The sequence below is a fragment of the Gopherus flavomarginatus genome, chromosome 9, assembly GCF_025201925.1.
Source record: "Gopherus flavomarginatus isolate rGopFla2 chromosome 9, rGopFla2.mat.asm, whole genome shotgun sequence".
Lineage (NCBI taxonomy): Eukaryota > Metazoa > Chordata > Testudines > Testudinidae > Gopherus > Gopherus flavomarginatus.
In genome coordinates this window covers 22,420,073-22,663,865 of record NC_066625.1, presented here as the reverse complement: position 1 = coordinate 22,663,865, position 243,793 = coordinate 22,420,073, and the positions used below count along the sequence as shown (strand labels likewise).

Here is a 243,793-nt window from a genome sequence, read left to right as displayed (position 1 = left end):
AGCTTTAATGTGCACAGTAAGTGCTATGAATTATCAGTCCCGAGTACCATAATATTTACAAGATATGTGGGGACAAGTCACCATATCCAGTGATTCTAGATTGCACTGTTTTCTTAGCTATTTCGAGCTAGGAGTCTACAAACAGCCCCCAAGGCTCACCAAAGTCCAGGATGTCCATGTTGTCATCCATGGCTGATCATTTTTAAAGGAATAGGATTCCTATCAGTGTTGTCTTGCTTAGTCTCAAAGTCAGAAATATGCCCTTAATCCAACAATTTGTGATAAATTTATGTGTTGCAAAGAAATAGAGGCCTAGACCTTTCATAATTACAGGTGGTGTATAATTTATTTTAAAATATTGTTTATATTGCAATAGCACCCCAAAAGGTGTGAGGTGCTTTCCAAACACAGAGAAAGATAGTCCCTATTCTGAAGAGTTTAAGGGCAAGTCTACACTTAAAATGCTGCATTAGCGCAGCTGCATCAGTGCAGCTGTGCCGCTGTGGCATTTTAATGAAGATGCTCTACACTGATGGGAGACAGCTCTCCCGTCAGAGTTGTTAATCCACCTCCCCAAGAGGAGGAAGTTATCTTGGTGAGAGAAGTTCTCCTGCTGACATAGCACTATCTAGGCAGGCTAGTATAACTACATTGCTCAGTGGTGTGGATTTTTCACACCCAGAGCAACATAGTTATACTGACATCGGTCTGTAGTGTAGGCCAGACCTAAATAATACACTGGTCAGTGTTGTGTTATGTGTCTGTCTTCTTTTTCTGATCCACAGAACATCTGAGTGTGTCACATCTTATTTAGGATAATTTGAGATGGGGCTGTGAACATATAAATTCTGGGGAAAAAAAAACTTCCCCCCAAAAGTTTCTAGGTGGGGATTTTTGCACAGAGCTAGAGATCTAACTATTGATGCGATAAAGGTTAAAATGATCTCAATCTGTTGAGTTTTACTCCAGGTAGAGCATGACACCCACTAAATCTTTGATGGACCCAAATTGGGAATGATGTTTAAGAATATGTTCACTGCTTTGCTTGCTTAGACATGTAATCTGGAAGATTACAGTATGCATGCAGCAATAAAGAACAACAACAAAAAGTGAACATTTCTATGCAGCCACTTTATGATTGCCTGGGTAGTTCATGGGAACGTGCCAATACCATTGCCGTTGGTGAACACATTGCTACTGACATTTCTAGTCCAAACTTTGCTGGAAGATAAAGATTTAATAATTCATGTTGCTTCATCCAAGTTCTCAATTACAACATGATTTTTTGTATGGGGGAGGCTTACTGTGAACTCAGCAGAATAGTCTGCAGATGATCTAACCAAAATGTATTCAAGTATCAGAGGGGTAGCCGTGTTAGTCTGGATCTGTAAAAGCAGCAAAGAATCCTGTGGCACCTTATAGACTAACAGACGTTTTGGAGCATGAGCTTTCATGGGTGAATACCCACTTCCTCAGATGCATGTCAAGATGTATTATATCCTGTGGGGAGGAGCCAGAGCCAGAGGACAGGGAAGAACAGCGGGAGGGGACAGGGAGGAGAGGGGTGCAGCTCCAGAGAGGTTGGGAAATTAGGACAGGTGGTAGGCAAGCCTTGGATTGGTCATTTGAGAAAAATCTATATGCAAATTTAGGTACTGCTCAAAGAGTAGTGGGAAGGTGGTGTGGGCAACTTTTTTTTTTCCTTTTTGTCCTTTAATAGTGTTAGATGAAATTCAGTGGGTGAGAGAGTGATTGCAAAAAGCAGTGAAGAGTTTGTATATTTCAGCAGCTGTAGGGCTGGCAGAGTAAAGGTATACGTGTGCAAGGGAATGACACCACCAAGCAACCTGAACTCTGCATTAACAGGTTTGGTTTGTTTTTCTAACGATTGAATTGGAATACTGAATCCCATTCTGGTGTCCACACTTGAAAAAGAACAATAAAAAATTGGAAGGGGTTTAGAAAAGAGGTACAAGAATTATTTGAGGTCTGAGAAAACATGTCCTGTAGTGAGAGATTTATGAAAGTAAATCTGGTCTATTCAAGAAAAGGTTAGGGGGATGACTTGATCAGCCTACAAGTACCTGTGTGTGTGTGGGGGGGGGGGATTTCTGATACTAGATTGCTCTTTAATCTTGCAGAAAAATCATAGTGTGATTGAGTGGTTGAAAGCTGAAGCTAGACAAATTCAGGCTAGAAATAAGTTGCATATTTTTAACAGTGAAGCTAATTAACCACTGGAACAACTTACCTAGGGACCTGGAGGATTCATGTTACCCCTTGAAGTCTTTCTACAAGGTATGTATATAGCTCAAACAGAAGGTATGAGCTTGATGCAGACATCACTAAGACAAGTCTATTACGGAGGTGATCAGATTAGATAGTTGTAATGGACCCTTCTGCCTTAAAAAAATATGAATCTGGAACTGCTTTTTCTGTTTGGAACATGTTGTTCACCTGTTGCATATTGTCTAAACCCTAGATTGCTAGCTCTCTGGGGAAGGGACTCTCATTGCACTCTTGTCTTGTAGAGTGTGGAGTATAAACGGGTTCTAATCTCCGTTTGTGGGCTTTAGACACTGTCACAATAGAAATAATAAGAATAGACTCGGTTCCTTAAAATCCCTGTTCTCCCTCAACCCAAATCCTTTTGGTGACTGGAGAGTGAGTGAGGATGAGTAGGAGCCTACAGCAGAGAGCAGCGTATCTGACTGCACACAGAATTGATGCATATAGAGGTTTAAACATCTGTCCCCTGCATTTTGCGATACTGACACGGTTTTATGCTCTTGTCCTGGGGGTGTACTTTGAGCATTTGTGGAATTATTAAGTGATGATGAATAGTAAGGCTCCAGAAATAATACCAAGAGCGGACTGTCCCTCAGGAGCAGGGCTCTAGGAGCCGGCGGTCTGGCCATGGAGCTCAGGCTCAGTTCTCTTGCTACCCAAGTGACTGGTGCCAGCACAAGTCTCTTCCTTGGATCTCGCAGCAGCAGCCGCCCCTCCCCAAGGGCGAGATGGGCACCGAGGCATGGCCTCCCGCGCTGCACCCTGGGGACGTGAAGACCAGGGGGCAGACTGGGGGCAACCCTTTATAGGCAGCAGATGCTGTTCTCACCCACCCACCGCTCACTGTGCGCTGCAGGGACCGCGAGCCAGGCACACAGGCTGAGCGCCAGGGAGACAGAAGCGCAGCGACCCACCACCGGCTGCCGGCCACCCGCGCGCCTCCAGTCCGCTGCGCTCCTCATTGGACCCCGGCGCCTGGCGTTCTTGCTGCCTCTGCTGCTCCTGCTCCCGCCGGGTGAGTGGAGAAACTGCGGCCGCGGACCCCTGCTGCGGGGCTGCCATTTAACTGCCCCGAAACCAGGGGGAGCTGCCTTGAGCCCACTGGTCTGAAACAAGGCAGAGTTCACCAGAAGCTGGGAAGGAAGGAGGGACCCCTGCGGAGCGGAGAGAGGGGAGCCAAAGTGAAGAGTTCACGTGGAGAGGGAGAGAGAAATCACTTCGGTCTTATTACAGTTCTACAGGCTCCTCTAGGCATCGCCCCAGAGCGGGGAGCGGGGCTGCAGTCTTTGTGATTGAACACAAAGCCTGGGCTGGACGGGTTCCTGCGTCCTCTGCGGGTAGCGCTGTTCTAAGCGCTTGACACTTTCAATTATTATTCTGGGCCAGGATGAGCTGCCTTTTGGGGGGAGGAAGGAGACGAGGGTAAAGCACGGTAATGTGTTATTTCAAAAAGAAATAACTAGTTCAAGGAGTTGTAGAAAGTATTTGGGCAACGTATAAGTCAGTCAACTGAGAAATGGGTAGTCCAAGCCCTGATTGAAAAACGATCTGCAACTTCAGAGAGATGATTTGTAATGCGGACATGTTACAGTTGGCACTCCCAACTTTTCAGTTTCTTGACTTCTGGGTGATTAATTGGAACCGTAATGTTGCAAATATAAAGTAGGGTGGTTTTTTTGTTTTAGTGTAAGAAATACAAAAGACTGTAAAAAGCATCAGTGCTATATGCAAAAGATTTACATAACACAATACTTAAAACTAAAGATGCCAGATCCCAACAAAATATATATTGCAAGTCTACACAGTTATGCATAGCTTATATGGAGTGTATACAAAACTATTAAAAGACTGCAAAGTCAAAATACTCAAAGATTAGGAAATGCCAGAATCAAGACTGCTTGAGGGACATTAAGGCAGCCCCCTTATGTAGGCACATTAGGATATAGTCTTTAATCACATACTATTTGTCCAGAAGGAGCAGTAGTCACTTAAGTCAATATTTTTTCTCCTTATTGCTCAATTTATTGCACATTATTCAAACCCTACTCTATTAATTCCATGTTCACTTTTATCCTGGGGTTTTCTGTGGTACTCTTTAGTATAGCATGAGTGTTTTACAAACATTAATGATTTTATTTTCCACAAACACTTCGTGAGGTTGGGGTGTGTGTGTGTGTGTATGTGTTTTACCCGGTTTTACAGATGGGGAACTAAGGCAGAGAGAGAGGAGTCCAAAGTATCAATGGGTTTGTATGCCACACTTATGACATCTAGGACCTGATTTTCCCAAATACTTAGCATTATATAGCATTTCAGCTGTTCAAAGCACAGGTCCCATTAACTTCAGTTGCAACTGAGTGCTCAGCACTTCTGCAAAGCAGACCAAGTTAGGCACCCACAAAATATGGAACACAGTTAATTACCGCCTATGAGAAGTTTAGTTTGAGTGACTTTCCTGCCCTAGGAACTCTACGGCAGAAGGAGGCATAGAATTCAATTATCCGGGGAAACATTTAACTACCTTAACCCAGAAGATAGTCCTTTCTCTTCCTGCAATCCCCTGCCTGATTCGTTTGTTGCAGAAATTGGAAGGTGTGTAGTGAATCAGGGATCCTACAGACAGTGTCCTTCATTATAGCCTGACTCTACATTATGGACTCCAGCCTGTGCCCTGAATGAGGCAAGAGTCCTGTGGAAAAGAGTCTAAGTACATGATCACATACTATCATAATACAAATGCACAATAGGACTCAAGGAAGGTTCTAGTAGGCTCCTTGTCCCAATATTCCGCCCCCCCAACACACACACACTCCCAGTCTCAAGTCTGGCTCTTGTCCCCTGTGCATTCAGGTCAGATGGCTTCCTTCTTTATGCTGCCTGGGCTTCTGCAGAGGGGGCATTGAGAACATAGGAGACACAGGCTCTCTCCTCTCATTTCTGGTGCTCCTCACCCAGCCAAGCCCACTCATGAGCAACAGTTACAGAGAAGGTTCAGCTTCTCCAGAAGCCTCAGGCTGGAGTAGCATGCTCAGTCACTCTATAGAGACAGCACATGCACAATCTGGTAAGTACTAGGAGCTGTGAAGCTAAGCATGCATTGAATGTTGGGGGAAAAAATGGACTGATGGTGTATGAAGTCTCTACTAGGCATATACTTCTGAAAACTCTGTTTGTATATAACTTGGCCAATTCGGACAGATTTTCATAGAGAAGTAAAAAGGCATATCCCTGACAAAAGGGCCCTCCTTACCAAATTACTAATCCCTGCTCTAAAATGAGGGGGGCTGAGATTTTCAGAGAAAAGTTAATCAATTTAAAAAAAAATTGCAAAAACAACAACATTTTCCTGTAGCCTTGATCTCTGAAGTGGCTGAACTGTTGTGGCTCAAATGTTTAAAACAAAACTGTATGAGTGACACAGCTATACGGAAAATTTTAGCCCAAAGGGTTAAAATTTCACAAAAGTTGTAAGCAACTGAAGACAGGGTCTCATAATGGGAATTGTCAAGCAGTCTTAAGAATAGGCAGTGTTATGGACTCTTGTACATTTCTTTAGTTACGCATCACAATTTTATAAAGTTAGGCACCTTAGACCTCAGTGTAGATAAAAGTTATTTCCTGTAGCTGATGAAGCCTTCTGGTTCAGTGGGTGAACTCTACTGCCACTTCCTCCTCCTCACCCGGAGGGCACAGACCATCTGCAGCAGCACCCTCTGCTCCAGCACAACCTTAATCGCACCATGGGGCGGGGGTAGGCGGGGTAAGGAGGTGGGACCAGCTTCACTCTGTAGCAGCAATTCACAGCCCTTAGACTGGCTCCCTGATCTGGGTATTGCAGCCTGGCACACTGGATTGCAGCACTACTCAGATTTGGAAGTTTTGTAGCATATTAGTAAATCAAATAGATGTATATTATCTTGTATACAGGATAGGTAAAAGCCAAGTTAGGTAGGTTAAATCTTATAATTACAGTTCTGGTAAATTGGCGTTCCAGCATTCTAGCTCTCTCTTTTCAGTTACAATGGGTTCTGCCTATATTCCAACATTCCACTGCTTGAGGTCATAACTGTCAGTCAAACTTGATTCCAATCCTCTCATCGAAGGGTGATTTATAGTCTTCCTTTGAAGTCTAAGTATGACCACTATTACTTCTGTCATAATGACCGATAATCTGTCATAGATTATACAATGCAATTTAAAGCCAACATATCCTCCCCACTATATGACCCAATTTTGTTTAATAATGCAGAGGACTCTACTCCAATGAACAATGCAGCTCCTGTTACTTATAACTGAGTGGTATGTAAAAAAGTTCCTAATGATGACATCTAGACATACTGTAGTGGAGGTCTATTTTTGCAATAAAAAATAAGGGGGGCCCCAGCCCTTTGGGATCACTGCCCTCCCCAAAGGGTGGGGGGGCCAAGCTGGTATCCCCAAGGAATTCTCACCATCCATTTCGTTTTAGTTAATGGGCACAAAGCAGCTATGAAATCTTAACTGTCAGGTAGAAACAAACAAAAAAATCCATAATTAAGTCTTCTTACACTGAACTAACTCACCACTGTGTTTCTACAACTGTATGCACACTATACAAGAGACTGATTATGCAAGAGTCTTGTACAGGGCATTTATACCATTGTAGTAACACTGCAAATTATAATTGTGTCCTTAGCTCAGTGTAATAATTAGAACAGTTAGAAACCCAGGAAAGAAACCCTCCCTGCCCCACATCCAGCCCTACTTCTCCCCTGCCAGGGGTCCCCCATACTGCAGCTCCCTGCTAGGCCAGACAGAGACAGCCCAGCTTGCACCTCCTCCCCCAAAAGCCTGCTGGATCAAGACTTCCTGTTGGTCCACAGCCCCAGGAGCAGCAGCCATGGCTTCTGGCAGGAGGGTCTGGCAGGCAGAGTGGCACTCAGGTGCTGGGCAGGCTCCCTGCCAGCAGGAGCCTGCTGTTCCCTCCAAACCCTTCCTAATGTTTAAGCATAGACCAGGCCTAAATAGTCCGGATACTGGCCACTTGCCATCTAATTTCTTATATTGGACCTCTTACCCTATATCTGAGCACCTCACAAATATTCGCACAACAGGAGGGAACTGAGGCAAAGACAGTATGGGCTCATCTATGAGAACACTTATTTTGTGCCAGGTGGGGGTGTAAATCTACTTCTTGCTAGCCTGCCAGTCGTATAGGAAAGCCTTAAGTGCCCAACATCATACAGGAAGTCTGTGGCAGAGCTGGCAATTAAACCTAGATGACCAGAGTCTTAGCACTATACTTTAACACAAGGCCTCTATAGGAAGCATGAGGTTACCACTTTACTGCGCTCTCAGTATGGTAAAAACAAGCTTTTAAACATTAAAAATCTCTTAATACTCAGAGTAAAGATGACATTAACAGTTTCAGATAACTGAAGCTTTATATAAGTGCACAGTAAACGTTCTCAGAAAGATTATTCAGATACTGAGTGAAGTGTCTTGGTTTCTCTTTAGATTTTAAAGGTGCTTTGGGAAAAACCCATTCCAGGAATCGAAGAGGAATCCTTGAATTAGCTGGAGCCATTACATGCAGCACAGGACGCACTCCTTTTGCCTATCTACGTTATGGATGCTATTGTGGTCTGGGAGGGCAAGGCTGGCCTAGGGATAAAGTAGACTGGTAAGATAATACATTTATATTTAACCAAAATACTGGGTTTACCATGAGAAGGGTAGGGGAGAGAATAAAATAGGCTAAGTTCTTATCTGATTTACAGCCTATTTAACACTAGTGGGGTGTATAAATGGGGGCAGTATCTGGCCCAGTGGGCAAGGTGTAGCTGCAGTGTGCTAAAATTCCATAGCAATGAAATTTTTACATCCGTCTTGGCATTTAACTCACCTCAATGAGTTGTACTAACTTAATAGGATGAGTTCACCACTTTGCTACTGTTATTGTTTGACTGAGTTTCCCAGGCTTCATTTTATAATCCATCTTCTCAGAGGAAGTTTTAAAGCTCATCCCTTTGAGTTCTGTATATCAGAAACAATGGCATTGTTTTCAAGGATAAAATGTAGCCTTCTTGCCTCTTGTAATGAAGAGTTGGAAGGATATTTCTTACTCTTTCTAGAAAAAAAACAACACTTATGGGACCAGGCATGGAAAGTTTCAACCCCCAAAGTGAGCATTTTAGATTATTAGTGTCTGAAAAAAAGGAATCTATGAAGGAAAACTGTTGTGCAAACAGAAATTATAATTTTTTTTTTTTTTTTTTTTTATAAATTATACATGTGTACGTGCCAGTGTGGATTCCACTCTAGGTCTGCATACACCTCATGCATGCAACACTGGATTTTATTTCAGTAGTGTGCATCTGGGGCACAGATGAGCCCTGTGCCTGCGATCTGTTTGGAAGGAAGGTATATTCAAGTAGCTTCACTCTGAGGGTGGCCTCTAGTCAGCAGGCCAAATAGGCAGGCAGGCAGGGAGAGGGAGAGGGAGAGGGAGAGGGAGAGAGAGAGAGAGACTCTTCTGCCCAAGCTTCTCACAAAAGCAGACGAGCCAAGACATCATAAGAAGCCAGTTTTTATGACTACCATGGTGATCATACAGAGAGCACTTAGATGCCAAATCTTGGGATATTCCCTTGCAAGATACAAGCCACAATTTAGGAGTTGACCCCTCAAGTGTTGGTAGCTGTTCAGCAAATGGACTGAGACCCTTAAATATAAGGCATTACAAAATTGACAGCTGGGAAATCTGGTCTCCCCTGTGAAATATGGTCTAGGGCCACCCAGCTCTGAAAGCCGAGCAGATAGTGGCAGATGCTGGCTGGGCATGCAGCTCTGAAGGCATGCCACTGCAACACAGAACTAAGGGTATAACATCCTTGAAATATGCCATTTATGCCACAACCAACCTGCAAAAATTGTGCGATTTCTCTGCAATTTTATGAGATCCCCTACTTATAGTCACTGAAAGATTCCACAGTGACCCTATGCTCTTTGGGAATATATGCTCTTTCACCCTATTGAAAAGCATATCCCCAACCACCACACACCAGAGATTGCATACCCAGTTTTACCACAGAGTACCAGACCAGGAAATCCTTTGTTGTACCTAGGGTAAGTCCTTTATCTAGAGGAAATAAAGGGGGCACCATCCTATACTAGACCTCAGCAGACTCAAATATATACAGCACCACAGGTTTGGGATGGTAATGCTTGCCTCCATCATCCCATCACTCCAAACTCAAGACTAGGTCACTGCTCCAATTTGCATATCATCATCCACTTGGTCCACAAGAAGTACTTGATTCACTGTGGGCAAGGATTCACTTGATCATCCTTCCCCCCTTCTACAGGGGAAGCCAGAGTTCTCGGAATGGTGCAGTCAGCATGGAGTGATTAAGATAGCTCTGCACTTACTAGAGGTCAGCAACAACCTGGTGGACTTTCTGATCAGGAATGTGGCAACCAGCCATCAGTAGTCACTGCAGAAATCCATCCTGGAACTGATATTCCATTGATACACAACTCCCACGATAGACTGTTTGCCATGGCAGACAATGCCAAGTGCAGGAATTTCTGCTCTAAAGGAGATAGGAGCTCTGGCTCCCTTCTAGGTGCCTTGTACAGCAGTCCTTGACACCACCAAAGTAAATCTTCCCACCTACCACCAGGATGATATCCAAGCTATGGTCATCATGATAGGCCACTACTGGCAGAGGATTTTGACTACCAGACCACTGACATATGCTCAGCCATTTCCCCCATATGCCTTCCCACATGGTCAGATGTTTTCATAAAACTATGGTCAAACATCGCTCCCAGACCCAATTATTGCTTCTGATGGCCTAGAACAGGGGTCGGCGGCCTTTCCGCAGTAGTGTGCCAAGTCTTCGTTTATTCACTCTACTTTAAAGGTTTTGCATGCCAGTAATACATTTTAATGTTTTTAGAAGGTCTATTTTTATAAGTCTATATTAGGTAACTAAACTATTATTGTATGTAAAGTAAAGAAGTTTTTTAAAATGTTTAAGCAGCTTCATTTAAAATTAAATTAAAATGCAGATCTTACCAATTTAGTGTGATCTTTGCCCGTGTTTTTCCTTGCTAAGTTTTCCCAATGTCTGGCACATATTTGGATACTTTAAGCTGCACACCAGCTTCTGAGTGATTGGTTGTTAACCTATCCAAACATTGGAGCAGCTGAGCCCCTGGGCCCTGAATATTCCTGGAGCCCAGGCACCATGGGCCCATACAACTCACTGCCTCTGCATTCCCTCTGCTACAGGCTTCCTGTGAGACCTTGGGCCAGTCACTCAGCCTGTTTGGATATGTCTGCACTGCAATAAATGGGCAGCAGCTGGCTCTGGCTCGCAGGGCTGAAAAGAGTGATGTAGATGCTCAGGCTCAGAGATCCCAGAAAGGGTCTCACAGCATCTACATTGCTAATTTTAGCCCTGCAAGCCTGAGTCAGCTGACCCAGGCTGAGACTTGGTGCAGCAAGTTTCATCACAGTGTGTATGTCTCCTTTGTGCCTCAGTTTTCCCTCTGTACAATGGGAACTGCCCTGCCCCACATCGCTGCCGGGAGGGTAAGTGTCTTAACAATAGTGAATTGCTCAGCTACTGCAGTGATGGGGGCCAGATAAGCAAGAGTCCAGGGCCAGACGGGACCACCAGCTTATTTAGCCTGTCTCCTGCATGACATAAGTCATCATCAACTGAAATTAGATCGGGTGTTACAGCCAAAGGTACAGAAGGAAGTTACAAGATTGCACAGTGCACTGCAAAAAACGGAAAGCCATTTACAGACGGAATCCCAAGCTGGCAGCAGAGTGCCAATGAAAATCAGCTGGCGTGCCATAGGTTGCTGACCCATGGCCTAGATGTCAGCTGGCTGAGCAGGACTGCTAGAAATTACTCCCTACAAGTCCAAGAGATTGTTTTACAGTCAAACCCTCCACTAGGAAGCCTTACTTCTTGAAGTGGAAAAAGACCTCCCATGCAGACAAGTCAGTGTGAACTCAATCTGAAGCCCGTACAGCCCCAATACCAAAGATTCTGGTCTACACACACTGCTGCTGAAGCAAGCAGGCCTAGCCTTTTAGAGGGAGCTAAAGTCCATCTGACAGCAATATCAGCGTGCCACACCCCAATACAGTCATATTCAATCTTTTCACATTCCATGGTATTGAGATTTTTCAAGTGCTTTCTCCATACCTGTACTATGGTTAGAGACCCTGCTCCCACACAGAAGCTTGATGATGTTCTACAACTTATGGAGCCTCAGTTCAAATAGTTAATGTAATGTTTGTTATATCACCTCACCATTACAAGTGTTTCTCATAGCCATCACGCCAACATGGAGAGTGAGAACTGCAAGCTCTCCTGGCAGGACAGCAACATATATCCTTCCACGATGACAAAGTGGTGATTAAACTGCACCCTAGATTCATTCCTGAAGTGTTCTCAGAACTCCCTGTGAAGCAGTCTATTACTCTATGGGTAGTCTTCCCTCCACTGCACTCGTCAGTAAAAAAGCTTCATACGTGTCCAGGGCCCTAATTTATTACAAGGACCAAATCTTTCAGGACTTCTACCTTGGTCTCTTTGTGCGCATATACCTGGTGTGCAGAAATGCCAAGTCATCTAGCCTCAGAGTATCTCAAAGCAGTGGAAATGCACTGTGAAATCTTCTATCAGTTGACTGGAAAGCCTCTCCCCAAAATGTCAAGGAATGCTATTCCAGTGCCCAGGTGACTTCTTCAGCCTGCGTTAGAAATATACAGATCTCTGAGATCTGTAAGGCAGCCATATGCACAAGTCACTGACCTCAGTGAAACACTGTGCACTTGACATGGCAGCCAGAACAAATACGAAGTTCAAAAAGCAGTATCTCAATCCCTGTTTGACGGATACAGCCAAGATTCCTCACTCTCACCATCTGGTGAGGGTACTGCTTGTCAGTCATCTACAGCAAGATCCACAGACACATTGCAACCAGGGTCCCAGTGGGGCCAGCTGTGGTCACTCAGTTAGGGTAAACTGCAAAGAACGGGGCAGCCAAACCCCCAAAAGCTGGTGGATATGCCAATATTTAGATTTACCAAGCCAGCATAAAACAGCTTCTTTATTACCTTACTGGTTATCCAGAAGTCCAAACACAGTTCCCTCGAGGTGTTCAAGCCGCAGGCCTCCATCCAAGTACCTAAGTCAAATATGATATCTGAAAATCTTAATTCATCATATAAAAGAAAAGGGTCCACCAATCCCAAAGGATCGGACACATTACCTCCCAGGTTACTAAATATTCCAGATCTTACCCAAATACATGTTACAGCCAATTTTTATTAACTAAAATTTATTAAAACAAGAGTATGGTTAAAAGATCAATATATATACAGACATGAGTTCAATTCATTGAGGTTAAGATTCAAAGCAGAGATGGTGAGCTTTGTAGTTGTAAAGAGTTCTTTGAGAAATAGTTCATAGGTTATAGTCCAATGTCCAAATATCATATTCAGGGCATAACTGGGACCTCTGTCTTGCAACTCAAACGTCTCCTGATGAAGTTTAAGCAGATCTGAGATGACAGAATGAGGACCCAAGGATCTTTTATACAATTTCATGTGCTCTTGGACAAGTTGTGAGTTCCTCCAGGAACAAAAGGTAATTAGGATAACTTTGAAGGAGATCCATCACTGGTACTTCGCTATAGAATTAAAGCCATTTGCTTGTTCCTTCACCATTCACAGCAGAGGTGGGCAAACTACAGCTCATGGGCCACATCTGGCCCATGGGACCCTCCTGCCCAGCCCTTGAGCTCCCAGCCACAGAGGCTAGACCCGAGCCCCTCCCCTGCTCTCTGCAAGAGCCGCCCGCCTGCCCTGGTGCTCTAGACTGTGCAGCAGCATTGCTGGCTCTGGCCAGGCGGCGCAGCTGCCAGTCCTGGTGCTCTGAGTGGCATGGTAAGGAGGCGGGTAGCAGGGGGGCTGGATAAGGGGTAGGAGTCTCTGGGGGGCAGTCAGGGGAGAAGGAGCAGGGGCATAGGAGTCCCTGGGGGGCTGTCAGGGGGTGGGGGTGTGGACAAGGATTGGGGCAGTCAGAAGACAGGGAGTAGGGGGGCCTGAATAGGGGGTGGAGTCCAAGGGGGCCATTAGGGGTGGGGGTCCCCGGAGGGGGCAGTCAGGGGACAAGGAGCAGGGGAGGTTGAATGGGTCAGAGATTCTGAGGGGGGCAGTCAGGGGGCGGGAAGTGGGGGGGGGGCAGATGGGGGCAGGCTGTTTTGGGAATCACAGTCTCCCCTACCCAGCCCTCCATACAGTTTCTGAACCCCAATGTGGCCCTCAGGCCAAAACATTTGCCTACTCGATTCACAGTATGTTTCAAAGAGAGATGAATACCGAGATATCCGATGTTTACAATTCAGTAAATGCTAGATGTTCAGAGATCAAAAGAACAAATCGGAATACAGCATAGACAGGGACTGTTGATTACATTGTCGACTCTACTTATACATATGTAAATACACAAAAAACACAAACATCTCCCTACATGTCTTTTGAGGGTTATTTATTTTGCAGGATGTTTAACACTTTCTGGCCATGTGTCACACACATACTTGAAAAAGAAAGTATGGTTACTTACCCTACAGTAGTTGTGATTCTTAGAGATGCTGTAGTCAGCGTGGATTCTCTAACCCACACGCCATCCCTGCCTTTTTAAGTCAGGGCCAATGTAGCCAAGGAATTGCAAGAGAGCTAAGGAAGTTTTGTGGCTGACCCACTCTTCATGACAAACTTTAAAGGTCAGAAGGGAACATCATCTAGCCCAGAGGTGGGCAGCAAACTTTTTGGTCCAAGGGCCACATCTGGGTGGGGAAATAGTATGCAGGACCATGAATGTAGGGCTGGGGCATGGGTTTGAGGTGCAGGAGTGGGGAGGGGATGCAGTGTGCAGGAAGGGGCTCAGGGCAAGCGGTTTGGGTGCAGGATTTTGGAGTGCAGGCTCCAGCCCAGCACCACTTACCTCCAACCTTATATCCAGGCTGGGGGCGGGGGGCATCCAATGTGAAAAGTGCCTACTGGTGGAATCTCTCAGGCAGCAGGTGGGAGAGATACAGGAGGAGGTTGCTAGGATGAGGAGCATCCGTATCCATGAGCAATTCCTGGACAGTGTCCATGTGGACAGCTGAGGTAGCTGTCCCAGTTCACAGGACTACTGACACACCACTGGTGGAGGAGGAGATGGCTCAGGGTGGACACTGGCAGCTGGTTACTTCTGGCAGTGGGCAGTGCTCCACCCCTGCTGCAAACCCTCCCGCGGTGGTAATAGGTAACCGTTATGCTCTTCTTGATACAGGAGAGAAGGAATCACCCCCTACAGTAAAAGAGGAGCAGCCTCGTACCCCTAAGGCTGGGAGGTCTGCTGCCACCACTGAAAATAGAAAACGTAGGGTAGTGGTGGTGGGAGACTCTTTGCTGAGGGGGACGGAGGCGCCCATCTGTCGCCCTGACATTTCATCTCGGGAGGTATGCTGCCTGCCGGGGGCCCGTATCCAAAATATTGCAGAGGCATTGTTGAGGATTATCCGGCCTTCTGACTACTACCCCATGCTACTCATCCATGTGGGCACAAATGATACTGCAAGGTGTGATGCTGAGCAGATCAAGAGTGACTACAGGGCTCTGGGAGTACAGGTGAAGGAGTTTGGAGTGCAGGTGGTATTCGCTTCGATTCTTCCTGTCAAAAGGTAGGGGCTCGGGCAGAGACAGATGCATCATGGAGGTGAATGCCTGGCTGCGAAGATGGTGTCGCCAGGAGGGCTTTGGCTTCCTTGACCACGGGATGCTATTCGAGGAAGGACTGCTAGGCAGAGATGGCGTTCACCTTTTGAGGAGGGGAAAAACCTTATTTGCACACAGACTGGCTAACCTAGTGAGGAGGGCTTTAAACTAGGTTCGACGGGGACAGGTGAGCAAAGCCCACAGGTAAATGGGGAACATGAAGACGTGGGAGATGGGTCGGAAACAAGAGGCTATAATGGCAGAGAGAAAGGAGGGTCAGGGCAAAACTGGGAGGCAAGATCAAACCAGTATCTTAGATGCCTATATACAAATGCGAGAAGTATGGGTGATAAGCAGGAAGAACTGGAAGTGCTAATAAATAAATACAACTATGACATTGTTGGCATCACTGAAACTTGGTAGGATAATACACACGATTGGAATGTTGGTGTGGATGGGTATAGTTTGCTCAGGAAGGATAGACAGGGGAAAAAGGGAGGAGATGTTGCCTTATATATTACAAATGTACACACTTGGACTGAGGTGGAGATGGACACAGGAGACGGAAGTGTTGAAAGTCTCTGGGTTAGGATAAAAGGGGTAAAAAACAAGGGTGATGTCATGCTAGGAGTCTACTACAGGCCACCTAACCAGGTGGAAGAGGTGGATGAGGCTTTTTTTAAACAACTAACAAAATCATCCAAAGCCCAAGATTTGGTGGTGATGGGGGACTTCAACTATCCAGATATATGTTGGGAAAATAACACAGCAGGGCACAGACTACCCAATAAGTTCTTGAACTGCATTGCAGACTTTTTATTTCAGAAGGTTGAAAAAGCTACTAGGGGGGAAGCTGTTCTAGACTTGATTTTAACAAATAGGGAGGAACTCGTTGAGAATTTGAAAGTAGAAGGAAGCTTGGGTGAAAGTGATCATGAAATCAGAGAGTTTGCAATTCTAAGGAAGGGTAGAAGGGAGTACAGCAAAACAGAGACAATGGATTTCAGGAAGGCGGATTTTGGTAAGCTCAGAGAGCTGATAGGTAAGGTCCCATGGGAATCAAGACTGAGGGGAAAAACAACTGAGGAGAGTTGGCAGTTTTTCAAAGGGACTCTATTAAGGGCCCAAAAGCAAGCTATTCTGCTGAGTAGGAAAGATAGAAAATGTGGCAAAAGACCACCTTGGCTTAACCACGGGATCTTGCATGACCTACAAAATAAAAAGGAGTCATATAAAAAATGGAAACTAGGTCAGATTACAAAGGATGAATATAGGCAAACAACACAGGAATGCAGGGGCAAGATTAGAAAGGCAAAGGCACAAAATGAGCTCAAACTAGCTATGGGAATAAAGGGAAACAAGACGACTTTTTATCAATACATTAGAAGCAAGAGGAAAACCAAGGACAGGGTAGGCCCACTGCTCAGTGAGGAGGGAGAAACAGTAACAGGAAACTTGGAAATGGCAGAGATGATTAATGACTTCTGTGTTTCGGTCTTCACTGAGAAGTCTGAAGGAATGTCTAACATAGTGAATGCTTATGGGAAGGGGGTAGGTTTAGAAGATAAAATAAAAAAAGAGCAAGTTAAAAATCACTTAGAAAAGTTAGATGCCTGCAAGTCACCAGGGCCTGATGAAATGCATCCTAGAATACTCAAGGAGTTAATAGGGGACGTATTTGAGCCTCTAGCTAGTATCTTTGGAAAGTCATGGGAGACGGGAAAGATTCCAGAAGACTGGAAAAGGGCAAATGTAGTGCCCATCTATAAAAAGGGAAATAGAAACAACCCAGGAAACTACAGACCAGTTAATTTAACTTCTGTGCCAGGGAAGATAATGGAGCAAGTAATTAAGGAAATGATCTGCAAACACTTGGAAGGTGGTAAGGTGATAGGGATTAGCCAGCATGGATTTGTAAAGAACAAATCGTGTCAAACCAATCTGATAGCTTTCTTTGATAGGATAACGAGTCTTGTGGATAAGGGAGAAGCGGTGGATGTGGTATACCTAGACTTTAGAAAGGCAATTGATACGGTCTCGCATGATATCCTTAATCGATAAACTAGGCAAATACAATTTAGATGGGGCTACTATAAGGTGGGTGCATAACTGGCTGGATAACTGTACTCAGAGAGTAGTTATTAATGGCTCCCAATCCTGCTGGAAAGGTATAACAAGTGGGGTTCCGCAGGGGACTGTTTTGGGACCGGCTCTGTTCAACGACTTAGATGTTGGCATAGAAAGTATGCTTATTAAGTTTGCAGACGATACCAAACTGGGAGGGATTGCAACTGCTTTGGAGGACAGGGTCAAAATTCAAAATGATCTGGACAAATTGGAGAAATGTTCTGAGGTAAACCGGATGAAGTTCAAAAAAGACAAATGCAAAGTGCTCTACTTAGGAAGGAACAATCAGTTTCACACATACAGAATGGGAAGAGACTGTCTAGGAAGGAGTATGGCAGAAAGAGATCTAGGGGTCATAGTGGACCACAAGCTAAATATGAGTCAACAGTGTGATACTGTTGCAAAAAAAGCAAACGTGATTCTGGGATGCATTAACAGGTGTGTTCTAAACAAGACACGAGAAGTCATTTTTCCGCTCTACTCTGCGCTGGTTAGGCCTCAACTGGAGTATTGTGTCCAGTTCTGGGCATCGCATTTCAAGAAAGATGTGGAGAAATTAGAGAGGGTCCAGAGAAGAGCAACAAGAATGATTAAAGGTCTTGAGAAGGTGACCTATGAAGAAAGGCTGAAAGAATTGGGTTTATTTAGTTTGGAAAAGAGAAGACTGAGAGGGGACATGATAGCAGTTTTCAGGTATCTAAAAGGGTGTCATCAGGAGGAGGGAGAAAACTTGTTTACCTTAGCCTCTAATGATAGAACAAGAAGCAATGGGCTTAAACTGCAGCAAGGGAGATTTAGGTTGGACATTAGGAAAAAGTTCCTAACTGTCAGGGTAGTTAAACACTGGAATAAATTGCCTAGGGAGGTTGTGGAATCTCCATCTCTGGAGATAATTAAGAGTAGGTTAGATAAATGTCTATCAGGGATGGTCTAGACAGTATTTGGTCCTGCCATGAGGGCAGGGGACTGGACTCGATGACCTCTCGAGGTCCCTTCCAGTCCTAGAGTCTATGAGTCTATGAACAGCTCCAGGATGGCAGCTGTGTGCAGCAGGGCGAAGACAGACTCCCTGCCTGCCCTGGCCCCATGCCACTCCTGAAAGTGGCCAGCATGTCTGGCAGTGGCTCCTGGGGGTGGGGCAGGTGGCTCTGCCAGGTGCTGCTATCACCTGTGGATACCACCCCCGAAGCTCCCATTGGCTGTGGTTCCCTGTTCCTGGCCAATGGGAGCTATGGGCAGCGGTGCCTGCAGGTGAGGGAAGGCACAGATCCCCCTTCCCCCTCCCTGCCCCCCAGGGGCCACAGGACATGGTGCTGGCTGCTTCCGGGAGCTGCGCAGGGCCAGGGAGCCTGCCTTAGCTCCGCTGCACCATGAGGCTGGCAATCCCATGGGCCAGACTGAAAGTCTTGATGGGCCGGATCTGGCCTGCAGGCCGTAGTTCACCCTCCCCTGATCTAGCTTGACCTCCTGTATATTGTAGCCTTCTTTTGGTTAGGCTAAACAAGCCAGTCCTGTCTGTTTCTGGTAAGTCTTTCAATGGTTCCCCAGCTGTGCCCCAGGATTTTCAGCTTGGCTTCTACAGCTCTTCACCATGTTGTTTTTGGAAAGCCTCATTTTCGCTTCCCTTCAAGCGTCCATCTTATTGCTACTCTAGTGATGGAATCAGTTTCCATCCGAAGCACATGGCCAATCCATCTCCAGCACCTCTTGGCAATGACGGTGCTCATCACTGGAGGAGCTTTGTTGCTGCTCTGAACACCAGAGGCGTAATGGGAACATGATGAGGATGATGAAACAAGCTAAGCTCATTGAGTCTCCTCTCATAAGGTAGGTTTTCCGTTCCTCAGATAATCCTAGTAGCTGCTCTCTGCACCTGTTCCGGTTTGAATTCATCTTTCTTAAAAGAGGAGACCAGAATTGCACACACTACTCCAGATGAAGTCTCATCAGTGCCTTGTATAATGGTACTAATACTTCCCTGTCTACTAGAAATATCTCACCTGACTCATCTTAGGACTACATTAGCCTTTTTTCATGGCCACATCACCTTGGCAACTCAGTCATCCTGTGATCAATCAACACATCAAAGTCTTTCTCCTCCATCACTTCCCACTGCCATCCCTATCTTACAGCAAAAATGTTTGTTAGTCTTTAAGTGCATGACCTTGCAATTTGCAGTATTAAATTTCATTCCATTTCTATTACTCCGGTTTTCAAGATCATCCAGATTTTCTTGTATGATATTCTGGTCCATCTCCATATTGGCAATACCTCCCAATTTTGTGTCATCTGCAAATTTTTAGTTGGTCTGGCACAATCTACCTTTTGAAAAGCCATATTGTATTTTACCCCAATTACCATTCACCTCTAGATCCTTAACTACTCTCTCTTTCCAAATTTGTTCCAAGACCTTGCGTATAATTGAGGTCAAGTTAACAGGCCTGTAGTTGCCTGGATTAACCCCTCTTCCCCCCCCGCCACCTCTTTCCTAAAAATGGCAAATGTATTAGCAATTTTCCTGTCACAGGGAGTTTACAGATTCCATACAAATCCAAGAGCAAGGAATTTTAATGAAGCACACAAGCACAAGCAAGCATAGCCCCAAAGACACTATGAAAAATAAGATCTGGTTACGTGCACATGAGTGGTTACAGTGGGATCCATACTGATATCAGCGTCTTAAACTACACTTGGTAGTAACCATACCACCAAATAAACAGCTACAAAATGCCTCCTCTAAAGATCATCATTGGGAATATGAACCTACTAAGACACTCCCCTCCTCTGCATTATCTGTTGCACCCCAAATTGGGGATGTTGGTACCCAAACAGTAAATGGTATTGTAACTAACAGGAAAGCAGATTTTTTTCTGAATATTTCTTTAGGGCTAGAATATACAAACAGATCACGTTTTAAACTCCTTTGTTGTACTGAAATCTGGACTACGTGGAATACATTTTATGATCCTCTGGCTGGTTATTTGAAGCTTCTGAATGCAACATCTGACATTTATTTTGTAGACAATTTTGTGGAAGGTAATTGCTACTTTAATAACTAAATTAAGACTACAGATGCATGGAAGAGTATTATCTTTGCTTGTGGTCACTGTAAGCTCAAATCCTTCATTTTGGAGTATGGCATCTGAAAAAAATATAAAGAGCCCCTGGTGGCAAGCCAACTTCCTGCTTACAAAATATGGCTAGCTATTTGTGGTATGGGTTCAGTGGGTACACAACTTGCCTTCTTTTGTCTTGGTTTTTAAAATATCTTTACGGAGCATCTCAATTTGGACAGCAATTAGAAAGTACAAGACATTTATGCATACTTGGGCTTCACAAAGGGCAGTTGAGTTCTTATTCTCCCTGTTATTTCTTGAAGTTCTGATCACATCACTGCAGCTATGTTACTTACATAAAATCAAAAGCAAGACATAGCAATTCTTAAACACACTTCTGTATTTAACCATTTGAAACACAAATGGATTAAAATTAATTCCTAAACTTCAGATAGACAAAGGCTGTTTGTGTTTCCATAAACATAGTAAATTTTAAGTCCATGAGGCAGCATAATCTAGTAATTAGAACATGTTGCTGGGAAGCATGACTTTCTGGGCTATATTCTGATTACCTCAGTCCTGCTGAGGGAGTTTGGACAGTCACAAATTTTTTCCGTGCTTTGTTTCTTTATCTGTCAAATATGTATATTTACCTACATCACAGGAGCATTGTGAAACTTGTTTGTGAAGCATTTTGCAATCTTTAGATGAAGGGTCATGTCAAGCTGCCAAGTATTAGTTTAACAAATTATAGCCCCCCCAAAAAAAAAAATTAAAAAAATCACTTGTTTATTCACTGTTGGCAGCAATTTGTAAAATCAAGACAAAAATAAATACTTGATAGTGCTGAGAGTCAAAGCACTACTTTTTAATCTTCATAGGTCCAGATCCTAAAAAGCAAAACATGCCAATCTGGGAGCTATCTAAAAAACTCATATACACACTGCAATACTATATTTGTCTGTCACCAGAAGAGACCAGATGTCATCACTGAACAAAAAGGGCTCACTAGCATGTCCTACTCTCCATCTGAACAAAAAGAGTGTACCTGTAACTATTGCATAGTTCAGACTCCAGAGTTTGTAGCAGAGCCTACAGCCCTCTAATTCCAGATCCCCCCTAAAAATGTCCCCAGTTGTCAAAGGTAGTTGCAAGAGTAGTGACTCTGGCTCAAGAATCAAGGTTTATGAAATGCTAGCAATTTTACAACAAAATACCCTTTCCTATAGCTTTTCTGTATTAGCTGTGTTAATTATGAAGGCTTTTAAAAAACAACAAACAGGAAGGGTGAGTCATTTTTGAGTTATCCCCAAATTTTTTCTATATTAGCAACTCAGTTTCACTCATTAAATGACACTTAATTCATCAGTGCTCTCCAAATAAATCCCAATTAAGCAATAAGTCTGCTTGTATTCTGATTACACCAGGGGTGGGCAAATTTTTTGGGCCAAGGGCCACATCTGGGTGGGGAAATTGTATGTAGGGCTGGGGCAGGGGGTTGGGGTGCTATGTGCAGGAAGGGGCTCAGGACAAGGGATTGAGGCAGAGGAGGGGTGTATGAGGGGGCTCAGGGCAGGGGATTGAGGTCAGGAGGGGTGTAGGGTGTACGAGTGGGCTGAAGGCAGGGGATGGGGTGCAGGATGGGTGTGAGGTGCAGGCAGGAGGCTTAGGGCAGGGAGTTGGTAGGCAGGGTGCAGGAGGGGTTCAGGCTCCAGGGTGGCAGCGGCACACACCAGGGCCAGGGCAGGCTCCCTGCATGCCTGCCCTGTTCCTTGCCCCGCACCGCTCCAGGAAGCGCTGTGGCCTTTGGGGATGGAGGGCTCCACATGCACTGCTCTTGATGCGCCTCCAGGTACCTCCCCTGAAGCTCCCATTGGCCGCGGTTCCCCATTCCCGGCCAATGGGAGCTGCGGGGGGGGGCAGTGCTTGGAAGCAAGGGCAACGCACAGAGCCCTCTGCCGCCCTAGGGACATGGTGTCGGCCACTTCCGAGAGCGGCGCGGGGCCCACAGCACCACGGGGGCCAATCCCAGGGGCCGGATCCAAAGCCCTGAGGGGCTGAATCTGGCCCATAGTTTGCCCACCCCTGGATTATACAGTAGTCATGTCTGTTCACCGTAAGGCCGTTCACTCTACAGGTATTGCTTGGTTCTCTACCACAATTAAGGGACAGTGTTACAGCTTAAGTAATGTCTTTATTTAAACAATACTATTTCATAATAGATCTTATTGCAGTTCTTATCTTCATTAGTTAATATAAACCAAGAATGGATGCCCTTAACTGTGGCAGACAATTGCACCAGTGTACTATTATACTGCACACTTATTTTCATGGTGTGTAGTGTACATACCCACCTAACTCCCTCCAGGTATAAACAGCACTGGAGACAGTGAGACACAGCTTAGGCAAGTAAAGACACACCTGAAGGGAGTATGTAGCTGAGTGTGTGGGGCTGCGAGCCATGCAGGATATGTACTCCACTACATACCTGCACCCTTCAGACCTGTCTTTACTCTACTTGCCTAAACCATGCCTGACCAGATACATTGCTATTTGTAGCAATGTAGCCTCCCAGCTGCCTGCCCTCTGCTGAAGCCCTTCCCTGCACTGCAGGAAAAAGCTCTGGCAGTGGGGCAAGGCTCTGCCAGCTCCTTGATGCTGGATAGGGGAGCTACATATATGCACTACATGCTACCAAAAGAGGTGTGTAGTGTGGGCGTAGCTGTAGCGTGATTGGGCCCTGTCACTGGGCAGTTTCTTGGGAGACACAAAGCTCGCTGTGATTAGAGAATACTGCCAAAATATCCTGATAGGATCATTTGAGAGCAAAAAAGTACACATGCAGCTAGATTAGCTATTGTGGATCTTAGATACTCTACTTGTTTTCTTCAATACTGGTTAGGATATACGAATAAACATGGCAAAACAATGTTGTTTAAGTGCTATACTACATTAAAAGCCAAGTATCTATTTTCTCATTAAGGCTCTTGACTGGATCTAGAAGAATTTGTTCATGGAGACATTTAGTGTTTTGTAGTTGCATAGTCTACATACGGTACACCCTTGCTATAGTGCCTTTCATTATTACAAACTTTCAGCTATAATGGACCTGGTCCCTGGATCCCAATTACAGGACAGTACTGTAAAAAAAGATGTTGCATATGCATGCACAATTTTTGTTCAGCATCATACGTAAGCCCCAGGGCAGAAACTAAGGAGTGGGCCCACATCCAGCCTCCCAGGGCTAAAGCCGAAGCCCTGCTGAGGTGGGGGCTGACAGCCTGGAGCCCAGCAGCTGCAGGGGCTGACAGCCTGATCCTCTCTACAATGGCTGAAGGTGGAGAGGTCACCTAAAATCACCTTCTGTGACCAACTCCTAGCCTTAGTTTAATAAATAAAATAATGATGATGATACCTAACTCCTTTATTTAAGGCAACTTCATTAACTTACTCCAGCAGTTTCATTCCTTTTGATTGTTCTTTCTCTATAACAAACCCCTGGCTATAACAAGAAGGCATGAATCCCAACAGATCTATTATAGTGAGAGTGTACTGTGTTAATAGGAAAGTGCGCCAACAAAAGCATTAAACACATTAGATGACCACACAATATTATAATGAGATAAAAATAAATCCATCTTTTTATTGCTGTCAGGTGCTGCTTTAAGCACGACTGCTGCTACAGTAAGGCAGAGCAAGCAGGCTGTAAGCCCAAGGTAGAGAGCTATAACTGGGAATGTGAAGACAATGCTGCTGTGTGTGGTGAGTAACTAATTAACTCTATTCTCTTTCAGGCACATGTCCCTGGAAGAACACCACAATGCCACTTGTAACTTCCCTATTTTGTCTTTCTTTCTTTGCACCATTTCTATTAACACTCCTAATGTTCCTAAATTTGTTCATCTCTAAATGTTAGCTTCAGTGAGATTCAAAATAACCACAGCTTTAAACTGAGGGATCACATACTGATGAGTTTTCTATATACAGAAATACAAGGCAACTTTAAAAAGTTAATCACCAATCATGTATAATTTGCATTCTGTCATGCTGCTAGAACCACAGTATGCTACACTGCTATGGTCACAAGTGGCATCTTCATCAAGATAGCCACTGCCAATAGTAGACTCAGAAACTGAAGTACTTTCAAAGGCATCTTACAATTTACACAGAGCAGGAAATGCTTCTCCACATCTGAATATTCAAAATGGACATAAGTACATCTGGGATGATTGTCATTTCTATGCACTGTAGTACAGTGATCCTTAAACTTTTTCCATTCTTTGCCTACTTCCCCCCCACCCACCCACCCCAAAATAAAAAAGAAAAGAAAAAAAGAAAATCCTTCATAAACCACCTTTCCTCCCAGCTACCCAATTCTTCGCTACTGGGTTCTCAAAATGTTTCACACTGCAGCCTAATGGGAAAGGCTCCACTTAGTCGTGGCTAGAATTTATGAACCATTGCTTTAGTACATGTAATAGTGCGCTACGTTACTAGGTTTACATATGGGAGCAATATGCTCACAGGCCACAAAAAACCCACTCTCTTTTTGAAAGTACGTAGAAATCCATACTTCAGAATTGCTTGGGTCATTATTTTCTTGCTCACAGCACCTTGATAATGTGTTTTTCTTCCATAAGATTTAAACTTCAATACATTTGCGAAACTATGGGAGGGCAGAAGAGGATTGCTAAGTAATGACATGACCAGCTGGAAAAACCATGTAAAATTAAGAAAAGCAGTCTGATTATACAATAGCTACAGTATGTCAAATTGATCAAGTACTCATTTTCTAAATTAATGCATCAGGCCCCCTACAGAAATATCTCCCATGAAAGTCAGGACAGGAATTCATTGAGCCCTAAAATTCGGATAAGGTAAACTAATGTGAAAGAGGAACAACATGGGATTTATATGCATGTTCAACAAAAATGCTGCTTAAACAATTTTTTTTCAATGCACCAGAGTTTCAGCTGTAAGCTTTAACATATCTTCAAGAGGCAGAATAGAATTACAATGAGTACTGTTCAAGTTTCCTTCTTTTGGAAAGAAGTCAAGTTATTTCCCTTCAGCCGCAAGAAATATCTTTAGTGGAAAGTCAGAAACAAAGATTGAAATATGAGAACTCAAGTTATGATAGACAGAATTTTGCTCAAATTAAATCAAAAGTAATGAAATTAGAAATGAAAGACTTCACTCAGATTGACAGCACACAATAAGATTCAGAGTGGAAAGATATTGCTGTAATTAGGACTTAAATGTTTGGAGTGGGGAGGGAGGTTTTCTGTAAAACTTCTCTCAATTTTACAACAGTAGCTAAACATTCCGACAAATTGTTTCAGTAATTCTGCAGTGCGTATTTTATAACTCCTACAGCCACAATTATTTTATGTATAATTTGCTAAATCTTTGTTGTCCTCTCCCCATCTCTACCCAGTTTATTGCTGAATATCTTAACTTCAGTTACTTTGAAAACAACTTAATTTAAAGAAGTCAATCTCGGAGGTCATTAATCCTTCCTGAAGTCTCTCACAAAAGTTTTTATATCTGCTAATGGTGATTCTAATCAATGAAAAGAGCATGTGTGTTGATTATTATTAGCACCGACTTAATTTGATACACCTAGAGGGAAGCATGCTTTGCTATCATACACCTGACCCCACTGTAGATTAGAGAAAATTATGTTTTTCTATTCATGTAGAAAAATTTTGACACAAAATTGGTTTCTGGCTTCAAGAGGTGAAGATTGGAAAAGGGAGGAGACCTTTCTAATACCAAGTATACACACTACAGAGACTGGAAGTTAACAGATAGTAATTTTTGTTTAATATCCCTGTCCAGAGTCAGTAATGTGTACCTATCTTTTAGCTTTCGACCTTTCATTTGGTCACCTGACCCCCTATTATTATAACTGTGCACATAACAGTAAAGCAAAACAGAAGCTGAAAAGATTATTCTGTGATTAAGTTTACAAAAAAGAAGGAAGAATTAAGACCACAAAAGTTGTAAACTTGGTTTAAGCAGATAGAATTAAACTTGCTGAGACCACTATACTAAGTTTTTCATTACAAGATTACATAAAACTGGGCAACACAAAATGCTGTAGCATTTGACAAATTTTAAGAAAAAAAAGTTACTCACCTGTAATTGTAGTTCCAACTGTATTGCCACTGCAGAGGTAAACCCTGGGAGCAAAAACCTCTGAAGCCATCTAGAAAGCAATTATGTTGGCACCACACAAAAATATGTACACTGAGATGAAACATGAAGATCTCTCACCAGTAGATTCCTTACTGGTGCTTACTCCTTCTTACAAATATGACATTTAGCCAATCGAAAAGGCACATTTTGAACTTAAATTTGTTTTGCTCAGGTGCATTTGAGAATTTTAGTCTAGCATATTTAAATGCATGCAATGCTACATTGGGGGACATGTCTGGATGACGACAAACCGGTCATGTTTAAGATGGCTAATGCACTATTTTAAAGTTAACTAGTGCTTGTGATCACCTTTTGTGGACCTATCACCTTTTTAAAAAAAATGATAAACCAACACATTTTAACCACTTTTTAAAAAACGTGATTTTCCTACTCTAGTCTAAAGGCAGCCTGCTAGTAACAGCCAAAATAAGTTAACTGCATGCTCATGAGATGCAAAATATTAAATTTAGGGTGCCTGACATGCCAGAAAGGAGACAAAGTTTGGGGTAGGGGAAGGAAAGGGAGAGTGCTGTTCTGCATTCTCCTCATTTAAGATCTTGTCTATTCTACAGATGTAGCTTGCCCTGAGATATAACACGGTTATGTTTCAAGCACAGTTCAATATCATAGCATGAACTAGATCTTAACCATGCTGCCCAAGACTGGGCTGTTACTGTGCCAACACCTTGGAGTGATTCAGGGGCAGAGTTAAAGATCCACTCTACACTTCAACTTTGATTTAACCGTGTCAGAAGCCACCTGATATAAGTGGGTCCTCCAAGACTGTTGTACTTGCTCTCTACAGGTCACTGTATACTTCAAATACCAGAGTTGGAGAAAATAAAGACCACGTTACTGCAACATGACAGTTACAAACAAAACCTTTGTGAAAGACATAGAAAATAATTTTGTAAGGTTAAATTACACCTTAAATAGGCTGTTGAATATAGTGTGTAACAAGTCATATTGTATAAACGAGCAAGTTAAGTTTACTGCAGAAGTCTTAACACCTTTGCAACTCACTTTTATAGTACATAAGTCTAACTTTTGATCTTGCATCTTTTAAAAGGGCATTAAATATATAGAGAGAGAATGAAGAGCCACTTCTCTCACATAGCTCTGACTAGAGCAGAGGAAGATACAAAACAATTACCATTACTCCTTTCTGAAGAGGAGCTAAACTATAAAATTCCTCCATTTTGTAAGCATAAGAAGATTAAAGATAACTCTTCACTGAGGGTTTGTTCCTCCCAACACAGTTAGAAAAATTAATTTCTCAGCTAAAATGAGCTCTGCAGATGCGATTACTCACAAAATCCCCTCCCCTTCCACTATCTCCATCTGCTGGGAGGTGGTATCATCATCTAGGTTCAGTCTAGCACAGTAATTTGGGAGAACTCTGATTTACCATTAACCAAGTACAGCAAAAATTTCAAAATATGTAAAGAATAGTAGAGGAGGAAAGTCAGTTAACGTAAAAGGCTTGTTATAAAAAATTAAGATGTTACAATTTATACAGGAAATAACATTTAGGACAATTTTCTGAATACTATGTTTACTGCTTACTGTTACCATTTGATGTCCTTTAATTACTTTAAGAATCATTTGTATTTTGTTTTCATTTTCTTTTCCAGATTCACTAGAAGACAAATGCCAAAAAATAATGTGTGAATGTGACCGCAAAGCTGCCAAGTGTTTGGCTAAAGCCCCTTATTACCCAAGGTACATTTTCTGGCCAGATTTTGTATGTGGTGACTATCACCCAAAATGTAAGTTTTAGTGAGACAGGAGGACACTACTCTAATATTTACAAAAATCTGTACATGCTTTTGAATTTAAAATAAAATTTCTATAAAAAATGATGATTGATTTTTTCCAGCAATGTTTGTGCATGCCTAGTTTTCATAATGCATAAGCTAAAAGAAAATTTAGTGATTCTTAACGGGTGGGAAACTGTAGCAGCTTTCGTGGACTGAATATCAAGAACGATTTTGTCAGAGATGTCTAATAGTCTGTGAACCTTTATCACCACAAGCAGCAATGGAACGTTAAGTATGGGGAAAGCCTCTAAAACACCAGCTTTCACCATGTTATTCACTGCAAGCTACTCATTTTCTTTCGTCAGTGTTGTTCTATCACCCACGTATGCAAAACAGCACATAGGAATGGAGTGAAAACCTCTACTTTTAAACTTCATTAGAATTCTGAAGCTAAAATTTTATTATTAGATGTAGCCAAGGAAAAGGCACACTCAAAGTGACACTGTCAGTTTAAGGAAGGGCTTTTAACCTTTGTTATTAGCAACACTTTTGATAACCAACAATAGTTACTATTCATTATATCATAAAAGTTTTGCATTTCACTTGGCCTAGGCAACACAATTAGACTGTTTAGCTTCACTGTCTTGTTCACAGTCACTTGAATATTTAAATTTAAAAAAAAAAAAAGACATTAAGTCACTGACTGATAAGTATGGGTCAAATCCTGGTCCCCTTGTACAACCAGAGTGGGAATCCCATAGACACAAGGAGAAAAAAAATCTTGCCTGCCTCCCACATACAAAGCAGCAACAGAGATACCAGTGGCCACTAATGTGGCCTCTGGGCTGCAGCAGCTCCATGGTTGCCTGCTGCAGCTTCATTCCACAAAGGTAGATGTGATGAGTGGTTAAGCCACTAGGATCTAGAGTATATTGAACCAGAGGATGTCTCCAAAGACCACAGCTCCATGATATGGATTCCTGTATTCTGTCCCCCGTTTACGCAAAGAAGGTTACGCAACATGCAGGGCACAGACGTATCCCCACAAGTCAGGATCTATATACAACAATACTCAGAAGAGAACGGTTTTGCTTTACAGGAATGTAAAGCTGGGTTGCATGGTTAGGTAAGCAAACTTTACAGTTTTGAGGCTTCTCCTCAGAAAAGCTTCAAATTAACTAGTACTGTACAATGAATTTTCTTCATAACTATTTGTGAACATCCACGTTTTCTGAAAAACAAATCTTGTTTCCATTGTGATCAGGCTAACTTTAAGCCAGGAGATTTGCTAAAAGTTATTGATCAATTACAGTACAAGGTAAATGTCAACAGCTTTGACAAGAAAAAATTTAAAGGTAAATTTGATTCTTTAGTTTACAGGAAGAAAGTTTTAGAAAAAAATCTTTAATTTTGTCCAACTTTTAAAAGTGTTCATATGCAAATCTGGAATTCATTAATAGTATGATACAAATGCAAACTCAACGAGATTCATAAGTACAAAGGATTTTAAGAACAAAAGTTAACCTCTGTTTCTCTCAAACATCACAGAAACAAAATGGCAACCTGGCTGGGTTTTTATACAAAATAAATCACTTCTCATTCAGTATTTACAGATACAGGTCTTGCTACATACATCAGACTACAATAATCAATTACAGTATCATGGCAGCTTTACCAGATTAATACTGTGAGAGGTATCTGAATTCATTTAAGAAATTAGCAAATAAAAATTGATTTAGGAGAGGAAGCACTAAGTCAGCTCTGACAGATAAAAATTAACTGGCCTAAATAAAACAGCTTTAAGTCATGCCAATCATGTTTGCCAATTATAAAAGGTGTGGGATACAAAGAAAACTAAGTGTTATACAGTTGGAATAGAGGGAATTTTAAAATGAGGACTATTGGCAAATGTTTATAAATATATGGGTTTGACTATAGCATCCTAGCATGTCAAGATGAATAAAAAAGCCTCAATTATTTTCAATATTAAACCAATTAAAGAGATTGTCCAAAAGCTCCCTTCTGGCAATTTTTGGATAATATACAACAGTCAGGAAATGTTAAGTTACAAAATAGCACAGCATTCAGTTTTAACTGTTAAGAAGGTATTGAGTGGACAGGCCCTAATAGCTTGGTATTAGCCAGATTTCACAAGATTAGTATTACAGTCTGATTTTTATAGTTAGCCAAAAATCGAATAGAATGACTACAACAAATGTACAAGGCCCATTCAAGAATACAATATCCTTCTTATTTATGGTACATAAAACAAAGCCTACCTTTAGGGTTATGGTACCTATTGCTTCAAAATGCACTTACCTCAAGGCAATTTTTTTTTAAATTAACAAAATGAGCATTTTTTCCCATTCACCACAAAGGAAGCAAGCAAAGAAAGCAATGTGTTTTCCTTTCAGATGTCTGACTTCAGACATTTGGACAGCTTAGGTATTCAATTCCTAAGAAAAAGATTCAATGTCAAATCACAGCACTTGTGTTTCTAGACGTCGTACTTCTTTTACCACAAGATCAATATTTATAATTGGGTTAAAGTACAAGGCCCAGTAAAACAGACAGTTGCAGACAAACTGAGGAATAATGGGCCAAAAGACAGCAACAAAAAGACCCTGGGTTGACACTTTCCAGAAATGGCTCCACATTCTTTGAGGAATAGTCCTGGAAAAAAAAGAGCAAGAGAATCATCTCTCTATAGAAAAGGTATTCTAGACATCGCTATTAAAACGAATGAAGAAAAATACCTGTGAGTAATTATTACAACATTAATTCAATCAGTGAGATGACACCTAGTCTACTGCATTCTCACCAATTGCATCCTACGGTTCCAATAGATGCCTTGCAGGGGTAGCTCCTGTCCTGACCTACTCAGATAAAATACTGCTACTGAGCCACAAGAATTCAGTAGTTTATAGCAAGTTAAGATAATTGCTTAAATGGAGAAAAAAAATTATGCAGATTGTTCTCCACAAAGCCTACTCTGCCCTCCATTAGTAGAAAGAGAACAAAAAACATCTTGTCAAAACATTAACCCTCTTTTTTCCCATCCCCTCCAAGCACAGCATGAAGGTAGACACTAACAACTGCTCATTTCTATTCTAATAAAGCAATATTGATTCCATTCATTTTGGAAGACAAACTAGAATATGCTTGGTAAACAGTAATTATTCGCATTCTGTAACAGGTGATGAATGTCTTAAGTAAAGCCTTAATAAATACCAGTAATCTAAATTTGAGAAAAAATAGCAATTCTTTGTAAGTAAACATCTTCCAAGAACTATTGTACTATACTGAATTTCCAAGCCAATTAGACTGTCTTAATTTGCATTGGATCTTTAGCATACACTCCTTACATTAAGATTGCCATAACAGAAACTTGAAGCTTTTTCCTGGAGAATTAACACTAGCTAATTTATGGGAAGCATCGCTTCTCGGCCTTCTGGCTAAGAGAGGTGAAAACACTGTATAGTTCTAGTATTCAGAATCAACAGAAGTACTGATTAAAAGTCACACAAATGTCCCTAAGTAAATTATCAATTACATTATTCACCAACTGTGGTATACATCGATTCTGTGGGCAGATTCATCTAATACTCATCTTGATGGTGCTGTTTTAACATGGTCATTTTAATGATCAAATTATGAAAATAACCAGTTGTCACCATTTATCCCTGCCCCCCTCCCCCAATCTTCAATAGCAACCATAAAAAATGGAAACAATCTGAGCAAGACTTACTTCAGTTCCCTTCTTGACCAGAGCCTCCACAAGAAGAATAACTCCAGAACAGAGAGCAACATGGCATTAACAATTATAAATCGTGATGTCCAATAGTGTATCTCCAACCAATCCCAAGCAAATTCAGCTATTAACTGATATGGCAAAAATGAGTACTTAACAATGAATTCTCTCCACTGTTTCCAAGTAGGATCCTTAAGGTCCTAAGGGGAAAAAATTAAAATCCATGGTCAAATTAATTACATACTAGTTCAGTTTCCTGAAGGAAAAGCCATAAAGCAATGAAAGGTAAAGTACCTTTGCTTCACTAAAGTTTTGCTAGCTAGTTAAAATGGAAATTTAAAATTTCCATCATACAAATTTTTAAGTGAGGATGCAAATAAGTTAAGTATACTCTACAAACAAGCACCAGAGGCAGATATGGGTGAGATTCCTTTCAATGAGTACTAATCACTGAAGTGTTTAAAAAAATAAATAAAGTCTTCATTATACTGGAATTAATGATTGAGTAGATGTGCAAGCAATTTAAGAGTTTAAAAACACAAGATTATAGAAAAGACACTGACATTTTAAATCCAGGAAAGTCAATCTTAAAAATATACAGCTGTGCACAGGAACTGCCATATCGGATTAGACAAATGATCACAGTTGCCAACTGTCACATGGTAAATAAGCACCCTAACTTTCACAATAAACCAAAAATCAGGTTAATCCCATTTCAAAACAAGGCCAAACAAGCCAATCCCAAAACAAGAACCTCAACACTCTATGTGACTAGATTCCCCCCGGCGTGCAGTCTGGGGCTATGTTTACACTACAGCATAAAATCGAAATTACTAAAACCCGTTTTATAAAACTGATATAAAATCAATTTTATGCGTCCACACTAGGGCACATTAATTCGGTGGTGTGCGTCCATGGTCCTAGGCTACCATCGATTTCCGGAGCGGTGCACTCTGGGTAGCTACGTTAAAGGAATGAGACCAATAACTTTGATTTCCGTCCACACTAACACTAAATCGATATAGTAATATCGATTTTAGGGTTACTCCTCTCATTGGGGAGGAGTACAGAAATCGATTTTAAGAGCCCTTAAAATCGATTTAAAGTGCCTTGTAGTGTGGACGGGTACAGAGTTAAATCGATTTAATGCTGTTTAAATCGATTTAACTGTGTAGTATGGTCCAGGCCTGGTACTGCGCTGGGCATGCTGTGCACTCCTGACTCTCTCCCCGCTTGCCACTGCCTCCCTCCCCCACCCCCCGCTTGCCGGGAGCTGATCAAAGCAACAAGCTGCAAGCCCAACAAGCCAAAAAACTTGCCAACAAGCAATCACAAGCCAATTAAGCGAAAAACAAGCCCAATTACTGCATTTTTCCCCCATAGGTTTGGCATGTCTACAAATGATCCATCTATTTCACAGTCTAGTTTCTAGTAGTGGCCAGCAACAAATGTTTCAAAGGAAGGAGTAAGAAAGCCTTCGATAGGCAGTTACAAAAATAAACTTGCCCTTAAGGAAACTTTTTTCATAACTAGTGCCAGAAATCGGTTCATGTCCTGAAATCATGAGGGTTTATTCTCATTTTCCATATCAATATTGAATCCTAATACAAGCCTCAATTTTTGCCCCTGTAATGATTCAAACCTCCTTTCTTCTCTTTATGCCTATTTTATTGGATGTATTGATTTAGAATTAAGGACTGATATTATATTCTCAGTCTTAAAAGTTTCTCAGAAACTGAAGACAGTTAAGAATTGCACAGTGACACCTGCCTCAGCAGAGTTTAGGTGACTCCTTCCCTGTGAAATCCATCCTTTCCCATCCACATGGGATTACAGGTCAACAGTCTCAAATATGGGAGCCTATAGTTAGGCACCTAAATTAATATTTAGGTTAATAAAATAAGTGATTTTCAAAGATGGGCACCCACAACTGCTGCCCAAGTCAATGGGAGCTGCAGGTGGTCAGCATTTCTTCAGCTTGGGCCACATATTTAGGTTATCAATATTATAGGTGGGGACAGTGAAATCTATGGTTAAAGATAGGAAGGAACTGAAAACCATCTTCTTTCAAACTTACCAATCCTAATGGTTTAAGTTGGGCTATTTTCTGTTTAGGTCACTGCTTAAGACTGAAAAGGTTCAGCCATTTTCAAGGATAAGGTTAGGAAAAAATTAAGTTTTTTTTACCAATGTTTAAACAAACACACACACACACACCACAACTCAAAACCTATAAGTCCTTTCAGTGAAAAGCTCTATCATCTTCATATTTTGGAGCAAGAACCTGAAATCTGACATCACGGACACCCTGGCATCACAGAAGTGCTGTTTATCATCCCCAAGAAAATCTGTTTGGCTAAGCTACAAGCCTCTGAACAATTGCTATTTACACACGCAGAAAAGGCTTCTTGTGGTCTGGGGACCAAGTTCTCCAAATATTCCTTCTGTATTGGAGCATGCTCCATCCCCGGGCTGCAAGGACTAGGAATGACTTGCCTGCAGCTTCTGCTCTTAACTGAGCACAGACTTAGTGTATGCCTATACTGCTATGTTTAATTTCTGGTTGAGTTGATCCCCTAACAATAGAAATGTAGGTACAGCAACATGAGGGGCTGGCTCCCCCACTACAATCCCCTCTGAGACCCTAAACATGAACAAGGGGCAACAAGTCCTTTTGCCACATGTGCAGCTCAGGCTACACTTCTATTTTTAGCGCACTAGCTCTGGTATATCTCCTGAAGCTGGCAGTTATATCTTCCATCTCCAGGAAAAAAAAAAGACAAGACAAGACAAGACAGACCCAGTGTCTTTCCTGTGCCCTCAGTACTCACCCTGGTGGGGCCCAGGCAGCACGGAGGAGGAAGAGTCTGGCTTGAATACAGAGGGTTGAATAGGGGTTATGGGAAGAAATAGATCAGTAACCAAGTCTTGAACCTTCAAAGTTGCTACAGAATTAAACTACATTAGCTGGCAGCAGCAGGCTTTATCAGAGAGTGGGGAAGTAGTAAGTATTTTCAGGTGTGAATAGGCATTTATCTTAACAGCTTGTCTGAACGGTTTCAAAATTTGGTAGCAGAAAAAGGTGCTCACAGGCCAAATTTGAAGCGGACGACATTTGAGGATTTAAAGGAGGGGGGAAGGGACACAGAAGTAAAGTGGAATTGTGTTTCCAGCCAGAAGACAACATTAACTAAGGAGTGGTTCTTGCCACTACAAGCTTTATTATAAATAAAATGGTTTTGGACAAAAAACGTGAAAGCTACCACCTCATTCCTTAGAGTCATTAAATAGATTTTATCCAGTATGCTAGGTAAATATATGTTTTTAAAGTAATTAGTTATTTAGAAAAATACACAGGAATCTTCATATGAAATTTCTTTTAAAGTGCAAGCCACATGTGTTAAAAGAAGAGACTGTAGTTAACACAAAACTGATCTTTAAAATACATGCATATTACTGGAGTGCCCTCATAAATTACAATGGATTACTCCAATTCAGACTAATATTTATATTTTGTAAGAACAAGTTTACACATATTCCAAGACCAGTAGAATATTTTTCTTTAAGCTCTAATGGAAAGTTTTTCAAAGGAATGTCAGTTTTTAAAACGGACTCCCAAACATTTAAGCAGTAAAGCCTAAATATGAAACAATTGTTTTAAGTAATCTAAGATGTCAAATGCAAATGAAAAAAGAAAAGCCAAGTGAAGAGATATTTTAAAAGTGCAAGACTTCAGAAATCTAATTAGTAATATACATAATTTAACTAGACATTGTCATTATTTGCTTTCACAAGATTTGCCCTTAAATATAGAAGTCCATATGAACAGATGGAATGGAATGCCTTTCCATTTCTGGGCAAGGAATTGCTTGGTATGTCTAGTCTCATTTACCATTGATTAATACACAAGCTACACATGGAAACAAATGTTAAAAAAAAAAAACACAAGTGTTCAGTTTGCAGAGTCAGGCATTCAAAAGTTAGGAAGTGCCTGTGCTGGAGTTGCCCATGCAGTTTCAGTTCTGCCCCCCTCAAATATTTTATGGAACAATATTTAATTACATGGTGAAATGCTATTTTTTCCCATGATACTGCTATTTCATGCAGTGCTAATATATTTTTTAAGTCAATCTGAGGCCAAGATGAAACATGATTTTTTTTTTTTTAAACCTGCATGTCTAAAACTGCCAAACAGTAACCAATAAAGAACAGGGAGTTATAAACTGGAAGTGCTGGGCAACTTTAATAGCTGTTACACTATCAAAACCCTATACAGTAAGCTTGAGGATGAAGCTTACTTAGCAGGGAAGTTGTTTTTTTTTAAAGCTATTATAAGAATGATAAGCAACGTGCTATGCATATTTGAAAAGTAAATTTTAAATACAAATGCTTAATTTAAAGTGATTGGCACAATGATAAATGTTTTACACACTTACTAATAGTTTTGTGATAGTATCTTCATATTCATCTTCTTGCACAGGGCATACTGTGTAGATGAACGGTAGAAATATTTCTGTGTAATCAAACAAGTATAGATATAACATACTGAGTCTTGGAGAGCTCTTTAGTGCATATAGTAGGAACAGTGACTTTCCTGGATTTACTGCCTGAAATGAATCAGAAGGTTAACAGTGAGACATACTATTATGAGAAATCAGCTTTAGACTTTTCTGAAGTATGTTTATTTTGCTTTACGCAGTCATCGCTGAAAAGCATTTAGCATTGACATGCGACAGAAATCAAGTCATTAGTTTTTAAACTTAACAGTTTGCATACAGACTACTTCCCTGCCTTGATTTCTTCTGAACTTTATGATTTTCTGGGCTTTTGTTGTGCAATATGCAACAGTACCTTTTACAGTTGCATCCATTGCCATACCAGTCACAGGAATCCTGTTTTTCATTCACCTTTGAGAGATTTTATTTGCATGTTATTCCTTGCACTGTATTCAGACAGACACTTATTGATCCCATTCTAAAGAATTAGACGTTTCTTTGTAGTCGCCTAAATAGTCTTGAAAATATCTATTCTAAGTGACATGCTTCACTACTTTATAAAATTTACCTTGTATTCCCAAAGGTTCTGTGGTGGTTTAACTCCCAATGTTTTCACACGTTCCAATTCCATTATGATGGCTTTTCTATGGCTACTGTTCTCTATATGATAAGGAGTTTTTGTGAAATCTTCGTCTGTTATTGTTAGTAGAAGCCTACAAAATAAAATATTTCAGAAGGGTAAATACTGACAGCTCACCTTTTCCGTAACAGACACTATTTTAATTCTAACATAGTAACTAGATACTGAATCACCAAGATATCACCTTTAGAAATTATGTCCCATACCATACACTTTTAAACACACTAAAAGCCCCCAGATCCTATAAAGTACCTTTTATGGTCTTATCATTGACAAGCTTGAATTAAAATCTTCCCTTACTCGTTTTGTCCCCACATTTGGGAAACAAACAAGTTTTAAGCCAGGCACGCCAACATAGCTTGCTTTTTATTCCTAGAGCTATGCTCACACAATAACTATAACTAACACCATGCTATAAGACAGGGGTCGGCAACCTTTCAGAAGTGGTGTGCTGAGTCTTCATTTATTCACTCTAATTTAAGGTTTCGTGTGCCAGTCATACATTTTAACGTTTTTAGACGGTCTCTTTCTGTAAGTTTATAACTAAACTATTGTTGTATGTAAAGTAAATAAGGTTTTTAAAATGTTTAAGAAACTTCATTTACAATTATATTAAAATACAGAGCCCCCGCAGACCAGTGGCCAGGACGCGGGCACTGTGAGTGCCACTGAAAATCAGCTCGTGTGCCACCTTCGGCACCTGTGCCAGAGGTTGCCTACCCCTGCTATACCTTCTCCAGAGAAGAGCAACAAGAATGATTAAAGGTCTTGAGAACATGACCTATGAAGGAAGGCTGAAAGAACTGGGTTTATTTAGTTTGGAGAAGAGAAGACTGAGAGGGGACATGGTAGCAGTTTTCAGGTATCTAAAAGGGTGTCATCAGGAGGAGGGAGAAAACTTGTTCACCTTAGCCTCTAATGATAGAACAAGAAGCAACAGGCTTAAACTGCAGCAAGGGAGATTTAGGTTGGACATTAGGAAAAAGTTCCTGTCAGGGTAGTTAAACACTGGAATAAATTGCCTAGGGAGATTGTGAAATCTCCATCTCTGGAGATATTTAAGAGTAGGTTAGATAAATGTCTATCAGGGATGGTCTAGACAGTATTTGGTCCTGCCATGAGGGCAGGGGACTGGACTCGATGACCTCTCGAGGTCCCTTCCAGTCCTAGAGTCTATGAATCTATGAATAAGCCACTACACTTAGATAGGATCTTGTTTTAAATCTGGGTTTCATGAAAAGAAATCTGTTCTGTAATTTTAACTGGTTGTGTATCAATTTAGGATGGAAGAGTTATCATCTGCTGGAGCATCAAGTTAGGAGGAAGAGTGGGGGAGGGGAGGGGAGTCCAGAGAAAATACTTCCAGACAGAGGAAAACTAGAAGGTACGTAGGGGAGGAGCAAGTCAGTGTGCAGCAGCAGTCAAAAAAGCTAATGATGTTAGGAGCTGTTAGGAAAGGAATAGAATAAGACAGAAAATATAATGCCACTATGTAAATCCATGGTAAGCACACACCTTGAATACTGTGTGCAGTTCTGGTCATCCTGTCTCAAAAAAGAGGTACAGAGAAGGGCAACAAAAATGATTAAGGGTATGGAACAGCTTCCATATGAGGAGAAGTTAAAGAGATTGGGACTGTTCAGCTTGGAAAAGGGGGGATATGATTGAGGTCTATAAAATCATGAATGGTTTGAAGAATGTGAATAAGTAGTGTTATGTACCCTTTCACATAATAAATTAATAAACAGCAGGTTTAAAACAATAGGAAGTTCTTCACATGATGCACAGTTAACTGTGGAACCTGATGCCAGGGGATGTTGTGAAGACTGAAATTATAACTGGGTTCAAAAGTGAATGAGATAAATTCATGGAGAATAGGTCCATCAATGACTATTAGCCAAAATGGTAAGGGATGCAACCCCATGATCTGGATGTTGCTAAGCCTTTAACTCCAGGATCTGGGTCATTCGGTAACTGTCCAAATCCCTGTTCTAGAGACCTAGTAACATTTTACTCATAAATCTTTTCTGACTATAAGCTATCAAAACTGTAAAACAAAGAAAAAAATCACATTAGTATTAACACCCATTATTAGAATTATGTCAATTAAATTGAGGGTTGAAACATCCTTTGGTACCAGAATGTTTGATCACCTGAGAAACACGATCTTGACATTTCATTAAATATATAGTATGCAAAAGGAAGCCTATCCAATGAAATGGTTCTATTATGGCTGTTCTTGTCAGTTTGAGATTGTATTTTTCTCACCTTCCATTCACTAATAAAAATCTCTCTCTGTACAGGGAAGCCCAAGGACCCAGCTGTTCTAGCCAAAGAATCACCTCTTCAGGAGTCCATTTAGCAACAGGTTTGTGGACAAGAAGATCATCTTCATATTCTCTGCTGCTCCAATGATACCCAAGCAAAACCACCTACAAAACAGCCAACAGATCCTTTTGGAATGTAGTATAAACATCATTGACTAAGTCTGGATCAAATGTTTGAAAGTCTTGCAGGTTTGATGGGGTACATTCAAATACCACTACAAATACAAATTTGAGTAAAATCTCCAAGTTGTCAACATCGCCCACCCCCATTTATTTTCCATCCACAGTTGGCACTGAAATCTATAGTTGAACACCAACTCCACCACTCCCCCCCCCAAATATATATATTTGTCTTTACTTTTCTGGAGCGCTTAAATTAAATGCTGATGGTGTTTGTCAATGATTTAAAACCATCAAGATGGTTTTCCATGTTTATCTGGAAAATGCATGGGTACGAAACTTACTGCCACACAAGTTAAAGCTGTCAGAACTCCAGAGAAAAAACCCCCTCCTTGAGGATTAATTCTTCTCACATTTGGAGGTGAGAAAGTCTGATCATTTCCATGTTTTTGGAAGGCTTCAAGGCTGTGAGCTACATCACTGTTTTGCTGAATGTCTTCTTTTCTCTGTTCAATGTCATCAGGAAATAGCTTTTCAATAGCATCCCTGGAGAAACACATATCAGTCACTACAATATTTCACTGAGTCTATCCAAGTCTACAGCACCGAGAACTAGGACTCAGCTGCAAAGTGTATTTTACAGCTTATTAGTTACATATTAAGTTTTGAGTGAAAGGAGGTTTAGGCAATCAACATTAGTTAAAAGTTGAATAAAAGGTTTTTGTACAGACATTAAATTTAAGGTTCACTATAAAGAAATATGTGACAAGAAAAACTGAAGTTTATACAATAACCACTATTCTAAATTTATATAGTCAGGATACACCTTAGTACTTCTGAAAGACAGCTAATAGGTTGTTATTCAATAACAGTGGCCAAGTCCAACAGTAAAGGCTAAAATCAACAGTGTAGACTATTTAACTGAATATTGTGTACACAGCTCAGAAAATTGCTTTCTTAAAAAATGCAATAAAAGAGGTTGTATGTAACTCAAAACACCTGCAAGTACTTAACCAATCAATACTTCTAGCACTGTGCTGTAATGAGATTAGAATTTATTCCAAGGAACTAAAACAGTACTCGCATTAATACCACTGATCATTCAAAATTATAATTATTTCTAGTTGTGATATGTTGTTAAGAACTATGAAAAGTGAGGGGGAAAAACTTAAGGCATTTAAAAAAAAAATCTGAAAAAGAAAATTCAGAGATCCACTCCAAAAGACAGAAGTGATTACTTGAACAGTTCAGAACAATTACATATTGTGAGAGACTGCAAACAAGCTCTGATTACGGAGTGGTTTTAAAAGTATATAGCAAAAAACAAGCAACAAAGTATGTATGTGTCTTTGCTTTTAGAAAGACCAAATAGATGCATTACAATCACCTGAGGAGGATGTTGACCTTGGGGAATCCTTCCCACTTTTCTCTGCATTCTGGACACTCATTCTTCTTAGAGGATACCCACCACAAGGCTAGGCAATGTCGACAGAAACTATGACCACAGTTCAAGGTGGTGGGATTCACCAGAATATCATAACAGCAGTGGCAAGAGAACTCACTAACTGAAATCAGACGGCTGATCTCAGGAGAAGCATCTGCTTTAACTTTCAACTTCTCATTCTCTCTCTGTAACTTCACATCTTCCTCCATTTTCCCTTTGTGCATCAGATCGCCAGAAAGCACACTCCAAGTCTTTAGATCATGTGAGGCATTATTAATTCTGCAAAACAATGAAAAAGGCAATTATTTTCTCTTTAACAAAACCTAAGGAAGTATTAGAAACAGCATTAATACAATGACCAAATTTTCCATGTGACATGTAATGTTATATCCTCAATGTTTTAGCTCAAATTCACCAAATTTTTTATCATCATTTTGCTAGAGTACCAATTCTAGCAGATGTAGCATCACGTTCTACCTTCTCTCAGTTATATATATCCAGTACAGACTACAATTAAAAGCAGACTCTGGATGTACCCAACTAAAATAGCTGAAACCCTAAGTCCTTGTCATTTTCTTGCCCTTCATTTATAATCAGATACAAAATAACCAACACCACAACAAATATCTGTAAGCACTTGCCAAGACAAGACCAAAGGTGAGTTTGTTTTATTTTAGCAAACTATGTATTTAATCAAATCACCACACTAAGCAACACTTAAAAAGTTTAACCTCAAAATGTGGTATACTATTATCACATGTGGTATACTATGATCAAATTTCCTCTGCCCATTCTTGCCCTGCACATTCCCATGTAGAGTCCCCAGCCTCCTACAGAGGCAGACTCCATAAAATCAATGTAGCTCTGTGCAAGGGCTGGCTAGCATAGACTTCACTGCAGAATAGGGGCCCAATTAGCTTCCCTAACATTAGATGGTCACAGTGCAAAGGGGCACATATCTCCCCAGCAAAAACAGCGATTTTAATTTTCTACAGTCTCATCATTTCAGAAGACCTATTCTATTGAGGTAAAGTGTAGTGGGAAGATCAGGCACTCAGATCTATTTAGGGCGTTTGGAGTCAGATCAAACACATTGTTCAGATTACCAGTCATCTTTCACATTTTATTTTTTCAGGTGCTCTTCAAGTTTTCTTCATTTGCTGCCTCGATAGCGGCAAACGGACATGGGCGTCAGCGCAGGGCCTCAGGCACCAACACAAGGGCCGGGCTTCGGGGCGCAGATAGCGGGCCGGAGGTCACAGCTCAGCCACGTACCGCGGCACAGCCCACGCGTGGCGCCCCGACCCCTGTGAGGCAGCGGCACGCAGCCCACCTACCGCTCCACGGCCCCTCCCTCGGGGGCGGCTGGGCTGAGCCTGCCCTGCCTGGCGCCCTCTCGCGGGGATTCCCCCCGCCTCGGAACCAGGAGCCTCCTGGGGGGGACACGTGCAGCCCCGACTCCTACGCGAACGGGCCGGCTACAGCACCGAGGACGCTCTCGGGGCCCGCCTGGGAAGCGGCCCAGGAGGAGAACGGTGAGGCCAGGTCCTGGGAAACCGGCGCGCGCATCCCGCCCTCACTCACTGCTCCTGATGATCTCCATCCCCGCCCCAGCCCGGCCGGAGTCCCGAGCACTTCCGGAAACAACCCTCCTCCCCCGCCGGGCACGTGAGCGCTCACATGAGCGCCCGAGTCCGGAGGCCGGCGGGGACAGCTCCCATATTGTCCCCCGAGGCGCCAGAGAAATGGATTTACCAGACAAACCCCTTCCATAGTGTAGTACAGGGGCAGGCAACCTATGGAATGTGTGTCGAAGGCGGCACACGAGCTGATTTTCAGTGGCACTCCCACTGCCCAGGCCTTGGCCAGTCTTCCAGGGGGCTCTGCACTTTAATTTAATTTTAAATGAAGCTTCTTAAACATTTTAAAACCCTTATTTACTTTACATACAACAATAGTTTAGTTATATATTATAGACTTATAGATAGAGATCTTCTAAAAACCTTCTGAAAGGTTGCCAACCGCTGGTGTAGTAAGTATCTACAGGCTATATCAGTGCAAGTGCAGCTGTAGTTTTTCTACTATAGCAGTGGTTCTCAAACTTTTTGTATTGGTGACCCCTTTCACACAGCAAGCCTCTAAGTGCAACACCCGCCCCGCCCCATAAATTAAATTCAGGTTTTTAATGTAATTTAATTTAACAGCGGCTTGGGGCTGACAGCTCACTGTGCATGGCTGCGTTTGGGGCTATCAGTCCCTTACCCCCACATAACCACCTCATGACCCCTCCCCCCAGTTTATCAGTCCCTGTACTGTAGCTATACCTTCACAGTGAGAATGAAAAGGTTTAACACACTGTGCTGTAGGGAGAAAAGAAGAGAACAAAGGGAAAACTAAAAAATGGGAGGGAAAGATTTTGACAGCTATGAATTGTTATGGATTTGGCTCAATGGAGAAGAGGAAGCTGGAGGAAACAAAGCATATAAGTATATACTTATATGCTTTGTTTCCTCCAGCTTCCTCTGTCCCTGTAGTAAGGATGAAGAGGGATTTCCCACTTTCCAAATGACAGAAGTATTTCACAAACATACACAGTACTAGAAAAATACATGTCTGCCTTGTAGGTAATAGCCATCTTCAATATATAAGGTGGCAGTTATCTGCCATATGATACATTTGCACAAGAGTGGGAAACGGAAACGTGGTCTAGCACCTCAGAGGAAACATCCACCTGCTCAACACATGCACTGAAATCTTAGTTGTCCACACTGACAGCAAATTAATTTTTCAAGTTTCCAGCAAGATTAAATTAATCAGGAAGTTTACATCTATTGCTGAGGTATAATGTTAATTTAAACATAGATTAAAGTTTGCTGTATGACAGTAAACTATAATTGGAAAAAAATATTTTGCTTTTAATTCTACAGAATATGTCTAAAGAGATCCTTACACTTCTTACTGGCTTTTCCTTTCCACAACACTGAACATACCCCTTCAATCCCACCATAGTTCTGTTTTTTTCCAGTGTTGAGAGAGACTAAAGTCTGGCCTTTTGAGTCTCTTAAAAAATGCCTTATCTTTGTCAAACTGCTCCAGTGTAAGTCATCTGGAAAGCTTTTTTACCTGAGACCAGAAGAAGAGACCAACTTGCAGTAAAGCATATCAAGAACAGAGGAAAAAAAGCAACACATGGCAGAGAATCATATGGATGAGTCAGTGAGAGAAAAAGGAATGATATGGAGGGAAGAGGGCGAGACAATGAAGAGTAAAATGAAATAGGATTCCCTCCCCCCCAAAGAAGATCAATGCATTGAAGAGAGTTAAAATCTCTTTAATATTACTTTCCAAGGGTACCAATTGCCATAGAGATGTAGCCCACAGAAAGGGAGAGGAGGTGGACCATGCGTTAGTCATCTCTTTTCTAAGTTGATGAAAGTTTAGAACATTTACAACATTGTGGTAAAAATGCTGCACTAGCACTCCCACAGTTGCCAGTGCCTGTGCATATCTATTAGCAGTAGTAGAAGAATTTAAAAAAATCCTCAGGGAAAAAAAGGGCAACAGGATTTGGAGCTACTACTTTAAATCATGGGATAAAATCTAGACCTAGCCATGACAAAGTGCTATCCAATGACTGTTAAATTAGTAGTGTAAAAGTTATCTATTCAACATAATAGAATCACAGTAACAGTACTTCCTTCTCTCTCACCACCTCATAGAAATGAAAAATGAAATCCCATAAGAGCTAGAATTCCTACACTAAACAAACCTTATCTATCTCAGTCCTTCTCTAATAGGTGGGCAAACAGATAGGCAAATAGATGGTACGCCCACATCTTGAATACTGTGTACAAATGTGGTCTCCTCATCTCAAAAAAGATATACTGGCACTAGAAAAGATTCAGAGAAGGGCAACTAAAATGATTAAGGATTTGGAATGGGTTCCATAAGAGGAGACATTAAAGAGGCAAGGACTTTTCAGCTTGGAAAAGAGGAGACTAAGGGAGGATATGATAGAGGTATATAAAATCATGAGTGATGTGGAGAAAGTAGATAAGGAAAAGTTATTTACTTATTCCCATAATACAAGAACTACTGGTCACCAAATGAAATTAATGGGCAGCAGGTTTAGAACAAATAAAAGGAAGTTCTTCACACAGCACACAGTCAACTTGGGGAACTCCTTGCCTTAGGAAGTTGTGAAGGCTAGGACTATAACAGCATTTAAAAGAGAACTGGATAAATTCGTGGAGGTTAAGTCCATTAATGGCTATTAGCCAGGATGAGTAAGGATTGGTGTCCCTAGCCTCTGTTTATCAGAGGGTGGAGATGGATGGCAGGAGAGAGATCACTTAATCATTACCTGTTAGGCTCACTCCTTCTGAGGCACCTGGCACTGGCCACTGTTGGTAGACAGGATACTGGGTTAGATGGACCTTTGGTCTGACCCAGTATGGCCATTCTTATGTTTTATAATATACACAGAAAATAAATATGTTCAACCTTTATTTTATACATAGCAAACTATAAAGGAAACATGCAAAAAAGAAAATGTATACTGAAATAACATGGAAGTAAAAAAAAAACAATTATGAACTGACAATGTTAAAAAGCTTTATAAGATAACAAGAAAATATACTTCAAAAACTTAGTATTAATTTTCTGTGCAATCTTATTTAGATCTCTGTATCCTAAAAGGTCAAGGCATCCAAAAGTGGAAAGAAAAAAATCACCTCTGTCCTTCTCATCCTTATACCTTTCCTTCTCTAATGAGTTCCACCCCAGTGTGTGGCCCATCTGTGAGGCTTTCCTAATTGGTTAAAGTTATCTTTGTTATTTATTTGTATTGTAGAAGCACCCATGATCCCCACTCATGGGCCAGGATCTGATTGGGCCAGGAACTGAACAACAGATGATTAAAAAAAAATCAGTCCCTGCCCCCAAAGCGCTTACAGTTAAGGCCCTCTCCTGCAAACACTTAACATGCACGTGTAACTTTATTACTGTGAGTGGTCGCACTGATTTACAGGGGATCCTCACAGTAGTAAAGTCAAGCATAAGAGTGTTTGCAGGATTGTGAGCTAACTCAGCTAAGCACTATATTATGAGATCTATCCACTCGATTCTAGTGAAGAAGGAATAATATCTTAAGAAGAAATTAAAGGCCTTTGCAATTCTGATGGGATTTAAATGTTCACTCTATTGTGTATTGCAAATGCATAGCTTAATCCTGTAAATACTTACTCATGAATATTATTATTTACTCATGTGAGTAAATATCAGTGGAAGATCAGGGTCTTAATTGTGTTGAACAAACTTGGGTTTGAGAGAATGAAAGATCCAATTCTGATTGTTTAAAATCATTTATCCCAAATCTTTACTCAAGGTAGCCCTCAGAAGGGCTAAATCAAAACTTGTGTCCCAGTTTAAAATACTGCTTTTTAAATTCATAAAAATTAACAGGATATAATAAAAATCATAGGTGTTTCAAACACCTTTCTGTAACTTGTTTCTATGAGAAAGCAAAACCTATATGGAAAAATATACATAAAAAACAACAAAACGCACCATATACTTTTACATATATGAAAAGACTAGGGCCTTGATCCTGAAACCCTTATGTCTATGCAGATATCCACTAGTCAATCTGCAGGACGGAAACATCAGAAGTCAATGGGGCTCCATATGGAATCATATTACAAAATTAAACTTAATTGACTTAAATAAAACTACTCATAATGCAAAAAATTAAATTCACACTTAAGTCTTTACAGATTCAGGGCTGTAATTTGTAAAGAAAAGAAGTCTATCAACAATTTGCAAAGTTAAATGATTATTTCAGAGACCAAAGTTTCTTAAAAACTAGGCACTAATAATCCTGTATAAAATATGTATCCATAAACATAATTTTGGCGTAAAAAATCAAACAAGACCAAAAAAAGATCACATTGAAAATACATAATTTACTCAAAAAGATTCTACATATGAAAAAAAAATTGAGGATCATGTGCCAAGCATTATATAAAATCAGTCACATCAATCCATCAGCATAGATAAAATCAAGAGTCATTTAGGCCCAGGAACACATGTATTTTTCCAACTCTTAATATCAGAATCCAAATGTTCACGGTTCAGATATCACAGCAATAAATTTGGATTCAAGGACCCTTTTAGCCTTCATCTAGTAAAAAACAAAATCCCAAATCTCACAATGCAATTAAGTCAACGGGGCTCCATATGAGTACTAGGGTCCACATGTATGCGTCACACTTCAGCATTAAGGCCTAAGGTGCAGATTTTGGAAAGAATAGGATTTATGCTCCAGGTGCTTTTGAAAATCCCACTAGCCACCTTTCGGCAACTACATTCCTTTAAAAATCTGGCCTTAAGAAACTACTTTAATACTTAAAAGAAAGAAAGAGTTCAAACACCACCAATCAAGTACATAATATTACTCAAAGTTAAATTTTATTTGATTTTAACCATAGTTGACTGTTTGATTCATTTTTAGTTCAATCAAAACAAATAAATTAAAGGCACTAGAGGAAAAAACAGCAAATATCAGAGCTCCTGAAACAAGTTGGCAGAAAAAAATCCTTAAGAGCATAGTATATTTTTCAACCAATTGAATCAGTCTGTTCTTTAGGTCTGAAGAAGTGGAAACTTGTTGCTTATTTCATTTAATTATCTTGCAGTTATACTGTCTTTACAAGGGTCAATTAATTGATTGTGAAGGTGTTAGAAGACAATGTTTTAATTGATTGTACTTCTGTGTTGATGAAGGAAGTGTAAATATTCTAATTAAGATAACCATTGCTTTCAGTTGATATTGTGACCTTTTGTTAGACAGAGACTAGCCTTGCATTCAGGAAATATAGACTGATACATTATGATATAATAGGACATGTATTAAATGTCTCATTTTGTAAAGAAATATCAAAACTTGTTAGTTAGGAGCCTTAAAATGATGATGTTAACACAACTCAGCTAACTTGTTTGTTCCCTGAGCATGATATTTATATTATAAAGTTTGCTGATAAATGCTGTCATGGTAACAGAAAGAAAAAAAAAACAAACAAAAAACCCTTAAAGACTGTGCAGACCTTTCAGTTGGTTTGATCCTTCAAATGGAAAAAGAATCCACTAATCCCCCAAATTCAGGGAAAGTATTATCAAAATTGATTTTATTCTATTGTATTATCATTTATAATAAATAAATAGATACTGTTTACTAATCATTCTAAGAAGTAATTTATCATATACCTTTTCTTTTAGCTATTTTACACTGACTCCTCCTCTGCCCAATATGATATATCTATTAAGGGAAGGAAAGGTGAAAATTGTATCATTGGCTGCTAATTGGCTGTAAGAAGTGTCAAATTAGCTGTGTAATTTACAATAAAATATAAAAACTGTGCTAAGGGTCTTGCTTTGAAATAATCTTGATTCTGTAGTGGGAGGAGGTGTATTGATTAGTATTTTAGAAATATTTAAATTATATAGCTATAAAATATCTTAAATAGAAAAGGGTTTTGATAAATATGGATCATGATGTTTTCACTTATGTTCTTTAGCTATTTTTGCTTTTAAAAATGCTACAGTATATAGTAAAGACTTTGTTACTTAGGTTTCTCACAAACTTGTCTACACTATTACGCGGGGTCGATCTAAGATGCACAACTTCAGCTATGTGAATAGCGTAACCGAAGTCGATGTACTTAGATCTACTTACCGCGGTGTCTTCACTGCAGTAAGTCGACAGCTGACGCTCTCCCGTCGACTCTGCTTGCGCTCCTCGTTCTGGTGGAGTACCAGAGTTGATGGGAGAGCATTCACAGTTGATTTATCATGTCTAGACGCGATAAATCGCCCCCCGCTGGATTGATTGCTACCCGCCGATCCGACAGACAGTGTAGACAAGCCTAAGAGTACTATATCATAGTAATCTAATAGTCTTAAACAGTGTGCTTTAGAATACTTAACTATTGAATAATATTATCTAATTAGAATTCATTTAGAGAAATTTGTCATTCTAGTCTACATACAATTTTCAAAATACTTTGCTTTAAAAAGTCAAGCTTTCTAAGTAACATTCTCTAATTAACTTATGTCTTTTAAATGTTTTTTGTTTTAAGTGTATACTATTTTGCCAAAAAGTTTAAAATTCCAGTGACGTAAAACTTCTAAAGTATTCCTAAATATCTTGCTGTTTTAGAGTCTAGTGAATGGTATTCAGGGCCGGCGGTATCATTTAGGCAGCCTAGGCAATCGCCTAGGGCGCCAGGATTAGTGAGGGGGCGGCATTTTGCCGGGGGGGCGCAAGCGGCTCCGGTTGACCTGCCGCAGGCATGCCTGCGGAGGGTCCATTGGTCCGCGGCTCCAACAGACCCTCTGCAGGAATGCCTGCAGCAGCTCCACCGGAGCCGCGGGATCAGCGCGGGGGCAGCGAAATGGCCATGCGCCTAGGGCACGAGAAACCCTGGTGCCGGTCCTGATGGTATTGGCCTGTGGGATGGTGAGACCAGAGGAAGAAGGTTGCTAAAATATTTTAGTAATAAGAAATGGCTGGCATTAGCTGCTGGTCTGAATGTTGAAAATATGTAGAACTTGCAGTAAAACAACTCAAAACTTAGGCCATGGCTACACTGGCGCGCTGCAACTTTCTCACTCAGGGGTGTGAAAAAAACACACCCCTGAGCGCTGCAAGATACAGCACTGTAAAGCGTCGGTGTAAACAGTGCCGCAGCGCTGGGAGCGCGGCTCCCAGTGCTGCAAGCTAAACCCCATGAGGATGTGGAGTATGTGCAGCACTGGCACTGCGACTACACTCACACTTCAAAGCGCTTCCGTGGCAGCGCTTTGAAGTTTCGAGTGTAGCCATACCCTCAGTAATCATAATGAAAAAATGTCTTAATATTTTTATATTGCTGTTATCAGTAAAATTAGAAACTCTAAATCTCATATTACAATGAAGTATTTCTTTAACTGTTGGCACAAAGCCCAGTTTCCCTTCACTTTCAGCCCTAGTGTTTGAGGATGTACCATTATTAGAGTTTACTGAGACTCCAGACAGGTGGGAGCATTACCTAAAAAAGAAACATTTTTGCTTTTATGGGGGAGGGGAGGGAGAAAGGGAACCTGAGTGATTGAACAGCTTAAACATCCCTACTCAGAAAAGTGCCTGAGCCGGACTGGATTTGAACGTAAAAGAAATTACAAACTTAAACATTTATACAAGTAATAATTAAGAATATTAACTGAAAAGTGAGCTTTCTCTCCTATGTCCAGGTTGTGTGCAATACTAGCTACTTAGAAGTTGGAGAATTTTTCTGAACAGATCTTGTATGAAAGTCACAGAACAAGGACAAAGCTTGAGTCACTCTAGTCTGAATGAAACCAAACTCTAGATTCTAATATTTCAGTAATCCTACATAGATTATTAATCAGAATATAACTATGCAGAAGACTGTTTAGATCCCTAAGCATTTTCAGCATTGCTATATTTATAATCTTAAAACTCTTTTGATTTTTAAACTTTAAAAAAATGCTGTAGGTAAATGTCCCTTCATATTTTTCTTCACTTAAACTAACTCCTGAATCTAAAGTAGAGAATACAAGAGCAAAGATTATGCAGATTTTTTTTAATGATCTGCAATGTGAGCTTTGTATTAAACAAACAATGAGTAGCTAAACTACTTGTCCTTTCTCTTCTTTTTGTGTGACAAAAAAAGTTAACTGATGCAGTTTTTTTCATTATATGGGTGTCTCTTAGTTCTTGTACTGTCATATAGTTCAAAGTTGCTTGGTGAAATTCATATGCTTTTAAACAAGTGCAGTATGTAACTGCAGATATTATCTATGAATTACCATTCCTAAATGAGGAATTAGGCTACCAAGAAGTCAACTGGAGTGTGGCTATTAATTTCAGTGGGATCAATATGAGACTGGTGAATTAAAAAGTTTTACTGGTATAACAAGGTCTGTCCGGGATGTGATCCTCCTGCCCCACAGTTATTGGTAATAACAGTAGTCTGGATGCATTTATACTGATATATTTTATTTTTATTCATAATCTAGAATAAACTCTAGTGATAAGAACTTTTATATTGGTATAACTGCAACAACACTAGGGGTTTTTGCTGTTCTAACTACACCAATATAAAGTAGTACTATTTTTTAGTGTGGTCAAACAAGCCCTAAAATCTTTTATTAAAAGAAAGCTGCACTTGCACTGGTGTAGCCTGTAGATACTTACCACACCAGGGGTTGGCAACCTTTCAGAAGTGATGTGCAGAGTCTTCATTTATTCACTCTAATTTAAGGTTTCAAGTGCCAGTAATACATTTTAATGTTTTTAGGTCTCTTTCTATAAGTCTATAATGTATAACTAAACTATTGTTGTATGTAAAATAAATAAGGGTTTTTAAATGTTTTAGAAGCTTCATTTAAAATTAAAATACAACTATCAATATCGATGCCGCCAGCAGAAGGACTGGGGGTACCGCTGCGTGAGCTGCGGCTCGCTGAGCAGCCCGCGGTACAACCGCCACCTCGCTCGCGCTGCGGAACTTCGAGCGCGGCTGCGCCTGAAAAGCCACTAAACACAAACCCCTAAAACCGCGCCCCGCACTGCCGCCCCCGGGGGACAATATGGCAGCTGTCCCCGCCCGCCTCCAGAGTCGGGCCGCTCACGTGAGCGCTCACGTGCCCGGCGGGGGAGGAGGGTTGCTTCCGGAAGTGCTCGGCGCGGGCAGAGCCGGGTTTGGGAGGCTGCGGAGCGGGGCTCCGGCCGGGCTGGTGCGGGCTGCGGGGATGGAGATCATCAGGAGCAGTGAGTGACGGCGGGGTGCGCGCCGGGCGGGGGCTGGTTTCCCAGGGCCTGACCTCACCGCTCTCCGGCTGGGCCGGTCCCCGGGCGGGCCCCGAGAGCGTCCTCGGTGCCGTGGCCGGCCCGTTCGCGTAGGAGCTGGGGCTGCGCTGTGCTCGGGGGCTGAACGTGCCCCCGCCAGGAGGCTCCTGGTTCCGAGGAGGGGGGAATCCCCGCGAGAGGGCGCCAGGCAGGGCAGGCTCAGCCCAGCCGCCCCCGAGTGAGGGGCCGTGGAGCGGTAGGTGGGCTGCGTGCCGCTGCCTCACAGGGGTCGGGGCGCCACGCGTGGGCTGTGCCGCGGTACGTGGCTGAGCTGTGACCTCCGGCCCGCTGTCTGCGCCCCAAAGCCCGGCCCTTGTGCTGCTGCCTGAGGCCCTGCGCTGACGCGGGCCGTGGCCTGTATGCGCTCGGGGAAACCGCGGAACGTGAGGCGAGTCGTTGGGCGCTCTGCATTTGGCCCTCACCTCTGCAGGCCCGGGGTTGTCGGTTTATCTCTAAAACGATGGTTCTCCTTGCAACTGGACACCGAGTCTCTTAAACAGGCTGCGAGACAGAGGGTGGCTCTCAGGGCCCTGCTGTCTAGCTCCGGTGGGGTGGGATGGATGTTCCCGAGTTGATAACAGCCTTGTTCTCAGGGATGTTTGTAATGATTTCTTTATAGATTTTAAGGATAACCTAAATAAAGTGTATGAAGCCATCGAGGAAGCAGACTTTTTGGCTATTGATGGTGAATTTTCAGGTACTGTTCAGATTATTTTATGAACATCATAGATTTGGAATTAGGGGTGCTGGGGTGGTGCCATGCCCCCTGACTTGAAGTGGTTTTCTTATATATGGGATTTACAGTTTGGTTCATGGCCTCTTAGCATCCCCCCTATAAAAATTGTTCCAGCACCCCTTGTGAAGAGGGAGTATTAGCAAATGGGCTAACAGAGATCTGCTGTAATGAGTCTGCAGCCACTTGGCTTATGGACTTCCTATTGCTGTTAGATATAATAGTTGTCTTTAGACTTTTCTGTTGTTGTACGATGCCTGAATAGGAAACAGAAATACTTAAAAACAAAAACTAGGTCAAAATGTTAAGTTAAACACTGTACATATGGGTTATGTATTGAATAAGAGAGGCCAACAGTCACTTAACAATATTTTTCACACTCCTGTTGGTTTGTCACTTCATTGACTCTGTTTCTGGCTTCAGTAATGTGGCTTGAGACCCATCACCATCGCGTCATTGGTACCACATACCATTCTATCTAATGAATGACACAAGTGAGGCTTTCATAGTTTTCCCTAGAACATGGCTTCACTGCTAGCGTGTTGTCTTCTCTGAACTCACCAGATTGTTTATGTAGAATGATATCATTTATTTAGCTTTTGTTTAAAGAGGATGCTCACCTGTAATGGAAGAGGTTTATTTTCAGTTGAATGGTAACTTATACACATGTAATGTAATATTATGTTGGTTATATAGTGGCAGACTTCTTAATAATTGTCCTTTGTTGCTTCCCCTCACCCACTGTCTTCAAATAGCTTTATTTTTATGTAATATTTCCTATATTTTTTAGGAATCAGTGATGGGCCATCTGTTAGCACGTTAACCAATGGCTTTGACACACCAGAAGAAAGGTATCAAAAACTTAAAAAGGTAAATGTAAAACTTAAGAGTTAAAATGAAACTATTTTAAGTATTTTGCCATCCTTGGTAGGAGGTGCAATGTATCTGAGACTAGAACAAACTGTTAGATTTGTTAGTAGTATATCAGTATGTCACGATAGGCATTATTCTGAGACAAATTAACTTCTGCTTCATTCTAAATAGTACTCATAGATTAAAAACTTGAATTCCAGCAGTAAAAATAGGCTAAATGTTTAACTTTGCCTGTAGTCTAATATTTGGCTGCTGACAGGATGTTGGCAGGGACACAGTGGAGACAAGTAGGATTTTAAATTTACATTAGGTTAAAATAGTTATTGATTAAAAACAATACTTTTGATCTATTTAGTCTACAGCAGTGGTTCTCAACCTGTGTTCCAGAGCCCACATAATGTATTGTGGGCCATATACCTGGCTCACAGTGGTCAATAGGTTGAGAACCACTGGTCTACAGCAATTAGTGAGTGTTTCAGTAAGGCCTTGCTTATCCTGTTAAACAGGAGTCTGGCAATGTCTATGCTAACTGTCTTGAGAGCCTCCAGCATTGGTCTAACACTGGTCTAACAGTGGGCAGGTGCCAGATGTCATGGGGTCAAGCGCCTGTGTTCAGTCTACATTAGTTCTTTTGCCAATGTAAGTGTCATTGACGCTAGGCCAGCGATTCTCAAACTATGAGGTGGTCCTCCCAACAGCGGTGTACGAATACGTTAAGGGGAAGCATGAGCTGAGTGCCTTTTTTGGGGAGTTCTGGCTGTCAGCTGGCTGGGGCTTGTGCAGAAGGGCCATGACAGGAGGCTCTCCTCCCCCTCGCCAGGAGGCAACTCAGGCTTTCCTTCCCTTGCGCCCTAATCCCTCATCTGGAGGTGGCAGGGCTCTGGTTGACAGTCATGAGATGGCATCAGCTTTAGTAAGGGTGGCAATGGGGTGCTAAATCTGCTGTGAAGTGATAGTGATGAATATCACTTTTCACACTGTCATCCTTACTTCTGTGCTGCTGCTGGCATACTGCTGCCTTCAGAGCTGGGCGCGCAGCCAGTGTTCTCCACTCTGCCTTCAGAGCTGTGTGGGTGTGTGTGTTTGTGTTTGTGTAAATTACTACAGACACAAAGAAGGAGGACTCAATCAAATAAGCTTGAGAACTCTCATGCTAGACAAATAGTGGAAGGTGGGAATCTGATATCTGACATTGTACACAAGGCCAGATTGCCTGTGTGTGTAAAAAGGTGTTATACCAATTATATTAGACCAGTAAAAACCAGCAGGATCTTATTAAAGGGGACAAGACAAAGACGCCACATTTATTATGATAACAATTTGATTTATGACTAATAACTAATATCTTAATTCTTATACACACACATTATACCTAATACCTACACACACACACCCACCCACCCACCCATCAGATGTTCTGCAGCTGCTGCATAGTTACCAGTCCTGAAGACAGGTTAAGTTCATAGCTTGATTTTGTAGCTTGGGTTCGTCGCTTGTGGCGGCTAACTGGCCAGGAAAGCCAGGCACAAGGACAAGCTGGCTCTCTGTTGGGCAGACACTGATGTCCTTCCATGTTGGCAGCAGAATGTTACCCAGAGTCTCTCATCTCACCCTTCTTTTTTATAGGCTTTTACTTTGGATTCAAAGTCTATAGGTCTTGCTGTGTCATGCTGCCTCTGGGTTTAGATTGATCACCCATCAATTGCAAGCGTGACTTTCAGCCTTGAACCTGGCTTTGATCTTCCTTCTGTTGTCATTTTCTTTTTAAGGTGGATGCTTCTTACTTTGTTTAGGGCTGTTGTCTAGGTCTTCAGCCGTTGGTATTTGAACCTTATCTCATCAGGACAGGCTGGGGCTGGAGGTTGATTCCATCATTCATACATACCTCATTCACACATCTAAACTAAACTAATAAGATTACAGCAGGGTTTGCAAAAATGAAGGTTGGAGGAAGCTTTTACGAAATGGAGTGAGTGTTTTAAAATGGGGTTTGAATTACAATATGGAACAGAAGTTACAGTGTAGGCAAGTGTAGTGAATGGTGAACAGAAGTTACATTAATAAAGTGAACAATTAAAAACAATTTCATTTATCAGTTCTACAAAGGGAGGGAGGGAGAGAGGAAGAAACCACACACCACCAAACAAGAACCCTTTGGGCAGCTGCCAGATGAAATGGGGAAAAGAGAGAATTGCAACTTGGTGCTAGGGCTTGTTTAGATGAACAGTTAAGATTCAGCAAGCTGGGGTATAAATCTACAGTGCTCCAGCATGCGACGCACTTACTGTCCATGTGTACTTACTGCTGCACAATAACACAAAGTGCACCAGAGAACTTTTAGTGTGCAGCAGCAGGGTCCACGCAGACTGTCACTGCTTGGCATGCTGAAGTGCTGTAGATTAGATTTATACCCCCACTTGCTGTGCACTAGCCTACCACATAGACGTGACTTTAGAAAGGGTGTTGTGGCAACACCTTACACTTACAGCTTCAGTAGTCAAAGTTGTTAATAGGTATCTTTCCCCCCGCCCCCTCCCAAAATACTACTATCTTCTACTGGAAGTGCTTAAATTACTTCTCAGATCTTGGGGTTAAGTTGACTGTCAGTCATGAGAAGGAAAATGCCAGAAGCTTTCAGTACTGTTTAAAACTAAGATTATATCTCATAAAGGGAAGGAGCCCTTTTCTTGTAAAATACTTGTTACGCTTATGAGCATGCATATTTGCTGTTAGCTATAAAAGCTACTACATTTATCCCTTTAAAGAGACTGGCCCCAACACTACATTTTTAAAGCAAGAATTTACCAAACTTAAATCGTATATCTGTATATTTTATCTGCTATTGTTAGAGGTTACAGTTAGGATGATTAGAATTCAAGATATTAGAAGAATAGTTCTATTTTGCATTTTGTTTACTTTCTGGATTTTTTAGCTCTTTGTGTACAGTTCTGCTGTCTCCGCCTGAATAGTCTATCAGGCTCACCTCTTGTGGGTTATTTCCCTTCTCCATTGCTATACACACAACTTTTGGAAAGGTAGCTGTAACATTGGAAAAGCTGTCAGGAGGTAGTTGAGGCATGTACATCCTGAGAACCTAGTTTGAAGTTGAACAGATCAAGTTGGTGGTGTCCCTTTAATATAAATAGAAAAGAACTTGTTTCTAAAAAGCTGGTTTTAGTTCATACCTTTGCAATAATGGAAACTGAAACAATATTGCCCTACTGCATGAGAAACAAAGTGAAAATTTAGTCCATTCACTGTCGAAGCCGAGTGAAGTGCAGAAAAAAATTGCAAAAATGAAGAAAAGGTAAAAATGAAATGCTAAACTTCAGAAGAAAACTAGAATGTTATTGGTAAGAAGAATTTTCTTTTTAAATATGAGACTTACGTAGCCAAAGGTCATTTTTAAACTAAGGTATTATGCCAAGGCATTTTCACTTGAGGTAACCTAGTAGTGCCGATATTTATCAATAAGGTACAGATATCTGAGGTTCAGACAGTTTTTTCCCAGAGTGCCTCTTAGTTGCATTTCAAAATATATTGTAACCATTATTCTCACTTATTTTTCCTTTTCAGCATTCCATGGATTTCTTGCTTTTTCAGTTTGGCCTTTGTAGTTTTAAATCTGACCACACAGAAGCTAAGTATGTTGTTTCCTTGACTAACTTTTTTTTATACTAGGTAATATTGATAAGCTCTATTTTGACTTGTAACTCTTACCTTTCACAGATATATAATGAAATCATTTAACTTCTATATTTTTCCAAAACCCTTCAATAGAAGTTCACCAGATGTCAAGTTTGTCTGTCAGGTTAGTGGAAAAACAGGTTTATATGTATTGCTATTGGAAAACTTTTCAAAATGGTTTTTGGGGAACTTCTGTAGTGGTGTCAATTTTGGTTAGTCCCTCAAGCATTTTTGCCTATGTGTAATTCCCTCTTCATGAATTTTTTTCCCCAGTGCATAGAGAAGGAAGCAAGTTTCGCTAAAAAAAGTCTTAGTGGGACCATATTCTATAAATGAAGAAAACTAGGGTGAAAAATGAAGTAAAGGTCATGCCTCTTTTTAAACTCCTGCTGCTTAATACAGGTCTTAGTTTTTTCTGGTGACAGGTGACAGTCTGAAGCTGACAATCAGATTTATGACATTTATAAAGTATTTTCTTATCCAGCTTTTTTATTGATTTCTCTTCTTATCCATTCTTATTCTCCCTCTCTCTCTCATTGCTTCCCAAAGCTGTTGTGAGAATTTCTGGATTCATGGGATTTTGCCACACCAGTTCCTTCACTTGATTCCTATTCCCCCTCCACCTCTGGTCCCTCCCTCACAATTCTTTCTCTCCTATGTCTTTATTTTTCTCCTGTCTCTCATCCATACCTTATTAAAAATATAATCAGTATACCAAAGATTGGGATTCATAGCCAGTGCTAAGCTCTAAAGGAAAGGCAGCAGACATCATCAGTGTATAGCCTCATGTTTTGTCCACCTGACTCTTTTTTCTAACAGTTGTTGAACCTTTGTGCCAGAACAAAGAATGGTACAAGTCATGTGTAGCTTGGTAGAGCCCAGAATGCACTTCTCTTCTTATGACAGAAAGTTGATTATGTATTTTAAAAAAAAATCTATATAGTAATAGATAGATACGTAGAAAGCTTTACGCTCCTTTCCATCCTTATTACCATTATATTGTGTTTTGCCTATGGCAGAAACTATTGCCTTGCTGGTTTCCATGTTGCCCTGGATATCATGAGTCTCATTGCCAAAATGGCTCCTATAGATGCATTTATAAGGTTTTTGGTTGGAAGGGTACACTTTAAACAATCCTGAGCTTCACTTGGCTCTCTGGGCAAACTAGAGACTCTGTAGCTTCTAACTAAAATCAAAATGGTGCATCGCTTCAAAGTGGCTTTTTTAGTATAATTTAAACAGTGTACTACATGTTAATTGGTATTATGGTGGGTTTGATGTTAAGGTTTTGGGATGTATTGTTGTTCATAGTGCACAAGCCATGGATTATCTGTTAGGAACAAGTACGCGACAAAATACTGATGGAGAGATTTAATTATGAATGACTTGTTCTACTCTATTAAACTTTATCTTTTAATAAACTATTTCATTGCGCAGACTAACTGTCCAAGTATTAGGTTAGTGAACTCAAGAAAAAGAAAAAAGTTAGTATAGGTTTTTTAAAACAAATATATTTGAGAAAAGTACCTGGGTTGTTCTTTAATTGACCTTGGAAATTTCAGTGGTGTACAACCAGTCACAAAGCTGTTTTTTTTGTTCTTTTTTTTGCAGAGTTCAAGTATAGACTTTTTAGCAAACCAAGGTTTTGATTTTAATAAAGTTTTTCGCAATGGTAAGCTTTCTTTCATTTTACAACCTGTTTTTATAGACTATCTTTCTTTTCCTCCATTTCCTGTTTAAAACAAAAGGCAAAACATGTACATTTTGACCTTTTGGTAAAGTTGCTAAGGTTATAGCTTATTTGGTGTTTTAATAATGCAAATGAAGTTCTATATAGTGTTTGTTGGGGGAGAAGGGAAAGTGACTAGGTCCATCTACATTTTCTTAGAAACAGCTGAATGCGTACTTGTTTAAGCATAGTTTGGTGATAATTGTTTTTCAGTGGTCAAACATAAACCAAAATTGTAATCTTTCCAAAAGAACTTTCCTATAGGTTTTACTGCTGGAACAATGGCATTTTCTAGCTTGTCACTGTAAAATTAAGGACTAGATAACTGTGATACTTAATATGACAGTGCCAGAGTCATTTGACTTGTTCCTCAATTTAGGAACCTATATAATGCCACTGTTCTGCTTAACACTTCCCTATTTCAGCAGGTTTCTTAAGGTAATTAGTACCTGCAGGGCTCTGATATTTTGCAAATCTTTTCTGTGAGATACATAGCAAGTACTTCAAAGCTCCTTGACATCTATAGCAATCTGTGGCCCTGATGCTAAACTGTATCCATGTGGGTAGATCCCTATTCCTTATTTATTTGCTTTGTGGTAGCACTTAGAAGCCCCGGTCATGTATCAACAATTTGAAGGCCCATCAAATTCAGTGAGGTTCTGTACAGAAATAGGGATCTGCCTGTGAGGATCAGATTGCAGGAGCAGGGCCTAAAGTGCCTGTGACTCATTTAGACTTGAAGGTGCCAGCTGCTTTGGCTCTCTCAAAAGAAATCCATTGCAACTAGAGATACAGAAAGGAAAACTTAAAAGAAAGATTTGAGGGATACAGATTTCTCTCCCCCACACCTCCCAATTTATAGGGTGTAACATGACCGGGTTAGTGACTAAGCCTCTCTGAGCTGTGCAGTATTTGCTTGCTTTTAATGATAAAACCTGTACAATGTTTTTCTTAGGAATCCCATATTTAAATCAGGAAGAGGAAAGACAATTACGGGAGCAGTATGATGAAAAACGTTCTCAGGCAAATGGTGCAGGGACTCTATCGTACATTTCCCCTAATGCCACAAAGTGTCCTGTGACTATTCCTGAGGATCAGAAAAAATTCATTGAGAGAGTGGTGTAAGTGGAAATATAAAAATGAAAACATGTTATCCTAATGTGTGCACACTGTTCTTTATGTGGTAGTCCCCCATTCTAAAGTTGCCTAAAAACTTGAAGTTGCCAGTGTTCTGATTCTAAATTTGTCAGTCTTAACAAAATATTCCTTTGAATGAGAGGGTTTGCCTGGGAAACTTCTGTTTCTTTTAATCGGGCTTTTTTGCTGCTTATCTGCAACTTTCAGTAATCTGTCTTCAGCTACATCAAGGCTACTTAAGTTGTTAGTTATATTTTTGACTCTTGATGGTATTATTAGTTTTCCAAAACCTCTGCTAAAGTTTAATCCAATTCTTAGTTTGTGATCTTGGATGGAAAATAATGGCCATGTATGTTCTGGCCCTCAAATATGAAGGCATTTAAGTCTACACTTGGTTTCTGTTTTAGATTTCTTAATCATGCAAGATTTCATATTTCATATTTATTACTATACTAATGTCTCTAAAAATGAAAATATACACACACATATTAATGATATAATATTTATAGAATGTCTTAAATATTTCATTACTCCTTATAAAGATTTGCCTTGCCTTTTGGCATATATCACTAAATGCTTTTTTGACAATAGTGTTGTATTAGTAAAAGCAAAAAATAATCTGTTCGTTCTGTTTTTCCTGGAGGGAGCAAATAGAAGATTTGTTACAGAATGAAGAAAACAAGAGTTTGCAGTTGGAGCCATGCACAGGGTCAGTTTCTGAAAATAAACACTAATTCTCTGGTAAACAGAGAACTCCGAACTGTCTCTGTGTAAGAAATTAGGTCTGACCTACTAGCCAGCTATGTGGGGGGCGACGGGGAGCCTCTTACGGCAGGTCTACAGATGTCAACAAATTTATCCCTTCTTAGTCCTAGCAAAAACTGTTTGACTTAGCACTGAAAGTAAAGACTTGCTGTCATGGAGCTTTGGTATCTTTCATTGCTTAAAAGGTCTAAACTTGCAGATGTTCATCCTGAAGTACTGCAGTGGTGGCAACATACTAAGGGTGATATACAGTATGCACATGGCATTATTTGAATATACATACATTTTACAGTCGTCTATCCTGAAACACTGTTATAAGTCGAAGAGGTGCTCTTCATAAATAATACTTTAATTGGAATTTAGGTAAAGTATCAAATTTCCTCTAGTGCCTTTTCTATTGATTATCAAGATGACTTTTTAAAACTCCTTTTTCCTTTTTAGTCAATATACTTCATGAGTCTGCATATTTTTTGAAACTGCTCCTGGTGATACGAGGTGGCTCTTGTGCATGTGAAATATTATACAGATTGGGATATTGTATTACGAGGCCCACTATCATTGGATCTATAGTTATTTCTTAACTAACCATAATGAAAAAGGGAGTACACCGCTACCCTGCTATAACGCGACCTGATATAGCACGGGTTCGCATATAACGTGGTAGAAGCGAGGCTCCAGCAGCACTTTAAAGGGTCCAGGGCTCTGGCTGCTGCAGGGAGCCCAGGGCCCTTTAAATCACCGCTGGAGCCCTACCGCCGCTACCCCCAGGCTCTGGCAGCGGGGCTCAGGCAGTGCTTTAAAGGGTCTGGGACTCTGGCTGCTGCGAGGAGACCCAGGCCCTTTAAGTCACCGCCAGAGTCCTGCTGCTGCTATCCCAGGAATGTGGCAGTGGGGCTGGGCTGGCAATTTAAAGGGACCGGGCTTCCCGCAGCGGCCAGAGCCCCAGGCTCTTTAAATCACCTCTGCAGCCCTGCCACCACTACCCAGATATAACGGCGTTTCACTTATAATGCGGTAGGGATTTTTGGCTCTCCACGACCGCGTTATATCAGGATAGCGGTGTAGTTATTCCACCTAAATAGACTTGAGTGAATAATACTTAGAAAAATGTTTGTTTTGTTTTGTCAACTATTAATTTTTGGCTAGTCATTCTCATCAGAAAGGCAGATATGTGTGCAATAAGATGTAAATCAATTTCTCATTGGAAAATTAGACTAGTGTTTAGCCTTTTAAGTGCACTTTAAAATACTATATGATAACACCATGAGCTGTTTTTATGTTCACTGCATGAATTTTTAACATAAATTTGTCTTTATTTGACTTTGAAATATTTATATACGAGAACCATTAATACCATTACTCTTTTCTGCTTTTAAAGATTTCAGAGGAAACTAATTTATCAGACCTTGAGCTGGAAGTAAGTTACTAGTGTTAACCTCTTACCTTACCTACTGTATATCTGTGCTGTTTTTAACATGAAATAAATCGGGATAAAAAGCTAATCTATGCTTAATCTCATATCCATTATATTTAAATTGTTTCTCTTCTTAAGCAGCCTTGTAATAGGGCTAAACTGAACTAATGCTTACAAGCGTGGAGTTCTTAGGGGTTCATTAGAATCCTTTTTTAATTGAGCATATTTCTAGTCTACCACTTATAATTATTAAAATAGTTGTAAATTGAACGGTACAATTAGCAGATTAGAGTGATTATGTAATATGTGACTCTTAATGTACAATGTGCAGTTATTGTAAACAACTGTAGAGCGGGAATGTATTACTGTATAGATAGTGGGATTAATTTGAATGATAATTAATTCTATAAGGTGTTGATAGTGCTGTTATATTTATGGGTGATATTGTGGGAGATTGTTTCAAGTTGGCAGTAGTTCTTAAAATCCTGTCTTTAGAGGTTGTTCTTAGCAAAAATTTTGTGCTGATTCTCATCTTAGAAGTAAATGATATTAAAAAAGCTGTTGAAGCCATTTGAGTAATGGAGATGGGATGAGGTCTTTAAGCTGCTTAACAAATATATTTCCATGTTTTCCTTACCATTTTTGTTGAACATGAGGAAGTTACTCTAAAATACTTGTTTGGATATCTGCACATTGACATAATGACGTTTTGCATTTTTTTTATCATTGTGGCAGATTTATTATTGTTTTAACGGCTTTGCCTACACTCTCGCTGCAAGATGACGGCTTACTGTGGAATTTGAAATACTTAGGGTACTTTAGAGACTAACAAATTTGTTTGGGCATAAGCTTTTTGATGAAGTAGGTTTTAGCCCATGAAAGCTTATGCCCAAATAAGTTTGCTAGTCTCTAAGGTGCCACAAATACTCCTCATTCTTTTTGCTGATACAGACTAACACGGCTACCACTCTGAAACCTGTGGAATTTGAGTGTATGTGCATTCCTGAATGGGTAACTTAGTAACTGCTTTTTTGAATAAGTTTTTCTGTTTCTGACAAAATGCACATCAGATTACACAGATTGGTTTAATTGCACTGAAGTCAAGAAATTGAGTTAGAGTTCTCTCAGCAACAGTTCATCTATCTGCATAGTATATTAAGAAACTAACACTAATTGTTGAAATTCTTGAGCTACACAAGAAGGCCAAATTATTGAATACTTTGGTACTTTGAATTTGCCGACTTCATTTTGGTTAAAAGCTGCCTTACTAATTTTTGCATTTAATATTAAGCCTGTCTGTAACCTTACTACAAGTTGTGTAGCTATAAAAATTAGCCTAGCTGAAGATGGAGCTTCAGTATACTACCTGCCAAATTAGTCAAAAACTGTAGTTTACTTTTCACTGTTTACTGTAGGTATCCAAAAGGTATCCATGTTGAAACTCTGGAGACCGAGAAGGTAATTAATTGACTAACAACATACTGGCTTAGATGCTTGTTCTGTGTAAGCGAAATGTTAGTCCTAATGAAATTTCATGCTACTTGACCTCTAAATATGTCTGCTGAATCTTTGTTATGGAAACTTTTAAACTTTCATTAAACTATGATAAAATACTTTTGAATAACCTTTTGGACTGACTTTAAAATCCATGAGGTATAAATACAAATATATGACTTGTATATTTATATTAAAAGTGTATGAGTGGAAACTATAATGGCTATTTAACATTTAGTACATTGAGAAGGCTTGGTCAGCTGAGTGGTTTGAAAACAGAACAATAATTGCAGCAGATATTAAGCATTAACTGTTTCTCAAAGAGCTAGGTCAACAATATGAACCCCAAATCACCTGAAAATACTGGATTAGAAAACCACACTAAAACCTAAAGTTATAGGGAAATTTAGTATGATTAATGTTTTCATTCCAACCAAAAAGCATATTTCCCTTAGGCTTCATTATGTGAGTAGATTCAACTCAGATAGCGTTGTTAAAATTATAAGTCCCTAGAAAAAAGTAGTTTTATAAAAGAAACACGGTAATAGGTAAACTGTTGCAGCTAAACTCCGAGTATAACAGATGCAATTTAGCTTGGTTTGCAGTAGAAATTTAGATCACAAATTGTGATTGGTTCATGTATTAGCATTGGGATTCTGTTTTAGTTTCTCACTTTTTTTTTGTCAAGCTATTCCTGGAATAATTTACTTATGTCATTACTGCTTTCAGAAGGAAAGATACATTGTTATTAGCAAGGTAGATGAAGAAGAGCGCAAAAGAAGAGAACAGCAGAAACAAGCAAAAGAACAGGTAAAATTTTTAGTGTCCTTGTTCTTTCTTAAGGTAAAGAAAATGCTATTAGTTTTAATTGAAATGTTGGAACTGGAAAAGACCTGACTGACTTGAATTCCACGTGCTTATGACTCTGAAATTTCCCCACCTCTCAACTCCAGTATCCTGCCTCTTGCATTGGTCATATCTGATCCTTCAGAGGAAGGAAGAATCAGGATATGCTTGACTAAGTAAGCAATGCTGTGCATGATGGAAGCGGAGGAGGGATAATATTTGTACCTGCTCACTGTGGCTCTCTGCTGATGTCATGGAGCATATTCAGTTACCTTTATCTTAGCCAGAATAGCTAGAAGATGTTTATCATGACTTTTCTCTTAAAATCTTGCTATAGTATTTGAAAACGTTCAGTAATAACTAACTGCATTCTGAAAAGTGTTTCCTGTGCTATTTTCAAACTAAAGTAACACCTTGGAGCTAGCAAGGGATGTTAAGAGTAACAAGAATTTCTACTGGTATGTTAGCAACAAGAAGGTGGTCAAGGAAAGTGTGGGCCCCTTACTGAATGGGTGAGGCAACCCTAGTGACAGAGGATGTGGAAAAAGCTGATGTACTCAATGCTTAAACCGCCCCCCCCCCCTCCCCGGTCTTCATGAACAAGGTCAGCTCCCAGACTACTGCTCTGGGCCCTCTGTGGAGAAAGAAGTCTTTCAGGACTATTTAGATAAGCTGGACAAGCACAAGTCCATGGGGCTGGATGCACTGTATCGGAGGGTGCTAAAGGAGTTGGTGAATGTGATTGCAGAGCCATTGGCCATTATCTTTGGAAACTCATGGTGATTGGCAGAGGTCCCAGATGACTGGAAAAAGGCTAATGTAGTGCCCATCTGGGGAACTACAGGCCAGTCATTCTCACCTCAGTCCCTGGAAAAATCATGGAGCAGGTCCCCAAGGAATCAATTCTGAAGTACTTTTAGAGGAGAGGAAAGTCAGCATGGATTCACCAAGGGCCAGTCATGCATGACTAGCCTAATTGCCTTCTATGATGAGATAACTGGCTCTGTGGATGAGGGAAAAGCAGTGGATGTGTTATTCCTTGACTTTAGCAAAGCTTTTGATATGGTCTTCCACAGTATTCTTGCCAGCAAGTTAAAGTAGTGTGGCCTGGATGAATGGACTGTAAAGTGGATAGAAAGCTAGCTAGATCATTGGTCTCAACAGGGAGCAATCACTGAGTCCATGTCTAGTTGGCAGCTGGTATCAGGTGGAGTGCCCCAAGAGTTGGTCCTGGGGCCAATTTTGTTCAATATCTTCATTAATGATCTGGAGGATGGCATGGATTGCATCCTCGGCAAGTTTGCAGTTGACAGTAAGCTGGGAGGAGTGGTAGATATGCTGGAGGGTAGGGATAGAATACAGAGGGACCTAGACAAATTAGAGGATTGAGCCAAAAGAAATCTGATGAGGTTAACAAGGACAATTGCAGAGTCCTGCACTTAGGAAGGAAGAATCCCATACACTGTTACAGACTAGTATCAGAGGGGTAGCCGTGTTAGTCTGGATCTGTAAAAGCGGCAAAGAATGCTGTGGCACCTTACAGACTAGGGACCGAATGGCTAGGCAGTAGTTCTGCAGAAAAGGACCTAGGGGTTACAGTGGACAAGAAGCTGGATATGAGTCAACAGTGTTGCCAAGAAGGCTAATGGCATTTTGGGCTGTATAAGTAGGAACATTGCCAGCAGATCGAGGGATGTGATCATTCCCCTCTATTCGGCATTGGAGAGGCCTCATCTGGAGTACCGTGTCCAGTTTTGGGCCCCACGCTACAAGAAGGATGTGGAAAAGTTGGAAAGAATCCAGCGGAGGGTAACAAAAATGATTAGGGGGCTGGAGCACATGACTTGTGAGGAGAGGCTGAGGGAACGGATTATTTGGTCTGCAGAAGAGAAGAATGAGGGAAGATTTGATAGCTGCTTTCAACTACCTGAAAGGGGGTTCCCAAAGAGGATGGATCTAGACTATTCTAGGTGTTAGCAGATGACAAAACAAGGAGTGATGATCTCAGGTTGCAGTGGGGGAGGTTTAGGTTGGATATTGTGGGGAAAAAAAATTTTCTTAAAGGGTGGTGAAGCACTGGAATGGGTTAGCTAGGGAGGTGGTGGAATCTCCTTCATTAGAGGTTTTTAAGGTCAGGCTTAACACAGCCCTGGCTGGGATGATTTAGTTGGGTATTGGTCCTGCTTTGAGCAGGGGGTTGGACTAGATGACCTCCTGATGTCCCTTCCAACCCTGATATTCTATAATTCTATGATTCTTTTTTTCTTTCTTTGACGTGGTGTCAAAAGGAATGCCGGAGCATTTTTTTACTGTACCCCTCATAACATTAAGTATTTCAGTTATTCTTTTTAATTGAAATTAGAGAAGACTTTAATAGCTGTCCGTTTCAAGTCTTTCCAGGATAGTCCTGAAACTGGGCATATACAATTCCAGATGTATGGCTTGTGGTACTGAATTGCCTGCTTTAATGGATTTTTAGTGCTTGTGATTCTTTTCTTTGGGACATCAAATGGTTCTGTGCTAAGAATTAATTGACTAGTCGCAGTAGAACTTATCCAGCCATAACCGCAGAGACTAAGATTCCCCATAAATGTTAAAAAAGTGTTCTTAGTAGCTCATAAGGTGGGTTAATAAGGGATAAAGTAGGAAGATCAGAGCATTTTTAGTATTGTCCTCTTACAGTTAGAATGAGCATAAAGAGTGGGCTTCCAGTGCTCAAACATCTTCCCTTGCACTTGCTCTCTATATCCTTATGTGAATCTATTCTACCGGATCTGCAGGTTCTACATGTATGAAACGTTTAAGCCTTAAATGCGTTACTTACAATGACTGAGTACTTATACTTAAATGGAAGTCATGTGATGCTTCTAAGATGAAGTTGTGCACCCCACTTGTACTGTAGCATGTTGTTGAAGTAAAAATATTCCTTACTGTAAACTATCCCAGTAAAAATGCGTTGTTCTAAGAGCAATCAGAGGGCTACTACTTGGTTCTGGCCGCAGAAAGGAAGAAGTAAAAGGAAGAAAGACAAAATGCAGTTAATGTGACTCATTTAGACTGCAACTTCATTCACTTAACATATCTGGTGATGAGTCACACAGTGCAGATTCATTCTTTCCTTAATCGTTCCCATTTCTGAGGGCTGTCATCAGCCCTCCCCCTTTTCAAGTTGGTCCCAGCCCATTGTTGGGACCCTGTCACCATTTCCTTGTATGGGGACTAAAGTGGGCTTGGAAAAAAGAGGGCTGTACCTGATGTTTGGAGCCCCAGCCCCTCTTTTCCGGCTTTCTTAGGGGATTCCTTCCCCTAAATATATTTTCAACTCCTGTTTATCAGCGAACTGTATCCCCTGCAATGAGCAGCTGCACTGGACACCTCTTGCGTGTGTTACCTAAGTTGCAACGTCTTGACCTAATCTCTTGCAATATCTGTTGGTCCGTCACCTGCCATGGGAAGGTGATGGTGAAAAATTGCTTTCCAGCTCCAAATGAAAAAAGCAACCAGCACAAGCCCACAGCAGATCATAAAATCCTGTCTTACTTTTTGACCCCATGGGTGGGAAGATGGGTGCTGCTGATCAGTGACTGAGAGTTCACATTCCTTCTGGTATGCATGGGGTATAAATACCTCCCTTCCCTGGTGCACATGGTCAGTCAGCCTCCATCTGGTCTGGCCACTTTTCCCACCTTGGCTCTGCTCAGGTAAGTCTGTCCCCCTTTTTCCCCTCCCTTGTAATCCAGATGCAGCAGGGACACCTAATGGAGTCCTATCCTCCTTTCCTCCAGCCCAAAAACACACCTCATTCAGTTTTGCTGATTACATTATAGAATAATGTAGTAGTTTGATGTATACAGCATGCAACTCACAGATCAGTATTTTGAACTAATGGTGTATAGGTTAGCAGTACTTCCAAATACCTTACAGATTGAGGTCTGCAATCAAGACAAAGCTCTAAAATATCAAATGGTTGAGTCGTGAAATGTCTCTGTCTCTGGAGCCTGACAAAAGTCCTGAGTCTGAGCAGAAAAATGCCAGGCACGCTTTATTGAATGCATGTTTCAGGATAAAAATTCAACCTGTTTTGAGCATGCATTATTTGCTCATAAGTGGAAGTCCTCTTTGGCTTGATATTGAACACCCCTTTCCGACTCAGCTAAACACACTTTCAGTGTGACTTCTTTAACCCCCTGCCAACTCTGCTTGATGTCTTGTAACTTTTATTGCTAAAGGAAGATTTTGAAAAGCATTTGATGGAGGCTTAACTCTGCCAGTACTGAAGTCAATTATAAGTCTCATTGACTTCAGTGAGAGTAGAATTAAAAGCAATAGTGAATTATTTAAAACAAAAACAAACCTCACTGCTTGTGTTTTTCCTTGACAATGTAGGCATTAAAATTAGGTGGCAGAAGTTTTTTTTCACTCGTGCTCTAATAGCAAAAGCAAAGTTCGTGAAATGGAAATGAATAAAAACATTTGATACTATTGAGCAGTTTTACATTTAGCCCCATTGTTTGCAATACTATGTAAACGTTTATAGTATCTGACTTAGACATTCCCAGTAGTTTTCAGGCCAGCTTATGCCTATTTTATAGATGGGGGATCTGTGGCACAAGTTGAGTTGTCTTTATTTACACCATTAGAGAGACGGCTGATAACAGTGCCCAATTCTGACCACAATAATACTTCCACAATATTTGCGTTCCCTAGGCAAATATTGATTATCGTTTTATGAAGTATACAGAATGGGGGGACCTTAATTTGAGATGGAGTTGCAGGGATATTGTCTTATTGTCACAATATACAGACAATGCTGTCAGTTATTTGCATTTATACTTCACTTAATGATACTTGAAATTTTGCAGGAAGAACTCAGTGATGCAGTGGGATTTTCCAGAGTCATTCATGCCATTGCTAATTCTGTAAGTTAACCAACACGTTTTTTGTTTTGTTTTGTTTTGTTTTTCCCCCCATATATACCTTTAGTTTTCAGCTGAGGCCTGACATGAGTAATTAACACCTGGAGGGAGGCCTCATTACTTGGAGGATAGGATTAGAGAGGTAAGCAGATCATTCAGGCTGAAAGCAGAACTTTTGTGATAAATAAAATAAGTAAATAGGTCAGTAGCCTAAAAAAAACCAATGTCTGAGCCAGCTAAGGTAAGAGAGAGTACATGCAGGGAACCATTTACTAGCAATGGACAAGATTAATTAGGAATGCAGAGAAGAGGTCAAGCGTCAACAATTTATAGACACAGCATGCTGCACAGGGATTGTTTTTTGCAAAGTAATCAAGCCAATACAAAAATGTGAAGTCATGTATAGTAAATGCAATGAGATGTGTAAATGTATATGAAGGGAGAGGGTTTCTGTGTACATTTGGAGGTGTGATATGCCCTGCATCCACCTCCCTGTTTTTGTTTGATAAGCTCAGTGTAGTTTTGCTATATGGAAAATAAAGGAACCTTAGTGATGAAATCTGGAGTCGAACGGAGTTTTTTAGACCCAGAGAACTGTTCTGGATAAGCCGAATGGAAAAGGTCTCAGGGAGTCCCAGCATAGTTAACAGTAAAAAGTTGATAATTCACATAGAGTATGAGGTCCATTACTACTAAATTGTACAAATAAGCAATTCTAATGAAGTATGACTCAAATGTATGTAACTTCAGAGCCCTGCACGGATACAAAATTTATATCCTTGGATCTGAAGTGCATGTATGCAGACCTGCTGTGCACTATCGGGAACCACAACAGTGATAGCAGAGCACGTGGGGCTGCTTTATGGGAGTATGCAAGCTGCTCGCACACACTAGTATGACCAGGGCAGCTGCCAGTGAGCCTGATGCCAGTCCCCGTGGCCAGGGCTGGGGATGGTACCTCCATGCCAGAGGCGCTCTCTGGGTGGGGTGCTGGCTGCTGTGAGCGGTGGCCCGACATGCTGTTGCTTTCGCTGCTGCAGTTCCTAGTAGAGCCCTGCAGCTCTGTGGATATCTACATCCGTGGATATAAATTTTGTATCTGTGCAGGACTCTGACTTACATTATCAACTTTAATTAAGATTTTTGGTTATGGCAATGCTTTGATATAAAATAGATGTAATGTATCCTTTTTTAAAAGTCTTCAGTAATATGAGATTTCACTACACCTATTCTTTAGATCTTTTTAAAAGTGAATAATACCAATTTCTTATAGGAGTTAACAAGATTCTAAGCCATTTCCTTTTTTCCAAAAGGATATAGCTCTTGTTTTGGCTGTAACCACAAGGTAAAAAGCATAACCACAGTAAGAAAAAGATCAACAGGATCAGCTTACTTTCTACCTAAATATTCAAAATAGGTTTTTAAATGGTTTTGCTATGCTCTCTAGGACAGGACTCATCATGTTTGTACAGTGCCTGCCACAATAGCCCCCTCCCCTCTTCTTATTGGCACTGCCACTATATTATCAAATACTTGAACTGTAAAGAATATGCTTGTGATTCAGTATGGTAGTTTGAAGTTAAAATGTAATGAACTGAAAACTGAGTGAAACTGCGCCAAAGCCTTTTCCGTAGCCTATTTTGTATACAGTCGTTTGAAATGTCATTCATACATAAAATTGACTCTTTCTTTAGGGCAAACTTGTTGTTGGACACAACATGCTACTGGATGTCATGCACACGATCCACCAGTTTTACTGTCCCCTGCCTGAAGTAAGTGGCCTTGTCAGTCTTCAGCTGATTAGAAAATGTATCCTGATATTTGAAGTAATTCATCTGAAATCTGTTGTGGATGGAAACTTACTAGGGGATGTTGAACAAACTAAAATAGAATCTTTAAAATGCTATTAGAAGTCTGCGTGCTCTCTGGAGATACTGGCCCATGGTTCATTCAGTTTTCTTAAACCCTCTGCTAGGGAGAGTTTGCAGTTAGGGCTGAAATTATCTCCATCAATTTGGTAACTGTATCTTTGCATGAAATGCCGTAGTAAGAGATGCAATGAGAGAATCAAATGAGGGGAATTTCCCACACCTAGCCATTCTTTTTAGTTGACAGATCTCAGGAACCTTCCCAGATTGAGATGTCAATAGAGGTGGTTTTGGAACAAACTGATAAATTTGCCAGTAATTTGAAATCTCAGGATCAGATGATAATCACCTGAGAATTCTGAAGGAACTCAAAAATGAAATTGCAGAACTGTTTACAGTCATATATAAACTATTGCTTAAATTAGCCTCTATCACAAGACTGGTGGATAGCTAATATAATGCTAATGTTTAAAAAAGGGTCCAGAGGTCATCCTGACAATTACAGGCCTGTAAGCCTAACTTCAGTAGTACGCAAATTAGTTGAAACTATAGTAAAGAATAGAATGATCAGATACATAGATGAACACAATATGTTGAAGAGTCAATGAGGCTTTTGTAAGGGGAAATCCTGCATCACCAATCTATTCGAATTCTGGGTCAGCTAGGGTGACTAGATAGCAAGTGTGAAAAATTGGGATGGGTGGGGGTAATAGGCGCCTATATAAGACAAAGCTCCAAATATCAGGACTGTCCCTATAAAATGGGGACATCTGGTCACCCTAGGGTCAACAGATATGGACAAAGATCCAATGGCTGTAGTGTACCTGAACTTCCAGAAAGCCTTTGACAAGGTCTCTCACCAGTGACTTTTAAGTAAACAGTCATGGGATGAGAAGAAAGGTCCTGTCATTGATCAGTAACTACTCATTAAAAGGTAGTTATAAATGGTCAGATTTCACAGTGGAGAGGTCGATAGTGGGGTCCTCCAAGTATCTATACTGGGACGAGTGATGTTCAATATAGTCATGAATGATCTAGAAAAAGAGGTGAACAATGAGGTGGCAAAATTTGCAGCTGATACTAAGTTACTCAAGGCAGTTAAGTCCAAACTTTAGTGCAAAGAGTTAAAGGGATCTCATAAAATAGGGTGACTGGGCAACAAAATGTCAGATGAAATGCAATGTAGATAAATGCAAAGTAATGCACACTGGAAAACATAATCCCAACTATACATACAAAATGATGGGGTCTAAAGTAGTTGTTGCCACTCAAGGAAAAGATCTTGGAGTCATTGTGGATAGTTCTCTGAAAACATCTGCTCAAAGTGGAGCAGCAGTTAAAGTGGTGAGGATTCACGGTATTAAATGTGTGTTCTTGAAACATATACTTTGAGTGCAAATAAAAATCAACTCTAGTTTGTGACTTAATGTACTATAGCATCTCTAACTGCATACCTCAATCACTTTTAAAAGCATTTGTCCTGAAAGCTTTGAAATTTCAGCCCATGTATAATTGGGCATATGTCCTTGTTGTCCTTGAGCTATTTTTAATTGAGACTTGAGTATAAAACTAAACCTTTATGAAGTGACTGTAATTGAAAACCTAGTCTGACTAAATATGTTAAATTCATCCTTTAGCCTTTATAATCCCATATCACTAAGTATCTACAGTGCAGGAAAGCTAATTGGAAATGGCAGTTTCCTATGGAGCTAAAGAAGAGTATAATTATTAAAGGGCAGAATTGTCTTCAGTGGTCAGGAGTTGCAATGCTCTATGGCAGTGAAAAATTTAAGCGGTAGGAAATCAAGTTTTAAGTTCAGTTTCAGAAAAAGGAAAACTAGGAAGTCAATTGTGTACTTGGAGCTCTTGGCCTTCAATGCTGCTTCAGTAATTGACTGGGTAATTAGGTGCATTATACTGGTTTCTTTTAAAGTTCCTTGCTTTTTATGTCTTAACCAGGCCTCTAGTGTTTAATGAAGTGTTTTACTTTCCTCTGCTGTATTTTAAAAATGAAGTTCTCTTCTGTGATGTTTGCTAGAAGCTGAGTTGTGATATGGAGATGACATTATGAAATCTAATTACAGAAGTTGGGGGATAAAATCAAATTGATTATGAGGATGGGAATTGCAGTACTGAAATATTGGAGGGGGAGGTTGTTCTGATTATTTAAGAAGTCCTAATCTACTAGCCTGGCCTTTGTTTGTGCGAGGTGGGTAAGGGTACAATACTAGTCTTTGAGGCTTTTTCATGTGAGGCTGCGTGCAAGACTTGGCTATTAGATGTGGGGGAAGTGGGTTGAGGCTTGTTTAAACTATGTTGGTACATAGGCAAATAGGGAGTCACTTGCTCAAGAAACCATCTTTAGACAGGGGTGTAATATGTCCTTTTTAGTTATTAACGTGCAGATGAGGCTGCTGTCACTGCTTCTGAAGTCCTCAGATTTTGATCAATGTGTAGTTATTATGGTGTAGGCTGATTTTCTTCACTTACTCCTACAAATGATCAAGGATCTGCACCCTTTGATGCTGTTGAGTCATTCAAAAGTTGTCACTTGCAGCTTGCATTAGCCCTGTTTCCCTGTGGAAATGGGGAGATCCAGAATCCAAGGCCATCATGAAGGCATTTCGGCTTCTGTTATGGAAGAAGGTTGGAAGCTGAGAGAGAAGGAGCAGAGTCAGTTAGGACTTGTATTTGTGGTAGGGATTTTCAGGCACCGGGAAGAGTGAGTAGTGACTGATGATCTGGGGATCACCCAGACAGGCCTCCCTTGTAACTTTGGATGTCTTAATGCTGTGCTGCTATGGCTCAGAGACCTGACACTAGTAGCTAGCCGACAAACAAAGACTCAGCTTGGCTTCCACCAGTTTAATTACTCTTTGCAGGGTGACTCCAACAGCCCTTCTGGTCCTGAGCCTCTCCAAATTTGTCTAACCTGAGTTCTAAACCACCAGATACTAGGACTGTTCCCTTCTGGTTCGTCACCCCTAAAAGTGTGGAAACAGTCCTCAGTTATCAGCTCACTTTAGCAGAGACGCTGCACGCAATTTGCACACCAGAGATCTGCTTGGGATAAAAATAAACAACATTTATTTAATAAAAATCTCAGACTCAAAGATGAAATAAGGAAAAAGCAAGCAAGTTAGGGAATATAAACATGAAGTTGCAACTTCATGCTTTACATTTCTATATTAGATAAATTCCTTTTTCTAATACAAACTTACCTTTTGCCTTTGAACAGTTTCCCAGCTTGCCCCCTAGCCTTAGGTGATGATATTTTATATTCACAGGCAGCGCCCCTGTCCCTTCTGCTGTTGAGAATGTCTGTCTCTCAGTTCAGTGCTTTTTCACTTCAAAGCCCACTTTCCCTTTTAATATGGCTTGCAGTTTTTTCCGCCCTGACTATGGTAATTCATTGTTTCTCAGAACAGGGGAAATTCCCTTTTCATTCGGTACCTGGGCTGTCCATGTCTTCCCATGAACTGTAATGATACGTTATTTCTTTTCCTGGGTTGTGCGATGGATGGTTACTTGTCTGCTGTGAGGTGTATTTGAAATTGTAGTACATATCATGAGCATAGTATTCTACATATATTCATAATCAGTCTGTATACATATTTCAGACCAAGTGCAGAACATTATAGGTTTTTATAAAAGACATTATTCAACATATTTCTGTACACAATAACATTGTATACAACCTGTGGATTCAGTTGCTTATTCTGTGAGGTTCAGTCTCCCTGTTCTCTGTTTGGAGTGTCTAAGCTCTGATTGTCACACCCCCTGTGTGAGTTTGATGGAGTTGTCTACTGGTGTCAGGGCTCTGAGCCATAGCAGCATAACATGAAGGCAACTCATGGCTGCAGGACAGGTGGTGACAGAACCCATTACTGATCTGGGTGATCCCCAGAACATCACAGTGACTTCTCCCCTTCTGCCTCCTCATAAGAGTTTTAGCTGGATTACTTCCCCCTCCTTGTTGGGCATAGAGTGGGGTTCTGGTTTACATCTCTGCTGCAAAGAGTGGACTTTTCACCTCTACTAGCAGATTCACTGTCATTTCTGTGTGAATATAGAGGATGGGTTTTCTCAACCTTCCCCAGAAGCCATAGGTGACCATCTGTTCATATGCTTCGTTGGCTCAAAGAGTTAATGTTTAAGAGAATGAGTTGTCATACACAAACCCCTTCAAAGAAAGGGCCAATGACTTAACAAGCATTTCATTAGTAAAATATCTCCTGAAAATGAACATTCAATTAATTCTCTACTATGAAATATATAAGAAATACTTAATAATTTTTTCAGTTTTCTGTAGTTGATTAGCTCTAATATCAGACAAAACATGGAGGCTGCCATTGTTAGTATGATAAATTGGGATGGAAAAAGCACCCGCTTCTAATGGAAAGTGGGCTTTGGTTTATACCGAACTTCTTCAGGTTAAAAGTTTCTGCTCATCTTCTGTATCAGCCTTTTCAGTTATCTTTGCATAGCAGAATATTGGAGATGGGTGGCAGAAGGTTTAGGTGAAAAAACAGTGACAAGCTAAAAGGTTATAATCTTTTAAAAACTGAGTGTGAGCAGGCATTCAAAGAGTGTAACCAAGCATGCTTCGATCTTGAGTAGAAAAGAATAGTCATTTGATCTTACTTTAGAAATCTTAGTGGATAAAAGAGTTGGAACCTCTTGATAAATATCTATTTCAGGGTAGTAGAATACCTTTATGAATTTTATGCTGTTTAGGTATGATAGTAACAAAACTTTGCTTTGAATTTTAGGACCTAAGTGAGTTTAAGGAGTTAGCGGCATGTGTCTTTCCCAGGTAGGCTCATCTTCAAATTACAATTGAGCAGTTTTTGCACTGATATCACCTGTCAAATTCCAGTTATCTTCTTGGCTAAATTAAGCATAAAATTGTGGGTGTGACTCGTATCACAATTTGCAGTGATTTAAGAACAATTTAGTTTAAAAATAATCTTACTGTCTGCATTTTAATTCCTATTTATGACATTGCTGATTGCATAGGCCTTGTCAGAATACTTCTAGCCTTTACAAAAAAATCTTTGTATGAAAATTATTGTTGTGAACCCTGATTGAATTGGGAACAATGTTCATTTGCTATTAATGTTACTAGTTTCACCTTTTTATCAGGCTTAGTTTGTTGACTTTTTCTGGTGGACATAGCTCAGTTCTAATGCTCCCTGAAGTTCTGTGTTAATGACTTTCAACATCTTAATGTTGTTGTTTACCACTGAATAAAACAAAATATCCTTGAGTGTTTTGCTTTTATAAACAATTTTGCCAAACACTTTATTCTTACCTCCTTAAATTTCATTTTTAGACTATTGGATACTAAACTGATGGCAAGTACGCAACCTTTTAAGGTAACTTACAAATGTAAATAATTATAGTCTAATCTTTGTGTGTTTTAAATGAAGTACAAGTAATGTTTTGCTAGAGGACAACCGATAATAGAATGTTGCATTTATTAATACTACCTCTGTTGTAGCAGCATAACTTCATACTGTTGTAAAAACTTTCTCATTTAACCCTTCTAAAACTACAGTAAATGAGCTTTAAAATAACAAATTATAATACTTGTAAAATTCCATTCTTTCATGGTTAAAACTCTACTAGATGGCTGGTCTTGAGCAGTTAACTTTGGGTCCTGGACAAATGTAAAGTTATTAATTGACTCTGCCCAAACTAATCTTCTACTATTTCTATTGTGAGTTAATACAAGAAGATGTCTGAATTATCCATCATGATTTTCCTTGAACTCTGGGAGCACCGTTCCTGCAGTCCTTACTTGGGTAACTATCCTCTTAATCAACAGGACTTTTGCCTGAGTAGGACTCTGGGTTTTTGAGTCCCAGATGCATCATTTTTGTTTATAGACTCATTTGACTGTTGAAATGTAATTTTAACAAGAGATTTTTAAAATGTCAGTTGAACAGAGTATTCGGTTAAGTTCAATTTAATGCTGTGTTGTACTACAGTTGCTGGATTTTATATCCATGTAATACATTCAAAATCAATAGTTTAGTAGGATTTCATCATGGCCAAATTGTATCTGTATAGTAAAATGCAATTTTTTAGGTATAGCTGTAAGAATTAGTTTCCTTATCTTATATACACAAAATAGGCAAATTAACCGTGTGTGTGTGTGTGTGTGTGTGTGTAGGATAACGATTCAAAATGTTTCATAAATGGAACAATATTTGTAGGACCAATATCTTAAAGGTAGCCTTAACTTTCTAGGCACACAAGCTCTTGCACTACATGTGATCTGTACCAGAACAAAATGGGGCACTAAAGGGAAAAAAACTATTTAATTCATAATTATGAATAAGAAATATGGGCAGTTAACTATATTTTTGTCCTGTTCTAAGTGGGCTGCAAATATTAACTTCTGCATATGTTATGTATTAACTTGGTGTTTTCTAAATTCGAAAAGCATATTACTTTTAGAACCACATTTTAAACACTATTTAATGAGACTGGTAGAATGGTTTTGCTTTGTGAATAACAATTGCATCCTGAATTGTCTGTCTACTTGTGGACCTCTTCTTCAGGGGTGAAAATAACTTTAAATGACTTACACGGAGCAGCTGGGTTCCTGTGAAAGGCAGGGTGAGAGGGCAGCTCTGGGCCCCCAGAAGGGACAGGTCCTCGGGTGGAGGGGGCAGGGCTGGGGCCAAAATCCCCCAGCCAGCTTTTCAGTGCTGTCTGGCTGGCACCACCTGGGGCTCCGGAAGTGATTTAAAGGGCCTGGGGCTTTGGTTGCTGACGTGGTAGCAGCAGCAGTGCCAGGAACCCTGGGCCCTTTTAATTGCCAGGCCCCAGGGTAGCTGCCCCTTTTGTCCTCCCCAATCAGTGGCCCTGCCAGTATGGTTGGCACTTAGCCAGACCGGCTTACTTTCACCTCTGCTCTTCTCACAGTCATGACAGCAAATATTAGGTCCTGCAAGTTGCTTGCTCATCTGGATACTAAAGCCCTAGAGTTTTGCAAACTCTCCATCTTCAGCGTTTAGATGTTTCCAACTGGAAGGAAATGTTGCTTACATGTACTGCTGTTCTTCTGTGGCACACATACTTATACATATAGCAACATTTCCTTCCAGTTGGCAACTTCTAAAAGCTAAAATATTTTATTTCATGTAGAGACTGCTCCCAGTATGCAAGGGGTGGGTGGGTAGGGGTGGGTGTGTATGTGTATATACATAAACATACTCCTTGCATACTGGGAGCAGTCTCTGTGTGAAATTAAAAATGCTTTCTAAATATCACATACCAGTTAGAGGAATGAATGGCCAGGCTAGTGATCGTTCTGCAAAACTTTCCTGTGTGCCCCAGGACTGAGTGAATTCTAAAGGTGAATAGTGACCTGATGAAGAAGGTGCCTCTAGAGGTGAATACTTTGCCATAATAACTTCTGTAGCTTTTTTGGGAGGGGTGGGGGGCAAGGTCTTAATGAGTAAAAATAACTAATTTATGTAGCAGGTATTTCAGCCTTGTGTTGAGCAGTACTGTTTGAATCTAAATAGATCTGGAGGCTTTTGTGACTTGACAAGTAATATTTTGATAACACATGTTGGGTTTTGTGTTTAGCTCACGTACTTCAGTGATATTTGCTTTGGAATTTTTATGGCAGTGGTCCCCAACCTTTTTGTGATCAGTAGCACATTCATGTTTTCAGAAGAACATGGCAGGCATCGACAATTTTTCAAGGCTTATTTTGTATTTGTACATTAAATAATACAAAAAACCATAATTAATATTACATAATATTTGAATCCAGAGAGAAGCTGGAGAAAAGCCGCGAGGAGAGAGAACACCGGTGCCCGCAGCCCTGGAGTACTCTGTCCCCAGCAGGCGCGGGCCCCAAATTGTCTTCTCTGCTGGGCACTAGGTGGGCCCTGCACCTACTGGGGACCGAGAACACCAGCGCGTGCAGCCCCAGAGTTCTCTGTCTCTGGTAGACATGGGGCCGCAGCTTCTCTCCCCTGCTGGGAACTAGGTGGGCCCCATGCCTGCTGGGAACAGACAATACCGCGCCCACAGCCTGAGTTCTCTGTCTCCAGCAGGTCCCCTGCTGGGCACTAGGCGGGCACATATAAATGCTCCGGCAGGCACCACGTTGGCGACCACTGTTTTATGGTATATAATTTTAGACGGGGTGGGGGAGAGACAGAAACAATGTTATCATTTGTGTACATGTCTTGTGCATCTAATTTGAGGTTTTTGGATGCCAGTGCAACAAATATTCTGAGCTTGACCACTGGGTTGAAATTTATTTGGCAGGTTCTTAATATAGTTTTTAAAGACAGTAGTACTTGTTTATCTTGTTTTTCAGCTCTTGTGGCTAAAACTTTTGTTCTCCAGAATAGGTCTGTCTGAGGTAGTGCTAGTGCAAGCTTTCCCACCCTGTTCTACCCGTGTAGTGTTACACTGGATGGATGGCCACTGGGAGTGAGGGTATTCCAGACTGTGTCCATTTTGGTTCTTGGCTTCTGGTGATTGTCTTCAAACATAAGAGTTAAACTCAAACCACAAAATTATTACATATATTGTAGATAGCTGAAGTTGTAAAATGATAGCGCTGCTGAATAGGGAGAACTAAGTTCTACTAACTTCCAATGGTTATCACCTTGAGCAAGTTATTGCCTGTTTCTCTCTTTGACAATGGAGAGACTAATGGTGTTATAAGTACAAAGTATTTAGTGACCCAACTAATGCATTAGACTAGATTGTCTTTTTATTTCAGATTTAAGAATCTTTGTGTAATGTATCAGTGACTACTTTTGTTATATTGAATAAAGCTAGTCAACTAAGCTAATGTATAAGATTTGCTAACTGTAATAAATCAGACACCATATAATGTGTAACTAAACTGTTAGTCTATTTCCATTACTTGGCTACCCCATTAAGCAACAGTACACTTTATGTATTCTTTACTATCTGTTTAAAAAAAAGCTCCAGCTCAAGTAACAATATTTTTGGTCAGTTATATCCTTTCTGGGCAAGAGGTGCTCAGTTCTAATTCCATAACCTGCTGTAAACCTTGGTTTTTGTGAATTGCTGTTTGTGCTCCTTTTTCAGCAGGGGGCCAGATTTTAGATAAGAACTGTGCCTCAGTATTGATTTAGCTTGTTTTTTTAGGGTTCCCAGACGCTAAATTGCTTTTGATAAAAATAATGTAATTGTAACAATTGTTTGCATGTAACATTAAACTTGAGTTGGAACAAACTGTTCATTCCAGGACTTTAGAGTTTGGAACTGGATTGTGTGTAGCTCTGTAGAGCGCACAGGCCGGCAGTATTAAATCCCAAACGTTACCTCTGATACATATGATTTCAATATATGGGAAAATGCACTTGGCATTGATGTCCTCACATACTGTGCCTTATGTTTCTAGGAAATTATTAACAACACGTCCCTTGCAGAACTGGAAAAGCGTTTAAAAAAGATTCCATTCAACCCTCCTGAAGTTGGTAAGGATGCATAAAAGTGTTTGTCCCGTGACCCTAAATTACGTGCTAGGTTTCCTCTTTAGCAGAAAAGTTTGATATGCTGATTGCTTGGTTTGAAATGTGTAATGGTCTATTTTTAAATTAAATGGTGTTTAAACTCCATTTAGTATTGGCAGTGGGTTACATATATGCAATACTATTTGTGATCATTATTCTTTGTGGTTTTAGGCGTTATACGTCAGCTTTATTTTGAGTGAAGTAGAACAGTAATTCTTGAATGAACAGCTGTTCTGTCACTGTACTGATGGCATTTGTTCTGTAGCTTAGGTTTTGGTCAATAATTTCTGCCATGTCTCAAATTAAGCCAAGTTGTAAGTACTTTACTCTAAAAGCTCTTATTAAATTAATTACCACTAGTACTTAACGGACTCTGAAAAAATACAGTAGTAACTAGATCCCATGCTAACTTTTAGAATGTAAGTAAGTACTGTGGAGCTTTATCACTTTTTATAAGGTAGTGGCATGAAAGAAGGGATGTTAAATGATCAGAAGGGACAGACTGGTTTTAACATTCTGGAATGGAGTGTACGAATTGCTGATACAGAAAGGGGGAAAAACCATTGGGCAGTGTAAAATGTTAAAAGGCAGGAGGAGAGGGTCTCTTGTCTTAAGCAATACAGATGTTTTTGAATTACTCTGTTGAGCTTTCTAAATAAGTGTATTAGCTATGCATAGTTTAATAAACTTGGGTGGCTTCAAGAAAGGAAATAGTAATCCAGAGGCTTTCTGACTTCCATCTGTGATAATCATTCTGTTAACCAATGGACAGGAAGTGCTGGTGCACACAGCATAGTTTCCTACTTCCACATATGTAGTTTTCACAATGTATTCACTGTAGCCTCTTTGAACTTGGGGATGAGACAACTTGGCCTCTTCCTGGTGAGCTCTTTTTACCTGTTGTTGTACCAAACTATTGTATGAAATCATATTAGTTTTGCTACTTGTCGGGTTCTGCATCAAAATTTGGTGGATATGTTAACATTCATCACTTGTAGAGAATGACTACTGTAAAGTTTGATATTGCCAGAGACCGGTCAGAACTTTCAAGGCAAAGATGGTTTAAAGTTGTTGAAATACTTCTATCAATTGTTTTGATTTGTGGAGAAATGTGTTTGTGGGTATGCATTGTGGCGTTAAAAGGATAACTTGATTTAAACTCAGCTCAAACAGGTTAACTGAACTTGTTAAGTGGTGGTAACATTTTTTCTTAGAAATATACTCTTTCGAGAGAGACTGTTTTTGGCTGTGAAACATTGGCCTACTTATATGTCAGTGCTATGTAACTTTTTGTGTAGATTTTTAAACTTAAATAAGCTAAGAATGTTGAGTCATGGTTAGACACTGGAAAAATACTAGATACTAGTCAGTTTATTTTGTTACATATAGGTAGGCTTTCTTTACATATGGCTAAAATACCATATTATTACAGCTGTTTGTCCCTGTTGTAAATATTGGGGTGTACTTCATAGTTATATTCATTCATCACTTTTGCTGCAGAAAAGACTCCTTAATTGTAATAATGTGAATTTAACTAAGCTTGACCTCCATTTCCACTGTCTGTACTTAAGTTTGATTGGTTTAAGCAGCTGTTTCTCTCCTAGTCCCATTTCCCCTCCAAAAAATTGCTTGAACTGTTCAGATGTCTCTCTACAGACTGGGAAATTAAGTATTAAAGACTGCACAATCCTAATGTTGGGGGCTTGTGGGGTGGGAGTAAATTGACTGTCAATGGGACTTAGGCTTTCTGAATGTTTTAGGGCTAAACTTTAAAAAAAAAAAAAAAAAAAACTATTTAGGTGAATAAAAATGTAGTTAAGTGCTTAGTGGGATTTTCAGAATGCCACAAGGTACTTACTTGGATATTTAGGCCCTAAGACACCTTTGGAAATAGGATTTAGATGCTGAAGTTACTACATTTTTTCAAAAATGCCTGAGTCTGTTTGCTACCAGTGGAGTAACAATTACATGCTGTATATGTTGTGTTGCAGAGGAATCAGGAGAAATAAGCTGATGACTAATCCTGTTCCCATTGTTTCAATGGAAGTTTGGCTGCTAAAGTGGCAGTATGGTCCAGAATGTCTCTGGATGAGAAGGGCTATGAGAGTCTAGTGGTAAAATTTTTGACTCGGTGAGAATAGGAATGGTTCCTAGAAGCCTTATCCTGTCAGTGAAGCTTCAAATTGCTTGTAATTTGTAAAATTTACTACAATTATCTATAGTGTATTATGCACTTGCAGCAAAAGTAAGTTTCTGGTTAAATGTAACTTCCACTTCCATGATACCCTTAGGTAAACATGACTTTTCCTTCTTCAGAAAGTGCAGAAGGGTTTCCAAGTTATGACACAGCTTCTGAACAACTTCATGAAGCAGGCTATGATGCTTACATAACAGGACTGTGTTTCATCTCCATGGCGAACTACCTAGGTACTATTTTTTTTTTTCACCAAAACTTTTTTTCTCCATGCTCTGTTTCACTGCATGTGATATGCTGAATTTCTTCTTTGTTTGTTAGGTTCATTTCTCAGTCCTCCGAAAAATCATGTATCTGCTAGATCAAAACTCATTGAACCCTTTTTTAACAAGTAAGTAATCACTGTACATTACAAAACCTGCTATAATCTGAAGGTGGATCTGAAAACCCTAGCCTCAGTTTAAACTAATCACTTGTATTTTCTTTATATTTAAAATTCCCTAGTGGCATATCTTATTCGGATTGAGAATTTCATAAAGGTTGGTATTGGGAGTTTAAAAACTCCCATATGTTCGTTGTTTCTGAGCAGGGAGATGCCTGCCAACTTGCTCAAGAGATCCTGGCAGGGATTATGTTAAAACTGTGGCTCTCGCTCCACTGTTGTTCTCGATATTGAGATATATACTTTTGTCAGTTAGCAAACGTTTGCATAGTTCTAAGGAATAATCAGTGAGGAAAATAACTCTGATTAGATGTTTCTATAGTTCATAAGGCAAGGTAAGGTATCATAGATTCAGTGTGAGCAATAATTAAGCTTGTTGCACTGATTTAAAAGGAGAGAGAGAGAGAGAGAGGTGTAGCCTAGAAGTATGTATGTCCAAAGGATCCAGAGTGGTATTTTGATGCAGCTTTTGCTTTAAGTGGACCAGAATCTTAATATCTGTGACATTTAAGATATCAGGCAATAATTTAACTTCTTCAAAAGTTTGAATTTTCAGAATAAATTCATAGGATCTTAAATTCACAGCATTTTTTATTTCTGGATTAGATATTCATGAAGATCTTAAAGATTAAATTGAGAACTTTAGAAATCTGAAGCGTTTTTTCTACATGTTTCTGATTCTTTGATTATTCATAGTCTTTCCTTTGTTTCTGATGTTAGAATAATCTTACATGATGGCATATGAACACAGTAAGGTTATAATGGGCAATCTCTTAACAGAGGTTTAGTGACAGTTGTAAACTGAAGACTGCCACATTTTGGAAAGAAATAGCCAAATCTGCAAACTGTCACCTTTTATTGGAGATAATATTGAAGGCATGTTGAGCTAACTCACAAAGCAACTTAGGGACATCAGCACTCCTGATTTTTTTTTTTTTTTTTTTTTTTTTGGGCACTTACAAAATCAGTGAGATTCACAAAACTTGAGTTAGGTGCCCTATACAATGAGGGGATGGGGAGAGAGCCTCCTCAGAGTCGTTTCACAAAAGACAGCATGGTGGCGGCTCCTTGCCTAAACTAGCCAATGGGAGATGCTAAGATGCGGTTTTCATCCTACACCCTGTACCTCAGAGATAGGCATTCCTAAATTCGGGCTGCAGGGAGGTGCCTTCGTACATTGGGATTCTCAGCTGCAAACCCTTGCTTAACATTAGGCACCTATGCCATTTTATCAAAAAGCTGTGAGGGAGGGGGAAGGAGGAGGACCTCCTTAACTTGTAGCTCAGTAGTTAGGATACTCACTGGGGATATGGGAGACCCCTGGGTCATGCCCCTCCCACCACCTGAGGGGAAGAAGGGATTTGAACAGGGATATGCCATTTTTCATGTGAGTAAATAATCACTGGGCAATAGGATTTTGTGATGTGTGGGGCTCCCTCAGTCTCTTTGAAGGCGTTTCACTGTGAATAAATAATGAAAGTGTCATTGGGAGCAAGAATAAATAATTCAGTGGGCTGGTAGTTAGAGCACTCACTTGGGAGGTAGTAGATCGGCTCCAATGACTTTATTTGTCCATAGTAGAACAGCTTCATCAGGTAGGACAGAAGGAGCCCCACACCAGAATATCCTACAGCCAAATGGTTAGGGTGCTCACCAGAGAGGTAGCATATCCCTTTTCAAATCTCTTGTCCCGCTCAGTTAGAGGGCTGAGGGGGATAGGGAGCCTTGAATCAGGGCTCTCCCACGTCCAGTGTGAGTACCTGAATCACTGGGCTAAAAGTTATGAGGGAGGTAGCCATCCCATCCCAGATGTTTTGTGTAAGCTTGCCTATAGGGTTCCGATCTGCTGGGCGAGTTTTGCATGCTTACCAGATCAGCCCCATAGGCAAATTAGGAGGAGGAACCCTTCTTTTCTCCTGGCTTGTGAATGGCTCTGGAACTCATGCATCTGGATGCCTGGCATTGGGCTGTATTGTGCATGCTCAGAGGCAGAAACAGAGACACCTAGAACTTTTACTGAAAAAATGTAGGTGCTTGCAGACTGTAGGTGCCTTCAGGATTTGGCAACAGCTGAGTGATGGCTTGGTGAATCCCAGTAGTTGCCCGAAGTGGCAGCTCCTTAAGTCCTTTTGTGACTCTAGCCCATTAAGTAGACTTTTAAAATCCCCTTTATCAGTTCTCTACCATTTCAAAAAGGCCATTTTATCTGATCATTTTGTAAGTTCTTCCATTATCTATGAGATACTAGTGACTGAAAAGTGTAGATTAGTGATCAACTGGAATTCATCACCACTTTTATTGCATATATTCAGTTGAATAACTGAAAGCTGGCTGCAGCATTGATCAGTGTAGTCTCTTGTGATACATCTCACTCTAAAGTTTATATGTATTTTGAGAGGTTATTCAATACGTGACATAACACGTTCGTTCACTCACTCTCTGTAGCTGTAGATAAAAACACTTTTTTTTTTTAACAGAAATTCCAAGAGTCATTATATTCTTCATAAAATACTGAAACTGATTAAGTGTCTATGGTCTTGTAAGACTTGGAGATCTCTGCCACAAATATATATGGATTGAGAGAATTCCAAGTTAGTAATAAATGAAATTTAAACACTTAAAACTAAAATATCCTTATCAAAGAGGTTCTGTTGAGTCTTCTAAAGAAACTACAAATCTGAAATTTCTAAAATACTGGGCTCGGAGCAACCATATTGATGGATTTGTTAGATTGAGAACCCATACTGATAGTAAATCTATTTTTCTGTTTGTAACATTTTCCAGATATCAAAGAATTACAGTTTTGGGGAAATGTAGGATAGAGTATGTAAAAGTTATATATAATTACTCTAGTAGTTAGAGTGGGATTGGAGGAGATGGGTTATGGACTCTACCACTGACTTGTCTCAGTTTCCGATTTGTAACATAGGTTCACAAAAGTATTCCTATCACATAGGGATGTTGAGGCACTTTTAGTACTGGGAAGAGTGTGTTAGAGTTATCACTTCTTCTATTGCAATTTTCATTTGAAGATCTTAAAGAAGGCTTCCTCCAAATGCAAAAAGGACTGGAAAACACTCCATAAGATGTATAGAGAGACATTCTTTCTCCTTGTGACTTCCTGCATTAGCTATTGACTGTAAATGCTTAATAGGAAAAGTTTGGGTTATACTGATAAAATTAAAATAAACAAGTTTTGAGTTAATGTAGTGAAAACATGTTTATATTTACCCATGATTACATAAATCTAGTTAATTCAGCACAGGCACTACTTATTTCATAGTATAAGGTGACACTCTTACATGACTATTTGTTTCAACAGACAAAAGAGGTAGTCTCAAATCATGGATAAAGACACTGACTCTCTATTCCTAATTCATGCAGATAAATGAAAATACAGATGTAGCAGATCTCATTTGTTGTACCACATTCCCACTGATGTTACTTAGTTTTAAATGCAAGTGCAAATATTGAGTATATTAACTAATGCAGTATTTTGAAATGCATCATTTAAAGAAAAATATTACTGCTACTATCTCAATTCTAAGATCAGTGCTTTTACGAGGAAGCAGATCTCTGACCTTGATAAATTCCTGGCATAGGCATAATTTTTGGTGCCTGTATATTCTTGCTATCAGCCACAATTTGTTTTCCTAAACATGCTTTTAAAACTAACTTGTGGGAGAGTAGCCTTAATATTAAATACCTCTGGGTAGTATTCTAGCTCAACTTTTTTTCTCCAGCTTTTTAGTAAACTAGCATCTGCGACAAGTAACTTAATGACAACAAGTATCTACTAAGGGTAAATGAATGAATTGGATAACACTTAGGTTGCTGGTGCTGAGACAACTTGTTGTAAGAGTTTTCTCTCCAGTATTTGCCGTCAGAGAAGCTGCTTTTCTTTAACACTTGCTGTTTTCCACTTCTAGTGGAAGCCTGAACATTTTGGAGAACTTTTCACTTTTATCGAGTTACCAATTTGGAACTCAGTTAAATATTATAGTGGCTTAAAAGTTTTGAAATTGGTCAAGAGCAGGTGCAGTTTAGCTTTGTTCAGTTACTCTTCAAATCTAGTAAATATGGTTCATTTGTTGTGAAGGGCAAAAAATTATAGCAGCACTCCTAATATCACCTGAATGTTTTCTCCTTGTACATAATGTGAGGATAATCTACCAATTGAGGATGCAACACAAAGCAATATACACAACTTATACATAATGGTGGCATCGCAAATAAGTTACTAGTGGAAAGTTATGTTGCATATGCAGTGACGAACGTTTTGCATCTGCTGAAATTTTTTGTTAGTTATAATTCCTGGCAATTCAGAATTGGTATACAAGTCACTTTGTAAATGATAACTCCTCTTTCTGGAAGGTTTCCTAGTACTTAAATAGAGATAATGTACAATGTATGATCATAGAGAACTACTGTCAAGCTGATGTGCCAATTAGTATTTAATTATGACTTTATGAATAAGCGAATTTTAAAGTTTGATTGCATTGCCATAATTTATATATTTTTTATCCTTAATATTATTTATTAGGGGCTTGTCTAATTGGACTGGGGCAAGCTGGGGTGTGAATTTAGCCTGCACTAGCCTGTTACAGTCTAAATTCTATGCACGTCCTAGTGATATGTGATAATAGTTAGAGCACTTTGATAATAGAGCGCTCTGACAAACTCTTAATGTGCATCAGCAGGATCCACACAGACAGTTAGACCAGGACAGGCAAGTTTAGGGTAGATTCAGACCCTGGCTTGCTGCTTTCTAATTGTTCAAGTAGACAAGTGCTTCGTGTTTGGTGAATGGTATCACTAAATAGTGGAGTTTAAAGAAAATTAAGGAGTTTTCTAGTAAAATCTCAATTGTGCAAGCCATTAAAATTGAATATAAATTCTGCTGCTACTTCCTGCTGTTTCTGAATATTGCATAGGAAACTGAATTTCGTTTGTTAGGTATATTAAGGTTGAACAGTAAATTGACTGGCTGATTTTAAAAGTTAGAGCAGTTAGTTATATTCATGCAACATAAAAATTTGCTAACTCAGCTTTTGCAGTGAAGAGCAAGTAATTGCCTTCCAACAAACAGGCATACTTAATTCCTAAATGAAGTATTCAAAGTAACCAGAAGAGGTTTTAAAATGGAATGCAGTTAAAAATGCTACTACTGAACGGGATACCATGGAAAGTATTTGAAATTTCTGTGCAATAAAAAATATTAACATTAATATTTTATTACAGTGTAAATGAAGTCTTCATCAGACAATTGTGTTAACATTTATAATCTTCTGGTTGAAATTACTACTGTTATGATCAGAAACACTCAATGGAGGTCAGTGAAAGGGAGAATGGTGGAAGATATTGATGAAAATATTATCTGTGTTGCATCCAGACATTCTGATAAGTAGCAAATGCCTTATAGCAGCCAATATACTTATGATAGGAGTTTCCTTTATAACACTTTTTTGTCTTAATAGTCTCACTACTTTCTGAAATACTCTTCTGATGTTTTCCTTGCTGGATCTCAGAGGGACACTTTTTTTTTTTTTAATGGAAAATTTTGAGAATCCCTTCAGTTGTGTATGTTAGAGGATGGAAGAAACTTTTTTCAGAAATGTAAAATGACATGCTTTTAGTCACCAATAATACCATAACCATATGAACAAAAAATGCAAGGTTTGTGTCTGAATGGTTGTGGTTGGCCAGGTCTTCATTAACCTCTGTGGTGTGCCCCTACCCACCCCAAAAAAACCCTCAAACCAAAAATCCCTATTATACAGTACTTATGGTTGGCCAGTTCTCTGAATTCCCTTTACTGTCTTCGTGCTCCCATAAAAAACAAAACCTTATTATACAGCAGTTACCTGTAATGAGTTGAGCCTGATTCAAAGTCTGCTGAAGTCGGTGGAAGAGACTTTGTTTCTAAGCATGCTTAGGTGGTATATTAATATTTTAGCTATCTCTAATGAATGTCTGGTAGAGGTATCCACTGTAGCTTTTCCACAAAACTTGAGTCAGTGCAGCAAATCTCCTGTTAGGTTCTTAATAATGTTCTTGATTTTTAAGAACCTATCATCATGTTTCTCTATTTGTGTCAACAGTTCATATTATTCTTCAGAGTATCCTTTATCTCTCACATCTTTTGTCCTGGCCTCCAGAAAATAGCCCTACCCCCCTTTTTCTCTTTATCTAATCATAGTCGCTCAGACACTGGCTTCAGTGCTTGCTTCCAATCATCAGACTATCCATCTCCCTCATTCTGGTCATCTAAATAGCCAAGTGTGAAAAACATCTATTGTAGGTATCATGTCAAATGCCATGCTTGTACTTTAGAGTTCTTCAAATGAGAAATTAATGCTTATCCTCAGTTTCTCAAACACCAGATATCAGTGCACTTGTGGTTAGCACTCTGCACATATTTTCTTGCATAAGACTCTTCTTAAAATAGTATTGCCACCTGACAATACAACTTTTCACTTTGTAGCTGGTTTTGCGGTTGGTCTAGTCTAACCATTCAAAACCAATCTGTTCACAGAATCATACGTTATCCTTTTTATTACTGCAAGGTTTAGGGTGTCACTTTTTCCGGTTCACTAGATCTGTATTGCCCAGATAGGACTTTGTAATGCTGATGTCTCATTGATAAGACAAAGGTTAGGCTGTCTCAAGCAAAAAGTAAAACAAAACAAAACCAGATTGTTCAAAACAAGTAACTTATTAATTCCATTCATTTTTAACTATCTTGAATAAATTGCACAATTTATTCTAGTCCACTTCTTAAGATCCATTATCTACTATTGAAAATGGGCATATCTGAAAACTTATATAAATATGTATAATATAGCATATAAACTGCTTGTGTTATACTTTTAATGCTGCTAGCTGCAGAAAATATTGAAACTATTAGCAAGTTCAGTACAGTTGGGTGGTGGTTGAAATTCCAGCGTCTGATTTTAAAAAGTTAGGACTCGCATTGTGCAGAATAATATTCAAAACTAAAACTGTCAACGCTTCAATTGCAGCATAGACTGTTGCCTAAAGTACCAATGAAGGAAGTTCTTTTGCTTGGAAAAATCTACTTTATGGTGAGATTTATCAAATGTTTTTAGTACTGTTCTCCTCCCTGCAGGGTACATGTTCAGTCTTCCGTGGTTATTAGGATCTCTGTGCTCTCCTAATTCAGTCAACTGATACCAGTAAAAACATTAACATTTAATCACTATCCCAGCAACTAATGTAACCCTGCTGATACTCTTACCATCACGACACTGAGCATGTGGTTTGCTCTTTAGGTGATTGGATCCCAGTGTGGAAATATGGGCTGCCCTTGGAAAATGCATCTATCTGTAATAAGTGTCCAAGCTCATTACAGATGAAATATTTTAATTCAATACTGTAAACTGAGGACTAGAGCCCAGAGGCATTTATTCCTTTGTGTGCTTTTCCAGTAACTGTGGTCAACTAGCTTATTTTATAGTGAATACAATGTGCTTTATAGATTTGGCACATAAAACCTTAAGAAGAAACCTCACTCTTACAAGCTGAACTGATTTCTAAACAACTTAAATGATAAAACTGTGTAGCGAATTAATATCATATTGACTTGCAGCTGATTCAGGTTTTTGGAATTACACTTGGTTTTCCCTTTATATTTTTTCAATTTATTGCTAGTGAGCAGCTAACTCAAAATTACTTTGTCTCATCAGATTACATGATCTCTAGCAACTACCTTAATTTGTCAGTTCAGATTTCCTTATTACTCAGTAATTGGTACTGAGTTAAAATGAATATTGAATGAATTCTAAAACTAAAAAAACTTCAGAAACCACTTAATATGGACAGTGTTCTTATCTTGTAGTTTATCACACAAAGTTCAAGCACCTAGAAGCAAGGAGTTAATCAAGAACATCAAATCTTACTGTCCACTTACTTCACTACACTTGGTACAATTAGTACATTATGTGTCACATTGTAACACAGTCTTGTGACCCAAATGCTGTCTTTACCAGTAATCTCAAAGTATGAACTCAAAATTGTTGAAAAATTTTATATATTAACAGTATTCAAATACTTTAACTGTCGTTCTTTGGAAAAATCATACTCCATAATGAGGGTTTGGATGCTATGTAAACTAGCTGCATATCAACCTGGATAATTCTGAAAAGTGTTAGCTAGTAAGTGGAGGCAAACAGAGGAATACTGTTTATGAATATAGCTTACAGTCTGTTGAGGCTGTGTATTTGCCTTTCTCCACCATCATTCACAGCCTCAGGATCTTTTTGAAACCCTTGATGCTCCTAATTTCTCAGTAGCATAAGTGGTTTGTGGCCATTCAGGAGGTTGTGGCAGTTCCTGTCTGAGAAGTAGCTTTATCCCTATCCCCAATGAAGCAGTTCAGATTGGCTGGGAGATGATCCTTTTCCCATTTCTGAACTCTGCAGGGCTGATGGCAGTGCTTTCTGGGTTGAAGGAGCTGGCCTTCAGTATTGGACTTGCATTCTGTCAGGGCAGCTTGTAAGATGTGTATGTGATTTAGTCTTATCAGACTTGTTTGTGGTGTTCCTTATAAAATATCAGTGTTTCTGGAACAACTGTAGTGATTCTCTAGTGTGGTGTGGGAACTCTTGTCACTGATTTCTTAACTTAGTAAACTAGTACCTAGCTGCTACAGCAAGAAGCACTTCATAAATCAGTAACACATTATTTCAGTGCATATATAAATGCACTTTTTCTCCAAACTATGGAGCTGTTAATTTACCAAACTAGATGATTGCAATGGTCCTTTCTGGTGTTAAAAAATCTGTAAATCTAGTTAGGTGTATTTTTTTTTAACAGTTAAGATGAAAAATGTTCCCTGTAAAGCAAAGTGTGTGTTGGGGATGGAGGGTCATTGTGGTATAAATATTGCATATTAACTTAAAAAAATAGTAATTTCAGTCAGTCAGAAGCAGGAATCTGAACAGCACTTAAACAGATGTGCCGTTGAAATCTACAGAATGGTTGGTGGTTTTGATGTTGGAGGGATGTTTTTAAATGACTAAGCAAATCACTTTAGGGGAAAACCAAGATCAGGGCATGAGAACTGGCTTGAGACCTCTACCCCTCAAACTTGTAGACTACAAGAGGATGATGAGGTCATGACCTACAGGTTGAGCGCTTCAGCTTTACAACATTATGATATCAGAAATCACTTCCCCAGTGGATTTATGATTTGCTTGTGTGGTAGCTGTATAAAGATAAGAAAACATAGCTACATTTTAGAACTTAAGTTAATCAGATTTCAGCCTAGTACAAATCTGCAGTCGGGAATGGATCAATATGTTTTCATGCTGTAAAAATAAAACCAACGTTAAACTTGGAGCACCTGTTAATTTTTCGCTACATGTTGTAGTGGTTAAATGTAGTTCCTGCTTCTAGCTTCCATACAGAAAATCATACAATAGATACTTTGGATTTGGACTTAAGTTATAAATGCCAGTTTAGTTCTATTAAGCACCTTTACTTTCTGACTTCATAAATGCTATTCAACACAATATTAAGATAAACCTGAATGTGTGTTAGTAGTGACTACGTGACAAAAGAGTGATGTCAGTAATACAGAGCAAGTCAAATAACTAAGGATGACTGACTTGCAGAAAACAATATTTTACTCATAAGTAAGGATCCTAGAAATCCATTTGCCATGGAAAAATGCAGAATTTGCGTTTTTACAGAGAATCTTCAGTTTTTACATTTTATGAAAAAATAAAAACACATATTAACTATTAACTAAATTTTACCGAAACTATTGGTGTCACTTATTCAGTGCACGCAACCTCCCCCTCTGTGGTTGATTTTTTGAATGCACTTTAAATTTACACAGCTAAACATAGTCCAATAAACCTCTGGCGTGTAGAAGTTACTCAGTGGCATAAAGGGATTTGTGTTTTAATGCATCTCAGATTTCACTTGAGCCGCGAGGACTGTCTCTGAAAATGAGTAATGTTAATATAAAAGCAATTTTTGCTTTATTTGTGCACTTAACAAAACCAATTTTCTGAAAAAGTAAAATACAGACATAAGTATTTGGTATATGTAAGAAATACAAATAGTAATTGTATTTTTTCTAATTATCATGATTGAGACACTGTTAGGCTTCGAACTTGCTTAAAAATGGTAACTATGTCAATAAGACATTATGTTCAACTGATGTGTGTGTATTGTGGCTAGGGAACACAAGTTCAGCGTTTCGTTTTAATCATGGAAGACACTGTTATATTTTTATTGGACAATTTTGTGGGTTTTTATCATGGGAAGACTAGGATCTCTGCTCATAAGCTTATTTACCCAATTTCTTAAACTTAAACAAAATGTAGAATTTAGAACTAGCAGTTGATCAATCTTTTCTAAATGCTACTTGTTTGCTTCAGTAAGGTACCTTGACCAAGCTTTCAGCAGATTTGAAAACCATTAGCCATGGTCTTGTTGATCCTAGAAGCTTTTCTTTTGGCTGAGCTAATAGGAAGAATTGCAGTTAGCTATGTTGCCTGTTGTGAAATGTATTGCATATTTTTACTTTAAGCCAAATGGCTGTGCCAAATTTTCAAACAAACAGAGTTGCTTCTGAGGTAACCTTGCATAGCTCCATTAATTTTTAGCTGTTATATCTTTCAACCATGGAATCCGTCCTAAATTAAAATGGCGAGGGGGTTAACTAGAACTAAGACAGACATCCTAACACACACTTTTTAACAAAATGAACTTGTTTGTATTTTGGTACATATACTGCTAACTTCTATAAGGTCTCTTTACACATGGATTCATCAAGATTAAGGCTACAATTATATCATGGAGGTCACGGAAGTCACAGACTTCGTGATTTCCATTGACCTCCATGACATTTTCTGCTCCCAGACAGTCTCCCTCCCTCTACCCCACTATTCTCCCCACAGCTCCCAGCCTGTGCAATGGTGGGGGCACCCTGCAGCTGCCCAGCCATGGCGGGTACCCTGCATCTCCCACTCCCCAGAGCAGCAGGGGACCCTCAGAGCTCCCAGTGACCACAGTAGTAGGGGACCTGGGAGCCCCCGTAGCAGTGGGTTCTGAATCCGCCTCTCCATTTTGTCAGGGATATTTTTAGTGACAGTCGTGGAAAAGTAATGGGCTTCCATGAATTTTTGTTTATTGCTCATGACCTGTTTGACTCTTACTAAAAATATCTTTGACAAAACCTTATCCTTAATCATGATACATACCTTGCAGAATTGTTTTTATAACTTTAAATATTTTTCTCCATTTTTGAGGTACAAATATACTATAAACATGCATAACTAGGTCAAACACAACATAGTAGTGTGCACTTAAATTGTTACTGTCAATTAAAAAATGGAGCACTTAAACAAGGTTACCTTGCTCTTAGTTCCTATAGAACTTAGTGTACAGATTTTGTATGTAAAAATGTCTTTCTCATAAAACAGACCGTTATTGAAATATTATGTTTGCCATAATATATAAAAATCTTGATTCAAAATATAGTCTTGAGTTGGCAAACTAAAATCAGTGAACAGAATGGTTCTGAATGAAGGCTCAGAATGAAAAACAAAATCTTTTAACCATCAGTTTGAATCCAGACGTGCCCCCCAAAGTTGTAATGATTTCTGACTTCTAATGGAAAAAACATAACCAAATAATATAGACCTTTGAGTGGGCTCATGAAAGGGGGTACATATCTACCAAACTTTTTATCATAACCCTCCCTAGATTTGCTCGCTGCTCACTACTTCCCTGATGTCCAGTATTGTGGGAGGTACTGTGGAGCAGAATGGAAAATTTCTTACCAATATTTTCCTTTCTGCTAGCAGTGTCTCCTACAACTCTGCCCACCTTGGATGAGGCAAGGGTCAGACATTAAGTGGAATTGTTGTCATAGGACTGTTTCCTTGGTTTAATGTACTTTATCCTCTGGGATATTTTGTTAATAATGTTTATGCAAGTTCTAGAGCAGTGGTGTGCAAACGTTTCCAGTTGCACCCTCCCATTAATGGAATCTTTCTCCCTTCCATTACTGCACAGCCAGAGCTTCCTCAGCAGTGGAGCTTGGGCTGAAGGTGGAGCTGGGGCTAGTGACCTTGGAATAACATTCCCGTGGTGGTGGTGGTTTTTGGACCTTATTGAAAAAGGTCCAGCCATACCAATGGAAATCTCATTAATGAAAGAAACAAAATAGCTTGTAGATGTTGAGTTCAGATGTTCAGAGCTCCTGGACAGTAAATGTGACAGAATTCATTCCATTTATAATGTCAAGCATCACTTGGCTTCTTTCTTAACAGAATTATTATTTGTGTGTGCAGTATATACACCTCTCTCTTATATAGTAAACTGTTATGCAAATGGAGACTTGTGCTTCTAACGTGGAGTGGCATGGATTTTATAAAATTAAAAACCCTTCAGGTCATCCTGTTCTGTTTCTTGACTTACTGCATACTGAAGCTAACAATTTTAACCAGATAGATCATAAAGAGAGGCACTATTTAAATATGAATCAAAATTATGAAAAACTTACTTTCCATTACATAGGCCTGATCTACACCTACAACTTAGGATGACCTTTGTACATTGCTCATGGTGAATTTTTCTCACCATCTGAGAGATGTGGGTAAGCAGACCTAAGCCCTGGTGTAGATGCAGCTAGGTCGACTGAAGAATTCTTCTGTCGATCTAGCTGCTGCCTCTCAAAGAGGGTGGATGAACTACTTCAATGGAAAACCCCCTTTCATCACTGTAGCAAGTGTTTGCACTATAGACCTCCAGCACCATAGCTGTGCCTCTGTAGTGTAGACGTGCCTGTAGTTTTCATAGTTTAGAGGAGGCAGCTTTTATTTGGCCAGATCTCTCATTATTCTCCATTAAAATATTATACACTATCTGTTTTTAAGCTTTCCAGTTCCATTCAATGTAGATAGAGACAGAGGGGCTGGGGAAGTTGTGGGTAGAGAAGGAAGAGGCAGATCTGCAATACATTAACAGCTGACTCCTATGGCCCCCCTCTCCAGCATATTTATGCTAGTGCTTCTTGACTCCTTCCACACTGTAATCAGCTCTTAATTACTTAACTGCTTTTATGCACTACCAATAAATTACTGGATTATTTTGAAATTTGTATGTACTTTTCACGTTTTCTTTCCTATTTTAATAACACTAGGCATATCTGTTTTAGAGCAAGTCAGTAAGATAACGAGCATTTACTTTAAAATAATTTCACAGCATGGAACGAGCTAGCTGACAGGATACTCCCTACATCTTGTAATTTTTAAATTATTAGTGGGACTGAAGCTTTCCGTTGCTAGTCACCCTAGACTAGTACTGCTCCTGACTACCTTAGAGAATCAGTGTGGTGTTAAGCTTTATAATAGCCTCTTAAAGAGATCTGTATGGCATAAGTTTGCTAGTGACACTTCTCCTTTTTGCCTCAGGTTATTTCTTATGAGGGTAATGGACATACCATATCTCAATTTGGAAGGACCAGACTGTAAGTAATTTTCATTTTGCCTTGATCTTACTACTGTTCTGGTTAAAAAGGTCCTCTGTAGAAGCAAGTGTAAGACAGTATTATTTCATGGGTAGAGAATGGGACTTAAATTGCAGCTGAGCTCTTATGAACTCTTATCAAGTGGCATTAATGTACTGCTTCTCCATTTTATAAAAAAAAAAAAGTAACCATCCTTGTTACTTTGGATGAAGGATCAACAGTATACAGTAAATACTTTTGAAACAGGTTTTGTCTAGATCAGTCTGGACTCCTTGTAAGTACCAAGTTTAATATAGTTGAAGATAACAGCTTTGAGTCATATTCTATCCTTGATCTATGCACAAGTGAAGTGGCCCAAATTAAAGTTTGCAGTCTTAAATAGCCATTTTCTCTCATCTCTTGCAATAGTAAAGGATGCAAGGTAGTGGTTGTTCAGTAGATTGACAACTTCACTTCAAAGTTCATCAAAAATGCGTTTAGCCTAAATGTAAGAATTTTCAGGCCGAAAGATATTTTGGTGAAATTAGATGGGGATTGAAATTAAGCCTTCACATAGAATCAGTTGTTACCTTGATTCTGGGTTCAAAAACCATAGAATGCTAATGAATAATTATTTATTTTTTATTAAGGCTATTGAGCCAGAGGTTCATTTTCATGCCAGGTTATAACTTCAGGAGGGAAAGCCTTACATGGACCCGATCATCCTTACAAACATTAGAGATCTGAATCTTTCATGATTTGATTTATTTGGTTAAAAATATGGGAAGGTTTTGGTCCTTGATTAAACAGAGGCTTAAAAATTCTTCATCCCTGTGCTTAAGGTTTTCTTTAAAAACCATTGGAGTCCTACAGCTTTGTCCAGACACTTGAAAAACACAAGTCTGTTTGTAGTCTTAATATGCACTACAGCAATAGTAAATGTATAATCCACAATAAAAGAGTGACAAAAGACTAATTTCATGTCAGGACTAGAATTTTTAATAAGTATTTTAACATAGAAAAGGTGGATATATAAATACCCACATAAGTGTTAGTTTTTTAGGAGGAAAAAAAATTCTCAGTGACTTTTTGAAACATATCACTCAAGAGAAACATTTTTATTTTGCCGTCAAAATAAAACTTCCTGATAATAGCCATTTCTCCTCCTTTTTTTAAGATTTTTTTTCTGTGCACTGAATAATTCTGACTAAAAATAGCCTTTTGTAACTACAGCCTATTTTGATGGTAGCTTCATTAAATTCAGTGACTGGAGGGAAGTACTTCAGAGAGAAGTTTAATTTGAGAAGGTTGTAAGGGAGATCAATAGCAATTTTATGAATATAGTATATGACATAGTTACTGGGATAGTTAGTGTGGCTTTATTGGTGTGATTATTGTATGTTGGTTTAGTTTAATAGTAGACAGTTGGGAAATAAGCAACCTCAATGTAAACATTTTTAGGATCATTAAGAGACAATGCCTGAGCTACTAAGCTGTGAAGTTGGTATTGCTAGATGCCAGCAAAACTTAATTGGACTGCCCAAAGGATCCTAAGGGTGTGTCTACACAGCAGCTGGGAGTTCTGATTCCCAAAGGGAGTAAATATACACATTCTAGCTCTGCACAAGCTTGCACATTAAAAAGAACAGTGTGGCTGCGACGTCCCAAGTAATGGCTTGGACTCGCCACCCATGTACTTACCCAGGACATCAGGTGGGATTGTACTCGGGTGACTAGCTTGACTGCCATGGCCACAATGCCATTTTTAGTACTCTAGTTCAAATAGAGCTAGCATGTATGTGTCCACTTGTGCTGGGAATCAGCCAGCTGCTGTGTAGACACCCTAAATGATTAAAAATTCACTTTAGAGAGGGGGAGGCAGTTGTTAAGGAGCTGTTCAGGGGAAACAAACTGACTGCTGGAGGATCTGAAGTAGTTAGGCCTTAAACTTCCGTGGTATGGTAACCTTAGGTGGGTAGACATGCTTTGTTCCTACTAAAAAGATTTAACAATACTTTGGTTTGTGAAAGCTGTTTGGTCTCCTGTATTGTCCAATGGTTTCAGGCTCCTGGAGAGAAGACTTGCAGGTGCCTAAAGCACTTGAGCCTGCTGGGTAAGCACAGTTGATCAATGGGATGATGTGGCCCAAGACCTATCGTAGGAGTGGAAGAATCCTATGATTCCACTCAACAGAAATAAAGGCACAAGGCCTCATATCTGAAGGGAGTGCACTTAGAGCCCAGAGATGCAGCTAGTTCTGCAACTGTGACAGATGTTACCTTTAGAGAAATTCAGTAACCCATTCTCAGTCTCAAGAAGTGATGAATATTAAGAGGCTTTTCACAGCAGTTACACTTGGTTACTTTTGTATTAAGAACACTATATAAAACAATGGTTGCTGGTGAAATGACTGAAACATTCCTATCCTGGCTAGGCATTGGTGTTCATCAGAAGGATGTTACAATATAGGGGATAAAATTTAAGAATAAAAACACGTGGTAAGGTTCATTTATTAAGGGCCATAAACATATTTTTTTCTATCTAATTTGGAAACAGATGCTATTCAGACCTTTATCTTGAACTGGGAAATTTAGAGTTTTAATGTTAGACTAATTGAGTTGCAAAGATTAAATAAAACCCTTTGAAATATTCACTGTCAACTCTATTTCACAACAAGAAATAGATCTTATTTTAAACTATTTTATGAAATTTGAATTTTTGTGCCTCAGCTCTAGTTTGTACTGTGCTTTAGGTGTGGCTATTTTCAGCAGTAACATTTCTTAGTGTGCAATTTTGTGCTTTTCCTTTACAGTAGAGTTACACTTGTCAGGGCAATATTTTTATTATATCTGCAGCTTTAGCATAAGTGTATTTAATTCAAATTCCCTTTTTTGTCTGGTGATCTTTGATCTGTTGATTGGTTTCCAAGATACTAACACATAATGGAGCACATAAATTAAATATTTTTTTACAAAAACTTCATTGGAGTGCATTTTCTTTGTTATCAAATACATTTCTATAAATATTGAAATCTTATTCTGAATGGCTGAATTACTCCATTTATGTCCTACCTGAAGCTATCATCGTCTCAATAGTTTTCGTAGAAATGATGGATTTTTGTATACAGGGCTGATTGAATTGAGGGAGAGCAGCAGGGTAGGTGTCTTTAAGAACAGTTACTGTTTTCATACAAATCTTAGGCTAAGATGAGTATGCCACAAATTGAAATTGCTGACACTACTTATGACACCAAGTACTACACACACTGTTCATTTTTGGTGTTCAGTGTAACAGTCTAATTATCGAATTTAACTGGCATAAATCAATTGTAACTCCATTGAAATCAGTGGGCGAAATCTTGTATAAGCAGCAGTTCTGAAAGTTGACAGAGCAAAAGCTTAAAATATGAACTGCTGTACACTGCAAAATAGGTTTTTTTACTGTACAGACCAAAACAAAGTTGAATTTTTAAATTAAGGTACTCATTCTTCTTAAAAAATCTCAGATTTATAAGGAATTCTTAATAATAATTTTTAGTAAGGTACTCATGGAGAGTATACTAGAAATGCTAAGCTGTTTCCTTAGCACAGTTTTGCAGTGGTGGGAATTGCATTCAACTTTACGTTCTTGGTTTAAACCAGCGTCTATGATGGTTAACTGATGTGTGTTCTCCCGAACAACTTGGAGCAATCCAAAATATTACTTCAGATTAAATCCTAAGGTTATATGGATTTGGAAGGAAGCAGCAGACATCAGGGGGAATGTTGGCATCAGTGGATTATATTTGTCACTTGAGGTTGTCCCAATAGTAGGCTTTCCAGACAAATTCTCTGATCTCTTTTGAGGGCCAGAGTAAACAGATTGACATTGTGTAGCAGGGAATGAACAAAGTAAAACAGAATGAGGCAAAGTTCAGTAATTCTTATATCAAGGACATACGCCACAGAGGATAAATTCTGGATGTTTGTATGTATAAAAGTGACAAATATTATAAATTACCTGCACCTTAAAGTATTAGTATCCCATTCTTTTCTCTTTTAATGGATAAGGAAATTACAGAATGTGAGTATCCAAGAATGAAACAAAGTTGCTTTCATTACAATCATGCACAAATTCAGTAAGTTTGTGGAGGGAGTGCAGTGAAAGCTGTATGTTCAGCCAAATCCTGCATTTTCCCTTTGTCTTTTATTTTGCTTTCAGTAAATTATTTTCACTGCATGCCTAGGGTTCCTGGCATACAGTTAACTTTTCCATCCTACTTGTGTCCTTCCCCTCCATCAGTAGTATAAGGAAACAGGTCATTTGTTTCCCAATTTTAATGTGAATGGGATAAATCACATGAGGAGGAGGATTGTATTATATTCTAATTTGTATTTGGTACTGCGTGAAAACATAATTAACTGCTTTACAGCAAGTTTCGTTTCCTTGAATATGATGCAAAAGAGATGTAAGAGACTGGATTTTCATAATTAAATATGAGCAATGCTGGGCAAAAAAGGCATGTATGCAATTTGTGAGCAGTTACTGCTTCATGCACAGTTGCTTCAAATGCATATACAAATGAGCCAGTGTGATTTAAGTAGTAATTTTCATGCATAATTACATTAATTGTAACTCACTTCAGTCAGTAACTGCATGCAGTTCTGAAAATCATGCACTAGTTTTCTGTAATGAGTAGTTGCCAACTCTAACAGTTTAAGTATACATTTTAGGTTTTTCTGATACACTGAACAATTCAAACCTATATGAATACCTGACAGCATTATTAAATGCATTCTTATCTTGCAGTGCAGCCAAAACGAGACCATGTTCTTCATGTTACATTTCCCAGAGAGTGGAAGACTAGTGATCTTTACCAGCTTTTCAGTGCCTTTGGTAAGTAATGCAGCTGGGTCCCTGTCTGCCTAGGAAACTGTCCTGCTTTTGATGATGGTGTTCTTGAACAGATCTGTCTGTACCCTTTAACCATGATTGTAGACTGTTCAGCTGCTAGAGTAGACAATGCTAAATCATGATTAGCCTATAGCATATTTGTTGCATGGCTGTTGGACATCTAGCTATATCATCCTTGTGGTCCTTAGGTTTTTCAAGACGTACTCTGCAGCATTGGGGGAGAAAGGGAGAAGTAGATGTGAAAGTTGACCCAGGGTTTGGGGAATTTGTGGAATGAACTGAGTGGAGGGAAAGGAGTAAGGATTATGAAGGAGAGGATGATGGTGATCATAGTGTCAGTGAAGGGGAGGAGAATGTCGAGGTACGGTGCACTTAAGTTAAGGAGGGAAGGAGATGGCTAAGAGGAGCAAAGAAGTCTTTAATCAGTGGATTGAAGGTTATGGAAGGAATGAGACTGAGAGGGGGAAAGTGTACAGTACTAAATAAGGAAAAAGTAGTAATCTGAATACAGTAGATGAGTGATATTTGAGGAGGAGCATTGCCTGGTGAAGACAAGATTAAGAGTGGCCAAGACAGTGATTAAGTAGATTGATCTAGCCAAGAATTGAATAAGGAAATGAGAGTAGAGTTGCTGAAATCCTCAACATGAAAACTGAAGTCAGCAGAAGTGCAGGATTTGGATGAAAGGAAATTGCAAATCAGAAGTCAGCCTTCCCTGCCTCCAGCAGAAGTTTTATGTATTCTGATGTGAAAATGGGAAGAGGAAAAATAGAGTTGTTTTGAGCAAAGAGGGCAAGATGTAATTGAGATGGGAAAGGAGTGAAGGTAAAAGTCATGGTGAGGGATGACCAGGTCTGGTGAGATTGAAATTCAATAAAGCTAGTAGACATTAATCAGAGGGCTATTAGCAACTGCTCAGCAGGGTTCTGTGCAGTGGAGCTCATACTTCAATCCTGGTGTGCTTGTCCATGGGTTCCTGGCTGCATGTCTTTTGAAAAGATACAGAGCTGCGTATCCTGCATATGATAGTCTGGATGTTTTGGAATACGGAACAAGAGGAAGAATAGGAACAACCTTCATACCAACTATTTATTCACTATGTATAGTGTGTATATATAGCACAACCTTCATTATCCAAAGCTTCATTTGGAGCTTCATGTTCATTGTTAGATTATAAAGCAGAAGGAACATGTGAGATAATCAAATCTGACTATCTGTGTAACACAGACTATAAGACTCCCCTGAATTAACTCCTGCTTGTATTAGAACATATATGTTCTAGAAAAATATCCTATCTTGATCTAAGTTTCCAGAGATGGAGAATCCTGCACAGCCCTTGGTAAATTCCAATAGCTAATTGCCTCCCACTGATTTAAAAAAAAAAAATATATTGTACCTTATTTCCAATCTAAACCTGCCCATTGTCAACCTGCAGCCATTGGATCTTGTTATACCTTGTCTGCTAGATGGAAGATCCTTTCATTGTCAAATTTCTGTTCCCTAATAGGTATTTAGAGACTGTGATCAGGTTACTATTCAACCTTCTGTTTGATAAGCTAAATAGATTGAGTCCCTTGTTTTTTCGATAAGACAAGTTTTTCCAATCCGTTAATCATTATTGTGGCTCTTCTCTGAACCTTTACCCATTTTTCATCATCTTTCTTGAATTGTGGACACTATAACTGGACACAATATTCCAGCAGTGCTAGCACCAATGCCAAATACAACTGCGATAATTTATTCCTATTCAGTATTCCCTTGTTTATACATCAATGGATCGCATTAGCCCTTTTGGCCACAGCGTTGCACTGGGAACTCATATTTAGCTGACGATCTGCCATGACTCTCAAGTCTATTTCAGAGTCGCTGTTTCCCAAGATAGAGTCCCTCATCCTTTAAGAATGGCTTGCATTCTTTCTTTATTCCTAGGGTACGTCTGTACTACCTGCCGGATTGGCGGGTAGTGTTCGATGTATCAGGGATCGATTTATTGTGTCTCATCTGGACGCAATAAATCGATCCGCTAATCGACACCCATACTCCACCTCGACAGGAGGAGTAAGCGGAGTCCATGGGGGAGCCGCGGCAGTCGACTCGCCGCCGGGAGGACGGCCAGGTAAGTCGAGCTAAGCTACTTCGACTTCAGCTACGTATCTTAGTTCGAACCCCCCCACCCCGCTAGTGTAGGCTAGGCCTTAGATGTATGACCTTACATTTGGCTTTATTGAAATGCACATTGTTTGCTTATGCCCAGTTTATCAAGTGATCCAGATTACTCTATGTGAGTGACCTGTCCTCTGTTATTTACCACTCCCCCCCGTCTTCGCAGTCTGGGAACTTTATCAGGCATGGCTTTTAATTCTAGGTCACCGGGAAAAAATGTTAAATAGCATAAGGCAAAGAACCAGTCCTCTCAGGACACTGTTGGAAACCCACCCAATTACTGATGATTCCCTATTTAAAATTTTGAGACCTGATAGCCAGTTTTTAATCCATTTAGTTTGTGCTAATGTTTATTTTGAGTCATTCAAGTTTTTAACCAAAATATCATGCAGTACCAAGTCAAATGCCTTACAGGAGTCTATATTAGATCAATACTAGTATCTTTACCAATCAAACTTTTAATCTCATCAAAAACATATCAGGTTACACAATCTATTTTCTGTAAACCTCTGAATGGTATTATATTAGCTGCCTTTTATTCTTTTTTAATTCTATTATTAACTATTAATTTTTTATTATCCTTTCTGTTAGTTTGGCAAAGATCAGTATCATGCTGATAGACCTGTTATTGCCTGGGTCATCCCATTACCTTTTTAAAAATATTGTCACAACATTTGCTTTGTCAGTCCTGTGGAACTTCCACAGTATTTGAATACTTAATGAAAATTGGCATTAATGGTCCAGAGAGCTCCTTGGCCAGCTCCTAAAATTCTTGGATGCAAGGTATCCAAACCTGCTGACTTGAAAGTCTCACTTTTAGTAGCTATTGTTTAATATCCACCTAAGATACTATTGGAATGGAAAGTATAGCCTTATCACATATGAATACATTTGACCTTTTTCCAAATACAACACAGCAATACAGCTCTACCCTGACAGAACGCGACCTGATATGACACGAATTCGGATATAATACGGTAAAGCAGTGGGCAGCCCCAGGCCCTTTAAAATGCCATCTGAGCCCTGCTGCCAGAGTTCCGGCGGTGATTTAAAGGGACAGAGGCTCCCCACAGCAGCTGGAGCACCGGGCCCTTTAAATCCCAGCTGGGGCTCTGGCAGCCGGGCTCGGGCGGTAATTTAAAGGGCCAGAGGCTCTGGCTGCTGTGGGGAGCCCCAGGACCTTTAAATCCCCACCAGAGCCCTGCTGCCAGAGATCCAACGATGATTTAAAGAGACCGAGGCTCCCCACAGCAGCTGGAGCACCAGGCCCTTTAAATACCCACTAGGATTTTTTTTATAGCTGCTTTCACTTCCCCTCTAAGCCAGGTGCTTTTTTTTTGGTTCATGGCTTTTTGGGCATCTAATAAAATTTTCCCAGTTATTCATGTTTTTCCTTTTGAAATGTCTTCTCCCCTCTGATTTGACTCAGTTATTAGCTTTGTGAAATCGGCCCATTGAAATTGGCCCAACTATATTTTGCTGAACTTACTGTGTTTGCATATAGCAAATGCAGTCAACTGCAATCATGATCAACTGCACCTAAACGGCTAATTTTTAGTTCTGAGTGTCATTGTTTCAAGAATTTCTTTGCAGCTCCCCTCCTACAGTTTCAGGGATCTTTGTTACGAAATAGTTCTGGGGGTATGGCTACACTTGAAATTTCCGAGCACTGCCGCAGCAGTGCTTTGAAGTGTGAGTGTAATCGGAGCACCAGTGCTGGGAGAGAGCTCTCCCAGCGCTGCGCGTAAACCACATCTCTTACGGGTGTAGCTTGTAGCGCTGGGAGCCGCGCTCCCAGCGCTGCAGCACTGATTACACTGAGGCTTTACAGCGCTGTATCTTGCAGCGCTCAGGGGGGTGTTTTTTCACACCCCTGAGCATGAAAGTTGCAGCGCTGTAAAGTGCCAGTGTAGCCATGGCCTGGTGGTGGTATGTGTCCTCTGTGCTTAGAGCCTAGTGCACAGTGACAGGTCTCTTTGTACTTGATGTTTGCAGAAGTGCTGTGTTACAAGTTTTGTGTTCCTGGAATATAAGAAGAATGCTGTTGTACTGCAATTTATGGAAGTAATATCCAGTTTGTGGTTAATATGGATTGTGCTCTAGTCATGTATAAAGAGCTAAAAGTAAGGTGAAGCTTCAGAAGAGAATTCTTGGTCTTATGAACAAATTTTAAACACTTTTTTTTGTTTTTGTTTTTACTGCTATATTTCTTCATACATAATTTCTATTTGTTAAATAATAATTTCTTTGCCTGCAAAACAGGCTTGATTTCCTTTCAGCAAAATACTTCCTTTTCCTACTTAACCTACTGTGGCTTGAAGATGCTGCAAGGAAGGCAAAAAACTCCCTGGTCCTCTGCCAGTTGACCCATGGGTGAAAAAATGAGAGTTCAATTTTGGGGGGAGGGATAGCTCAGTGGTTTGAGCGTTGGCCTGCTAAACCCAAGGTTGAGAGTTCAGTCCTTGAGGGGGCTACTTAGGGATCTGGGCCAAAATCAGTACTTGGTCCTGCTAGTGAAGGCAGGGGGCTGGACTTGATGACTTTTCAGGGTCCCTTCCAGTTCTGAGATAGGTATATCTCCATGTAGTAGTAGTAGTATTATATTTCTTGCGTGAGTGTTCAGATATACTTATTTTTTTATAGAATTCTATTGAAAGTGTATAAAATTGTTACATATATCATACAAAGTTAGATCCTGGATGATCTGTCTTGTCTTCCTGAGATACTTATATAATCTAGTTTTTTTGCCTTGATATTTCTTGCTTTAAGAATGAAATGCTTGAAAAATACACTTCCTGAAAAATGTTTCTGATGACTTGTGCTCTTCGGCATCAGTCTTCGTAGTAGTTTTGAAACATTTTTAACTAGGGAATGTTTGTCTTTTTTTGTATTCAGAGTCCAAATCAGAATACTTTTGGTAAAGGATAAACTGCACACTTCTTGGTTTTTTTTCCCTCCCAAACATCTTACTCAAAAGTGTTTTTCTTTAAAAGCAGTCTTTGTTATGAATTCTTTCTGTTGAAGCAGCATAGCCATAAAACTTACGGCAACGTAAGTTGTAAATGAGTAGCTGACCAACTTGAGACTCGGTATTATATAAATTGATTAAAAGGAAATTGAAAGTCAAGGCTGCTAGACTGGGTATTTACTGTGAAACCCCTGCAACATATTTGATCAATGTTAACTTCTTGTATCATCTTGACACTTCTTAAAGCGCTATGTGTTCATCAAAATCAGGACCCAGGGGTCCAGGAATGTTTCTTGGAAGATTTAAGCTTGTAGCTATGTATTTCCCTTGACCTTGGGTTCTACTAAAGCCTTCCTTCCTCTCATCTGTAGCCTAGCAGTTGCCATAGTATGTTCTGTGGTTCAGAGAGCACTTGCCGATAGTCCACAGATAGCTGAGTGTTCACATGGTGCTGACTCCTTTAAACTATATTTGCTCGAGATAAGCAATTGCTGTAGTAGCTACAAGGATGTTCAGTCAACATCCAGAAGATATGGTTAAGAGGTAGTTCATGCTAGTAAGTTTGGGTGGTCCTTGGTCTTGCTCATGCAATGGCAATGTTCGTTAGAGGGTAAGAATGTGATCCTGCACCAGAAGATTTCATGCTACCCCAAGGTTTATGGTGGTGAAATTATGCACTGCTTTTTATGTGGAGTTCAGAAGTTCACCTCTGTTTCTCTAGGTTCCAGGCCTTAGGATGTGTGTATATATAGAACACAAACCAGGAGCCTGGCTGTGTTCCCTTTATTTCACCTGAGTTTTACCATAAGGCACTGCCATTATACCACTGGGTGGGCCTTTGTATTCCTGATTGCCTGAATTGGAGTACTATAAAATCTGTAGAAATTTCTAGAAGCTGGTACTCCAGGTTGCTGAACAGTACATAGCTTACCAGGACTTAACTTTCTCATTTCTCAGAGACCTAAAGCATAGGATTTTGCTTGTGAACTTTATTCTTACTAGAAAAAGCATCAGCTTAGAAACCACCAAAACCCTTATCTAGAACTATTCTCCCTAATTCACATACCTCCCTTTAACGTTTAGGGCAAGTCTACACTACAAAATTAAGTCAATTTAAGTTATGTTGACATATAGTCACTGCAGTGATGAAATTGGTTTAGCATGTCCACGCTAGTTCCTTCTGTCGGTAGTGCACATCCTCAGCAGGAGCGTTTGCACTGATTTAACTGTTAGCATAGGACATTGTGAAGGACTGACAGCCGGAGCCCCACTGCCTGGGTCTGTTGTAAGTAATGCAGTGCAGGAGGGGAGGGGTAGCTCAGTGGTTTGAGCATTGGCCTGCTAAACCCAGGGTTGTGAGTTCAATCCTTGAGGAGGCCTCTTAGGGATCTGGGGCAAAAATCAGTGCTTGATCCTGCTAGTGAAGGCAGGGGGCTGAACTTGATGATATTTCAAGGTCCCTTCCAGTTCTAGGTGATAGGTATATCTCCAATTGTTTGTTTATTTATTTATACACTGACATTGCTTCAATCCAAGTACATTGACCTAAGTGCTATGCCTCTCGCAGAGGTGGAGTTAAGTCAGTGTAGTGGGCGACTTACATCGGCAGAAACAACATTGTAGCGTAGATGCTTACAGCATTAGGTCGAAGTAAGGCTTATGTTGGCCTAACTCTGTAGTGTAGACCAGGCCTTACTAATGGCAAATGTTGCCATAGGTCATAGCCAGTAGGGGTTATACTTTCATATCTATGAACAATGCAATAAACTTTCATTTTAAATAGAACAGTATTGTTCACAGGTGTAGTTGGTGCTATAAAACTGTAACATAAAATCCCACTGACACAACAGGACACTTGATACTTGGAAAGTATCAATGCAAAGTGTTTCAGTTTAGAGCCTATCAGATAAGCTTTTCAAAGCATTTTAATCTAAGCCTTTCAGCATCCTCGGGTGATGTTATATAGTAGTACTTCTGCTTTACAGATGGTAGAAACTGAGGGACAATGAGGTTGTGACTTGCCAAAAGCCCCCAAAGAAAGTCAATAGTAGTCATAAAGTAGTAAATCTCATCCCACTACTAACAACTAAACAGTCCATTATTTTTTAAAAAAGAAATCAGAGACTTGTTGTTTTTTTTAAATAAAATCTCTTGTTTTGAAGAGCTCCAATACAAGGTTTCTGATGGAAATACCTGAAACTCTTTCAGGATCAGCCAGCCTCTGCAAAGCTTAAAGTAGTAGAGGAAGCAGATTTAGATTTTCTAGTTCTAAAAAAAAATTCATAGATTTCAAGGCCGGGAGGAACCATGGTGAACATCTAGTCTGACATCCAAAATAATTTCTAGAGGTTATCTTTTAGAACAACAGCCAGACTTGATTTAATAATTCAGTGATGGAGACTCCACCATGACCTTGGTAAATTGTTCCAGTGGTGAATTCCTCTCACCATTAAATTTAAAGCTTATGTTCAGTATGTATTTGTCTAGCTTCCATTTCCAGCCATTAGATTATGTTACGCTTCTCTGCTAGACTGAAGAGCCCGTTATTAAATTTCTGTTCCCCACGTAGGTATTTCAAGACTCTAATCAAGTCACCCCTTAACCTTCTCTTCGTTAGACTCAAGAAGCTCAGTGCAGTTAGTTTATGCTGTAAGGCATGTTTCTAATCCTTTGTCATTCTTGTGGCTCTTTTCTGAACTCTCTCCAATTTATCTACAACCTCCTTGAATTGTGAGCACCAGAACTGGATGTAGTATTCCAGCAATTGTCTCACCAGTGCCAAGTGCGGAGAAGTAAAATAACTTCTCTACTCCTACTCGAGATTGCCCTGTTTATGCATCCCAGGATCATATTAATTCTTTTGGCCACAGTGTCAGACTGGGAACTCTTTCAGGTGATTGTCTACTCCAACCTCCAAATCTCTTTCAGGATGTCTGCTTCCCAGCATAGTGTCCCTCATCCTGTAAATATGGCCTACATTCTTTTTCTTTGAGAGATGTCCCTGTGGGTGCTACGCTCCAGCTGTTGGTGCACTTTCAGTCGGAGATTTTTACAGCAGTACTCACATGGGCTGTGCAAGCGTGGTGCCTGCCCCATGCATCAGCTGTGCCTCAATAGTGCACAGCCCAGGCTCATCAATTCCTTCTCTGCTGTCCCTCACCTGAGATGGAGCTCAGCAGTCTTGCTCAATTATTTTTTTGCTTTAGTAGTTTTTTATACAGTTTACCTAGTTTTTTAGTCAGATAAGTTTCATTTCCCCATTCTTTTCTCTTAAACAAACAAATCCCTTTCCCAGTTTTTCTGTCAGTTAGACAGTTTATACTATGCCTGGCTCATCAGGTTTTAAGAGATGCACTCCATGCAGAGAGGCCATCCATATCTCTGATGGCCATTCTCAATGTGTTCTCTGTTTTGGGGGAGTCCCACATCCCCCCTGCAGTAAACTGAAGGCTAGAGTACGAAAGGAAAGAGACCTGAATCTTCTAATGGAGCTGCCTCTGACCTAGGTCAGGAGTCCTACTCAAGACAGAGCCTGCTTAAGTCCACTAAGGACAAAAAAACAGCCAGCTTCATCACAATACGGAGACCAGCCAGCATCCAAACAGTCTCCGACCAAGTCTGTGTTGTCAGTGCTGACCGCTCCATGGCTAAGCACATATGATGCTCTGGGCAACTCCAGCACCATCCGTACCCCAGCTGCTGCCGGTACACACCTCTCCGGTGCCGAGGCTACAGGTTTAAAGTTGCCTGCCTTTTCTAATATGGCACCGCATAGCACTTCAAAGGACTCGGTGCCAACTCAGCTGAGCCTGCCTGTGCTGCACACAAGTACGGTTGTTGTCCTGGTACCGACACTTCAACCATCTTTGACTCCACATATTGTGCCTCACCAATTGGCACTGGCCCAACCCTATTCCGCCGCTGCCGTGTCAACGCAATATATCGCAGCTCCTTCTACCTCAGTACCACAATTTATTCATTCCAGCGATTTGCTAGTCTCGCCAACTCCAGATTCCCCATTACTTGGTACTGATCTCTCAGAAGAACCATCAGCACGGCACCGACAGCTATCCCCTATTCCCTCTCACTTTTCTTGTGATGAGGACAATGAAGTGGAGGGAGTTTTTTCACCAATTTATCTACAACCTCCTTGAATTGTGAGCACCAGAATTCCTCCCCCCTTCATTCTCCTGCTAGCATTGGACCAAGAAGATCGAAGTCCTCATATTCCAGGGACTTACCACCCTGGTATGGACACCTGTGGATGGGACCGCCCAGGCCCTTCCATGGACAATGGCATTACTAGAGCTCGTGGGGTCCTACAGCAGGCATCACAGTAGCTGGCACACTAGATCTTCTCCTGTACCTGTGCACACTTTTTTGTAATGGATTCACAAGAGCAACCTGCAGCAGTGCACGCAGATGAGGAGGCACCTGAAACCTCTCCAAATAATAATAGTTCAACCTCTTCACTGGATGAGGCTATTATATGTCCTCACCTCCAACTACAGCTGATGATTTTCTTTGTTTTCAGGTCCTCTTCTAAAGAATGGCTAATGAGCTCAAGATAATTCTGGAGGAGATGTCAGAGACTCAGCATAACAATATTACAACCTTGGACGTACTCCAAGATCACTCTATTTATTAATGGAGACATTGTGGAGCCTGCCAAGAATATCTGGCAAACCCCAGCCACCGTATCTCCTACCTGCAAAAGGGCAGACCGGAAATACTGTGTCCCCTCCAGGGGTTCAGAATTCCTTTTCATGCACCCAGCACCAAATTCACTGGTGGTAGAAGCAGCCAACCAAAAGAACAGCAGCATTTCCAGTCCACTCCCTGTGACAAGGACAGCAAAATAATGGACCTGCTTGGCCACAAAGTTTATGCATCATCCATGCTACAATTTGGAGTGGCAAACTACGCAGCCCTAATGGCCAAATGTGATCACAGAAATTACAGGAAGCTTATGGATTTATTTTAATGACATCCCAGAGGACAAGAGACAACAATTCAAAGCAATAGTCTCTGAAGGGCAGATTATTTTCCACATGGCACTGCAGGCTGCCCTTGATGGTGCGGACCCAGCTGCCAGGTCCACCGCGATGGTCATAGTGATATGTCAAGCTTCGTAGTTTGCCTCTTCTTTCCCATGCGAGATACAAAACACCATAGAGGTTCTCCCCTTCGATTGTGAGAAGTTATTTGTAGCAAAAACCAACGAGGTGCTGCACATGATGGAGGATTCCAGAGCGATGCTCAGATCCTTAGGCATCCGTACACCAGCAACTAGGAGCAGTGGAGACAGTGCCTGATACACACAGAAGAAAGGATGTTTATTCCCACTGCCCTTTGGCTTCTCAGCAGCACCCTGCATCTTTTCCAAGATTCTCATGGTGGCAATGGTGCACTTATGCAAAAAAGGAGTCATAACTTTTCCTTACCTGGATGATTGCCTGCTCAAGGCGCAGACTCTCGAGGAGGCCATCCAAGCCATGCAGATGACCATTGAATGCTTCCAGGGTCTTGGCCTACAAATAAACAAAAACAAATCCACATTAACTCCTACTGAACGACTAGAGTTCATGGGCACTCTCCTCAGTTCCATAACCGGGTTTGCATCTCTCCCATCCTAAAGATTCAACACCATAAAGAATCTTGTCGCCAAGTTGCAGAACAGTCTGCAGGTCACTGTCGGCGACTTTCTGCAACTTCTTGGACATATGGCCTCTTGCACTTTTGTGGTCAAGAATGCATGCCACTGCAGTGCCAACAGGGTTGGATGACCACTGTCTACAGACCAAATGTGCATGGTCTAAACAGACTTCTATCCATACCTAACCAAGTCAAGGACTCACTCACATGGTGGACTCTTCCAGACAACCTTTGCTCCAGAGTCCCATTCATGCAGGAGTCCCCCTCCGTTATAGTTACCACGGGAGTTTCCCTCACAGGCTAGGGGGCACACATGGCACAGCACACCACTCAGGAACTCTGGTCCCCTACAGAAACCTCACTACACGTAAATCTTTTAGAGCTCCAGGCGGTCCGTGATGCCTACCTCCAATTTCTCCAACACATCAGGATCGTGACCAACAACATCGCCTGCATGTTTCTTGTAAACAGACAAGAGAGGAGCTCATTCCCACTTGCTCTGCACAGAGGCTATGAAACGTTGGGATTGATGCCTCCAACACAATATCCAAATTTCAGCCTCCTACCTACCTGGTTCATTAAACACCACTGCAGATGAGCTCAGCGGATCTTTTCCCCTAGATTATGAATGGGAGATAAATGATACCGTCCTACACAACATATTCAAAATATGGGGCTTCCTGCAACTGGATCTTTTTGCAACTTCAACCAACAAGAAATGCCTGGAATTCTGCTCTAGAGCAGGCCTAGGAAAGCACTCGATGGGAGATGTGTTCATCATCAAATAGAGCAACAATTTCCTATACTCATTCCTCCCAATACCACTTCTTCACAGGGTATTACAAAAGAAAAACACAAGCGGAGAGGGCCAGGGTCATGCTAATGGCCCCTACGTGGGCCCAGACGGGTGTGGTACCCCTTTGTAACAGGATGTCGGTTTGTCCGCTGATTCCACTCTTTTACCCCCCTCCAACCTGTTACTACAATATGGATCAACTATACCACCGCAACGTAATGGTGCTGCACCCCAAAACATGGCTTCTCAATGGTTCTCTAATGAGGAACTCGACTGCTCTGAACAGGTACAAAGAGTACTGTTACATAGGTAGAACACAATCCACACGTATCATCTCCATAAATGGACTAGGTTCACTCACTGGTGCTCCGCCAAGCAAACAGCTCCTGCTTCCACCCCTCTTTCATTAATACTAGACTATCTGGGCTCTTCTTTATCTCCATAAAAGTGCATCTACTAGCAATTATGGCATTTCACAATAAGATCAGTACTATCTTTGCCCACCCCATCACAAAGCGATTCCTCAAGGGCCTCCAGACCCTATACGCAGACATTAGATGATGCACTCAACCTTGGGACCTGCATTGAGTCTTCACATGCTTGATGCACCATCCATTTGAGTTACTTGCAATATGCTGCCTCCTACATCTATCCATGAAAACTGCATTTTTAGTTGCCATTGCGTCTGCCAGGCATGTAGGAGAACTTGGAGCGCTTATGGCTGACCCACCATACACTGTTTTTTAACGACAAAATTGCGCTTCGAACGCATCCCAAATTTCTCCGGAAGGTGCATTGCTGTTTCCATCTCAATGAACTCATCCATCTACCAACCTTCTTTCCTAAACCGCATATGAACACTTTTGAAGCAGCAGTGCACACACTCAAGGTGCTCAGAGCATTGTCCTTTTATTTGGATAGGACTAAGCCCTTTAGGGATTCCCCTAAACTTTTTCATTTCAATCACAGCACAATCCAAAGCAAATCCATTTCTACCCAGAGAATATCCAGTTGGATAGCAAACTGCATCCGCCTATGCTACCAACTAAAGAAGATGAATCCTCCAACTTCTGTTAGGGCCCACTCCACCAGATTGATGTCAATGTTTGTGGCATTCTTACATAACGTTTTCCTCACAGATTATTTTCACAGCCGCCACCAGGGGTTTGGAGCATATCTTTTGCTAAGCATTATGCTCTTATTCAGGGACCCTGACCAACATTCAGATGGGCTGAGCTGTGCTGCAGCTTTCTAACCAGACCCGAAGTCCTTTCCTTCTTAGGAGATACTGCTTTTCAGTCATCTGGAGTGGAGCACCCATAGGGACATCTGTCTCTCCCTCTCTCTCTCTGTCTCAAAGAGGAAGTTACTCACCTATGCAGTAACTGACGTTCTTTGAGATGAGTGTCCCTGTGCTCCACTACCCACCTGTCTGCCCTCTACTTCGGAGTTTGGAATGGTCTCGGTTGTAGAGAAGGAACTGAGGAGCCCGGGCCATGTGCGTGCTATTGAGTCACAGTTGGCATGTGAGAGAGGCACCATATGTGTGCGGCCTGTGCGAGTACTGCTGTAAAAATCTCCGAGCTAAGGCGCAGGGATGCACCAACACCTGAAGTGGAGCACTCACGGGGACACTCATCTTGAACGTTGGTTGACTGATCATGTCCGTTCCAACCAGGTGTGTGCATGCCACATGCACACCAGCTGGAAGACTTTTCCCTTAGCGTCCATTTGGTCGGCCTGGGCGCCCCCCCCAGAGTGGCACCCTCATGGTGCCCAATATAGGGCCCTTCCGACCCTCCATCTCCTCTGTTCCTTCTTACTGTTGGTGACGGCTAGTTGGAACTTCGCTGACTCGTAGCAAGCGCTTTAGCAGTGTCTGATAGCATATTGTGTATATAGATATAGTCTTACTTTATAGTTATATTAGTTGGTGCCTGGGTCTCCAGGTTTTAAAGTCTGTGAGGCCTGTGGCAAGTTTATGCCCAAGAGTGATCCTCGCTCTTACTGCTTGCAGTGCCTTAGTGAAAGTCACCAGAAGGACAAGTGCCATATCTGCAAGCGTTTCCGTCTCAGAACCTTCAAAGACCAGGAACAGACGCCAACTTCTGTTGATGGAGGTGTTGTTGAGGGCACACTCCGATCTGGGACCCACTGAACCGGCACTGAGCACGTCCTCATCGGCGTGCGAAACTGCCCCAACTAAGGACTCTAAGGCCTCCTGGCACCGTCACGGCTTGGGCCATAAGAAGTCAGCTTCAGCATGGTGCCGCTCTCCATCTCTGGTGCCGGTAAAGAAGAGGCGACTGGTGCGGGGTCCATCACTCCTCTTGAAAACTAAGGGGTCTGCGCCGTCCACGAGTGTCAGGCCAGACCCGCTCCTCCTTGCTTCCACCCAGCGTCTCGTCGGCTCCTGCCCCAGCCGGGGTCCAGTTGTCTGAAACCTCCTTGATCCCCAGACTGCCAAGGGGACATAGAGGCGTTTGAGGTAGCCACAGACGTGATGCGCCTCCCAGTGTCGTCCTCCCCACAGAGGAAGGACAAGTCGCCAGTGACCTAGGTGCCCCTCGTTCCACTCCAGGGGCAAGCCAGCTATGATGACCTGCCATTCTCCATCACTGGCACCTCTTGCACAGACAGAAGGGCCCACCGTTCCCTAGCTTTGCGGCACCACTCGCCACCGACCCAGGATAATGCTCCTCTGTGGTCCTCCTACTTGGAGACTGTAGACTCTAATCGCTCCACCAGATCGTGGAGCAGGAGGTCCAGGTCTCAACGGAGTCACCAGCCGTACCCGGCACCATGGCAGCAGCAGTGGCAGCCATCTGCTCAATGGCCCTTCTGGACACCGTGGTCTTACTGTCAGAGCCAGGGCTAAGTCCATGGTCCGCAATCCAGGACTGTGTCGGTGTCTTCGGCATCTTCTGTGCCACAGACAGCGCCAGCACCACTGTCATCCAAGGGAGCGTCACTGCTGGCACAGACCACTCTGGCACCATGTCTCCAGGCAACAACACCGTCAAGGACTCCAGCTTCAACCCCCTCCATCACCGTTGGGTTCAGCACCACCAGATTTACCAGCCCTGGTGCCGAATCCCCCATCAGCACTGGTACCGCAGCTCGAGTACCATGTGCCGAGGGACCCCAGAGGGGCCGAGGGTAGCTAACAGGGCCTGCTACCCATCCTCTCATCCTCGTCCTTGACTGATGAAGCGGTCGCGGGGACATGGACGGCCCCGGCTCTCAAGAACAACTGTGTTCTCCAGCAGCTAATGAGATGGGCCGCTCAAAGCCTGAGGATACAGGACGAGGAGGTGGAGGAGGATTTGGATCCTGTTATGGACATCCTTGCTCCCTCCAGCCCATCCAGGGTTGCTCTGCCACTGATAAAAATGGTAGTTATCTGCCACAGATATTTGGACATGTCCTCCGCTTCTTTGGGCCCTACAACCAAGAAAACAGTACGAGGTAGTGCTGCTCGAAGGGGTACGAACACCTTTATACCCACCCTCCCCCAGACTCGGTGGTGGTCGATGCGGCCAGTGAGCACCAGGGGTTCCAAGGCTCCACCCCTAAAAACAAGGACGCCAAGAAGCTGGACCTGTTTGGCCGAAACGTGTATTCGACCAAGGGCCTGCAGCTCCGCATAGCCAACCAGCAGGTCATTGTGAGCTGCTACGGACATAATACCCACTTGGCAATGGCTAAGTTCGTGGAGCTCCTGCCTCAGGGCTCTCAGGTGGAGTTCTCTGCCCTGTGGAGGAGAGGAAGTTGGTTTCCCGGGCCTCTCTGCAAGCAGCTCTGGATGTGGTGAATGCAGCCTCACGCCCGCTGGCCACAGGGGTAGTGATGAGGTGAGACTTCTGGCTACAGGTCTCTGGACTGCCCCATGAGGTCCAGCAGACCATTCAGGATGTTCCGTTAGAAGGATCCTCCCTGTTCTCTGAAAAAACAGATTAAAGGACTCTAGAGCTGCTCTGTGCTTGCTGGGGCCAGGGGCGGCTCTATGCTTTTTGCCACCTCAAGCACGGCAGTCAGCAGGTGGCCTTTGGCAGCATCCCTGTGGGCAGTCCGCTGGGGACGCAGATTCAGCGGCGTTTCTGTGGGTGATCTGCCAGTCCTGCGCCTTTGGCATACCCACTGCCGAGGCAGTGGGTCTGGCGGACCTCCCACGGGCATGCCACCAAACATTGCCTGAATACTGCCCTCACAGCAACCAGCAGGCCGCCCCCGCAGCTTGCCACCCCAGGCACGTGCTTGCTGCACTGGTGCCGCCTCTGGCTGGGGCTCCATACGCCAGCTACCCAGTGCAGAGATTTTAGGCCTTAGCCTGCCCCTTGGCCTTACCAGGTGCAGAACCACCAGGACGCTCCACGTAGACAAAACAGGAGTGGTAGGAGGAGGCAACATCCCTTTTCTGGGCAAAACTCTGGCCAGCCCAAGCCTCCACTGGGGCCTAGGCCACCCTTTTGAAGGTGTGCTGGAGGACAGCTCACCAGTACAGACTCTGGATCCTTCCCTTCTTACCTTTTCATCTCATCTATTCCCTTTCTACCGTGCCTGGTCCCGAATTACTTCACACCACTGAGTGATCCGCACAGTACAGAGGGGATATTCCATCCAATTCTGTGCCCTCCCACCCCCTTCCTTGTCCCTCTTCAGGGACCCTCTCACAAGCAACTTCTAATTCAAGAAGTGCAGTCCCTCCTCTTGGTGGGGGCAGTGGAGAAGGTTCCTCAGGAGCTACGGGGCGGTGGGGTTTACTGCTGGTATTTCCTCATACTGAAGGCCAATGGGGGCCTCAGACCTATCTTGGACCTGCAGCAGCTTAACAAATTTGTAAAGAAACTTGAGTTTCGCATAGTCTCGCTAACCTCCATTATCCCCTCACTGGATCCAGGAGATTGGTACGCCACCCTCAACTTGAAGGACGCGTATTTTCGCATCGCAGTAGTCCCCACATCACAGACGCTACCTCAGATTCATGATGAGCAGCGGCGACTATGTTTACTGTCTTCCCGTTCAGACTGTTGACAGCTCCCTGATTATTCACAGAATGCATGGCAGTTGTTGTGGCATTCCTGCGTAGGCACCAGATATAGGTTTTTCCTTGCCCCGATGACTGGCTGATCAAGGGCCGCTCAAGAGCCCAAGTGGAGGGTCAGGTCGAATTCATAGGAAGGACCTTCCTCAAATTAGGTCTCCTGCTAAATGAGGCTACAACTACTGTCCCCGGTGCAGAGAATAGAGTTTATAGGCTCAGTCCTTGACTCAACTCAAGATAGTGTACCTCCTGGAAGCCAGGTATTGCTTACTAGGGGACATCGTATGGGGCCTCAGTTTCCCATGACCACAGCAAGGAACTGCATAAAGGTGCTGGTACACAGGGCTGTGTGCACTTATGTGGTACAGCACGCCAGACTCAGACTGCAGCCACTCCAGTCTTGGCTGGTGTTGGTGTATCGGCCAGCCCAAGACGCTCTGGATAGCATCCTAACCCTACCTTTCCTGGTGTTGGACTCTCTCCTATGGTGTCTCAACCTTTGAGTGGTTTGTGCTGGAGTGCCTTTTGCCAGCTCTCAGCCCTCTTTCTCATTGGTGACGGACACCTCATATCTGGGCTGGGGAGCTCATCTAGGGGACTTCAGGACTGAAGGTCTTTGGTCTCAGGCGGACCTTGCTCTGCACATCAGTGTCAAAGAGCTGAAAGTGGTGTGCCTGGCATGCCATGCTTTCAAAACCCACATAGCAGGCAGATGCGTCTCAGTCCTCATGGACAACACCTCTGTGATGTTCTATATCAACAAACGGGTGCATGCTCCTCTCCCCTGTGTCGGGAAGCTCGCACGCTATGGGACTTCTGCGTAGAGCACTTAATCCACCTGCAGGCGTCATACCTCCCAGGAGTGCAGAACAGTCTCGGTTAGACCTTCCACAGCCACGAGTGGTCCCTTCGGCTGGATGTGATGAGCTCAGTCTTTTGCCTCTGGGGGTCTCCCAGATAGACCTGTTCACCACTCGTGGCAACAGGAAATGTCAGCTATTCTGCTCCCTCATGAGTCAGTCCGGGGTCCATTGTGGATGCCTTTCTATTCCTGTGGGGAGGCAGCCTGCTCTATGCTTTTCCACCAATTCTGCTTGTCCACAAAGTGCTCCTCAAGATCCGCAGGGGACTGGGCCCGAGTCATACTGATAGTGCCGTCGTGGCCGCGCCAGCACTGGTTCACATTGCTCCTGGGAATGTCCATAGTGATACTGCTAGCTTTACCGCTGGTCCCAGATCTGATCACACAGGACCATGGCTGACTCCGGCACTCGAATCTAGAGTCACTCCACCTCATGGTCTGGATGCTCCCTAGCTGAACATTGTCCTGCTTGGATCAACTCAGACAAGTCGTCTTTAGTAGTAGAAAGCCCTCCACCAGGGCAACGTGCCTTGCCAAGTGGAAATGGTTCTCTATCTGGGCAGAGCAACGCAGTCAGTCGCCATTGCTCACCCCCATACTGTTCATATTGGACTATCTCCTTCACCTAAAACAACAAAACCTGTCCTTGTCATCAATAAGGGACCACTTAGCCACCATTTCCGCCTTCCATCTGGGCACGGACGGCTTCTTGGTCTTCACGCATCCTCCAGTCCTTCATTTTCTCAAGGCCTGGACAGGTTCTTCCTGTGGACACATCAGCCTGTCCCAGAATGAGACCTTCATCTAGTCCTCTCCAGACTTACGGGCCCTCCATTTGAACCACTGGTGACGTGTTCCCTGCTCGCTCTCTCTCTCTCTCTCTCTCTCTCTCGTACAAGGTCGCGTTCCTCACGGCAATTACTTCAGCTAAACGGGTATCAGAGCTCAGGACCCTCATGTTCGAGGCCCCTTACACAGTTTTTCATAAGGACAAGGTCCAACTCAGACCTCACCCGGTCTTTCTCCCTAAGGTTGTCTCCCAGTTTCACGTGGGCCAGGACATCTTCCTCCCAGTGTTTTATCTCAAGCCACACTCCTTCAGTGTGAAGCACAGGCTGCACTCTCTAAGTACGCAGGGCCCTAGCCTTCTACATAGAGAGGACTAAGTCGTTCCGGAAGTCCATCCAACTCTTTGTGGCTGTGGTGGACAGAATGAAAGGTCTCTCTGTCTCTTCTCAACGCATCTCGTCGTGTATCACATCCTGCTTTGGGAGTATTACGGCCTGGCGAGGGTGCCCGCCCCACCGATTACCACCCACTCTACCAGGGCCCAGGCCTCCTTGGCGGTGTTCCTGGCACAAGTCCCCACCCAGGAAATTTGCAGGGTGGCTACGTGGTCCTTGACGTGTACATTGACGACGCACTGCGCAATTACACAACAGACCAGAGATGATGTGGCCTTTGGATGTGCTGTGCTCCAATCAGTGCATGATTCCGACCCCACCTCCTGAGCTTTGCTTGTGAGTCACTTGGTTGAAATGGACATGAATAATCACTTGAAGAAAAAATGGTTACTCACTTTCTCATAACTGTTATTGTTTGAGATGTGGTGTTCATGTCCATTCCAATGCCTCCTGTCAGAATAGCTGGCAAGAAGGAACTGAGCAGGTGGAGGTCAGCAAGGCCCTATATTGGGCGCCATGAAGGTGCCGCTCTAGGGGGCATGCAGGCCGACCTTACGGACGCTGCTGAGGGAAAAATCTTCCGGCTGGCATGCATGGGGCGAGCATGCACCTGGTTGGAATGGACATGAACAACACATCTCGAAGAACAACAGTTACGAGAAAGTGAGTAACTGTTTTTTACTGAACAGTTGAGTAACCTCCTCATCTTTGTTCCTGGAAGTATACACGTTTCCATTTAACCATATTAAAACGTGTATTGTTTGCTTCTGCTCAGTTTACCAAGCGGTCTAGATTGCTCTGTATCACTGACCAATCCTCTTCAGTATTTACCACTCCTCCTGTTTTTGTTGTCGTGATTTTAACATGTTTCATGCTGCATTTTTTTAACGAGTTTTCTTACCCTGGCTAAATGAGATATTTAAAACTTTCATAACGAGTGCTGGTCAGAACTAAAGAAATCTTGGCACAGGATTGTGAAATCCCAGGATTGTGAAATCCCGTTATTTTTACCTCTTTAAACTCTTTAAATGCTATTAAATATTCAATGTTGTCATTAGATGACAAATGTGATAGTACTTAACCAAGATTTAATGCTAAATTCATAGCCATTGTTTAGTCCTTGCTAATTATAGGTAACTTAGACTCAAAGTATTGTCAAACTATTACCAAACTTTTTTTTTTTAATTCACCATAATGAGTGACTTGGACTTAATCAGACTAAACATAGCATTTTGATAGTGCAGGAGTATCGTTTAGCTGGGGAGGAAAAGTGGATGCTAATCTGTTTTCATTGTCTAAGCTTGATGATGTTCAAAATGTGAAATGCACAAACACTGGATTTTTTAAAAATTCAGTTTTAATAATTCAGATGGTACATAGATAAGATTTTGACTTCTTAAAGTCACTTTAAACCAATATTTGAAACATATATTGAAAAATCTTATTTATGCCAGCACACCTAGACTTCATATTCCACATTGCTTGGTTGTAACACCTGTTGCTTGAGCATTTGTCTTCAAGGTTTACTAATTATGATAGTGTTTCAATATCTGTCATAAAATTAATATTTAATCTAGCTTTATAAGTTTGCATTTTAAAAATAAAAATGGTATTTTAAGGTGAACTACCCAGCCTTCCCCCCCCCCCCCCCCCAAATGCTTCTAGTATAGTAATATGTACCAAATACCTCCCATATACTCTGGAGGAATTCAGCATGTATTAAAGAAATTTTAGGAAAGGTTATACGGGTCACCATGAAAGTTTTCCATTCTGTTTCTGCTCTGAGCATTTCTGGCCTTTCCATTCCCAACTGAAGATAGATTTCTTGACCACCTCCTCTAGCTGTTCTTGCTGTCTTTGCACTCTGTCCTCCAGCCAGAAAGTTGAAATGTATAGTTTCTATTAACTGTTCTCAGTTACGTTAGCCGGCAACTGCTGTACAAGTACCTGCACTAACCCACTGCTCACAAGATAAAGACTTAAACTGTTTCCACTGTCCTGGGAGCAGGTGTCCAGAAGTTGCTTGCAGCTTCAGGGTGGCCTATGTAGTACTCAGCCAATCTTTAATATGAAAACAGGGAGAGTCTTAGCATATCCTTCCATAGATATTGTTTGAATAATGTATAATTCACTTCGGCCAGGGGTCCCCAAAGTGGTGCCCGCAGGTGCCATGGCGCCTGCAGGGGCATCTAAATGCGCCATCCTGGCCGGCGGTGGAGCATCCACCGAAATGCCGCCGAATTTCTGCAGCGTTTCAACAGCGACGCCTCTCAATGACATCACTTGGCGGCGGCAAGTGACGTCATCGAGAGGCGCCACCGCTGAAATTCGGCGACATTTCTGCGGATGCTCCACTGCTGCCCCATCCTTCGTCGGGTGCCCGCCAGGCGAAAAGGTTGGGACCACTGACTTAGGCATTATAGTGCAATGTTTTGTCCAAAAAGATGATTCCCATATTTTGGGTTGTCACACTATTTTAATTTAAGGAAAATAAATTTAAAAACTAAAATATTGAGACCAAATATTAACATGGTAACTTTTCCTCAGAAATGGCAGATTTAAGTTTCCTCTCCTGACATTTGAATAAAATAAATTTTAATAACACTTAAAAGTTAAGCTGTAAACTTTTTAATGGGGGAAAAAAATCTATTTGACAACTTGTGACCTTGTAGGCTAGGCTAAAATGTCATGTCTTAGATTGTAGAGGACAGTTGGCCTGTATTAGATGTCTCAAAACTGAGAACTCTTCCTGGCTCAACCCTCTCCTGCTAGTGTTTTGTACTCTAGTGAATGTCAAATATTTGGCTTGGTATTGCAGTATGTAAGTTGGCATCCAGCTGTGTTTTTTGCTAAATACTGTACTTGCAGCACAGCTGTGTCTATTTTTCAGACATCTATTATCCTTTCGCCATACTCATGAAATATACAATATTTATAAAATTTATTGAGAATGCTTACCAGATGTGCTGGATGACCTAGCTTACTATTCTCTCCTGCTTCTGTGAGCCTATTTCTCATCAGTTAACATACTCTTAATCAAAGGTCAGCTTAAATATGAGCAAACTTATTTTGCATGGACTCTTTGATCAGCATGAGGAATTGCAAAACAATTCCTTTTGAGGTTCACGCACTTTGGATTGCAGGTTTTTATGTTCATGCCTCAAAATAATATTTAACCTAGTATCTCTTAACATCCCTTGTACTGATGGATTAAAAATGATGAAATGAGCAAGTATCAAGGAAAATGAGTACCGGTTGGGTCAGAATCCAGTAATGAAGGGTAGAACTGTGGAGTGGCAAATGCAAGTAAACTTGAAATATGCGACATGACCATACAACTGGATGCCAATGAAATAAGTTAATATGGATTCATCATAATTAAATCAAACTGAAAAAAAATACTGCATGACATCAGTACAGTAAACTGTTTTAAGATATGTTTGGAGCAGGGTTAAAGTGGCCAGGAAAAGGTTTTCTCTGGCTAGTGTGAGGTTAACAGATCATTACCAGATGCATATTGTGGACTCCTCTCTACTCTTTTTTTGCCTTACTCTGAATTCTTATACTCAAAGAACTGTTATGCCACCTGCAAAAGCTAGTAGCATAATTCTCCCCACTGTACTGAATCCCGTCCCCATGGGAGGGCAGGAATCCACATTCCTAAAACATTGTAGACTGTTAGAATAATGGAGAAGATCGAACCTCTTGAAATGCAGTGTAGTATAAACATAATTTCAGAGAACTTGTGCTTAAGTGATAAACTTCATTTACAGGGTGATTGAGCTTTCTGTTACGGAAATCCTGAACTAGAAACAGTTATTCAGTTTGGGGCTGTCAGAAACCATATTGAATCAATTATATTTCTTGGGGGTCTTCAGATTTATTGTAGTTTACATCCTGAACACCTGACCCACTCAGAGGTATAGTACTTAACTTGCACACTAAAGAATAAAAAGCTCAGGATGTTTAATCATAGCAAAAAAGAGCATCACTTTATTATCTGATTAAGCTTCAAAAAACATTCTGTAACCTATCTGAATAGGATGGAAAGCGAAAATTATTAAACTAACTTACACTTGGAATGAGAGTTTATATCAGTAATGATCTGAGAAGATCTTTAATTTGTGGTTGAGATTTAATTGAGACAGACTTTGTCTGGGCATGCTATATTTTGCTGTTTCTAGTTACATGCCTCAAGACCTACTTTGGAATTGGATTTGTAGTAGTAAATTGAGCTAGGCTGGCAGAAGCACTCTTTTATGGTAGTATAAACTGTGTCTACAGTAGGAGGGTTTGCTGGTATAGCTATGCCAGTAAAAATTTTTCTAGGGTAGAAATGGCCTTAAACAACCTTCAGGTTCAGGTCTATGGTTTTGGACAAAGTCAATTACACAAATGTATTTCTACTCAGAACTGTTTGTCTAGTCTGCAAGGCTTTCTTACCCCTCCTTTGGGACAGCACTACCAAGATCTTAACAGAGACAACATGATAGCGATGCATTATATAAACAGAGGAGTGGAAGATATTCCCCCTTATATCATGAAGCAGTTTATTTTGTGAGAATGGTACATTCTTTATTAAATCAACCCAATAGCTCTTTATTTCACCTGGGATTTTAATGTGCTGCTGCTTTTGTTTTTAATGGACCCTTCTTTTGAATCTTTCATCATATTTGCTATATCATCTCTCTGTAAGCAACATTTTTAGTGGCTATCACTTCAGCTCACAATGAATGAGAAACAGGCTTTGGTGATGGCCCCCTTCCCTATGTGCTGTATTCCATAAGGACAGAGTTATAATTAGGCTGTACCTGTAGCTTTTACCAAAAAAATTCAGATTATCTTTTAAGTTAGTTTTTACATCTGCCAGTATTTTTCCCAAGCTGCTTGGCTCTCCCACAGACACTAAGTTTTATATACACAAATAAGAGGACAAGGCTCTAATAACATTATTTAAAACAGTCATTCTGAAACTCTTGCAGGGTTGTGGTAGCTTTTGCTAATAAATCCAAGGAATGGATGCCACCTAGACACTCTCAAAGTAGGTTTCAGATTGTATTTAAGTTTCTTACATATTGAGCAAAGTAATCCTCCCTTTTCAAACTAGTGCAGGTACTCTTATGGTTCATTTTAGGGGAATCTCTATTTCTGAGAAGTAGAACAATTACACTGCTCTACAGCCGAAATGCTTCTGAAATAATGTAGTCCAACTTTACTAATTCTGGGTCACTGAGAACGAAAATGATGCTTAAAATTGTTGATTGGCTCTAGTTTTCAAGATATGATATTGGGTCAGTATATACGACCCTTGACTTGGGAATGGCAAAGAATAAGTGAATTATAAAGGGAAGGGATCTCAATTTAAACCAGAAATGACTAAAATACATCTTTGACTGGATCTATGAATAAATCTGACTGGGTTTGGACAGTACTTGCGTTTTAGGCAAAACAATGAATGATGCAATCTGAAGCTGGTATTGCGTCATACGTGATATGAATTGTATCATGTTATTCCTAGAAGTCATGGATGATGCAATCATAACGAAGCTTACGTCACTCTGCTGAACAAATTGCCCTATATCAGCTCTAGAAATCATACAGTGTCGTGCTCTCTTATTTGTCAGTGTTTGATTTTGCAAAGGAACACATTTCTGTTTAGCCAAAGTGAGCAGAGATGCCTCGTACTTGTGTGAACAGTGCAGATAACTTCTGCTATGTTTGTGGTGAAGTGACTTTTGCATCACAAAAGCGCAGTATAACCACTGTGGTTAAGAAAGCCTATCCCCTTTATTTTGGGTGCAAAATTGGAGATCAGGGCAAGAGGTGGGCCCCACACATATGCTGCAACGCTTGTGCAACAAATCTTCGTCAGTGGTTGAACAGGAAAAGAAAATCTATGCCTTTTGCAGTACCAATGATTTGGAGAGAGCCAACAGATCATACCAGCAATTGTTACTTCTGCATGGTGCCTCCAGTTGGGAAAGGTGTGTCAAAGAAGAAAAAGTGGACTGTGCATTATCCAAACATTCCATCCGCTATATGCCCAGTACCCTACGGAGAAGGACTGCGGGTTCCTGATGCACCAGAATCATTCTCACTTGAGTCAGACGAGGAAGGGGATGAAACTTCTGGTCCTGAACCATCAGTGTCACAGGACCCACATTTTCTCCCATCCTCCTCCTCTGAACCACACCTCATAACACAAAGTGAACTGAATGACCTTGTCAGGGATTTGGAACTACCCAAGAGTAAGGCAGAGCTGTTGGGCTCCAGACTACAGCAGTGGAATCTCCTGACAGGTGATGTTAGGGTTGCCATGTTCCGTGACCGTCAAAAGGATCTTGTCCCATTCTTCTTCATGGAAGGTGAACAACATCGATGGTGTAATGGCAGCCCTCAACATCGTTCACGATCCAGATGAGTGGAGACTGTTCATTGATTCATCGAAGATGAGTCTTAAAGCTGTTTTGCTGCATAATGGCAATGTTTTGCCATCAATTCCAGTTGGTCATGCAGTCCATATGAAGGAAACCTATGACAACATGAAACAACTTTTGAGATGCATAAACTATGACCAACTTCAGTGGCAGCTTTGTGGCGATTTGAAGGTTGTTGCTCTCTTGCTTAGTCTGCAGACTGGATACACAAAGTACTGCTGTTTTCTCTGCGAATGGGATAGTCGTGCAAGAGATTCCCACTACATCAGGAAAGATTGGCCACTGCGACAGTCATTGGAGCCTGGGAGGAAAAGTGTTCAGCATCCACCACTTGTTGAATCAAGGAAGATTTTGTTACTACCCTTACACATCAAGCTGGGTCTGATGAAAAACTTTGTTCAAGGCCTTTGACAAAACACAAGCAGCTTTCAAGTACCTCCATGGAAAATTTCCAAGGTTAAGTGAAGCTAAGATAAAGGAAGGTGTCTTTGTTGGTCCTCAGATTCGTGAACAACTTCGAGATGATACATTTGACCATGCACTGCGTGGCAAGGAAAAGACAGCATGGAAAGCCTACCAGTTAGTGGCAATAAATTTTCTCGGAAACAACAAGGCAGACAACTACAGGTTGTTGGTGGAAAACCTCCTCAAGGCATACAAAAGCCTTGGTTGCAACATGTCACTAAAGATACATTTTTTGCACTCTCATCTAGATTTTTTCCACCGAACTGCGGAGCAGTGAGCGACGAGCACGGCGAGCGATTTCACCAGGAAATTGCAACAATGGAGAAAAGCTATCAGGGCAAATGGAGCCCGTCAATGCTTGCAGACTATTGCTGGACAGTGACAAGAGATGCTCCATTTAATGAATACAAGAGACAAGCCAAGAAGCACCGAGTAGACACTGAATAGGACTAAACTATGTACATAATAGTTTTTTGCCTTTTGTTTCATAATTTTTATTTATATAACCCTTTTGCTGATTTTTAAAGTGTTACATAAACAGGACAGGTGAAATATTATCATGTAAAGCAACCGTAAACACATGAAAAGACCTAGGTTTACAATTAATAATTAAAACTCTATCTACACAATATACATAGACATAAAATGTAAAAACTTAAATATCTTAGAAACAGTAGCCAATCAGTTGTTTTAATTGTTGTATTTGAATTCAGCACATCAAAATGCATAATATATAGCACATTTTATCTCTGAAGCAGACGACTTTCTCAAAAATTGTAGACCAGTGTTACTTACAGTTTTACTCATGTATTTGCCAGTCATTACTCCATTGTAGGAGCTTCTAGATCAGATTAGGCAGGTCTGTCTTAGTTTTTTAGATAGGAGTCTTATCACCCAGCTCCTTGAGTTAATTGCTGGTCAGCCACTGATAGGTGGACAAATGCTTGCAGAGGTTACCTAACTTACAGTAAGTGGAGTGCTTTAGAAATGCTTTTGTCCACGTGGGTACTATGACCCACCTTCCTTCCCCACTTGTAACTGAGTCTTCTACCTGGATGCCTATATTGCTGAAGGAGATGCGTGGAGGTTGAGGATGCTCAGTGCTTCATGTCCACTCATGGTTTAAAAGATTTTGGGCTCATGTATGTGAGGTGTATGTATTACAGTAAGATCCAAGTGGACATAATCATCTCAGGCTCTAGTTACTACAAGGCAAGTGGTTTTATCCATCCCATGGCACATCAGTACATGGAATGACCCTGTTAGATTGTGGGAAATGTCATAACTGTTGTGATGATTCTTGTTTTATCTGCGTTTTTAGGTAACATTCTGGTATCTTGGATTGATGATACATCAGCATTTGTGTCACTTAGCCAGCCAGAACAAGTACAAATAGGTAAGTGTTATTGGAATCACCTCATTGTAAGGTTTGCTTGTTGGCACAATAAACAGACATTGAAAGGATTGCTCCTGTCTCTTCTAAAATTCCTCAGTCCATAATTTCCTTCTAGATGGAAAATAGTAGGAATTTCATTTGCCACTGTTTCTCTTAATAAATTGCTGTCACTTTGTATCTACCATTTATCTTTATGTATGAGTATCACTGAAATAACAGCAATACAAACAGGTATGGGAATTTTGTTGAGCTGTTAGAGCCAGTTGAGGTAGACAGAGATTCAGAACTCATTTGTTCTCCTGCCCGCTTTGCTTCCTGAGCATCATAAAAGAAGCCAGCAGAATGGGTAGGTTCCAAGGGGCAAAGCACTGTGAAGTCATGCAGTATTATGCAGAGGATCACCAGGTTGTTGTAGCCCCAGTGCATGTGTTGGGTTTATAGGCTTTACTGCAACTAATTGAGTAGTTCTTATAGTAAAACTTACTGAAACTCCATGTTTTCCCTATCCACATTGCTATCTGCATATCATAGAACCGGAAGGGACCTCGAGAGGTCATCTAGTCCAGTCCCCAGCACTTGTGGCAGGACTCAGTATCTAGACGATTCCTGACAGGTGTTTGTTTAACCTGCTCTTAAAAATCTCCAATGATGGAGATTCTGCAGCCTCCCTAGGCAATTTATTCCGGTGTGTAACCATCCTAACAGTTGGGAAGTTTTTCCTAATGTCCAACCTAAACCTCCCTTGCTGCAATTTAAGCCCATTGCTTCTGATCCTATCCTCAGAGGTTAAGAAGAACAATTTTTCTTCCTCTTCCTTGTAACAACTTTTTACATACTTCAAAAATTGCTGTCGTGTCCCTTGTCATCTTTTCCAAACTAAACAAACCCAATTCCCTGGCTCAGTTTCTTGTCTTCTCTTCTCCTCTTTCTCTCCCCTGCCTCACCAAGCCTACCAAATGATACTCTCTGTAGAGCAAAATTGTGAGGGTTTTCACTAGATGTCTGTGTCCCCAACTACCTTAAGGTGTGACACATCTTCTTAGATTTGTTTCATGATCTACCAAAGGCATCAGCAGTACAGAGTACCCTTCTGTCTTTATTGTAGAAGAGGACTAAAACATTTTAGGAAAGATGAAAATTAGTTTTTACTTAATTTGGGCTGCCAATGTTTGAACATTCACATGCTTAAAACATGATTCTGTTTATGTTCCATCTCTGCTTGAGTGCTTGTGTAAAGTCCACTTTCTAGCGTGGGCATCTTAAGTTTGCTTAGCTCTTCCTTATCATACTAAATACTTAGTGAGCTTTGCCAGCCTGCTCATTATTGCTGACTTTTGTTGGTGCCAAAGAGTTGATTGGCTTATTACCAAAACCAAGTTTTGCAAAGGCTTTTTCTCATCAGTAGCTTGTTCAAGAAAACATCCAATGATCTTAAGGCAAGAACACAAAGGCTTGTACAGCTGAATAGGTAGAAATATGCCTAAATATTTCAGATGGCAAACTTCATTCACTTTAAATCAAATTCAGATATTAAAACTAACTTTCTCTAATAGTATAATTGTATTATGGTAGTTGATTGATTGAGATATTACAAACAGAACCCTTTGTGTTATGCAATTTGTAGCACTGTTCAGAAATGCTATGTGACAGTCATAGCCTAATATCATGGGTTGTTTTCCCTTTTGACAATCATTCAGAGAACTCACCAACTCACCTGTGAAGTAAATCCATGAGGTCTAGTGAAAGAGATGAGGGGAGATATCCGTGGTCACAAATCTCCAGACAGTAGAGTTGCTGAATGCATTTTTCTCTGAGTAGTTTAATTCTGACACAGAAAATAGAAAACAGACTTCTAATCCTATTGGACAAAATACTTTTTATATTAATGTTTAAACATTGTAACCTTACTTAATCCTCATGCCAATTTCATACTGATAAGTAGTTAATGACCTTCTTTAAAACACTGACCTCTGGAAACACACAAGGTCCAATAAGGAAATTACTGCTCACTATGGGAAGTGGAACGAGAGCACTGTTTACTTACAAAAGGTTTTTAAAAAAAAATAGACATTTTCAGAAAATAAAGTGGCTAAATAAGTGGCTCATTCTTGAGTAAATTTAAGAAATTGACTGCATATACATAAGTACTGCACTTAGGAAGGAAAAATCAGATGGACAACTACAAAAATGGGGAATAACTGATAGGTGGTAGTACTACTGAAAAGGACCTGTGGTTATAGTAGATCACAAATTGAATGAGTCATCAGTGATAGGTCAGGTTTTCCAAACCTTTTATGAGGAAAGGTTAAACTGGGTATGTTCAGTCTTGAGAAAAGAAGACAGTGCTGGGACCTGATAAGCCTTCAAATATGTTAATAGCTTTTATAAACAGGATTGTGATCTGTTCTGTCCGTTGAAGGTAGGATAAGAAGTAATGGGTTTAATCTGCAGCTGGGGAAGTTTTAGGTTTGATATTGGGAAAAACTTAACTATAAGGTTAGTTAAATGCTGGATTATGTTACGAAGGGAGGCTGTGGAATCCCCATCATTGGAGATTTTAAAGAACAGGTTGGACAAAGACCCATCAAGGATGGTCTAGGTATACTTAGTCCTTCCTCAGTTCAGTGCCATAGGCTAGATTACCTCTTAAGATCTCCTCTAGCCCTACATTTGTGATTCTATGTAATGTCCAGGAGCCATACCAACACCCAACCCTGCCCCAAAATTTAGCCCAGTAAGGTCCACACGGATCCTCTTAAAATGTTAATATGAGCCATTCTCTGTTACTTGTAAATTATATTAGTGAAACAACCAACAGAACACACAGTAGGAAAGGGAGGAGAGATATAACATGATTCAGGAGAAGCAGGAAGCGGATTACTTTCTCTTTGCAGAGCTCTGTAATGCATGTGACTTCCAGTTTGGTGCCTGTGACAGGAATTGTCAAATGTGGGCCCCCCCATAAGGCCAACAGGCTGCCTTCATTGCTATCAATCCCCCAGCAGTGTCTTAAAGATATGTAAGTAATTCAATTGAATTACATGCATTCTTTGAGTATTTCAAACTTGGACATCAGGGAGAGGCTCCTCAACTAATTGTGTGCCTGCAAATTCTGCACAATAGTTTGAAAACTAATTTGTGTACTCTTATTTGCTTTTAAAAGCTGTACAACATAACCCTAAAGAGTGTAGATTAGATTATTTGTAATAAGCTTACAATTACAAAGAGCAGTAATACACTTGCACTTAAAGTTCATGACTTGTGTATATGTCACAGACGAAATGCACCGATGAAAACTCCTTTCTGCTGGATTTGATAGTGGCTTTATGAACTACAGGTGTTCTTATAAAAATTCCAGTCTCTTAATGCTAGATGCTGCCAGTAGGTGCCATTAAGTCAAGATATTCAGAATGTAGCTAGGGGAACCAAGTACGGTTTATTGTTACACCAATTGTGTGTTAGAGATGCAAGTTGGGTGAGATAATACCTTTTATTGGACCAACTTGTGACAAGCTTGAGACAAGCTTTCGAGCTTACACAGCACTCTTCTGATCATGAAGAGCTCTGTAAGCTCGAAAGCTTATCTCTGTCACCAACTCAGGTTGGTCCAATAAAAGGTATTTCCTGACCCAACTTGTGTCTCTAATGTCCTGGGACCAACATGGCTACAAAAACACTGCTTGTGTATATATAAACTTTAAGTATGTTCTGCAGCAAAATGCAAAGGTTTGAGAGAAAATGTGGACATTGCAAATGAAATTCGTAACTGGCCTATACTCTGTAGACGGTTTTTGATTTTTAAATTTCAAAGTGTGTAAATTGGAGGCTGAGTTACTTGGCACTATAGTGTGACCACATGAGAATTAGATAGCAATCACTATAATACAATGAAAATTTTCTAACTTATGTAACTTTACTTCAGTAGGTTATTTTTTCTATAAGAAGTTACAGAAATATATCACAGATCAATTTCTTTTCTCAGGATAATATCAACAGTTCTTGTCCTCCATACAGTCTCTACCAGTGCTTTCAAATACCGTAAATAAGGCAAAGTTTAATTGGCATAAAAGAAAATGAATATCATTGTAAAAACATAACCAGGCAAAATTGTGAAATTTATAGGTAGCACCCAATGGATTATTCTTGTATATGAGATATGTGCTGAACCATATTTTGAGACCCGTTTTCAGCTCCTAAACAGACATGATCCCGTACAGGTATAGACATAATCAGACTGAGAAAGAAAGATATTGGTAGCTGGAGGGGAACTGCGTGTGTTGGAGAGGACGGAAAGAGGAGTTTGCAACATAATCATGATGGAAGATAATGTAAGGGCTTGTCTGTGTAGTGCAGCAATGCATGCTGCAGGGATGGGACGTCTAAAGCGCACTGTTTAGACAAACTTAGATCATCATTCATGAACTGGTCTGTGTTGGCCTTGCTTGAGTACACTAAAAGTTTCCTGGTGCACTTTAACTTAGATTTGGAGAGGCCTGTATGAAGGAATTACTTCTCTCACAAGCATTGTTCAAAACAGTACCAAGGAGGGAAATTGACTGTCTGCCATACCAGTCATAAGAGCCTCAAGTCCCTTTTTGTTTCTGCTCCTTTAAATCCTTTACCAATCCATTTTATCTGATTACCATATCCCTTCCCTGTGCTGGACATCTGCCCCACACCTGTGTAATGAGTTGATATCATAGCCTAACCCCTGTTTCATGTCTTCCCAAACTATGCCCCCAACTTGCTGTGGGGAAGATGAATAAGCTCTCACCTCACCTTGGTCAGCCTGTGGTGAGGGAAAAAATTCCTTCACAGCCCCCTGTGAAAGGAGCGATTAGCATAATGCCCACAGTAGGTTATGACAAAGCCTGGTATTAAACTACCCGCATGGGCTTTTCCTGCTCTAGCATGGACCTAAATAGTCCTCTTTCTTCCAGTGGCTGGGAGGAGGGATGGGGCAGTGTCCCCACGCTGACCTAGTCTGAAGCTGCTGCATCAAGTCGCTCTCTGGCTATCTAGCCTTTAAAGTGGTCACACACCTTTTTCCTACAAGCCAAACAATGGCTCTCACCTCTTATGTGAGGTGAGGTCATGCTGCTTACGTGCCTATAGCAAAAATTAATTTTTGTTCTTTATTGGTAGTTGAACAGTTGCGTAGAGCTCAGTTTGTGACTTGTGGGTAGATGTGAAATTTGACACATCTTGTCTTTTTCAGTCGTGTAATTTATCTGATGATAGCAAAAGATTTAATTCAACGCTAGCAACTCAGACTACATGAGTGGTGCCAGTCAGCGTGCACATGATGGAAGAGAAACATCTTGATAAAGGGGCAGATTTTGGTTTCCTGCTTACAAGGGACTATGAATAGCAAACAATTTAATTTGAAAGTACCCTTTAACATGCTTTTGTTAAAGTATTTTCTATAGTGATATAAGTATAATATGAGCTTAAAAAGTAGTACTTGATTATAACTGATATACACCTTTGTCTTACAAAATCTGAAGAATTTGATTTAGTATTTGGACCTTTGGCTCAAACCATTTTTCGTGTTTGTAGAAAATGCTGTGCTACTTGTATGCAGGTTAGATTTTTTTGTCATACGTGGGTAGCTTTTTATGGTTGTCTGACATTTAAAACGAATTTATATTTTTAAATTAAACTATGTATTTGAGCGGTCTTGAAAAGCCTGTTTGGTTTCACTTAGTTCGCTTGCAGACCTCTCAATTTAGTGCTCACTTTTAGTATCTGATACCTCTAAATCATCCAAAATGAGGCACATAATCTTCTTAATCTAAAATAACCAGAATAAAAGTATAGGTATTTCAAATTATGGAAAAGTGTGTTCCTTATGACCTGGCACTTTCTTCACTACTGAGACATCTAATAATTCCAATAACATGCTGTGTAATTAGTGATGGAGTTCAAATATGGAATTGAAGTTTATTTAACAAAACTCCCCAAGCAAAAATGAACTAGCTGTAAGTCTTAAACATCCATATTTTGAGGGAAAACATCTACTAAAGAAAAGAGTCCTGCATGCTAATAAATCCATCTTATTGTTCATCAGTTTTGTATGGAGTACATTTTAAATGACTAAGAAGAAACTGTTCATGAAACACAGTTGGAGACTCCACTGTGTAAGTCATAACACTAACTTCTTCAACATTCTGGCTAGTACACAGTGTTCTAGAGCATATAATAAATAATGTGTGCCAAGTTTGTCTACTGCCAACATCTGAGTTATAACATTTCTCAGATCTTCATTGACTACATAAGTGTTAAGACTTGTTTCTATGGATTCTTGTCTGGTTTTGGAATTTTTAAAGAATTTTGTCTTCTAACCTGAAAACTAAAGGGTCTTTTGTTTTGTTTCAACCCCCGTCAAAATAGTCAGTGAATTTGGAAACGAAATGTCCCTAGTATTAGTAAAATAACTTCACAAGGAGGATACGCATTGGAAGGTGTTTTAAGTTGGCTCTTTGGGGAAAGTCTGGGGAAAACTGTTTGCTGTTAAAATACCAAGATAGAGCTAGTGTGTTTGGCTGCCAATAGGTAGGTAGATAGATGATAGATATAGGCAGGAGGGAGAACAGAGAGGAGGGTGCTGAGGTATTATGTTTAACTCTTGCATTCCCTTTTTCCTGCACCTCAGCTTAACTCTTTGCTGAAGCACAGGCCAGAATTCTGTCTTTTTAGGGTTTTCCAGAAAGCATTACACAATTAAATCTCGGGGCTTCTGTATGTAAACTCTGAATGCAGCTCTAAATAACAGTTCCTATAGTAAACAAAATTTAATACACACACAGGTTTTTTGGGGTTTTTTTTGGAATATTTGTAAGTTATCAGTCCTCATACAAATTTCTCTTTGTTACTATTACATACATGTAAATGCAAAGTTGCAATATAACACCTACGGTTCTGTACTTTAGTACACGCATTCCCCTCTGATTTTCTTAGAGACGATTTCTCCCTTACTGTAGTGTGGTCATATGTAGTGTGTCACCTGCATTCTTCAGAGCTTGAGAAGAATGGCAGCATCTCTATTCTTCTCCGAACACTTAAGAGTCATCTTAGCAAGCAACTCTTGAGGATCCTTACAGTTAGCAGCATTCCAGTCTTTGGGTTAATAGTTGACTGGACTCAGTTGCTGATGAACCACATCTGTAGCCTGTAGCCAAACTGACAAAGATCAGCATATAAAAATAGTTTTTCCTTAGATTTCTATAAGGCTATCACTCTTGGAGGGCTGTATCTTATCCCCATAAAATGAATTAAGCTAGTTAAGAATATCATAGTGTTATAGAAATGTAGGGCTGGATGGCACCTTGCTGTACCGAGGCAGGACCAAGTAAATCTAGACCATTAGAAGTGTTTGTCCAACTTTGTTCTTAAAAACCTCCATAAACTCCCTTGGAAGCTTTTTCCACAGTTTAACTACCCTTTCTTCATAGGTCAGATTTTCTAAACATTTTTATCTTTTTAGCTGCTCTCATCTGGAGTGTCTCCAGTTTGTGCACACCACCTTTCCTAAAGCATGGCATCTAGAATTGGATGCAGTATTCCAGCTCAGGCCTCACGAGTGTCAACCAAGTAGCATGGGACAATTATCTCCCACTGTTACATACAACATTCTTGTTAATACACCTCTGAATATTAGCTTTTTTTGCAACTGCATCACATTGTTGACTCACATTCAGTTTGTGATCCACTATAACCCCAGCTCTTTTTCAGATCCTACCAAGCCAGTTATTTTCCATTTTGTAGTTGCACATCTGATTTTTCCTTCCTAAGTGTGTGTAGTACGAATTTCATGTTGATTTCAGATCAGTTCTGCAATTTATCGACATAATTTTAAATTCTAATTCTGCTCTCCAAAGTGCTTGCTACCCCTACCAGCTTGGTATTGTCAGTTTTTATAAGCGTGCTCTGCACTCCATTATCCAAGTCATTTAAGAAAATATTGACTAGTTCCAGACCCAGAACTGACCCCTGCAGAATCCTGGTAGATACACTCTCCCAGTTTGACAGAGAACAGTTGATAACTACTCAGAGTACAGTCTTTCAACTCACTAAGATCTTCCCTCTTATCTTTAACTGGAACAAAATCCCAGTTAAAAGCAGTTGGCTAACAGCTAAAAGTAACTTCCACAGACTATGTAACCTCAAGGGATAAAAATGCTCCCCTTCCAGCTCTTCCTTTGTCTATAGAGCACTGCAGTGGATCAAACATTATCCTGATGTAGGGCTTCCGTAATAAGTAAGCTGAAATAGCATTCACCTATGTCCAGAGTGTTACAAGAATTGGTACCCAGCCCTCACAGCAAATACCACTCTTGGTCCTGTGTCTGTCAGCTGCTGAGGCCACAGGGCTGTCTTTATCTCCTATGTTTATTATCTTGCCCCTGAGCACTGGGGGCCCAGGTCTCAGTGGATGAGCGGGGCACCTGCAAGACTGCTTGCCCTAAATTAAAACTTCTTACATAGTTTCAGAAACCGCGACTGTGCATATCTCATAGTTGCCACATTCTGCGTCTGGATATTTCTAGTCCCTTATAGCTGGATTGCCCTGCATATTTGCAGAGACTGAGTATTCAAACGAAAATCCTTGTTTCTCCCCACTGCTTCTCTCCCTTTGTGCCAGAAAGTTAGATGCTGCAGTATAAAGCCTGTGGGTTCGATTTGAATTCCTTTTTTAGTTATGCTCACTGGAACCAAGTGAAAGGATACCATGTGGAGGAGGTGAAAAGAGAGCAAGCAGTGGCTGCAGAATGTTCAGAAGGATTCTATCCTTTTCTGTATCTGTTCCCATTTCAAATAAGGCTCATTTTAATTCCTTTGTTCTTGAATTACTTGCTGATAAAGGTCTCTTGCTGTTCTGGTGATTCAGTGAGCTTCATTTTTTAAATAGTTAACAATATAGAAATAAACATGTACAGTAACTCCTCACTTAACGTTGTAGTTATGTTCCTGAAAAATGCGACTTTATGTGAAACTGTGTTAGGCGAATCCAATTTCCCCATAAGAATTAATGTGAATGCGGGGGTTAGATTCCAGGAAAAAAAATTTGCCAGACAAGATATATACATATACTGTACAAGTTTTAAACAAACAGTTTAATATTGTACACAGCAATGAATGATTGTGAGGGAGGAAACACGATAAATGCAGGGCAGTAGCTGCAAACACTTCCCTGCAAAAACTGAACATGATGATGAGCCCAGACTATCCAGCTGGAGTGCACCACTCTCTCGTCCTGACAGCACATGCATGGCTGTCCAGGTGCTGACTTTCCAAAGTGCTGGGGTGTGCGTGCATGTGTGAGAGAGAGAGAGAAGTGCATTGCCTTTTTAAGTATGCTGACATCATTTCAAGTATGTTACCCTTTTAAGCAGATCAACAGTTCAGACAGGAAGCAACAGCTTCCAGCAGGTGCCCTCCTTTCTGTCTTTGAGCCCTGTCCCCCTCCTTCACTTTGTGGAGAAGGGGCAGGAGTGCCACTAGCTTTTTCTGCTGCCCTAGGTGGCAGAGGGTCCCGCCCCTGAAATGCCTCCCTCGACAAAGGTGACGGAAGGTCCCGCCCCCAAAATACCAGTGACGACTGCCGCGGTTGCTGCCCCCCCAAATGTTAGCACCCTAGGTAACCGCCTAGGTCGCCTAATGGGTTGCACCGGCCCTGAGAAGGGGTACAGAGCGGCGAGGGAGAAGGAGCAGAGGAACATCTGGATATCAGTACCCCTCCTCTCCCAGGAAGCAGCTCCAAGGCAGATGGCAGGGCAGGAGCAGCACAGCAGTGGGGAGAGGGACAGCTAAACTGGTGTTGGGCAGCTGCTGAGCCACATACAGGGAATTTAGGGGAGCTAACGGGGAGGGGGGGCTGTTGGCCCCCCTGGTTCTAATCCCCACAAGTTGGGGCTGCTCTTCCAGAGAATTCTGCAAATAGTGGACAAAGCAGGTACCTGCCAAACAATGTTATAAGGGAGCATTGCGCAACTTTTAACGAGCTTGTTCGCTAATAGATCAGCAACGTAACAACATTAACTCGGACAACGTTAAGTGAGGAGTTACTGTAGTCCTATTCCTTAAGCTGAGTGTCTCCAAAAATGCTTCTAAATCTTCTGTGCTCAAGAGATTAACCTTGGAAAGTCACCAACCAGAATACACTGTGCAATTCAACCCCTCTCTGCCACTGGTTGTGGTTGACACTTAATTCGGAAGAGCTATCTGATTGGTTCAGATCTTGCATTAGAGTACATATGCAGCAGGAACTCTGGATATGTAGAAGATTGGGGATAAATTCCTCTTGACAATTGGGAATTGAATTAAATGATATAGCATGGCAGAATATATTTCTGTATTTGTAAGATGGCTTGATTTGGCTCCTGTGTTAGATATCTGTATCAGCATTCTTTAATGTCTTTTAATGTCTTCTCAGACATACATGCTTCCTATTTAGTGATGCACATGGAAATATGAAGAGACTTACAGGTCTTTACTCATTTTGTGACCCTACTATAAAGTGTCAGTTATTTCCAGATGAAATCTTTTTGGGTTAAAATTATTATTAAATAAAATTCACAGCTTCAAATCCAGGTAAAAACCCTTTTGCTACCTTTGATGGATGATTAAACTATTTTAACCTTTAACTATGCTAAAATAAGGGTACAGTCCTGAACTCTTTCAAAATCTTAAAATATGATTTCACTATAGACCAGGCTTGAAGTACACACTGTTAGACTGAGTACCAGTGAATCAGATGTTTCTTGTAGTGTTTTTCCTATTCCATCCTTGTCTTTTTATTCAGTTTTGAGCTATAGATGTTAAAACAAAATTTGAAGTCCAGCATTTTGAAGTCTTAGTTCTGTGTAGCTCCAGTTTCTTAAGAGAGTATTTTGAAGTCATAATGCTCTGATTGCTTGGAATTTTATTTTCAAGATTTTTCATGCTGTTATGTCGAACTATATATCACATCCTCTTTCAGCTTTCATAACTTTAGGTTATAGATATGCGGTCCCCTCTGTCATAAACAATGTGTTTTCTTGTCTGCTCTTTTTTCTACGTAGCAGTTGAAGAGACTTCAAATCACCTTGAATTGTTAGAGGTTAGGGTAGAAATCAGGAACCTATAGTTCTAATACAGTCTCTTCAACTGACTCTGTTGTGTTGAGTACCTGTCTTGGTATTCCCACTTTATAAGTGGGAGAAAACATCTTCATTTCAGATGTAGAGAGGATCAGTCCTGTTGGAGTATTTTCTGTCTGAATTTGAAGTTTTTTGCTAGCTCTGAATTGGTCACTAGAACTATGTGTTTGTTGCCTTTTTAAATACACCTAGTTTTTAATCCTCTTGCTGAACCTTGATTTGGTTCATAATGGGCACTGGTGGCTCCGTAACACAATAGCGTCTTCAATTTTGGTATACCCAGGAGAGGGAGTCCGAGATCATTGTAGCCTCAGTGTGTGTGCATTGCAAAAATAGAAGATACTCCTGTTCTTAATTGGTCTGCTACTTTAATTAAGCTACAGAGGATACCTGCCACTATTTCTCCTCTGAAGATGAGTCAGACTCTGGGTTCCCTTTATATTAGTAAATGACGTTCAAATGTAAGTGAATATCAACATTTTTATGTGAGACTTTATATGTAGTGGGGATGAATTGCTGTATAAATCTTTAATGTAAAGAACAGCATCAGATTCAGATGTAGTTCAATCTGCACATTTATCATCCTTAATAATTTTACTTTTCAGTTTTCTTTAAACTATAGAGACTTTAATTAACTTAAATTTCTGACGCAGGAGTTTAGATTACCTGGAGTATTCTTAGAATTCTTGCATTTCTCATTTTGAATATGATTGGATTCAGCCACTAACAGGTTTTCGTTCTTTTAAAACTTGAACATTGAGTATTCATAAAAACTATTTTCTGTGGTTAGTCACAGAGCTCAGGATTCATATGTATTTTGTGAGTTATAGTGGTGGTGGAATGAAACTTACTTTTATCACTTCTCTACTGCAACAGTTTTTGGTCTAAATGTACCCTGGATAGATATTTTAATATTTTAAGAAGATTAGTTAGCTAATTGTATTGATTTCAGTATTTCTTGCTTTAATGGCTATCATACATGAGCATCACTTTCTTAAGGCTTTTATACTGAAGTAGAAAAACACAGAACAAGTTTAAATGTACCTAATCAATTAATATTTGTTTGCAACTGATGAGTTATTTGGAGCATTAACGTCTTAATATAATCACAATTAAATACTCTAAATTTAGTCACACCAGAGCCCTAATGCTGCGATAAACAAAGGTTATGTCAAATAACTACACACTTTGAAATTCATTATTTAGATCTTGTTTAACTTTAAAATCAACAAAGCTCTCAATCTTTAGTCTACCTGGATTGCTGTTAAAATTCTCACTTGCACAGTGAATTGTCCACTTCATTGTCTGAGACGTGAGGATGTACCACACACCTTCAAAGCCCCTTGTTGAATCTATTTCTTCTTCCAGTCAGTGTTTTTAAGATAGTCCCCACTTCATTTTGCATAATACATTATAGAAAAGCTGCGTATCAAAATAAAATTTGAGAATATGCTTCATGTGTAATGAACTATCTTCAGTATGCTATATTGGATAAGTAATGCAGTGCTGATGGCATTTTAACCAATATGGAGAGCAGGAAAGATACTAACTATTACATGAAAACTTAGACTGACAGATTTTTATATTGGTACATAACTGAATAAACTCTGTAGCAAATTGAGTTGAACAAAGTTGGAGAATACTTTAGAGCGAGACTTCAGTTATTTATAAGAGTATGATTGCAGAATATGTGGCAACTGGTTAAGACATAATTACTTACAGAATGGAAGAATTTTAGTGTAGTTTGCCACTTCCTAATATAAGTAGTGTCCAATTCTCAGTGGTACACTAGAGCATAAACTGTGGCATTAATACTTTAGCTGTTAAACATTTTTGTGTTCTCTTCCTCAGGGGAATGTAGCCACCACTTGATTTATTAACCTGCTCATGCTTATTACAGTTGAGATTGCATTTCTTTTTTTATTTCATGGCTCTGGAATTTGTGTAGAATCTAAGCAATTATTTGAAAATTAAATCTGTATGAAGTTAGACACAGTCAAAAAGCATTAAAAATTAAATTTATTCTTAAACTGAAGTGTTGTCTTCCCGAGGCTTCAGACATCCTGAATAATTGCCCTGAAGTATAAATCTGCCTCACTCACTTAAATCGATCTTAATGTTAATATTAATTGTTTAACTGCTTATGATTTTCATGGAAACCTACACCTTGATGTGCTTACTGTTTCAGTGGATGGCTGATTCCTGTCAAGCATTGCTGGGTTAGAAAACTAGGAATTACACCTCCAAAATTTAGGTCATTTCCATTATTACTAGCAAGGGCAGGGAAAGAAGTTCAGCCCCTTCCAGGGACACAAAGATCAACCATCTCAACCCTTAATTGGTATCAGAAGGCTCTAAATATCCCTTACCAAACTTCAAAATTCACTTAACTATACTGAAGATATTAAGGGTGTGTATTGATAATACATAATTCTATGCCACATTAAAAACTGAATATTTTGTAGCAGCATAAAATGGAAATATATTCCAGCAATCTCATTTAAGACTATCAGAGAACAAAGGGAATACTGCATTCATGTAGGTTAATTTAAAAACTTCTGAATATACTTCAAATTACAGAAATGTCAGTTTTCACTATTCTGGTTATAGTAGTATTCACCAATGCTGCTTGTAGTATAGATTGGTTTTTGTGTGTGTGTGTGTGTGTGTGTGTGTAAATCTGTAACCAGTTTGTAGAAAAGTCTGGCTAGTATATTAAACTCCAGGGTTGTAATTGGATCTGAGCAGGTGGACCTTTGCTTCTTTGGATCTTCACTGAAGACTACAGATTAATTTGCAGGATTGAGCTCTTAGTTTAAATTTCTGTATGAGAATTTTTTTTAATTTTTCAAGTCTTCACCCCATAACACATTCAGATTATTTAAATGACATCTCAGATTAATCTGTTATGTCTAATTATTTACTTTTAATAGATTAATACAAAGTCACACTTTACATTTACAGTACTTAAAAGAAAGATTTTTCTTAATGTGAAGTTTTCTGTTTCATCTCCTCGGTGCTTTTTCTATCATTTATAACCTGTTAACTGTAGATTTGTGGGTTTCAGATTAACTGAAAGCTTGCTTATCTGTATGCTGGGAATGTTTAGCTCCAGATGTAACAGTTCAATATGAACTAAAATCCAGGATAAAAGTGTGAAGCAATAAAGCTTTTGTATCTGTGGAGCCCAGTGATCTATAAACTACTGATCAGTTTCTGAAAGAAATAATATCAATACTGGTAACAAGTGCATAGTAAAAAATACTTGATAAATGGGAGAGCATATGAGCTCTCTTACTTTAAGAAATGTAAAACTTACTTTCAAATCTCATATGGCTCAATGTAAAAAGCATGCTAATTTTTTAGCATTTCTGTTGCCCTCCAAGGACTGACAAATCTTTACATGTTGGAGAAATGTTTTGACAGAAAGCCAACAGGATGTGGCACTATTTTTATAGGCAGTATATGAACCTTTTTGAAATTTGCAAAGCGTTAGCACATTTTCAATGTTTCAAACCAGGTAGAAACTCTGGCTTTTGAACAATTTTGTTCTTTCTATTATAAAGTACCCAAGAATGTTCAACCAACTAAATCATTCAAGTGGCTGAAGACTAATAGCTTCTTGACATAATTCTATATTAGGATGCAATGGAACAAGCAGAGACCTTTATTGTCAAAATAGTTTTTTGTAATGCTGAGATTTTCTGTGGAATTACAGTATATTAACAGAAAGTGCACTTTATATCTCGGATATTCTTCGTTGAAGACACCATTTTATCTGCCTTATGATCCTCCTTGTGTTAACCGGGTCACATGACATTGTTTGCCTACATAGTTCACATTAAATCTCACTAAAAGATTTGTTCGTAAATTCTAGTTCCTAGCTGGCTCTGTCTTAATATACATTTGTCTGAAACTATTTGGTGTGTGTTCATTACACTGCCGAATTAATTGCAAATAAATGTAGTTCTAAAATACAGTGATTCAGATTTCTTTACTCTACCTCTTTGTACATGTTCTAATAAAAATTGTTCCTTGAGTTACATGTGCTCTCTGGAAAATAATTGAGCTCTACCTCATTATGCAACATTTCCTTCACCTCAGAGCATGCAACCTACAGTATAGTCAATTATCATCTGTAGCAACCAATTAGAGGCAACTGCTTAATTAGAAAGCACTTTGGTTGTCAACTGACCATTGCTATTTCTCTTACTGCATATATGGGAGGCTTTTTACATGATAGGAAAGGAAGTACCTTGATTGACTGCACCACCTGTGTTAGTAGATATTTCCATTAAATGTTAAGTTCAGGTTTTTCACTGTTTAAACATTTGGTTAAAAGGACAAACCAATATACATGTAGGATTATTAACTTGGGATGTCAGTTGGGAGTATAGGAAAACTTCAAAACAAATTCTTGGCATATATTAGGGTATTCAGCTCTCTAACCAGTTGTATTAGATTATTCTGTTTCTGGATGGTTGCCAGCTTCATCTGTTTATAAAGCTAGTTTCTCATCTGCAGAAGTTCACATGTAAATAAGAACTGTTGGAGAATCTGAGTGAGGCCTGGTCCACACTACAACGTTAAATCGATTTAATGCTGTACCCGTCCACACTACAAGGCACTTTAAATCGATTTTAAGGGCTCTTAAAATCGATTTTTGTACTCCTCCTCAACGAGAGGAGTAACCCTAAAATCGATATTATATCGATTTAGGGTTAGTGTGGACGGAAATCGAAGTTATTGGTCTCATTCTTTTACTGAGCTACCAAGAGTGCACCGCTCCGGAAATCGATGGTAGCCTAGGACCATGGACGCACACCACTGAATTAATGTGCCCTAGTGTGGACGCGTAAAATCGATTTTATAAAACCAGTTTTATAAAATCAGTTTTAATAATTTCGATTTTTATGCTGTAGTGTAGACGTGGCCTGCGTTTTGCTTTGTAGGAATCTTGAGTTGTACATTTAGACTACATTTAGGTAGTCTGGGAATAGTGGGGGTGAGATGGAGGAAAGAGTTCAGCATTTGTACAACTTTAAAGCGAAATCTAATAGATATCTCTTTTAATTGAGCTTTAAGCGTAAGAAATCAGAAATAATTCAATAAACAATCTGAGCTATTCATTAGTACCTTGGTACTTTGAGTCTGTCAGGTTGTATGGGTGTATTTTATCATATTGCAGCCCAGTGCCTCCCACAATTCTGCTATGCATGGGCTGTTTGCCTCATTTCTGCAGTTCTGGAGGTAGTTCAAAGCTACGGCAGAGCATGTGCTGGCCATGCCCCCTTCTCCTTGCTGCCAGATCTTAAGCCTTGGTGGCAGCAGTCAAATGATGGCTTGCTTTGTTCCCATCCTTTTCTTTAGCATTTTATTTTTAGCTGTTTTTCAGGCAATAGCAAGCAGTTTTCTTTATTTCAAGCTTCTCCTCCTCCGTCCTTGTCCTGAATCTGAGGAGTGTGGTGGTCATAGCTGCCTGGAACCTCTGCTTTAGTGCCTCCTTGCCAAGCTCCTCTTCTCCCTTTCAGCCAGGACTGAGCAGCCGCACAAGCACTGGGGAAAAATCGAAAAGGTGTGCTATATATGTGAGGCAGCTTTGTCAGGCTCAGCAGTGAGTGAATTATGCCCAACCTGATCCCAGCAGCTAACCCTAACTCTGCTAGGAGATGGGGCTCTTCATTGGTCAGGCATGTTGGGTCCTCTGCTACCCCAAGAAGTCCTGACTCCCCCATGGGGGGGAAAAAACTGACCAGGGGAGAGAGGACAGAACAAGGAGAGGCTTGAAGGAGAAGGAAGATAAAACATGTGGCAACACAGGACTGCAATGATAAGACCTTTGTGAAGCTACCAATCCCCATCCAACTCCTAAAATGGATCTCAGTTCTTTGGGGAGAGAACTAAGACTCATAAACAACCTTCCTCCTTCACAATGTGAGTCACTGAATTCTGATAATGGGATCTCATCCCCCATTCAAATGGATTGGGACCTCAAATGGGAGGACCCCAGGATCCACATAAGAAAAGCTGCAAAAGACCATGCTCTGGCCACAGCAGGGCAGCACTGCCCACCAAGTGCACATGCACAAAATAAATAGCCTGAAAAGAACTTTTGACTCAGACCCCTCTCCTCTACTGAAGGAGTGCTTTCAGACTGAATATGAGCGGGACTTGGAAAAAATTTAACAATATCTTCCACCTCAGTAAGTGTGAGGCCATCTGCTAAAAAGTTGCATCCACAATCCAGATTCAATCCTTATCCTGTAGCTAAGCCTTCAGGGAAACACCTTCCCTCAAAATCGTCCCCGAGGCCATGATTCTCCTGCACTCCTCCTTTGAGGATGTGATCAAAGAGCAGTGGGAGATGCTCAAGAAGGGTAAATACATTCACAGACATGACCGAAGATGATATAAGCTGTAAGAACCAACAAAATATTACTGAAGTTCCAAAGGTTGATACTGCAGTGGCCTCCCTGGCAGAGGGACAGGTTGTCCCATTAGAAATGGAGTTCTTGGACTCAATAGAGAGGAAGGGATTTTGAAGCTTCCTCAGCCACTTTAGAAAAATCTCGCAGCCACATGCTTTGAGAGCTACCGTGTCCTGGCTGGGGACCCTGAAGGACATAAATCACTCTGACTTCAGGGCCATTTTAAAGAAAATTTCCCTGGCAACAGCATTTGTGGCTAATGCATCAATGAATGCAGTGACATTTTTCAACCAGGCTATGGTATCCAGTTCCGTGGCTGGGCAGCTCATATGGCTCTGTCTCTGGAAGCTAGATGCTCAATCCAAGCAGTCCTGTGTTCCTCTGAGTTAACCTGGTCTCTCCTCTTTGGAGAAAAACTAGATAAGATAGTGGCAAAAAGTGCAAGTAAATCTAAGTAGGCCCTTCCCTCTTTGCTGAGCCCTCTAAGAAGGGAGTTTTGATTTTTTGGCTTTTAGGCAGAGACATTCCTGTGAGGTAGGTGGGTGAAAAGTACCAAAGGAAGGATAAACCAAGGGCAAGTTGTGGAACTGAGTCTCACAGGCTTCATGACATGACAATGATGTCTCCATCCAGACCTGAATCTAGAAGGCAGAATTTCCCACTTTTCAGAGGAGCAGTGTGCATTGACCACAGACAAATGGATAAGGAACAGAAAATCAGGGAAACCCCCTTGACCTATGGGCTCCACCCCATCTCTTCTTCATCCAGTTGCCAATCTTCAGCAAACGCTGCCAAGCATTCACTGTTCCAAAAGGAGATTTCCTATCTCCTGGATATAGGAGCAATAGAAGGAATTCCCTTGGAAGAAATCTTCTACCCCCCCTCTTTATCATTCAGAAGAGCGCCGTGGTGGGTTGGAGGGAGAGTGAGAGCCATCCTCAACCTTAAGTGGCTCAAAAAGGGTCCTTGGTCTGTTTGGCAAATGAACACCCTGATATCCAGATTTCTCAGAGCAGTCAGGCTGGCCAGGCCATCAATCATACCAGTCTTTCCCATAAGACCTAGCACTGGTGTCCAAGCCTTGACCACTCACCTCTTTGAGCCTTTGACTTGAATATCAGCATTCTGTCTCTCCATCAAAACCTGTTTTCTCCTTGCCATTGCTAGTGAGTTTTAGAGCTAGTAGTCTTTTATCTATGTAGGAGCCTTACTGCATGTTCCACAGTGAAACGATACTGAGAATTTCAGAATCTTTGTTCTCCCCAAAGTGTAATTCTCCCCTTTCCATACATCACAGAAGATGATCCTCCCTTCATTCTCCCCAGTGTCACAGCGCCTGACTGAGAAACTTAAACGTGCCGTACACGTCAGAAGAGCATGGAAGATTTACGTTGTGTACGGACTCCATAAGGAGGTCAGGTCCCCTATGTGTGTCTTTTTCCATTCAAAGTGGTAAGAACTCGGAGCCTCCAAGCTGTCTCTTGTTAGATCAGACAGTGCATTGTTGAGGCCTTGAAGACATTGTGACTTTTTGCTTCAGAAGGAATCAAGATGCACGCTACAGGATCCATGGTGACCTTGTGGCCCAAATGAACTGTTTCTACTGCAGAGAGATGCAGAGTGGCCACTTGGTCATTGGCTAACAGCATTATAAGACACCAAAATGTGAACTTTCATTCATCTGCAGAACCCTCTTTTAGCAGGAAGGTGCTGCAGGTGGTGGTTCAGTAACACCCTTGCTTTTCAACTAATCTTCATGGGGAGGGGATTCCCTATCTCATTCTGTTTTCATTTCTCTTTATCCCTCCCTTCTCCTGTTCATTGCTTGCTACCTCCATGTTGCAAAAGTGTGGGAGACTTTGGGCTGCAGAATGGAAAATTTCTTATTGCTAGCAGAAAGGAAATTATTAGGTATCTCCCACAGTTCTGTCCACAATGGATGGCTTCATAGCTGATGGCTACCACTTTTATTTGGATTATTGCCATGCAGTCAGTCATCTACTGTACATAATTAATGAGTCGGCATTAACCCCAAATCTTTTTCAATGTTGCGGCTTCCCAAGTTAGTCCCCTTTAAGAGTGGCCTGCATTCTTTATTCCTGGATGTATAATGTTACCTTTTGGTTGTACTGAAATGCATATTGCTTGTGCCCTACTTACAAAAAGATCCAGATCTCTCTCTCTCTCTCAAAACTTCTTGTTTTCATTATCTACCACTCCCTGGTCTGTCATCTGAAAACTTCATCAGTAATGATTTTATATTGCTTTCCAGGCCACCGATTTAAAATTGTTGAATAGCATAGGGCCAAGAATCAATGCTGAATAGTATAGGACCCCTTCTAGAAACACGCACAAAAGCAATTTTCAGGTATTTGCAGACACAAAAAGAACAATTACTCCAACTATACTGCTAGTTTATCTTTCTATTCTATCATGAAAAAGCAAAGGACTCTTTAATAGTGAATTTGTACAAAAAGCAATCAACTGAGTCAAAATCAGCTCCTTTTTAGATAAAGTTTTTTCATTATTCACGAAAGGAGGGAAAATGTATCAGGTAGCAAATCTTGATGGTCTAAAAGCAAGAGTCTGATCTTAAGTATGGTAGAGGTGTATGTCAAACTGTCGTTTAGATTTCAGATATTCAGTAGCTAGAAAAACGTCTTTTTCATATAAACTTGTCAAATTTAAATGTTATATTAATATTTTAGAAGGCAGTGTAGATTTTGTCATTAATCCATATTTGTACATCTCTAGAAAGTGGTTAAATCAAAATCACTTGTCATTTTAGTTCATTCTTTAAAAAAAAATTTGAAACACTATGAACTTAAGCCTGTAATGGAGATAGGATAACATTTTTTAATCATTGTGAATTATTAGGATGTTTCTGGGCACTTGGCCAGATAAATCCAGTTTATCCCTTCTGATATTTAAATATCAGGTTTGATCACGAAACATTGACATCTGTTGTGGGTGACCACTAACGAAACAATAGCATGATTGCCTTTAACGATAGGTCACTGAAAACTGTTTTTAAAAAAGTTAACCTGTAATTAAGGATGGTATAATCTGTCACGTAAGGAAAAACTCCCTTATGAAACTATTGCAGCTTTTTGAAACACACACTGAAATGAAAATATGGAAATGCAAAATGTAGATTTCACTTTAAAGAGCATTTGTTTTCAAAGAGTTGTTATCCCCCAAACATCCTTAACTCTCCACCAGTATCACAGCCCTCAAAAACATGTATGTAAGGCAATATGAGCTGCAAATACTTGCAGGTTTATTTCATCAGAGTTTTGCATTTAAGGATATATCTGGTTACCATGCTCTTCCTTTTAAGATTAGTTTATAGAGATGCTGTCAGAATTTTTCTGAAGTGTGTGATTCTTTAGGGCTTGTCTGCAGTTTAATGAAGGTTGTATTCTGGAATATCTGCTGTCTCTGGGCAATTTCCCCAACATTTTAAAGATAACAGCTCAGATTAAGGATAGTTTTAGCCTTTGAATTTTCCTAGTTTGGACTATTTTTTTGCCCTTACTATTGCTTTCAAATGTTTAAAATTTCAATTTGGTGTACTTGTGCTAGGTGAAGAGCAACTATTAAATTCTCCCATGTGTTGGTATCCTGATACATGATATCATACAGGGTTTACTGTGTCAGATGTTTTCTTCCTTTGGACTTTGAGTAGTCCAATTCATTTAGACAGCAGGATGACATTGGACTAGAGCAGTTGCCACAGCTCAAGTTGATACATCTCTACCCCGATATAACACAACCCAGTATAACTTTGGCTATAACACAGGAAAGCAGTGCTCCGGGGGGGAGCGGGACTGCGCACTCAGGCGGATCAAAGCAAGTTCAATTATAAGGCAGTTTCACCTATAGCTTGGTAACATTTTTTTGGCTCCCGAGAACAGCGTTGTATCGGGGTAGAGGTGTATATTTTTTGCAGTACTCTCACTTGAATTGTTAATCCTCCTGAGCTTGTAACGCTCTGAGAGTCAAATGGGATCAAGATGGCTGAAGTGGGCATTACATTGTATTTATCTTACTTCCCATTGCATCTTTGTTTACTTTGACCACGTTCAGAATCTGGATAGCAAGGGTCCTAGTGGACTTCATTGTTGTGAATCCTCTCCCTTACCTGGCTATTGGAGGCTGTGATTGAGCATAACCTTCTTATTTAGAGTCTGCAATGAAGAAGTGTATGCGTCTTGTCTTGCTCTTTGTAATTTGTGTACCTATGACTGAATATGTTTGGAGTGGTAAGGTAATGTGGCTCTAATGTATATGGCTACCCAAAATGAAGTAAACTTCCTTAGTCCAGTCGAGAGCAGCGCTTCAGGGTTTTTATCTCAACTTGGTTACTCAATGATCTTTATAAGTTAAGTCACTTTAGGCTTGAAATTCAAAAGTTCCACAGTAGTCACATCAGTCTTTGAAAAGTGCTTATATCCATAGTGATGGGCTTTGAATATAATAGAAGAGATTATCTTTACCACTGACAAACATTGTGCCTTTGAGTGCTTCTGGCACCAAGGAGGAGGCAAGCAGTGGTTGGGAGATTTGGCACCAAGAGGCTGTTTTGTAGAGGGAGGTTGAATCGCTTACTCCTTTAGCGGGAGGGACAACTTAGTCACAAGGGAGGGAATAATGGCTGAGCATGTTAGAACAAACCCTAGGAATCAACCACCAAGATATCTCCAATAGTACCTGCTATTGTATTCTTTAGTCGGCAAATGTGTTAGCTGGGTGTTTCTGCTTGTGAAATGTCTCAAGCCTACTAATATCAAAATTAACACTTCTACTATTATGGTGAATGCAAGCTGTTTTGTGTACCTCGGAACTATTGTTTGAAGCCATCTGCAGACTCAGGCAGAGACACTACATTAGTTCATATTCTGAAGGTGCTTTTCTAAGTTTTTATAATTGCAAACTTGAAAAAAATTGATCAAATTCTGCAGCTGGGGTTGAGTCCTGCAGACGGTTGGGCTTCTGGAGTGACAACAAAGGGACCCTGAGGATATTTACTAAACTTGAAGATGTGATTCTCAAGCACTTTCTGTAAAATGCCTTAAAGTTAAGCAATATTTGTAAGTGCTAATTATTGCTACTAGTAGTAATAAAGGCTGAGAATTCTTGTCTGATTACACGCGCGCTACAAAATATTTGAATGGCTTTTAGCTCCCAGATTTGAATAGACTTAAATGTTAATGTAAAGTACTATACTAATTTAAATGATCTTTTGGAGATGTAAGAAATGTTCTGAATGGTGCCCTTGTGTTGGTGTTTTGTTTCAAGAGTATTTCTGTACCAGTAAACACTGGATATGAGATGCAATGCACTTGTCTGTTTACTGAACTAATCAAGAGTACTTGACTGTAACTAAGAACTGAATTGCTTACTGAATCAGGGTCAGTCTACTCTGGGAGAAGTTGAACCTATCATCCTTCAATGGTGGAGCTGTAGTAGAGACGGGCACCAGACATTTATCACTGTCTAATGCTGCTCTGCTAGATGACTGCTAAAATAGCTGTCTATTTTACAGCTTCTAGTATTGATACCACTAGTGGAGAATTACAGATCTGATTTTTCCTTTTGTAGACTCACTGTGAGGGTACACAGGGGCAGACTTCTATAATCAATATGAAACAAACCACTTTTTCGTTGGCTGTAGATTCACAGCTGTCACCTCATTTTTATTAAACACTTCAGTTAGATACTTGTATCATACACAAAATAAGGTTGGTTGACTGATAACTTAAAATATAGGGCCCTGGCATTTATAATGCTCCATTGCAAAAATGTAACTTCAATGATGATCTTTCATTTTATAGCTGGTCCGTTGTGTGGCTGTTTTTGGAATAGATTCATTTATTTCTCAGCTTCTGTTTCAATCACTGAAGTATTTAAAACTGTGTGCAAAGGTCAAATGTTTGGAATTCCTTCAGTATTTAAGAAAGAACTGATCTTTTAAGAATTTAAACCATTTTAGAACAAAGTCTACATTTTAGATGCACAGTATGAAATATTTAATGGACTGTACTATCATTCATCTGTTTTCATTGCCAAGAGGAAATTTTTTCAGTAGTTCCTTTGGAATGTCAAAATATTTATATTCAGAACATGAAAGTATGTGCAATATGAAGGGTACATGGTGTCTTTTTCTCACTCTTACTGGTATACATGTTTGTGTTCATCAGTCTAATTAAGTTCCAATGTTTGACCTATATTTTCCTTATAATAAAAATGCTGCTTTTCAAGTTTAAAATCTTGAGTCATAAAAGCTACAAATGTAAACATTGTGCAAGGCATTCTGTGTCAGCACGTGAACTTACCTAAACATAATTTTTTCTTTGATGAAAATCTCAGACTCATAGTGAATGAAACATACAAACTGAACTCGACCTTTTTAAAGAAGGCTTCACAGGTTTAAAGAAATGCTGACAATTCATAAAGGCAAATGTTTGGCTAAATGTAACTGATGCTGCACTGTATTGATATATGTAAGCTGGCCATGAAATGACATAATAAATCATTGTATAATACAGAAAAGATATTGCCTAACCTTATGGCCCAGTAAATTGAGACGTCACAGGCATAGCTGTAACTGAGAAAATTACTCTTCTTTGCTTTATGCCACTTTTCCTGGTAAGAGTTGCAGTGATAGTATGGAGAGTAGGAAGGACCAGACCTCCCTTTCCTCTGCAACAGGTTCCAGCTCCTCCTGGGGTATTCCCAAGCATTCTTGGGTCAGCTGGGGAGCTGTTATTCCTCCAGTGTGTCCTGGTCGGCCTTGGGGCCTCCTTCCGGTGGGACATGCCTGGTACAATTCCAAAGGAAGCATCCTAGATGGTATCCTTATCAGGTGCCTGAACCGCCTCAGCTGGCTCTTCTCTATTTGAAGGAGTATCTGTTCTACTCCAAGGCCCTGCCGAATAGCAGAGCTCCTCGCCCTGTCTCGGAAAGTGAGCCCAACCACTAGAGGTGAAAGTAGAAATAGGGAGTTACTGGTATGGGGCTGGGTTGGGGCTGGCTCTGGCCCCCAGAAGGGGCGAGGCCTCGGGCAGAAGGGGCGGCGATGAGGGGGTCAGAGCCAGTCCTGGCCCGCCCTGTACCAGTAAGTACCCTCCCTCTCCCCTGCTGGAGTAGCAGCGGCAGCCAGGGGCTCCAGCAGCAGTTTGAAGGGCCTAGGGCTCGGCTGCTGCTACTGCCCCGGGTCCTTTAAACCACTGCCAGAGCCCCCTTCTGCCGCTGCTACCCCAGGGCTCCAGCAGCAGGGCTCTGGGGGCTATTTAAAGGGCCCAGGACTCCCCTGCTTCTACTGCCCTGGCCTTTTAAATAGCCCCCAGAGTCCCACTACTCCAGAGCTCTGGCAGCAGGGCACTTTAAATTGCTGCCTGGTGAAGCTGGGCTGCTCCAGTGCGGCGCACCGGCTCTTGCCGGTACACTGTACTGGGGTATACCAGCTTACTTTCACCTCTGCCAGCCATCCTGCAGAGAACCTCTTTTCTGCCGTTTGTACCTGCCATCTTGTCCTTTCAGTCATTACCCAAAGTTCATTAGCACAGGTGAGGAGGGGGACTGAGAAAATAATGCTGAAAATAGTCAGACTAGAGTTAACATTTTCAGCTGCTGTTTTCTATATAAAGTAATAAATTATATGGGAATATGGGCAAACGTCAGAAAAGTAGTAACTTTCATAATTAAATTTTAATTTTATTTGGTAAAATGATGTGTAATTAGTAATGGCTTCACTTGTCAGTAATTCAATGCAGGGAGGTTCCTATGAAAAGTTCTGAAACAAGTCTCCAGTTTATAGTATTTCAATCATATTTCAGTCTCTTTTACAGAGTGGCTTAAAATGATTTAAATTTAATATTCAATAATGGACACCTTAAAAATGGAAGTATTAACTTAGCATGGCCTGACTGGGCTCTTGGTTTTTGTGAAGTTTTTAAACTTCCCCTAACAGATTTTTGGTTCAAAGCTTTCCTAGTGCTGCCTTTCCAAGAAAAGCTGCCCTCAGTCAAAACACTTTTGTTGGCGTTTTATATTTCTGACTTAGTCCTGAAATTGTTTAATCTTTCATTGATTTATTAATCAAATTCAAGTAATTCTGGGTATTCAGTCTGATTGCATTGGTTTTTCTTAGTTTAAAGAATTTTAAAGAAATAGTTATCAAGTTATTTTTGTTAAGTAGCTCACATAGGAAGTTTAAACCAGCTGTACAGTTCAAGGAAAATGTGGATTTATTTTTAAAAATATGAAGGAGGTGGGGAAGAGTATATTATGGTAAGAGAAGTTAGCCTGGCCCTGCCAAGGACTGACTTGATCTTGGACAAGTGACCTAACCACTCTTGTTACATTTTCCAATCTGTAAAAGGATGACATCTTCCCTGTGAGATAGCTGTGCTTAACTGCAAAGTGCTTTAGACTTCCAGATATAACGATTACATGAATAGTAATCTAAATATGCATTAGAGAGTGAACTCGCTAAGGGCTTGTCTCCCCTTACCAGGGGATCAACGCACGGCAATCGATCCACTGGGAGTCAATTTAGTTGGTCTTCATCTAGCGAAAACCTGCTAAATCGACTGCTGATCACTTTCCCGTTGATTCTGGTACTCTATCAGACGAGAATCATAAGGTAAGTTGACGGGCGAGTTTCTCCTGTCGACCCAGTGCAGTGTAGACATCACAATAAGTCAACCTAAGGTACGTCAACTCCAGCTACGCTATTCATGTAGCCGGAGTTGTGTAACTTAGGTTAATATAGCCCCATAGTGTAGACCTGCCTTAATTTTTGGCAGCTGTTCTGTGGTGATGGCTTTCAGTGAGAGAATGGGGAAAAGAGAAGTTCATATCCCCAAGAAAAGTCCATAGCCAGCCAAGCAAAAGTATGCATGTTTGCTCCCGTGCTGAGAATAGAGCTGTGTAGAGTGACACCACTGTTGCTTCATTTCCCTGGTGCTGAGAAATTGAATGATTTAGACTAGGCTAGGATTTTGATGTAAAAGCAAATGGAGATTCAGGCACTTCTAAAATGCAGTAAAAATGGGAAGATTTAAATCTTCTAAAATATTTCATTCAAAATCTGTTTTCTCCTCAGAGTGACTTCTTTATTCTTCTGTTGGGCAGTGGTAGAAAGCTGAGTGTAGTGAGACAGATCATCCTTTAGAGGACAGGTGATAAATAGGGAATGCCAGAAACTCCTCAGCAAGGCATGGGCCCGTGTTGCTCCCTCATTACTTGCTGCAGAATGTCACTTCACTTGTGACAAAAACTGACCATTAAACATTTTTATCAACTGACAGGTGAGGAGCTATTGGCTGAATCGTTAGAGAAATTAGTAGCTGAGATTGCAGAGTCCTCAATCCTCAGTGTCAAAATGAGCCTAGAAATCCATTGGTGGCTACCAATGCCAGGGATATCCAAAAAGGACTGTTACCCTGGCAGTGGGGCAGCAACTTCGAGGAGACGTTTCCATGGAAATCTGGATGATATTTTCTTCCAACCAACAAAATCCTCAGTGTGACACACTTCCTTTAGATCCATCCTCTGCACCCAGATTCTTAAGAGACTGGTAGTAGTCCCATATCGAAATCTAAACAATATTTTGTTCAACCAAGAACAAGATTTTCACGTTACTGAAAATATCTTCACAAATTGTTTTTGGGTCAATCCAAATTTTTTTTTCAGAATTACAAGCCATCTGAAACATCAGTTATTTGAATATTTCCAATCAACGTGTACAGTGCATCTTATACAGTTCTAGCAACTGTTAAAGATTTGCAAATTTAAAAGCAAGTTAAAATGTGTAAATATTTCTGAAGCGTAATGCAAGTTGTACATCCTTCTTTCTTGGGTGAGATGCAGAGACTTCAAACAAATAAATTTTTTGTTGATAATTCAGAAAAGCTATTGATGAAAGGTTGGAGAACAGGAGAAATATACTGGGAGCCTGAGCCTTCAGCCAAAATATAGATGTTTGTCAGGAGTAGCCAATAGCTTACCTTTTTAGGACTTGAGACTAAAATAGCACCCAGTCTCAGGTCTGTGAGTCCAGCATTCTTTCCTGAGTCATTTTTCACAGAGACTAAGGTGTGGACCTGTTTCTAATTTGTATCCTAGTTTGCTCAAAGATGACTCAGTTCTCTGATTTTTGAGCCAGTTTTATCTCTGAGTTAAGGAAATTGATGGGAGACATGTTGGATAATGGCCTTTTTAACCAAAGAGAACTCTGAAAAAAACTTTTTTTTGAAAAATGAGTAAGGCAGGAAGATGGATGGGTCTTAGTGAGGTCAGAGTTGATAGGTGGTGTTTTCTTTGAATTGATGTCCACATTTCAAACTTAGCGTTGATGCCTCAAGGCAGAAGAAAAGTCTGTTACATTAAAACTGTGAGAGTGGAGGGAATTTTTTCTGTCCACTGTTCACTTAACAGAAGAATATTTGTCATTTCCTTTTCGTCATTCCCAGATAAGCAAACTGTGTTGGTATATCTAAACTTCACTGTCATTAGCAGTAAATCATTATTAGCAACTGAAATACAGCTTCCAAAAAATACAACTTTGTTTCTAACTAAAACTCCACGTACAAAATAAGCAGTCTGAACTGGAGCCGGTTACTTATACTTTGAGCTTAATTACCCACTTAAATAGTGTTACCACCTGTTTTTAGGTTTGTATCACACAGGGCAAGCTCATGTTAGTGCAGTGGACTGATTCCAGCCTGCTTCCAGGTGAAACTTAGGATATTGCTTATTGGCAAAGATGGTAGCAATACTTACAGGGAAGCTTTCTGGCACTTCCTGTTAAAAGACCGTGCTTATAACTCTGCCAAATTATAGCAGTTTGGGCTAGAATTTTCTATCAGTCCTCATGATGGATTCAGTAAAGATGAATTAGCCATTTTCAAGAAGATGATTAGGGACAAATACATTTTGCCTATGTTAAATTCTTACCTTTCTCCATTGAAACATTCCAATTACACCCTTCCCCACATCCCCATGCTTTGGAGAAGGGGTATGAAATTTGACTGATAGGTTGCTTTTGTGTCAGATTTCCTTTTTTGCTCTTCCTGTGAAAACCATCCAAACTTGGCAAACTGATAATCCTTTGATCTATGTGTTCATGGTCAGTAGACTAAATTCTCCAAATAAATTCTTCAGTCTGTACTGAGTGTGCTGCAGTGCAGGGTTTCCCTGCAATTGCCCCTCCTGGCCACCAGAGACCACTGTGGCATAGGAACTGAGCAAGAATATACTCTGCTCGCTCTGGTGGCATCTCCAAATCTCTTAATTAAATTTGACAGAGTATTCCTCAAGCTTTAGTAGTCTTCCATGTAGGTGTTTATAACAATGAGAGAGTTCTTAATGACAGCACTTTAGCCAGTTTGTTTGGTAAGCTCATGCACATAGACATTCTACAAGTATGTGAACTAAAAATGTCTATTTACAATTTGAAAAGTTAGTTTGGTGGTGACAGGTTACATGTCAAAGCTGGCGTTAAGTTTTTTGCTCACGTTCCAAATAACTACGGTACGTGGTTCTATGTTGTCTGTTGCTATGATAGAAATCTATTTGCAGAGAATTTTATGAAAGAAAAGCATAAACAGACAAATGAGATTTAAGTTACCGAGTTTCCAAATATTTTAAGATGAAGAAAAAATTGTACATTACTGTGACTCATTATTGAAAGGGCTTTTCAGAACCTTGTGGATACTCAGCACCCCTTATTGTGCTTTTCTTATTGCCCTGGTGTCTGGCTGCTCAAAAATGGCTGTCATGTGATCTATCTCAACTGCCCCACCCCTGTGGAAAAATTTCTCCCTTTTTTTCCCAGATATTATGGAGCACACAGCAGGCAGCTATGACTGGGCGATGCTCTCCTCACTGAGGTCCGACCTTGTTAGTAGACTTCTCCAGTGACCTTTGAAATAACCAAAGGCACATTCAACCACCATTCTTGATTTGCTGAGCCTATGGTTCAACCATTCCTTACTGCTGTCCGGATGGCTGGTCTATGGCTTCATGAGTCATGGGAGCAAGGGGTAGACTGAGTCCCCCAGGATAACTATAGGCACATGCAACACCACTGAAAAGTATTTCTTTCGGTTTATGTACTCTTTGGCGAGGTGGACTGTTGCCAAGATGGAGATATGCTTGCCATCTACTGCCCCAATGCAATTAGGGAACCCTATTACGGCAAAACCATCCACTATGTTCTGCACATTTTCCATACTCACTCCCCTTTGTAGCAGAAGTTGATTAATGGCCCTGCACATTTGGAGCACAGAAGCTCCCACGGTTGATTTACCTACTCCAAATTGATTCCGCACTGACTGATAACTGTCTGGCATTGCAATCTTCCAAGTAGCTATTGCCACTTGCTTCTCCACTGTCAGATTATCCCTCATTTTTGTGTTGCTGAACTGCAGGGCAGGGGAAAGCTCTTCCCAAAGTCTCTGGAAGATGGTCTTCTGCATTTGAAAGCTCTGCAGCCACTGCTCATCATCCCATACCTGCAAAACGATGCAGTCCAACCAGTCAGTGCTTGTTTCATGGGACCAGAAATGGCGCTCAACAGAGTGCAGCTGCTCTGACTGCCATCAGCATCTGTAAAATTTTTTTTTTTCGGTGGCTTGCAGCAGGGCTGGTTACTGGACATCGCTATGTTCCGCATGGCAGGTCCTACTTCAGCTCTGGAAATACTGCAGGAGAAGGCACAAGGTGTTTGAGATGCTCACAGCAAGAGTGCATAGCTGAGCAGTCTCCATGCTTCAGGGGTTATGGCGTACGTGCTTAGTGTAAGAATTTTAGTTCCTTCTCTTCACTTTAGGGTCATGAATAATTCCCTATTTTAAAATTTTCTTTCTAAAAGTTTGTGTTGCAGTGTTAGATTTTGGTCCAGATTCTTCCCCTCGGATGTTGAAGTTTAATTATCATGTGGTCATTGTTTATTTAATGGATCAATTATAGTTCACTCTTGAAGAAACTGTTACTTAAGACTAAGTTGTGAATATTATCACACTTTTTAAAAAATGAGTTTAGGGGCATGGACACTTTTTCAGCAGGCTGGGTTGAGGGAGGATGTGGGTAATTCAGGGTGGAATTAGGGTTGGAACTTATAGTTCACAAAAAACCAAAACAAAACAGTGGGCTTTGTCCTATAGAGGTATGATTGGCATTATTATATGCATATTCCACATCAGGTAACAGCAGGGACCAATCATTCTGGTGATGGTTGATATAAAGCTGGAGATGTTGCTCCCGAATTTGGTTCACCCTTTCCACCTGGCCATTAATTTGGGGCTGCTAAGCTGAAGAAAGGCAGGAGCATAATCGCAAAAATTGGAGGTCCTCCTGCCAGACATGAGAGATGAACTGAGCACTACTGTCAGAAATAATGAGCTCAGAGTCCATGGAGACAGACAACCTAGTTTACTTATAACTAGACGGTTGCCTTGGAGAAGGGTAACCAGGTACAAAATGGGCTAGCTTTGTCAGATGGTTGATTATAGTTAAGATGTTTGTATACCCCTTTAGACTTGGGTAGCTTCACAATGAAGTCTAGCTAGATGGTTGCTCAGGCGGAGACTCTGGGATTTGTTGCACGGCATCTTGCAGTGGGTGCATCTGTCTACACCTAAAAATAAACTGGTTTAGTGGACCCAGACAACTCAGAGATCCTACTCAGTCCAGTTTTGTGGTTTCTAGAGACCTACTGAGCCACCAAGGAAGAAGCCCAGGTTCCAAAGAAAGAAACCACACACTACATCTGATTGAGCCACTCAACCACCGCCATTGTCAAAACATGCATTTTGACAGTCTCGTTAAGGCCCAGAACAACCGTGCTTCTCTTATCTCCAGCTGCACCAGTTTACCCACCTCCTTCTCTTTCAGGACCATCTCTCCTGCTTTCTGTCTGCATGTGAGCAGATTATATCCAACAAATGGGTACTGGAGTTTCTAAGATTGTTATTCCATTCCTCTCATCCCACTTCCCTACCCCTCTTCAGGGACCTGTCTCATGAACATTGGTTGAAATAGGAAATCGCCTCTCTTCTACACTTAGGAGCTATAGAGCCAGTTCCTGCTCAGCACAGGGGAAAGGATCTTACTCCCCAAGTATTTTCTGGTCCCAAAGAAAAACAGAGGATGGAGAACTATTCTAGATTTTAAGACTTCTAAAGAACATTGTGAAAGCAGCTATAATTGCCCCCATTGGATATAGGAGATTGTTTTTTGCCCTTAACCTTCAGGATGTGTATTTTCATATTGCAGTTTACCCATCTCATGAAATTCTTTTGATTTCTGGTTGACCAAGACCACTTCCAGTACTCCAGACTTTGACAAGAAATTATCCTTTAATTTCTGAGACATATGGCAGGTGTACCTTTGTTGTGCATCATGCATAACGTCATGGAAAATTATGTCTTTCCTGTTTTCAAGGGGTGATTCAGAACAGTTCATATGCTGAACAAACAGTTTGGGAATTTAAAAAAAATCCGGGTTACCTAGGAGTTCTGTCAGAGTTCACTTGCTGGCTGTAACGGCCTTCTATTCCTTAGTGGATTCTCAGCGTTTGCTCATCCAATGATGATAGGTTTCCCAACCTTGATAAATCTTTTCTTCCTCAGACTAAAAGCAGCTAAACCCCTGCATGGGATCTAAACTTAATACTGAAGTGTCTTATGAGGTCTCCCTTTGAACTTATGGCTACCTTTTCTCTTCTTAACCTACCTGCTATCGATCCCTTGTCAAGTACGAGACACTCTCAATTAGTGGAAGAACCCTTGCAAGGTCTGTGCAGGTCTCTCCTTTATCCACCATCTCCAATCATCACTTTAACGACAAGTGCATCTTTGTTGGGTTGGGAGCACATCTAGGAACACCCACCTTTCAGGGCAGGTGGTCTACCTTGAAAACAGCCAAAGAGTCAGGGAAGTGGGGAACTTGAAGGCCAGGTCCTCCCTTGTGCAGTGTTTTTCAAGTACAAGGCTTTGTTACACCTACATCCTGAATTTTTACCTAATGAGTTATCTGAATTACACATTACCAACTCATCCATCTCTCATTTCCCCTCTCTTCCCAAAACCACATAAAACTAGGAAGGATAATATCTTAGATATCTTGTACATCAGCGAAGTGGTGGTTTCTAACTGGACAAAAACAAGCCATTTAGAAAGTCTTTCAAACTGTTCATTTCAATTGCCAACAGATCCAAAGGGTCTGCGGTCTCCATCCAGAGACTCTGCAGGTGGATTTCTGGGTATATTATTTCATACTATGAATCTATCAATATGCAACCTTATTCTAAGTTAGCAGAGAGTCCTGTAGCACCTTATAAACTAACAGACATATTGGAGCATGAGCTTTTGTAGGTGAATACCCACATGTTTCCGACGAAATGGGTATTCACCTGCAAAAGCTCATGCTCCAATACGTCTGTTAGTCTCTAAAGTGCCACAGGACTCTTTGCTGCTGTTACGGATCCAGACTAACACGGCTATCCCTCTGATACTTATTCTAGGTTGTTAACCATTCTACAAGCTTTCTTTGTACTTCTGTGGCATTGCCTAAGCAGGTTCCCATTGTGGAAGTTTGCAAGGGCTGCAACTTGGACTTCAGTAATACCTTTTCCAAACATTTTGATGGTCCATTCTTTTGCTGCCCTTGGGAATACAGTTGTCTTCAGTTGTGGACTCTGTTCCAAATCTCCTCCCTCTAAATGAGGGTACTGCTCAGTAGTCACTTGAAGTGGAGCACCTATAGGGAGAACACTCAAAGAAGGAGAGGTTACTCACCTTGTGCAGTAACTGGATTTGTTCAAGGTGTGTGCTCTACTAACTGCCCTTCTTTCTCTCTGTTTCAGAGTTTCCACTGAGGGATTTTGTGGTGGAGAAGAAATTGAGTGCAGTTCACTTGTGCAACTCTGTATAGCCTGGTGCAGGGCCAGGAACCTTAATCTGTTCCTTTGTCAAAATTTAGAATCTCCCTCACCCCCCACACCCTCTCCCTGGCCAAAGAGTGGCCATTTAATTAGGTGATAGTTAGTTTGATCTCACTGACACCTTTCTGAGGCGTTGGTAAGCCTTTTGTCTATGGAGAACTCATTTCTGACTGCCCTCCAGAACATGTTGGAACATGCTTTGTTATTATACAGTGGAATCTTATATCTTTACATACAGTGTTGCCACACATATTTTACCACACAATAATCAGCAAAACATTAGTTTTCAAATGATACATTACACAGTATGCTTTGTACAAAATTTAACATAGTCTCTTGTAAAAGGGGTGAGCCTAGGGCACAGACTCTTAAATCAGAAGTTTCCCCACCCCAGTTCACACTCTTCTTAGGGGAGGCAGAGGAGTTGCCCCAGGACCTGGAGCACTCCTGATTGGTCTTAATGCGACCTCTTCTTTGGCATTGACAGTGGAGAATGACTCCTGCGCCTCTTCAAAGCGGTCCCTGCCCCAGAATGGGAGGTGGCACCACTCTCCAAACCTGAGGGCGATCTACAGCCTGAAGAACAGCTTGGTACTGGGTCAGGCCTCATGGCCTGCTCGTGCAGGTGCTGCTTAAGGCGAAGGTCCTACACCACCTGAGGCTTTCTCTTACAATCTGCAGGTCAAACAGCACTACTTAAGGTGGGCTTTGCCAAGGCAGAGCAAGCAACACGTGTGGGGCCACTGTTAGGAATCACCACTCCACATGAAAGGCAATGCCTGAACCCCGGTGAGGGCATCACCAGGAAACACTACCCACTATACTGTAGATTGTTGCCTTTAAGTAACAGTGCTAATTAACTATTAACTATGTAACAAAATAGAAATAAAAACTAGGCTGAGATAAATTGTGAGGTTATAGAAGAACAACTGCACAGAGCTCTGACTCTAGCCAATGGGGTGTGAGAAGGAACTGAGAGGGGGTCAGGGCGATACCACCTCATGTAACTAGGGCAAGGGCTACAGGCACAAGGCGTTAGCATCACCCCCTCTACATGTACTGCTAAGAAAAGGCTCTGGTGCACGCACACACCTACTTGGAAATACACATCTGCATCTACTTGAAGAAGCATTTTTTTTTTAATGAAAGTTACCTTTTTGAAAAATAATGCAGCTGTCCATAATATTTAAAATCAATGAGGATTTGTTACAGCTTTAGTCTTTTGTGGGCCAATTCTTATACAGTAGTAGAACTAATGCTAAAAGAGTCTCACCACCTAATATTATGAATTTGTGATGTGATATGGGTTAAGATTGCTTTCTCAATTGCTGAACTGACATCAGTAGTAAACCATTCTAGAGCGTAAACTCTTTGGGAGCGGGAATGTGTCTTTCCTTGAGTACGTTTCTGGTGCTACAGAAACTACGTAAACACTTCCATCAAAAAAAAAAAATTGCAACTTTTAGAGGGACCACTGTGTACAGTAATGGTTTCTAGCACAGTTAAGCTTTTTCTTCTGTACACAAGTCAGAGAATGTTGATAGGAAAAATTGTATTTATGCATGTGTAACAGATTTATTACCAATCTCTTCACTACAAATCAAACTAAGTTTTTCTCCTTATGATGTTTTAGGATAATCCATTCTTTAGAAGACTGTGTAAAAGTTGTAATGCCTCCCGCTTGGTAAGATTTTTAGTTGGAATTCTGTAGGATCTTTATCCATGGTATTCTTATCTGCTTTGAGTGTGAGTTGCAAAATCCAAGATCCATTTCACCAGGCAACTTCCATAGTCATCCTTTCTCCTTTCTATTGAGGGGAGGTAAGTGTTTCATGGATTTCCACTGTATTTTTTCTCTAGCATTTCCACCTTGTTCTGCCGTTCATTTTCAGCCATTTTCATTCCTCATAAATAACCTTAGTGCCAAAAGCTTAAAACCACTTTTCAGGAAAGTTGGGACACAGCCAGATTCTTTACTAAAATACAAATAAATCTGCTGCCTTCTCTTCATCCACTGATTTTGTAATTCTGTCAAAAGCAATCAAGTTTAGAAAGACTTATTTATTATAAATCCGCACAGTTTATTTACATTTCTCTTATCCACCAGATATTCAGTGCATTTTTTAATTATTTCTTAATTTAACTAATGACAGAAGTTAATTTTTCTATGGGACAGTTATTGGGAGGATCAGTCATTGCTGTTTGAGAGAAATGCATTGCATTTCCTCTCCTCCACTCTTGCTGCATCTTCTCCATACTCATGACATTATGAAAATAAGTGAATGATGCGACAAGTTAGCTAACGCAAAAGCCATTATTCTCTCAGATTGTGGAGGATGCTTGCAATCATGTTCTCTTGTTTTCTGACCTGTGGAATATGTTGTGTTTCTCCATTTAGGATAGTTGCCATCTGTAATCACAGCTGGTGGATTAAATACATTTAGTCCAAGTGGACATAGGTATGGAAAGAGAGCCAATAAATATATCAGAGGGATAGCCGTGTTAGTCTGGATCTGTAAAAGCAGCAAAGAGTTCTGTGGCACCTTACAAACTAACAAACGTCCGTTTGTTAGTCTGTAAGGTGCCACAGAACTCTTTGCCGCCAATAAATATAGTTCTTTGCCAATAGTTGAAGGCAACATAGCTCTGGCCAGTATGACCATTCTTCCCTGTTGTTGCTAAGTATTTAATTCAGAATGATTTGAACAAGAAATGTTTTTCTTAACCGTAGTTTAAAAGCTGTCCAATTTTAGTGAAATACAAACTTTTTTGAAAGGCTGTGCTTGTATTGTTACTGAGCAGTGAACACAGTCATTTTCTTTCCCCATACCTCTTACAGCACTGCTGTTAACATTGAGATAGGAAAGATGTTTTTAAAATGCACTCTATTACAGCTGACTAGAGAAATGATTTCAGAAGAGATCTTAACCAGAAGGAAGGAAATCTTTGTAACATGCTCTTATGTGATGCAAGACTTAATGTAATTATCTCAGCTTGTACTTTTTCATATCACTAATGGCTTTTTTGTCTGGGTAGACCACAAATGAGAAGTTAAATATTTGTCTCCATCCTGAATATGTCCTTTACATGAGGGATCTCTCATTTTATACTAGGTTGTGCTACTAGTCCATCTATTAAGGTCGTCTGATGCTTCCTATTTTAAGACACTGCTTTCAGTGGCTTAAAACCTTGTGCTAGGCTTCATATGAGCCATTTCCAAGAATGAAGTTAGGGGAAAATATATTTTCCACTTTTTTTTAAGTGATCTTTTCTTTGGGAATGCTAGAGCTTCTCATACTTCGAAGCAGGTGCTTAAAATTTGGCAGGTTGTGGACTTTGTCAGGGATGTGCTTTTTGCCGTCACTGAAAATCCACCCAAATTTTCCAAAGTTATAACCTTTCAAAAATTGCAGTTCACACATGATGAGTAGACACTTGCTAGAGCTTAGCAGCAAAAAGATTATGCCAGAGTGAGAATGTTCAAGCTTCTCACAGCTCCTAGTGCTGACCAGACTGTAGGGATAGCACATGCATAGAGCAACTGAACAGTCTTTCCCCAGGCTACAAGATTTCAGAAGGCCTTTCGCTGTAATGGGCCAGGATGGGGCCAACCACCAGAACACAGAGCAGAAAGTCCATCTCTTCTGTACTCTCAGCAACTCTTTTGCTGACACCCAGGCAGCATGGAGGGGAAAGAAGTCTGGTTCTAATGCAGAGGGGACTATGCCAGACTGGGGGAACAGTAGGAGTAGATTGAGGAAAGGAGTCTGAGCCTGGGACTGAAGGTGGGGAGAAGAGAAACTGGGACTGGGTCAGCAAGGAGATTAGAGCCAGGGGGTTGAGGGAAGTCTGATACTGGAGGCATAAGGGGAGACTAGGATTTAGTTGACTGCTGGGGGCACACTGAGATTGGGTGAGGAAAGTGGAGACTGAAATAGACTGGACAAAGAGAAAATAACTAGTGTGGAAAACCGTTGGGAGATAATGGGCAAGATGGGGAGCATAGAGACATCTGACAAAAACTGGATGTCGGGGAGGAGCTGGGACTGTCTGGGCAAAAAAGACTGGGATGAGGAGCCAGGGCAGGGGAATCAGGTGTACTGATATTGTATGAGGAGTCTGAGGGTATATCTACACAGCAAAGGAAAACCCTTGGCCGGACCATGCCAGCCAACTTGGGCTCAAGCTATGGGGCTGTTTCATTGCAGTGTAGACTAATGGGCTAATGATGGTGCCTGAGTTCTGGGCCCTCCCACCCCACAGGTCCTACAGCCTGGGCTCCAGCTTGAGCCAAGACATCTACATAACAACAATTCCTGAGCCCCAGTCAGCTAGCATGGGCCAGCCACAGGTGTCTAGTTGCTGTGTCAATGTACCCTGAGGGAGACTGGGAGCCAGTATGGGGAGAGGAGGCAGATTGAACTAGAAAGTAGGGACTTGACTGTGTATGGAGAGATGAGACTGGGAGTTGATGGGGGAGACTGGAACTTGGATAGCAAGCTCAATCTGGGAGAGTAGGATTGGCTAAGCAAAAAGACTGTACAAATATAAGAAGCATGTGAGGAGAGTAGGACTGGATAGGCAAGGAGAATGGGCCTGGGACAAGGAGCTAGATTTGGAGAAGAGACAGAACTAGAACAGGGATGTGTTGGAGCAGAAGTTTCGGGGAAACAGGCAGAAGAGTATATGCTCAGTAACGAACACCTCTCCAGAGCTTGAAACGGAAACCAAAATTCACGTGTCGCCGTTCCTCTGTTGTCAGCAAGTCTCTCTGTATCTTATTTGGTCCACAAAGAGCATGACATCCTTCTATTGCTATCATTTACTCCATTAACTCAATTGGCAGAGGTCTGTGTGGTGGATCTAAAGGTTCCAACCCTACTGTTGCATGTTAGTGTCAGTATGATGTCACATGAAGGAATTTGTTTTTCATTTTAAAAAATAATCAAATTGCACAAACACACATAAAAGTACACTATTCAGGTTGCATAATTAAGCACTCAGAAGTTAAGAAATGCCAGAATTCAGGCTGTTGGCGCAATCTGTGTGTGTGTGTGTGTGTGTTATATACAGTGTTAGGCTATGTCTGCACTAGCATTTTTGTCAGTAAAATTTTGTAAGTCGGGGTGTGAAAAAAACACTTCCACATTCGACATAAGTTTCAGCAACAAAAGGGCCCGTGTGGACAGCGCTATGCCGTTGGGGGGTGGTTTAATTATGCCACTGGAGAGCTCACTCCCTTCAACATAGAGTGGCTACACAGGAGACTTTACAGTGGTGCAGCTGCAGTGATACACCTGTGCCGCTGTAAGGTCTGTAGTGTAGACATAGCCTTAATTACATGCTTGCAGCTAATTTTTTCCAAAGGATCCCTTTCTCATTCAGTGCACAGACTGTTTCTGCTTGAGATAAATAAGTGTTATGTAGTGAAAAAAATTGGTGTCTGCAAGACTTTCCTGCCTTATAGGTTGCAGAAATTGAAAAGTGTGTAATGAATAAGATGGGGGGGGGTTGTAGGAAGAGAAAGAATGGTCTTATTGTTAAGGCAATTGAAAGCTGTCATGTAGAATTGGATTCTATCCCTTCCTCTGCCTGAGAGTTCCTGTGTGATGCTTAAACCAAGCTTTTCACAGGTGGTCACTGATTTGGGTTCCTCATTTTCTTGGAGCCCAGCTCGAAACTGGGCATCCTGGTTTTCAGTAGGGCTGAGCACTCACACCTGCAGCTGAAGTCAGTGGGATATATAATGCAAAGTATCATATATACTTGTTCATATGCTGAATATTTTTGGAAAAAAAGTAACACATCAAAGAGCGTGGGTCAGCTTATAAACGGGTCTACACCAAAATTTGATGGTTTTAAACTCTATGGAATCATTGAATTGAATATCTAATACATTGTAGTTTTGTTTTCTTGGAGCGTCTGCAGGCATGGAGCCCCTCAGCTCCCCGTGGCCACGGTTCTTTATTTTCAGCCAATGGGAGCTGCAGGAAGATTTCTGCAGCTTCCATTGGCTGGGAACGGCAAACCATGGCCACAGGGAGCTGAGGGGCTCCATGCCTGCAGACGCTCCAAGTAAACAAAACATCGCAACCCACCAGCGGCTTACCCTAATGGGCCAGGAGCCAAAGTTTGCCAACCCCTGAAATATAGGGTTGGCTTATGAAAGGGTCATACAGTTTTTGCTATTTTTACCTGTCCAACGGGCCAATGAACAAGTGTATACAGTACTCTGAAACCGAGGATCTGACTTTTTTCAAATTGGGCACGCAAAATTTGTGGCTTCTTTTGACCTTACTCTTTCTCTGCCTCAGATCTCCATCTGTAAAATGAAGATATCATCACCCTTCACTTTACAGGGATTTTCTGCAAATAGGTTATATGTAAAATACTTGGATACTATAGTGATGAGTGCAATAGAAAGCCCATGAGGAAATTAATAATCCCTTGTTCAGAACAAGGGTTGAATAGTGTGCAGTAAGTAAATCCTAAAGCTGCACATTGCTTAGTGAGGATAAAACAAAATATTGAATAGTTGCTCATTAGTTGAACGGCATCCATCCTGTGCAGTGAATGAGTCTGGGGTTTTGTGGAAAAAATAGCATGTGATCATGTAATTAAAGACAGCATCATAATACATACGTACAAGCGGCCAGATTAAGGTGCCTCCAGTAACCTTTATTCTGCAATTTCCTAACTTTCGAGTGCTTGATTTTTTTCAACTTTAGTCTTCTTTTAATGTTGCTCTGTGTGTGTAATATAAACTATGTGTAGCTTTTCTATCTACAAATTGAATTTGTATATTTAAGTGTGGGACCACTTTATGTACTTCATATGCTCAATATTGTCAGTGGCTGTCTGGCATGATTTCAGTTTTGTACAAGGGCAATGACTTAGTGAAAGAAAATCTTTGTGTTTGTGCACATTCCTTTTAGATCACTCAGCCTCAGTCAGTCTGTTTAATAATCTGCCTAGTAACTGGGGTGATGCTGTGCTAGAAATGTTCTTCATAACAGATATGTTTGCAATTACAGTTTGTTTGTTTTTAAATAATCATTTAATGGATCTAGTTTGGTGTATAACGTAACTGAGCTGCTTGCTTTTGGTATCCTAAACTAGACTTGCTAACTCAGACGCAGAAAGGGAGAGGACAGCTTTTTCAACTGACAAAATAATGAAGATCTTTTTTAAATGAACTCACTGTGTTATAGGGAGATTGAGCTTCTGGAAACACATGCCATTAGGCAGGCGATGCAAAATGAGACAACACTATGTAGCATGTTGGTGCTATTGTGGCATGAAGAGTGCTATTCTAAAAGCTTTGTTGCTAATATAGCTGCAAATTGGGTTAAAGAACCACCCTTCTTTACCAGTCATTGCTGAATGCCATACAAGAAAGTTTCAGCTGTGTGTTGCTTCTTAAAACTTTGTATATATGAATCTCAACTCCTCAATGCATAAAGCGTAGGTCATTCAGTAAATAGAATTTTTGAATGTGCTGCTGTAAAACACAGGGCTTCAAAGAGAGCAGATTCCTCCACTTACCTAAGAAACATTAACATTATGTGAAATTATTTTTTTAAAAAAGGCACACCAGCATCAAATTTTTATTACTTTGCTCCTTGTGGATTTTTCCTCAGTTGTATTAACCTTATTTTTTGGAATGAGAAACATTGAACTCTTCCCACACTATTTCTTGAAGTTCTTCCATTTTGGGCCATGTTTAAATCGTATTTAAAGGGTTAAAACTACTTCTCTGGGCAATAAATAACTTTTAGCTTCTAAGGGGACAGATCCTGAAGCTTTGTTGTTAATAGAAAACTTTAATGTGTGTAGATGTATGGTATATATTTAATGCCTTACTTTGCTACAAAAATCCAATAAAATTTTTCCACTTATCAGAAATTAAATAGGACGTGACTATTCCTGGAGTCTATAATGTGCTTTAGTTCGGCTGTCTATTCTTGTAATAAAAGGTTTATGCTCCTTCAACAACACTAATATATGCCACTTGTGGCTCATGGGTCATTAATTACATATTACTTTTTTAAATATTTAATCTATTGGATACAAACATCAATCCTAAAAGAAAAATAAATTCCACCATCATTGATATTGCTTCCCAGCCTATATGGAACTGTGAGGTTAAGGAATGCCTGTTTAAATACATGGGATAGCAGTAATGTAAAATGTTAAGTGAAGAGCAACTTGGCTCCTGCAAAGGACTGAAAAAGCAATGATAAACTTCAGCATTTTGTGTCTAACTTCATTAAATTAGAATTACACAAAGTGTGTGAATAATTTATAAACTGTTTGTAAAACTTTAGTGTTACTGATCATCCTACAGTACTTTCTTTCAAATAGTTAAACTGGAAACAGCAGAGGACACCAGCTGACAGCCAATTCATTTTGCTGATTCATTCATTATAGCGTGGCTTCAGGCCAGAACTAGGCTTGCAGATTAAAGGCTGACAACTGTAAAATTGCTGGGACTTGAAGGAATGTTGGTAAATTGTTGCTGTGCAAAGGCAGGCAATGAAAGTGGAGTGTTTTTTTAAGTGTTCCTAATTCTGCATGTGTTGAGAAATTGCTCCACCATAAATTGGCAGTCGTGTTTCCGTGAAATGGAGTCCTAACAGTAGAGGGCTACAATAATGGGAGTAACTGGGTGATAATTAATAGACTGCTTGCCTCTTTAATGAATATTTAGCATAATAGAACATGCAGCTCAACTAAAGCTGTGTTGTGCAGCAATCAAAACTAGGTTTCATCTAAGGTTTTGTAAATGTAGTCTTTTCTTGGCAAACTTGCAAAATAAACCTGTTGGGTTAAGTAATGAGACTTAAAGGAAAAATTCCAGGAAGGCTTTTCTGCCAGTGAGCAATCTGGAAGGGATAATGACAGAAGATTTGATGGTTTCTCATTTTTAAAAAAAATCTTCAAACTAATGAACCCCTTTTGTGAGGCCCATTTTTGTGAGCAGTGCTAACAGTACACATATTGTGCAAAAATGTGAATTAAGAGGGTTCAAAACAATTTTTCCTTTACCAGAGGAGGATGAATGTGAATGTAGCAAGTCCTACTGTACTTGGTATGGGTAAACGTAGGCTATTGTATCCATGAGTGTCATGTTTAAACTTCCATCTCCTGGGAGTAAGGATGGAAATCTCCGTTCCTGCAAACTAGTTTCCTTGTCCTAGATAGATGACTGCAAAATGTGGGCACCCTTACTTGGAAATTCTCCTTTACAGTTCCATAATAGATCTATTTCTTGTGCATCCTGCATTCCTGAAGTATTTATCATAAAATTAGCAGGATCTTATTGCATTTCCTTACCACTATCAGTTGAACTTTGAATTGTGTAGCTGTTCACTCCACCTTCAAGTTATTTCAGGGGAAGGAAGGCTGTATTTAAAGGCTGTTCTATACATAATATCCAATGCTCTTCTTCTCCATAGCTGTAAACACCAGCAGGTATGCTGAAAGTTATAGGATCCAGACCTATGCAGAATATGTTGAGAAAAAACACGAAGAGAAACAGGCAAAAAGAAAGTGGACAGAAGATAGTTGGAAGGAGATGGAGAGAAAGCGGTTAAAAACGCAATACACACCATACATTCCCCAGAGTCGGTACTACTGTGTTAACAGGTGAGAGCCTTTCATAAGTAAAAATAATAATAATAAAACACATGGAAAGAAAACAACTTATCCTTAATTTCAGCAGCTCTGGATGGCTTCTCTTAGGATTTGAAAACTGAGGGCTACTGTACAATGGCAGCGCTTTAACATGGCTTGTGTAGTCGTGGCAGAGCATTGGAAGAGAGTGCTACCAGCACTCTTAAAAAACCCCACCTCCACAAGGGGCGCAGCTCCCAGCACTGGTGCACTGTCTACACTGGCGTTTTACAGCGCTGAAACTTGCTGACCTCGGGGTGTGTTTTTTCACACCCATGAGCGAGAAATTGCAGTGCTGTAAAGTGCCAGTGTAGACAAGCCCTGAGCAGCTCCCCCTCATACTGCTATCAGTGTCTTGTGGCTGACTTTCCAAGGTGCTAGCACACGGTAATACATACTCTGTCACTCCCTGGGAAACAGCCAACTGAACAATCATAATGAAAATTCCTTCTGTGTATCTAAAAGTGGGGAGGAAGAATAGAAATAATTCTTTATGTGACTACCTTGATTAACCAGCTATTTTTAGGTTAGATTTTGTTTGTCTCTAGTGAAAATTAAAGGGTTGCCATGAATTTTTGCCCTCGTTAATGATCCATTGGACTGAGTCAGGAAAACTGTGTTGTAATCCTGGCACAGTAAATTGCTGTGTGACTTGCGTCTGTTTCTTGTTCGCTTTGTCTTGTCTATTTTAGATTGAGCTTTTCAGAAAAGGGAATCTCACTGTACACTGTCTAGTGCAATTCTGAGGTCTGATGCATCTAAGTGTTACTGTAATTCATATCATCTCTGATTTGTCCTTGAAAGTCTCTGCTGCACTGTTTCATAGATTACTTCTTAAATTTATAAAAATCTCAAGGGAGCTGCAGGCCTGATGTTTTTACAGGATAGGAGAAGGTACGAATAGGAAGCAAAACTGATTCTGAACTGCTGGGCTTTTTCTGCTTGCTTCTCCTTTTGTATGAATAATGTGGTGAACTGTAGCTTCCACGCCCCCTCCTCCTGTGAGTGTGTTGGATTTTGCAATACAGAAAACTGGCTTCTCTCACAGTAAGAACATAATTAAAAACAGGTTTTATACTTACATTGTAGATGAGTGTTTATATTTAATATGAACAAAACAGGTGTTTTGGCTGCTTGTCACATTTTGATGCATGTTTTAAAGTTTGTGAGGAATGTTTAGGAGAGAAGGAAGAGCACAAGTGATTCTTTGGGGAGGTGGGGTGCGGAGTTAATCTAGGTTTTCCAAAAAATGGTGTTTCATAGTTTTGGGTATTCAGTATGAGGGAGCATGAATGAGAGACATGTTACACAATCTACTATAGGACTTCTAAAGTTTCTGAAACCTCAGTTACTTAATGTTTCTGTGAAATGAATTGATCGAGGAATAGAATTTATACAGTAAAATAAACTGTATTGCTGTAATCCATCTTCATACAGTTTGTACGGCTTATAGGTTTAGGTAGCATAGGTAATCTGATAATATTGGAAGAGTTCTGAGATATGTTGATACAGCTGTGTTCACTATGGTTTAGGACTGCATTATTACAGCTCCCCTCTCCTCTCTCCCAACCCCCTATTTTTTGTGTTTTGGTCTTTAAAGGACAGAATGTATTGCGCATATACTTGTTAGCAAAATCCATGTCCCAAATTGAAGTCTAGTGGCCTGAACAGTTGATAATGGGCTAGCTAGCAGGGAAGACAGATGGGACTTTATTTCATAGGTACATGCATACATTTTTTTTTACAGTGCAAAGTGGCATAGTCACTTCACAATGTACACTAAAAACAACACATGGGAGTCACTGGTGGCTAATCTTTCTCCACATTTTATGATCTTCACACAGCCTTGATGCCATACCATGTCTATCCAGTTAGCCACATTGATCCACCCTCCCTGTGGGTGCCTTCTGACACCAGTCCCTGCAAAACTAGCTTTGGCAATCTTCTTCCACTCATCTGACCCACCCTACCCACATGTCCTGCAAATTCAAGTTTTCTTTATCTGGTCATCTTAATACCAGGAATCACGCCAGTTAGGCTGTACATTTGGGTGATTTCCTTCTCTTTAATCATATGTTAGATATAACTAGTGTGCAGAAATTGCCTGTAGCATTTCAGTTTGAAGGCCAAAAGTCTCTTTAATGTCTTCTTTTCTTGCTATCCATGTTTATCTTTATAGCAAGATATTGAAGACGAGAGACTGCCACAAGCAATTTCATTTTACATTTCATCCTCACTAATGACATCTTTACATTTAACAACAAATACTTTGTCCAAATGTAGGAAAAGCCACGGGTGCTAGGATGCCTCCCCAATATCTCCTTCAGTGTACTCCTTTTGGGTCTAAACCCAGCTTAATCTTCAACCACAATATTAGATGCAGTTCTCTTCAGGATAATGTCCGGTAGCATTTTGTTAGGGTGTGTCAATAATGAGATTCTGCAGTAATTTCCATTAACAGCGAGGTCCCCCGTTTATATATAGGAACCATCAGGGACTGTGTCGAAATCCTGGGCCCTCTTCCACATTCTCAAATCACATTGACAAGCCTATTGAATGCCTGCCTCTTCACCGCTTTTAATTACAAGTAGTTCTGCTTGTACATTATCCACTTCAAGGACATTATTACTTTTCAGTGTCTGCATTGCTTCATCAAGTTCTTCGATCATAGGAGGTTCAGCAGCATAAGTCCATCTTCTGACATAGATCTCTGCCTCACTTCCAACTTAAAATTCTTTTTGCTCGTATTATACAAGTCTCAAGTTATACTTACCTCACTTCATGGGTGAAAATGGTATTTTTCCTTCAGGGAAACTTTTTGAAAGAGTCTTGATATTTTGGTAGGCCTTTCTTGTGGCATTTGTCACAATAGTGTGATGCACTGTTGTCAAGCCAGTCTTCTTTTGCCTCTTCAATCTTTCTCACATCACACGGTAGTGCTTGCTCTCTTGCTTGCCGTTTGATCCATCTTGCTTTGTGCTCTTAGCTTCCTTCATTGATCACACAACTTGATGATCTTCTCTGTGATCCAAGGCTGCTGCTCTAGGATCTGTTTCCTGAGGTATATGTAATAGAGCCCATACATCTGTGGTGTATGTAGTAGAGCATTACAGCTCCTGTGCATCTGATCTATGTTACCCTTGTAGAGGATCAGCAGCTTGCAGCTTTTGTTCAGTCGTCTTGAATTCTACTTCACAGACTTTCCGTTTATCAACATTACAGTGGACTCTGAAGTCACTTGCTGGTTGTTTCTTGCATCACAATTTGATCTTTATGGTGGCTATTACTAACTTATGATCAGATCTTATGTTAGCCTTCCTGAGGGATTGATGTCCTGTCACAACAGAACATCACCTCATCGAGATCATGATGAAGTCTATTTGATATTGAGTCTGAAAATCTGGCAGTGTCCCAGTCCATCACCATGATGGTTTGTGCTTGAAAAGGGTATTTAGTAATAGTAAGTCATTTACAGTTGCTTATTTCATGAGTTGCAGTCTTCTGCTGTTTGTCTTGCCATATCCAAAATTCTCAACACAGCTGCTCCATTATGGGTAACTCTTGGGACCACTGCATGCTTTGCGCTCACCTTGTACAATTAAGATGTCTGAATCGAACAGATACTAGCTCCTTCTCGATGTTGCTCTAGAGCAGGGGTAGGCAACCTTTCAGAAGTGGTGTGCCAAGCTCACTGTAATTTAAAGTTTCGCATGCTGATAATGCATCTTAACATTTTTAGAAGGTCTGTATCTATAAATCTATATTGTATAATGTGACAAAGTTCCTCCTCTACCTTGGTGAGTCCTGCACTTATTGGCGGATTTGCTCACCTCAGAGATCTTCCCCTCTGGTGGAACCCACAGTCCAGGTCAACTCCTCCTGTGTCTGATCACGCTTGTACTCCTCAGTCCTCCAGCAGCACACTCTCTCATTCTCAGTTCCTTGCGCCTCTTGCTCCCAGCCCCTCACAAGCGCACCACAAACTGAAGTGAGCTCCTTTTTAAACCCAGATGCCCTGATTAGCCTGCCTTAATTGATTCTAGCAGCTTCTTGATTGGCTGAAGGTGTTCTAATCAGCCTGTCTTCCTTAATTTTTTCCAGAAAGCTGCTGATTGTTCTGGAACCTTCCCTGTTACCTTACCCAGGAAAAGGGGACCTGCTTAACCTAGGACTTATATATCTGCCTTTTATCACTCTTCTGTAGCCATCTGGCCTGACTGTCACAATAAATAAACTATTGTTGTATTTAAAGTAAATAAGGTTTTGAAAATATTTAAGACGCTTCATTTAAAATAAAATTAAAAGGCTGATCTTGTCAGTTTAGTGTGATCCTTGCCCTCACTTCTTCTTGCTGAGTTTTCCAATGTGGGCTACAGCAGGGGGTGACTGAAGAGTGCTGGGTCGAGGCCAGGAGCAGAACTCTGGACTGGCTGCCGGTACCCCGGGCTGGCAGTGGCTGAGCGGGGCCGGCAGCCGGAACCCCAGACAAGCAGCGAGATGACCGCTCAGCCCACCGCTGGCTCCGTTCAGTCCACTGCTGGTCTGGGGTTTCAGCAGAGGTGCAAGTAAGTTAAATTTCTTACAGGTACTCTCATATTGCAACCCCCCTTGTGGGGAGGAGCTCAGGGGCTGGGGATGTGAGAGTGTGGGGCGGGGAGCGCTCAGGTCAGGGGGTGAGGATGTGGATGATGCAGGAGTCAGGGCTGGGAGCATGGGGGGTGCAGGAGTCAGGATTGGATGGCATGAAGGCTCAGGGCAGGGGGTTGGGGTGTGTGAGTAGGGGGAAGTCCTGGGGGGCAGGGACTTGGGGCTGGCCTGGGACAGTCCCGGTTGCAGCCGGGTTACCTGGATGATGGATGAGTCCCTGCCCCACGCTGTTCCTCTTCCTGCCAAGGGAGCTGTGGGCCAGCTGTTTGGGGACACTGCATCTGCAGATAAATGGAGTGTGGTGGCAGAAGACCCCCGGCCTGACGCTCCCCTCCCCTCCCCCCTGAGGGGCCTCAGCTGTGCATGCCGCAGGGCTGGCACGTGCCTGTAGTGTCCTGGTAACCAGCCTGAGTGCTTGCTGCTTAGTCCGGTGCACAGGGCCGCCAGCACCAGCCTGCTGGAGAGTTCCGGAAGCTAGCAGGCCCCCAGCTGGGAGTGCACCACGCACCATGCCTCCAGCTGCAGCGGATCGCCACAGCATCAGCCGGCTCTGAGCGTGCATGCTTTGCCTTACTTTCATTTCTAGGTTCCAGCTGCTGGCCCCTTGCCAGCCAGGGTCCCAGTGGCGAGGACCCTGGCTGGCAAGGGGCCAGCAGCTAGAACCTAGAAATGAAAGTAAGGCAGCGGCAGAGCAGCGGCAGGCTGAGTGGGGCCAGCAGCAGGGACCCCAGAGCGGCAGCGCTGCTGGTCTGGAGTTCCATCCGCCGGCTCCTGCCAGCCGGGGTTCCAGCCGCTGGGCCCGCTCAACCCACTGCCGGCCCAGGGTTCCGTCTATCCAGGCCAGCAGCAGGCTGAGCGGGGCTGGCGGCCGGGACCCTAGGACTTTCTGGGAGGGAGGGGGAGGAGCCACATCTCCGCTCCTTGCCCTCCCTCCCAGAAATTCCTAATTGTCGCCAAACAGCTGTTTGGCACCACTTAGGACTTTCTGGGGTAGGGGGAGGAGCGGGGATGCAGCATGCTCCAGAAAAGAGGTGGAGTGGGGTGGGAAGAGGTGGGTCTGGATCATCCCCCAGCAAAGTCAGCGCCTGTTCTTCGGGGAAGCTGCTGCTGCTGCGAAGGCGCTTCCTAGCATCCGGCCTGCAGTGAGCTGTGCCTGTGTGAGGTAAGCTAGAGACACTTTCCTACCACAGTACAGTACAGTACTGTACAGTATATAATGCCTTTTGTCTACCCCCAAAAAAGTCCTTTGAACCTCCCTCCCTCCCCCTGCATTTACATTAAATCTTATGGGAAAATTGGATTCATTTAACATCATTTCACTTAAAGTTGCGTTTTTCAGGAGAGAGAGGCACAACAAGCAAGGAAAGACAAGAAGATCTAGATGTCTGGAAAAGGAAAAGAGTCCTCTGGTACAAAGATTTGTCTCCCCTCCATCCCCCAAAAGTTGACAGTCACGAAAGAGAGTAACTCCCCCTCCAACAAACTAACAATGAAGCCAGGTGGAGAAGGTATCAATCACTGAGGGTGACCTGAAGGACCTCCTGTTAGGAAATCAAAAAGATGAATCAGGAGATGAGGGAAGAGTTATATGCTTACATTAAAGATATAAAAAATTAAATTAATGAGATTAATGCGAAAATATCAGATATGGAAACCGGATTAGACAAGCAATCAGACAGAATTACTAACCTAGAGGAAAGAATCCAAATAACTGTAAAAAGAGAAAAAGAAATAGAATTGGAGCTTGAGGATGTGGAAAATGTTATTCCTGGGTTCTCTAAAGATTAAAGATATTCCAGAGGAGACTGAAGGGAGAAATCTGCTGGATGCGTTGGCAGTAAGGATCAAATTTATATTGAGAGGGCTTGGAGTCCTTTTCCGTATCCCCCCAGCAGGCTCCCAGACTGAGATGATTTTCCATTTACCCTTCTGTCAAGACAAGGATAAAATACTGAGGGTAAAAAGGGAGAGAGTTGAACCAGTGATTATTCCTAAACAGTCCATACAGATTTTCCCAGATCTGGTAACCTCAATCCTTTTGAAAGCAAAGAGAACAACACCTGATGACTGTACTACTAAGAACAATATAAGATACAAGTGAGGGTTCCCATTTGGCTGTCGTTTAAATAGGACAGATGTGTCTATCTCAGATCCAAAAGAAGGGAAATAGGTGTTCATGGGAATAGGTGAATGGGCTCAGAACAATCTGAATCGATCCTACAGGTCTCTAAAATCACTGAGAATCAGTGAGATCAGAGACAACCAGAACTGGTCAAGAAGATGCATCATCAAGACAACAGGACAGACATGAGAGAAGAGTCTGGGTGCAGAAGAACAAGATTAGTAAATGGTAGGGCTGTCAAGCGATTAAAAAAATTGCAATTGTGTGATTTAAAAATTATTTGCAATTAATCGCACAATAAAAAAATTAGTCGCATGATTAATCACGCTGTTAAACAATATTAATATGCCATTTAAAAAATATTTTTGGACGTTTTCTACATTTTCATATATATTGTTTACAGTTACAACACAGAATACAAAGTGTACAGTGCTCATTTTATATTTTTTATTACAAATATTTGCACTATAAAAACAAAATAAATAGTATTTTTAAATTTCCCCATTACAAGTACTGTAGGGCAATCTCTACCATGAAAGTTGAACTTACAAATGTAGAATTTATGTACAAAAAAAACTGCGTTCAAAAATAAAACAATCTAAAACTTTAAAGCCTACAAGTCCACTCAGTCCTACTTCTTGTCCAGCCAGTTGCTCAGACATACACTGCTTTGGATCATTATGAAGCAGAACCCATCATATGCATGGAAGCATGTCCTCTGGAATGGTGGCCGAAGCATGAAGGGGCATATGAATGTTTAACATATCTGGCACATAAATACCTTGCAACGCCAGCTACAAAAGTGCCATGTGAACGCCTGTTCTCACTTTCAGGTGACATATTAAATAAAAAGCGGGCAGCATTATCTCCCATAAATGTAAACAGACTTGTTTGTCTTAGCGATTGGCTGAACAAGAAGTAGGACTGAATGGGCTTATAGGCTTTAAAGTTTTATATTGTTTTGTTTTTGAGTGCAGTTACTTAACAAAAAAATCTACATTGATAAATTACACTTTCACAATAGAGATTGCACTACAATACTTGTATGAGGTGAATTGAAAATTACTATTTCTTTATCACTTTTACAGTGCAAATATTTGTAATGAAAAATAATATAAAGTGAGCACTGTACACTTTGTATTCTGGGTTGTAAGCGAAATCAATATATTTGAAAATGTAGAAAAACATTCAAAATATTTAATAAATTTCAATAGTTATTCTGTTTAACAGTGTGATTAAAACTGATTAATCACGATTAATTTTTGAGTTAATTGCGTGAGTTAACTAAGATTGATCGACAGCCTTAGTAAATGGGCTAAGATATTACAATAAATAATGGATCATATACACATATGGTTATAATTATAAAAGGATATAAATAAATGGAAGTTTGGCTGTATGGCATCCAGGATGTTTTTCTCTGTGTGGATACAGTATATTTAATGAGTATAATATGGTTAATGTTGATTCATATTATAAACAAAGCTAATAATGAAATGGCAGGAGATCCAAATCTCCCCTATTGAAGTAAGTTTCACTTTAGAGTTATCACAAACATTCAGAAATGTATGTTAATTGGAGAAGGGTCAACTGTGGTGGAAAATTTTAAGAATCAGTGAACTCAAAGATAATGGCTAATGTTATAAAGATATTTAATAATATTAGATAAGGCTTGGTTTTCAGGAATATTTTAAACAAAACAGTTCAGCAGGGAATTAATGTTCCCATGGAGGAAGTAAGGAGAGACACGGCTCCTGCAGCTATAGGGCACCAGGCAACAATGATGGAATGCATAGAGAGAGAGGGAAGCAGGGTGTAAGAGAATCATAGAATCACAGAAGCGTAGGCCTGAAAGGGACCTTAGTAGGTCATCCACTACAGTCCCCTGCATTCAAGGCAGGACTAGTAATAACTAAACCATTTAAGAACAGGTTAGACAAAAACTTCCAGTGATGGAGATTACACAACTTCCCTAGGCAATTTGTTCCAGTGCTTAACTACCCTGACAGTGAGGAATTTTTTCCTAAGGTCCAGCCTAAACCGTCGTTGCTGCAGTTTAAGCCCATTGCTTCTTGTCCTAGAACACAGACAAATGTTAAATATTATGTGTTTTAACAAAAAGTATATTAGAGCTCAGAATTTAAAAGTTTACAGGAAATCAAATTCCAAATGCAGCTGAGTATGACAATATAGGAATTAGGAGGAGAAAAAGAGTATTTGTGGGATACTGTCTGTATGATGAGAACTCCATCTAAAATGTCTTATTTAAAGAATAAATGCAATGTAATGAAAACCTGGCATTTGGCTGGCTGGTCTAACTGCTTTCACCAAAAGGTAATGTTCTGGGTAAGAAGAGCACACTTGATACTCGAGAGAGTTTAATATTGTAATGACTATTAATGCTAAATGATGAACAATCCAATAAAAAGGAAAAGGGAATTCTGACACTGAAAAAGGATTTTTCTAGTCTAATTTATTTACAGGGAATACTTGAAAAAATTATGATAAATTCCTGAGTTCGTCTTGGATACAGCTACTGTATGTCTCTCCAAAGTAATCTAATAGAAGAGGAATCGCAATGTTCTTTGTTAAACATGTCTCTTTTATTGTTGAGGACAACTCAAACACTAAGGGCAAATATATTTGAATTAAGAAGTCCTTGAAAGATAAACTTCTCACCTTAGCAAATTGATGGCTTCTAATCAAGTTTTTTTTTTTTTTAAAGGGATTTAGGAAGTTGTATGGAAGAGGATATCACTCTGAGATGGGAGGGTAGGGAGGGGAGATTTTAGTGAGATGCTTAATACCACTTCTGGATCAATGCAATGTACATGGAGAGTGTACAGGAGGAGTAAATGCAAATTTGTTACATCACTTAAAAAATGAGGATCTGAGGGATGTCTGGCGGGAAATGAATCCAGATATCAAGGACCATACACATTCTCTACTTTTGGATCTCATTCGAGGATTGATATGATTTTTATTTCTAAGACTTCAGCTAATTTGGTCAAAAAAGATAATCTGGGTGTTTATAAGACAATCTGATTATTCCCCATGTATATATTAGATTAAAAAGATTGGAACTCATTGGAAAAACTAAGGACCTGCTGGTTGAATAGAGCTTTGTTGTATGACTGTATTAGAATTCAAAAGCTGGAAGAAAATGTCCAGAAATATCTAGAAAAAAATTATAAGGAGGAGCTCAATGCTGGAAAGGCAGTAATGAGGTGGATCCTTATAATAAAGCATCATAAGTCAAAAAATGAGATTTCTTGAAGAGAGTTTGGTTAAAGAACTTTGTTTGGTAGACAGATGTAAATGTACAGGATTGAAAAGTGCATAAGAAAGTAAAATAGAGGAAATGGAAGTTTAACCTTTTATAAGCAGTAGGGCTGAGCAAACACTTAGATACCTGAAATTAAAATATTATGAAAAGGGTAATAAAGCTGATATACGTACATATACACACACACACGCATGCACTTGTGTGCACACAATTTCAGTTGAAAGATGTTTATAAGAAAACAGCCCAGATGAAAAGATGGGAGAGGGATTTGGACAAATCAATTGCTCTGGATGAGTGGATCTCTATATTTGACAGGGGATATACATCTTCAATTTGTGTATCGCACAAAGAAATTTCTGTAAAGATTGCATTTGACTCCATGTAGAGATCAATCCTATTTTTGCTGGTAGGGTGGCGCACTGTGTTGGAGCCTCAGGGACAGGGGAACATACCTGCACATGTGATGGTTTTGTCCAGAAATTGGATAGTTTTGGGAGGAAATTATTAAAGAGATTAATGTTCTGACAAAATTCCAGGTTCCTAGAGATCCTCTGACCTGATTACTTAATGCTCCAGTAAAATAATACACATTTTAAACAGAACGACAATTTTTTTTATTTTTAGCTAGGCTTTATATTGCACATTATTGGAAAAAGAAGGCTCCTCCTATGAAATTATAGTATAGTAAAATATCCTTTTAATAGAAAATCTTTTACCAAGTACGTAATCAAGAGCAGCACCAAAAAGAGAATAGTTATTTAGAAATTTGGTCATCCTTTTTAGTGTACTCAGAGGAAGAAGGCTCTTCAACCGAGAATCTTTAGCCAGAATATTACTGTGCTGCAGCAACACTCACATTCCTATGTTGCTTCAGCAACTTTTTCCTTGCACCTGTGTGGGAGGGTCATGATCCTGGTTAAAAACGTGTTTTGTGAAAAGACATGTTCCCTTCTAAGATCCAGGTGCTTTGAGTACCCCTGTAAACTATGGGATCAGAATACATAACTATTCAATCTCTCTCATCCCTCCTTTCCCCCGCACTTTCATTTCTTTCGTTCATTGGAACTAATACTTTTCCTCAGGAGTTGAATTTTTTTATGTACCGATAGCTATTTTTTAGAAGAAGTCTTAAATCATGGTTGGGTTCTTAGTTTTCTGAATGCCTGAAACCTCTTGTCATGCCTTCTCTTCTGTCACTTCAGTTTTAGTCTAAAACTCCAAATCCAGATTTACTATGATGTTGAGAGTGGATATATGTGGTAAATAGTTCTCTTCTGCTTTTTTGGCCATTTGAATTTTTATAGCTAAATAGCCTTCAAGTGTTTGTTAATGGTAGTCATGGTGTGACTTAATGAGATCTTGTAAGAATCCCCAAAGGAAGGCCTCTCCTCTCTGACTATTGAGAGGAGAATCCAGCTATTCATTCAGACCAGGCAGTGTGTGTGGACCAGAAGTGGAAGTAAGAGCATGATGTTTAATCATATATTTCATATTTTAGTGCTTTTGGGTATCCGAATAGAAGACAGTCTCAATTAGAGAGAAGTTCTGCAGAATCCACTACAAAAAATATTTCATCTTGAAGCCAAAAAATACAACTAAACAGGAATTCATCTAAAGGATTGTTGGAGAGCCATATTTCCTTGTTGTTAAGTGGAAAAAAACCATGTGATACCATGCTTTTTAACGAAGATGTTACATTTTGATTTATGTAAGAGTGTTTGTTTAGGAACTGGTGAATACTGCAGTGTGAGATGTCATTTTAAATTAAAAGAAAACTTGAAGCTTCATAAGCATGAATTTAGTACAATCTTTAAAATGGCTTGTTTAAAAAGCATTAAAATGTACACAGTATTTTTTAAGCAAACATCTGATATCCAGATACACAGCAATTACATTACAGTAGTTCTTTGAGCTAGGTTACTTTAGTACTGCATTGCTCATATTTGCTAACCTTGGTTTTATGTCCAAGAATGTTTGCTCTAATGGCAAATTACAGTGGAATTAAAAGCTGAAACTGTCTTGTGCTGTATAATTTCAGTGCATTCTGAATAAAAAGTGGTGGTTATTCTCTTCAGACCTTGGTTTTTTAATCAAGTCTTGATAAATTTAGACTATATCATGGGTAAGTAGTTTATAGAGAAACAAGAGAAGGTGCAATTTTATTTTTATATATAGATTTTACATGCAGGAAATCTTTACTTTTTAAGACCTGATCTTACTTGTTGATGGGTTCATCTCTTTTACCCAACAAATATTCTTCAGATTACTTACAGTCCAAAGGAGACATGAAAAGTGAGCATGTAGAATGTTAATTTCATATACATCTGAGCCATAACAAATAGATCAATTTTTCAGTGTCTGTTGGTGTTGCCCTGAGACTGCTTTTGTAGCTGAGTCTGAAGATATGTTAAACCATTACAGTGTCTTCATAAAATACAGTTGTCTTTGATATGAGTTTAATCAGTGTTTTTATGGAGCTAAAAAATGTCCTGATCAAAGTATGGGGAAAATATAAAATATTCTTGCACAAAGAACAGATCATTCTGCATTTAAAAGATGAAATTGTGAATGACTTTTATGGAACACTGGTGCTAGACAAATCTTCCACCCGGCAAGTTAATTTTAAGACTGCATTATTTTCCAAACAATTTATGCAGTCGATATGGTGACCTGTCATTATTACTAAAATTTATAGCTGGCCCATGAATGCTGTATACCAAAATTAAAAATAGACAGACTCACCTGCTTCATTAAATACTCTTACTGTATTCATTCTGTCAGGATGACCATGTTGTCTTGCTTTTTTTAATTTCAGTTTTACAGCTACCAGCACAATGGGAAAAAGAAGTATGAGTCCTATTCAAGAGGAAACTGGCTCTGATGATATGGAAGAGAGAGAAATCCAAGACACAGAGCTTGATGAAACAGATTGCTATGCAGAGTCTGTTCCAGAGGGAAGGAAGAGAGCCAAAAAGTTCAAAAAAGTCAAGGAGCAAGATCCAACAGGTAAGAGCAATGTGTCTGAATGTTCATTTTTGTCCTTTTTGTATTTGGAACCACCTTAACCCTAAGGTGCAAGTTGTCTTTTGAGTGGTAAACGTTGTTTTTATCCATATAGTTACCTATCTTAAGACAGTGCTTTAATTTAAAGCCCATTTTGAATTGCAAACTATGGGATTTGCATTGATCAGTGTAAAAAAAAAAATGCCAACAAGATAGAAACTTGAAATATTTGTGGCTTAGTTTTTGGGCCAGAAGAAAGCTCGGGTGGGAGCGTCATTTACTAGAAGATTACTTTCCATTGTAAAATAAAGGCCTCTGCATGGATAATCTTGGTGATCTCAGCTAATTTTTTCTCCCAATGTGTGGCTATGCACTCTCTTGACAATTAGGGTAATCTGGGACACTTTTTTGCTTATGCTGTGGAAATTTGAAAATTTGGGTACTGGAAGCATGATTCTGCAATTTTTCCCCAGTCAGTCCAACAAACCTGTGCATATTGCAAGACTTATCTTTTTGTTTTAGTCTATTGGCTTGAGTGGATGGAGTCTTATTTATCAACCTGGCATAGGTTATGCTGACACGTCATTGGTTGTATTTTGTTAGCTGGTCTTTTATATTGATTGCAAATATGCTCAGCTTTTAATAAATCTTCCAGCTTCCCTGATTAAGTTCATGAATTCCTCTTATTTTAATATTATTTAGCACTTACATAGGGTTTTAAATGCTCAAAGTACTACACAACGTTAACTGATTCCTAAAACATTGTGAAAGGTAGATCTTGCATATGGGGAAACTGAGGCAGAAAAATGAAGGGACTTTCAAAAGGTCATACATCAAGTCAGACATCAGAACTTGGGGCATTCTGAATCGCCAACCTTGAGCTCTATATTCCACACCATAATGTCCACCTCATAAAAAATCCTCCAACTAGAGCATGTGTACACATGTTGTTGATCATGTTTAGTTTCCCGTAATATGAACCAGGTCATCCCTAAAGATATTATGTGTTCTCTCCCTAACGCCAAAAATGTCAATGCTTATTTGATATAAGCAAACTCATCTTCTGGCTTAAAGAAGCATCTTTCCTCTCTATCACCAGGTAGAAGAGTAAGAAACTGACCATTTCCCATTTTCAGTATAGCTAAGTGGATGTCATATGTCATACATAAATTGGTTTTTCTTATTACTCTGAATAAACATTTGAGGTCCAGCAAAATGTTAAATGGGAAATTCTTGACACTTTAATTTGGAATAAAAATGTGATTTATTAAATATAGAGTCCTCTTTCTCATAATAGCTTTATAATCATGTCATAAGGATTCTGAAATGATGGTCATGCTCAAGTGACTTCTGTTTTTAGCTATCTAAAACAAATTACGGATTTACTTGTGTGTCTGGGATTAATGTAGTGTTGGCCACTTCATGAAGACTAAGAGCCTATTGACAAATAGGATTAACAGTAGGTGACTTCTTCTTTCATTGTGTGCACTTACCTCCTGTTAATTAAGGGCAGGTGAATACTTGTTTTGAAGGCAGTAGGGATGCTGAACTGACTTACGAACAAAGTTTCCATATTAATAGCAGTTCATAATAGTGTGTTTGTTTACATGTACTTCTTACAAAGGGAGGTATATAATAAGGTTATAATCTTGTAACTTTTGTCTTTCGATGAACAAATCCAGCAGCTGAAGCTAGATAAAGCAACAAAGATACAAAAAAGTAGGAATTGTGATAGTACCTTCCTACTCAGCCTTGATGTCATCCACTGTAATTTTTTCTTTTTTTATAGAGATATTTGCCCCATATTAAATATAATTAGGTTAAATATAGGAAGTTATAAAGACTTTCCCAAATATATCATATATCAGAATTATTTAATTTGAAACCTAACTATGCCACTATTGCTTTGTTTTCCAAATTAGTACTGGCCAATCGTCTGAACTACCGAGCAGTTCAGAGTTATTCTGTTCATGTGGTATTAACTTGTATAGCTTAAACCTGATGGTAGAATCTGTGGACACTATTTATGACAGCAATAAGCATGTTGTCAAATCTAAATTTTGTCAACAATCGTTGTGGTGCACCCACATTTGCTTTCACTTTTATGCAAATGTCACTTCATTACGTACTTGAAAGGCAGAGTGCACAGTCATGACTCTACTGGATGAAAAGGAAAATGAAATGTAAGCATTGAGGGGAATCTTCTTTTCATAGAAAGAGAACACTGCTGTTAACCAGTTTATTCAGTATCTGTACAATTTCAGTCACAGATATCATGTGAAAGTTTTGGCATGCTCACGGGTTCAAGCGTTGCATATTAATCACTCTGTTTAGCAAGAAGCTTTGTGCAAATGGCCTGCAGTTTAAACAAATCTTTAGGTTGTATGTACAGCGTATCAAAAAGCTTTTAGGGACCAATGCCACATTATTAAATGTTATCAATGTTTCCTAAAGGAGCAAAATGTAAGCTGCCAGTGTTGTGGTGTTCTCATGTCTGTTGTACATTGGAGGATGAGTAGAACATTTTAGCTGACCCACCTTATTGTAGGTTGCAAAAATCTTTTTGGTTATGTACTGCCAAATTCTGGATTTGTCTAAACAATGAAGGAGCACTTTGTTTTGCCATGTAATGTATGTATGCATGTCTTGTTTGTGTCTTGGTATGAAGATGTATAATTTGAAAGTTAATTATATTTGTGAAAAAAGTAAACCAAAATCAACTTTTCCAACCCGCCCCCCACCCAGGAAAAAAAAAAAGAAAAAGAAAACAAGCCTAGGGGTGTAATTGTTTAAATAAACATACCCAGTGTTCTGTGTGCATCTTCCATATGGCTCAGCTGTAGCTGTAGTTCATATTCTTATTTGCTTGTAAGACTCACGGCCGAAGTTACCTAGTGCTGTAGTCCACGTTTAAAATAGTATAGCGACAGAGCTGCAGTGCTGCAGCTGTCCTGCTTAGTGCTTCAGTGTACACACTGAATACCACATTGGGAGGGGTACTATGGTAGGTAATCCACCTGCACAAGAGGCAGCCCCTAGATTGACAGAAGAATTCTTCCATCAACCTAGTGCTGTCTTTACCGGGGGTTAGGTTGGCTTAATTATGTCTCACGAGGGTGTGGATTTTTCCCACCCCTGAGAGATGTAGCTATGCTGATCTAACTTTTTAGTGTAGACCAACCCTTTGTATGGGTGTTCCTTCCTTTTGACTTGCATATTAATACTTTATAAACTCCACAATTTGAGTATTTTGAACTAAAGTTTTGAATTAGATTGCTAGAGAACTGACTGTTGGCTTCTCAAACATCTGAAAGCTATTTAGATACATTTGCAGGTTCATTGTTGAGCTACTCACATATGTGACTTGGTCATTTGTGATGTAATTTGGAGAGGGTGGCTATTTAGCTTCCTTCATCCACTGATGTAGATGTAGTCACATAATGTCTTTATCACAGCGGTTCCCAAACTGTGGGTTGCATCCGCAAATGGGGTCGTGCAGTCAGAAAATGTGGTCATGGCAATCCCTAGTGTGTAGAGGATGATATTTTGCTCTGCACAGCATGATCTCGCATGTATGGGGCATGCGAAGTTGCGATGCAGAGCAAAATGGCATCCTCCGTGCGGCGTGACATCGCACATGTATGGCGTGTGCAAGGTCATGCTGTGTGTAGGATGCTATTTTGCTTTACAAAATGATGTCCTCCATGCTGTCTGAGATCCTGGAGGGAAATAATTAATTAAAATAGGGTTGTGCCTGCAAACGTTCGGGAACCCCTGCACTATCAAGTGTTACTCCCACAGTAAATGTGGTGTTTAAAGGGGAAATGTTATACAACATAACTATTTAATGAGGGCACAGATTAAAGAATTGAGAGATCCTATGTTTATGTAGAGTTCCTTTTAATCTTTGTGGATCAGCCATCCTTTTTGAAAGTGATTTGTGTGGGAATAATCACTATTGTCTCCTCTCCCCTCCTCTGTGTATAGCCTTGTTTTTTTGAGCCTCCATTTGTTTTCACAAGTTAAGTAGGAAGGTTGCCTACGTGCCTCCTAGTCTTCCTCTTTGTCTGAGATGTACAATTTCTACCATACATTACATCCTCCTCCAGGCATAGGTGTGTCAATATGACCTGGGAAACAAAATGTACTCAAGCTGCTTCTGGTCTAAGTATTCAGCCATGCAATTTCATTGCCATATGAAGACTTCTATATAACTGTTGTTACTTTATTGTGGCCTAGAGAAAACACCATTTTCCTGTCTAATATATCGGATACAATTATAGTTTGTACCCACTGGCAAAGTTTTTCATCCCCCTCTAGTGGCTGGTTCCTGTAGAAGATGACAACCTACTACTGTCAGCTGCTCTTTTAACTCAAGTGGTAGAGGTCTGTGATATATACCTAAAGCAGCTATACTCAAAACTCAGTGGTTCATGTACTGCAAAGAGCCTCAGGAGACAAATTAAAGAGCCACTTGCAGCTCCTGAGTCTGACTGAGTATCCATATGTATCATTGATCTACAAGTTCTAATCCTGCTGATGATCCATGAAGGGGACAGTGTGATTCCACGTAGTGGAATTTGTTTTCTTCAGTTTGCTCTTTTAAAAACCTGGGAGATTACACACACCGAAGTTGTTAAAAGAACATTTGAGTGCTTTAGTTTGCAACCTTTTAGTTAGAAAATGTCAGAATTATGGTTACTTATGCAAACTGAATTTGATGCCCATGTACATTTGCACTGTGATACTTTAATTTCATAATTTTTTTCCCCATAGGACCCCTGCCTCATTCAGTGTCCAGGATGGACAATGCTCACCTAATGAGCAGCTATTCAATTTTTTGTTTTAGCTTCATAATGCACCATACCTTATTTACTGCACACTAGTCAAACCCTGATCTGAATACAGAATTATTTCCTTGGAACTTTCTTGTGCCACTCATTGCTGTAGTATATGAATGCATCACAAATATTAATGACTTTATATTCATAATACCCCATGGAGGTGGTCTTACCTTCATTTTTGCAAATGGATGACTGAGACACAGTATAGGTAGGAGGTGAGCAGCTCTCAGTAGTGAAAGAACTGGTTAAGGACTATTTAGAAAAGCTGGAAGTGCACAAGTCCATGGGTCCAGATCTGATGCATCCAAGGATGCTGAAGGAGTTGTCTGATGTGATTGCAGAGCCATTGGCCATTATCTTTGAAAATTCGTGGCGATGGAGGAGGTCCTGGACAATTGGAAAAAGGCAAATATAGTGCCCATATTTAAAAAAGAAAAGAAAATGAACCACAGACCAGTCAGCTTCACTTCAGTCCCCAGCAAAACCATGGAGCACGTCCTCAAGGAATCCATTCTGAAGCACTTGGAGGAGAGGAAGGTTATCAGGAACAGTCAACATGGATTCACCAGGGACAAGTCATGCCTGACTAACCTGATTGCCTTCTGTGATGAGATAACTGGCTCTGTGGATCTGTGGAAAGCGGTGGATGTGATATATCTTGACTTTAGCAAAGCTTTTGATACGGTCTCCCACAGTATTCTTGCCAGCAAGTTAAAGTATGGATTGGATGAATGGACTGAAAGCTGGCTAGATTGTCGGGCTCAATGGGTAGTGATCAATGTCTAGTTGGCAGCCAGTATCAAGCGGAGTGCCCCAGGGATCAGTCTTGGGGCCGGTTTTGTTCCACATGTTTAATCCCATCATCCAGATCATTAATAATTGCACCCTCAGCAAATTCACCAATGACACTAAGTAGGGGGAGAGGTAGATATGCTGGAGGATAGGGATAGAATCCAGCATTAGCTAGACAAATTGGAGGATTGGGCCAAAAGAAATATGATGAAGTTCAACAAGTTCAAGTGGTGAGTCCTGCACTTAGGAAGAAAGAATCCCATGCACCGCTACAGGCTGGAGACTGACTGGCTAAGCAACAGTTCTGCAGAAAAGGACCTGGGGATTACAGTGGACGAGAAGCTGGATATGAATCAGCAGTGTGCTCTCGTTGCCAAGAAGGCCAACAGCATATTGGGCTGTATTAGTAGGAGTATTGCCAGCAGATGGAGGGAAGTGATTATTCCCCTCTATTCAACACTGGTGTGGCCACACCTAGAGTATTGTATCCAGTTTTGGCACCCCCACCCACCCACTACAGAAGGGATGTGGACAAATTAGAGAGAGTCCAGCAGAGGGCAACGAAAATGATCAGGGGGCTGGGGCGCATGACTTACGAGGAGTGACTGAGGGAACTGGGCTTATTTATTCGGCAGAAGAGTAGAGTGAGGGGAGATTTGATAGCAGCATTCAGCTACCTGAAGGGGGGTTCCAAAGAGGATGGAACTTGGCTGTTCTCAGTGGTGGCAGATGACAGAACAAGCAGTGGTTTCAAATTGTGATGGGGAAGGTCTAGGTTGGATATTAGGAAACACTATTTCACTAGGAGGGTGGTGAAGCAGTGGAATGGGTTACCTAGGGTAGTGGTGGAATTTCCATCCTTAGAGGTTTTTAAGGCCCAGCTTGACACAGCATTGGCTGGGACGATTTAGTTGGTGTTTCTTAAATTATGGCTGACAGTTCTTTAAACACTATCAGGATGATATACATGTTAGTGTAGGTGACACATCCCACAATGGTGTTCCTCAAACTATTGTCTGTCAGTGATAAATAGCTGATCAGTTTATCAAATGATTTAATCTAAGTCTCAAACTGCCTAGATCTTGATTTTACTTTTAAGATCTTTCTCAGTACCTCCCTTCCTTTCAGAGACAAGAAAGAAAAAAAAAAAAATACTGTGCAAGCATGTAATAATATATTAGATAAATCTGTCCACAGAAATATTTTAAAGGAACTATCTCTATTGTGTGTAAAATCACTCTGCTATATTTGGCATTAATGCTTGTTTGTAAATGGAGACTGCCAAAAAAACAGTAAATAATTTCTTTCCAACATTAGTTTGAAGCTGAAACACTTCAGTTTTCAGTGTTTTACCTGTTCTCAGCTGCCTTGAATGAGGATTTAACAGCCACCACAGTTGGTACATAAGAATTTAATGTAAGAAGGGCCATACTGGGTCAGACCGATGATCCATCTAGCCCAGTATCTTGTCTTTAAACAGTGGCCAGCACAATATGTTTCAGAGGGAATGAACAGAACAGGGCAATTTCAAGTGATCCTCATCCTCAGTCATCCAGATTTAGGGACGCTCAGAGCATGGAGCTGTGTCCCTGACCATCTTAGCCATTTATGGACCTATCCTCCATTAACTTATCTACTTTTTTTTTAATCCAGTTGTACTTTTGGCCTTCACAACACCACTGGCAACAAGTTCCACAGGCTGGCTGTGTGTTGTGTGAAGAAATACTTCCTTTTGCTTGTTTTAAACCTGCTGTCTGTCTGATTGGGTGACCCCTGGTTTTTGTTATGGAAAGGAGTAAATAATGCTTCTCTATTCGCATTCTCCACACCATTCATGATTTTTTAGACCTCTATCATATCCCATGGCCCCACCTTGTTCATCTCTTTTCTAAGAACACTCCTCGTATGGAAGCTGTTCCATGTCCCTACTCATTTTTGTTGCTCTTTTCTATATTTTTTTCTAGTTCTAATGTCTTTTTTTTTTTAAGATGTGGAGACCAGAACAGCACTCAGTATTCAACATGTGGGTGTGCCATGGATTCATAAAGTGGCATTCTGATCTTTTCTGCTTTATATATCCCTTTCCTAATGGTTCCTAACATTGTTAGCTTTGTTGACTGCTCCTGCACATTGAGCAGATGTTTTTAGAGAACTATTCACAATGACTAATTTAGAACCCCATCATTTTGTATGTGTAGTTGGGATTATATTTTCCAATGTGCGTTACTTGCACTCATTAATATTGAATTTCATCTGCCCTTATGTTGCCCAATCACCCTGTTTTGTTAGATCCCTTTGAAACTCTTCAAAGTCAGCTCTGGACTTAACTATCTTGGGTAACTATCTTGAGTAATTTAGTATCATCTGCAGATTTTGCCACCACTTAATTGTTTATCTGCTTTTCCAAATTATTTATGCATATATTGAACAGCACATGTCCCAGTACAGATTCTTGGAGGTAGGATAGTACCACTAACAGTTTTATTTATTATAATTTTGATGCTGCAGCTACAAACTGAATATGCTGCTGCATCTGTTTTAATAAAATTAGATCTGATTTGCAAAATACTGTATGAAAATATAAAGGCCCTAAAGTACTTAAATGTCACTGGATGATTTTCCAGGGTCATTGCTTTGTTACCTTATAATTTCATCTGGTGGAAAGGGTTTCACCAGTCTTCCATCTTGTTTTGTTTTTCGTCTTTGAGAGCACGCAGGCAATCAAGGCAGAGTCTGTTAGGGTTCCAATTAGAAAGTCGTCTTTTCTGATTTACTAATTCCAGCTGTAAAAACCCACTCTGAAGTAAAATTTCTTTGCACAGTGTGAAATAGTATGAGCAAAGGTCTCTGACTCTTGGTTTAAACAAATAATGATTCTTTTAAAATCCAGGTTAAAAAAAAATGGTAAACATTTACCAGCAAGCCTCACATTTTAAGGAAGTGTCTTCACTGAGAATGCTTGATCTTACTATTTAGACTAGAGTATTGTTTACGTGGCAGTCTGCAAATTGTGATTGGTGATGCATGCCATGTGTGCTGCTCTTGTTAAACCCATAAATGCCCCCCCACTTTCCCCCCAAAAAAGCCAACCCCTCGCTCCCCAAAAAGTTAAGGCTGAAACTTAGCAATTTATCCAGGATCAGAGCCTGATTTGTTTGTAATCATACTTTTCATAGTTCTGACACACTTAAGATTGACTGCTAAATATAATGGTATAAATGCAGATTTTTGTTTTGAGGATTTTCCCCATATAATTATAGCATTATAAATTTACCTTGAATTGCAAATATTATGCTACAACTTGTTCTATTTTAAGGTGGCTCAGTCCACTTAAATATTTTGAGATGGTACTTTTTAATGTTGTAAATATCTTTCTCTTCTCTTAGGAAGCATCACAAGTGGTTCCACAGAACTCTTTGACGTTCCTGACACGTGGTAGCCAACATCTGTATTAATAAAAAGTGACGCTGATTCAAAGCAATTGCAAGAGTATACCACTTGGAAGCCATACTTAATTTAAATAAAAAGTGGTGTTAAAGAAGTATGTCTCCTGAAAATCAGTTTAATTTTTTAAACTGTCTACTGAACAATCACTGTCAGTTTTACTCGTGTATTAACTAGTTTACAATTCTGTCTGTTGATCATGTGAAATCTTTGCTGTCGTAAACAATGTTAGATTTAAGAAGCAAGGCTAAATGTGTTTTGGTCACCTATTATGGTATGTTGGCTATGAAATATACAAAAAGAATCAGCACTATTATGAATTTTGTTAGGCTGTTTCCTGTGCTTGAGGGGAGTTATCACACAAGTCTTCTCATCAGATGTTCGGGCAATATCAGTACACTATCAGTAGTCCTGAACAGATAAACCTCAGTATCAGTTACTGCTTTCTGCCAGTTACCCTGGAAACCTTACAGTGTTGTCCTTTTTCCCCAGTAGGAAGACTTCAGCCAGTATCTGTCTGGAAACTAATCCTACACATATACTATCCTTTTGTCCTCTTGGAAAAATTTAACTTATACTTTCCTTAAAAAAATAGAGAAAAAGAGAGAGAGAGAGATAAATTAATGTTGGGAGGAGGTGAGTTTTCTTTGCTGTTTTCAATCTTAAGTCTAGATCTGGTTTTCCATGGTTTGTGTTTTTTGTAAAAATGTTTTTGAAACCTGTGACAAACCTGCAAACTGTACCAGCCCTTTATTCATTTAAAAAAAATCTGCTTTGGTAGATTTCAGAAACTTTGATATTTAACGTTTTTGTATCATGGAAATAAAAATGAAAAATGTATTTCCATAAAATGAAAATAAAAGAAATTTTCTTAGGAATCTGTCTTTATTTTTCACATCATTTATTTGACTTTTCGCTTGTTTTGCCATTCATATATGGTTAGTGGGTATTAAGACAGACGCATTCTTGTTTTATAAATCTATTTCCAACACATCATTCTAGCAAATGGAATAACTACCAGGTTTCATGAGATTATATATATTGTGGAACCTTACCCCTTTTCACTTAAACACAGTAAAGGGAAACCCCTTGGAGGTGAGAGGTGAAGCAAAAACAACTTTCTGCCCTTTACAGTTCCTTTATGATCTGTAGCAGATGCCTCAAGTTCTTAAAAGTAATTTTTTAAAATTTTCCTGCTTGCCTTTTCTTTTGAAATATTAGGTCCTGCCATGTGGAAGGCAGCATGTTCGTCTGACAATCCAGGAATGGACTAGCTTTTATGGGGGAAACTAATTTCAATCTTAGCACTAACTTCTGCTACGCATCATCTGCTCCACTGCTTTGTCAGGCAAGGAAGAGAATGTCTGACTGGAGTGGGGGAGGTGAGGGTAATAATGAATCTGAGTGAGCTCTGTTGCTGTTGGGGATCCCCAGGTCTTCTGTACTATATCAGGAGTAAAACTTAGTATGGATCACCACGCTCTAAGTGCCTTTGCTGGCCTCAAACCAAAGTGAGGCTTCAAATCCCTCCTCACTGTGAGTATGATCTTTGTTTGAGTTATGCAGGAAGAACTGCTCATGTTGTGCACCATTTTGTAGAGAAAGTTTCAAACACTGAGATGTAAAACTTAAGCTGCAGTCACAATGTCCGATTTTCATGTCTATATTCTCTAAAATGTGGTTTTCAAGAAGGCAAAGTCCTCAAACGTGAATGGATTAAAGAGAACACAGTTCGAAAAGCTTAGCCTCACATTCTTACCTTGATGCAAAACAAGTAGTGTAAACAATCAAAAATAATACAGTAGTTTCATATTTTTAAACCATAGCAACAGTCTGAATATGGTACATACAATGGTCAGTTTTCCCATTTCTTGTTAACTGTTGGAAATGTGCAAGGTCCACCTTAATTGAATTGGCCTCTTTAGCACTGACACCCCACTTGGTATGGCAACTCCTATCTTTTCATATATATACTGCTTACTGTATTTTTCACTCCATGCATCTGATGAAATGGGTTTTAGCCCACGAAAGCTTATGCCCAAATAAATGTGTTTAGTCTTTAAGGTGCCACAAGGACTCCTCGTATCTAAACCAGTGTGAAGTTGGCATATAGTTCTCTAATTATACTTTTTAAGGGTTCTGGTAGGGATTAATTCTAAACAGTAACATAAGGCAAAAAGTGACCCTCACCACCATAAAAAGTTCCTTACCCTGTGGTATCACAAAGACCTCCTATGTTATCCTCGAGCGAAGGGTAACATGATTCATTAAATTTGCCTTTATCTTAAGTGAAATCACTCAACCATAACTCTAAAAGGGAGAGGAAACTTCCTATATTGAATCAATTTTGCTAATGTTTCCTAATCTATTTATGTAATACACACAGTCCTGATTTTTGGTTCTTTTGTGTGTATGTGGAATGTTACAGACTTAATAATGTAATTAAGTGTTGTCTGTCTTCATAACTGTGGTGTCTAGCACAATTCCAGGATCCTTGACTAGGGTTTCTAGGCACTACTATACTGCAAATAAATTAAAATGTCTATAAATAAAACATGAAAATGATGATGTGGCATGAACAATTCTCACCATGAGTTTGAGATTTGCATCAAGTGGCAAAACAATTAGTGTTTTTTTTGTAGAAAGAACAATGAGTACTCCTGGCACCTTAGAGACTAACAAATTTATTTGAGCATAAGCTTTTGTGGGCTAAAACCCACTTCATCGGATGCATGCAGTGGAAAATACAGTAGGAAGATATATACACACACACACACAGAAAATATGAAAAAATGGGTGTTGCCATATCAACTATAACAAGACTAATCACCATTCTGAAACCTAGTTTTATGTAGGTTATCCCAATCAACAGCCAATAAAATGTCACAATTTAATGTAATTTGTATAAAACACATTTTACCAAAAAACCTTTAGGAATGCTTGAATTTTAAAATCGTGTTGGAATTAGCCCTCTGCCTGGAAAGTTACAGTGCCTTAGTTACAATTCCAACCGTACATGACTAAAATTAAAGCTGCTAAAGTTAAAACTACTAAATGTGACATAAAATGGACTTTGTCCATAAAGACTTCATGACTTTGAAGCCTGACATTTTAGAATATTCTAGAATTAGAACCAAGTGATAGATGCTGTTAGAGATCTGAGGGTCTTCCTATTTCAGTAGGAAAATCACCAATTTATGGTATTATCCAAAAGGAACCTGTTACAGGGTGAGCTGGACCTTTAGAGCAGCACAAGACCTGGCTCCAGTATTGCCAACCTCAAAAGATCAAAAATCATGAATCAGTCTCAAATACCATGTTTTTTTTAATATTGTTTTCTGATCTGTCTTGATTTTTGAACTATCCGTGCCTGTCCCTTGTGTGAGAAATAATTTTTACCTATTCCCAAATTTATGAGGTAAAATTGATTTTTTTTGGCTCCTGCTGCAGGAGCTTTCACTCCCACATCTGACCATTACGTGCCCAGCAATTCTGCCCCAAACTTCAAAATCAGTCCTGTCCCTTGTGGACATCAATATTAACGTCAAAGGATATTGATCTCAAAGACCTAAAGACATAGATGTGTCTATACATTTCACTCTCCAACATGAAATGGGTTCTTTTAAACAGCGAGGCCTTGGTTTTACTTGGTGGTTTGGCAAACAGCCAAAGCATTCATTCAGATTAAAAGATTATTAAACACAAAAAAGAACAAGAACTTAAAACAGGCATTTATACTGAAACTCTGGCTGAGTGTGCAAAACATTAGTCAAAACTTTTCAAGTTTTTCTCTTTTGGAGGCAAACCATCAGTCCTATTTTCTGAACTCCCTTTGATGAAAAGGAAAAGGGTTAATTTTACTCCCAGTCTTGATGTGTAGAGTGTATTTGTTCTATTAATATCTGGTTCCATATCTTCTGTTTTTACCAAGCATAATTGTAATAGTCCTTGGACTATATCAACTTGGCCTTTTTGGTTTAGACTAATCTGGCTTCTTTGTCTGGTTCTCTTGAACTTGTTACAAAATGTAAACAACTTTATTTTTCATGGTTATTGCCATATCTCAGTAACTTTTACATGTGTCTTACATTTAAATTTACAATAGGGGTACATTTTATGGGCTTGATAATTACAATACCCCCATCACTACAACTCCCCTAGCCTCAATGATGCTCCTCTGGAGTTCTTTACCTGCTCTCCCAAACCTAGGAGAGCAGAAGTGAGTCCCCTTTCCCCCTTCCTAGCTTGGGAGGGCAGTTCTAGAGGCTCTTCATCCCTCTTTTGTTCCTCTCCCTAGGCTGGGTGCTGCAGGGAGAGAAACAGAGGCACCATTCTGCCCCTGTTGGTCACAGTGCAGATGAGGGAGCAAAGCCACTCTGAGCTGTTGGGCAATTTCTGCTCCTCTCCCTTAATATGAGAATGGCCTCAGGTTGATATGGGGAGGGAGAAAGAGTTCTTCCTGCATATGAGAAGAAATACTGCTGAGGAACAGGGGTGAGGACTACAAACAAGCCCTTTCTGCGTGGAGAGAGCCAGGGACCAGTGGCAAAGCTAATAGGAAGCAACCATGCCCCAGCAGCATTTAGGTGTGTTGTGCCTTTTCACATGGGACTGCAATGAGAGCCTGCCCTGAGCTCGTCCAGCAGCTCCTGTTCCACGGGGCTAGGCCTGGCTCCCGCTTCCAGTGTTGTGACACGGCAGGTGGGGACATATGGCGCTGCAAACCATGTGCCAGGTTGCAACACCAGTCACTCAAATTTGGCCTGGTTGCCCTCCCTCATGACCCATATGGAGTCATGTGACCCTGTGTGCCATGTGTCAATGCCTGGAGCAAAGAGCCAGGCACAGCCCCATGAGACAGCCCATCCCCACGGTCTGCCTTCTGCACTGCGACGATTAGGGTTGTGGCGCTGCGGAGGAGGGTGCTGCTGCAGGTGATTAGTGCCCCTTTGGCCATCACCCCTCCTGGTTGCAAAACCTGGCTTCACCACTGCCAGGAAGAAGAGTAGTTGGCTGGCTGGGCTATCCTGGGACTAACGATCCCTCCTGTGAGCAAGCAGGGAAAGGAGCCTGGGAGGGAGTAGAACGAATATGCTGGGGACACAGCCTGTCAGGGTTCCCTCCCCACTCTGAACTCTGGGGTACAGATGTGGGGAACTGTATGAAAGACCCCCTAAACTTATTTCTACCAGCTTAGGTTAAAAACTCCCCTATTCCTTGGATTAAGAGAAACTGCCACCACCAAGTGATTTAAACAAACATTTAGGGAGGGCCACTTGGAGACCTACTTTCCCCAAATATCCCCCCAAGCCCTTACACCCCTTTTCCTGGGCAGGCTTGAGAATACTCCCCCAAGCCCCTACAGCCTCTTTCCTGAGGAGGCTTGAGAATAATATCTTCACAACTTCATACAGGTGAACACAGACACAAACCCTTGGATCTTAAAACGATGAAAAATCAATCAGGTTTTTAAAAGAAGAATTTTAATTAAAGAAAAGGTAAAAGAATTACCTCTGTAAAATCGGGATAGTAAGTACTTTACAGAATAACAAAAGACTCAAGAACATAGAGGATCTCCCCTCTAGGCAAAACCTTAAAGTTACAAATCCAGGAATAAACCTCCCTCTAGACAAGGAAAATCACAAACCAAAATAAAAGTAATCTAACGCATTTCTTCACTAGTACTTACTAATGGAGTTGGATAGCTTGCTTTCTTGATCTGTCTCCGGCAAGCACACACAACAGACAAAACAAAGCCTTTTCCCCCTCCCAAGATTTGAAAGTATCTTGTTCACTTATTGATCATTTTGGTCAAGTGCCAGCTAGGTTACCTGAGCTTCTTAACCCTTTACAGGTAAAAGGATTTTGTGCCTGTGGCCAGGAGGGATTGTATAGTACTGTATACAGAAAGGTGGTTACCCTTCCCTTTATATTTATGATACAGGCTAACTAATGAGCTACATTATCAACAAGCAGCCAGTAGAGGACTCTGAAAAGGAAGTGCCCTCCTGAGGTCAGAGGAAACCTGGTTCAGCAAAGAGAGCGACTGCTGGTGAGCAGGAGCTGCAGGTTGGAGACAACAGCGAGCGTGGGAGTTGGCTGTGGAGGAGAGCTGGGACTGGAAGGCTGAGAGCAAGCTTGAGAATTTGTAGGGGATAATGATTTGTAGGGGATAATGATTAATTGGGCCATAGGCGATGACACCTTTTTTTTTCTGGCGGCCCTAGTAAAATTAATTCTATCATACTCAATGTGTGTATGGGAATCCACTAAGGGCTACAATGTGTACATGGGATGGCTCTCAGACTTCATCACAAGTCTGTGATGTTTCGTGCTTTTCAAGAGTTCTCATGGCTTTCTGATTTTTGCCTTTAAACTCAAATTTTTCCCTCATCTCAAATGCTACTCACTTTATCATCAGTGGGAGTGAAGTCACAGGCTGCCCTTAACAAGATGGTTGCTGTTTCCCTTCAGCTTTGCTGCTGGAAGTGAGGCTGATGTCAGGCCTACCTCAGCCAAGTTCTCTTTTTTACAGAGTAAGGGCTAAGCAGGGGACAGAAAATGTAGAGCTGCCCTAACTCCGACTGAGGTGAGCAGGTGCAGGAACAGGCTAGGAAACTGAGGAGTCAGAGGAATGTGAGAAGCAGAAGGCGAACAGGGTATTGTGAAAAGCAGGGATGTGAGGGACTGTTTCAGGCATGTGGTAAACTGAAGAGGTTGCCAGGGAGTGTATTATGGCAAAAGAGGAAAATGAGATGGGTGGAGAAGAGGGTGCCACTTCTGAGCTACAAAAAAGGACTATCTGGAATCATTCTGAGTCCATAAAACCAGACAGTTGTCAGCATATGCTGAGCACCCTTACAGATTTTCTTGGACAGACACTTCAGAAAAGGAAAGATTGTGGGAAAACTTGGACAGGTGGTAAAGCTAGGACAGGGAGAGCAAGTGAATGTAATGGGTAGTGGGGAACAGATACTGGGAGAGCATGAAGGGAGAATGAGAGGATGAAGGGAGAATGCTGCCTATTTTATCTAGCTAAGAAGAGGGATAGAATGATAGTTCCTCACACCCAAGGAGGTAAGCAGGGTCATCTCCAAGGGGTGAACCATGAGGCATGTGTGTATGGTTGAATTCTAAACCTGAGATCTCTTACCAATTAGAAATAGGCAGCTTCCAATTAAATGTGAGAATCAGAAAGCAGGTGAAAAACATTATTTGATTTATTTAAAAATAATCATTATTTTTAAGCCCATCATTACTTTTTTGGGATCTGACTCATGATATTTGAACTCTTAGGACTGGCCATATTAAGTGTTGGAAGTAGGGTTGGGTGTGGGGGTGGGGGTGGCAGGGCAGAACAGTGAAGCAAAATATTTGATTTGCCACCTAGGGCTGTGGGAGTAGAGCCACCTGAAGAAGGATTGGTTTGCACCCTGCAGCCTAGGTGCAAAGGACCGAGAGAGGGGGAGATGTTTGTGGGAGGGAAAATGAGACCATAGGGAGAAGGAACTGTGGCCCAAGTAGGGTAAAAATTTATCATTGCAGCTTCTACAGTGAAGTGAGGACAACATAATATTTGTGGTGGTATTTGATTTCAGACTCTTGTTTACCCCAGAAGTGAGGAGGACTTCTAATGTAGCCAGAGGGCTAAACTAACTCATCTTTCCAGCAGAGGGAAAACATTTCAAACAAGGGGAAAACTGATGCAGTGGCCACATCTGATGATGAAGCTGATCCATGCCCAGACAGAGCCATATAAATAGGTAGGTCAATGTCATCAAAAGCGTGTGATAAATTCATTTATCAAGTGACTTTGCACTTTGTCCTGTGCATGTTGTCATAGTGCACGAGAATAAGTCCAAATAAAAATTTTTGTTCTTTAAATATTATAGTAACATTCATTGGTAAAAGTAGTTAAATATGTATATATTATTGCTTTCTTGTCCTATATTAATTGTCTTTATTTCTGATATAATATGTTTTTTACTTCATACTAAACATTTAATGTAAAAATAGTTGGCCTTTTAGGATTTTAATGTAAAATAAACTTAAATAAAAATGGTAATTCAAATCCTTATCACCAAATATTCCAGTGTAGTAAACTTTCAGCAGTGATTTATATTAGCTGCACAACTCCATCATGAATAGTGGGATCTATGGCTTAACTATATATAGTGCACTGAAAGTTAACCAAATATGTGTATATTTAGAGATGACGTGCTAGTCCGGAAAATGTATCTTCTGTCATGACACCATTATTTGTATTCAAAATAGCTTAAGTGTGATGGTTTTTTTGTGGTTTTACAACAGAGAGGTGTTTTTTAAAAAACTGAAATTTAGGAACTAGTGTGTCCATGATGTGAACTACATATTTTCAGTATTCTTTGGGGGGAAATTTTAAGCTACATCAACTTTAGAGACTTTCAGATATTTGATAATTGAGCATTTGATGCATGCTTGTAAAATGAGTTACAAGTCATATCCATATTCTGCAAACTTTGGTCACTATTGTATGTTATGGTTAATATCACTTACCAAACTCTCTAAAGGGCTTCACATTCTTAATGAGAATTTTGATTTTAATTAAGTTGCAGTAAAAGATGGAGACCAGATAATCCACTAAGAAAAGTGTTTTAATATAAAAACTCCAGTGTAATAATTTAATCTTGATGCATTGAGGATTGTAGATTCCCAACTCCCCCTTCATGTTTAAAGGTACATTTCGATCCTGCAAATACTACATTCCTTATATTAAAAGAATAAATAAAATTTTTAAATAGAATTTTAAATATTCCTTGGGGAATGTTTTTCCCCATGAAAAGAGTGGAGTGATGTATCTAATGATTTTAAAAGGAATAAAAATAACTGTTAAGATATTTGACCTCTTTCGCCCCTACTACTCTCTAAGCATTTATGATGAGTTTTGTTGTGATCCCCAAGAAATTCCTGGCTTCTGATTGAGTTCCATGTCTTTATTTAAGAAATAATAAATGTAATACAAGCAAAAATTCCTTCTGCACTTTTTGCTTCAGAACACACACAGGGCCACTCAAGATAATCAAAAGTCCTTGGCTTATAACTTCCTTAGACTATTGCCAGATGAGCAGATGTCTGCAGTGAACAGAATTCCACAAATAGCTCATTCACTTATTCCAAAGTCTGTTTACTAAATGAAGACAGAACAGCTTTTTTACAGACAAATGTTACTCAGGCACTAGCCCATTGAGTAAATTTTATCTCTATGCCTTACAGAAATATTGCAGCACCTCCATGGTGGGAGGAGTAATGTTTGGAGGGTTAGGCTTAATTATACTTGTAATTAAGATGTTCCTGCCATTTTATTATTTATTAAATATCCATGATGCTCCTTTAAAGAATGCATCAGGATAATTATTGGCTGCCATGTGCTTCACTGAGAACTACAGCAGATGAAAGGGCTGTCACAGTTACTGAACCCATGTGGAATACATCTTTTCCTACATAGAATATAGGAGAAAATTCAGTAAAAATGTGAAAATTTAAACTCCCTTGCCCTTATTATATCCATTTGTAAATGAAGTGGCAGCAATATATGCACATGGACAGGTTAGTGCCTAAATGCAAACATTTTTACAGTTAAGTGACTTACCAGACTTGATAACCAACAAGATCTAATTGCTGTGTAGTTTTCCACTGATGCCAAAGTTTGGACAATTGTGCCAGGCATGTTGCCTTCTAGTCCATCATCTACTTTTACAAACCACCAAGTCCCAAGAGGGACTGAAAATATTATTGTCTTAGTATTAATTACTTCAATCCGTTAAAAAAATAAAAACCACCAAAATTGAGATTTGTACAAAGAATTATGCCCCTTAACATTGTTCCTGCAACAAGAACTACTACTTTGCCAACTTTAAAACTAGTCATTTCTGTTCTCAAAGTCTGTAAAGAAGAATGGATATAAGTAATCTAAGAACAGATACGAAAAATCTAGTGTTTGCCTGATTCATAGAACCATCGTCTCCTTTTCATATCTTTGAATGCACTGATTCTTAAAGTATACAAAGAACTTGAGTTGTCTAAATTCATTTTGCTTTTTCAGGGTACTGTAGTTTAAGCAAGGATAACAGCCCTCAGTTGAAAGAGAGTTTTCAAACTTACAACATTTGAGTTATAGAGTCATTAGGCCAACTTCATTTCCTCAGGCACAGGAGGCTATAAATTGCACCCACATACTTCTGATTGGTCAGTTATGTTGTAAAGGGTTTTAACCCCTGAGGGAAGGACAGATGACAGGATTGCCTTTTCGCCTTTCCTGGGAAGCTAGCTTTATATTCCAACTGGCATTCAATAGGAGTCTACCCAACAGAGGTTTTCCAGGAGAAGCTGTGAATCAAGTAATCTCCCTGCTAGTTTGACGTTGTCCTTTCCACTATGGCCTGGCCCACTTGAGAACTGCATTAGCTCATTTCAGGCTCCTCTATAGATTAGTTTGCTGAGCAGTTCATGCCACTCTAGTCTACCTTCTTCTTTACCCCTGGGAGTCCACAGACTGGGTTATGGAAGCCCCGTGTGGTGCACCCAGAAGGTTGAAGTCAACCCATCATTTTGGGTACAGTGATAATGGCTACATTTTGAAAAATGGCAAAGATGCAGAAAACACATGTGGACACACACATTAGTATATAAATTGGTTGATTACACTTACAATTTTTTTTCTGAAAGCAGTTATCCAGTTGACTGAAGTATACAAATATTTATGTGCACCTGCATGTGCTATAATTTGCAGATTTTTTTTAAAAAAGCTATTTTTTTCACTGAAAACAAAAATATAAGACAAATTCAGCAGCATTAAGGTAGTATTTTATATAAATTTCTAAAATACACCCCAGTACCCTTCAAAATAACATAGTGGGTTTAGAGTTGGGGGATTTAGGATCAGTGTCTGCTTAGCAGATTTTCTGCGTATATATTGAATCTTTTCTTCCTTAATGATTCATAGTGGATTCTCCATCACTGATCATTTTTTATCAAGATTGGATGTTTTTCTAAAAGATATGCTCTAGGAATTATTTGGGGGGAAGTTCTATGGACTGTGTTATGTAGGAGGTCAAACTTCATGATCACAGTGGTCTCATCTGGCTTTAGAATCTATGAATTGATGGACCTGTGACTTTTAGCAGGCAAGAGAAGCAACTTTCTGCCTAAACCAGGGCCCACCTATGAAGGAATCAAAAATGGGGCTAAGCAGTTAGTGTTTGGACTGGGATGAGAGAGGTCAAATGAGCACAACACTGTTGTATTACATGTGGCCATTTGTCTTGTCAATAGTGCTAGTTAAATAAAATATGTTTGTTAGTTTTCAATAAAATTGTGTCCCATAAATCTCCATTAAGCAACATCCACCTCCAGCTAAGCTCACAGGAATTTATTCCATTACATGTCCATCCATTTTGTTGGACCCAGCAGATTTTTTGAGTATTTCACACTACCAATGCTTTTTAATGGTATTTAAAATAAATTTAAATATTTCTTAACAGGCCAAAGCTTTTTAAATTATATTGGTTCTTGGAACTTTCCATGTAATGTAAATGAAACCTCACTCTCTGGTGTATGAAATTAGATCCCAGCAATAAAGCAACTTATAAAGCCATATTCTGAAAGTATTTTCTACAGCTAAATTGTGTCTACTGTAACTCACAGGGCTTCTCTCCTAATATTTTCATTTATATTATTTCCATCAGGATATAAAACACATGTACAGTAGTTACCATTTTAAAAATATCAATATTTGTTAATATTTATGACACAAGGTTATGTAAGGTGTATCACACTTATTTTTTATTTTACAAAGAAGTAGCTATCAAGCATTCTAAGCTATGGGTGGTATTTCTAAGGTATTTATAATTTTACATCTGTATAATAACGTATCTGTAACGACATGTATTTCAGATACTACATGTCTGACTTCTGTTGGCAAATGCTTACTCTTTAATGGAAACCAGTGTAGCTTTGTAAATAATGGATGGCAACCAGATATAGATAAACAGTAGAGCTGTCAATTAATTGCAGTAAACTCACGAGATTAAAACTGCGATTAATCACAGTTTTAATCACACTGTTAAAAAATAGAATATCAATTGAAATTTATTAAATATTTTGGATGTTTTTCTATATTTTCATATATATTGTATTCTGTGTTGTAATTGAAATCAGTATATATTATTTTTTATTACAAATATTTGCACTGTAATAATGATAAACAAAAGAAATAGTATTTTTCAATTCACTTTATACAAGTACTGTAGTGCAATCTTTGTTGTGAAAGTGCAACTTACAAATGTAGATTATTTCTTTTACATAGCTGCACTCAAAAACAAAACAATGTAAAACTTCAGAGCCTACAAGTCCATTCAGTCCTACTTTTTGTTCAGTCAATCGCTAAGACAAACAAGCTCATTTACATTTACAGGAGATAATGCTGCCCTCTTCTTATTTACAATGCCACCAGAAAGTGAGAACCGGTGTTTGCATGGCACTTTTGTAGCTGGCATTGCAAGGTATTTACATGCCACATATGTTAAACATTCATATGCCCCTTCATGCTTTGACCAGCATTCCAGAGGACATGCTTCCATGCTGATGACGTTTGTTAAAAAATAATGTGTTAATTAAATTTGTGACTGCCAAGTCCTTGGCAGAGAATTGTATGCCCCCTGCTCCGTTTTACCCACATTCTGCCATATATTTCATGTTATAGCAGTCTCAGATGATGACCCAGCACATGTTGTTCATTTTAAGAACACTTTTACTGCAGATTTCACAAAACACAAAGAAGATACCAATGTGAGATTTCTAAAGATAGCTACAGCACTCGACCCAAGGTTTAAGAATCTGAAGTGCCTTCCAAAATCTGATCGGGATAGGGTGTGCAGCATGCTTTCAGAAGTCTGAAAAGAGCATCACTCCGATGCGGAAACTACAGAACCCGAATCACCATAAAAAAAACCCAACCTTCTGCTGGTGGCATCAGACTCAGATAATGAAAATGAACATGCGTCGGTCTGCACTGCTTTGGATTGTTATTGAGCAGAACCCATTGGCATAGATGCATGTCCGCTGGAATGGTGGTTGAAGCATGAAGGGACATATGAATCTTTAGCGCATCTTGCATGTAAATATCTTGCAACACTGGCCACAACAGTGTCATGTGAATGCCTGTTCTCACTTTCAGGTAACATTTGCTCTTCTCCCTCCTACCCTTAGAATCATGAACTCTACCATTTTATGATCGCTTTCACCCAAGCTGCCTTCCACTTTCAAATTCTCAACCAGTTCTTCCCCCTTTGTCAAAATGATATCTAGAACAGCCTCTCCCCTAGTAGCTTTCTCCACCTTCTGAAATGAAAAATTGTCTCCAATACAGTCCAAGAACTTGTTAGATAATCTGTGCCCTGCTGTGTTTTTTTCCCAACAGATACTACAGTCCCACTAACCAACTTCAGTAGTAATGTCTGATGTGTTTAAGAAGTTGTGGTATCGTTAGCAAATATGTACTGTAGATATCAGTCCTCATAATTGTTTGGAAAACCTGTATATTGCATTTCAATGTATCTGACCTTTTAATTCCATCCTGAAATTGCATTTAACTTCGGTATCATAATTTTGTGCAGTACTGCTTTGAGAAACTGCTGATTATTAGCTAAAATAGTTTTGCAACAGCATGCATGTTGCTACCACATCATAAAATTGTAACTGACTGGGAATTGAAATGACACCTTGATTGCTGAGCGCTATGATGAATATATTACATTTAATTGATAGTGCAGCACTGCAGAAGGAGGATGAACTAGAAAACACAAACGTAAAAGTTACTGTCATGTAAGTGTTCCCTATGAAAGCCCATTCTACTTGATAATAGCATGAATTTTTAAAAAGGCCATTAGATGTGGTTGGTAAAACCAATAATATACATAGATGAGATAATTATACCACTAAATGACCAGTTTGTGAGAAAGTTAATGGCCTGAGAAGTGTTAGTGCCGGCAAGTATTTCAGGGATTAGTGAAGTGCTGCTTGAAAGCATGTTTTAGATGTTCGTTCCCTTTAATACTCAATACTATATTTTCAGTTACTTAATAGGATTTCTTAATTGAAGTAACTGGTATGGGATGGAAATAAGATCTTTCTCTTTGAGCTTTTTCAACAGTGAGGGAACTTAATTAGTTACTAAAGAACAATTTACCAGCGGTTGTGTTGGATTCTCCATCACTGGCAATTTTTAAATCAAGATAAAATATATTCTCTCATTAAAACAGGAATTAATTCAGGGAAGTCCTTTTGCCTGTGCTATTCAAGAGGTCAGACAAGATGCTCATATTATCTGTGCCCTTACCTTTAAATATATATGAAAGACATGAGGCCTGACACAGGGCCACCCAGAGGATTCAGGGGGCCTGGGGTCTTCGGCGGTGGGGGGCCCCCACTGTCGAACTGCTGCCAAAGACCTGGCATTTTGGTGGCAGGTCCCGGGGCGGAAGGACCCCCTGCCGCGGGTCTTCAAGGCACTTTGGCAGCAGGTCCCGGAGCAGAAGGACCCCCTGCCGCTGAATTGCTGCCGAAGACCCAGAGCGGAAGAAGCTCTGGGGGCCCCGCTCCAGAGGCCCCGAAAAACTCTCCTGGGGGCCCCTGTGGGGCCTGAGGCAAATTGCCCCACTTGCCCCCCCCCTCCCCAAGCGGCCCTGGCCTGACACCTGAGAAGGTGTGCTCAGAAAGAGAGCAGACAGATCTGACAAGGATCTGGGGCAAGACAGGAGACTGGGGCAAGGAACTGTGGAGGGCTGGGGCTGTGGACTGAGATTGGATGAGGAACCCAGGGAGAGGATTGGGACTGGGATTCAGTTGGAGAGAGGTGAATGGAGGGAGGATGACTAGAGGCCAGAGGTAGGGGAAAGATAAATTGGATAAGAAGCCAGGAGGAGAAACTGGGACTGAAATGTGAAGCTGGTGTGGAGACTAGGACTGAGCAGAAAAGGAGAATGAGATTGGGCCAATGAGCCAGTGGTGGGAAACAGCTGGCCTGAGGGAAATTTCTTCATATTGGCTGTTTTCCCCAGCTGCCTGCCTCATGGGGAAGAGCAGCCAATCACGGCTGCTCTGAAAGCAGGCAGTGCTCTCTCCTCCTCCGTTTAGGAGCTGACATCATTGTCACAGGAGGGGAGGGGCAAAGCCCGGCCCTGGACTATTTTTTTAATCCTGCTTTCATCCTGCCCCATAATACTCATTCCCACCTGCTTCCACATTGTGTCTTGCATTTTTATTCCACTCCCACACACAAAAACAGACAATAATGAGCACACTCCCCTCCTCAGCCTGAAATGGAATCCAAAACTAGATTTTCACCATTCCTCTGCGGTAGGCAAATATCTGTGAAACCTGTTGGCAAAGTATGTATCTCATCCCCCTCCAATGCTGGTCCCCTTGGAAAATGACATCCTGCTACTATTGTCAGTTACTCTGTTAACTCAAGTGGCAGACAGAGGAATGTTGATGAACCATGTAGGTGTCAATCTGATGCCCCATAATGGAATTTCTGGCTTTTTTTTTTTTTTAATATTTCACTGTGCAATTAATTATCTGGGCTTATGTTTAAGGAACATTAAGGTTACAAAATCAAGTACTCAGAAGTTAGTAAATGTGAGAATTAAGGTTGCCTTTCCAATCTTAGCTTTCTTAATTAAAACTGAAAAGATAAACAAGCCAAGAACACCTTGGGTAAACAGTTTTCAAAGTTAATCTGGACCAATTCCAAGACTATGGGAGAGGGAAGGAGGAGAGCCCCAGATGATACCATAGTGTGTGTGTGCTTATTTGCTATTCTGTTTATACAGTAAAATATCAATAATTTGAGGTTTCTATTTAGGTTGTACATATGAACGTATAAGAGAAATATGACAATGACTGATGACTATAGAGATAGTGTTGCCTTGGTGAGCTAATTATTAAATCTATGCAGGTAAATTAGGTCACATTTGACCCAATCTAGTGATCAAAATCTGCTCTGCTACACTGGTGTAAATTCAGAGTAACTACAATGAAATACAGAACTTAATTATTGTCTTTAACATTTGAAATTGATTGGGACAAAAAGGTTCAGTTGACAAATGGCTTTTCAGATGAGGCTTTGAGTTGTTTCTTTTCCTTCAGAGATTCGGCAACTTCAAAGTGGTTGAAGTTCAAACTGTAATAACAGATTTGTTACAGACTATAGGCCTCTACAGGAAAATTCATCCATAATATAAGATATGTTTTAAATGTCAACAGAAATTTTTCCTTCTGTTTTTCTTTTCTGGCGCATTTTGGTTAGAAGAGAGAGTGATTCAGGTATTTCCTGACCAGTAGTGTATTCATTATACAGGTTTGAAAATTCGGTAGCCAACAATGTATTCTTTTCCCATTTGATTTGATAATCTGTGATTAAGATCTTGTCCCTCTAGGCCATCAAAGCAGTTTAAAATTTTCTTATCAAGGTGCTTTAAATAAACTGGACGCTTTTTCATGTTGCAGGAAGATTAGGAAATACACAAATGTAGAATCTCATGCATAAGAAAATAGTTATTTTGGAAACATCCTGTGAAATTGCATCTTGTGCAGATCATATGAACTTATCAGTCATCTTTCAAATATGATACAAAGACTGATTTTGACCTGATAATAGGTAGCTGCCTGTTGTACTGCAAGTGATTAATATACCAAGCAACCCCATTTTATTGCTAGCTGTCTTGTTCCATAATCAATTTTTGAAGATAACGATTTACTGGAGAGGTTATTCAGATGTTGATTTTTTTCTCTGATTCATCCAAAAGAGTAACATTCTGTTTTTAAAATATAAAAGAGAATCCTCAAAATCAAGATGAATGTTGAGGTTGCCATTGTTGCTCGAAAAGTTACCAAAATAGAGCCACAAGTCTGTATCAGGAAGACGGACTATTATCAAAAACATCATTTGGGTTTTTTTTTAACATACATTTTCTGTTCAAATAAAATATTGTGTACCTCCACCAACATTCAATTATTTTGCTTTAGAATCCATAACAATGATTTTTTTCTCTTTCCCTCCCTTACAACATGCTCCGCTCTGATGGTTTTTCATATGAACCAAAACATTTCCTTATGTGACTCCACAGACTAGTTTTCCTTTGTGTAATGTCCCGTCCTCCCCACCCCAAAACAAATGAACAAACAAAAACTCTGGGAAAATAAAATGACTGTAGGGGGATTAAGAAATGTCATTTGCAATGGAAAAATCTGCTCTACATCCTGACAGTTTTTAAAAATATCATGTACATAAGAAAAAAAAATCCATTACTTAACAATAAACTAGGTAGTTATATACCAAACTATTGATCCTTACTGATGAATATGAATTGGTGGAAAACTTAAGTGGGTATTTGAAGGTTAAGAAAAAAAAATATTGAGAGGAAGGGCTAAAAATATGGAAGATAAATGTGTAGGAGAAGTATGGATGTGTAGGAGAACAGGTGTTGTAAATCCTCAGAGGTGAGATTTATGGGCTATTATATATCTTGCACGGGCTCTCAAGAGTACATTAATTAATCCAGATATATTCCTTATCTTCTCATGATGGAGAATTGAGGAGATCTGATTCTATTAGTTTAAAGAGAGGAAGATTGATCTTCTAGTGGGATGAGGGCTTGTTTAAGATCATTTCTAGTTAAGACTGATTTTCAAAGGCATTGGAAAATCTCAGATACCATGCCAGAGCAGGATAATTTTGTTAAAGGACCATGGTGTCTGTAGTAGATATGCGATAGTGTGGTGACACTGGAACCATTTTCCAGTTGGTTAATTTATTTTAATAGTGTCTTGCTGCAGTCTAATGAAATCTAGTTGCAGTTTTGTTGAGCAGTGGACAACGGGTGGTGAAGATGTTAATGTGGCATTTTGCCATATCTTAAACAGATTTACATTCTTCAGGGTATGATTATGTTCTTCATCCCATATTTCTCTGGACATGGGTAAATTAGTATGTCATCTGAGGGCTGGCCCCAAATATAGCAATTGTGTCTTCTAATAGAAAGGAGATGTGATTTTTTATTGAAGATCATTGTGTAGTATTTTGTAGAATGGGAGATGTGAGTCAGAATCAGTTCTGAAACTTGTGGGATGCTCATAAGGTGGTGTTTTGTAAACTGCTTCCCAACACTAAGGGCGTGATCAATTTCTAAGAGAAAGTGAATTGTGTTATTCCAAAATGGGTTGTCAGGCAATGAGTAGAGAGGATTTCAGTGTGCTACAAAATATTTTTGAGGGTAGCTCAAGAAGAGTTTAAGATTAGGGATCATATTAGAGGTAGGTAACAGAATAAGATCTAATAAGAAGATTAAACCAAATAAGGCAGAAATTCCTCATTGGTTGCAAACTATCTTGCCATGTTTCTCTTTTGTAAAGCATTAATAAGAATTTGTATCTGGAAGACTCAGACCTCCATTTACTGATGACTTCTCAATTATCTTGTATGAATGCCTTGACTATTAGTTTCATCTAGGCTGGTAGCTGGAGTTATGTTTGTTGCAGAAAATTTATCTGAACTTTTCAGTCCTGGTATGCTTAGCATTACAGTAGGTTTGAGTCAATGTGAAATTCTTAAATTGAAATATGACCCATAAATGATATATATAATAGCTTGCTAGGAATTGAGTTGTTTAATTTGAATTTATGGGAGGTTTTGTAACTCTTATAAATTAATCTATCCCAGACTTATGTAAAAAGGTATTAATTTGGAATAGATCTTTCTTGGATATTCTTGGATTGGAATCCTGCCTTCACACATGAGTCTTTTCAAGGGATCTAGGATTTTGATTTTAATGTTTCACAAAGAATACATGAACACTCAGAAACATAATTACCTGACTTTCTTGGAAAACATGACTGCTCACGACGATGGTTTGTGTTACAACTTGAGCCTGGAAAACACATTAAGGACACGGAGAGTGTCAAATATATGTAACGTGAGTATGTATCTCATCAGTCACTCTGTGTGAAAGCAATTCCAAAACAGATAATGGATCAAGAAGACAAATTTAAAATAAAAAAATGAAAGCAACAGGAATCATGAAAGAATTTCTGCAATTTTCTGAGTAATCATTCAAAAAGGATATAGAACAGTCTTGGGAGTATTGTCTTGCTGTTAAAGAACAAGTCTGCCATTATGAAATTTGGATTCCATTCCCAGCTGCTCTACTAATTAGATGTGTGACCTTGGGCAACTCGGTTATTTTTTCCAATTTGTGAAAGGGGATAATACTTTTTGACACAGAATTGTTAGGCCTAATGTCTGTAGAATTTTTTGAGATTCTAAGATGGAAGATGCTACAGATGTGCAAAATGTTAATTGTTACTGGAATTGCATTAGAAATACCACTTTATTTTATAGGGCAGAGTTAAAGGTAGGATGCCAGGCCTTTTTGCTATCCACAATCAGACTTTGGGCAGAGGCAGATCAACACAGTTGGGCACGAGAATCCTATGCACAAGATGATAGCTGTGTTTGAGCAGAACACTGGAAGATATGTCCCATTCTATGTGGTTTTTTGGTAGGGTTGTTTAGATTGGAGATATTGTCTGCCTCTAAAATACTGTTCTGTCCTGACTTTACTGTGCAATTTAACCATGCTCATTTCAGTAACCACTACTATATGGAGTGTGGCATCTTCCATATATGAGCATAGGGGTAATATTTGAGGAAAATGACGCCAAGCAGTACTAATGAGGAGAATAAGGCCAAATGTTGGCATTTCAAGCCAGTGGAAAATGGAGCAGTGTAGAAGATTCCCTGGCCTTTAAATTGGACTAGGATTCAGTTCTGTGGTATTCTAGCCATGGAACTCTCACGGGCCAAGATAGCAGGCAAACAACCCTTGTCTAAAGCCCTAAATCACTTATGTCCTACTTAGCTTTTGTACAATATGCATCTGTTTTGTTTATTTATCAAACTTTGTTAAAATATGTTAGTATTTCAGATTGATAGTAAATTTAAATTGAGTCTTTGCCATAAATGTTAGTAATGAGTGTTTTCCAAGATTAATCCAAGAATAAGGGAATTGGGCTTATTAACTTACTTTAGTTTATTATAAATGAAAAATAATCGATAAATTATAAATAGTAAAAGTTAAGTTTTTACTTGAGTGAAGTGGAAACAGAAGAGACTATTAGACCACAAGAATTAATAGAAATCTCCCATAGGTTTTCATGTGTTTTCTATTCCTGTTCTTGTTCTGGAAAGTCTGTGAGCCTAGCAGGCGTGGAAGTCTTCCCCATGATTTTAGAAAAGCTTATAAAGGTCAATCCAGATGAAAAACATAATTTCATCAAATTGCATTGTCAAAGCTCTCGGCAAAAGAACCACAGAATTACAATTGTAGATAAAGAATTGATAGCACACTGTGACATCATCCTCAATTCTTTCTGGGGATTAGTAATCAGATAGGTTGAATGATGGTAAAAAATTAATCTGAACTATCCCTCTGATGCCTCTGGGTGGGCAGATGTATTTTAACATGCGATGGCTGCTGCCTTTATAAAAATCCCAAGTATCTACCAAGAAGAATGCCCAGAGAATTTGCATTGTTCAGTTAAACATCTTGAATGCTTTTCTTACATTTTATTAGGAAGAAAGTGGGTTATATTAATAGTGATTGTGAAAGATTACATCAAAATTATAACTACAAAAGTTTCTTTATTCTGTTTCCTTCAGTCTCACACCTTTCATGGTATGAAAGACTTTTTTTCATCACTGGGCTGAATGTGAGAGCAGCAAATGCAGGTCTCATTGTATAGGCAGCTTCATACATTCTCCTTCAGAATGCCAGGTACTTAATACAGTATGTGCGGTGGAATATGGAAATTTGGAAGACTGAACAGAAGGACATCATTGCCTAGAAAATACGGCTTTTGTTTTTGACAGACTGATTTGTTTGTATCCCACACCGGAAAATTATAGTCAAATGCGATATTAAAATACTATACTTTGTTACTGCAGAAATTAATGGAAATCTGCAAGCATTTGGATCTATGTGTTTCTATACTCTGGTATACTTACACACAACTTTTTCAAATTTGATGACAATATATATCTCCAGATCAGTGGCACTGCTATGGGCACCCGCATGGCCCCACAATATGCCAATATCTTCATGGCCGACCTGGAACAACGCTTCCTCAGCTCTCGTCCACTCACACCCCTTCTCTATCTATGCTACATTGATGACGTCTTCATCATCTGGACCCACGGGAAGGAGACTCTGGAAAAATTCCACCATGATTTCAACAGCTTCCACCTCACCATCAACCTCAGCCTGGACCAATCTACACGGGAGGTCCACTTTCTTGACACCACGGTGCAAATAAGTGATGGTCACATTAACACCACCCTATGTCGAAAACCTACCGACCGCTATGCCTACCTTCATGCCTCCAGTTTCCATCCCGGACACATCACACGATCCATTGTCTACAGCCAAGCACTGAGGTACAACCGCATCTGCTCTAACCCCTCAGACAGAGACCAACACCTACAAAATCTCCACCAAGCATTCTCAAAACTACAATACCCGCACGAGGAAATAAGGAAACAGATCAACAGAGCCAGACGTGTACCCAGAAGCCTCCTACTGCAAGACAAACCCAAGAGAGAAACCAACAGGACTCCACTGGCCATCACATACACCCCCCAGCTAAAACCCCTCCAACGCATCATCAAGGATCTACAACCCATCCTGGACAATGATCCCACACTTTCACAGGCCTTGGGTAGCAGGCCAATCCTTGCCCACAGACAACCTGCCAACCTGAAACATATTCTCACCAGTAACTGCACACCACACCATAATAACTCTAGCTCAGGAACCAATCCATGCAACAAACCTCGATGCCAACTCTGCCCACATATCTACACCAGCGACACCGTCACAGGACCTAACCAGATCAGCCACACCATCACTGGTTCATTCACCTGCACATCCACCAATGTAATATACGCCATCATATGCCAGCAATGCCCCTCTGCTATGTACATCGGCCAAACTGGACAGTCTCTACGGAAAAGGATAAATGGACACAAATCAGACATTAGGAATGGCAATGTACAAAAACCTGTAGGAGAGCACTTCAACCTCCCTGGCCACACTATAGCAGACCTTAAGGTGGCCATCCTGCAGCAAAAAAACTTCAGGACCAGACTTCAAAGAGAAACTGCTGAGCTTCAGTTCATCTGCAAATTTGACACCATCAGCTCAGGATTGAACAAAGACTGTGAATGGCTTGCCAATTACAGAACCAGTTTCTCCTCTCTTGGTTTTCACACCTCAACTGCTAGAACAGGGCCTCATCCTCCCTGATTGAACTGACCTCGTTATCTCTAGCTTGCTTGCTAGCACACATATATATACCTGCCCCTGGATATTTCCATTACATGCATCTGAGGAAGTGGGTATTCACCCACGAAAGGTCATGCTCCAAAACGTCTGTTAGTCTATAAGGTGCCACAGGATTCTTTGCTGCTTTTACAGATCCAGACTGACACGGCTACCCTCTGATACTATACTCTGGTCCTATCTCCAGTAACAAGTGTTATGACTTTTTTGTCTCCTGCATTCTAGCTGTATTTTAACATCTGTGCACAAGATTATACATCTGCATATTTTATTTTAACAATTATGATCCTCATAGCACACCTTGAACAAGACAGAAATGTATACTTCAAGTTTCAACTGTAAAACACAATAATATACGATAAAACCTGATATAATTCAAGTGATCTGTTTGTCTAATCTGTCTGCTGATCGGTCAGTGGTACTTACATGAGCCAGTACTGTAGTAGCTGAGCACCTCACAATTTTTCATCCTCACAATGCAATCTGCTAGGGAAATCCTTTAATTGCTAGGAAGGTATGCAAGTAGCCAGGGCTAGAAAATCTTGATCAACATGAATCTCGCCTGACAAATATACAAATTGTAGGCAATTCTAAATTTCCTTAAATGAAGTATATATTCTGTTGGGACACTGTATCTTTAAATAGAAACTCTCCTCCATAGAGTTCATGGAATGTTGAGAAGATACTTTCTAAAAGGTAGGTAGTCTGTCTTGAGCAGAGAGACACTTAGAGGATCAGATTATTTTTTCCTGTATTTTTTTAGTCTATACCACTGCCCACGTCGCCAGGCTGTACTGCTGTTTTTGGCATGTTAGTTCAATCAAACCTGATGTGGGTATATCCATCTGAGCTGAAAAAGAAAATTTTCCAAAGTTTGCAAAGCAGACATACCTTAAGGGTATGTCTTCAAAGCACAGTTAACCAAGGGCTTTTACCTAGATTTTAGTCTCTTATCATACACACAGAAAATCCTCTGGCCTGGTTTTGGAGGTGCTTTAAGGCCAGGCTAGATTCCTCAGTTGGCGAGTGGGTTAGAGCTCAGACTTTCACTCAGACTGGAACCCACACATTTTCCAATGAGGCAAAATCACTTGAGTACTAGAAGCCATCCAATGCTCTTCCCACAATCCCCTTGCCTGACTATTGACTGGGAAAGAATCCTAGAATGTCTCAGTACAAAGATCCATTAGATGTTCCCCCAGATACACCTGGGCAAGTGCAGAAACAGTGGTGACACAGTAACATGGATATGACTTTGCTGTGGGAATGCTCAGACCCAGGCATGGCTAACCCAGTGCCAATCACTCAGGCTAACTGTGCAGTGAAGACATACCCTAAGGCTGATTTAACCCTTAGTTACCTTTTAGCTGGTAATACAATAACTGCCAAACCCACAGGCATTTATATAACATTCATAAACATAAAACACTTATCTCCCACAATTAAAATGTAATCTTTTCAGAGCAGGGACCATTTCTACCTCTTTAAACCGTACTTGGCACAATGGCACCTTGATCAAGGTTGTGGGTTCTGTATGTTACCATAAAATAATTAATAATAATTATGCAGATTTCATAATTTGTTACTTTGTGTAATTTACCTGATCATCAATTTCCTTCTTAGCAAAAACATATTCCTTAAGTAAATGGCTCTGGAGTTGTTGTTCACCTCAAAAAGGAATAGTGAAAACTTTGCAGTCTACCACTGAGGTGGAAAAACACAACAAAAACATTTACATGTAAAGGTTTTATCACTGAAATATAAAAATATGAATTGACATGCCTAATAACCATGTGAATTTTTCACTTAGGATTTATTATCAGCGCTAAGCTCTTTGTCAGCACTCATAACATAATGATTACACCCAGCATAAATTGACACTCTTTTTGTTTGTGTATGTATATAATTAGTGAGTTATCTTGTAAACCTAAAATTAACCCAGTTAAATTCTGGGTGCTCATTACTGCTCTGACTACTTATATCAAATGAAAATAAGTCAGTATCCTTTGACTGTTTGAATACATGAGGCTATATTCTTTGGGTTATCTTAAAATAAGTTCAGTGCTTATTAAGAAAGCCCCATGGGAAGGTCTAAGTAAGTAAGCCAGCTGCAAGCTTTTTCAGTCATATGTAGAGGCAATGAAAGAAAAAATATTTGAGAAAGGAATCTGCAATAATGGTAGCCAGGATTATATCCTACTCTTCTTGATTACCATCAGTGTTAGCAGTCACAGAAGCTGGAGGTATGGTGACAAAAGGAAATTTCCACTTTCTAACTTTTTTCCCTTCTGTCTGAGTTTGTTTGAAAATAAAGACCTCTGTCAGTCACAGTCAGAGAGAGAAATCATGATGTGTGAAACCAGCTATTGAAAACAAAAAGGCTTTTTTGTCCCTTCTAAAATACTCTGATTCTGGAAACCATATTTTTCATTTCAAGATGATGAGTCTACTTGATGAAGTTAGTGTTTAAAGGCCTGGCAAATTAGTCTGTCTGTCACTATGGGTATGCATGAGAGTCATTCATTCAAGAATAGAATCTTCCCCGTTAGTAGGGTTCAGCTGAATCTTTGCCATGTGTTTATGTACCACTTTCAGTTGTCTCTGCATGTACTGTAGCAAGATACTCACAGCACTCGTGTAATGTTTTTGTGCATTATATTGGTTTTCATCTTTTCTTCATGTTAAGTTTAATACATTTGACTTTCAGTTGGCTCTACCAACTCAGAGCTGTAGAAAATGTTGCCAACCAGTGGGTAAGCAATCTAGGTATACAATTTTTCATTAGCATGGATGCAATTTGAGTCCTAGACCAGCACTGCTTGGAAGTAATACTTTACACTTACCTGCATAAAAGGAAGCATGCATCTCAAAGCACTTTATTATGTTGGGTAAGGTTGTTTTCACCATTTTATAATGAGGATGCTAAGATACAGAGAGGCAGTGACTATTCCATTGCTCTTTGAGAGTCAGTGATTCTCAAAAATAGAACCCATGTCTTCTAATTCCTAGTGCCTTGGTCTAACCACTAGATCATAATGACTCCAGTATTTATAAATGTGCTCACTGGGGGGGAAAGAAAAGTAGGCACTTACACAGAAATTATTGCTAGAAGGATCATCAAAAATTTTGCATATCAGTACTGCAGTGTGGCCACATTTGCAGCATTTGCAGCGCTGTTGGGAGTGGCTGAACAGGCATTCTGGGATACCTCCGAATACCTTTGGAGGCCAATTACAGCGCTTTTGGTGGCCACACTGGCGGAGCAGCGCTGCATCACCAGCGCTGCAATCGTTATACCCCAGGCAGAGCAGGAGTACAGCCAGCGCTGCAGCCAGGGAGATGCAGCACTGTATGTGCCTTGCAAGTGTGGGTGGTGAGTAAGTTGCAGCGCTGTGAACCCACCACCAGCGCTGCAACTCTCCAGTGTAGCCAAGACCTCAGTTTCACCTCCTGGGAAAATACTCTTATTTGAAATGTTACAGCTATGAAAGCTCCTACAGTTGCCAAAATAGTTTCACATTTGTAACTTGAGATTTAATAGCTTACTATATTCATGTGTTAACTTGAATTGTTTTGGATATATACAATTAGAAATCATTACATAGGTTTTCAATTGAACAATTTTTCCCAACAAGCTTAAACAAAATTGTTTCTAAATAGATTAGTTTATCAAAACCAATCTACTTGAAAATTATCTAGAGCTTTGGTTTTGATTCTTTCGTTTTGTTTGCACACTTGTTTTTGATTTGCTGCTTGTCTCAATCTCAGCTATGCCAAATTTGCAAGCAGAACTGTTCTCCCCCCCACACACACACCGTTTGGGTGTATATACTAAACACAGTGCTTCTATCAGCAGTCAGAATGGAAATCTGTTAAACTCACAGCTTGCTATTCCCTAAAGAGCTGCTGTGCAGGCATTTCTCTTTCCCGCACTTAAAAATTTTTGCATCCTAAATATAAACACTGTGTGACACACACCAAATTTATCAATCTTGTTGTGTATTGTTCCCATTAATTCATGAGGTGTAACTTTCTTGTACTTTAATTCTGGATGGTGCACAAAGCCAACAAGAGGTGGTGTTGGCACAGAGAAAGCATTTCTGGCTTCAAACAACAACTTTGTATTCCAGGGAAAAATTGAAATGTTAATTGTCCAAAATCCAGTGTGCAGCTTTCTTTGTGAAGAGTCTTGTCCTATAACCTCATTTTAGCACATCATTCTAAGTCCTGAAACAACTATGTCACCACTGAATCCATGCACCTCTCAACATTTAATGCAACAACAGAAAATCCAGAATTCCTAGAGATACCTTTAGGGGAAATTGGATATTTCAGTTATTTCAAATGTTACATATTTTAAATCTAAATTTATGAAAATGCAATATTCTGATCCAAGCTGCAAAATTTGGATCCATATTTTGATAATCCCAAATTGCCCTTGTTTGTTTCCATGTCTGCTTTTAACTTTGTTAGATAAACACAAGGATATTCAGATAGGATGACTGACAAGCTGGGAGAGGGAGCGGTTTGGTAAAACTGGAAATCCTATTGTGTTTCAGTAAATCTTTTTCTGGTTTTGTTTTGTTCCTGTCTTATCATTGTCTGTTTCCTCTCCAGTTCCCCCTTTCTCCCATATGAAAAAAAAAAGTTACCAAATAAGTGATCAGTCATGGTCCCATGGAAATCAATGGGACTTCTGCCATTAGCTTCAGTCAGTGCAGAACCAAGCCTGACAGCTATAATAATTATAGTTATAGCTTAATTATATAGTTAATTTAGTTTCCTTTTGGGAGCTGCTTCCTAGTCATGAAAGGATATTTCATATTTTTATTTTCCATGACACTTTAAAATTATGTTTTCATATTTTGTGTAAGGTTAGTGCTTATAAAAAGCACTGGATCAACAGCCTTAGATACTGAAATCTCCTATCCACAGTTCTCATGGCCATCCTGGATCCCTCTGCTAAGACTTCCAGATCTAGTGTTTTGTGGGTTTTTTGTGTCCTTGACACCATGTCTTGGGAACTTTACTGATGTCACCAAATAGCCAACAGATAGTGGGAATTTGTGGTCACTAACAACTACCTACAGGAGAAAACTTCTGTAGCCTGTTACCAATTCTTTCAGTCATATAAATCTCAATATTTTAATTTCTTCTTATTTTAAAAAAATGCAGTGTATTCTGATACACAGCAGAGAGGGGCTGGCCTAATCCCACAAATTGAACTCTCATTAATTATACAAGTTTTGTAAAGTCTGAATTTCATGACTTAATCCCAGTTGTATTAGGCAGCATTACGATAAATATTTAGTCCTAGCATAATCTAGAAAGCTGCACTTAAAATTAAATGACTTTTGAGATAATATAAAATTACTTTTGAGATAATATACTAACCATCTTCTTCCTCCCTTTCTTCTGTTAGCAGTCTAATTTTACAACAAAAATGTGTCATTACTTGGTTAATGATGTGTGTCTGATATTTATGATAATGAACTTTGTTAGACTTCAGGTCCAGCATGGATTTCATAACCCTTAAAACTAGCTTGTCATCTCTAATCAACATTCTGACAAACTGGGAGTACAGTAGGGACTTCAGTGGCTATTAATAGTAAAGGCAGTATCATCCTTTAAAAACTGTACTCAGAATTAAATTTGTCAATCAGCAGAGTTGACTATCTGAATTCTCAATTCAGTAGGCAAATACCTTAATGTTACAGTTTTACAAACTATGATAAAATCACTGGCCCTGCCCACCAGACAGTGTACATTTGTTCTCTTCATACTTCACAATTTTAAAATCAATGCCATAATCTGAACAAGTAAAAGACTAAATAATCTTTTCAATTCCCTTTTGGTCTACCCATCTTTATTACTGCCCTACTTTATTATTGTGTAAAGGAAGAGGAGTCCAGATAAGTTTCATAAAGAGATGATGGTTTCCAGATGCTTATAATACTGAACACAGGAATCAGTAATATAGAAATATTAAATACACCCTGGGAAAAACAAATCACATAATGGACAGGAACGGGGCAAATATGTCATCAACGTGAACAAAATTTATGGGACTGTGTGTAAATTAGGGATGCACTGATTGATTCAGATGAAATGAGAACAGACTCTGGGCCTGCTCCAATGGGAGCTTGATAGTCTATATGCAAATCAAAGAAGGGCATAAATGGTCGCACTTTAGAAATGCATGCAGTCTCGTAAATGTGGCCTGCTCTCAACAAAATGTCTTTGGATCCGGTGCATCTGGTCTAGTGCTGGTGTTAGACTCGCTAGGGCCCAGGGCAGAAACTAAGGAGCAGGCCCCCATGCAGGGGCGGCTCTAGGCATTTTGCCTCCCCAAGCACAGCAGGCAGGCTGCCTTTGGTGGCATGCCTGCCGCCCTCGCGGCAACCGGCAGAGCGCCCCCAGTGGCTTGCCGCCCCAAGCACGTGCTTGGCGTGCTGATGCCTGGAGCCACCCCGGCCCCCGTGGAAGGCATGGTCGTGGAGGTGTTGACACTGGCCTACAGGCTGGGTGGCCCACTGAGTTGAGTCAGGGCTGAAGCATGTAATTTAGTTTTGTGTGACCCCCTGTAGTGTCAGGTCCCAGGCAATTGACTTGCTTGCCATGCCCTAATGACAGCCCTGCTCTGGTCACTGACCATTTGATTTACAACCCACGAAGACAAGACACTTGTCTGTTTACAAATGAGTTCACTTCACATAGTCTCTGTCATTAGTGTATCTGCTGCATTCATAGGCGCTGACTCTGTGGGTGCTCTAGGGCTGGAGCACCCATTTGGAAAAAATGGTGGGTGCTGAGCACCCACTGATAGCGCCCCAATCAGCTCCCCCTCAGCGCCTGTCGGTGGGCCCCACAGATCAGTGCCTTCCTTTCCCTCCCTGCACTTCCTGACCACTGCGATCAGGTGTTTCATGGCGTTCAGGAGGCTCTGGGGAGTAAGGGGGAGGAGCGAGGATGCGGCATGCTCGGGGGAGGGGGCAAAACTGGGCGGGAAGAGGCAGGGCGCAGTGGGGCCTTGGGAGAACGGGTAGAGTAGGGGCAGGGTCTGGGGCAGAGCAGGGGATCAAGCACCCCACCACATACATTGGAAAGTCAGCCCCTGTGGCCGCATTCATTTCTTTTCTGTATTGTACTTTTTCCTCTCAGAAGAAGGTTGTTCTTTACTTTTTTTCCTCCTGCCTGACTCACAATCTGCTTCTGCTTCTATGTAGAACTCTGAGACCTAAGCATCCCTAGTTATTTTAGACCTAGACAGGGATCATAGTGAATGCAAGAAACAAACACACCTCCACACCAGTTGAGTTCAGTGACAGTATCTACATGTGCAGATCTTCATTGCAACCTTTTTTGCCTCATACTGTATCAAAATGTAAAGCCATCGTGTATGTGTAGGGCAAAAAGAAATGGTTATAAACAGTCTGTATGCCTTTCATTTATTCTAGGAGATAAACCTGAAGTCCTGAAATCATTAGTTCCTCTACTTGTGTGGCAAAAACCTGTGTATAACTTTCCAGAAACCTCGCTGGCTTAATCCCTGTTGAAGTATATGTCCCAGCAGGAAGATGTAGTAGAACAGGTGCCAATCTGCCCAATAATGTACTCACAACTGCAGGTCACAGAGTCTGGCTGCCTGAAAGCAGACAGATTTGTCAAAAGGAATTATTGATGTGTGGGCGGTGAGGCTGAAGAAACCTAAATGTGTCCCCATTTACATTACTGCTGTCGCAGTTACTTTTGTCAGGCCAGTCTGAAAAAGGCATTTCCCCAGATGTGAAAGCCATGGTTGTCAGCCCAGCTGAGCCTGCCTCAGATATGTAATTTACCTTATCATTTGTGCCCAGTGATGGTACTAATCAAGGAGTTTTGTTAAATGATAGTTACTCTTGATGTCCATACAATCAATTTAGATATCTGCTAATTTAGGGGCCCATTCATGGCTTCCTGAAATATTGATCTAATCAATTTTATTCTCACAAATAAACAATCTAGCCTATAAACCATCCAAACCAACTTTTTCTTAGCTCAAATTTTTGAAATTTAAGTACAAAGAAAATATCAGAGGGGTAGCCGTGTTAGTCTGGATGTGTAAAAGCAGCAAAGTCCTGTGGCACCTTATAGCCTAACAGACATATTGGAGTATGAGCTTTCATGGATGAATACCCACTTCGTCGGATGCATCCGACGAAGTGGGTATTCACTCACAAAAACTCATGCTCCAATACGTCTGTTAGTCTCTAAGGTGCTACAGGACTCTTTGCTGCTAGTACAAAGAAAGGTAATTCATGTTTCTGAATGCACTGGAAACCCTCCTATTTCAATTAATTATCCAGAATATAGCTACATTCTTCTCTGAGTGCTGGTCCTTGTCTGTATTCCACTGTGGGTACATGTGCTCTGTGTACCTGAGACCACAAAGTTCCTGAAAGTATGGTCCATTGGTCTCTGCCTGAGCCCCTACTCTCCTCATGCTTTGTACCAAGGATGTGAGGGGCAGAGCAAACAGACCACCTTTTCAGTTCTTTCTTACTGTCACATGGCCTAACTTGGAACCTCCAGTGTCCGAAGCTTCTCATTTTCTCTTCAGCTTCCTGGTTTTCAAATCTGTAAAGATTTCAGAATTTAGTAGTTTTATCTTTAGTGTTAATAGTTTTATTAGTATAGTTAGTAGTTACATTCCCCACCCCAGAGAATCCCCTTCTGGCTCCCAGTATGGGGAAATAGATTATGTCCAGAATACTGGGTCTTAAAAACTACCTCTCCTGCCTCCAGTCTTTCTCAGTCAGCAATGACCCCCAGCACTGCCTGTCATAGGCACTGACTCTGTGGGTACTCTGGGGCTGGAGCACCTACGGGGAAAAATTGGTGGATGCTCAGCATCCACTAGCTGCTCCCCATGGTCCCGCTCCACCCCCCTGCTCCAGCTTGCCTCTGCCTCCTCCGCGAGTGCGCTGCTGCGTCCTGCTTCTCCCCCCTGCCTCCCAGCACTTGCACCAGGAAACAGTTGACTCATGGGGCAGGGGAGGAGGGGGAACACAGTGCACTGGGGGAAGGGGCAGGGAGGGGGCGGAATTAGGGCAGGGACTTTGGGGATGGGGTTGGAATGGGGGCAGGGCTAGGGGCGGGGATGGGGTGGAATTGGGGTGGGGAAAGGGGTGGGAGGCGCGGGCACCCACTGGTGCCGGAGAAAGTTGGTGCCTATGCTGCCTGTTCCATCTTGGAGAAGTACATATATCTACCAGGTACAGTATCTGTCACTCCTTCTCTAGCCAGACCCAACAGGCACAGGAATTCTAGCTTAAAAAGCACCTCAGCAAAAAAGACTGAGGTGCCAATCAGAACCAGACTGGAGGACATCTCGTCCTTTCATACATCAGGCAGCATCATAAAGGAGCACCCCCTAGCATGAGGCCTGACTCAGGAGCGAGGGAGATTATGCTTATGGACCCTCTGTCAAGAGTTTCATCAGAAGAGCAGGGAATGCTCTCATAAGCACAAGAGTAGATCCCCCTCTAAGTCCACTCCTAAGAGAATGGATTCCTCCCTGACTCCATCCAGGTTGGGCAAATCTTTGTACCCAGTTCCCAAAGACAGGGCTCAGGTCATCCTCATCACCCTTCAATGGCCCAAATAGTTCTGGTTTCCTACTCTCCTGCAGATGTTGTCCCACCCATCTATCGGCATTCAGTCCTTCCTGGATCTCTTGACCCAGGAGAATGGCAGAGTCAGGCATCCTAACCTTGATGCACTTCATCTCATGACTTGGTAGTTGGGCATCAAACCTAGAACGTTCCTATTCTGAAGCTGTGCATTCATTCTTAATAATAGCAGAATGGAGTCCATCAGAAAAAGTTACTACTCAAATAAAAACATTTCTCTCTCTCTCTAGGCCCAGCAAAATCATGTACCTCCAGAAACACTGAATATTTCCACTATTTTAGACTGTTGTCTTAGTTTCAAGATGACAGGTATTTCCCTTAGCTCTCTATGGGTTCACCTAGTAACACTCAGCACATGTCACTTGCCATCAGATGGTTACTCTAACTTTACTCACCCAGTGATGGCCAGATTCTTGAAAGGTCTGATGCTAACCTTTCCAAAGGTAAGGAAACCAAGACTAGACTGGCATCTTAACCTAGTGCTTTGGCATTCACTAAGTCACCCTTTTAACATCTGGCTCCATGCTCTGTATCCCTCCTGTTAGTGAAGGTTGCCTTAGGTGCCATCATCTTGGCCAGGTGAGCTGGTGAATTTGGAACTCTGATGAATGGTTGATCCATCATATACATATATTATTCCATAATAACAAAGTCTCATTTATGACTACATCCAAAAATCACCCCTAAGATAATTTCACATTTCACATAAACAAGTCAATTCACTTACCTGTATTTTTTCCAAACCCCCACACCTCTAGCAAGGAGAGGAGACTTCATTCCCTCGACATGCAACAAACATTAGCATTTTACCTGCAAAGAACTAGATCAATCAGAAAGTTGCCTAGACTTGTTGTCGTAGCAGGAAAATGTCCAAGGTCTAGCAATTTCATCTCAGAGGATCTCTTAAGAGGATCTCTGGCTGTATCCTGCTCTGTTATCAATTGACACATCTTCCTCCTCCATGCAGGGTAAGGGCTCATTCAGAAAGGCCACAAACAGCCTCACTGGCATCACTCCAACATGTACCCATACTTGTCATTTGCAGAGCAGCTACTTGGAGTTCCATCCACACATTCTCAAGACATTCAGCCTGGGTCCAGGACTCCTCCACAGATGCATTTTGTGGGGCAGCAACCCTATGAGTAGCTATGCCACTTGCATTCTCGCACTCCCCTCCTCTCAGTCACCCAAAGTAATATACACACTGGGACCAGCACTCAAAGAACAGGGAGTTACTTATTTTATTGTAACTGAAGTTCTTCAAGATGTGTGGTCCCTATCTGTATTCCACTACCTGCCCTTCTTCCCCCCTGCTTCGAATCTTGATAAGATTTGTGGTATAGAAGGAACCAATGTGGTTGTCAGTCCACCCATACTTTTATCCCCATGGTGCAGAGTATGAGGAGAGCAGGGGCACAGGCATGAACCAAAGAACACTACCTGCAAGAATTCTCCAGTCTCAGGTGCATGAAACTCACACATGCCCACAGTGGAATACAGATAGGAACCATATATCTCAAATAATTCCTGTGACAATAAGGTAATTAATTTCCCTTTTATGCTGCCTTTCATTCAGCCACTAGACTCCTTAACATAATTGTATGTTGTTAAGATTCCACCACTAAAAAGGCTCAAGATTTTAATCTTTACCCAGTTTTTGTACTGTAGTGTTTTAATTAATATGGATACAATTACTACTAAAAGGTAAAATGCAGCACATGGAGTACCACACTGTGTAATCTTACAAAGGCCTCATAGCAATCCTTTATGTATATTAAAAGGGACATTTGGTATAGTAACACAAAAGCACAATTGCCTTCAGCCAGCTAAATGTAAAAGAAGTGGAAGTCTCTCAGAATCGTATTCTGTTTGAATATAGTATTTGTATCTTCCACAAGAAAATGGTAGGAGCTGGAACCACATGATTTTTATAGAAATTTATTCATGTGAGAGGAGAGAGAACCTGCATTACTGTATTTCCTACCTGTTGAGAGATTGATTTTGCAATGTTAATGTGCTTTTAACTTAGGGTTTTTTAAGTGTGTGTGTATATATATAGGTCATGCTTCCAGGATGCATTTGTTGATTCGTGTAACTAAAAGCAGAACTCCTTTTTTTATAAAGATATATTTTGAGAAGTTTAGTCCCTTTGTGATGACCAATATATGTCACTGGGAGTCTACAACATTTCAAAATCCATTGTTATTGCTACAATACTTTCTATCTCAGTGCAAAACACTGGTTTGATAATTCTAGAGTAAATAATAAAGGAACGTTTGTTTTTGCTTACATTTATACAAACTGATGCTTTTTACATATGATTTTTTTGGTGTGAAATGAAACTTATAAGTACCGTGAACAATTGTATTGATCTTAATACATTGATATTTAAGCTCAAATATGTATTTATTGCTTTCAGCATTCATCTTGATTTAATTTTAGTTTGAGATTTTAGTTAATTGCTGTGAAATTCTTACACTATTTTTACTTTGGAAAGCTGTAATCATATTTTGTAAGGAGGTGAAATAAAGGGCCTTATGGCTTGCTGGTCTCAAAAGGGCTTTGCTTAGTATGAATGTGTTTAAATATAAGCTTGCTTGTTTGCTAATATTATTTTAAAGTTTGCAAATTCACTGGATTCATGTTCATAGAACTGTATGTTACAGTCAATTAAGAAACTAAATGTGTGTGTGTAAAAGAAGATTAAGGCCGCAAGTACAATGAAGTCCCGGTTAAGTCATAAATATAATTGTTAATTGGATTTCTACTCTTAATTCTTCCTGACTAAAGCAAATGGCATTTGGTATGTTCTGGCAAATGAGGTGTAAAAATATAATTAGGGAGGCCAAAAAAGAATTTGAAGACCAGCTAGCCAAAGACTCAAAAAGTAATAGCAATTTTTTAAAAAAATACATCAGAAGCAGGGAGCCTGCTAAACAACCAGTGGGGCCACTGGATGAGATGCTAAAGGAGCAGTCAAGGATGGTAAGGCCATTATGGAGAAACTAAATGAATTCTTTGCATTGGTCTTCCTGGCTGAGGATGTGAGAGAGATTCCCACACGTGTGTCACTCTTTTAGGTGACAAATCGGAGGACCTGTTTCAGATTGAGATAGTGTCATTAGAAGAGGTTTTGAAACAAATTGATAAATTAAACAGTAATAAGTCACCAGGACTAGATAGTATTCACTCAAGAGTTCTGAAGGAACTCAAATGTGAAATTGCAGAACTACTAACTGTGGTTTGTAACCTATCATTTAAATCCATTTCTGTACCAAATTACTGGAGGATAGCTAATGTGACACTAATTTTTAAAAAGGGCTCCAGAGGTGATCCCGGCAATTGTAGGGTGGTAAGCCTGACTTCAGTACTAGGCAAACTGATTGAAACTATAGTGAAGAACAGAATTGTCAAGACACATAGATGAACATGATTTGTTGGGAAAAAGTCAACGTGGTTTTTGTAAAGGGAAATCATGCCTCACCAATCTACTATAATTTGTTCAGGGGGTCACAAGCATGTGGACAAGAGGGATCCAGTGGATACAGTGTACTTAGATTTTCAGAAAGCCTTGACGAGGTCCCTCACTAAAGGCTCTTAAGCAAAGTAAGCTGTCATGGGTTAAGAGGGAAGATCCTCTCATGGATCAGTAACTGGTTAAAAGATAGGAAACAAAGGGTAGGAATAAATGGTCAGTTTTCAAAATGAAGACAAGTAAATAGTGGTATCCCCCAGGGGTCTGTACTGGGACCAGTACTATTCAACATATTCATAAATGATCTGGAAAAAGGGGTAAATGGTGAGGTGGAAAAATTTGCAGATGATACAAAACTACTCAAGATAGTTACATCCAAAGCTGATTACGAAGAGTTACAAAGGGATCTCACAAAACTGGGTGACTGGGTAACAAAATAGCAGATGAAATTCAATGTTGATAAGTGCAAAGTAATGCACATTGAAAAACATAATCCCAACTATACATATAAAATGATAGGGTCTAAATTATCTGATACCACTCAAGAAAGAGATCTCGGAGTCATTGTGGACAATACTCTGAAAACATCTACTCAATGTGCAGTGGCAGTCAAAAAAGCTAACAGAATGTTGGGAATAATTAAGAAAGGGATAGATAATAAGATGGAAAATATTATATTGCCTATATATAAATCCATGTTATGCCCACATCTTGAATACTTCATGCAGATGTGGTTGCCCCATCTCAAAAAAGATATATTGGAATTGTAAAAAGTACAGAAAAGGGCAACAAAAATGATTAGGGGTATGGAACAGCTTCCACATGAGGAGAGATTAATAAGACTGGGACTTTTCAGCTTGGAAAAGAGATGTTGGAGGGGTGGGGGTGGGGATATGACAGAGGTCTATAAAATTATGACTGTCATAGAGAAAGTACAGAAGGAAGTGTTATTTACTCCTCCTCGTTACACAAAAACTAGGGGTCACCAAATGAAAACAATAGGCAGCAGATTTAAAATAAACAAAAGGAAGTATTTCTTCACACAATGCACAGTCAACCTGTGGAACTCTTTGCCAGAGGATGTTGTGAAGGCTAAGACTATAACAAGGTTTAAGAAAGAACTATATAAATTCATTCAGGATAGGTCCATCAAGGGCTATTAGCCAGGATGGACACGGATGGTATCCCTAGCCTCTGTTTGCTAGAAGCTAGAATGGGTAACAGGTGATGGTTCACTTGATGATTATCTGTTCTGTTCATTCCCTCTGGGATACCTGGCATTGGCCATTGTTGGAAGACAGGATACTATACTAGATGGACCTTTTGGTCGTTCTTATATTCTGTAGAAGATTAGCCCTATAGTCTCTCTCCATGGAATGCAGATGTTCTGTCTTGAAATGGCTAACTAGTCAAGATTTGTAGGGATCGCCTATAGTTGTTCTACACCAAGAAAGAGAATTGTCCATGTCTACTGGAACTAATTTTAATAATCCTCCTCCTTAGCAGGAGCAGTGTTTGAGCCTGAGCTGCTCTGTTCTCACTTTCCCTTCCCATCAGACTTGAGTCACTTATTGGCCGTTTAAAAGTGCGTTGGAGGTGTCTCTACGGGAAGCTAGATTTGGGGGAAAGCAGCATCTCCGCTGTTATATCCGCGTGCTGTATCCTCCATAATATTTGTGAAGGGAAGGGTAAAAGATTCATTGAGGAATGGACCTCCAAGGTTCGACGCCTAGAGGCTGAATTTGCACAGCCAGAGAGCAGGGCTACTAGAGAGGCCCAGCAAAGGGCTTCAAGGATTAGGGATGCCTTAAGGGAGCAATCTGAGGCTGAAAGCCAACAGTAATGTTTGGTGCCTTTGCTGTGCCCTTTTTTCCCTTGGGGTACAGTATTTCTCACTTTCTGCAATAATAAAAAATGTTTTATAAGCCAAGAAATCATTTATTCAAAATACAGTACATAAGAGGGCAGGGGGGTAGGGTGGTGGACTGTACATTCAGAGGTATGAATATGTCCTGCTTGGATTGCTGTTCAATGCCTGCTGCACTTCAGGATTAATATGCTGCATCGTGATGGGGGTTGAGTGCATAGGGTTGGGTTGCAGTTCTCAGGGCTGGTTGGGGTACAGTATTTCTCACTTTCTGCAATAATAAAAAATGTTTTAAAAGCCATGAAATCATTTATTCAAAATACAGTACATAAAAGGGCAGGGGGGTAGGTTGGTGGACTATATATTCAGAGGTTTGAATATGTCCTGCTTGGATTGCTGTTCAATGCCTGCTGCACTTCAGGATTAATATGCTGCATCATGATGGGGGTTGTAGTTATCAGGGCTGGTAGGTGAACGTACAGGTGTTGGGGGCAGCTGGTGGTGGTAAGAACCAGGCTGCTGGAGAAAGGTGTTTTGTGCAAACACTGGGGAACAAGGGAGAGAGCTTTGGGAGGGGTGGGGGTTACCACGGTACTGATCTGCCTGCATGGCTACGAGAGACTGCATACAGTCAGTTTGGCGAGCCAGGAGGCTTATCAGCTGCTTTGTGCTTTTCTTGGTAGCCAATTCCTTTCTCCTGCTCTGTGTTTGTCTCCACTCATGCATTTTCTCTCTCCAGTCCTGCAGCCTCTTACTGTCTCTGGCGTACTGATTCATAACTGCTTTGATCAAATCTTTTTGATTTTCTAGGATTTTTTCCTCAAGTTCTGTAACCTTCGCACAAGCGGTGACAGGGCTGGATTATTCAAGGACACTTAAAAAAACATAAATAGAAACATTTAATACAGAGGCTACATTGTTTATTATCACAGTGAAGGAGTTTGTAGACTTTTTGTAGCATCATTCCCACATACCTAACATAGCACAGAGAGGCCACGGCAGCGAAGACATAGGCATGGCAAGCAATGGGGTGAGTGTTTCTGCCGCGACTTCACCTGGGAAGGGGAACTGACTGAGGGCTGGGGTTTCTGTGCATTGGGGAAAGCAGAGGGCAGACAGTTGGGGACCAGCAGTGGGGAAAGCAGAGGGCAGACAGTTGGGGACCTGCAGTGGGGCAAGCAGAGGGCAGACAGTTGGGGACCAGCAGTGGGGAAAGCAGAGGGCAGATAGTTGGGGACCTGCACTGAACAATCATCACTACATTTTCAACAAGATTTTCTACTGCCAGATATATCACTGCTGCGTGTTACCTAGGAAGAGAGGGAGGGTCTTCTACAGCCATGTGGATTCCGCTCTGGCCCCTATGCAGCTTGCCTGTGTGCAGCAATGGTCCCCCCACCCCTCGCGGCACAGTGGTGCGGCGAGTTAGCCTGACCGGGACGAGGACCACGGTGGCTCTCCCTATAAACTTGCGCAAGCACATTGCCCACACTCTGGCTGCAACTTTTGAAGAGATTACCGAGGCCGATTACAGAGACGTGATAGACCAAATCAATGGGCTATTCCACATTTAGGCATGCATGCAGGCAGCCATAACCCCCACCCTCCTCTCCCAAAACATTTCCATCCTAAAAATAAAATCTGCTTACCGGGAACCTGCTCCTCTGCTTCTTCTTCACCAACAAGTTCCAGCTGCTGCGACTGGCTAGCCTCCTCCTGGCTTGAGAAGAGCTCCTGGCTGCATGCCTCCTGGGACTCCGGGGTGTCTCCCTCCACCCCAGTAGCCTCACTCTCGGCTTCCTCTACACCCTCCCCCACTTCTCCCTGCTCTGAACTCTCCGTCATGCTCCTCGGATTGGCAGTGGGGTCACACCCAAGTATGGCATCCAGCTCCTTGTAAAAATGGCAGGTCATGGGGGCAGCTCTTGAGCGGCGATTTCCCTCACGGGCTTTGCAATAGGCACTGCGCAGCTCCTTTACTTTTACCCTGCACTGCAACGCGTCCCGTTCATGGCCCCTTAGCAGCAAGGACTTTGATATCTGCCCATAGGTATCATAATTTCTACAGCTGGAGCGCAGCTGTGATTGCACAGCTTCCTCACCCCAAACACTGATGAGGTCCTGCAGCTCGGAAATGTTCCATGCTGGGGCTCATTTGGGGCGTGGAGGCATGGTCACTGATTGATTGTTTGGTTGATTACACTCCACACCTGGCTAAGCAAACAGGAAGGGGATTTTTAAAATTCCCGGGGCATTTAAAGGGTGGGTCACCTGAGCCCAGGGCAGTGGAGTGTGAAACGACGAGCAGAGTGGCTGAAAAGGTATGCTGGTATACCTCCTAATACCCTGGAGGCCAATAAAAGTGCTGTTGGTGTCCACACTTGATGACCAGCGCTGCATCACCAGCGCTGGAATTGCTACACCCCAGGCAGACCAGGTGTACAGCCAGCGCTGCAACCAGGGAGTTGCAGCGCTGGCCGTGCTTTGCAAGTGTGGACACAGAGTGAGTTGCAGCGCTGTAACCCCATCACCAGCGCTGCAACTCTCCAGTGTAGCCATGGCCCCAGCATATGGCCCCACCAACCCATCTCCCTCTCTGAGGGCACCATATGGGGCTGGAGCTCCCCCCTGCTCCTGGGGTTTGTCAAGTCTTGCTGTCCCCTGACCATCCTCTGGACCTAATAAGCCATTTCCTCCCACGCCACTCCAGGATAACTGCTTTTTCCTATTGCTAGCTAATGTTCTGTAGCTCAAGTGGTAGAATTTTGTGATGCATTCCTGAAGGTTCAAGGTTGAAATCCTGCTCATGAGGCATGACTTGTGGAGTGGAAGGGATTGTTATAGTTGCACATAATAGAATTTGGTCTGGGTTTTTTTATTCATTCAAAAAAAAATCCTCGAAATTGCCTACAAAAATCCTAAATTAAAAGACAGTTACATTATTCTAGAGGGTGTTAATGGCTGTCATCAAGCATGTCTTTGATCTACAGGCAGTCACAGATCTTGTTAAAGAAGATAGGTTTGCTAGCCACGTTTCATTCAGGCTAAACCGAAGAAGCAGTTCACCTTCTTTATAAAGTAAGACAGCTAGCCACCATCCAAGGCATTTGGTCGTATGCAAGGCTAATCAGCAGCTAACTCATGTAGCCTGAGGGGATTCTCCTCTGTGGGCTTGGCTACATTGGAGAGTTGCAGCGCTGGTGGTGGGTTCATAGCGCTGCAACTTACTCACCGTCCACACTTGCAAGGCACATACAGTGCTGTATCTCCCTGGCTGCAGCGCTGGCTGTACTCCTGCTCTGCCTGGGGTATAAGGATTGCAGCGCTGGTGATGCAGCGCTGCTCCGCAAGTGTGGCCACCAAAGCACTGTAATTGGCCTCCGAGGTATTTGGAGGTATCCCAGAATGCCTGTTCAGTCACTCTGCTGTTTGGTTGTGAACTCCGGGCTCCCGGAGCTGCTTATCTAAAATACAAACACAGCTCATTTGCTTGAGCAGAGGCAGGCAGGGGGATTCCTTTGGAATGTTCACAGTTTGCTTGAGGAGAGAAGCAACACGGCAGGGGGGGAGGGGGAGTCCGTTTTGGAGCAGCTGCTTTTCTGGTCTGAAGTCTATTTAGGAGTGCATAATTTGCATTTAGTGAATAAGAGAGGGATGGGGGAAGGGGTCGAAACTTTTAAAATGATTGAAGGTGGTGCTGTGTATCTTCCAGTCCTTAGAACTTGCAAGGCAGGGAGCTGACACAGTGTCAGCTCCAAAAATCCACTCTCTCTGTCTCCCCCATGCTCCCTGTCACACTCCACCCCACCCCCCTCTTTTGAAAAGCACGTTGCAGCCACTTGAACACTGGGATAGCTACCCATAATACACCACTCCCAACAGCGCTGCAAATGCTGCAAATGTGGCCACGCTGCAGCGCTGGTAGCTGTCAGTGTGGCCACACTGCAGCGCTTTCCCTACACAGCTGTACGAAGACAGCTGTAAATCCCAGCGTTGTACAGCTGTAAGTGTAACCATACCCTGTGTGTCAGAAGGAGAAAAAGTGGGGATGGGAGAATAACCAAAAAGGAAGAAAAATCCAGCAGAGAGTGAGAAAAGCCGTTATGAGCATAGCCCTGAGAGATAGCAGACACTGAGCTCTTTTGAGACACAGGAATAACTGGAAGGGCAGGCTTCAAAACTGTGAGCTAGGAAACTCCCTGCCGCTATTTGTTCCTTTGTTCACGCAAACAGGACTTTGATACAATCTTATTTTAAAAAAATGTACATAAAGGAATATCTGCCTGATAATTAATTTCTCCTCCTAGCAGAAGCAACCCAGCAAGCCCTGGATATTGGCTCACCGCTTGGGCTAAGGAGAAACAGTTATTTAAATTGTAAAGTCAAGCATGCAAGAGTTGAAAAATATGAGATTTACGTTAACTTCCCTCTGGTGCATATGCATTATAGCACAGTCTTTAATTACATTATTACATCATATTTCTCCATGGAGCCTCTGCCTCATCCAGTCTACAGGATGTACACACAAGAAGGCAGAATAAAGGTTGCACAGAAATTTGGAATTTCCTAACTTCTGCATTTTTGACTTTGTAACTTAAATAACATTCATGTAGCATGATTTTTTTTAAAGTAATTGCATATGTAGCTTCTGGCAATGAAAGATTTGCACATCAGATGTCAGTTTTGCCATTGTCAGGTGGAGGGTGCTGTTTCCAAATGGACAAGCAAAATTCCATTGTAACTTTTGTATATTTTTCAGAACTAGACTCCCTTCTCCTCTCATCTTTCGATGCCTCAACCGCATATTTTGTTCATCCAATTTTTTTCTCTTTTTCCTCCATTGGTATTTCAGCCTCTAATTCAAATTAATGCTAAAATAAATCTTAATGGAAAACAAAACATTTAAAGTGCTTGACATAAAACCACCAGAGCAATTCTGGGCTCTGTGTATAGAACTAGCCAAATTTGCTATGGTAATGTGCTTCTGGTTTTTACATACTTTCTCTGTTTAGATAGGGGTCCCTGTAGGCTGTGATATAACACACAAATACAGAGCATCTCCTATGCAATGAAATGACGGATTAATATCTCTCTTTAATTATGATTTAAAAAAAACAAAAGAGTGTTAGTCTTATATTCATTATTTACAGATAGAAGAAACATGAAGTAAAATGCTGTAGTGCAAAACACATATAGAAAATTAGTATTTAAGGGAAGGGCTTTGCATTTAGTTGGTTCTAGTTTAACAACTGCTCGTGGTATCCAGTTTAGAGAAGGACTTTTAAGTGCAAAGCTTGGATCCAGATCCATACATTTGGAATTTGAGGATTTTGGATCTTGGGCTTTGGTGTGGACCCATTTCTACATAACATGTAAGAATATTATAGCAACAGCTTGATTCATACCATTTCTTTGTCAGCTGACATGCTGCTGCTGATCCTTGGAATCTTTCTCCCCACAGAAATAAAATTAGAACTCCGGATTGTAATTGAGAGGGTTGACAATCCTCTTTCTTGTGTCATCACCTTAAATTATCTTTCTCTTAATTTTAGTGGCCACAGTTTCCTGTGAGGAATATATTTTTTCTTTCTTCTTGGTAAAACAGATTGTAGTTTAGGTAAGCTCTTAGGTATATTAAAAATGTTATCTCTGGTAAGTTTGAATTGTTTTGCCTTAGGTGATTCTGGGGTTGAGGACAAGAAATCATTTAGCTGGCAAAATTTAAGAAAGTAGAAATTGCACTAAGGGGTCAGACAACTAGTTCAGATAGTCCAGTATCCTGTCTCCAGCACTGGCCAACGTTTTTGTGTGAGGTTACATCTGATATACACCAGTGTAAGTCAGAGGAGAATCTGCTCCTTCCTTGTCTATACTAAATGGGAAAATGTCAATTGCAGGAAAATGTTGGTTGTCCTGCTTAACTTGGCAACCACAACATCAATGGTTTGCTGTCTTCACATTCACAGCACTTTACAACCGTGTTAGTATCAGTTTCATTCTGGGACTTCTGAAGCCTTCATCTGATTGAGTCCACCATCATTGCTGGGCACGAGGACTTCTGGGTAATTTCCAAGTATTAAAATATTGTATTATGGGATGGATTTAGGAGGCTCAGCTGAACTGCTACAGCTGGATTACTTGTGAATACACATATCTATGCCACTTTGGACTGTATCATTTCCACGCTGAAGACCTCATCCAAAACATTTAAACTAAGCAACATCCAGTGTTTACAAGATGTCTGAGACAGTTGTGTGTGGATGCAAGGCAATGTCAGTCAGTGCATGCTTGTGGTGTTTCAACCAATGCAATCCTTTTTTGCTTAGCATGTGTAGGATCATAGAAGCCTATTAATACTGTTTTAAATTTTAACCTATATTTTCACTCATTGGAGAAGTCACCCTTAAAGATCCTACAGAATTTACACCTGTCCACAAGATATGACTGTGCAGTTTGGTTGCTTTTAATTCTGAGGTTTACCAAGTAAACCTCAGAATTTAAAAAAAGCACCACATAACAGTTTTTATAGGTTCTTGATCCAAGTTCTCTTTCTCCCATTTCCCCCCTCTTTCTATCTGAAGCACTCTTACCAGTCGGGCTGTGGGATTGCCCATCTAATGGAGAACAGAGATTTTACTCAGAAAGCAATTGTGATGAAGTGATCTCACTGTAGATATTAGCAGTTTTTTCGTTAGCTTTGAATTCTGCCACTTACCGTGCAGTTGCATTTGCTATCAGCTCAATGGCAGGGATTTTGTAAGTTTGATCTGTCATGAGTTTTTTGAGATGGTTTAAAATTCAGTGAAGGAGGAATGCACTGAGAGGAAATGGTAACAAGATTTAAAGAGGCTTGTGCATTAAAATTTGGTAATGAGACAGAAATTAGTTAAACCTGTACCTGGAATTACCATCTCCATTCTAGCAGGTGCATCAGAGCAAGCAACTTGTATGGCGGAAATACCAGCCCTATGGCTGGGGGTCTCAGGCAGAAAAAGTTGGGCCAACTAGATCTTGCTGAAGCACAGTTCGGCTGTACTTATGTGGCTCTGTTTTTATTAATGTGCTTGATTGAAATTCTTAAAACAGAGCCAGTTCCTGCAGAATTTTTTTTTTTTCACAGAACGGCTTTTGATGGTCATGATTCACCAGTATGGAAATGAATCAGGCTTGGAAGAATACTGCATGATGCTTTGCCAACTCTTTGAAGTGCATGACAGTCAAAGCTATTTGGCTATAGTTTAAATTGAACACTATGCTAATATGTGATTTCCAAAGTTTCTGCTTATGATTCTTTAAAAAAAAAAAGAAAAAGAAAATAGTAGTAGGAAGGCAGTATATGCCAATGTAGTGTGCTGGTTTCAGTCTCAAGTGTATATTAGAAATGCATAGTATAAAACTGTTTAGGAATACATGGAAAACGCAGACTAATACTCCTTAAAGTAACAAGTAGTTAAATACAACTGAGGAGGAAAAAAGGTCAGTTACTCAAGATATTAAGACATAATCCTTGTAAGCTAGCCATAGAACTGTTACTTCTCCTACATAGCTGACTCACTAGGTGCCCACAAAGATTTCAAAACTGGAGTTTGGTAGCTAATTTATTATCTTACAGTATTTCTAAGGCATTTCAGTTTACAGCAGAAACATCATGATCACAGAAAAAGATTTTTTTAAGTTACAAGAACCTTAGAATAGTAGAATTTTAAAAATGAGAATGTTTCAAATTTTGTATCTTTCATTGGTCACAGTTACTTAAATGAACTGACAATAAAGATGTTTTTCTGGGTATAATCATTATTTCTTAAGATGCTTTATTGAAACACTGCAAAACCTTTGGGTTATTTTAAAGCTGCCAAATGGGCATGTAGTCGTCAAGCATACAGTAGCCAGAAGAAATAGTAATGGTCTGTTTTCAGAGATGTTTTCTTAACATCTTGAGTATTTGACCTTTTTTCTAAAGTGTAGTCAACTATTTGCTGCCATCCACTGAGGGAAGAAAAGAAGGAAAGAACAAGATTGGGGGAGGAGGAGGAGGGTTTGGGGTTTTGGGAGGTGGGGGGAGGAAAGGTTTCATGTAGACACTTGGATCTTATTCAAGCCAATTCTATACAGGCATATTTTATAATACATAAACTCAGAGCTTTTACGACCAGAAGAGACTGTTATGATCATCTACTCCTATCTCCTTAACACAGGCTATAGAATTTCATCCAATGATTCTGGCACTTAGCCAACATGATGATTGTTATTAATCATGTTCATTATGGTAGTGCCTAAGGACCAACCAAGAATGGGGACCCATTGTGCTAAGCACTGTATAAACACAGTTTGGATAGTCCTTGCTCTAGAGCTTACAGTCTAAATAGACAGGACAGATGCAGAGTGGGGGAAGCGGTGTAACACACTAGCAGAGTGAACAGTGTGATAGTGGCAAATGTCATGTTAATTCCATGATTATTTTGGGTGGTGACTATAGTACTTAGGAGGGGATAAACTAAATGGAAAGAAAAGTGATAAGAGAGGGGACACTGAAGGAAAGAGGGACCTCTGAGTAGTGAAAATATGATGTGAAGGAATTGTAAGGGAGAGTTGGAGCAAGCAGACAATTAGCACAGGGCGGAGAAAATCCAATTAAAACTGCAGAAAGTGCTTTGAATGTCCAGAGGTCCTGGCTTTGGCTGCTCCTTCAGCTGCTCCCATTGGCTGGAGTCTCTGGCTGGTGTTTCTCTGCAGTATATTCCCAAAGACCACATAGTAGGGGGGGAGGGGAGGCAACACATGGGTCCTAGTGCCTATGCCTCCATAGCGTGGGGGAGTCTCCTCTGCACTGTTCTGGATCCAGGGGGTAAAGTTAGGAAGGGTGGCCCTAGCTGGGGCCCATTTTACTCCCCCTACCCCTTTAGTGAATCAGTCCCTACTTTGGCTGCCTCTGGTGTGTTTGAATTATATAGGGCCAGAGTCTCCAATCCACTAACACCATTTTGAGCTGTGTAAACTTCATCTTCCCCTAGCATAAATTAGGACTATATGTCCCTGTATAGCCCCAGTTTGTGCCAGAGAGAGGCAACTCTGAATAAAGGAATTGCACTTTATTTTTAGTTTGAACATTACTAATTTCAACATCCAACCATTGGATCTTGTTATGCCTTTGACTCCTACATTAAAGAAACCCTAGAGCTAGATTTTGCTATCCTGCTCACCCACTAAGATAGTCTATGAAGTGGATTATCATATATGCATTCACATGAGCAGCAATACGTATACACAAGCACTCATTTGTATACATTTTGGGAAATACCAGGTTTTAACAAAAGCCATGGCCTCTGTTCATTAAAACCTTGCAGGAGTTTTTCCCCCATAAATTAACCCCACTTCTGCACAGTTTGCAAAATACACACAGGGCTTAAATTTACAAACATCTGCATTGTAATTGAGTTCAATTTGTGGTGCTCTTCACATATATGCTCTTCACTTAGAGTACACTTCTTTTATGTGTGGAAAGAATATACGCAGGCATCAAAGTAGACTGGAATTTGGGAGGTGAGAATTAAGTAACACATTAGGGAAGTGTATGGAAGAATGGTTGATCACATAGTCAGCAGCTGTTTTATATCAAATCTTATATAAATTCCAACTTCTGACGTTGTCTGGACACAATCATTTCATGTTATGTATGAGTCAGGAACACCAGATACATTAATGTGGCAAAGGCAAATTCCATATTTTCCATATTGTGCTATATACAATTTAATATGATCCTTGTAACAAGATATATTGATAAGAAGAAGAATAATCTGAGTCAAAAATCCTTATACACTTAAAAGCTGGAAAATATCATAATACAGGCCTTTAATTCCAAATGTTATTCATTAAATTATAATATTTATTTTGAAGCTGGAGAAATTTACAAAATTTAATTTTAGGGGAGAAAACTTCACAGTTCGCAGGGAGTGTTTGCTTTGCTACCTACAATATCACATTTAGCATTTAATACAATATACATTTAGAGTATCTGAAAGTAGACAATCGTGGTACTGTGCAGCAGCAAGTCTGAGGGAGTGGGTCACAGTTGACGTATTTCCTGATACAATAAGGGTATTTAATATACACACATACACTTACATACTTCTTTCTGTTGTTCAAAATAATGACTGATCCTTATTTGATAATGTTCTGTGGACGAAAGGATGTTATCCTAACTACATATTTGAGTGGAGGCTTGAAAGAACAACTGCTATTGCTACCTTCAACCCTACAACTTTTCTTTTCTCTTTATTTTCTGGTATATCTTCAAAGAAGGGCAGAAGAATCATTCAGATTCCATTAATTGCTTACAAGAAACTTTCTCTAATAACGTGAAGGCCTTGTCACTGGCTGATTTCTGTTTTGTTTTATAGAACTGAGGGTTTGGTGTGCAATTTCAAATTTTTGTCTGATTAAATTGATTTAATTTAAAATACTTCTTTAATTGTTATGTGTCTGACTATTAGCTCACACTTAGTTCAAAGGCCATGGCTACACTAGAGAGTTGCAGCGCTGGTGAGGGGGTTACAGCGCTGCAACTTAGGATGTGGCCACACTTGCAAAGCACGGCCAGCGCTGCAACTCCCTGGTTGCAGCGCTGGCTGTACACCCGGTCGAGCCTCGGGTGTAGCGATTCCAGCGCTGGTGATCCAGCACTGGTCAGCAAGTGTGGACCCCACCAGCACTTTTATTGACCTCCGGGGTATAAGGAGGTATCCCAGAATTCCTGTCCACAACAAACAGGAAGAAAGGGAGAACTCGGAGTTCAGCCATACTGCTTATTTAAAAAACAAACACAGCTCCTGTTTGCTGAGCGAGCGGAGGCAGGCAGGGGAATTACTTTGGAATGTTCACAGCTGTTTGCTTGAAGAGAGAAACAGCACACTCACACGCAGAGGGGGAAGGGGAAGTCCATGTTGAGCAGATGCTTATCTGGTGTGATGGCTATTTAGGAGTACATAATTTGCATTTAGTGAATGAGAGAGGGGTGGGGGAAGGGGGTCAGAACTTTTAAAATGATTGAAGGTAGGCACTGTGTGTCTTCCAGTCTTTAGAACTTGCAACGCAGGGAGCTGAGAACAGTGTCAACTCCAAAAATCCATTCTCTCTGTCTCCTCCACGCTCCCTGTCACATTCCACCCCACCCTCCTCTTTTGAAAAGCACGTTGCAGCCACTTGAATGCTGGGATAGCTGCCCACAATGCACCACTCCCAACAGCACTGCAAATGCTGCAAATGTGGCCACACTGCAGCGCTGGTAGCTGTCAGTGTGGCCACACTGCAGCGCTGGCCCTACACAGCTGTACGAACACAGCTGTAACTACCAGCGCTGCAGAACTGTAAGTGTAGCCATGGCCAAAGTCTTTGTGCAATATCGCACGAACCCTTATATATTTCAAAAATTGAAAAATGATTAAATACAATAAAGCATTTAAAAGTGTGAATTAGAAAAGCATATACTTTACTATCATAACATTATTCTTTTTTAAATACCAGTGTGTATTGAAACATTTTTGCTTGTAATCTTATAAGGCTCAATGCATTTCATGCAGATGGTATACGTCAGTAGTTCTCAAACTTTTGTACTGGTGACTCCTTTTACATAGGAAGCCTCTGAGTGCAACCCCCCCCTTATAAATTAAAAACACTTTTTTATACATTTAACACCATTATAAATGCTGGCGGCAAAACAGGGTTTGAGGTGGAGACTGACAGCTCACGACCCTCCATGTAATACCCTCACGACCCCCTGAGGTGTCCAGCCCCCGAGTTTGAGAACCCCCTGGTATACGTGATGTTGAAGGGAACCAGGAGGTTATAGCTTTTCATTTTGACTGCATGATTCGATTAATATCTTGGCACTTATTTAAATCTCAGGATGTAAAAGTCAACAAAAGAGAAATCTGTGCCACAAAGTTTGCTGCAGATCCAAACTGCCCCAAAATTCAGGAGTGAGAGAGTCTGGGGTTTTGTTTGGCCCATCTCTAATAAATACTGTAACAGTCAGTTCTAGGAAGCTGTTTTTGCTGTCAAAACACTGTAATCAATCCGCATTCATGTGTTTGTGACTTTGCCATTTTTTGCTGAACATCTTAGTTAACTGTTTAACATACACATGTT

The 243,793-nt window shown here is 40.5% G+C and overlaps 3 protein-coding genes across 15 annotated transcripts; 2 read left to right on the top strand and 1 right to left on the bottom strand.

Annotated features, from left to right (window-relative positions):
• Positions 1 to 2,993: 2,993 nt before the first annotated feature.
• On the top strand, positions 2,994 to 37,982 carry LOC127058654 (phospholipase A2-like). Of its 2 annotated transcripts, XM_050968912.1 has the most exons (5): positions 2,994 to 3,304; positions 7,786 to 7,951; positions 23,903 to 24,009; positions 28,083 to 28,170; positions 37,719 to 37,982. In XM_050968912.1, the coding sequence occupies exons 1-5, from the start codon at positions 3,106 to 3,108 to the stop codon at positions 37,765 to 37,767; spliced, it is 609 nt and encodes a 202-aa protein (XP_050824869.1). In that variant the 5' UTR covers positions 2,994 to 3,105; the 3' UTR covers positions 37,768 to 37,982. The 2 variants fall into 2 exon arrangements, with proteins under 2 accessions (XP_050824869.1, XP_050824868.1); XM_050968911.1 differs by lacking the exon at positions 37,719 to 37,982 and having other exon boundaries at positions 28,083 to 28,856.
• BFAR (bifunctional apoptosis regulator) lies at positions 30,452 to 42,628 on the bottom strand. 5 transcript variants are annotated; one of them, XM_050968907.1, is made up of 8 exons: positions 42,571 to 42,628; positions 40,930 to 41,265; positions 39,887 to 40,088; positions 39,364 to 39,527; positions 37,024 to 37,168; positions 36,396 to 36,566; positions 31,957 to 32,159; positions 30,452 to 30,881 (listed from the first exon to the last, which is right to left on the bottom strand). In XM_050968907.1, the coding sequence occupies exons 2-8, from the start codon at positions 41,208 to 41,210 to the stop codon at positions 30,689 to 30,691; spliced, it is 1,359 nt and encodes a 452-aa protein (XP_050824864.1). In that variant the 5' UTR covers positions 41,211 to 41,265; positions 42,571 to 42,628; the 3' UTR covers positions 30,452 to 30,688. The 5 variants fall into 5 exon arrangements, with proteins under 5 accessions (XP_050824864.1, XP_050824865.1, XP_050824863.1 ...); XM_050968908.1 differs by lacking the exon at positions 42,571 to 42,628 and adding an exon at positions 42,324 to 42,544; XM_050968906.1 differs by lacking the exon at positions 42,571 to 42,628 and adding an exon at positions 42,093 to 42,293.
• Positions 42,629 to 51,700: 9,072 nt separating this feature from the next.
• Positions 51,701 to 195,081, top strand: PARN (poly(A)-specific ribonuclease). 8 transcript variants are annotated; one of them, XM_050967740.1, is made up of 25 exons: positions 51,720 to 51,817; positions 52,515 to 52,592; positions 53,419 to 53,498; positions 57,078 to 57,145; positions 57,231 to 57,312; positions 58,800 to 58,860; positions 59,873 to 60,038; positions 60,698 to 60,763; positions 62,198 to 62,236; positions 63,649 to 63,691; positions 64,457 to 64,537; positions 69,436 to 69,492; positions 71,184 to 71,261; positions 76,130 to 76,173; positions 76,693 to 76,735; positions 80,770 to 80,845; positions 83,198 to 83,308; positions 83,397 to 83,466; positions 96,969 to 97,024; positions 101,792 to 101,878; positions 103,950 to 104,012; positions 128,792 to 128,866; positions 171,849 to 172,038; positions 184,936 to 185,126; positions 194,146 to 195,081. In XM_050967740.1, exons 1-25 carry the CDS (start codon positions 51,799 to 51,801, stop codon positions 194,196 to 194,198), a joined length of 1,977 nt encoding a protein of 658 aa, XP_050823697.1. In that variant the 5' UTR covers positions 51,720 to 51,798; the 3' UTR covers positions 194,199 to 195,081. The 8 variants fall into 8 exon arrangements, 7 of the variants coding, with proteins under 7 accessions (XP_050823696.1, XP_050823697.1, XP_050823698.1 ...); XM_050967739.1 differs by lacking the exon at positions 103,950 to 104,012 and having other exon boundaries at positions 51,701 to 51,817; XR_007776297.1 differs by lacking the exons at positions 184,936 to 185,126; positions 194,146 to 195,081 and adding an exon at positions 162,313 to 163,091 and having other exon boundaries at positions 171,849 to 171,998.
• The last annotated feature ends 48,712 nt before the right edge of the window (positions 195,082 to 243,793 follow it).

Bases quoted from the DNA above. Each gene is read 5' to 3' on its own strand.
- PARN (XM_050967740.1), top strand. The intron at 69,493-71,183 runs GTAAGTTAACCA...CTCTTTCTTTAG, and splicing joins TTCATGCCATTGCTAATTCT to GGCAAACTTGTTGTTGGACA. The intron at 83,309-83,396 runs GTACTATTTTTT...TTTGTTTGTTAG, and splicing joins CTCCATGGCGAACTACCTAG to GTTCATTTCTCAGTCCTCCG.
- LOC127058654 (XM_050968911.1), top strand. From the start codon at position 3,106: ATGCTGTTCTCACCCACCCACCGCTCACTGTGCGCTGCAGGGACCGCG. The intron at 3,305-7,785 runs GTGAGTGGAGAA...GTTTCTCTTTAG, and splicing joins GCTGCTCCTGCTCCCGCCGG to ATTTTAAAGGTGCTTTGGGA. The intron at 24,010-28,082 runs GTGAGTAACTAA...TTTCTTTTCCAG, and splicing joins AGACAATGCTGCTGTGTGTG to ATTCACTAGAAGACAAATGC.
- BFAR (XM_050968907.1), bottom strand. From the start codon at position 41,210: ATGCACAAAGGGAAAATGGAGGAAGATGTGAAGTTACAGAGAGAGAAT. The intron at 39,528-39,886 runs GTAAGTTTCGTA...GCTGTTTTGTAG, and splicing joins CAGCTTTAACTTGTGTGGCA to GTGGTTTTGCTTGGGTATCA. The intron at 36,567-37,023 runs GTAAATTTTATA...GATTCATTTCAG, and splicing joins AGAACCTTTGGGAATACAAG to GCAGTAAATCCAGGAAAGTC.